General features: G+C 47.6%; 1 protein-coding gene and 1 long non-coding RNA gene across 2 annotated transcripts; both read right to left on the bottom strand.

Moving 5' to 3' along the window:
- Positions 1 to 47,997: 47,997 nt before the first annotated feature.
- LOC146802298 (phosphoenolpyruvate carboxykinase [GTP], mitochondrial-like) lies at positions 47,998 to 171,540 on the bottom strand. Its single transcript, XM_085621865.1, has 10 exons — positions 171,204 to 171,540; positions 97,504 to 97,758; positions 70,790 to 70,974; positions 67,504 to 67,707; positions 66,691 to 66,878; positions 66,303 to 66,465; positions 65,923 to 66,141; positions 56,920 to 57,057; positions 54,839 to 54,934; positions 47,998 to 48,778 (listed from the first exon to the last, which is right to left on the bottom strand). The coding sequence occupies exons 1-10, from the start codon at positions 171,227 to 171,229 to the stop codon at positions 48,324 to 48,326; spliced, it is 1,929 nt and encodes a 642-aa protein (XP_085477991.1). The 5' UTR covers positions 171,230 to 171,540; the 3' UTR covers positions 47,998 to 48,323.
- Positions 171,541 to 180,718: 9,178 nt separating this feature from the next.
- Positions 180,719 to 181,665, bottom strand: LOC146802297 (uncharacterized). Its single transcript, XR_014967376.1, has 2 exons — positions 181,167 to 181,665; positions 180,719 to 180,948 (listed from the first exon to the last, which is right to left on the bottom strand). It is a non-coding gene; the product is annotated as an uncharacterized LOC146802297 (long non-coding RNA).
- Between the last annotated feature and the right edge of the window lie 106,693 nt (positions 181,666 to 288,358).

Genomic DNA, 288,358 nt, shown 5'->3' with positions numbered 1-288,358 from the left:
GACAGACAGACAGGGGGCGAGGAGAGGGGTGAGGCCAAGGGTCAGACCGTCAGAGACAGACAGACAGGGGGGCGAGGAGAGGGGTGAGGCCAGGCCAAGGATCAGAGACAGACAGACAGGGGGGCGAGGAGGAGAGGGGTGAGGCCAAGGATCAGAGACAGGCAGACGGGGGGGGGGGTGGCGAGGAGAGGGGTGAGGCCCTGCGGCGGCTCTGGTGAGGGTCCAATAAAGGGGGGAGCGAGGAGAGAGGTGAGGCTCTGGTGAGGGTCAGAGACGGGGGTCGGCGAGGAGAGAGGTGAGGCTGTGGTGAGGGTCAGAGACAGGGGGGCGAGGGGAGAGGTGAGGCTCTGGTGAGGGTCAGAGACAGGGGGGTGAGGAGAGAGGTGAGGCTCTGGTGAGGATCAGAGACGGGGGCGAGGGGAGAGGTGGGGCTCTGGTGAGTGTAAGAGACAGGGGGTGTGAGGGGAGAGGTGAGGCTCTGGTGAGGGTCAGAGACAGGGGGGCGAGGTGAGGCTCTGGTGAAGGTCAGAGACAGGGGGGCGAGGGGAGAGGTGAGGCTCTGTTGAGGGTCAGAGACAGGGGGCGAGGGGAGAGGTGGGGCTCTGGTGAGTGTAAGAGACAGGGGGAGGAGGAGAGAGGAGGCCGCACAGATACCTAGTGACCAGAGGCAGGGGGGTCGGTGTGCACCCCTCAGTGTTTCAGAGGCAGGGGGGTCAGTGTGCACCCAGTACAGTGTTTCAGAGGCAGGGGGGTCGGTGTGCACCCCTCAGTGTTTCAGAGGCAGGGGGGTCGGTGTGCACCCAGTGCAGTGTTTCAGAGGCAGGGGGGTCGGTGTGCACCCCTCAGTATTTCAGAGGCAGGGGGGGTCGGTGTGCACCCAGTGCAGTGTTTCAGAGGCAGGGGGGTCGGTGTGCACCCCTCAGTGTTTCAGAGGCAGGGGGGTCGGTGTGCACCCCTCAGTGTTTCAGAGGCAGGGGGGTCGGTGTGCACCCCTCAGTGTTTCAGAGGCAGGGGGGTCGGTGTGCCCCCACTGCAGTGTTTCAGAGGCAGGGGGGTCGGTGTGCACCCAGTGCAGTGTTTCAGAGGCAGGGGGGTCGGTGTGCACCCAGTGCAGTGTTTCAGAGGCAGGGGGGTGATCCGCTCCACTCAACACGTATGCACAGACGTCACCCAAAGATTACACTAACACATTCGTTATGGGTGAAGAACTGCTGCAGGTTTATTTCATACAACATATGTATGACGATAGAGTGGGTTATCTTACGGGCGATCCAGGGCAAGCAGCCCCTCGCTGCTCCGCCCGCCTTGCGAGCCAGCACGCACGGTGGGTCGATGCCCGGCAGTGCGGCACATTCTTTTCAGATCCTCCTTTGGATCACGTGATCTGTGTAATACTCCCGCCCCTTTTAACAGGGGCGGAGCGTGTTATGGCACACCCCCGGTTGGTCAGGCCCCCCAACCGCCCGAAGGACTAACGGGGCGCCGTCGCGGTCTTCCCAGAACCTCCTTCGGCTCCCGGACCTTGGCTCGGGCACCCTTACTGTGCCGGACAGGGGTACCCTTACTGTACCGCCTGTCGCAGAGGTACCCTTACTGTACCCTTCTGCCTCCAGATCGCCCTGTAACTCCGCCACAGCTCTGGGGAGGCTCCCGTCGCTGCCAGAGCCCCCCCTTCCTCCTTTCGCTGTTATAGGTGCCCTGCCCCTGCGAGCTAGCTTTAGTGGGCTAACTTGGATCCTGTTCAGCAATAATTTGCAACTTTACTCAGAAACCCAGGGCAGACCAACAAAGGAGATTTCTACAAAAAGCGAATTGACGCAAGGATGTCTTTTGGCCCCACTGCTGTTTAGCTTATTCGTGGATGATGTTCCTAACTTTCTTTGCGATGCAACTGCAGATCTTCCTAACGTAATTGTGTGAAGATCTAAAACCCACATATAGCGCCAGAACTGAACCATAGCCCTTTTTCTCTTTTTTCCTTCAATCCATCTGTACCCTTCATCCCTTGAACATAAATGTATAAACAATGGAAGAATATGTTCTCTGCAGGTAAAGGTGGATGCATTATTGGAAAGCAGCGTTTCTTTCCTAGCACGAAAAAGGTTTCCTTTTTAACTTTGTCTAAAAAGGTGCTGGATTGATGGTGTTTATGGTCCCCGAATTACTGCTGCTTCGAAGTTTGCATGATTTCTAGGCAGGGCAAAATATTTAAAGCTGACTGCTTGTATAGACGCCTTTTTCATGACTCCGGATAAAGCCAATATGACTGGCTGACTAAAAGTTACGAATTTGCTTCTGAAGGATACATATCTTTCAGCTCGAGGACCAAAATTTGTGAACGTTTCAAACTCCCTAGGCTACAAGGAAAGACTGAGTGAAGAAGAGTAACACCTAAATCTGTTTTTCAGGCTGGGAAATATGGCAACGGCATTGATGAAATTGGCGTTTATGGACATGAAATCCTAATGTGATTTTTCAATTGGGCCAAATTAGGGTCCTTTCTGGCTTAGAAGTGTGTTTCCAACAGCTACAGCACAATCAAGCAAGGTGAAGGTACGTGTGAGTTAACTGCCTTCCCTACGTTTATAAACACAAGCTGACATCACGGGTATCTACTGATGGGATGGGCACTTAAAAGCTGTGAACATCAGACAGTAGGGGGGCAACAGCCTCTGTCTTACTCACACCCAGCACACGGAAAATTAAGCTCACTGTCCCTGGCTGCCACATGTCACTGTCACAGAATGGTTAATGCCACAACCTTAGCTAGTGACAGCATTATTGGCAAATGATTCGTTGAGATAATCTCACCTTCCTACAGCATGCTAATACAAATCAATGAAAATCGATAAAACAGCTAACTCTGCCGTATTTACCTTTCCGGCCATTAACTCCCTACTTTTGCTTCCTTTCACATTGTATTATTGTCCTATTGTGTACTTCAAATGACAAATATCTCGGCAAAATCTCCTTGTTTTTGCCTTTCTACTGCCAATAATGACCTAGCATTCTAGGGGTCTATCCTAACTAACCAGATAATACAGGTTTTATTGAATATTCTTTCAACACCTCCTTCCCTAATGCAAAACCTAATGCTAACCACAACGATTATGAACCTATGTGCAAATGCCTTTTTTTTTTTCTTTCAATACAGGCACTAAATTATTTATCGTTTGTTTAATGTTTGTTATATAATGTTGTTAGTTAATGTTATTGACTGATACAAATTGAAATGCAATTTCTTAGAATTGATTTCGCAAAACGAGGTAACCTTATCTCACCTTTAACCATAACTATTAGTCCAAGATATCGTTAACTTGTTGACTTCTGTTTAATTAATTTTAAAATTAATTTCTTTTTTATAATTGTTTATTTCAACAGTATGGCTTGCTGTCACCTTGTGAAACATCCTGTGTGGTTCCACAAGCTCTGTTTTCGAATCTCTCAGTAGTGCACAAACACATTATGTTCTGCTCCTAAAAGATTATGAAATCCAATCCCACATTTGATATGTTATGTTATACTAAATTTGTGGGGCACACGTATCAGATTGGTTTCCTGGCGCTACTCTGAAACCGGTTAGGGTGGTATGTTACTAATCTACCTGTCTAACTAGGCATGTTTAAGGAGTTTGCGGGAAGCCATGGGGTCTGTGCAGGACCTAATCTCTGGAGGTAGGGGGTTCCAATATCTGGGACCTAGTGCGATAAACCTTGTTCCCCCAAAGTGTTTCCATTTACAGGATCCCTGGGGAACACCACATGTAGTTTTAATCTTGGGGGTCGTGACGTGGCCAAGGTGAACCTTTCACGTCGCCACATTCATATCGTAGGATGGATAAAAGAGAGCAGTATTGATTCCAAAACAAAATTACTTTCGAGATTCTTTACCATAACCACTTGATGTGCCATTGGCTTGACTATTTGGCAATGTCCTTTTCGAAGGAGTACAGCTCTCAGATATCATCCACCCAACACAGGGCATCTATGAGCGACACCAAATAATTACAGCTCCTTGTGCTTACTAAAATGGACCCGCTCCTTAGTTTCCAACACACAATGCCCATTAATGTCATCTGGCCCTGGTGCCTATCAAACAACTGTGACAGCCTCTGTCACCTTCATACAATAAATAAACAAACTTCAAAAGGTCGCAGAAGAGGCAAGCCAGGCTAAGTCTCGGTGGACCATGTCACTCTGGGCTTTCCCTTGCCTCCCTGTGGAACAGGGAGAATAACCTTAAAGATGTTAAGTATGACACACAAACCCAGGCCTTCCGCATGTCTCAAAAACAGCTCAGGCTGCTGACTGTCCTGTCTAGACTAAGCTGCCACTATGACTGTGAGCTGCAGAAAACATTACACCAGCTGTTTCCGAATAGCAAGGCTAAAGATGAAAGGCAGCAGCATCTCTTGACTTAAGCGTGGAACTCACACTAATAAATACCTTCAAGATGTTATGTATGACACACAGACCCAGGCCTTCAGCTTGTCTCAAAACAGCTCCGGCTGCTGAGTTTTCTGTATAGACTAAGCTGCCACTATGACTGTGATTGAAAGAAAGCATTACACCAGCTGTTTCCGAATAGCAAGGCAAAGATGACAGACAGCAGCATCTCTTGACTCAAGCGTGGAACTCACAATAATAACATTGGTAGAGGAATTTCCGTGTTACACCTTTCTACAAGCTGACCATTGCATTATGGTTGAGACTGGGTTTTAGGCTGAACCTTTGACATATTTGTACTCCTGCTACCAAGATAACATATATATATATATATATATATATATATATATATATATATATATATATATATATATATATATATATATATATATATATATATATATATATATATATATATATATATATACCCTCCCTTATCCTGTTGCACCACTTGGGACACCTAACTTCGTCACTTCGTACCTACAGGCATGGAACTACTGCCAAAGAGATTCCCCCCTAGTACCGGATAACCTTAATAAATGCTGGATTTTGGGACAAAGATACCAGAGAACCTATGTAAAGGGCCTTCCAGTGCGTGTGAACCCATGTCATTGCGATTAGTAACTGTTGCTCTGTTTGAGCTAAAACGTGCGACTTTATTCATTTAATCATTTAATCAGCACAGCCCCTCAAAATTTAATTTAACTGACAACACAAAGATGAAGCCCTACATGTGTACATATGAAAAGCTGATGTATTGCCAGTGGCGCAGGAGTCTCATGTAGGTATTAGACTGGTTGCTGAGTTCTGCATAAAGGGGGTTGCCCATAAAAGTCTCTAAAATTATCAACATCATGACTTGAAGTTGTATAAAACCACTAGCCCTCAAACGACACTGCATCAGGACATAAGAAATGTGGGTTTTTATTCCTATTAAGTGCGTGCCTATGCACGATGATGCCGGGCCGATCCCGAAGGCAATTGGCACTGGTGCACCAAAATGCAAGCTTGCCTGTATCACAAGAAAACCTTCCCCAACTTGGACATACACACAACCGCCTCCAGTGTCCTGCAATCAGCTATTCCGAATCTGGCTAACAAAAACTACCATTGGCCAAAAGCTAAAACTACTAAAAGCTAGACCCATTGTGCTTCCCAATGCTTGTCATGCCTAAATTGCAACAGCAATGCGAGAGCCCCACCACATTGTCTGAATATTCCTGGCCGCCCCCAAGGAAGAATTGCACAGGAGATGCACATTGGAAATGCTCTGGGACGAAGGAATGCTGTCTGCCTGCAGCCCTAGCTAGCCATATGTTTCTCAAAACGCTTACCATAAACCGTAATGAGTACAGACTCATCATAGATCAACCTGGCCCCCAAACCTTTCCCAGGGAACTGGAGAGAAATGAACTCATTTGCGCAGGGCAAGAAATACCAAAAGTTAATACTGACCAAGTTTCCATAACCACACTCTCAGATGCATCGAATTAGTTGTGTAGCACCACTCCTACCAGTGTAGGGTGTCCGAGAACTTTACATCTCACACAAAAAACCGCCGAGCCAATCAATCATATGCATGTGAATCAGTGTATAGGAAATGTCACCTGAGCCAAAGGACTCAAGGTGTAGGAGACTCATGTCCCTACTGGCAGGCAGTATAGTTTAAGGCTGCTTGGTGTAGAGAAGCACAAGCTCAGTCGATTTCTAGCCAAATTAACCCTCTTTGCAACATTAATCAATGTTCTAGTAATGTATGTTTCGCAGTGTGTATGCCGCTCTAGGATGAGCGTTCGTAGCTCACTGTTGACTATTAGGGCTTTAAGATATACATTGCAAGTAACAAAAGGATGCCTCTTTTGAACACAGTCACCCGCTGACCCATTTACATCATACGCACTCTGGAATCTACTTGGCACACGTTCTTTGCAGCGGGCATCTTAACCCTCTGCACTAACTACACCGAAGTCAAAACCTCCACTATACAAATTCCTGATCTCTCTCCAGGAAGATAACGAATCACCCGAGTTATCTTGACATTTATGTGAGGCCTGGAATTGCCGCGGAAAGAAACGCAGCATCCAGTGCTTCAAAGCATAATAAACTTCCAATCTCCCATCAAAACCACTTTTGATTACTGTGTCGACGCTGCCCACTCCCGAACCAATCGCAGGCCGAACAAAAGAGACCGGCAAGTGACGGGGGGACCAGGGCCCACAACATTTTCGCCCACGGGTACATCACACACCACAAACACAGGCACTATGCGGATGTTCCCACCTCCACCATGTGGCAAAAGCAACTGTGCAGCGGTGTGGAACCACAATGCAGATCAAAACCGGAACGCCCACATTTAGCCACTTCTAACAATCACTGCAGAGCTGTGCGGTGAAGTGTTGACAGCTGAACCAGGACAGGCACACGTGTAGATGGGGACAGAGAGAAACCGGGGCCACGCACCCAGTGCGATGAGCAAAGCCCTGGTGGCTCCCAGCAGCGGGCCGCGCACAAAACGTTGCAACGTCGTTACACCGGAGACACGCAGACTGGGCCCCCCTGTGGCGAGACAACCCACCAGCAGTCCCACAATTCACACGACCCACCGCTCTCTTCCTGCACCAAGATTCTTCAGAGCACCTCAGCAACGGAACCAACAATCTCCCTGCACTTCGATCAAAGGGGGCACAGCCAATGAAAAACCCGTCGAACTGCACCAGCCAATCCCCTGTCAATATTTCATCCAGCCAACTGCAGCAAAGCGCACATCTCTCAGACGCTGAGAAAATGCCTCTGCATGCCTGACTGACGGAGCGCTTGGGTGTAAGACCCGTGCGCAGTGTCTCCAATTGTTCTCCGAGAAGCATTGAACAAAATACATTAGAGGGCCACAGAAAGAGCATGGCACCTTCGGAAGAGTCCAGGAACTTCCGGTTGTATCCCACGTGAAACCAAGGGGAAAAGTCCACCCCCCTGGGCCCCCCCGCCTCGCCGAGGGTCCCGAGGCCATCACACCACTCAGCCCCGCTCCTCGCGCCCCACCCGTCCGAACCCCGCGCCAACCGAACAAGGCGTGGCACAGCAAACACCAGTGTCCTTCCCTCCGGGGTGGGGGGGCAAAACCTACACCACTGTTCCGTGTCAAATCTCTTCAGCGGTAAAGGAAAGTGAACTCGGAATTCCTGCAGCCAGGCCCCTCCTTACTCGTGCCCCCACAGACTCCCACGCCATCACCCGATCCCCCCTTCACCGTCCTCTCTCCGCCGCAGTGGAAAACACAGGAGGGCTGGCCCTGTGCGGATCAGGCCCCCCAACTGCCGAGGGGCGTTCAGCGACAAAGCAGTCAAACATGGCGGACAACGCCGGGAGGAAAAACAGTTCAACGAGCCAAAGACTCGCCGAATGAAAGCGCGCCGCCGCCCCACAGTCGGCGGGGCCGCTGCAGGAGCAGGGCCAGGGACCGCGGCCCCGTGTGCTGGCTCCATGCGCCCCCGAACACACAGCGCGAATCCCCCCGGGCACACAAGCAGCCACAAGGCTACTCGCCGCACCTCCAGAAACCCTGAGGGAGGCGCCAGACACCGCTGCCCAGGGAGCGCACGCAACCACAGGCACCTAGCGCGGGGAAAGGCCGGACAAAGTGCACACGCCTCCCCGCGCCAACCACCGGCAGCGACCACACGCTCCCCCGACCCCAGACACCTCACCTCAGGATCCCGTTCCGCACCGCGCCCCGCCGCACCAAATCCGCCGACCACAGTCCAACGCGACGCCGCCACGACGGAGACGACCACGAAGATCTCGTGCGGCCAGGAGTGTAACACCGGAAGCAGAGGGCGATCTACGGGGGCGGGAGGCTTACATAGGGCCTGGCCCCGCCCAGCCCAGCGGCCCGCCTCCCCCGGCAATGCCCATAGGGGCCTCCCCTCCCCAAGGCGCGGCCTCGAGAGAGGTGGAACAGGGGGGGGGGGGAGGCTCCGACGGGTGGCCACTAGAGAGCTGCCCTGCTGATGTCCCCCTGCGTGGGACGCGGGCAGCGGCATTCTGTCTGGCACAAGGTTGACACCGTGTCCTGGTATCTCACGTGTGGGCACAGACGGGCAGAAAAGTATTGTTAGCTTTGCCAGTGTTTGTTTATTATTTCAGATGTTTGTTGTAGGAGGTTGAAATGTGAAGTGCTGTTCTCTGCTGTGATTGGTGGTGACCTCTGACCTCTGCTTCTCTCTCCTGCAGCTGCGGTGACCCTGGATCCGGACACCGCTCATCGGAGGCTCATCCTGTCCGAGGACGGAAGGAGCGTGAGGCTGGGAGACAGAGACCAGGGTCGGCCCGACACGCCCCAGAGATTCGATCCTGGCCTCATTGTCCTGGGGAGAGAGAGGCTGAACTCCGGGAGGCATTACTGGGAGGTGGAGGTCGGTGGGGGACAAGACGGAGTGGGACCTGGGGGTGTGTGACGAGGCTGTGAGCAGGAAGGGGGAGATCACAGCATCACCCGAGGATGGATACTGGACAGTGGATCTCAGAGATGGTGAATACAAAGCTGCCACCTCCCCTCACCCTCCTGACCCCCGTGTGCCCCCCAGGGCTGTGGGTCTCTTCATGGACTATGAGGCGGGCGGGCTCTCCGTGTACAATGTGACTGACCGGTCTCTGCTCTTCACCTTCTCCAGGGCCCCCTTCCCCCCCACCCTGCGGCCCTTCTTCTGTCCAGGTTGCAAGAAGGGAGGGACGAATGCGGGGGCGCTGCGGGTCCTGCCGGGGACAGGGCCGGAGTGAGAGGGGGGAGACCCCAGCAGATGAGGGGAGAAGAGACCCCCCCAGCAGATGAGGGGAGATCACTGGGGGAGGGGGTACAGTCCTCTCTTGAGGGGGTCGGGGTCTACTTCATGCCAGGTCTCAAGGATGGAGGGAGGAATGCGGGGGCGCTGCGGGTCCGGCCTGGGACAGGGCAGGAGTGAGAGGGGGGAGACCCCAGCAGATGAGGGGAGAAGAGACCCCCCCAGCAGATGAGGGGAGATCACTGGGGGAGAGGGTACAGTCCTCTCTTGAGGGGGTCGTGGTCTTTTCTCCGGGGGAGGGGGGGCTGGATCCTGAATAGCTTTATTCTGGGCGCTGCGTTGTGGGGTCACTGTCCTACTATAGGGCTGCATCCTGTATGTCCCCTGTATTTTCTGGTGTGGGGGGGCGGGGGAAGGGGTGTTGCAGTCGTGTGTGTCAGAGCCGGTAACCAGGGGCGTAACTCAGACCCTCACAGCCCCTGAGGTGCGGAGGACCCCCAAGCTCCAGGGGTCCCCTCAGCACAGTGCTCGGATGTCGAGCTCCTGATTAATTCATGGGGGCGTCATTAAGAGGCATAGAATCATCCACTTCGTTGTTTCTAAAGGGGGAACATTTAGGTCTTTTTCTTAAGTCAACTCGCTGGATTGAAAATACTTCTGCAAAACAATTAAACAATAATGTAGATTTTCCTAATAAGTTATGACGGAAAGTCTCAATTTTATTAAAGACTCGGAGGCGAGTATTATGCTTTCTTTTCTTACGTTTATTCAAATAGCAGCAAGACAAGTGAAACACTACACTCCCCAGAAGGCTGCAGGAGAAAACTACTGGCCAATGGGGAGAACGATAAAACACAATAATCCAATCAGGTCAGGCTAACCATATAAGGACCTATCTGACCGCAAGCAGTCCTCTTTTCTTGTGCGAGTTAGGAAGAAGTCGACAACAAAGGAACCAAAAACAATAAGATGCAAACAGTCAAAATTCAGGTAAACAGTTCTTGACCCAGGAACACCATGGTCGAAACCTCCTAAGGAAGCCATGTTGGAGGACAGATGGACGTCAAAGGCAAGAACTCCGATGAGGCAGGACAAATCTCACGAGGAAGCCGGTGGTAGTGCTGGAGTTCCTAAAGGGGGGGGGAAAAAACAGAACGAATTAGAGCTGTTGTGGAGGGATAATACTCGCCTCCGAGTCTTTAATAAAATTGAGACTTTCCGTCATAACTTATTAGGAAAATCTACATTTTATGGCAAGACCGATGGCTCCTATTATGCTGGATCAAAGCATATTAACAACCAAAGAAGAAGCAGTAATCACAGGCTTGCAATAAAAAGTCTTAAACACATTATCATTAGACCAATCTGCTGACTTAAGGATATCCTCCAGACGCGAGCCCGTCGAAAAGGCTTTAGAGGCCATGGCACCCCTGGTAGAGTGAGCACCAAAAAGAGAGGCGTCGATGCCCGCAAGAGACATGATCCAACGGACCCAACGGGCCAAGGTAGCAGAAGAAACAGGGAGATGGGGTTTGCGGAAAGAAATGAGCAATTGCGAATGGGAAGAAGTCCTAAAGTCAGCAGATTTTTGTTCGTAGGCTTTTAAGCAACGACCTACACATAACTTCGGCTGAGCTGGAAAATAAGGATAAAACACTGATTGTAAATTTGTTTTTGTACGTCTCTGCACTTGAAACAACACCCCAGTAGGAGAAAACTGTCTTGAGGAAAGATCTAAAGCCCTAACATCAGAAACACGTTTAATGGATATTAAACACAACAACATAGTAAGATTTGCAGACAAAATTTTCAGGGAGAGAGCAGTATTGTCAGGCCAATCCATAAACAGTTTGAAAACCAAATTAACATCCCATAAAGAAGAATACTTAGCCAACGGAGGTTTGGAAAAGCGAACTCCTCGTATCAAACGGCAAACCAGCGGATGAGATCCGACCGGTTTATTGTCGATGGGGCAGTGATTAAGCGAAATAGCTGATCTGTACAGGTTCACTGTGCGATAAGACTTACCAGCGCTGGCCTCAGAGGCCAGAAAATTAATCACAAAATTCACAGAGGCTGAAAAGGGATCGATAGACCGTGCCAAACACCAGCTTGACCAAAGAGACCAAGCGGATATGTATGCCCTGGAAGTACCGGGAGCCCAGGCCCGGCTGATAAAGATCGAAGCCTCTTGAGAAAGGAGTTGGTCAGAAGAGAGAGACCGGACAGCTTCCAGGCCGATAGAGTCAGAGACCGATCCAGAATGAGGTTGTGAGGGAAACCTCGAGGGTCCAGGAGAAGGTCCCTCGAATGAGGGAGGAGGACAGGAAAATCTACTGCTAGTTCCAGGAGCGAAGGGAACCATATCTGGGATTGCCAAAAGGGCACCACCATGACCAGAGACGTCTGTTGATGACAAATCTGGGCGAGGACCCTGTTGATCATAAGAAAGGGAGGAAAAGCGTAATTGAGATGGAGGGACCAATCCTGAAGGAACGCATCGGTCGCTAATGCTAGCGGATCCGGGCGCCAACTGTAGAAACGAGGCAACTGAGAGTTGAGGCGAGACGCAAATAGGTCGATGAAGAAAGGGCCCCACTTGAGAGAGAGAGAATGAAATACGGAGGGAAGTAATCTCCAATCGCTGGAATCCCGGAGATACCGAGAGTGCCAGTCCGCGATGGAATTGAGATCGCCGGGGAGATATTCGGCTTGAAGGGAGAGATTGTGAAGGAGACAAAAGTGCCAAAGACTCTTGGCGAGTTCCGCGAGGGGTTTGGATCTTGTGCCATCGAGACGGTTGATGAAACGGACCGCAGAAACATTGTCCATCCTGAGAAGAATGGAACAACTTACCTTGTTCTTTGCGAGACTGCGGATTGCAAAGGAGCCTGCCAGCATCTCTAAACAGTTGATGTGCAATGAGGACTCCTCTAGAGACCAGGCACCTCCAGTCGAGATTGGTCCACAACGGGCGCCCCAACCCGCCAGACTGGCATCTGATTCTAACACAAGATCTGGGGCCGTGGCGAAGATAGTTCTTCCGTTCCACGCATCTAAATGGTCTATCCGGTGAACCATGGGATCCTCTTGTCCAGACTGGAAGAGGTGGGAGTGACGGGTACTGCTCTTAAGTGGTTTCACTCCTATCTTTCTAACAGACAGCAGGCAATTGCTCTTCCTCCCTTCCGCTCCAACTTTTGTAACATACCACAAGGTGTCCCACAGGGATCGGCAATAAGTCCCATCCTTTTTAATGATTGATTGATTGATTGATTTGTCAACTTATAGAGCGCGCGAATGCCCGTGGGCATCTTGGCGCTATGACAGATCCTCATCTCATAGGAACGGTTTCTACAGTTATGCAGAGAATAGCCAGGTTTTTCCTTCCTTCCTGAAGGATTTCAGAGATGGGCAAGTTTTTATGGCAAGAGGCAGCTGATTCCAGGTTCGTGCTGCATGTACAAGGAAGCTTCTTCCACCCCAGTTAGCTCGCCTGAATCTGGGGACACTAATTAGTTTTAATTGGCCGGATCTGAGATGTCTCATTGGTTCATATATTTTTAAATGAGATCTTAGAAATTGTGATCCTATTCCCTGAAGTGCCTTGTAGGTCAGGCAGAGTGATTTAAATTTCACCCTTTTTTCAATTGGCAGCCAATGCAGGATTTTTAGTTTGTGACTGATTGGTTCAAACTTAGGTATGCCTAAAACCAATCTGGCTGCTGCGTTTTGTAGGCGTTGTAGTTTAGCTATGATTTTTTTCGTAGCTCCGGCATATAAACCATTTCCGTAATCCAGTCTTGACAGAGCTAAGGCTGTCACTACTGTCTTACGCGAATCCTGTGGTAGATAAGGCAGTATCTTTTTTATCATTTTTAAAATATACCAGAGTGTTGATGACAGCTTGCTGGCTTGGGCTTCAAAAGATAGATTGGTGTCAAGGGTGACGCCCAGATTCTTCACTTTTTCTGATGAACTTGGGCATCTACCCAAGTCATTAGGCCACCAAGCGGGCGACCAGATGTTTGTGTCACCCCCTAGTATCATCACCTCTCTTTTGTCTCCATTAAGCTTCAGACAATTTCTTTCCATCCATTGTCTCACCTGTATCATACATAATTGAAATTTTTCTGCTGTGTCCTCCACATCCTTGCTGATGGACCCCACAATTTGGGTGTCGTCAGCATAGGATATTGGAGTAAAACCACAGCTTCTTATGATTTCTGCAAGGGGGGCCACGTACAAGTTAAAAAGGGTGGGACTCAGCGAGGACCCTTGTGGGACCCCGCATTGTGAATTAAAGGATTTAGATTTTGCTTCTCCTACTTCTACCGAAAAAGTTCTGTTTACTAGATAGGATGCTATGAGGGTGCATGCTAAGTCGTGTATTTTGCATTTTTCAAACGAGTTAGGAGAATCTCGTGACTGACCGTGTCGAAGGCCGCCGATAGGTCGAGTAATATCAAGGCAGCCTTCGTTCCGTTATCCAGCAGTTTCCTAAGCTCTTCCACAGCTGTGATTAAGGCGGTTTCTGTTCCATGTCCTTCACGGAAACCAAACTGAGAGTGGTCTAACCAGTTTCCATCCATCAAATAAGGGGATAGCTGTTTGTTTAAAAGTTTCTCTAAAATCTTTGCAGAAAAAGGTATTCTAGCTATAGGCCCCTGTAATTACTTGGTTCTTCACAGTCCAGATTTTTTTTTTTTTAAAGTGGTCTGATTGATATCTTTTTCCAGTCATCTGGAAAGGTATTAGTTCCAAGTATTTGAGCGAATAATTTTTCTAATACCAGGCTCAATTGTTCTGCACAGATTTGCATTATTTTGGGTGGACAAGGGTCCAATGGGCTACCTGAGTTAGTGGTGAGTAATTCCTTCTGGATTTGATCTACTGTTGGAGTACTAAATTGGAACAATGTAGAATGAGCTGATTGTTCCCCTGATTTATAAGTTGTGAGGTATCCTGATCAGCCTGATCTGCCATGTCTATGTTATGGCTTTTGAAAGATTCGTAAACTGAAGATACTTTGTTTACAAAGGAATCACCTAGTGTATTACAGAAATCTGATGACATTTCTTCTAACGTACTGTTTTCAATTTTTGAAAGTTTTTTAACAGTAGAGAAGAGGGTTTTACTGGAGTTTTTTGACTCGTTAATTTTTTGGACAAAGTATTTGCTTTTCTCTGTTTTTATTAATTTTCTATAGCTGGTTAGGGCTGCTTTATAATAATTTTTTTGCCGGGCGTCATAGTTGGATCTCCACTTTTTTTCTGCTCTTCTACACGACTGTTTTTGTTCCTTCAGAACTTCAGAGAACCATGGTTGTGAGGGGGTCTTTCTTTTAAACGTGACTTTCTTTTGTGGGACAGTAAGACGGACTGCGCCCTCCAACCACTCGTTGAATTGTTTACAGGCTTTGTTGCTGTCTGCATCGAGAGTTGGATAGGATGAGCAGAGGGTGTCGATAAAGGCTTGGGGTTGAACCTTAGACCAGTCCGGGTATGTTGTTTTTTTTATGACTTCTATGGGTCTTCCTGTCTCTTGTGCGACTTCTAATGAAAAGGAGACCATCTTGTGATCTGACCATGGGATCATAAGCGTATCAATGTTATTTAGGTTCTGACATGATGTAAAGATCCCGTCTAAGGTATGGCCTGCACAGTGTGTATTTAAATGTACTTTTTGTTCTATATCAAAGTTTGCCATTTCATCTTTAAATGAGATTACCTTGGGGTCGGAACTTTTCTCCAAGTGTATATTGAAGTCTCCTAAAATTGTATAGTCAAGGCTCGAGACGCTTGATTCTAAAAATGGGCTTAATAGCTCAATTAAAGGCGTCTTGGCATTAGGTGGTCTATATATTAGTAGGCCTTTAAACGTATAATTGTTCGTAATCTTAATTTGAAAGGTCAATGTTTCACAATCCGGGTTGCTTCCTTTATCGGAACTTTTAATTTTGAATTCTTCTTTAGCTATGATTGCTAATCCTCCCCCGTGCTTCATTTTTCTGTCGGCTCTAAAGATGGAAAAGCCCTCGGGAATTGCAAGGGTCAGATCAGCGTCAGACGCTTCATCTGCCCACGTCTCGGTGACAAATAGAAGATCGATATTTTGGCTTTCAATTAACTCAGCTGTGTGGACATTGTGTTTGACCATAGACCTGACATTAATTAGACCTGCTTTAATAGAGGAGTTTCTATAGCTTGGTATCTTAGGTTGGTTTAGGGGCATATTAAAAGCTCTAATCCGTGAAAAAGCAAAAACATGTGAGCAAGATGGACAATTTTTACCTTCCTTATGTAGATTGATCGGAGTACATGTGACGCAAGGTCTTAGTGATAGGAGTTCCTGGCTGGTGTAGGTCCGATTTCTTCTATCAGTATGATTCTGGACAGGGGGTATGGCCCTGGGCCCGGCGCGGACGGGCGCAGACGGGCTTGCCTTAGGCGCGCCTTGGGCGCGCAGACGGCGCGCCCGCTGCGCTCGTCCGCTGCGCGTCCTGGTTATACACATAGGTTATAGGAAAGGGGGAGCGTGGGGAGGGGCGTGGCCTCAGGTAGTGGGCGTGGCCTGAGGACTCACTGGAAATGGCGGCAACAAGTTTTGTATCCCGCGGCAGCGCTAAAATCCGCTGCGCGGGGATGTCTACTTCGTGATTTCAAAGAGTAAATGCCCTGGGAGAGGGATCGGGTAAGTAAAATCCCAGTATCACATTAAATTGTTAAAAAGTTAAAACGAGCTTCTCCCGGCTTCCGCCTCAGGAGATGAGTGTCTTCTGACTGGCACTTGTAATCAGTGCGTCTTTAAATATCTCGGCGGGGGGCGTGGCCTCGGGTAGTGGGCGTGGCCTGAGGACTCACTGGAAATGGCGGCAACAAGTCTTGTATCCCGCGGCAGCACTAAAATCCGCTGCGCGTGGATGTCTACTTCGTGATTTCAAAGAGTAAATGCCCTGGGAGAGGGATTGGGTAAGTAAAATCACAGTATCACATTAAATTGTTAAAAAGTTAAAACAAGCTTCTCCCGGCTTCCGCCTCAGGAGATGAGTGTCTTCTGACTGGCACTTGTAATCAGTGCGTCTTTAAATATCTCGGCGGGGAGGCGTGGCCTCAGGTAGTGGGCATGGCCTGAGGACTCACTGGAAATGGCGGCAACAAGTTTTGTATCCCGCGGCAGCGCTAAAATCCGCTGTGCGGGGATGTCTACTTCGTGATTTCAAAGAGTAAATGCCCTGGGAGAGGGATCGGGTAAGTAAAATCACAGTATCACATTAAATTGTTAAAAAGTTAAAACGAGCTTCTCCCGGCTTCCGCCTCAGGAGAGGAGTGTCTTCAATATATATATGAGTCCCCTACCTACAATTATAAGATCTCATAACGTTAATGTAGTCAACTACGCAGATGATACTCAGTTCATCCTGTCCTCAGAAGGCGAGGATTCGGTCCCTGTAACACATTTTCATGCCTGCTTGCAGGATATAGCAGTCTGGCTTAGGGAGAACTCCCTTCAATTTAACTGCGAGAAGACTGAGATCCTATATTGTGCAACAGGAAGAATCCCTCCTCCGCTCCCATCTAACTTTTGGCCAACTACAGCTGGCGCATCACTAACTCCTAGTCTTGCTGTGCGCAACCTGGGTGTTATGTTTGATAATAAACTGACGCTGGAGAAGCATGTCAATAAGATAGCTGGGAGCTGTTTCAGCCTGATAAGAGCTCTCCGAAAAATGTTCCCAATGTTCTCATCAGAGGCAAGGATATTGATAGTCCGAAGCACTATCCTCGGTAGACTAGACTATTGTAACGCTCTGCTGCTGAACTCTCCACAGTACCTGATTGAGTGATTGCAGAGAATACAGACTATGGCTGCAAAGATAACCTTGGGACGACCACGCCGTTCCTCTACTTCGCAGGCCCTATCGGATTTACATTGGTTGCCAGTCCTCCAGAGAATCCAATTTAAGGCCCTCTGCCTTTTGTTTAAAGCTCTGCATGGACAAGGGCCAAAATCTCTGCAGGAAAAATTCAGTTGGTATGCCCCACCTCGGCTGCTCCGTTCCTCCTCATCTAATTTAGTGAGGGTGCAGAGAGTTAGGAAAGTTAAGTCAGGAGGTCGAGCATTCTGTATAGCAGCTCCCCGACTCTGGAATACACTCCCACTGGATATTAGACAGACAGACAATCTGACGGAGTTCAGAAAAAGAATCAAAACCTGGCTATATCCTCAGGCCTTCCACCATGTCTCCCGCTAATTCCGTTTGGCAGGAGCTCTTTCATCTAGCACACACTCTAACATAGCTCCAGGTTACCCATAGGGTGTCAGCAGCGCTTTATAAGCAATGATAATAATAATAATAATAATCCACCATTGCAGCTCGGAACGCGAGTCTTGGTCCAGCAGGATAAGATCTGAGTAAGCGAGTCCCTGACGCAGAAGTCTTATTTTTAAGCGTTGAAGGGCCCGATAATGGAGAGGGCCTGGAAAGATGGCTTGAATGGAGGCGGAGAGAAGCCCCACTATCCGTGCGAGGGAGCGAAGGGAAATTCGGGAAAGAGAAAGAACTTGAGAAATTTCTGAACGAATAGATGCGATCTTTTGGGAAGGAAGGAAGAGAGACGCGGAGGGAGAATCTACGCGAAACCCCAGAAACTCTACACTTTGAGAGGGGAGCAACATGGACTCCAGATTGATCAGGAAGCCCAGATCGAGAAGAAGGGAATGGGCCACCTGAAGGTCTTGTAAAAGACCTGGCTTGCTCGCATTCATAAGAAGAATATCGTCTAGGTAGATGATCAGACGAATTCCCAAGGCACGAAGATAAGCTACTACAGGCTTTATGATTTTGGTGAAACACCAAGGAGCTGAAGAAAGACCGAAGGGGAGCGAACAAAACCGATAAGTTACGCCCAGCCATTGAAACTGGAGGAACTTGGAATGAGAGGGATGGATAGGAACTGTAAGATAAGCATCCTGAAGATCTAAGCGGACCATCCAATAGTTGGTTCGCAGAGTGTCTCTTAAATGGATAATGGTCTCCATTTTGAAATGTCTGTAAACGACAAACTGATTGAATACCCTGAGGTTGATTACAGGTCGCATCTTTTTGTTCTTTTTGCGAACAAGAAACAAAGTGCTCAGAATGCCCGAGGGATCGAAAGGGAGCTTTTGGATAGCTTTCTTTGCCAACAGGGAAAGAATTTCTTGAGAGATCAAGAGAGAAACGTCGGCGGAAAAAACCAGAGGTGGAGGCAAAGTATCCTGGAAAGGAGGAGCGTAAAACTCTATGAGAAAGCCTTGGACAAAACTGAGAACCCAAGGGTCGGAAGTTACAGTTTGCCATTTGCTTAGAAAGAGAGCTAAACGCCCTCCTACCGGAGAGCCAGAAGACAGGCTTACCTTGCTGGGGATAGTTGGAGTTGTTGTTGCCCCTGTGGCCCCTCTGTCCACGGCCCCGGAAGCCACGGCCACGTTGGGGATAGAATTGTGGCTTGTACTCTTGATAGCCGGTATTGGAAGCTCCTCTGGAACCTTGATTGGAGGAAAAACGGCCGGAAGAGCGGCCCCTGCCTCTGCCGGCCCTGCCAAAAACCTGAGGGGCGAAGACTTTTTTAATGGAAAGTTGTGCCTTATCCAGAGAAGTGAAAGTTGAAACAAATCTAGAAAGATCCTTGACCAACGAGTCACCAAAGAGAAGACCGTTCGCCTTTGCTCCAGGGTCCTGAGTCGCCAAATTGGCTAATTTAGGGTCTAACTTGATAAGGAGACCTTTGCGTCTTTCATGGGTGATGGCGTTGCCCAATAAACAAAAGGTACGTTGGGTAGAAAGTGAAATATCTTCAGGGTTTAGGACTAAATTCCCTGAACGCGCCGTCTCCGCCAGATCAAGAATGCGGGCAAGGGGACCCACCATATCCAGAAGTTTATCCTGGCAAGAGGACCATGCTCTGTCAACCCCTTTGCGAGGGTCCTTGCCGAACTTTGAGAAGAAGGTGAGAAGCGGTTGGTCAATAGAAGGGGTAACAGTGATGTGAGAGGCCAAGGAAGGTTTAGGACATTCAGATTTTAACTTAGCCCTGACTGACTTATCCAGAGGTTGTCTGAGTTTGGAAGAGATGTATTCCCCCACATGGGGAATTGGAAACCATTCAGAGGAATTCGGGTGCCGAATCAATGCAGGGTCGAACATAGGCACCCCCTCCAAGTCGAGGATAGGGTCGGATTCAAAAGGGGACATTTTTTGCTTCTTGGGCGAAGAATCGCTGCCCCCAAGTAAATCAAAGAGATTATCATCGTCCGTGTCACCCAAATCATCATCCGTATCATAAACTGTATCAATGACCAGCTTCTTAGGAACCTCCACGTTTTTAATTTTGGCTTTGCTTTTGCCAGATGTCAAAGTAGACCCCTCCTTTGACTGAGGCCTGGGAGGAATAAAATCCTCATTCTTGCGCGAGGAACCCTCGCTAACCACATGTGACACTTTTTTGGTTAAGACAGTGGCAGGAACCAGTTTACGTTTTCTGCTTTCCCCCGCAGACTGGGCCAAAGCTTTGGTCATAATACTAATTAAAGAGTTTTCCATATTTCTAGAAACTCTCTGCATGGAGTTTTCCACAGCAGTTTCCACTGAAGAATTTATAAACTGGCTCAAATCAGTTTTAAAATTATCGCTTTCCTCATTGTCAAGCTCAGGAGAGCTGGAAATATCCATTTTCACTGCTGGCGAGGAACTGGGAAGCAAGGGGTTAACAGTGACAGGAAACAAAAAGGGGCGTGAACAAACTAGCCTGCCGGTGGAAAAAAACGAGTGTGTTGAGGTTGCAGATAGTCGTGCTGAGGAGACCTTGTAACCGGCGACGGTTGAGAGGCGGAAGGCAGCGCTGAAGCCCGGCAAAGCGAGGCGTCAGCTGAGGAGAAGGCGAGCGAAGGGGAAGCGCCGGTAAAGTAAACAAAGGCGCGCGCGAGGGCAGACGCGCTAAACCCTCAGAGCCGAGGGGGGAGAATACTGAATGCGCAACCACTCGGAAAGCGCTAACAGACACAGCATGCTAAACAGATCGCAACGCTAGCGGCAGTTATTTAATAAAACTTCATAAATTTAAATAGAAAAACACTTCCTTAACCCAAGGAGAATAAAATAAGCGACTTATCTGACTGCAAGCAGCAAGAAAAGAGGACTGCTTGCGGTCAGATAGGTCCTTATATGGTTAGCCTGACCTGATTGGATTACCAGTAGTTTTCTCCTGCAGCCTTCTGGGGAGTGTAGTGTTTCACTTGTCTTGCTGCTATTTGAATAAACGCAAGAAAAGAAAGCATAATAGGAGCCTTCGGTCTTGCCATAAAATAATAATTGACCTGCGGTTAAAACACGAAGGTCCCTCACATTGCATCCATCATCCGGGGGTGAGAGGATTTAGGCATAGATGCCGGGCGCATTGAAGCAAGCAAGGTCACTCTGCATCTTACAGAACGCTATTTATTTCCTTCTCATTTTCAATCCCGAGCGCAATATATTTGCCAACCCGAATCTTTTACTGCAAACGGGTATTCACACCTGAGACATGTTTTACAAAATGTATTTTAAAAGTATGCGTGTAATTTATTCTCATACACGACGCAGCAGATTTACCACTAATCCTTGATTCACATCAAGTTTTATGACGAGGAGTGCCCATGTGCGCACCTCTCAGCTGAGTCCCACCAATTGGATAAATGTATTTCTAAAAAATACACCTCTAAAACAGCTATTTCCGATCGCCTTACACTCCCCCAGGCTCTGGTCTGTTTTTTGTGTCCAATGTTAGTGCTTAGAAGCAGGCACTCGATGTCGTGCATTATCCATGCTGCTCAGTCTTTCCACCAGGGCGGTTGAATGCTTCTTTCCCACCCAGCATGCTCCTTGCCACCTCTGCTTCCTAAGTGCCCCTCTATTTATGGTGCTTTGCAACAGTTTTAAAATCTTCTTAAAGTTTCTCATTGCTCAAATTGGTTAAATTAATATGTTTCAATTGTCCTAATTGCTTGACTTTTTCACATGGAAAAGTGTCACTCGTAGTTGCTGAAATGTCACTCTTAATTCCGCTGAAATTATGAAAATGTCACACATAGAAATCTGAAACCTTGGCAGCTATGATGCGCTATATAGATGTGGATGGTAATTACAAAAGCAATTACCATTAGAAAAATGGAAAATGGCATGACGTCAGAGCGGTCATGTGCTCGTAACAGTTACACGGCGCATGCTTCTGTGCTCGTGTATTCTGTTTAGAGCTGTAATTGAGAGGCGATTTCAGGATTTGCAGCTGGGCCCCATTAAAAAGAATTACCGTGGACTGTTCTGATGAGACACCGACACCTGGCAACATGACTACTAGTGACGGGTGAGGGCTTTTAGTCCTCCTTGGGTGTCAGAGTGTCTGCTTCACTTTCCCTCCCTAAACCCCTTCCTCTCTTCCTTTCCCCCACTGCCCTTGGCCTGTCGCTCCTTGGCAACATGACTACTAGTGACGGGTGAGGGCTTTTAGTCCTCCTTGGGTGTCGGAGTGTCTGCTTCACTTTCCCTCCCTAAACCCCTTCCTCTCTTCCTTTACCCCACTGCCCTTGGCCTGTTGCTCCTTGGCAACATGACTACTAGTGACGGGTGAGTGCTTTTAGTCCTCCTTGGGTGTCGGAGTGTCTGCTTCACTTTCCCTCCCTAAACCCCTTCCTCTCTTCCTTTCCCCCACTGCCCTTGGCCTGTCGCTCCTTGGCAACAGGACTACTAGTGACGGGTGAGTGCTTTTAGTCCTCCTTGGGTGTCGGGAGTGTCTGCTTCACTTTCCCTCCCTAAACCCCTTCCTCTCTTCCTTTACCCCACTGCCCTTGGCCTGTCGCTCCTTGGCAACGTGACTACTAGTGACGGGTGAGTGCTTTTAGTCCTCCTTGGGTGTCGGAGTGTCTGCTTCACTTTCCCTCCCTAAACCCCTTCCTCTCTTCCTTTCCCCCACTGCCCTTGGCCTGTCGCTCTCTACTTTAACCTCTATTCCCTCTCGAGTAGCAGCAGTGGGAACAATTCATTCAACTGGTTTGAATTAAGTGCTTTAACTGAAGTGTCATTGAGCACGTCTCCTGTGCTGTAACCCCAAAGCCTGGCAGACAGTGTGCCTTCTGCCTGAAAGAAATGTAAATGGGGCCTACTAGTTAATATGCAAATGTAAAGGATGCTTGGGAGTTAGTAGGTGTACTGGCTTTCATTGATCACAGGTTTGTGATGGCAAAGAAATTCTTGTTGAGTGGTAGTGCAAAGAGTTAACAAGTGAGTTGTGCAGTGAGTGTTTTTAATTGGCATTGTGTTCAAGGGATAGTAATGTAAAAAAAAAAAATTACGTACAGTCTCAGTATTATTAAAATATATATTTTGGAAACACCATTTTATCCTAACCTTTTAAGCATTTTGTAGCAGTATATCTTCTACTGTGTGTACTGCAAGTTTAAAAAAGTGAATTACATAATCTCAGTGCTTTCTGTGACAGACTGACCTCGTGGCACTAGAAATACACAAGTAACTATTCTCCACTGCACTAAGATGTAATTCTGTGGCTCTCTGGTTACACACAGACCTCGGCAGTGTATTAACTAATAGACTTTCATAATGTACTACAGTACATTTGCCACTATCATTTAAAAAAAAAAAAAAAAAACTAAGTTGCAAGTTATTTTATGTGTAGCTACCTGACGGTAAAGCTTTCATAATATTTTGGCTTTTTTAGCCACACCTTTTGTACAACTGATATTCTGACCTCACATATTTAAAAGTGCATGCATAATATGATAATGAAGAAAATTGAGTTTTGGTAAAATAAAATATTTGCCTAAGATCACACCATTTAAGTGGGGTAGCCGTGATTTATCAATATTTTCTGGTTTCGCTTAGTACAAATCGGCCACCAAATTTTGTCATTCATTATGTTAAGGCTTTGTTTTCAATCTCTTTTTGCAGTTTTTATATGCCACAAACTCGACCCAAAGTAATAGAGCGCTTTATGAGCACCAGTTTCATTACACAAGGTCACATTTATTTATTATAGACACAACGCCCACCCACTCTGCCGGCCACACGCTCGACCCAGTCTTCTCCTCAAGCCCGCACGTCTCCATCAACCACACCACCGAACTCCTCTGGACCGACCACTGCTACATCTACTTCACCTTCCAGAAACCCACCACACACCACCGCACCCAACAGATCCCCCGCCGCTGCTGGAGCAAAATCACCGAAGACTAACTACATGCAAACCTCACTCTCAGCCCAGCCACCGAACCCTCCAACACCGACGACACTGCCCACAGCCTCAGATGCTGGATCGAAGACTGCGCCAACACCCTCGCCCCGCTGAAGAAACCACCCCGCAGAGACACCAGCAAGAGGGCTAGTTGGTTCACCCCAGAACTCCTAGCTTCCAACCAAGCCTGCCGGAAACTAGAGAAGAAATGGCACAGCGAACAAACTCCGGACAACCGCGCAGCACACAAGGACGCCATCCGCAACTACCTCATCAGGGCCGCCAAGAGAACCTCGTTTAAAGACCGCCACGACAACAGCGCACACAATAGCAAGGAGCTCTTCAACATCGTGAAGGAAATCTCCAACCCCAGCTCAAACACCAACGACATCCCAGCGTCACAAGCCCTGGCGACTCCCTCGCCACCTTCTTCCACCGCAAGATAGCAGACATCCACGACAGCTTCAACACCGTGACAGACTCAACAGACAGCAACACAACAGACCCACCGCACACCATCGACCACGACCCCCTGCTAGCCTGGGCCAGCGTGAGCATCGATGACACCATCAAGACCATGAGCACAATCCACTCCGGCTCTCCGTCAGATCCCTTCCCGCACCATGTCTTCAACAAAGCAAGCAGCTCCATCGCACCCCACCTGCGCAACGTCATCAACCTCTCCCTCAAGACCACGACCTTCCCAGAGAGCTGGAAACACGCCGAGATCAACGCCCTATTGAAAAAACCCAAGGCTGACCCAAGAGACCTCAAGGACCTGCGACCCATCTCTCTGCTCCCCTTCCCGGCCAAGGTCATCGAGAAAATCGTCAACAGACAGCTAACCCGATACCTCGAAGAAAACAGAATCCTGGACCCTTCCCAGTCAGGGTTCCGCAGCAACCACAGCACCGAGACCACCCTCATCACGGCCACCGACGATATCAGGACCCTGCTGGACAACAGCGAGACCACAGCACTCATCCTCCTAGACCTCTCCGCCGCCTTCGACACCGTCTGCCACTGCACACTACGCGCACGCCTCCACGCCGCAGAGATCCGAGACTAGGCTCTGGAATGGGCCATCCCCTTCCTCTCCGGCAGAACCCAGAGCGTCCGCCTCCCCCCATTCCGGTCCAAAGCCTCCGAGATCATCTGCGGCGTTCCCCAGGGATCCTCCCTCAGCCCGACACTGTTCAACATTTACATGGCCCCGCTCGCACACGTCGCCTGACAGCACGACCTCAACATAATCTCCTACACCAACGACACTCAACTGATCCTCTCCCTCACCAAGGACCCCATCACCACCAAAGCCAACCTCCACGAAGGAATGAAGGCCGTTGCCTACTGGATGAAGATCAGCCGTCTGAAGCTGAACTCGGACAAGATGGAGGTCCTCATCCTCGGCTTCAACCCTTCAGCCTGGGACGAGTCCTGGTGGCCGATGGCACTGGGAACAGCCGCGACACCCACCGACCACGCACGCAACCTGGGAATCGCCCTCGGCTCAACGCTCTCAATGACCAAGCAGGTCAACGCCGTCTCCTCCTCCTGCTTCAACACCCTGCACATGCTCCGCAAGATCTACAGATGGATCCCGACAGATACATGAAAAATATTCACCCAGGCCCTCGTCAGCAGCAGACTCGACTAAGGAAACACCCTCTACGCGGGAGCCCCGACCAAGCTCATCAAACGACTACAACGCATCCAAAACGCCTCGGCACGACTGATCCTCAACGTACCACCCCACGGCCACATCACCCCCCACCTGAAGGACCTGCACTGGCTCCCCGTCAGCAAAAGGATATCCTTCAAGCTCCTCATCCACGCACACAAGGCACTCCGCAAGACCGGCCCAGCCTACCTCAACAGACGGCTCTCCTACATCCCCAACCGCCAGCTACGCTCTGCCAACCTCTCACTCGCCACCATCCCGCGCATCCGAAGAACAACCACCGGCGGGAGATCCTTCTCCCACCTCGCCGCCAAGACATGGAACACCCTCCCACTGAGCCTACGACAGACCCAACACCTGCTGACCTTCAGGAGGATGCTCAAGACCTGGAACACCCTCCCACTGAGCCTACGACAGACCCAAGACCTGCTGACCTTCAGGAGGATGCTCAAGGCCTGGCTGTTCGATCAGTAGCGCCCTCCCCTCCCAGCGCCTTGAGACCCTCGCGGGTATGTAGTACGCTTTACAAATGACTGATTGATTGATTGATTGATGTGAAATTAACTGATATACCCAGAAATGCAGACAATTCAAGTAAGAATTACACCTGGTTCTCCAGTTCCTAAATAGGCACCTCTGGCCTTAACATCACATCCTGGGTGCAGAAAGGGTGGCAGGGTGAAGCCAGTATTAGAACTCTGGGCCTTATTCAGAAAGGGCCTCCGCACTGAAAGGGGCTTTGGAGCTCGAATATGGAACTGTAAGGCACATCGAAGGATCACAATTAAAAGTCTCATAGTTTTGTGGAGATTGTAAATTTTAAAAAAATCTGTGAAGGCCCAGAGTTTATTAAATACATGTTGCTGCTACACTCGGGTCGTTCCTAAACTCTCACCCAGGCACATATGCTCAGTGTATACGCCTATGCATTTCAGAAAGAAATTGCCTTGACTTCAGACATGAAAATGCAGGAGTCACAACCTCCTGTCCCATTTCCCATTGCCTTTCACCCTCAATCTCTGCCATGGCAAACCTCCTCCTCCCATCTGCCAAACCACTCGCTGTGCTAAAAATCGCTCCTGGACTGAAGTGATTTGGGAAGCAGTGCTCCGTAAAACATTTCACACCAAAGCTGAAAATCCCTGCAATGGCACAGTTTTTCTAGTGCTGATACTTGTGCTTATGTTTGAGGTGGTGTCATGTAACACTTAATGAATTCCTTCCAGGGGCATGCTTGTGTAACGCTACAGACACATTGGCTCCATTTTGAATTAGGTGTCACCAGAACTCCAGGTGTCCCTTGCTTTTCTTGTAGGGTAACTTAGTGGGTTAAAGTATCAGTAGAACACTGCATTAAATCTCCAGGCTATGGTCTGAATACCTTCAGGACTGACTTAGACCTTCATCCTCCCAAGAGTGATAACATGAGTGTACCGTGTGTGTAAAGGTGACAGATGTTGCAGTCCAATGGCATTTGGCGTAAAGAGCTACATGTCACACAACGATCTATGAGAGTGACTCCTCCTCATGGTGCTCCATGTGCAGCAAATGTGAGGTTTGCATCCAAAGCTTCATGCTGTCTGCTTTCTTTACAGCTGTGAAACCAACCACTACATGTGCAAAGCCAGGACCAGGACACTAGACAAGACCTGTGTACATGGCAGGCAACAGCACTGCACTGTTTCATATAGCTTAGTTAAATAAATGGATGAGGCGAAGCTGACGCAAACCTCTACTGTGCCGTCTCATCCAAACATGACCAAAACTGGAAACGCACATTTTAAAGGCAAGGCACACTGTGGGAATTTTTATTATGCTTCCTTTGTTAAGAATAAATTAACAACCATGTGAGTTCTTGACCATTGTTCATGCTTCTCCATGCCAACCACCCTACACGCTTTTATCTTTTAATTCTAGCTACTTTCTTCTCCAGCCACCCTCAACTTTTGACTACATGCATGCCTTTTGTTTAATCTAAAAACCAGTCTTCCTTGAATATTCTCAAAACGTTTTGTCTTTGATCCTGCATCCACACATCTGTTTTTTTGCCCACTCTGAATCCCAGTCCTCCTTCCCATCCAGCATCCAATGTATTTGTTAAATCTCCCCTCCATTCTCTATTCAACTATTTTCCTTCCATGTTTTTGTCTTCATATCTCTCATGACCTCCTCGACTCGCCACTAGCACCCTTGAACTGTCAACCCTCATTGCTTTTTGTCCTCCACCTTTTTTAAACTCCATTTTTTCATATGTTTCATATTTGCATTTATAGGGAAATACAGAACTTGTTGATTGGATTTACCAATAATGAAATTGCTGTCAGGAAATCCCAGTGCGCATACGTGAATTTGTGTAATTTCTGTTGCTCTCAACATTGTTTTTTCTCTAAGTATATTAACAGAAATAAGGCTCTTACGCTGCAGTCGCAGGTATGATTATCTCCCCCCAACCAAGCCTATCATCTATCAGTTTACCATTAACATCTAACACATGGTTAACTATTCTTGCAGACCCAGTGACTTATGGCCTTTAACACTGGCTGCTTCACCCTAACTGGTTGTTTATAAGTAAACTATTTTATAGGTAACTGACTGTGGTGGGTTCGGGTCGACAGAGACGTTACACAAGGCGGGTATGTACTTTAGGGGTATGTTTATTGCCAGGTGGTTCACAGTCTTTATCGTACAAGGAACAGGAGGAGGTCTGATGTGGTCAGGAAAGTAGCCGTACTGCAGGGTTTCCCTTCTTTAGTGGCTTCCGACTCGCCGTTCCGGTCTGGTCTCTCTTCACCGGCGTTCCGAAAATGAAAAGGAAAGCAAGTATTAGGCGTGCTGCCCAACAAGAGGATATGAAGGGGCCAGGAGTGAGGGGACACCGTGAAGAGGAGTACTATTACGTGTCTAAGTGTTCAGGGAAAGGGTTGGTAAGACGGGAGTGTTGACGGGTCTCTGACTTTATCCGTGCTTGTCTACAGGACCTTTCCCTTCCCCACCCAGCCTGCGACTTTCCCCCGTACCTGCTCCAGCCACGCTCCTCCCCTGGGAACGTGGCAGGGCGCCTCGCCGGAACGTTGGCCTCCTGGCTTGTCGGTTTCAGCTCCCGCAGCCTCGTCGGTGTCTGTTCTCGTTTCCTCCGTCCGCTCCTCTCGCCGCTCCTTCCGCCACTCCCGTACGCTCTCCTCCGCTTTCCCGCAATCCACTTCTCTCACCACAGCTCTTCTCCTCCACTCCAACTCGTCCTCCAACTCCGGGGAAACGCCGTCCGCCAACTTCCTGATCTTGCTTCCCTTTGAAGTCCCGCTACAGGAAACGTCATTCAGGGGAGGAGTCTCGTACCACGGGATTCTCGTCTTAAAGGCACCCTGTACCTCTTCTGTCATCCAGTCTCGCGGAGAGTAGGAAGCCCATTCCTTCGTCTATCTGGTTCCTCGCCAGCCTGTGTGAGAACACAAAGGGGTATAGTGGGGTCTTTTGTCCAATAGGGCCAAACAGGTGAGTCCATCTCAGTCATGTCCCCTACCCCGTTACACTGACTTAGTCACAACCTTACATGCACCCATCACGCTCCATGCCAAAATAGATAGGTAAAAGACATTGTAATTTATAACGCCAATAGCTCTAACTCTCGTAAATGCGAGACCTATTGTATTGCAAATGCTTGTTGATTTTAACTGCAGCTTTCACAAATCCACATGTGAAGCAAGCTAAGCGGAAGTTATGGAATCCAGTTGTAACATTAGGTCAATTGAAAATGTTAGATACACATTTTTCTACCTGTAAAGTTACTATAAAATTTCAAGCCAGCTTGGTGCTTTATGAGGGGATTTTAGATTTTTCTGGTATGAATCAACTGGGCATTGGGCACAACTGACGAGACAAGATCAGAGAGAGTGCCTGCTTTAGCACTGATGGCACCTGGGGAAATATTGTTTGTTGGCACAAAAAACCCTTCTCCACAGATTCCCCCCACTACCACACTGACACTCCAACATTGCCCCTTATCTCTCCATAGCCCTTCTCTCATGCAATTCTGTTTTATACTGCCGTGTGTAGTGTGTACACTGTAGTTGTAGTGTAGGCTAAGGCGACTGCGAAGGCGTTATATATTTCAAAGTGAAGTAAAGGTGAAGACCGATGGTATGTTAACCTATGTATATCCTGCTGTCACAATCATCACAATACCCAGACTCTGAAAGCCCCCAACAATGGTTTCAATGCTCAGACGTTCAAGTCGTTGCATCAGTTTTGTACACTTTTATATTTCTTGTCTGGATGTGTGACTCCTGCTGTGGTCTTTTGAATGGTGAACTAAATGAGTCCACAATATGCATATCTTCTCTTATTTCACCCCTCCCTCCATGGCATGGTATTTGCCAGGTAGAATATCATATCACCATCATCACCAGGCAGGCAATACGTTAATCCTAAAAGTTCTTCCTGAATGCTGCTAGTTTGTGACCTGTTTAGTTGGTTGGTTGTTAAATAAATAAAATCTGTGAGGTACTCAGCATTGTATCTCGAAGTCTGTTATAAGGCGCTGTGGTTATACTGAATAAGCAGCTACCTATGTTATTATATGAGATCTCTTTATTAATGTAATAACTGTACTTTCACAAATGCTTTATTAACCTTCTTGCTTTCTCATATTTGCTTGAAATGCACCATTTGCCCACTCTTTTTCCAAACTTTTCTCGGGGTGAGAACCTCCATGGACCCTCCTTAGGTTGTTCGGGCTCGCTCCCTTCGCTCGCTGCGATGCATTGCAAAACAAATTTTACGCTCACCACTTTCAAATGTCACCAACCGCCACTACAGGAGAGGGCCCCTCCACGTACCTTGCAGGGGGGCCCCCTCAAGTTTCGTTACGCCACTGGTCTGTGACCCGGGAACAGCTGCCCATTGTTTTCTCGTACTCTGACTCCATGTTACTTGCATGGGGGGGGGGGGCTCTGTTACTGTCCTGTGTCTTCCAGGCCCTCTCCTAACCTGCCCTGTGGTATATCTGGCCAGTGAGATTGTGCCTCACTTTATAATGTAGTGCCTCATGTGCCTTCTATGCGCTAAAGATAGAGCCCTATAAACGAGGTGCTGCTCTGGGTAACTTCGGCGCTTCTACGGTAACTGGAAGAAACGCTAGTAAAGCGCCTCTGCGGTGGGGGATTCACTGAAAGAAATATTTCAAATATCGTACAAATGAGCTCCGCCCTGTAAGACATTAAACCTAAGTGAGCGGACGGATCCCGTGCAGTACGAAAAGCAGAATTATTCAGACCCCACACACTGACTCCAGCTAAGAGCCGAGGGAAGCAGGGGCGAACCGGACAACTAATCACAAATGACGTCATTATACACCTCAGAACCCCCGTTGATATAATTGAACATCAAGTATAACTCTTTTTTCACTCCACTGGAGCGTACTTTAAACAGCCACAGCCTTCCTTGGGGAGGTCTCCCCAAAACAAACAAACATTGGCAAAGCCAAAAGCTCTTTCTTGCATTCTCCGTTATAACTCAGACTTGTTGGCTTTGCCAAATTTTTCTTGCGGGTTTACATGTTGCCCATGCAGCGTTGTGAGCCTGTTCCCGATTTGTAGTACAATGACAGAGGCAGCATTCTGTTTAGGAGATTTTTTGCATTTAGGGCCACGTGTCTGGTTTTTCATTTTGTGAGACTCTAATTGCGATTTTTTTGCTACTCGTAATTAAGGTCTCGCAAAATGCGATTTACAAATGTGTCTCGGGCACATTTAACGATTCCCAATGGGGTTGCAAATGACCTACCTCATCAATATTCATGAGACAGATCACAATTTGTAACCCATTGGGAATGGCCTGTAATCTCATGTCTGGTGGCCTGCTGGGATCAGCAGACCACCATATCTGTGATTGCTTTTTAAATGAAGCAATTTTTTTAAATTGAAATGCAGCCCCTTTTCCTTAAAGAAAAACAGGATTTATTTCAGAAATGAAAATGTAAAGCTACCTTCTCATTTTTTTAAGAAAAGGCAGTGGTCCGTGGGGCCAATGCCTGCTCTAAAATAAATATCTGTGCCCACTTTCACAAACAAGAAGAGGTCCCTTGGGGACCCCTTTCCATTTGTGAATGGGTTACCACCTCCTTCACTCAGTCGGTAAAATATGAATGTTTTGCGACCTCATTCCAGTGGCAAAACATTTATGCATACCCCTGCGACTCGCTATTAGGATGGGATGCCTTTGGCATGCCCCTTACTAATACCAACTCGCAAATTCTATTTTGCGAGTCGGTAACCTACTACCGACTCACAAAATTGGGTTGGTGCATGCTGACAGCCGTTTTAGCAGTCGCAAACGGCCCGATTCTCATTTTGTGACCGATAAAAACGTTCGGACATTTGGCCCCCTGTTCCAGGACTACGATGCCCGTTTGGTGCTATGAGAATGGTCTGCACAGCCACAAGTGGCTCTTAATTTACAGCACATGATTGACATGTGAAGGTCGAAACACTTGACAGTTGATGTCCCGCATCGAAAAAACAAGCATTGTCAAAGCCATTATGATTCACCTTTGTGGCATATTGACTGTGTCAATGCTCTTTGACAGAGCTGTGCAGCTTCAGCGAGACAGTGTTCAGCATGGACAAATGGAAAAAAATTAAGAAAAAGGTTTAATAAAGGAGCCATAGTGCCTGTCTCATGCTGTAAGAGAAACAAAAAACAGGATGATGCGAAGGAATAGATCAAACAAAAGTCATTTCCAAAATATGAAGGACACCATAAATTATTCCTTCACAACAAAATTATTTATATGCAGAAATCAATCATCTGTCAATCTTATCATTGTTTGGACACAGTAATGTTTGGAAAAACTTTTTATACCAATATACCGAATACAATTTCACACATTCATTTTACATATAATTGAATGAACATCCGTCTATTATTCAAAACAAAAGAGAAAAAAATACAGACATATACAACTATGGACTAAACGTCCATTCCTTATGCCCCTACACAACTAATGGATGTTATCTCTATTATCATGAGCATTCCATTATTTCAAAGTCGCCCCATTAGATAGTACTGTGGGGGTAAAAATGATTACACCCCTGACACAACTTATGAGTACTATGTATCTCTCGAATGAACCACTAATTTGAATTTGTCCGGGGCTCTTGATGTTTAACAAAAGTCGACGCGTTTCAGCCCAACTTGCTTGGGGGCCTCATCAGGACTAGGGAATATTAGGAAATAACTCCTGGAGCAACATCTAAAAATAAAAAACGCTTTTTTACAATATGCATAGCTACCTATATATATATATGTACAATGTATACAACAATTCTATAAGTAAAATCACACAGATATGTAGAACCTCTCTGGAAATGGCAGTACCAAAGAATCAACACCAAGTCCCATTTTTAAAGCAAGAAATGGTATATAAAAAAATGGTTTATACAAAAAAGAAAGAAAGAACCAACCACCGAGCAAGCACTAACCCCCGTGTGGTGCAAGTCTCCTGACTATCCAGGGAGGTGGTGATGTAGAAAACTAACGATCACCCCAAATCAATAGTGTTTGGTATATAGGCACGTGTGAAAACCTATTATTAGGTGCTGTATAATTACCAATTGTGCCGCAGTCACATCTGTATCAATCCAATGCAGTCGAACATAGAAAGCAGCCGATTATAAAGCGAGAAATCTAGGTGAACACCGGGAAACTCAATCAGTATGCAAAGCATGAAAACCATGACACTACGTTCAAAGAACGGGAACCTACTCTTACCTATTGGGTAACAGTGTATCGGGTCAAGTAAATGCGCGCTGGACCACTGTCTCCTGTCGCTGTACACTCATCCGTTATTTCTTTACAGATCTAATGCGGAAGGGACACAGCGTCACAAATAGTAAGAAAGGGATAACTAATGGGAAAATGCCCTGATTAAGTAGACCGATAAAATATACACTGGCTTAACGCACCTTGTAAACTGAGAAATCTCCTCGTGGATGCTCCGACTCTCCTAACGGTTCCAAACAGGAATCACGTCATCGGAGACCGCGGAGACTCAAATACCCAAAACTGAGAACGGACTCCTAACACGCCAATCAGCGGTGTCTCATGTCTAACAATAGACATAGACGAGCGGAAATGAATCGGAAAAGAAAAATACCAACCCAGAAGGGAAAAGGTAGAAATAAATAGAAAGAATAATAATTAAAAAATAAAGATAACACCTAATGTGAACTGGACTGCCACTCCTTACAGTATAGCTCATAGCCGGACACCGGCTGCACAACGAACATCAATGATGCCATAATATTTTCCCCATTGAATTTCATAATGTAATAACATGCATTATAGCTCATATTATCTACAATCCAAAATTCTTACACGCAGATAAATGAGGCAGAACCACAATCGAGCATTTACACCTGCTGGTGGCAAGAGACAAGAATATAGACAAATGTTGCTTAGTAGGGACTATCCTGACCCAAAATCTTAGGGATCCTGAATCAGTGACCACATTTCGTCCCTATCATTAAGACCTAGTGTTATTGTATGGTACTTCTCTATCAGTCTTGCCTCTGCTCTATTGAGTTTCATTTGAAGAGTATCTCTATTAGAGTCCTGTAGAACCAACAAAACAGACCAATGTAAATCATTTTCTGTATGGTTATGCGAGAGAAAATGTTGGACTAGAGGGGCCCCCTGTGTCTTGCATTTAATCCTGGACTTGTGTTGCAAGATCCGTTTCTTCGCCGGTTGGGTCGTTTGTCCAATGTAAAACTTGTCACAAGGGCACTTAACACAATATATGATGTTTTTAGTGTTACAATTCGAAAACACTTTCTGTTCATGTTTAGAACCATTAATGATTATGTGTTTCGAATCGCTAGTCATTTTGCATGCCACACAGTTTTGGCATCTAAAGTGTCCCACAACTGGTGGGAGACTTAAGAGTCCCCTGAGGTCTTTTCTTTGAGGTTCATTGGTTCTTGAAGCCCGCACTAGGTGTTGTCTGATGTTTCTGCCTTTCTTAAATGCGAACAATGGCTTCTGGATATCCAAATTGTCAATTAATTTCCATTCGGCTGATCGGGGCAGATTGCTGCATGGTGATCTGGAGTCGTTCGGACACACTGGGTGGCGCAGATGAGACCTCCCGGGGGGCAGTTGAGATGGCTGCCACGACGGGTGCAACCGGGGGCGCCGTCCGGATGGCACAAATGATGGCGGCTCTGGTGTGAACTCCGGTGGCATTTACGCTGTGCGCCCCCTTGGTAGTCATACCCCCATGGAACCCTGCCCACCCGAGGCGATGGCGATGCGCATTTCAAAAGGAGTGCGGAGTTCGGGGACCCCTTCCCATGTTTTGGCAGCACAGCGTGGGGGTTTGGTTCGCGTCGCGATTAGACCCCGGCATAAGTACATTCTGAGACCCGGCTCGAAGCAACTAATTCCCGAGATAACCATCTATTGACCCTTGGTGATCCTTCTCTGCCTCTCCAATTGTTTTACGAATCGCCATCTGCAACACGCAAACACGTCCTGTTGTAAATTAATTTAACTTAGGAATGCCCATGCCACCTGGCCTAATGGGTCAGGTAGAGAACACGACCCTAGGGAAGGAATTTCTATTACCTATTATCCTGTATCTTGTACAAAGAATGTTTGCTAGTGGATGATTTGTTCGTTTTATTTATTGCACATTGAGGGGGTTGTTGCTTTAGGGGATTCCAGCGCTATAAAAGACTGTGAGCCACGGATTGAAGTGGCAGTCTCCTGAGAACCTACCACTGATGTACTTCTAGGACAACTCTACCTAGCTGCAGCTAATAAATTGAAGTTCCTATACCAGACAGAGTGTTCCGTGTCTCTGTAATTTGGAAGGCGAACTCAGAAGATTTCAGGCGTACCCTGCGCCGCCAGGCTTAATTCAGTCTGGTTCTTCAAATGGTGCCCTCTGTGAGGCGGCTTCAGAGGTCGTGGGTCCAGCCCGAGGATCGTGAGGAGCCCCGCAAGGAAATTCTGGAGGACGCGCACCACGTGATCGACCCCTGCATGTCGTAAGTGGACCAAAGGTTTTTACAGTGTGGCTTCTCCCTTCCAACGGCTGCGAAGACCTGCTGCCCTGACTGCCGCCACGCTTTGGCTCCCTTGGTGATTGGTATTGCGAGACATTAGACGGACCTCTGTTGGCGTAAGAAAACATCTGGTTAAGTTAAGTATAGTGGCCACTCCTTTGTCTTTGTTTTGTCTTTGTTCGACTTTTGCAAAAGCCGAAACCGAGGGGTGAGTGCAGTTTTTGTACTATAAAGTGATTAATTAACCCCTTGAAGTTTGTAAAGAAACTAGTGTGGTAGCGATGCCTGGTTTCAGTAAGTTTGGAAGATGGTTTTGTTGTAGCTGCGATAGGGATTCCCGACTGGAGGACTCTTGTCCAATTCCTCCGGCCGGGACTCCCACTTATGAAGTATATTCTAAACATGGTATTGGCCCCATAGCCTTTAATGAGGCGTGGGTTCGCTATACTAGGAAAGATGGTGTTTTACGGTGGCCGCAGAATGGCAGTTTTGAGCTCAATATCTTAGATAATTTGGAGGACACTTTGTTTAAACGAAAAGCCCGGCCGGCTACGTTTGACTCTTTTCGCTTATGGCGTAAGGAGGCCAAACAGAAAGAAATAAAACAAGCTAAAAGATATAGGAGGGATATGTCTATTTTACAAGCTGCCCAACAGTTTAAAAATAATGAGACCGATCATGCGATTGAGAGATCAGATAGGCAACATCGTATGGCGGTAGATAAATGTTATCCAGTGTTGCCAACTTCTCCTACAGAGAAAAATGTGGACCCTGAGAAGGATCCTTTAATGTCCCATCTGCTGAGATTACCTCCGCCCTATGCGCAGGGGGCTAATATACCTTTTGCACTACCGCCTGCCCCGGGAGCGAATGCACCTTTATTATTAGCACCTGCCCCACCTGTTCCACCTGTTGTTCCACCTCCGCAATCGGTTCCTGCACCCCCATCACAGCCTCTTCCGGTATTACCGAGCTCTCCCCTACCTTCATCTCCCTTTGTACCTATTACTCCCTCTTCTGCCCCGCCTAATATTCTGTCTCCTGTCCTAATGACAAATTCTCCCTCCGCTCGGAGGCGAATGGTTGATATCGTTTCTGGCCTTTTGTCCCCTCTCTTTGGGACACTTCAAATGACCCCTGTTCCTCCTCGTAGACAAACTCGTAGTCAGCTCCCAGGTCCAGATGAACGGGAAGTGCTAGATCTCCTTGCCCGAAGGTGGATATAGTGTGCAAGACATTATGGTCACCTTTCAACAGTGGGAGGCACCAACGCAGAGATATGTTTTTGATACTATGTGTAACATTTTAGGTCAAGAGTGGGAGGATATGGGATTGGGACCAGCCCCTCAGGGCCTGCTAGATGTTCAGGCCGAGTTTGATAAAGGGCTGATTGTGGGCGCAGAGGTTGAGGATGCGGTAAGGACGCTTGTCACATTTAGAATGATGTTTGCTTGCCGGTCTTTGCCAAAACGCGATTCCTTTGTTAGACGAAAATTAAAACACTATCCTATGAGAGAGGTTCCCCCAGTGTGGAGAGAGGAGGTTGCAGCTCAGGGTGGTAATCCTCTTATACCTGCTCACTTTCAACGTGTGTGGGTACACGTTCCTTGGAAACGATCTGAGGTGTTGGCCCTTAAACAGTCCTTACCGGACCCCCGTAAAAATCCTGCTGGGTACTACAAAGAGTTGTCCCAAACTGTCGATGCATGTATTATGAATTTGGCTGATATAGACATGCTAATGGGTAATGTGGTCCCACAACCATTATGGGCTAGGATTCGAAAGGAGGACCATCCCGGGGAATTGGGGGGTGATTGGGGTGCCATACTTGCCGCGGACAGACTCCAAGTGGGTGGTGCCAAACCTGAGGCTTTAATTACAGAACTCCCAGCTAGGATCATTGCCTTACTGAAAACTATGATGCCCCCTCTGCGAGTTAATTGGGATAAGTTAGCAGCTTGTAAGCAGAAAGCGGATGAAAACGTCTCTGATTTCTTCACTCGTTTTGAGGAGACGTTCATCGATCATAGTGGTCAGGATATGAGCACGGAATGTGGCCAACGACTATTTGTAGACAAATTTGTGTCAAATTTGGTTCCGGAAATATCTAATAAATTGAAGAATTCCGAAAGTGCGTGGGCGGTCTCCTCTTCGGCCCAGATATTGGCTACTGCTCAGTATTATGAAAATAGAGATAAAGAGGAAAGAGAGAAACTTGATAAAAAGACTAAAGAGCTGAAAACAAAAGTTCTTTTGCAACAAGCTTATCCTCCTCGCCCTGCCCAACGTGAATATCAGCCGCCTCCACAATTTCAGAGACAGTTACAGAGGTCTGGACCTTTTGTTCCCCGACCCCCACTGGGCCAGAATCAATGCGCCTACTGTAAAGAAGAAGGCCATTTAAAGTATAATTGCCCGGTTTTGTTACAGCGCACGAGCGGCATTCCCGGGTCACGAGGCCGGGGTGGTTATCAGTCAGCACCCAGGGGTAGAGGACGGGGTACGCCGCCTAATAACCAACGTTCCATGCCCCCTGGAAACTCCACAAATTATTTTGATCAGCAAAATGTTCAGTCTACCAACTATTACAATGATGATTATTATACCGAGGATGAGAGCAAGAATTCCCAATCTAGCTAGGACAGCCATGGACAAAGTAAGGGAGTAGTATCAGTTACAGTGGACCAAAGCGGGCCTTATGTTGATGTGGTAGCACTAGGTGTTACAGAGCCATTCCTATTAGACACTGGTGCGACGAAGAGCTCTATGATTCACTCTAAACTCCCTGGGGCACCTTTGTCTGGCTGTACGAATGTTTCGGTAGGTTTTTCTGGCGCCCCAGTTCAAAACCCAGTTTCACGCCCTTTGACCATTTCAATAGGTTCTTACAAATTGGAGGCCACGCTCCTTTTAACAACTGGTTGTGGTGAAAATTTGTTGGGCTTGGATTTATTGAAGAGATTGTATGCGACATTACACTGTTCACCTTCTGGTGTACGTCTTACCTTAGGTAAGAAATTGACCTCACCGATGTACTTGTCTAAAAACCAGCTTCCCCCTGAATTACAATCTCTTCCCGCCACCATCTGGGCCACCGGCCCCAATGATGTGGGCCTCCTGCAAATCCCGCCCTACATTGTAACCCTCAAGCCTAATATTAAATTTCCTCGCATTCCACAGTATAAAATTTCCAGTGACGGCGAAAAAGCTCTTTTGACTATAGTTCATGATTTGGTACAAAATGGTGTGGTTGAAAAGACTAGGGGAAATGTATGCAATAGCCCTGTTCTGCCTGTTTTTAAACGAACCGACCCTTCTCAGCCACCTGTCTATCGTTTTGTGATTGATCTCAGAGAGGTCAACAAGATCGTAGTACCTCAATTCCCTGTTGTCCCGGATATTAATGCCCTGTTGACAATGATACCCGCCTCAGCTTCCTGGTTTTCTGTCATTGACCTCAAAAATGCTTTCTTCAGCATTCCCATTGCTGAGGAAAGTAGGGATATTTTTGGCTTCTCCTTAGCAGGCCGAAGCTTCCGGTTCAAGCGGGCTCCTCAAGGTTATTGCGAGAGCCCCTCCATTTATAGTCAAGCATTAAAATCACAGCTCGATACTTTGTCTTTACCACCAGGGGCCACTCTCATTCAATATGTGGATGACCTGTTGGTTGCAGCAGATTCTGAGGACACTTGTAAAAAGGCTACCATTTCACTGTTACGCCACTTATCTGACCACCACCACAAGGTTTCACCATCAAAATTGCAATATTGCTGCCAAGAGGTTACCTACCTAGGTCATCTCTTGTCAAAGGAGGGACGGCGATTGACCCCAGAACGTATCCAAGCAATTGCCCAAATGCCTATTCCATGTACGCAAAAAGGTGCGTGCCTTTTTAGGTATTACCTCTTATTGTAGACAATGGATCCCCAATTTTTCCCTCCTGGCAAAACCCTTGTTGGCACTTACTCTTAAAGATACACCGTACCCTCTCCCATGGACTGCGGAATGTCAGAAAAGTTTCACTGATTTACGTACTGCCTTATGCTCTGCTCCTGTGTTAGGAACTCCTGATCACAGTAAGCCTTTCACACTTATGTTCATGAGAAAGAAGGTTGCGCATTATCAGTTTTAACGCAACGATTTGGGGACAAGCAACGTTCCTGTGCCTATTTTTCGGCCACGTTAGATCCAGTGGCCAAGGCATTACCTAGCTGTTTGAGGGCTACAGCAGCAGCGGCAGTTTCCATTCGCCAGTCTGCTGGATTGGTATTAGATAATACCCTCATTGTCATGGTGCCGCATGCAGTAGACACCCTCCTAAATAGAACAAAGACTCAACACCTCACGAGTGCACGCCTTTCGGGGTACGAATTGACGCTCTTGGCTAGCCACATACACATTAAGCGATGTAATGCCCTGAACGCGGCAACATTGCTGCCAATTCCAGTAGAAAATGGTACTCAGGAGCAGCATGATTGCTTCCTCCGCACGGAGGAAGAGACAAGAGGCAGAGTTGATTTAAAGGATACTCCACTCCCGGATCCGGATGAGATCCTATGGGTGGACGGTTCTTGTTTTAAGCTTCCCAATGGTGAAACAAACTCAGCCTATGCAGTCACTACCTTGTACACTGTTGTGGAAACAGCGCGTATTATGCATAATTCAGCCCAGGCAGCTGAATTGATAGCACTAACTAGAGCTTACGTGTTGGCTGAAGGAAAAAGGGTGAATGTGTATACTGATAGTCAGTATGCGTTTGGGGTGGCCCATAGTTTTGGCCGCCTGTGGAAGGAAAGAGGGTTTCTCACATCCCATGGCACTAAGATACAGCATGGCCAATTGGTAAGGAATATGCTACTTACCAGTATGCATCTGTTCTTGGCATGTAGAGCTGCAGAACCACACACTGTAGGATAAGATCGCCATCTGGTGTTGGGCTCGGATGTTTGCAGGTTGTTGTTGTCTTCGGAAGAAGCCTTTGGTCACGAGATAGGTGACTCCTCCTCTGGACAACAGTGCGCATGGGCATCCACTCCATCCTCAGATTGTTTTTCGCCATGATGGGAAAAGGTGGAGTATATAAGAAATAAAGAGAAAGGATGTCCATGTGTAGTGTCTAATTAAGACAATGCTGGAGCAGATACAGGTCCCGGGGAGGCGGGTGGGCGTGTGTGGTTCTGCAGCTCTACATGCCAAGAACAGATGCATACTGGTAAGTAGCATATTCCGTTCGAGGCATATGAGCTGCAGACCACACACTGTAGGATAGACTATACAGCAGTGCCTCCCCTAGCGGTGGTCACCTGTATCCGCTGCAGCAGTTTGGAATAGAGTTTTTAGGACAGCTTGGCCTACTGAAGCTTGTTGTTTTGCTTGCACATCAACACAGTAGTGCTTAGTGAAGATGTGTGTAGTAGACCATGTAGCTGCCTTACAAATATCTTCTAAGGGGATGTTCCCTAGGAATGCCATAGAAGCCCCTATTTTACGCGTGGAGTGCGCCCTAGGGGGAACTGTAAGAGTGCGTTTAGCTTTTTGGTAACATATTTGGATACATTTAACTATCCACCTGGCTATACCGGATTTGGAAATAGGGTTGCCTTTATGCGGTGGAGCGAAAGTAACAAGCAGTTGCTTGGTTTTTCGAAAAGGTTTGGTTCTGTCAATGTAATAGAGTAGGGCTCTTTTGACATCTAAGGTGTGAAGTGCCCTTTCAGCTACTGAGTCTGGATTAGGGAAGAAGACTAGCAGTTCTACTGACTGGTTGAGATGAAAAGGGGAGATGACTTTAGGAAGGAATTTTGGGTTTGTCCTAAGAACCACTTTGTTACGGTGTAGTTGTAGGAAGGGTTCTTCAAGAGTTAAGGCTTGTATTTCACTTACCCTACGTAGGGATGTGATTGCGACAAGGAAAGCCACTTTCCATGTTAGAAACTGCAGTTCGCATTTGTGCATTGGTTCAAATGGAGGACCCATGAGCCTTGTTAGAACAATATTAAGGTTCCATACAGGGGAAGGTGGTAACCTTGGAGGAATAATTCTTTTGAGGCCTTCCATAAATGCTTTAATGGCTGGTACCCTAAAAAGGGACAGGTGTTGTCTAATTTGCAAGTAGGCTGCTAATGCCGCCAGGTGTAGACGTATTGAGGAATACGCTAAGTTGCATCTTTGCAAGTGTAATAAATAGCAAATGATGTTTTGAATGGAAGCATCTAGTGGACGTATGTCATGGTTAGCGCAGTAAATGGCAAATCTTTTCCATTTTGCCGCATAACACGCCCTAGTATAGGTCTTCTGGCTTCTGTAAGGACATTCATACAGTCTGGAGGTAGTTTGAGGTATCCGAACTCTAAGACCTAGTTCAGTGTTTGAGGATCTGGGTGTCTGATTTCTCCATGGTTCTGGGTCAATAGAGCCGGGAAGAGGCGTAATTTTTGATGTGGAACTAGAGATAGTTCGAGAAGTGTGGTGAACCAGGGCTGGCGTGCCCAAGTGGGAGCTACTAGGATGAGTGTCAGCGACTGCTGTTTCAGTTTGCGTATCACAAATGGAATGAGTGGGAGAGGCGGAAAAGCGTACGCAAATCTGCCTGACCAGTTCATCCATAGTGCATTGCCCTTTGACTGTGGGTGCGGAAACCTGGCAGCGAAGGTTGGGCGTTTTGCGTTTTCTTGTGTGGCGAACAGGTCTATGTCTGGTTGTCCCCACTTTTGGAAGAATGGGAGTAGGAATTTTGGGTGTAATTCCCATTCGTGTATCTGTTGTGTGTGGCGACTGAGAAGGTCGGCCACCTGGTTCTGAACCCCTGGGAGGTGTTCTGCAAGCAGGTAGATGTTTTGGGGAATTACCCATCTCCAAATTTGCTGTGCAAGTTGGGACAGTTGGAGAGAATGTGTCCCCCCCTGCTTTTTTATGTAATACACTGTGGTCATGTTGTCCGTGCGGATGAGGACAGTTTTGTTTTTTAGATGCATTTGGAAGGATTTGAGCGCTAGGAACACCGCTAGGAGTTCTAGGTGATTGATGTGGAGTTGTTTTTGTTGAGTGGTCCACCTGCCCTGAGTGGTGTGATGAAGGAGGTGGGCTCCCCATCCTGTGAGAGATGCGTCGGTGGTCAGTACAATCTGTGGAAGAGGCTCTAAGAACGGCCGCCCTTTGGACAGGTTGATGGTGTTCCACCATTTCAGTGAGCGAAGTGAGCGGCTGTCCACCAACACCAGATCGGTAAGTTGTCCGTGAGCCTGGTTCCACTGTTGTGCTAGACATTCCTGTAAGGGACGCATTTGAAGGCGTGCGTGGGGCACTATGGAGATGCATGAGGCCATCATGCCTAACAGTTGCATAAACACTCTTGCTGGAAGAGAGTGTTGGGTTTGAAATTTTTGAATGAGATTTTGTATGTTGGCTATCCTGACTGTGTTGGGATAAGCTAGGCTTTGGATGTATCGATGGTGGCTCCCAGGTATTGATGTACGTGGGAGGGTCGTAGTTGAGACTTGGGGTAGTTGATGGTAAATCCCAAGTCGTGTAGGGTTTGAATAGTGAGGTGAGTGTGGAGAACGCACTTTTGGAGAGTACTGGCTTTGATGAGCCAGTCGTCCAGATAGGGGAAGACATGGATTTGCTGTCTCCTGAGATATGCTGCGACTACTGCCAAGCATTTGGTGAACACCCTGGGTGCAGTAGCTACTCCGAATGGGAGAACTGTAAACTGATAGTGCTGCCCGTCTACCACAAATCTTAGATACTTTCTGTGCGCAGGATGCATAGGGATGTGAAAATATGCGTCCTTGAGGTCTAAGGTGGCCAGGAAGTCGCCTTGTTGAAGTAATGGAAGGACTTGTTGGAGAGTGATCATATGAAAGTGATCTGATTGGATATACTGATTTAAGAGTCTTAGGTCCAGTATGGGTCGTAAGGTTTTGTCCTTTTTGGGAATGAGGAAGTATAGAGAATATACTCCTGTGCCCTGATGTTGAAGTGGAACTGGTTCTATTGCGTGTTTTTGAAGCAAAGACTGAATTTCTTGTTTGAGGAGCGTGAGGTGCTGAGGCGACATGGGACGGTGTTTGGGTGGTATGTTTGGGGGGGTGTTTATTAGTTCAAGGCAGTAGCCAGACTGGATAATTTGTGTTACCCACCTGTCTGTTGTGATGGATTGCCAGACAGGTAGGAATTGTTGGAGTCTAACCCCCGACTGGAGTGGAATGGTCTGGGGGAAGTGGGGGCAAGTCACTGTTTAGTGGCTGTAGAGGTGCGGGTGTTGTTATTGCCCCGCCCTCGGCCTTTAGTATTGTTTCCCCTGTAACCTCCTCTAAAATATCCTCTGTTAGGGGATGATTGTCCTGAGTTTTTGAAGGTGGAAGAGGTGTCAGTTTCCACATTTTTGGAGGCTCCTCTATAAAAGGAGCGGCGAAAGGAGCCTCTGGGTTGAGTAGACTGTAAAGCTCCCATAGATTTGGCAGTCTCATTATCCTTTTTCATCTTCTCTAAGGCAGTGTCTACTGCGGGGCCAAATAGTTGCTCCTGATTAAAAGGTTGAGCAAGAATGGTTGTTTGTACTTCTGGCTTAAAGCCGGAAATACGGAGCCATGCATGTCGTCTGAGTAATACGCCTGTATTGACTGCCCTAGAGGCGGTGTCTGCCGCGTCTAATGCACACTTGATGGAAGCATTTGAGATCAATTTGCCCTCTTGGATGAGGTCAGTGGCTTGGGTTTTGTATGGATCAGGTAGGTGTTGCAAAAGGTCCTCTAATTGATCATAATGAGCCCTGTCATATCGAGCTAATAGGGCTTGCGTGTTGGCAATACGCCAGTGGTTAGCCGCCTGTGCGGCAACCCTTTTACCTGAAGCCTCTAAGAGTTTCGACTCTTTGTCTGGGGGCGGTGTGTCTCCAGTTGTTTGGGAGTTAGCCCGCTTTCTGGCATTTGACACGACCAAAGAGTCTAGGGGGAGCTGCGCCTTGATATAGGCGGGGTCCTGTGGGGCTGGTCTGTATTTTTTCTCTATTCGGGGGTTAAGAACCCTGGCCCTAACAGGGTCTTTAAAAACCTCTGTAGCATGCTTTATGACACCCTTAATCATGGGCAGTATATGAACAGTTTTCTGCGACTGTTCAAAAGTATCAAGGAGAAAGTCCTCCTCGGGTGTGTCTGTGTGCATGGGGATGCCATGGAACAGTGCCGCCCTGTTTATCAACTGACCAAACTCTAAATGGTCATCTGGAGGGGAGGGTTTGGAAGGGTATGTAGTGGGATCAGGTATGTCAGGCATAGGTTAAGCCCAGTCATCTATGGGTGTTGGGTCTGGGAGAGTGAACGGATCAGTAGGATCTCCAAATAATTCCGGGTCTCCCCCTCCCCCGAAATCATCATCATCCTGTGGGGGTGGTGTATGAGAAGGAGATGGTAGAGGAGAAGGAGATGGGGGTGGGGGGATGGAATAGAAGATAAGACAGGAGAGGAAGGACGTATGGGTGAAGTGGCACAGTCCTTCTTATTTGGAGGAGGTGGAGTAGGTGATGTGTCCAGCTTCCTCTTCTTGTAGGGCACAGCCATAACATGTCCAGTTTTAGGATTGATGTAAATCCTTTTTTGTGCAGGATCTGGGTGGAAAAGTTCCTCAGAGTCCGAAGGTGACAGTGGCGCCGATGTTTTCGGGTCCGATTTTGATTTTGAGGTATAAGTGTCTTTCTGGACTTTTTTCGGCACCGAGGTTGGTTTTGGTGCCGAAGAAGTTTTCGGTGTCGGTGAAGTTTTTGGTGCCGATGAACCTTTCGGTGTCGACGGAGTTTTCGGTGCCGAGGAGCCTTTAGGCGCCGGTGGAGACTTCGGTGCCGAAGGCCTTTTTTGTGTCGGAGCCGATGGAGATTTCGGCCTCGGAGCCTGTTTCGGTGCCGAAGGTATTGCAGGCACTACAATGTGAGGTTTGCTCGAGCCCGAGCCACCTACAGGCGTTTTTCTTCGGAGCCGGACCCGAGGGCGGGGCTTCTGAAGAGGATTTTCGGTCGCGACTGGGCCCAGCTGGGAGAGTCTTGACCACTGGCTGTTTTGGTGGGGTTGGGGTAGGGGGGCTGGTACTCACATGCTGCCCCGGAGTGAGGAGGTCATCGGAGTCATCCTCCTCGGACACGATGTGGTAGTCTTCGGAATCGTCGTCAGGGACATCCTGGGCAAAGATGTCTTCTGGTTCTGGGACCGGTTTAGCCATGATATGGCGTCGAGCTCTTCGGATCCCGGATGGTTTTCTTCGACCGGAAGGCGGCGCAGGCTGCACAGCTGGCTTCATTGTGATCAGGGGAGAGGCAGAGGTTACAGACCTCGTGGTGATCACTGTGGGGAAATTTGGCTCCACATTGGGGGCATTTCTTAAAAGGTGTCCTTTCCATGGGCCGCGTCCGGAGCCGATCCGATTGGATTCCGAAGTCAGAATATGCTGATCGCCAAACCAGATCTACGGATTTGTATTTCCTGCCCTCTAATAAAACCTCTCGAAAAGGACAAACTTTTCTAGTGGTACCTGGACAAGCACCATTCTGTATTAGGAAAGGAGGGTTAGAATATAAAGGTACAAGCAAATGCCAACCTATTGTGACCTTGAATGGGACAGATTGGCCTTGCATGGTTCCCTCACGTAATACATACTTCGTGTGTGGAAATAAGGCTTACACTGCTCTACCTGGTAATTGGAGAGGCACTTGTTATATCGCTTGGTTGTTGCCCCCTACATATATAGCAGATGCCAAGCATCATTTACAGAAAAGAAGGGTGGCGTCAGACCAGGATACGTCAGGACAAGAAGTCGGGGATGTCTTGAAAGGACTTCTTCCATTCTGGGGTCCAATAGCCAACAGTAGAGACATAAGACAACTAATCCGAGTTGTAGAAGCCATTGTCAATGAAACAGCTGGAGCTTTGTGTAATCTCACTGCAGAACTCGTAGCTGACCGCCTTGTCACGCTTCAGAACAGGATGGTATTAGATATTATTCTTGCTGACCATGGGGGCGTATGCAAATTGATCGGATCTAGCTGTTGTATTTATATTCCAGACAACGCCCCTACAGTATACCAAGCCATCTCTAGACTACATAAGATCGCTGAGTCAGTTCACCAGGATGAAGGGAATTGGTCTCTGATGGGATGGTTTTGGGGACTTCTGTCTACATGGGGATGGAAGATTCTTACCTTTGTCGGAGCAACTTTGGCTATTCTCTTCTCATGTTGCCTTTGCCTACAATGTGGTCCCGCTATATGCGGGCTCTGCGCCACCCTGTGTGTTCCAAATCCGGTATCTCAGAAAGCAGACAACACGAAGATAATGCTGCAACAACAGCTTGTAGATTTCATGGCTATTGAAGTCGATTCTGATTAACAACAGCCTCAGTGTTTTTGCCTGAGTAATGGCAAAAGGAGGGTCTGAGGAAATTTGATTACGGCTCCATCTTGCGTATTGACACCATTGCGATGTTGCCCTCACTCAGGCACCGACAACCTTCGTAGCGTTTCTTTCATACTCTGTACTGTAACATGTTAAACGACCTTTTCCTGTCTCTCTGAGCAAAGTACATTCTGAGACCCGGCTCGAAGCAACTAATTCCCGTGATAACCATCTATTGACCCTTGGTGATCTTTCTCTGCCTCTCCAATTGTTTTACAAATCACCACCTGCAACACGCAAACACTAATTTAACTTAGGAATGCTCATGCCACCTGGCCTATAGGGTCAGGTAGAGAACACGGCCCTAGGGAAGGAATTTCTAATACCTATTATCCTGTATCTTGTACAAAGAATGTTTGCTAGTGGATGATTTGTTCGTTTTTATTGCACATTGAGGAGGTTGTTGCTTTAGGGGATTCAAGCGCTATAAAAGACTGTGAGCCACGGATTGAAGTGGCAGTCTCCTGAGAACCTACCACTGATGTACTTCTAGGACAACTGTACCTAGCTGCAGCTAATAAATTGAAGTTCCTATGGCAACAGAGTGTTCCGTGTCGCTGTACATTTAGAAGGCGAACTCAGAAAATTTCAGGCGTACCCTGCGCCGACAGGCATAATTCAGCCTGTTTCTTCACAGTAAGAAGTGAAGTGTGAATGTTGGTGTTATGGGCCCCACCAGTGATTGAATGAGTGAATGTGTTAACGTGATGTCTGGTCTGTGATAAAGGGATGATATTAGGTACGGGTTTTGCCTTGATTCCCGTTACGCAGGTTTCTGCGCTGCAACAATCCGACCAGAGACACAAGGACTTGTCAGGCCAGAATCCCCAAAACCTAACTGCAGGGATGCAGTACAATTTAGGACAGCAAGTGTAACAAGCCTATACCTTCCCTGCCCAGTTCCCGTAGGGGAAACCAGGGTCAGCCTAGATCTAGCCCCCGGGTGATCAGTCGCTGTACAGAAGTCTTGGATCGTATCTGGGAATCAGAACCTATTGCCTTTCTTTGTTTTTGTCTATAAATTAATTTCAGCTGGCTTATTAAACCTCCCTGTAAATAGGAAATATTGTATTTACAAAAGTAGCTGTTCTGACTGGACCTGGAGTTTATTACTTGTCAATGTGGCTGCTCCCAAACAGTCAAACTCCTAAATATAGTAATGTGGTTATTCAACTGGAGTGCAACATAACCTTAGTCTCTTGGATACCTTGCTAAATGAATGAGCCACACTGATTTTCCTTAGTGACCAGTTATTGCAATAGGACAGAAGAACAAACCTCCAACATTTTTCGCAAACAGACTTGAGTCTAGTAATCCAAACTCGCAGCATAGTTCTTTATTTTTCTTAAACGAGTACAGAAAACACACTTCCCTCAATTTATTTCTGTACAAAGATAGTTAAAAGGCAAAAAACACCGGAAAGATCCAACCCAATCCCTATTTCCCTCCCCTTCCTCCCCACAGAAAGCTGTCTATGGTTCATGATGAAGTGTGTCTTCCCTGAAAAATAATCTGATTTTTGTCCTTAAAAAATCATGTAAACAATGGAATGTTTCACAGTTTCACCCGTTGTAGGAGTCTAACCATTACTCCCTCACTAACAGAGCAGCCAGGCAGTAAAGACTTGCACCTTCTTCCTTCAGACACTCACATCTTCTTCACCCGTTCCTCCAGTGCGTCCAGCTCACTAACTACCTCACCAGGCAAGTATTGGTTCACCTGTTCAGTCAGGTAGTGCCTGACCTCTCCTACCTCCTGCTCCCAGAATCCCTTGGGTAGGGAGAAGAGCTCATTGGTATCAATTGGGGGCAGCCCTTGCAAGTCCAGTGCTCCTTCTGCAGGCACATAACCAATGGGTGTAACCCGGGCACCAGGTTCGCCATCCACACGACGGAAGATCCAGTCCAGGACTCGCGAGTTCTCCCCAAAGCCGGGCCACAGGAAGTTGTTTTCGGAGTCCTTTCTGAACCAGTTGACGTGGAAGATCTTGGGAAGGTGGACAGATGGACGGTTCTGCATGCTCAGCCAGTGTGATAAGTAGTGGCCAAAGTTGTATCCAAAGAATGGGCGCATGGCGAAGGGGTCATGCATGATGACTTTCCCTGGGAGACAAGAAAGAAGGGAAGACGGTAAACAGTTGTATATTTTGGGTAACGTTGCCAAGTCCTTATAGACACCATGTTGGGTCAGACTCACATAGTTCTTAGAGACCGTTTGAGTTGTGGCTCTCACAGACCCCAACTAGGAAAAAGCTCTCAAAGACACTACATCCGGTGTGTCTCTCCTAATGATAACATGGTGGGTTTGCTACCATATATCTCAAAAACACCATTATGAGTGGGCCACTCCGAGACTCCTTAGGGGGCGCTGTTACAAAGTTCTTAGACTTCATTGTTTAATAAACTGTTTTACTAGCTATTAATGTACCAATCAACAGGAGAAGAAAATGTCAGGGGGCATGGAACAGTGACATCCCCCCATTTGCGAGTACCAAGCACATTAGTCCTATCTGTACGTAAAAGTGGATTGAAGTAGGTTATTAAGTAAAGAAGTCCAAAGCAATTGTAGCATTAAGTTGATTTATTGAGGGAAGTTATATTTAATAGCACCCCACCAGAAGCATGTTGGCATCAGCTCAGGCCTAGCCATTCTGAGCTCCTCCGTCTGATTGGTGGCATCTACTGCACACCAGGGTTCTACATCACCTCACAGACACCATAGACACAGAGAGCAGACATTAGATACACAGCATATAAAACTGGATATAACAAAGTGCAACATAGCAAGAACAATTACTACATTTATAAACACAATGGGGTGCATTAGTTGGAGGCATCTCAATATTGTTCGTTTCCCACCATTTGCTGTGCTTCTGTGGGTGGCTCTGAGCCTCATTTATTGTTTTTTCTAGCTTTCTGCACCTGTCTATCCCTGCTTAAGCAGGCTTAGAGCTTCCGCCTCCCTCCTGTGCCGATCAGTCTCCCTTTTAGCGTCTTTCAAGTCTAGGTCCCTAAAAGTAAGGCAACATCTGTTTAAATCCATTTAATCTAGACCGTTTAGTAGCACAAGGGGGGCTGGGGCTTGAGGACTGCTCGGTGCCCTAATATGCTGTCAGTAACTCCAGCACTGCATCCCAGAAGCCCCTAATGAAAGTCACCATTCGCTGATATTTCATACATGTTGGGCGGGGGGAGATGGGGTGGGAGGGGCGAGGGCGTTTGTTGCGAGAGAGTATCTACCAATATTCCAGAGTCTTATTCTTGTGAAGTATACATGGCGTGAATATTTAAATTGGATAAGCTTGTAGGCTGATGATATGGCTATTGGGCTAGGGGCCATCAGTGCAGTAAGCCGCTCCACTACATCCAAGGGACCAACGCAAGCCTCCTATGCCTCTATTAGTACTGAGAAGGTGCCTGGCGTATGCATCACCACTGCTTTAAACATTCACATTATCTTTTTATCTGTGAGTTTAGACATGGTGAGTTTCACCACTAATGGGTGGATTGGGGGAGCTCCTCAAGAATGGTTTGGTAGAGTGTTAGTGCATGGCGGAGCTGTAAGCAGCAGAAGAACTGGGGCTATAAAAGTCCAAACTCCTTCCTCACGGTTGTGAATGAATTTGTAGACTTACAATTGACCACAATCCCTATTATAAAGATGTCAAGTACACCCCAGCCCTGGAAACCCTCAACAGCTGCAACACTATGTTGGGAGTATCCCTGCACAGGGATGGGTTTCTCTTGTTAGCTTATTTGTCCACCCCAGGGCATGCAAGGTGTCTCTCCTTCTTACCAGTACTATCTTAGTGGCTGGTAGATCATCACTGCTGACACCTACCCCACCCAGCCCCCACAGATGTCATGTATAGGTGTTATTCCATTCATCACCCAAAGCTCGCTCAGAGTATTCCACGGTAACAAACATACAGTCAGTAATGACTGCTAAGTAAAACGCTTGGTAGTATGCCATAAAATCTGCCATGCCTGGATCCTTGTCAAAGACCGATTTACAATACCAGGTCAGTTCCAATCTGGCAGCTTGACTATTCCATAGGAAGGATTGAGCCATGGTTAAGCCATCAATGTGATCCCCCTCTCAAAAGAGAAGAGATCGGGCCGGTTCGCCCAAGAATCAGGACAAGCCAGAAAGGGCCCAGTAGTTTATACCCTACTGGCCCCATTGGGGGCAGAACTCCCCCACCCCGAAGTCTGGTGGTAAATGGAGGCGGGAGTTACCCGCAGTAAGCCCTGGCATCCTTATGAGCCTCCAACCCAGGAGACTACCCAGAAGTCTTTGTGTCCCCCTTTCCGGGGGACGACTGGAGAATTTGCCCCGAATCTTTCCCGGGAGGTGGCAGAAAGCACACTGATGCCAGGGATATTTCTTAAAGAAATAATGGGATGGGGGCTGTCTTGACATCATATACCCCTAACATTATTTGATCCCCCATGAGGACCAGAGCATTCCCATGGCAAGCAAAAGGAAATCTGCATTCTTTTAGGCGTAGTTTTGGCATATGGTTTTCACAATTGAGCTAAATCCCAATTTCCCGTCACTTGCCATGCTGAATGGCAGCACTATTCGGACTCTGGGTCAGCCAACAACCAGGAAACCGTTCTGAATTTAGACATTTCTGAAAACTAAACACCCAATGGAGTCCAGGTTGGCGCGACTTGCATGGCTCCCACTAAGTTTTCTTACTCAGAATGCCATGGAAACCCCAAACTTTGGGTAAAATCACCTATTTCCCTGACATATTTTTGAGAGAAACTTCCGGAATGTGTAGTGTTCCACAAGTTCCTATCACCATGCGTTTCCACACTTCTCCTGATAAAAATGGTACCCTCACTTCTCTAAGCAATCATAACAGGAGCGGATCAAACCAGAGACCATGCACTTTGCATGGTCTCTAATTTGATCCATTCCTGTCACAGGTGCTAAATGTATCTGGTTGGCGGTTAAGCTCAGTGCTAGTCTCAGCCACAATGCAGCTATGGTATGCAAGGAAGACCTGGCCTGGATTCAGTCATATGAGGGCAAAAATGTGCTCCCATTTCAGATTATTAAAGTCTTGTCAAAGTCTATCTGAAGGACTGCTAGTACCAGGCCATGGTTATAGTGCTGTTAGTCGTGATATACATTGACTTTTGTGACATCACATATATTATAGCTTCAACATAAATGAAATTGTCGCAGCAGTTGACTGGACACTCAGGTTTACGCACTGTGGTTATGTCCACCTCAATGGAGTCTTGCGGTATCTCACCCAATTCCCTTGCAGCTGTGTGCGTGGTCAATAGATATGGTCCAGTATGCTGGAGTGTAACTTTACTAATTCTACGGAGAATCCATTAGTTCACAGGGCTTTCTATGAGGACATTTGCCCAATAGCGCCAGTCACCTTTTTCCTCGGTAATGGGGTAGTCAATAGGGTCGCTCGTCATGTCAGTGAGGCTCTTCAGTTAAAGATCTGCTACGGAGGCCTCAGGGTAACACTATTTGAGAGCGCCCTCCCTGCTAGAACTCAGTGCTCCGGTTGCTGCTGGGTCTGTAACTCTCTGCCCTTCCGTATTTCAGGTGTATACGAAATGGTGTATATTTTCCTTTTTAGTCCCCAGTCCGTAGAATAAGTTTACAGTTTTATCATCTTGGTCGTAAAACTGGCTTTGGGCAATAACCACAGACTTTGGCCTCTTCTGTGAGAAGCTGTCGATACTGCAATTTGCCATTCTTAATCTCAAGCAGGAGCATCTCAGTGGCGTTGCTTTCTGTATAGTCCCTCCACGTTAAGGAGTACCAACTCTGCAGCACAGATTTCCTCCTGCTTGCCATGTTTTATTTTCAAGATGTAGTCTACAGCCCTGCCTCTCACTACAGATTAAAATGCTTTCCATAATATTGCTGGGGAATCAATGGAACCTTTGTTAAGTCAATGGAATTTCTCGGTTTCTTTTTGTAGGGCCATCCTAAGACTAGTGTTGCTAAGACTAGTGTTTTTTTAACCCCAAGCATTAAGTCGTTACATGTTGGTTTGCTAAACCTTGCCTCCCCTCCCTCTAGTCTTTAGCCAATTGGGGTGTACTTTGAAAGCCCTGTGGCTAAAATGTCTACCTCGGTTACCATTCTCACATTCAATAAAAAAAATAAAAAAAATAGAACTTAGAAATGGATCTGTGCACTCTTGAAAAAAAGGTGTATTATTGGTTGTAGGCATGGCAGTGCTGCCATGCATAATGTAAGCTACATGCCGTCACAAAGCAGCTGCAACAAAGTCCTCCATTGGAGTCTAGTGTGCCATGACTGTTATTAATGGGTTATATCACTCAATTGAAGTTTACCCCACTGTGATCTCTGGAGGAGGCTTTTGGATCAATGATCAGGCTCTACCTCAAAACAAGAAAACCAACCGTCTGAGATAGTACGCCACTGGCTCTAGGAAGGCTTCGGGATGATTGCCCTTCATACCCTCTGCGAAGCCCACGCATTTTAGACTGATGTGGCGGGCTCGTCCCGCTGCATCCTCTACTTCATCTATTTAGAAGATACAGACTTGTTGGCTTGCACCTCCTTAACCACTTCAAGTTTGGATATTCAGTCCTGAGCTTCATTGACTCGATTCACTGTATTCTTCGATCCTGGTGGGGGAGCACCACACCCATGCCCACTTCCCTAATATTGATCTATGGAGATGAGCATGAGAACTGGATCATCACTGAATGAATTCTGCAGAGACTGATGAGTCAAGGTGGCTTGCACCTGCATTGTTGTGACACAGCCAAACCCGGGGTCCATCGGTGCTATGCCATCTAACTTCGCAAATGTATCCATTTTACCTTGCTTCAGGATGAGGCTGGGTTTATCGTTATTCAAACACTCAGAAAGGGGGTGGGAGAGGAATGCAATTGATCCACCATACATCCTGACAGATACAATAACTAAACAACGCAGTGTAAATTCCCTTGGGGTGTAGTGCAGAAAATTGTGTTCTACCTAAATTCATGGAGGTCTTACTTTTAGATAACAAGGACCCTCACCCACTAAGAATGAGTGCTTCATCCTCTGGTCCTGCTCCTCGTTGAGCAAGTCCCAACAGGCTTGAAAGATGGAGCGCTTAGTGGATGGGTTGCCTAGGCGATATGTAGAAAGGGCTTGTAAGAGGTGACTGAGGATCACCTGGAGATAAACAGTAGTTTATTTATAACTTTTTTGCTACCTTCGCCAAGGTTAAAAAGTTGAGTCTGACATGATGAAATAAAGTAGTCCTATGTTCTCCGTACTGGTCAATGAGTTTCTGCCTAGTGTTGCCTCTATAGGTCGGTAGCATTTGTTAGCTCAAAGGGAGTAATATGTAAGCCCCAATCAAAATCTTGTCCTTAATCTAGATATGTGTAAAGTTTTGAAAAATAGAGAGAAAAAAGTGTACAAATGACAAACTACAGTGAGAAAGACAATAGAGAGCGTTTATACTAAACTGTTTGTTGATTTGCCTCTATAGACCCTAGTGGTCTGTAGTTAATGCATGATGAGGAGCAAGGGCCTGGTGAAATCCTAACAGTCGTTACAGGTTACACAGGCAAGTAACCCCTGAATTGCAGGCTCATGACCTCAGAAGGGTTTATCTTTAGCCATGGCATCTCAAGGGTTTGGCCTTTCACCATTCAATCCCACCACTTTGTAGAGCGACTGCATCTCTAAAACTGATTGTATGCCTACCATGCTGAAAATGCCCAACAGCCTCTTGTACGTCCCTCATCTAGAGACCTAGCTCATGTCCAGTAATGGATGTAACTACTATACAGCCCTTACACATGTCAGGTTACGTAGAGGTCAAACACACACACACCCCATCTTAGGTTAACGCTGCTGATCTGCTTTTTTTTATTTTTTACACAATACTAGGCAGACCCTACTACTCACAGTGAAGCCATGATGGGCAAGGATCCTGCATCTCAGACCTCACTGGGTAAGGTCTCTGCCAAGCTACTTTCAGACCACAATGAGTGGGCTGGCATACCTCTAACCTTGAAAGGCACTTAACACTTGGCATCCACTTCTCAAAGGCCCCATGTTGGGTGACTCTCCCCATGCTTCTGCCAAACAAGTTGATGGAGGCATTCCCACAGCTGTCCAATGCAGATTGGGTTTGGCACAGGTCTTACCTTTATGTTCAGCTGCTGCCGTGGACTCTGATCGCATAGCGGCACCGACAAACACCCCGTGCCGCCAGCTGAACGACTCGTACACCAAAGGCACTCCTAGAAGTGAAAGATGGCAGAGGTCACAACACCGTAAAGAAACTGATGGGGTTTTAAGGGGTAAGGCGGGAGGCCTGAGAGTTAGTCGGTGACCTTTAAGTGGTACCTCACAGCAAACCTCGAAGCTACTGCTCCACAATAAAAATGTCACTATCAGATATGCTGCGTTTAATAACTGGGCTAAATTGAGTTTGAAGCATGTGCATAACAAGAGGACGTCATCACAGACTGAAACTGATCATGGGACCTGCTGAATGTTTCCCAGATACCCAAATAGTGCCCCAGGGGTTTTCACTACTTAAGGCATTTCCAAAAGCAAGATTCAACAGGTCCTGAGGCTCCAGGGTGGACTTCCCTGAGATTCACAGGGATCATTTTAAGCAGCAAGGTAAGGGGACCCACAACATGACTTGGAATACAAATAATGGAAAGATTACTTCTGCAGTTTAGATGATGAGGTCATAACCTGATTCATGTGCGATGTGACATGGGAGACAGAGACAATGGAGGGAGGGCCATGTTAAATAAGTTGTGCGCCTCAAGATAACCAGATCACCACAAATCCCATTTATAAAACCATAATTGGAAGATCGTGGGAAAAGATATGGGGGTGGGGCTTGCATGTGGGAAGTAAAGATCCACCCCACATGGGTATTCACTGAGGGGAAAAGCTACTGAAGTAAACAGCCAAGTATTGAGAGTGAGAGCCAAGTGATGAGAGAGGCTATGAGCAGTAAATACCTGCCCCCATGGAGCTATGTATGGGTGAATGGCTGTGGATATTAAATAACCAGCCCTGCGGGGTAATAATTGTGGTGACTGTCTACAGGTAATAAATTCCCACTCCTCAGTAGTGGCTCCTGGTGGGAGTGCTGCGGCGGGACGGGGGAGGGGCAGGGTAGGGGGTAGTAAACCACGGAATACGGCCAAATGGAGGTAAGTACATAAATAGATAAAACTAATTACATTACGCACATTTGGCGTTGCGGCGTGCGCAATGTGATTTGTTTTATTTATTTATTAATGTACTTACCTCCGTTCGGCCGTATTCTGTGGTTTTCTACCCCCTCCGCCCCGCCTCACCGCTCCGCAGCACTCCCACCAGGAGCCGCTACTGCCACTCCTGGGTGGTAATAATGGAGCTGAAATGCTGTGGGCTGTGCATTCTAATCCCGAAGGATGTATAATGGTGATATAAATGATGGGAAAAGCAATAGGCAGAATATACCCTCTAAGATTTTAATAGACATTTAAAAAACGCCATGACCCCGCATTTTATTGAATAATAGTATGCACTGAAAAGAAACACTGGAGGTGAAAACTATCTTCTATAGACACCCCCTGAGGAAGATCGTAATGGAGGTGAAGACCTAGGAGCAGTAAATCTCAAGGCCTGGGGTATAAATGGAGGTGAAAGTTTCCAGGGGAGAGGAGTTGGCCTAACGGCTAGGGCGGTCGACCTCGAATCTGGGGAACTGGGTTCGAGTCTCGGCAATGACGCTGAACATCCTGTGATTCTGGGCGAATCACTTAATCTCCCTTTGCCTAACAAAAATGTAATGCAATTGGTGCTCATGTAGAGTGCTTCGATACCCGATTCGGGTCAAGTTCGCGCTATATAAAACTCTGTAAAATAAAAATTTTAAAAACAGGCAGTGAAGCCTCAGGCCCAGAGTACAAACGAGGAAAAAGGAAAAAAAAAAAGGCTAAGATCAATAAAATTCCAAGCCTGGTGTTAGCAATGGTGGCTATATATTTCTCAACAACTTTCATGTATTTCGGGTTATCAACAATGGTGAATGCCTATGGGCATCAAATACCCACCATGCGTATATTAAACAAGATGGGGAAAACCCTATGAAATTTACTATTTCACTGATAAATATCACCCTACCTCCTCCACAAGCAGTGCTCCATCACCTTTCATCAGCAGCTGATGGCATCACTAGCCCCCCTCTCTCATGTATACCACTAACTGGACTTACCTTTGGGTCTCCGGCCCCCAAAGAGGATTGCTTCAATGGGCACTCCTTCTTGCGACTCCCAGGCTTCATCCATGATGGGGCATTGCCCTGCGGGAGCACAGAAACGGGAGTTTGGGTGGGCACATGGCTCCTTGTCACCTGGAAAACAGAAGGGAACAGATTGAGGGTTAATATAAATAAACAAAAATGTATTAAAAAAAGGGGGGGGGAGAAGAAGACATCAAGCATCCCTGAGACTATGTGACGATAACACTCCGCCCCCTCCACCTTGCAAGTAGAATGGTCTCCATGACCAACAAGCATTGGCATAGCCAATAGGTCTCGCATTTGGGACCTTATAAGTGTTTAGCCATGCAACAGTTGGTGTTGTTGCACCAAGGATATTGTGCTGCATAACTAAATACTTACAAAGGTCCCAAAAACGAGACCTATTGGCTATGCCAATGCGTGTTAATTTTTGGGATGTTGTGCGGTCCACGGTGTCTGCTAAAGTTTCATGTCGCCCAGGAGTGTGAAAGGTGGCTCGGTGACAGGGAGAGCGGATGAGGGCGTGTAACAAATGATCCTTTAGAGTGCAGATTGGATCTGACAGTCCAAGGAACTCCCCCTGAAAGGAGCTCTTTTTTTTTTTTTAACAGAGTTTTATATAGCGCAAACTTGACCCGAATCCAATCAGGTATCAGAGCGCTTTACATAGCACCAGTTACGTTACATGAGGACACACATTCATTTTTAGGTCTCAGGAGCCAAAGGCTCGAAGAGACATTTTATATGTGGGATTTTCAAAGTGCTACCCACAGTTTTTTCGCTGGCCTAAACCTTGTTAGGTCTCAGGAGCCAAAGGCTCGAAGAGACATTTTATATGTGGGATTTTCAAAGTGCTACCCACAGTTTTTTCGCTGGCCTAAACCTTGAGTGCACGAGATCACATGCACGTGCACAGCTGCTCCTCTGCTAATTGCATTCCCCCCTCCCTTCTCACCCAGTCCTTTGATGCTCTGCTCGATTACTTTCACTTTCGCCGCTTTGACCCTTGTTTCTTTTTTTTATCACGTCTTTCCTCATCCTAGCTTGGTGTCATGACTTTGCAATCTCAATTTTTTTCGAAAACTTGCTGCCTGCTCTGAATAAACGCTGACTCTGGGGGCAATCCGCCTTTAATTGTAGGCACTCCCCTGCCGCTCGCTGCAGGCCCTGTCGGTACAGATGTTCCCCCTGGCTGGCTGGATTAGGTAAAGACCACAATTAGGGGCTGTCTTGTCAGGGGTCTGCACGCACCATTAGCTCCCAGTGGCGGCCGGCGTGCCTGCTCGCAAGCAGAGATGAGTTACACATCTGCCTCTCCGCTGCTACCAATCCCCCGCAAACACAACGGGGTGCTTGTTTGTTGTTCCTATTCGGAATTAAGGAACACTTGTTTCTTTTATGCCTCTGACAGTCATTTCACGGCTGCAGCGCGGCCAGCCCCTTCCGTGACAAGGATGGAGGCAGGAGATATATGGGCTGTGGAGGTGGTAGGAGTGGGCAGCGCGGCCCCTCGCCTGTTGCTCATCCGCAGCCTGTCAGTGTCTGTCACCTCTGCACACACACAAAAGTGCTGTCGGTGTCTTGGCAACCGACCCGAAGTGACACGTCCCGTTTGGGGTCCCTCGGAGACAGACGCTTGTAATACAAAACACATCAGCACGGAGGGCCACGGTCTTAAAACACACGTACATGTTACATAGTGTGAATGAACCCTTATAATAAAGGTGCTCATTATGGCTTAATAATTTCTGTTCAAATATTTTAACTGAGATTAGTTTTTATTAATACTTCAAACTAGCAGAAATGTGGAAAGAAACAAGCGAGACCCTGCCGCAAGGTAAACATAACACACTTGTATTAAAATGCACAGATTTTACATTCAGGCACTATGGCCCACATGTGTGAAGGGGTTTAGCATTCGTAAGGTCTCCGATTCAGTAAATGAAGGGGCGTGTGAAAGCTACAACCTTTTTTCTAATGCACTAAACCCATTTAGCGATTCCGAATGGTTTAGAATTGGACACCAAATCGCAAATTGCAAGGCACGTGTTTAGGGAGTCCTTATATATCGCAATCAGGACCCTAGGAACCAATGCTTTGTAACCGTAATTCCATTCCACAACCATGACTAAATTACTGACTCCCAATTTGGGGGGATAGCTCCCCTTTGGAACCCACATTCCTTTTGCGAATTGGAGTGCCAGCTTCAGGTGGAGTGGGCAGTGGTCCATGGGGCAACCGGAAAATCTCAGTGAAGTTTTTCAAAAATGTAAAGTTTATTTTGTTTTTAAAGAAGCTCCGTTTCCTTTAGGGAAATTGCTGCTTTTAAACAAATGGAAGTTTTCAGTTTTGAAATGCAAAGACAATCATAGTGGCCTGGTGGTCTGCTGTTTCTTGCAAGCAGGGAATGCTTTAGCACTGGTGGCGCCATGTGCGTCAATATTTTTGGGTGGCCCCTTTCTAATGAGCTCCTTTGTCACAAGTTCCCTCGCTACCACCCTCCAACAATGCCCCTCCTCTCTCCATACTCCTCCATAAGATTCATTTTATTCGCTTTATTACACTACTCAGACCCGTGTAGGATGTCAGATCACTCTACATCACACACATCATACACAGATAGTGAATGATAAGTGTGCAAATCAGCGTATGGGAAATGTTACATAAGACAATGAGGATTACAAGGTGTAGGAATCACATGCCGTCCATAACAATAGGCAGTATATTTTAAAAGTGTTTGGTCTGGGGAAGCACAAGCTCAGGATTTAAAACATACCACAGTGTGTGCAGTGCACCACAACGCTGCCAACACAAAGCCCGGTGACCACTGCTCCCTAAAGCTTTGCACTTCGCAGAAAGGATGCCCTCTTCCGCCCGACCCTTCCTGCTGACCACTTTCCGCCCACTGAAGCCCCAGCTGCACTGAGGGATAGTGAGTGATCTATAATTCATAGCGCCTCCCTGCAGCCTCCGGGTGCATGCATGTGAGTGCAGATGTCGGGTTTGCTCTCACGAGGACTTCCGAGGGTGTTCACTCTGCTGCTGAATTGCTCTCCTAGGCACAAGCTAGCGCCCCGAGGCCCTCGGTACGAGTGAAGAGCTACATTCGGGCAAGGCACAAGCCCTAAAACAAGCATTTGCAATGCAATAGGTCTCGCATTTACGCGAGTTTGAGCTATTGACATTGCAAATGACAATCCCTTTTATTTTTGTTTTCATTTTTAAAAACATAACTAAAAGGCATTGTCATTTACAATGCCAATAGCTTAAACGTGTGTAAATGCGAGACCTATTGCATTGCAAATGCTTGTTTTGTTAGGCACAGGGAGATTAAGTGATTTGCCCAGAATCACAGGATGTTCAGCGTCGTTACCGAGGCTCGAACCCAGTTCCCCCAGGTCCACACAGACTAACATGCATTTACACAAATTTGCTTATTTAGGTCTTTCTCGGAAAAGGAGCATGACGGACCTGCACACATAAACTGGCTGTTTTGCCATGGGTACTGCGCAAGCGCTGTGCCGGTGAAACCTGACAACACAGATGGCTTGTGCAATAGGATCCTGTAATTTCCCTTTCTTAGAAGGGTTACTCGCAATCGGTGATTATCTGGCAAATGAGGTTCAGCGTTCACTGAAGCACTAAACCTCGAACCGGACTGGTTTGATATGTTTTAGAGAAAACCCGGTAATTCTGGCTCCTTTGAAATGTTATTTCCAGGAAGTACGAAGCCCCTGCCAAGAGACCCTTATATGTATTGTGCGTTGAAAAAAGTATAAATCAGTCAAATCATAACCAAACTCTCTCTTTAGCCATGCATCATTTCCTGGATAGATGTCATTCTCACGTTTTCATTTTGTTTGCATCACGGCCATTTTGCATATTTTGTCTCCTGCTACTTGTCTAACATTTTATGCATTTAATTTTTGTTAATGCTTGAATACTGTTTGCATTGTCCCCCCGGAGCTTTTGGTGTCAACAACAACAAGTGTGGCACACCTGGGCATACACGTCATCAATTCAGTCATTGATTAAAAATTAAACATTAAAGTTCAGGTACTCTGACTCCCAGGATACCTGGTTGCAACGTAGAAGTGCAGATACGCTATCATTAAAAGTTTGCTAGTTAAAAATACGGAACTGTGCCTTTCAAATTAAAAAGTGCAGCTACCTAATAACTGTCCATTTAAAGCATGGATTTTCTTGTTAAGGGGCGGACCTCCCTAGTTTAATGAGTCAAAGCCCATTTCGCTCTTGTTTTATTGAAGAAATGCAAATGTCTGTCTGCCTGCTAAATCGCTAAAACATTCACCCGGTCCGAAACTGAGAGGTCTGAATTGAATCATTCTAATATAAGGCGGATCTCATAATAAAGTTCCTGGCTTGGGAGCCGTGTGCTTACAGTACTCTACGTGCGCATGGTCTGCGGCACGATGACTTGTGAAATGCCTTTGGTTTCTAGGTCATTTCTTTAATTAGAGACCAGTTCAAAGGATGCTCGACCTCTATGGTTTGTGGCTAGGTGCGAGGTGTGTGAGCCTGAAGGCCACCCTCCAAGAAAGGCTGGCAGCAAGATGAGCAACAGGGCGAGAGGCTTGCAGAACTGAGCCTCACTGTACTGACTGTACAGTATTCTGAGAACCGCTGCTATGAGATCCCCGCCCCTGCACACCTACTGGCTGTACATCCATGAAAATGAATGCGTCCGTCTGTAATGCAACTGGTGCTCATGTAAAACGCTCCGATACCTTCAGTTCACGCTGGCGCTTAGTAAAATGACTTTAAAAAAAAAAGAAAGAACAGCAGGAGTGGGAGGAGATAGGAAGCACAAGCAGAGGGAAGGGTAAAGCAGCACGAAGGAGCCAGAGGGCATGGAGAGTGTAAGCCCAAAAAAACAAGCAGGAAGTGGGATAAGGGAGGGGGTGGCAAATGGTGAGCACTTTAGCGGCCGCTTTGATGTTCTCAGTGGCCGCGCGGCTCACTGAGAACATCAAAGTGGCCGCGAAAGTCAATCGGCAGGCTGACAAATGGTGCGCGCGCCCGGCACACATGCACTGTATTTGGAGGCCTGAAAAGCACTCGTTTGCACTTCCAAATCCCCCCGTTTACTAAAGCTCTCACCAGAGCAGCGCTAAAGCGCTGGCTCAGGCGAGACCTAAAAATGGAACACGTGTCCCTTCTTACCCTGCATTATCCACTTAGAAATTGTAGGTGGCTATCTAGTTTCTGGTGTCATAACTATCACAGGGTTTACTCCCTCTCTCGATGTGCCTCGAACCCAGTTCTCCATGCCTCCCAACTCTACCACTGACCCTCACAGTTCAGCTCCCCGAGCATCACAAATCTCAGCACCCAAGTATACATCTGGCCCAGGCGTCCAGGTGGACAAAGGCCCCAGTGAGAACCATTTCATCTCTTCAGAAAATTGCATCAAGTCTCAGATATCCTACTTGCCAGCCGTCAGTGGGCTTCTCCCCCCCATCCTGAGTATAGCAAAGTCACTCCAGCCCAGCCAGAAGTACGTATGCCACTGGAAGTCACAGCACTTCAGTGAAGCCCAAGAAAATGTTGTTTTCTGTATCATAACCGCTGCAGGGATAATTGGTGTTTGGGATTTAACTTTAAACTTGGTCTGAGCATTTCAGCATAGATTACCTCCATGCTGTAAATATGTTTTTGATACAGTTTACTACATCAACGTTTACAAATTAACAGCCACAGTACTTTTGATATAGGTGGAGACACATCATTCAGTAAAGGCTATTAGGGAAACATGAAACTAAAAATGATATGTCTTAGAAGCAGGTGGGGCAAATATATCTTTTACTCGTACTAGCCATGTCTGTCCCTGTGCAAGCTGTGCAGAGATAGCTCTCTTGCAAGAGTGACAGTGATGGCACTTTGGAAATAAAAAAAGTCTATCCTTGGAACATACCAAATGTGGCTGTGCCGAATTAGCAGGTTATAGCACCCACTGTGATCAAAATACCGGATGTCCACAGGAAAGGAGTGAACACAGCGAAAAGATTGCATTCCTTCCAGTACTCATCTTAATTTCTAATTTCTAATTTAAAACATTTCTAAAGCGCAGCGTACACCATGCGGTTTCTTGGCGCTAGTAGGCAGGATCGGCGACTGAGGGAAAAGACAGGAGTGATAAGAATGAAGAGCTAAGCGGGGAAAGCCTGATTGAAGAGGAAGGTTTTTAAATCTTTGCGAAAAGAGAGGTACTGGGTAGCAGAACGGAGATGGTCAGGAAGGGAGTTCCAGAATGTTGGAGCCAAGGTGGAGAAGTTGGCCCCACCCCACTTTTTACGTGTAAAGCGGGGGATCTGAAGAAGGGACTTAGAGGAAGACCGGAGGTCTCTTGTGGGAACATAGGGTTTTATTAAAGAAGAGATAAAGGCGGGGGCAGTGCCTTGGCGGGCCTGGAAGACCATGCAGCCCGTCTTAAAAAGGGAGCGTTCTTTTACGGGAAGCCAGTGAAGCTCCCTGAGAAGGGGGGTGGAATGGTGATGGCGTGGGAGGCCGTAAACCAGCCGGGCCGCCTGGTTCTGGATCGACTGAAGTCTTCGCAGGCTGTAAGCTGGAATGCCATGATAGAGGGCGTTGGCATAATCCAGCTTTGATATCACCAGGGCGGCCATGATGATCTTGAGTGCCTGAGGGGAAAAGAAGCGAGAAACAGAGCGGATGGTGCGGAGAGTGAGGAAACAAGAGGAGACCACGGAGCTGATTTGTGGATGAAGGGTGAGCTGATTATTCATTTTGACACCCAGTGTTTTGACCGTGGTTGAGGGGGAAGGTGCGGGCCCTAGAGAGGGGGGCCAAAAAAGAGAGTTCCAGGGGCTGGATGAACCACCGGTGAGAACCAACTCGGTTTTATCCGGGTTCAGCTTAAGGTGGTTGTGGTTCATCCAGTCCCTGATGAATGTCATGGTAGACTGGAAATTAGAGACAGAAAGGGGAGAGGGGGACAGATCAAAGATGAGCTGGAGATCATCCGCGTAGTTGTACACGGTGACTTCCAGCTGCTGAAGCGCGAAGATAAGAGGGAAGATATAGAGATTAAAAAGCAGGGGGGAAAGAGAGGATCCCTGGGGAACGCCGCAAGTGACAGGGAGGGGAGTGGCAGAGAAGACGCCTAGCCGCACTGCCTGGGTGCGGTCCCTCAGAAAGGAGGAGAGCCAAACCAGGGCTGATCCCCCGATTCCAGCCGCCCTGACACGGGACAGTAAGATGGTATGGTCCACCGTGTCAAAGGCGGCGGACAAGTCAAGGAGGACCAGTGCCTGGTGTTTGTTATCATCCATACCCTTTCTGAGGTTGTCTAGGACTGAGACCACAACCGATTCAGTCGAATGTCTGGGACGGAAACCGGCCTGGCGAGATGCCAGCCCCCCATTGGTCTCAATATGGGCGCTGAGTACCACGGTGACGTGGCGTTCCATCACCTTGCCCAAGAAGGGCAGCAAGGAGATGGGGCGATAGTTGGCCGAGATGGAAGGGTCCGCGCCAAGTTTCTTCAAAATGGGTACTATAGTAGCTGCCTTTAGCGCGGGGGGCACTACACCCTGTGCTAGGGAGCTGTTGAGAAAGGCGATGGGGGGTTCAGAACAGCAGGAGTAAATTTGCTGCAGAATACGTGCCGGGCAGACATCCGCCGGAGACCCCGACTTCACTTTGGGAAGGATCTCCAGAAATGATTCCTGAGAAAGGGGGGGAATGGAGGTGAGAGGGCATTGAACGGTGGGAGGGGAAGGCTCAACGAATGCAGGTGAAGGTGGTGGAATGTTGGCCTTGATGGTAACAATCTTATCCAGGAAGTAGGCGTTAAGTTGATCACAAAGAGGCTGGGAGGGGGGGATTTGGGGTAAGGTTCGATCTGAGAATGCCAGGTCATTCACTATGCCAAATATTTCCCTGGGTTTATTTTCAGCGGACGTTATTTTTGCAGAGAAATGGGTGGTTTTTGCGGCGAGAATTGCTATTTTATATTTGGCCAGTGATGTGAGGAAGTGAGTTTTTGATAAAAGACAGTAATTTTTCCTCCATTGCCTCTCCGCCCGTCGGACGCTCAGTTTAAGCTCTTTCAGGTGGTCGTTAAACCATCTGTTGGAATCCTTAGGTCGACGGATGGAAATGCGACGTAAGGGAGCCACTGAATCACAGCCACCAGCCAGTCAGGTGTTTATGGCCTTGGCTTGAGAGGTAGATGATAAGCCGGAGAGGGTGGGAGTGGAGTTACGAAGCAGGGAGGTCAGGGAGGGAAAATCCAGCTTGTTCCAGTTCCGTGCCCAGGTGTTTTTGGCATGCGGAGTTTTTGATACCGGGTTGCGGAGAATGGAGAGGGAAATGAGGGCATGGTCAGACCAGGGGCAGGGAGTGACTGCTGCCGAAGCCACTGGGAGGTTGAGGGACCAGACCTGGTTGAGTATATGCCCATGGGAGTGAGTAGGGATAGTTATATGCGAAGCAAAGTTGAGAGACAGGATAATAATGGAATAATGGAAGGCTGGAAAACTAAGTTAGCCTGGTCAGAATTTTAACTTGTGACAAGCAGCTCACAGGGAATGTCAACATCAAGTACTAAACATGGTGTCATGTTGTCTCATTGTAACACTATGCAATGTGGAATGGCCAATGGGTCTTCACTGCATCTGTCATACCGCATAAAACTGACAGGCTTGATGTACTCGAAGTGCTTTCTGTGTGTGTGCCATAAGAGCACACCTGACAGACCATTTCTATTTTCTTGATGGATCTCACAATTCCCTTTTGCCTCGGATACAAAAGGTGATGGGGACATGCTTGACAGACCACCAGGTCTGTGCTCTATAGCCCTGCTAAGCAGGTCAGGATTTGGGTATGCCTGTATGAATTGTAACAAAGACTAAAAGGGCCACAAGTCAGGGGGCATAGACATGATATGATTACTAAACGGAATCCTCCATTGCTCCCCTCAAAGGCACTCACCCAGCTTCCATGGTTTGCCAAGCCAGGACATGACCGTAGCCCCTGAAGGCAGAGGCTCATCGATGCCTTCCCAGTAGACGCCACCTTCACTGGTCTCTGCCACATTGGTGAAGATAGTGTTCTTCTGCATGGTCCTCATGGCATTGGGATTAGTCTTCATGGAGGTACCTGGCGCTACGCCAAAGAAGCCATTTTCAGGGTTGATGGCTCGGAGGCGCCCTGCAGAGGAGACAGAAACAAAGGGTTAGGGGGAGATGAAAGGGGGAGCATCAGGGAAGGAAATGCAGATGTGTCGAACGAGGGAGTCGAGAGAGAGAAATGAGAGGAGGTTTCACACATGAAGCTAGCAGAAGAGAGCAGCTTGTAAGAAGGATTGTCACCTTCAGCGTCAAACTTCATCCACGCAATGTCATCACCAACACACTCCACTTTCCAGCCAGGCAGGGAGGGGCTCATCATGGCCAGGTTGGTTTTCCCGCAGGCACTGGGGAAAGCTGCTGCAATGTACTTCTTCCGTCCCTGAGGATTCGTGATTCCTAAAATCTGGAAGAAGTTGGTGAGAAAGACATTTATGAAAATATGAAGCCAATCCATCTCTCTATGCCCAGCTCTGCCAGTCATTCTTCACATCGTTCTTACTCTGCAGTTTTACTCTGCTCACTAGCGTGTGATTAACCAATCATCGCTTAGCCTTGAGCATCCTATGGCCATCTCCCATGCCTCCCTTCTCTGGCCCTTTTACCCCTCTCACATGTTTGCTGTACTTACCAACATGTGCTCAGCCAGCCATCCCTCATCTTTGGCAATGCGGGATGCAATGCGCAGTGCGAAGCATTTTTTGCCGAGCAGAGAGTTGCCGCCGTAACCGCTGCCAAAGGATAAGATCTCCCTCCGATCTGGCACGTGGGCAATCAGGGTGCTCTCAGGATTACAAGGCCAGCCATTGGTAAGCGGTGCTTTGTAGGAGGCAAGGGGACCCATATACATGAATTTCAAAAGTACAGTCTGACCAGGCTGAAAGAACGAAGCTTATGCCCAAATGTCATGCCCTCAAACCCCCATACTAGCGCTTGTTCACACTAAAGAAATTCCTCCCCAGCGATGCTGGTCAGTGGTGGAACTCTTCAAACTTGTTCCCTTGAACCCCCACTCTGGAGACACTCCAATACCAGTCGCAAGCAAATGTCTCCACCCAGCTATGGGATACAACTTATTCCACCCTCCAGCCATTCCCAACCAACCATTCAGTACAACACTCCCATCAGCCACTCCACACCCTGTAATACTAAACAAGACACTCAAATACCATCCAAGTGACACAATACTCCACAGCCCCCACAGTCGTGTAACACTTCACACAGCCAGTTACTTGATAATCCACTCCTCTCCCCAAAACTACACAACAAGCCACACTGCTTCTTCTGTCCATAATCAGGAAAAAACCTAACTCAACATATCAAGGAAAACGCTACGTTGGATAGATGGGAGATACGCTACCACTTCTTAGTGAACCTCTGGCTCTCCGGACTGGAGCTCCATCTCAGATGGCTATGAAGCTACTTAGTGGGTGCATTTAGTTACCTCGCAATGGCAGGGGTTGTCCCACGGAGTGTAGGCACTTCACAAACTCCTCATCCCCAAGAGTGTCCAGCACACGGGACCCCATCCGTGTCATTATTTTCATACTAGCAACGACGTATGGCGAGTCTGTGACCTGGACTCCGATCTTAGAGAGGGGAGATCCAATAGGACCCATGCTGTACGGAATCACATACATGGTGCGACCTATGGGGCAGACATGATACAATGCAAGGAGCATTACCATACATGGGGATAAAGTTATAATAAGGTAGATTGGAGACAGCGTTTCACTGGTGTGAGAAAAAGAAAGATTAAAAAGTAGGGTGTTATTAAAAATAGAAAGAAAACATAAGGGAGTCAGAGGTAAACTCGAGAGAAAATAATCTCCCTGTGATCGACGGTCACAGATGTTCTTATTACAACGAATTTGTTCTAATTTCATAATTCGCTTGGAAAAAGCAAATTATATCATATGTAGTATGCAGCATTTAATGATAGGTTACTAGAGGCATCACTTTTAATCCACAAGCACCACTGGCACATAGCTTTTCCTGTCCTCCCTCAATAACAAAGTGAGATGATGGGCAGTATGTGGAGTGGTAAAAGGCTTTTGCCATTTTTCAGCTCAACGTGGATGGCACCAACTATGCTTAAAGACTTTCCTGCAAAAATGGCAAAAGACCGTCAATTTTCAAGCTCGGCGTAGATGGCACTATGCTAATCTTATGCTTACAAACTCTGCTGGAAAAAAAGGCATTTGAGGTGAGTAGTTTGAGAGTGTTCCATATGAAGGAGCTGCACTCCACCTAAAACCTGGAACTACTCAGGGTTCTTATTTTTTGTGTGCATAATCTATGGGGCACTCCAAGCCTGTAAAATGGTTGGGTATGGATAAGATCAGAAAATGCGCCTTTTTTATAAATAAATACACAAAGGGAGTGGGTTAGAGAAGCATTAAAACAAGGGAGATATATGTCGGTCAGAGAACATGTGTCAGGTAAACATGAAGAAGGAGCTACATTTTGACAGCCGTCCACAACAACAAACACCTGTAGCTGTCATTCTGCTTCAGCTTTTTATGTTAGAAAATGGGTAGACCTCGTATATTGTTCTCCATTAGTGAGTGTTCAAAACTATACAATGGCGGTGCCCATAAAGTTTGCATACTTTTCTTTATTTAAACGGTCTGAATTTAAGGAGTGAAATGGCATATCATACGCATTACTGAGATACTACAGCAAGGGACTCTGGAATTCCACTGTCATCATGATACTCCTTGGTGACTTGTAGTGCCTGGATTACATGTAGTTCGGGTACTTCAGTGGTGTGTTCATATATTATAGAGGTTAGTGCCTGTAGTTATGATTAGGTAAGGGTTTCCGGTTAAAGGCATTTTTTGCTTTCTTAATGAATCTGACATCAGTCAACAAATCTGGGCTTAAATGTATTCCACTTTGGTTCTTTATGACAAGCTGGGTGCAGATCTGTTTATTGAGGGCCAAAACAAAAACTGATATTTCTAATTTTAACTCCCCTAGGTACAGGACACACGGATAAACAGAATTACACCAAACTTGCCATGCAAATGGAACTTTACTCACGGGAGTAAGTGCATTTGTTTAGTGTGGTGTAACAGTAGTTTGAGAAATTAGAATTTAAAAAGTGTTCCAGTCTAGACTTGAAGAGGTAAGATTTTAGAGATATCAATCATTAATTTACGAACCCTCCACGCATTCAGAAATCCATGGGCGGGGGCGGGGGGGGGGGGGGGGGAAGAGAGAGAGAGAGAGAGAGAGAGAGAGAAAAGAAGAAGTAAAAGAAGAAGAATAAAAAGAAGAATTATTATTATTATTATTATTATTATTATTATTATTATTATTATTGTGTTGTGGCTGCTATTACCCAACACGGAGCACCAAACAAAGAAAAAAAAATACATACGGGAACAGGGTGAAGCTACCCTAAAGCACGTGAGGGCCCCCAAAGGAACCCCATCAAAAAAATGGATATATATATATATATTTTTTAAACATGGTGGGACTCAGAAATCATGTGCTGGATTTGTGAATTCTAGAGCCTCCCAGAGTCCAAAGGTTTGCAAAATCCTCAAATGAAAAAAAGAAAAATGAATGATGCAGCTGGAGGTGGCCACACACGAGGTTTGGAAATAGGCCCTGCGGTCAACAATGATGCACATGCTGAAGGCCGCGGTTGGCAGCCTGCAGTAGGTTGGCGAAGGAACTAGCAAACAGCCAGACCATGATCCCAACCCATGTCTGTGGCCAGTGCACATTAGGGGTTGGCTACTCCCACCCCCCCAGAGGTACTGTCGAAGGCCCCATGGGAAGCAGGAATTGGCTTCCCATAGTGGGTTTGGTTGAGGGTTTGGCCTTAGCCCTATTTGCCAGCCCTCACTGAGCAGGGCGTCTGCAGCAGGGATTGGCTGTAAATAGAAGATTGGGTGCAAGGAGCAGTTTCATACGATTTTAAAAAACTGAAATTCACTGAAAAACCAAAGGTTAAAAAAGTCAAGCTATGGTTACCAGTGCATAATTTTGTAAGTTAGTTCACCTAACCATAACTGGCCATTTTCAGTAATTTGTGTTTAGGTTTTGGAATCATAACTGCACTTTAAATGTGATTTTTTCAATGAATTTCAGAGGTGTTTTTTAAAACACATTTTAAGGTCTTATTACCAAGGCTAACTATAACTTGAATTTAACCTTTGGCTGTTTTCCACTCAATATATATATATATTATCCTCTAAACAAATTGGTGTTAGAAGGAAGTTAAGGTTGACTAATATTTCAAAAAGTGGCTATACCATAAAACAAATGTGGTCTGAAACTCACAGGTTGAGATGGTACTTCCACCTTGCGATCCAACTGACCCTGTGCTAAGTCAACAGCACGAGTGAAAAATGATTTTGCCCTCCCCCCCACCCCTCTTTGAAACTTCTGAATTTTTTGACTAATCTGCATGAACGTTGTCACGCACTTAGATGTATTCTAAATTATTGTCATTGCCAACTTTGGTACAGATTAGTCAAAAGGGGAAAGTTATTAAGGATTCAAACATCCATTTTCCAATGGCATGAGATAGAAAGAAAGTCATTAAAACAAGGGGTAAGAGAAAGAGTGTTAGAATAAGGGATGGAGAGGGCATTCTAATAGGGGAAGGATTGAAAGAGCACTTTTAGAATGAGGGAAGGGAAACTTGCAACCAAAAATAGACAGCTGTCAGAAAGCAGGGGGAAAAAAGTAGGTTCCTCTCACATCCAACTTACCCTTCATGCACCCTGGGAACCGTGCACCAGCTGCCCGCTCAAAGTCCTCAGGAGACATCCAGTTGCCCAGCTGACCCTTGGCACCACCAACAGGAATGGGCACAGTGTCCCGCTGATTTTCGGTCACAATCACAGTCTTTGATTCCACTCGTGCCACATCCTTAGGATCCGTCCTGGTCAGCCAGCTACAAGAAGAGCAACAATGCCGGCATGATTAATATAAAAGATACTCCCCAAATAATGACTTTAACCCCAATAGAAATGAAGAACAATGGACGTGGTGTGTCGGCTACCAGAAGAGCAGTTTACTTATGTGTTACAAGGGTAGGTGTCCAGATAGGCTCTGAATGGCCACCTTAAAGAGGACTAGTCAATCCTGATTGGCTGGCCACAACCTGAGCAATAAGCTATGGCAGCCATTACAGGACTCTGGAACATGGTACCTGCATCCTGAAAACAAATGAAAAAACATATAAGAGGCAGGCAGGGTGAGTTCAACCTGACACCAATAGGCATGTGGGGGAGGGAATCTCCAAAGAGGCCCCTTCCCTATGACTGGCTAGCCACAACATGGACAAGATGTTGTGGCAGTCATTATGGATGATGTGGGCATGTTCCCTTTTGAAATACATTGTAGTAAATACCAGGTTTTGAGAGTCATAAAAAGGAGCACATATAAAGGGCGATAACAGCTTTTAGTTCGAATATAAATCTGTTGAGTGTACCATACTCATTTTAAGATTTGTGATGTGTTTTACAGTGATTTTATCATGAGAAAAACGCTGACCTTCTGCTGAGATTTGATGAACCTTGTTTTAAAAAAAAGTGTTTTCTCTTATGATTTTCTCATAGAGATTATGGAAGGTGCTCCAGGAGGCAACACATTTTCTATATTCACACTATCTTCCTTAGCCATCTGAGTACAAAGTTTGATGTTCGGAGTAAAACATATACTTTCAGCAGCAGCCTGTCAGTTGTTTTATCCTGCGTTCTGCGAATCTTTCCAAGGGGTTCTATTGAACAACTAGAGCAGTAACATTTTCATGTATGACAAAACCATAGCACACTTTAAGCCATCTTCAAGGAATTCAAGCTGGAAAACCTAAAGAATTTCCTTTAAAAATTAACAAAATTATGGGGTGTTCTTTTTGTCATAGAGATTATGGCTACAGTGCTAGAAAGCTAAAATGAGGATAGGACAGATTTTCGAGGAGTTCTCAAAGGTTCCTTATCTATTTCAGTAAAATATTCGGACGCGCAGACTGGAGCATGCTATTTCAACACCAGTCTGTCAGTAAACTCTGTTGTGGTCAACTGCAGCTTTACCACAAAGTTTAAATGAGCAACAAGAGTGCTAACATTCTGTATTTAGGATAAAGGTGTGGCACACCTGAGCTCCATCTTGATGGAATCAAAACTAGAGAATACAGCAGTAAATTTTTTTAAAAAGTTTCTTTTTGTTATAGTAATTATGGTCAGTGCTCTAGACAGCTAAAATTAGATCACAATTTCTGTGTGGTCTTAAATATCTTCCTCGTCCATTTTAGTAAAACATTCTGACATGCAGAGTGAAACATGCACTTCCAACACCAGCAGCAGTGTGTCAGTTAACTCCAGTGGCGGCTGGTGAAGTTTGAGAGTGGTGAGGCTGGACTGCACACGGGAGGGGAAGGGATGAGGGGGAGGCAGCTTTGGGGTTCACTTTAGGGGGGTCAGCATTTTCTGGGAGGCTGGGCGCCATTTCCCATGCAAATCTTTTCAATTAATTGCATTTCTCACTGTTTCATCTGCATAGCCAGCAAAGTATGTGGCTAACCGATCAATTATGGGGCACCATATTTCTTAAATTTGCATTGCGGAGTTCATTTTGTGCGATTTAAAACTGTAAGCCACACAGAAAAATAAAGGTTAAAATGCATTAAGTGATTAAGAACACCGAAAACACTTGGCTGCTTCTCTTAAATCGCATTTATAGAAACTGTGTGGTGTGTGATGTAAATCATGTGCAACTTATGTCCTGCAACAAATTCATTTATTGAGAGATGCGGTGGCGGGGCTGCAGACTGGCGCAGACTTCATAAACAGTGTGCCCCTATGTGGAGGAGCCTACATCATAAATTTAATTTCTCTGTCATACTGATACAGCGATTGGCAATGAAATCTTAGACCACTGCACTGGATTAATATTAGGCGAGTCGTACTTGCAGGGACGAATTGATCATTATTAGACTTAAAGTTAGAATCAAATTTAACAGAGTCCGAGCATCAAAAATAAAATGAGGGTCATCTGGGAGCTGCAGTGTCTGCTGGTATCCCTGGGCTCTGCATAATCTTGGTGTCTGGACGGAGTCTATTTGTGGTGGAAGGCGAGGATAGACAGCGCATCCTCAGAGCAGAAGCCATATGAATTTTCTGTAGCACAGGAGATGATGCTGGTAGTTTTCCTCATAGCCAAAAACGGACACTCATGAGTCCAGCGGGCACGGTAGACAACAGAGTCGTCGTATTGTGTGTCATTAAGCATATGGCTCGCGTGAACACCTTTACCGCATACAATGCCCTGCCGCATTGCCCAACAACTGCTCTTGAATAGGAGCTGATTTGCAGCCAGTGTCATCTCGGTGCGAGGCAGAGGCCCCCCTGACCTCCTACCTCCACTGCCTCGTCTTTTACGAGAGGGCAGAGGGTTTGCACCTCGCAGTCCATGAGCTAATTTCATTACAGCTGAAAACAAATACTGTGAGAGTTCGTCTAGCAAGTAATTCGCTCAATAAAGACTCTAGAGTAACACATTCAGAGCAACATGATTTGTACTATTGCTGTACTGAATTACAGTGAATTTAGCGTACCAGTGCTTGGACCAATACGTTCCCAGTTGTGTAGTATAAAGCGCTCCACATAGAATGAGTTAAGATCCTTTGCCCCTATTCCAACTTTGCTTTACATAATCCTTCATGACTATTCCTCTTCACTCGTTTTCAGAGGTGCAGGGAGGTGAATTGATTTGGGGTGTTTTCTGACAGGTGTTGGCGTGCTCTGCTCAATGTGAAAACAGGGTTGTTTCTTGAAAGGCCATTGCCTCTGAAAGGGCGCAGTGTTTTTCCGTGACCTAGAGAGGTGGTGTGCTAGCTCAGTAGGTTAATGCTCTTACGGCAGGCCTGTGAGATTCTTCAAATGCAGCATGGCTGACTCAACCTTTCATCCACCCAGTGTCAACAAAAAGAGTACGATTAATTATTGTAACCTTAACACCTTTTTTCCAAAGATTTGAGGCCCTGTTTAGATAGACCTGGATGAGAGATTGGGTATTTTTATTGTTCGTAGCACAAAACGGAAAACTGGATTAATTCAAGTTGACATTAACCCAAAAAGAGCAACTTGCGTGCTGTTCAAATTAAGAAAATACTCGCTAAGCTTTTTTTTTTTTTTTTAGCTTACCCCTCTTTGTGCCATGGCCCACGAGCAAAGTTGGGGGTGCACTAGGGAACCATCGGGGCCTTCAATTGTCGGGGAAGCTCAAGCTTCTAGGCGAGGCTGACACGAACCTGCAGTGCGCACCACCTTTTCTGCTCCTCAGCTCCTGGCTACCAGTGCAGGCCCAGTAACATAGAGACACTGAAGCTGGAGCTCAAAACATGGTGTCTGCATCCAGGGCCGGACTGGGAACTGAAATCAGCCCTGGCAAAATTTGGCAGACCAGCCCCCCGTCAAATTTGGCAGACCAGCCCCCGTCCAGCGCGTATCGAGCGAGCGCAGCGAGCGAGCCCAACCGCTACTAGGGGGGTTCTCCCCCCAAGAAAATTTTGGAAAACAACCGACCAAAATGGTGAATTTTACAGCACATTTTTCATTACATATTCAATTGTATCAACTTTCAAACCACAGTAAATAGTAGATGATGACCTTCAAGAGCACCAGGTTACCCACCCAGTCATATGTACCCATAGACATTCTTTCAGAGAGCACCAAAAATAGGCACGAGTAGTAAATCAGAGAGAAATAAAAGTGAGACCAGCCCCCACATGGTGTGTAGCGAGCAAGCGCAGTGAGCAACCACTATTAGGGGGAGTTTGGGGGGGGGTTGAACTTGTCCCCCCCACACAAGAAATTTGGGAGACAGAAAGGCCAAAAAAAAAAAGTACTTTTCAACACATTTTTCATTACATATTGGATTGTATTAACTTTTAAAGCCTAGTAAATGATTACCTTAAGGAGCACCAAGATACACAGTCATAAAACACAGACATTCCTACAGAGAACACTAAAAAATGAAATGTCGAGCACAAAACATGAATTTAAATATAACCAATTTATTCTTCATATAAAATAGCATAAAGACATTTAAAAACGCACTTAACTTCAAACAATTGTGCCAGAAACTATGGAAATAGCACACATAAGCACCCAGGCCAGAAAGCATGTAAACGTCACACATAACCACCCAGGCTGCCAGAAGGCATGGAAATGTCTCAAATGGCACCCTGGCCAGAAAGCATGAAAAATTAACCCAAAAGCCCTGTCCTTGACATGACACATGTGGCAGTTGAGACCCGGAGGTATCATAGCGCTTTACATGAGGAATATCACTCGAGTGGGTGGCACAATAAGTGTTGCAAGCCCACTAGCAGCATTTCATGTACAGTCCCTCCCTGGGTATGTGCAGAACCACATTTCTAGGGACTTACAAGTAAATTAAATTTGCCAATTCAGTGTCAGCCAATTTTACCATGTTTGAAAGGAAAGAGTGCAAGCACTTTAGTACTGGTTAGTGGATGGTGGTAAAGTGCACTGAGCCCTAAGAGCCAACAAAAATGGCCTTTTTTGATGTAATAAAGCAGATCGAACCAGATTTTAATTTGGAGGAATCTGAGGCCAACAAGGACTTAGCTAACCATGTCTCAGCAGTCAGTATGAACAATATGTATCTAAAAACATTTTATATGTGCTAATGGCGCTGGGACTTTCTGTAGCTTCTCATTTTCCGCCCAGCAGTTTCAACGTCTACAATGTGCGCATCTGTAATTCACATGCAAACAGTGAACGGTCATTGGGGTGTGGGCAACATGCCGGAAGATATCGACTGGCTTCACAAGCTGTACCACACCCTGATCATGGAGAAGATCTCAGCTACAGTAAACCACCAGCCACAACAGTTTGAGAAACAGTGGGGCCCCTGCTTGAATTTTCTCACAAATGCATTTTGAGAACTCTTGCCTGAAATATCTACGAGTGCTGCACCTCACAGGCCTGGGTTACTGTGCAATGGACCTGCTCCTAAAGGGCAAAATGGATCCTTTATCAAGCTTATGAGTGAACAGAGGGAAGAAGTGGTAAAACCTTGCGTAGGCCTCTGATAATCATATGGAAGTTCGAGGCCACTTTATTAACATGTGACTCCAGACTCAGCTTCTCATTGAAGCTGACCCCCAAGTTACGCACTGTCTTCACAGGGACCAGAGGTGTGTCCAGGGGAAGAGACCAAAAATTAGAAGGCAGAGCCTGCGGCACTTTGCCCACTGCACAGTGCAGAATCTCAGTTTTAGCACTATTAAATTGCAAAGCATTATTTTTAAGCCAAGACACCATTTCTGTCATACATTTGTGAAAAATAGTGAAGGAGTCCGCATGATACCCCTCCAGGGAAACAATCAGTTGCGTGTCATCAGCCTAGTTGACCGCCCTTATCTCTCCTTAGTCTTACAAGGTACAGTAAAACACACTCTCTTTCTAAATGTTATCACTCTAAAAAAGTGCTATTCTTCCATGTAATGTCCCTTTGATGGGAAGAGGAGGTTTCTAAGGTGGGAGTATCTAGCAAGTGACTCTACTCGGGCACCCTCTGTGCGAGCCTTCAGGGAGAAACCCTCTTCATTACTACCTCCACCTGACCCCTGACTGTGCAGCGCACTCCCTTACAGACTTGATGATCCACTTTTCTACCACCCCTCTACATTACACCTTATCTCACAGCTGACCTTGGGACCCAGCCCCATATCAGCCACCATTCAGTTCCACTTTCATTATTCCCAGTAAAAAACAAAAGTAAAATCACCTTCAAATTTGAAACATTGAATATAGCAGTAAATGTAATCAGCATGCATGTTAAAGTATGCTCTACAGTTGTCCTAATCACATGACTGTTAATTAAATAAACAAAAACAGAAAGGCCCTGACAGGGCCGGCTTTAGTGCTGGTACAAAAGTCTTTTTGACCTCTTTCTCTGTAGATAACTTACCAACCACCCTCCAACAGTGCTCTTCATCTCTCCGTAGCCACTCCCCCTCATGGCCTCCTCCTCAGACTCCCTAACTACCCCCCTCCACCAGTGCCCCTCATCTCTCCGTAGCTCCCACACCCCATGACCTCCTCCTCAGATTCCCTCACTGCCAACCTTCACCAGCACCCCTCATCACTCCGTAGTTTCCCCCCACCCCATGACCCCCTCATCGGATTCCCTCACTGCCATCCTCCACTAGTGCCCCTCATTTCTCTGTAGCCCCCCCACCCCATGACCTCCTCCTCAGATTCCCTCACTGCCATCCTCCACTAGTGCCCCTCATTTCTCTGTAGCCCCCCACCCCATGACCTACTCAGATTCCCTCACCGCTCCCTCCACCAGCGCCCCTCATCTCTCTGTAGTTTCCCCTCCATCCCGTGACCACCTCCTCGGATTCCAATCAATCAATCAATCAATCATGGAATTTATATCGCGCACTACTCACCCGGAAGGGTCTCAAGGCGCCTGGGGGAGGGGGTCTGCTACTGCTCGAACAGCCAGGTCTTGAGCTGTTTCCTGAAGGTGAGGTGCTCCTGGGTCAGCCGCAGGTGGACGGGCAGGGAGTTCCATGTCTTAGCCGCCAGGTAGGAGAAGGATCTTCCTCCGGCGGTGGCTCTCTGGATGCGAGGGACGACGGCGAGGGCGAGGTTCGCGGATCGTAGCTGGCGGGTGGGCGTGTAGAAGGTCAGGCGGTCGTTGAGGTACCTTGGGCCCAGGTCGTGGAGGGATTTGTGTGCGTGGGTGGAGTCTGAACGTGATCCTCTTGTTGACAGGGAGCCAGTGCAGGTCTCTCAGGTGGCTCGAGATGTGGCTGCGTCGGGGGACGTCCAGGATGAGTCGGGCGGAGGCGTTCTGGATGCGCTGAAGTCTTTTCTGAAGCTTGGCTGTTGTACCGGCATAGAGGGTGTTTCCGTAGTCTAGTCTGCTGGTGACGAGGGCCTGGGTGACCGTCTTCCTGGTCTCGGTCGGGATCCAACGGAAGATCTTGCGGAGCATGCGGAGGTTGTGGAAGCAAGATGAGGAGACGGCGTTGACTTGTCTGGTCATCGATAGGGAGGAGTCCAGGATGACGCCCAAGTTGCGTGCGTGGTCTGTTGGGTTGGGTGCGGGGCCGGGGGCCACCAGGAGTCGTCCCATGCGGAGGGCGACGGTCCCAGGATGAGGACTTCTGTCTTGTCCGTGTTCAATTTCAGGCGGCTGGTGTTCATCCATTCGGCGACGTCTTTCATCCCTTCGTGTAGGCTGGCTTTGGTGGTGTCGGGGTCTCTGGTGAGGGAGAGAATCAACTGGGTGTCATCGGCGTAGGAAATGATGTTGAGGTTGTGTTGGCGTGCGATGGCAGCAAGGGGTTTCATGTAGATGTTGAAGAGAGTGGGGCTGAGCGACGATCCTTGCGGGACGCCGCAGATGACTTCGGTGGCCTCAGAGCGGAACGGAGGGAGGTGTACTCTCTGTGTTCTGCCGGAGAGGTATGAGATGATCCATTCCAGAGCCTTCCCTTGGATGCCGGTGTCGTTGAGGCGTTGGACTAGGGTGCGGTGGCAGACAGTGTCAAATGCTGCGGAGAGGTCTAGGAGGATGAGTGCCGTTGTTTCACCGTTGTCGAGCAGGGCTCGGATGTCGTCGGTGGCTGCGATGAGGGCGGTCTCGGTGCTGTAGTTGGCTCTGAACCCGGACTGCGATGGGTCGAGGGATCCGTTCGTCTCGAGGAAGGCGGCCAGTTGCTTGTTGACGACCTGCTCGATGACTTTGGCAGGGAAGGGAAGGAGCGAGATGGGGCGGAAGTCCTTGAGGTCGGTCGGGTCTGCTGTTGGTTTCTTCAGCAGAGCGCTGAGCTCGGCGTGCTTCCAGCTCTCCGGGAAGGTGGCTGTGTCGAAGGAGGTGTTGATGATGTCTCGGAGGTGGGGTGCGATGGTAGCGGCGGCCTTGTTGAAGACATGGTGGGGGCACGGGTCGGTCGGAGATCCGGAGTGGATGGTGTTCATCTTGCGTGTCGTGTCTTCGGGGGTCACCTCGGTCCATGTCTGGAGGATGGCGGTGGGGTGCGTAGGTTCGACCGATGGGTGCGGGGGTGGGACGCCGAAGCTGTTGTGGATGTCGGCGATCTTGCGGTGGAAGTACGAGGCGAGGGAGTTGCAGAGGTCCTGCGAGGGGGTGATGTCGTTGTTGCCGGTGCTGGGGTTGGAGAACTCCTTGACGATGTTGAAGAGCTCCTTGCTGTCATGGGCGTTTTTGTCCAGTCGTTCCTTCAGAGCTTTCCTCTTTGTGGTGCGGATGAGCTGGTGATGTCTGCGGGTGGCGAGTTTGAGGGCGGTCATGTTGTCGGCGGTCTTTTCGAGGATCCAGGCCTTCTCGAGGGTGCGGCAGGCCTTCTTGGAGTCCTTGAGTTCGTTGGTGAACCAGGGGGCTTCTTGCTTCTGGGCCTGGTGAGAGGGTTCTTCAGTGGGGCGAGGTCTTCGGCACAGGAGGTCAGCCACTGCGTGAGGTCGAGGGCTGCTGTGTTAGGGTCCGTTGTCCTGACAGGTGGGTTCTGGCTGAGGGAGGTGGCGAGCTGGTCGACGGTGATCTTGCTCCAGTTTCTGTGGGGAACCTGCTTCGGGTGGTGGTGGACCGTGTTCTTTTTGAAGCTGAAGTGGACGCAGCTGTGGTCAGTCCAGTGAAGTCCGATGGAGTGGCTGAAGGTGACATGCTTGCTGGATGAGAAGAGGGGGTCGAGCGTGTGGCCGGCGTAGTGGGTGGGCGTGTTGACCAGTTGCTTGAGTCCGAGGTTGGCGAGGTTGTCCAGCAAGGTGGTGGTGTTGCGGTCGTTGTTGTTCTCCAGGTGGAAGTTGAGGTCCCCTCACTGCTCCCTTCACTAGCGCCCCTCATCTCTCTGTAGTTCCCCCCCCCCTACCCCGTGACCTCCTCCTCGGATTCCCTCACTGCCACCCCCACCAGTGCCCCTCATCTCTCTGTAGTTCCCTTCCAGCCTGTGACCCACCTCCTCCTCAGATTCCCTCACTGCCAACATCCACTATTGCCCCTCATCGCTCTGTAGTTCCCCCTGCCCCATGACATCCTCGTTGGCTTCCCTCACTGCCACCCTCCATTAGTACCCCTCATCTCTCCTGTAGTTCCCCCACCTCATGACCTCCACCTCGGTTTCCCTCACTGCCACTCTCCACTAGTGCCCCTCAGCTCTCTGTAGTTCCCCCCACCCCGTGACCTCCTCCTCTGACTCCCTCACTGCCACCCTCCCTCACTGTCTGCCACCCACACCCTTCATCTCTCCGTAGCTCCCCCCACCCCATGACCTCTTTCTGGTATTCCCTCACTGCCACCCTCCACTAGTGCCCCTTATCTCTCCGTTGCCCCTCTCTCATACCCATTCCATTCGTTGTATAACACTACTCATATCAGTGTAAGGTGTCACAGTACTTTACATAACAGCAGCACACATTATACAGAGACAATAAATCAAAATCAGTTTACGCGAAATGTTACATAAACTAATGAGGATTACAAGGTGTAGAAATCACTTCATCCATTCTGGTGGGCAGTATATTTTACGGGGGTTTGGTCGGGACTCGGAGAAGCACAAAGTCAGGATTTAAAGAGTACTCCAGTGGTCAGGGTTAGCTTTACTGATAAAAATGTATAACTGCCCAAACAAACTCTTATTAGTAACATTAGAATAATGAAAGAATGGAGAAGTTCTAACTACATCACAACACAAAAAAGCGAAGTTTGTATGCAGTTTTTTTATGACAGTTCATTGGTCACTGTCTTATGTTAACTTCTGAACTGCAAGTAACACAAGGATATCTGTGACAGAGGTAGTAACCCACTGAGCTACTCCCATAAAATTCAGTTTATCTGCATTTACGAACTACCAACCGACAAATGGTTGCTCTGCAGCAGGATCGTAAATCACAAGTTAACAGTTTTTATTGTTGTTATACATCGGTGGCAGATTCACTGCGACTGCGAGGGCTAAGGAGGCTCATGTTTGGTGGGCCTGGCCCACCCTCTAGAACCGGGCCTGGTAGGTAGTGGTGCAGCCTGCTAGCATAGCCAGAGTCTTGCTCGCAGCCACAGGCAGGCCTGGCAGCCTGAGCCAGCCAGTGGCTGGCTCAGGCGGCCAGGCCTGCCTGTGCCTGAGGCTGCGAGCAAGACTTCGGCTATGCTAGCAGGCTGCACCACTACCTACCAGGCAATGGCATCGCCGCTGTGTTGTCCGCCCCCTGGCCCCTGCTCACGAACAGCAAGGAGGCCTGCCTGCAGTGCTCAGTGATCTAAATGCCTTGCCTGGCTGGCTCTAATCTAAGTAAATCCACAATCCAGACTCAGGCCAGGGGCCCCCAGGGTGCTAGTGCGCTGCGCTGACCGGCCGGGCATCAATAAAAAATAAGGGATAGGCCAAGGAAGGCCCTGGGCCGGGCGGGAAAGCAAGGCCTATACGCTATACCCTTTGTTTAATCCCGGCCCGGCCCACAGTAGTGCCAAACAAATACCATTCAATTTGCCAACCAATGCCATGCATGCCATGTAGACACTGTCACAGTGTCACTGACTCACCTCGGCGGGTGGCGGGCGACGAGTCGACGGCGGACAGTCGGTGTACTAGTGAGGGAGGGACAGGTGTCACAGTAGCAGACAGAGGCTAGAATTAATTTAGAAATAAATTATGGGGTGCCCGTGCCTCTTTCCCTCAGTAGTCTCTGTCTTGTTCTTAGTGGCTGGCTGTTGTGTGTTGGTCTCAGGATTCTGGAATGCTCCTTGGTCGGGCCGGCGTCACGCGCACTTTTTATTGTGTAACGCCAATGCGCATGTCACCAGGCCGCCCCACCCTAAGGTGGGGGTGGGTTGAACTGACACCGCGGTCTGCGCACACGCGTGGGCTGGCGCAGGAGGAGATTTCTGCGACTGCGCGCTGTGACGACCCACCCACCCACCCCCTAATACTAATGCATTGCAGGTCAGGTGATATAAATAATAAAATTATTGCAGCAGGCGAAGGCGAGTGATGATGTCAGTGAACTCTGACTGGTGATGAATAAAATTGTGCTTTTTGCAGACTGTCCCGCACCCACGCGGAGTGAGGAGAGACGTGACGTGACACACAGAGAGTCGATCAGAGTAGTGATTTCCATCTTAGTAACGCCGTCGGCGGCGTCGCGTCGTCTGACCAAAAAATCGGCCCCAGCATTGAAACCGGCCCCCTGCCAAAAAAACGCCCCCCACCCCTGGCAGCCTACCGGGGGATTGCCCGGTGCCCGGCATTGCCAGTCCGGGCCTGTCTGCATCAGGCCCGATTCTAGAGGGTGGGCACCCAAACATGAGCCTGGCCCACCAAACATGAGCCTTGGCCTTCACAGTGAATCTGCCACCCATGTACAACAATAAAAAATGTTTAGATAAATGGTGATTTATGATCCTGCTGGAGAGCAATCATTTGTCTGTTGGTAGTTTTTAAATGCAGATAAACTGAATTTTATGTGGATAGCTCAGTGGGTTAGTGCCTTTGTCACAGAGATCCCTGTGTTACTCGCAGTTCAGAAGTTGCAATCCTAACATAGGAAAGTGACCTATGAACTGTCATCAAAGAGCTGCATACAAACTTTGGCTTTTTTGTGTTGTGATAGTTAGAACGTCCACCGTCTTTCATTATTCTAATGCTGCTAAAAAGAGTTTGGGCAGTTATACATTTTTATCAGTAAGGTCAACCCCCAACCACTGTAGTACTCTTTAAATCCTGAGTTTGTTCTTCTCCAGACCAAATCCTCGTAAAATATATTGCCCACCAGCATGGATGACGTGATTCCTACACTTGTAATCCTCATTGCCTTATGTGACATTCCCAGTAGAATTACTTATTTTCCCTGTAGAACGTGTGCGTGATGTAAAGTACTGTGACACCCTACACTGATATGAGTAGCGCTACACAACAAATGAAATGCATATGAGAAAGGGGCAACGGTGAGATGAGGGGCACTGGTGGAGGGTGGTAGTGAGGGAATCCGAGGAGGAGTTCATGTGGTGGGGGAGGAGCTATGGAGAGATGAGGGGCACTAGTGGAGGATGGCAGTGAGGGACTCCGAGGAGGAGGTCATGGGGAGGGTGGGGGAGGGGCTATGGAGAGATGAGAGGCACCGGTAGAGGGTGGTAGTGAGGGAGTCTGAGGAGGAGGTCATGAGGGGGAGGAGCTACAGAGAGATGAGGGGCACTGTTGGAGGGTCGCAGTGAGGGAATCCGAGGAGGAGGTCAATAGGGGGGGCCATGGAGGGATGAGGGGTACTGTTGGAAGGTGGTAGTAAAGGTATCTACCGAGAAAGAGGTTATTGGTGCAGCGCCAATTTTTTTTTCCGCATCAGCACTAAAGCCGGCCCTGTCATGGCCTTTCTGTTTTTGGTTAATTAATTAACAGTCGGGTCATTAGAGCTATTGTGAAACATACTTTAAAGTACATGTTAATTACATTTACTGCTATATTCAAAGTTTCAAGTTTGAAGGTGATTTTACTAGTGTTTTTTCCCAGGAAGAATGAAATTGGAACCGGATGGTGGCTGATATGGGGCTGGAGCCCAAGGACAGCTGTGAGATAAGGTGCACTGGAGAGGAGTAGTGGATAATCAAGCCTGCAAGGGAGTGCGCTGCAGAGTCTGGGGTCAGGTGGAGGTAGTAATGAAGAGGGTTTCTCCCTGAAGGATCGCACAGAGGGGGCCCGAGAAGTGTCACTTGCCTGATACTTCCACCTCAGAAACCTCCTCTTCCCATCAAAGGGACATTAAATGGGAAAAAAACTGTTTTTGAGAGTGATAACATTGAGAAAGATTTGGAAAAGAGTACGTTTTACTAGGCCTTGTAAGACTAAGAAGAGATAAAGGAGGGCTTGTAAGCAGGCCTGGCTAGACATATAAGAGACAAATCAGGCCCGCAGTGGCAAACCCGAATACACCCTTGTCCCACCCAAATAAAAATTCCTGGAGCCGGGCCTGGTCTGCCTAATCCTGCTGTTCACAGCCGCACGGGAAGCATACAACTCGAGTCTGCGCGGTGAGTGATGACAAAATGCGCAGACTCGATTTTTGAGCAACCCGCCTCCCTGCAGCCTCTACCCCACCCTTTCCCAACTCATCACAGGGTGAGACCCACCCCCAATGACGAGTTGGAAAAGGGTGGGGTGACCATCCTCTCCACTCCTTGACGGACGTGTAGCCCCAGTGTTACAGGGCTTTAGTCTAAAACGTCCGGGGCTATGTTTACCCCCATGTTATCAGGGGGTGGAGACTGGTCCTTTAGGCACTTTCTTTGCCGAGCTGATGACCTCACAAGCCTCAGGGCTGTGAGCTCCTCAGCCCGGCAAAAACTATAGACTCTGGGCCCACCCACAGACAGCAGATTAAGGGAATGCATCGGTGTAACATGACAGTGACAACACAGTGCCAGAATCTAATCACAGCAACAAAAGTCTCATCCGAATCGGACTCAAGAAATTTGCGTTTGTACAATTTTTTCGTTAAACACCCCCCAAAAAAACGGATATAAAGTTAGTCATTGTAAATTTGTTATATTTATTTCTTTTTTGAACATTCCTTGCTTGCTGTGTTTGATATTGTGTTCCTCTTGCCTGCTGTGTTCGATTCTGTGTCCTGCTATTTTTGTACATTCTATTTTGTAACATTTCTCTCATGTTACGTAACTGGTTCTATTGTACAGCGCTCTGACACCTTCGGGTAAAGTCCGCGCTTTATAAAAATGCATAAATAAATAAAGTGTGTATTTTAACTTTGACAATGGCCGACCCTGGGGGATTAAAGTAAAGGGGCGGAGCCCCGACGCCCTGGTTTAGAAACCGCCACTGGGTAACTCCCAAGTAATCAACTGCAGCATCACTACAGTGGTCTAATGAACAACTAGAGTGCTAGCAATTTGCATTCAAGGCAAAAGAGAGGTACGCCTGAACACCATTCTGTTGAAATATGAGCTGCTGGATTTACAGCCTTTCATAAAGAGCAGTCTGAAGTAAATCAGCATTGAACTGTTAATGCAGGCATGGAACCTGAGAGTTAAAAATGTGAGAAGAGGTCTGCGTCATAGTAATTTAATCCACGATGTATTTTTAAAGGGCTAAATGTCGGTAAAAAGAGATATCTGCATAAATAGAGCATCCAATATCCGTGTGTCTACTCAGCCTACTGATCTTCTCAGTTGCTTAACAGGTCCCTAATTTATATTAACTTTATGTGACTATGGTCTTATCCCTGCTGTCATCAGTGATGTAATTTGACAAATCATCAGCGACGTAATATGTAAGGTCATAAGCAGGGCGCAATTTATAGTTAGCTCAGTAAACGGTAACTGGTGAATTTCCAGGATATTAAGTGGGCCTTCTCACGGTGCCCGTGAGAATAAAAAGGAGCCTTTTCATGGTATCTGGGAGAAAGGGAACTTTTCACAGTGCCCAGGTATGAAGAGTACGCATTCCCACAGTATCCTGAAGGACGCGGACCTTCTCATAGGGCCCATGGAGAGATGAGTGATCTTCATAGTGCCTAAAAGAGAATAAGATCATCTCAAAAGTGCCATGGAGCCCTGGAGTGGCACATACAATGCTAAGGAAGATGAGGGATGCCTTTTAAAGTGCCTGTAATTCTTTCTCACAGTAACTGGGAGAAGTCTTTCTCACAGTGCTTAGCAGTAGGATATATTCACACAGGGGAGAGAAAGGGGCCTCATCACAGTGACCCGGGCAGGAGGCCTTTTCACTGTGCCCAGAACAGCAGGGGAATTGGTGCACAGGAGTAGATGCCATGTTTTTTCTAGCCGGATTACCTTTTTACTAGTGCACATTACAAAATGGATGTTTTGTGAATAGTGGACAACCTGAGATATAGCCTTCTTTGTGGGCATTGTATACCATAGCTAGCAGATTTGTGCGTTTTTGTACGTTTGAGCCAGAACCAAAAGTCAATTTTTACACAGGGGCTTTGGTCAATCCTCTTCATCCACTGGTCTGTTCAATTAGTATTTGCATTTTGGTTCTATCCACCACAACATGGAGCATAGGGTGGTTATCAGCTCACTTCTGTTATTGGCTTTCTTCACTGCAGTCGATGTCATTTTTACTTATGATCATCCACCCAAAAAGCATTCCACTTCAGCGCAAGGGATGGTGACATGTGGTTTATATTTCTACTTTTATTTCATTCTTTTTTCATTCATTTCTGTGATAGGTAATTTTTAATTTATTTGTTTTTCACCAACATATGAACATCACCTTTAGACGACAGCAATTTCTAGGTCGGCCTACCAGAACATACAGCTGTCTGGCTACAAAAGACAGATTGTATGCTTCCCAAGAACAGAGAGGCTTGAAACAGACCCACTGTTTAAAATTGTTTGGCTTTACTGTCACTCTTATTTGTCTACTTCGTATTCGATGGCTTGCCTAGTCCATTTTGTGTCTGTCCAACCCCTGGAGCATTGCCAATTTACTTGTGTCTTTCCACTCTTCACTTTTAGGGAACAGTTTTTTCTTTGGCCTAGAGCTCTTCATGAGAGTGCATGCGTTTTCCAGTTGTTCTCCTGACCCTTGGCATATCTGGAACTGTTAAGGTTGAAAAACAGAGACGTCCCTGTCTATTGCACTGTGCAACCCTTCTGAAGGACGCCTTGTATCGAGCGGCTCCCATCGTTCTTGCTTAGTCAGTGACCTTCGTTTGCTCCAGCAAGTCATCTACTGCTCCACCAAACAGGTAGTCTCCTGTATGTGGTCTATTGACCAATTAGGCCTATACCTTTAGTTTGAAGGTTGGAATCATGAGTACTGTGTGTTTTGTCACTACTGTTCCAATACACAATTATCTATTGGCAATGTCTGCTATGTCTAAGGATGATTTCGCGAATGTATTTGATCGGGTCTTTCCCTCTTGAGTGGCACATTTTAACCTATTTTTATAGTTTTCTGGTGGATACAGCATGAGGTCTCACTCTCCATTGTTGATGAAAGCATCTGCTGAGCTGATTAGTGGAGCTGACTGTTCTCTGTTTAGTTGTGCTGCCCTGTCTGTGTTCTCCTAACTACATACAGCCTTCTGCTGTGTTTGTCTGGTGGTGGGTTGTGAAGGTGAGCACATTGGCTCTCTTATGGGCTGTTGTCTCCATTAAGAAATCCACAGATATATTGGTTCGAATGTATCCACAGTTCTTGAGGTAATTCCATATATCCCTTCCCCTCTCAAAGTTACCGCCTTTAATGAGGCTGGTTCACTGATAGCTTCCTTAACATCGTGAATTATGCTTTGAAGGAATTGGTTGGTTTCATCTCCGTTTTGGGTGTAGCGATTCTTGTAGGAAACCTAACGGTCTGTTCTTCCGCTAGCTGTACTCCTTACGGGCCGGTTTTCTCTTCCTAAGAGTAGGGTACAGGCAACGCTCATCTGGGGGTGATGGCTGGGTGCTGGAAGTAAGGATGCAAGGCGCGCTGCAACAACTCCAGTAAAACCAAACTGGAACTCAGTCATATGGAGATTGGTGTTTACGTTTCTTTCTCTGACTGCAACTTTGTAGGATTTTGTAAAGTGATCTATGAACTATGTGATAGACTTACCTGGAATACAGTGAATGAGAAAGGAAAGGCTGGGTGCCTTTTTCTATCTAACACACAACACAATTTAAATACCGGTCAATGAACTGTACAATATTTCAGAATATATCACCAGTTACAAGAGCACAAATGAAGCACGCTTTTTTGTAATTCTGAAGTGTGATGGAAACAAAGGGTTTTCATATGATCAAAACAAATCAAGACATGTTACTTAGTGATGCACAAATGATTGTTGGACCCGGCCTCGTGGCGTGGTCCTAAACCCCGTGGATTGTGCCCGTTCCCCGCACCAGCCTACCCGGGCCGCCCCTTCGGGCCGCCAGGGACCTCTCCCCTCTTCGAGGTTCCCCCCCTTGGATTGTACCCGTTTCACTACACCGGCCTACGCGGCCCACTTGCCAGGCCGCACAGGGACCCCTCACCCCTTCGGGGTCCCCCCCCCCTTCTGGATCATGCGTGCTCCACACACCAGCCACGCGGCCCGGCTCCCGCCGGCCTCGGCCCCAGCGAAGCCCCGACATCGGGGCACCAAGATCTGGCCAGGGGGCATCACCGGACCCCTTCACCACTCCCGGAAGAGGGGAGTTTCGATGGGACCCCCACCGTCCCCCAACACCGAGGTGCGATCACCCTCCGGCCTCCCGGGGCCTGGCGCCTCTCCCGCTGGGCGTCTGGCCTCTCCCAGCCCGGCCTCTCCGCCCCCCCCCAGGCGCAAGGGTCCGGACATCAAAGGGCTCCAGACCTATATCTGGGGCAACCCCGCAATGGGACAGCAGTTGTATCCCGGAGTCGAGAGCCCTGCTGATTGAATCGCGGCCGACCCAACGGAGAAGAACTCTTGCTTGAGACTCTACCACGAGCCCTGCTGACTGCGTCGCGGCTCCACCTTATTGAGATCACGAAACCTCACGGAACATCGGGGCCCTGCTGACGCTGTCGCGGCCCAACCTCGCTGAAACCTCCCTCGGAGCCCTGCTGACGTCGTCGCGGCTCGAGCTGAACCAAGACACCGTAAGAGCCCTGCTGACCTGGTTGCGGCTCGAACTCCACGGACTGAACACCAGAGCCCTGCTGACGCCGTCGCGGCTCGACCCCTCCGAGATCCGGAGGCCCTCCAGCGTGGGGATAAGAACTGGGCCCCAGGTACCCTCGTACCAAGCTGCTGCTAAAGACTGTCCCGCTACCCCGTCCCTACCAAAGACTTTGAGACTCTTGTGGATCCCTCGATCCCCCATTGTAAATATTGATAACGTAACTTCATAAGTGCTGATAAAGAACTGCTCGTCTTGCTGAATCTCCTCGAGTCCTGTGTGGTGGTGTTACTGTGCTAGTACGTTATAGGAGAAGGACCTCTCCCGGAGGCTTCTCAGCAGCGCTCGGCTACTTCGTGCAGAGTGGGGGCCCCTCTGGGTGGTCTCTCCGACTCCCCCGAGGCCCGCCTTCCAACATTTGGTGGCCAGCGACGGGATCCGAGCCGAACGCAGTTCGTACAAGCAAATAACCCACTCGCTATCCATCCAGACGAACAGAGACCATGAGCAACCAGGAAACCACCGCGACCATGGAGTTCCAGCCAGAACGGTTGGAAGAGTATACTCACAAAGAGTTAAAACAGTTCTGCAAAGACAAGGGCATTGCAACCACCGGCCTAGGTACCAAGGAAGAGATGCAGAAAGCCCTGAGAACCTGGATAGAGTCCGAGGCGGGCCCCTCCCAGAACGAAGGGCCCCTGCCCCTAAATGCAGCCACACCACCCGCACCGACCCCGGCGAACGGAGGGAGAAACAGCCTGGAAACCGGCCTCTCCGCGGAGGAAATACGAGAGCGGGAGAAGGTCCGGACCCACGAACTAGAGCTTGCACGACTTCGGCTGGACGGCGAATTCCGACTGGCCGAAAAGAAAATGGCCATAGAACAGCTACGGCTGCAGGAAGAGATAGAGGAGAAAAAGCGGCATCGAGAATTGGAAGAAAAAAGGTTGACCCTTGAACACGAGCGGGGCCTCAAAGAACTCGAACTCAAGGCCCAGAAGGGGGAGACCGGCAACCCCAGTAATAGAGACGCTCCACCCCCCACCGAAGCCAAGGTGCATATTCCCAAAGATGTCGTCAAAGAATACTATAAAAACGACGACATCCAGCAGTGGTTCAAGGCGTACGAGGTGGCCATGACCTCCCATCGGGTGCCCCGGAAGGATTGGGGTGCTGGCCTGTGGGGTCGGTTCCTTAGCGAGGGCCGAGACACCCTGCTCCAGCTACTAGAAGATGTGGTGACCTCCTACGACCATATGAAGGAGGCCCTGCTCACCCGCTACGGACTAACCGCGGAAATGTACCGCCAGCGTTTCAGAGACTGCAAAAAAATCCCCGGTACCACGTGGGTAGAATATGTGGACTTCTTCAGCAGGGCCCTAGAAGGATGGATCAAGGGTAGCAAGGTCACCACCTACGGGCAGCTGGTCGACCTCATTATTTGGGAACACCTCTCCAACAACTGCTTTGTGGAGCTAAGACAACACCTCCTCGACAGCAAGCTGACCGAACCGCGGAAGCTCGCCGCCGAGGCCGATCGATGGGTCAACACCCGAGTCCCCCGGAACTCGATGGGGGAGTACCAGAGAAACACCACCGGACCTCCCCGCCAGCGCGGCGGAGGAGGAGGGTCGAACCGGAATCGGGACATCCCCGCCGGGCCACCCCGAAGTCCGCCTCGAGGGCCGCCTCAGCAACACCTCTCCCCGAGCCTGGCCCGAAGAGGGATGGCACCAGCCCGGACCGGACCCCGGCCCTCGATAACCTGCTACGGCTGCCAACAAACCGGACACTATGCCAGCGACCCGGCCTGCCCCATGAACCGAAGTGGGGCCGGCGGGCCCCCGCCCGAGAGCTGGCGGCTGCCGCCCTGGGGGAGGGGGAGGAAGAGGAAGAACCCCTCGACAGAGGAACCACTCAGTGGGAGCCGGCGGCCATGTCCCTGGTCTGCCTGGGCAGCCGAGAAATGGTGCCCCGAACACCCATCCCGAGCAACACGCAGAAGTACCAACAGTGGGTCACTATCAATGGACGACGGGCCGAGGCCCTCCGTGACACCGGAGCCAGTGTCACCGCTGTCCGCTGCCACCTGGTGACCCCCGAACAGATCCTGCCCAATGTGCTATGCCCCGTCCGGACGGCCGACAACAGCGAAAGCATGTGCCAGATGGCCCAGGTCCCCTTCGAATGGGGAGGGGTGACGGGCATACTAAAGGTGACTGTCCGCGACGACGCCCCGGTGGACTGCCTCCTAGGGAACGACCTAGAGAGTTCTCCCTGGGCTCAGGTGGAGCGGCGAGAGCACCTCCGAATGTTGGGACTACCCGAATGGGCCTGCGCCACTACCCGGTCCATGGCCGCACAGGCCCCACGCTCGCCCATGGCATCCGACCCCACCAGGCCCGAGGGGCCCGCGCCACCACCCGCCTCCAGCGAGGGAGAAGCGGACACTGATACCGGACCCACCGAACCCTCCCCAGACGAAATCGCCTCTCTCGACGCGCTCCCAGCGCTTGCCCAATGGCGCCACGACGGGGGTCCCACCCGAGAACAGTTCCAGCAGGAACAGAAGACCTGCCCCTCCCTCGAAGGGGTCCGACAGCAGGCGTCCTCGCAGGCCAACGGTGACCAGACCGGAACGCACTGGGTCTATGGGGCCGAGGGCCTACTGTACAGCGAACAGAAGATTGCGGAACTGGGGGCCAGTCGAGTGCTGGTGGTCCCCCTCCGATTCCGGGAGTTCCTCCTTAACCTGGCGCATGATGTGCCCCTCGCCGGGCACCTGGGGCAGGACAAAACCTACAGCCGCCTGGTGACCCACTTCTACTGGCCCCGGATGCGGAGAGACGTGGACAACCACTGCCGGTCCTGCCAGACCTGCCAATCCAGCGGGAAGGCGGGGGGACGGGTCAAAGCCCCCCTCCAGCCCTTCCCAACAGTCAACACCCCGTTCGAACGGGTCGGGATAGACATTGTAGGGCCCCTGGACCCCCGGACCGCCCTGGGTCACCGCTTCATCCTGGTCCTCGTGGACCACGCAACCAGGTACCCTGAGGCTATCCCGCTTCGAACTGTGACGGCCCCCGTGGTGGGCCGGGCCCTAATGGGGATCTTCTCGAAAGTGGGATTCCCCCGAGAAGTGGTGAGCGACCGGGGTACGAACTTCATCTCTAAATACATGCGGTCCCTGTGGCAGCAGTGCGGGGTCACGTACAAATTCACCACCCCATACCACCCTCAGGGGAACGGACTGGTCGAGCGGTTCAACAGAACCTTAAAGGGAATGATCCAGGGCCTGGAAGAGCCCCTAAGGCGGAGATGGGATGTCCTGCTGCCGTGCCTCCTGTTTGCCTATCGGGAGGTCCCGCAGAAGTCCCTGGGGTTCAGCCCTTTCGAACTGTTGTATGGGCCTCCGGTCCGCGGACCCCTCAGCCTGGTCAAGGAGGGCTGGGAGACGAAGCCCCAAGATGCCCCTCCCGACGTCTACCGATACCTCCTGACCCTACGAAACCAGACCCGCAGGTTCCGAGCCCTGGCCGAAGCCAACCTCGAGGCCAGCCAGGAGGACATGAAGCGATGGTATGATCGGAACGCCTCTACCATTGAGTTTGAGCCAAGCCAGCAAGTCTGGGTCATGGCACCGGTTGACCCCTGCGCCCTCCAGGACAAATGGACCGGGCCCTTCAAGGTGGTGGAGAAGAAGAGCCCCGTCACCTACCTAATCGACCTAGAGTCCCCCCCGGAACCCCCTCCGGGTCCTACATGCTAACCGGCTCAAACCCCACTTTGCCCGGACCGAACTGAGCCTGCTACTGGCAACCGACGATGGGGGCGAAGACGACTCCGAGCCCCTACCCGACCTCCTGCGGATCAGCGACCACGACGGGTCCATCGAAGGCGTTCAACTCGCCTCTTCCCTGACCCCGGAACAGCGCCACGACTGTCAGCAGCTGTTGCAGCCCTTTGCGGCCCTCTTCTCCCTCACTCCGGGGGTGACCCCATGGTGCGTCCACGACGTCGACACTGGGGACAGTCCCCCCCGTGCGACACCGAGCCTACAGAGTACCCGACCGGGTGCGGGCCTGCATCCAGGGCGAGGTGGCAAAGACGCTGGCCCTCGGGGTCATCGAGCCCTCCGACAGCCCGTGGGCCAGTCCCGTCGTCCTGGTACCGAAGGCCGCCGCCCCAGGCAATCCCCCAGAGCTACGATTTTGTGTGGACTACCGGGGTCTGAATGCTGTTACCAAGACCGATGCCCATCCCCTTCCCCGGGCCGACGAGCTCATCGACCGTTTAGGGGCAGCCTGCTACCTAAGTACTTTTGACCTCACCGCCGGGTACTGGCAGATCCAGCTCACCCCCGGCGCCCGAGAGAGATCCGCTTTCTCCACCCCTGATGGGCACTACCACTTTCGGGTGATGCCCTTCGGCATGAAGAACGCCCCGGCCACCTTCCAGAGACTGGTGAACAAGGTTCTGGCCGGGCTAGAGGCCTTCAGCGCGGCTTATTTGGATGACATTGCCGTGTACAGCAACCACTGGACTGAGCACCTGGGGCACCTCAAGGCAGTCCTGGCCGCCCTCCAAAGGGCCGGGCTCACGATCAAGGCCAGCAAGTGCCAGATAGGTCAAGAATCGGTGACCTATCTGGGCCATCAGGTGGGGAGCGGTCAGGTGGCTCCCCTCCAACCAAAAGTTGATGCCATCCAGGCCTGGGAACCCCCCACCACCCAGACAGCTGTCCGGGCCTTCCTGGGCCTCACCGGGTACTACCGGCGATTCATCAAAGACTATGGGAGCATTGTTGGCCCCCTCACAGAGCTCACGTCCAAGAAGCAGCTCAAGAAGGTGCACTGGACACCCCGCTGCCAGTCGGCCTTCGAGACTCTCAAGACGGCGATGTGCACTGCCCCCGTGCTACAGGCCCCTGACTACAGCAAGGAGTTCGTTGTGCAGACAGACGCCTCCGAATATGGAATTGGGGCCGTCCTGTCCCAGGCAGACGCGGAGGGACTCGACAGACCCGTGCCCTTCATCAGCCGGCGGCTGTTGCCCCAGGAACAGCGGTGGAGCACCATCGAGCGAGAGGCCTTCGCTGTCGTGTGGGCCCTCAAGAAGCTCCGGCCCTATCTCTTCGGCACCCACTTCCGGGTTCAAACCGACCACCGGCCCTTGCGGTGGTTAATGCAAATGAGAGGCGAGAACCCCAAGCTGCTGCGGTGGTCCATCTCGCTGCAAGGGATGGACTTTTCCGTCGAACACCGGCCCGGCAATGACCACGCTAACGCCGACGGCCTATCCCGCTTCTTCCGCCTCGACGAGGAGAATCCCCAAGGAGATGGGTGACTCTCCCTGCCTTCGGCTGTGGGGACGCCTGTTGGACCCGGCCTCGTGGCGTGGTCCTAAACCCCGTGGATTGTGCCCGTTCCCCGCACCAGCCTACCCGGGCCGCCCCTTCGGGCCGCCAGGGACCTCTCCCCTCTTCGAGGTCCCCCCCTTGGATTGTACCCGTTTCACTACACCGGCCTACGCGGCCCCCTTGCCAGGCCGCACAGGGACCCCTCACCCCTTCGGGGTCCCCCCCCTTTTGGATCATGCGTGCTCCACACACCAGCCACGCGGCCCGGCTCCCGCCGGCCTCGGCCCCAGCGAAGCCCCGACATCGGGGCACCAAGATCTGGCCAGGGGGCATCACCGGACCCCTTCACCACTCCCGGAAGAGGGGAGTTTCGATGGGACCCCCACCGTCCCCCAACACCGAGGTGCGATCACCCTCCGGCCTCCCGGGGCCTGGCGCCTCTCCCGCTGGGCGTCTGGCCTCTCCCAGCCCGGCCTCTCCGCCCCCCCCCAGGCGCAAGGGTCCGGACATCAAAGGACTCCAGACCTATATCTGGGGCAACCCCGCAATGGGACAGCAGTTGTATCCCGGAGTCGAGAGCCCTGCTGATTGAATCGCGGCCGACCCAACGGAGAAGAACTCTTGCTTGAGACTCTACCACGAGCCCTGCTGACTGCGTCGCGGCTCCACCTTATTGAGATCACGAAACCTCACGGAACATCGGGGCCCTGCTGACGCTGTCGCGGCCCAACCTCGCTGAAACCTCCCTCGGAGCCCTGCTGACGTCGTCGCGGCTCGAGCTGAACCAAGACACCGTAAGAGCCCTGCTGACCTGGTCGCGGCTCGAACTCCACGGACTGAACACCAGAGCCCTGCTGACGCCGTCGCGGCTCGACCCCTCCGAGATCCGGAGGCCCTCCAGCGTGGGGATAAGAACTGGGCCCCAGGTACCCTCGTACCAAGCTGCTGCTAAAGACTGTCCCGCTACCCCGTCCCTACCAAAGACTTTGAGACTCTTGTGGATCCCTCGATCCCCCATTGTAAATATTGATAACGTAACTTCATAAGTGCTGATAAAGAACTGCTCGTCTTGCTGAATCTCCTCGAGTCCTGTGTGGTGGTGTTACTGTGCTAGTACGTTATAGGAGAAGGACCTCTCCCGGAGGCTTCTCAGCAGCGCTCGGCTACTTCGTGCAGAGTGGGGGCCCCTCTGGGTGGTCTCTCCGACTCCCCCGAGGCCCGCCTTCCAACAATGATAAATACTCGCTGAAAACCGACACGTTATCTATCATGTGTGCTGTAAATTGATGCTTGTATAGCGCACTACTCACCCACAAGGGTCTCAAGGCGCTTGTATGAATACCGCTGTGGAACCCATCCTGGCTTTCCCTGTGAGGCGTCCACTCCTGGGCGCCCCCAAGGTGGAGACCAGGCATCCTTAGCGTTGTGGGGGCCGTTGTGGAGATTAAGCAAGCTATTGCTCAGAGTTGCAGAGTGGGACTCCATGATTGGAATAGGCACCGAGGCGAGAATTATCAGGTCCGTGGAATTTTTTAGCCCAAGACCTGCCGAGGCGGGGAATTGAACCCTGGTCCCGGGCTAGACCTCTGCATCAGGGTCTGCCGCTCTAATCATAAAACTCTGTATAGTTTTATCAGTATATCTGTGCAAAGTTAGTGGCCATTTCAATGGAATATATGCTGCCTCCAAATGGCATTATCCTACCTCCCATGCTTTAATAATGGATTTGCGACAGTGTGCTCCAAAATGCACCCAAGGCTGCAAATCACATCCTTACCTGCTGCTGAATGGGCATGGCTCATTTGCTACACTTGATCTTTCTGTGACGCATTAAAATCCCTTCAGTGATATTACATTGATGACAGCACCCCCACTCTGAAAATTGTTCCATCAACACTGGGGGGGCGGCCTTCATGGGTAGGAATCTACTTCCCCCTGTGGTGAATATGCTATTACATCCAGCCATTCATTTTTCATCCCAGCGTGTGTCCTCATTTAAGGGGACATTTTTCTTCCTCACCAATTGAATGCTCACCATCCTAGAGCTCCCATAGAGGTTTTGGGGTTGCTTTTAGGAGTTCTTCCACTGTCTCTGTGCGGCGTGGGGGATTTTTGAAGCACATAATCTGTGATCAATCACCTTCTCCAGTAGCAGCGCTGCCATTTCGACTTCAGGCATTCATTTTTCTTCTCAAAGCCGCCTCGATGTTGACGATTGATCCACTCTTCTTCTGGTATATCTTTCTCCCTTGGGATGTCCTTGTCCTTTCTTTCAGTCTCTTGAAGCCAAGTGATAAGGTTTATCTTCACTGAGGTCTCGTTTTCGGCCCAGTCGGCTCCTTGGTCTTTGAGGTTGTTCGACTGCCAAATATTTCAGCATCTAAGGCTGTTTCCTTTCTTCAAATACAACTCTTGTGGCTTTCACTTTAAGGAATTGTAGGTGCACATTTTGTTCCTGATGTCGAAATTACTTTTTCCGAGATTTTCTCATACTACTGATGCAGACTCTTGCAGACACTTTCTGCTCCCCCATGGATCCTCCTGCATCTGCTTCTTCTGGGACATGCAAATCTTCTTAAACTAATAGTCCTACAGCCTTTAAAGATGGTATCTCCTGCATCTTCAAGGTTTTAGAATTACATTTCTCACCAGTCTTATGGCCTTCAGGTTTCTGATCTTTTGGAAGACGTGCTAGTTTATGTTGTCACTTCAGGCAAAAACGAAAGGGAGCATTTTCTTAAAGGCTTTGAAGAACCTTTTTCCTTTGTTTTTCAGTGATTGTTTTCAGCATCTGTGTACTTTTTCTCAACGTCTCTGTGCTTTGCCGCCAATTCTTAATTTGAATAACCGATTTAAACCTAGCCACTTTTCTTTCCCCTGATTTTTGGTGGCCGTCTACCTAGAATTCTCAGCGATGTGTCAAAACCCAACAGTGATAAAAATTCTAAAAGAAGGCTACTGTGTCGCCTGTTCAACACTCAAAAACAAATAAAATAAATAAATAGCGAATGTTTCGGGATGCCAGGTTTAGATGGTGAAATGATGCACCGCATGGGACTCTAGAATAAGTTCCACATCAAAATAAAATGATCTTCAAGTACCCTGGAAGAGAAAGAAGAGTTTTTTTTTTTTTTTTAACAGTGTCCAGGATGAAAAAAAGTACATTCTCACAGTGCCTGTGCAGTTGATGGTGTTGCAGTGGAGGGTCTCACAGTGAGCATTTCCTGAATCTTTCAGTGTCTCAATTCTTATGTCAGCCAAGTAGCTAACCTTAAAGCACTTCCCTTCTAGTACCTCCTTGCAATTATTAAAATGCCTTGGAAGTAGTCCTTGGACTACCAAATGCAATTCAATCCCATAAAGACATAAAATAAATAATAACTGCTCAGTGTGCACTATATAAGTGCCAGGTAACAAAAACGCCCACCCACGCCCTGCCACCCCGCTGCCTGCTCTTACCAGTTCTCATATTTGCTCAGTCTCTTGATCATGCCATCCTTCTGCAGCAGTGCAAGCACACTGCGCTCCTCTTCTGGCGTGCCATCACATATGTGGATGCTGTCTGGTTGGCATAGCTTGGCACTGCTCACCACAAACTCCCTCACCCTGCCAGATAGCAGGTCCAGATTCCCATTCAGGACCCGCAGAGCATGCACTGAGCGACCTGGACTCTTCTGTGCAGCTGCACATTGTTTCAGCGAATGGGAACAGATCCTGCAAGGGGGAGAACACGAGATTATAAGAAAAGAGAACACGCGTCAGACAGTGCAAAGACTAGGTCGTGGTTTCTTTTTAGAATGGCAAAACATTCTATTCTGCCTTTTCACTATTTCAGTTCAACTCAGGGCAGCCCGCTCTAAAGTTTTGTCAAAAAGCAATAACAGACCATTTCCCCTAATTTCTGTACATATAGACAAAGCTTACAACAGTAAAATACGAATAACCCCTTCACCCCCCCCCCCCCCCCACCTCCCCCTCCCTCTCTTTTCCTCTTGGGGTTTTCTTGATAAGCCAGGGGAAAAACCAAGGTGTGCATATCATCCACACAAATGAGTGAAGAAGCATGGCCAATGTCTTTCTTACCCAACTGACTACCCCATTAACGTATAATATATCAGATAAAGCACCCTCTGACGTACAGTATAAGGATATTGCAAGTCACCAACAGTTCCATCACCATCTAGAGGAACGAGACCAAAAGAACAAAAATTCTTTATGGGGGTCATAAAAACTCCAAGGTGACTTGTAATAGCCTTATAATGTACAGCAGATTATATTCTATTCTTTAAAATACATGGTTACGCCATACTTGCGTTTTCATGTTCATTGAAGACTAGAAGAATAAAAGCAGAATCTTTAGATTGCAATTAAATGCAACAAAAGCAGTTCATATTTTTATTTATTTATATCAGTTTAAGGCAACTCAAGTTAAAAAGTGGTGTGGCTCAAGTGACATAAAACATCCAGAGATTGTAGCTTTCCTATAATAACCTATAGTGTGAAAAAATAAACATATTGCTATAAATATCTCATTTCTGCTGATCACTTTTTCTATTCACAAAAACCTAGCAGAGGAAGTATACACGAGTTCCTGGTTTCCTTGTTTAAACTGCAGCTGTAATCATACTCTATGACCCGCCCTTCACCCTTGTTACTGGCTCTGGCATCTGAAAGAGCTATTATGTTTACACCCATGAAGAACAAAAGTATACTCTGTAGTGCAAAATACATACAATAAAAAGTAGTTACAAGTGTGTTGCAAAAAGAAAGGTAGAATCAGTTTAAGATTAAGAAAATCTGCTGTGGCTCAGAACGTATAGCAATATATACTATGCTGTTCCTGTAGTTACCTAGGTGGAAAAAATAAACATGTTGCCACAAAAATCTAATTTTTGCTGATCACTCTTTATTTTAGAAAAAGAAAATCAGAGGAACGAAAAGCCATTTCTCCTTTTAGTTACTTAAATGAAGCTGTTAACTGCTTTTCACCTTGGCTGCTGGCAGGATACATTATGATTAGGTCTCCCGGTTTTATGGTATTTATTTTTTCAACATTTCCGTCTGTATTTATCCACATTTATTTTTTGCTAATTTGTTCTATATTCATCCATTTTTATTTTGTGTTCACTGTATAAATGAAGCAGCAATAAGTATTTTTCCACATTTATTTAAATTGTAAATGTATACTCGCATTTCAATGTCCTAATGGTTTCATCGGTATACAGTGCAATAGCGTTGTCTGAAAACACTTGCATTGTAGAATAGCATAAATAACTGTAGAACTGCCCTTAGTTAAGCTTAATTAAGAAATCTATTGTCTTTTTTTTTTTTAATCTCCCCTACTTCTCAATCGGTACACTACTGACCTGGCACTCATGATTGACAGTAGAAAAAAAAAAAATCACCCAAGCAGGCCTATTTTCCATATTTTTCTGTATTTAAAAATGAATACACACAGGAATATACATAGTTTTCTGTCTGTATTTATCTGTAAAAATCAGTAAAAACGGAAAACAGGGAGCCCTAATTATGATGTCAGAACTCCACTGAAAAAGTTATTACAGTTGATCAGGTCCATCATTTATTTATTACAGGCCTCTAGACACATCACAACTCGACTGCAATAAGGAAATTAGAGACTGGCTTTTATAAAGTAATTGCAGGCTTCTATGTATTAAAAAGGCATAAAAGGGCTGCTGTACACTCTAATGATGTATTCATAAATGTGATGTGCACGTGTCACAGCGGTTAAGGATAAGGTCCCTCAAGTGTTTGTACAAATATTAGTACGAAAGTACGAGGCATAGGAGCACGCAGGCACCTGTGCAGTCAAGGAATTAATAAAATTTTAAATCAGACTCTAATATGAATCTATCTTTTATTGATGTAAAAATATTCTCCACGGCGCCACTAAATACAAATTACTAACTAGACGCATGTTTTCAAAATGACCGCAAAAGACAAACTGAATAATCGTTTCAACACCATGGTATAAACTTGGAACTTTCCAAACACGTGGCCTGGCCCATTCCTTCTGCCTTTAAAGATGTGCTTGCTCTTACTACAAACAAATACAGGGAAATATCTGACCATGCTTGAATCATAACTAGCAAGAGAATACCTCATAATGGAAAGTAATATTCTACATAGGGACCAGATAGACTTCCTACCCAAGTAGCGAACAACAGACAAAAACGTTGTCTTACAAACTCTGATGGACGAATATGTAAAGAACAAGGACAGTGCACACATATTTGCTTGCTTTTAGGTACTTTTGAAAAGCTGTTTACCTCACCGGGCAACCAAGACGAAACAGGAGACTGGAATGGGGGAAAAAAGCATACGACAGACTAAATCTATGGTATGCCTTAAACCAGTGCTTTAAATGGGCCGGTACTGTCCGGTACGGAGTACCAGCACTTTTTTTTATTTTGAGAGAGAGTGTACCGGCACTTCTCAAAAGAAATGCAATACTTTTAATTGGAAAGTACCGGCACTTCTCAGAAACACGCAGGTACTCTTGTATAGAGTACCTGCATTTCTATTTTTCCATTTCAAGCACTGCCTTAAACAACTATTAACGCAAGCTAAACAACAAGAAAAAAACACACATTGCCTATAGGTCTGACATTGGCTTGCATCCTTTTGGCTTCTAGAATGCTGGATTTGTCATGGTTTTTGTAACAAGCTTTGGCAGGCCAATAGGTCTCGCCTATGTGAAAGCTAATGGGTTTGCTGTAGCCATGTTGTAGTGCAGCGTGACTGCGCAGCATGGCTAAAAGTAAAGCGCTATGCTCAGCCAGCACTTTTTTCTAACTTTACTTTTTGCCATGATGCTGTACAACATGGCTATAAGACACAGGCAAAGCCACTAACGTTTGCATAGGCAAGACCTAACGGCCTTACCAATACTTGTTATTGTCTCCATTTACCCCTATTAAGGTTGTTGGGGTTTTTTCTGCCATTAACAAGTGGGACTGCTTTGCCACGCTTATCTCAGTTTGTCCTCCAAGCATGCAAATCGTGCATTTTATTTACATTTTGTATCACATCTGATCTTTACTGGTGGTTTGTTTTAGTAGAGGAGTTAGCGGATGGTTTTTCTGCACTGTCAGACTCTTCACGAGACAAGTTTCTCCTAGTTCCCAAAAAGTCTTAAGAATTTCTTCTCATAGTCTGAGACTTTTATAGCCTCAAATGGGGCATGTTTTCCTATTTTCCTCTGCGGCTATGCCCATACCTTAATTATGTTGACAACACATGAGTACATAATTTTTGTGGTTTTGCTTACTTGAAACGTTTTCTGTCATCTTTGAAGAACCTCTACAAATCCTATTGAAATGCCCTTTGATGAAAGATATTTAAACATCGCTGCATCTTCATTCCACATGCCACAACATAAACCACTTCTTTTTCTGATCTGCAACCGAAGGATGGTGGCATTTTGAGTGGAGTGCATGAGAGCAGAGAGTATGGCCCAGATGTACTAAATGTCAGGAAGCACAACTCACTGTTAAAATCTATTGTGCTGCGTTTTGAGAATAGGATACAAATTGTACAGTCCCTTATTTACAAACAGTGAAGCACTGATGACGTCGTTGACCATGCTTGCACAATTAATGCCATGTTAGTGTGACGCTAAGAGTCATGGCAGGGATCAAATGCAATACAGTGGGGTCTTGCAGGACATTTGTACTTGAGGTACACCAATCTCTACAAATGTCTACGTGATGAGAAATGTCCACAGATAAGCCTCCTAAAATGCTTTTGTTGCATCTTGTGATACCCTGCCTGCCCATGGTTTGCCCACTGGTTTCATGTATGGCTAGGATTTAATGCAAAGGCAAGTTCGGGCTACTTTAGAAGAGTTGGCTCTGTGTGAAATCATAGGGCTATTCACAACATTCCCACCCTAGTATACCACATTCGCTACGCAACTCAAAGCCACTGGCTGCTGCACCCGGTCTATGTTTCAACAACTTTTATTTCACACAGGAAAGTGGATTGTTGCTGCAGTCTGATCTGTCTTGCATCAAGTAGCGATGCATTGCCTGGCACAGGTGCCCTTGACAACGCATATGCCTATTACATTTTTAGAAGAATTTAATACAAATGTGTGTGCATGTGTTTGTAGGAGGGAAGAATAAAAGTGGCAGCACTTTTGTGTGTCTTGTCTGTGCAAGTGGCCACACGTGAGTGTTTATATGTGTGGACTATTTCATGTCAAATAGGATGGAACTGCCAAACTGAACCAGACAAACCTATCGGCACGATGATCGACAGCTCCCTCAAACATTTTAAATATGTTTAAAGTACATTATAGTATGTGGAACACAAGGTTTAATGCAGAAACATTTCCTTTAGTCCAATGTGTGGTTGTTGGCAATCAAAGTGGACTTGTAGTATAGAATACTAAAGAGTGCACGCTTTATTATAACTACATTTTCATTGAGTACATCAGGCTCATTTCATTTGTTGCTTAGTGTACTCAGGATTGCACAGTTTCTGTGTAACAGACCATATCAAAGAATGCCAATAATAACGAATAGCTAGTCTAGGACCATATCAACTCCCGCTTTGTGTGAACATGGCTGTGTTGCTTCTGTTTGCAGCAGTGACTGTGTAATAGTTTTAATTCTTTATTTTTTTAACTCTGGAAGCTTATTCGTCACTCCAGCACAGGCCAGCATGCAGTGCTCCTTATACCTGCGAAATGCTGTAATGTTTAGATTACTTCTAGAATACCAATAACCGGTGCTTGGAGGCGCAAACAGCGACTGGACGTGTTACCGTGGGCAGTACTGTCTGCTACCTGGTTTAGAAATGAATATGCTACTTACCAGTATGCATCTGTTCTTGGCATGTAGGGCTGCTGACATTCATATCTGTGCATAGATCGCCGCCTAGTGTTGGGTCCGGATGTTTGCACGTTGTTGTCCTGGAAGAGTCTTCGAAGTATCCTTGGATAGGTGACTCCTCCCCTGGCCTACAGTGCGCATGGGCATCCCCTCCATCCTCAGATTGTTTTTCGCCATTGTGGCAGTGATGGAGTAGATACAGAAAGTGATGACCATGCTTTACAGTAATTCTGAGAGCTGCAGCTGCGACAGGCGCCGGGGAGGAGGGAGGGCGATATGAATGTCAGCAGCCCTACATGCCAAGAACAGATGCATACTGGTAAGTAGCATATTCAGTTCGAGGCATGTGGGCTGCTGAATTCATATCTGTGCATAGAATGTATAGCAGTGCCCTCTATTAGCGGCGGCTACCCGTGCCAGCTGCAGCGGTCTGAAAAAGAGTTTTGAGAACAGCCTGTCCTACAGCTGCCTGCTGTTTTGACTGCACATCTACGCAATAGTGTTTAGTAAATGTGTGTGTAGTGGACCATGTGGCTGCTCTGCATATATCATGCAGGGGATTATTTCCTAGAAAAGCCATGGAAGCCCCTAACTTACGTGTTGAGTGGGCTCGTGGTGGAATAGTTAATGTGCGTTTTGCCTTTTGATAACAGATTTGAATACACTTAACTATCCATCTGGCTATCCCTGCTTTGGAGATGGCGTTACCTTTGTGGTGTGGGGCAAAGGCAACGAACAGTTGTTTTGTCTTCCTGAAGGGTTTAGTCCTGTCGATGTAGTACATGAGGGCCCTCCGTACATCTAGTGTATGGAGTGCCCTTTCTGCGACAGTTTGTGGGTTTTGGAAGAAAACGGGCAGTTCGATCGTCTGATTCATGTGGAACTGCGATATTACTTTGGGCATGAATTTGGGGTTGGTACGTAGTACGACCCTGTTGGCGTGAACCTGTATAAATGGCTCTTGAACGGTTAGTGCCTGGAGTTCACTAACTCTTCTTAAGGAAGTGATTGCTACCAGGAAAGCTACTTTCCAGGTGAGGAATTGAATCTCGCATGAGTGTAGAGGTTCAAAGGGTGGACCCATTAGGCGTGTGAGGACCAGGTTGAGGTTCCACATTGGAGCCGGTGGGTGGCTTGGAGGAATGACTCGTTTGAGTCCTTCCAAGAATGCTTTGATGGCAGGCACTCTGAAGAGAGAGGTGCTGCCTGGTTTGCAGATAGGCTGATATTGCGGTCAAATGGACACGTATAGAGGTGTACGCCAGATTGCATCGGTATAGGTGTAATAGGTAGCAAATGATGTTTTGGATGGATGCGTCCAGCGGGTTAATGTCATTATTACTGCAATAAATGACGAACCTTTTCCATTTGGCTGCATAGCAAGCTCTTGTAGTGGGTCTCCTGGCCTCCTTGATGATGTCCATACAGTCAGGTGGCAGGTTGAGATAGCCAAACTCTAGGACTTCAGGAGCCAGATTGCCAGGTTCAGCTGTTGCGGATCTGGGTGCTGAATCTCTCCATGGTTCTGCGTCAAATGAGCGGGTTTGATCCGCAGCCTTTGATGCGGCACCACGGAAAGTTCGAGGAGGGTGGTGTACCATGGCTGGCGTGCCCACGTAGGAGCAACTAGGACGAGTGTCAGGGAGTGTTGTCTGAGTTTGCGAGCCACCAGCGGTATCAACGGCGCTGGGGGAAAAGCGTACGCAAATCTGCCGGACCAGTTCATCCATATCGCATTTCCCTGCGACTGCGGATGTGGGAACCTGGCGGCAAAGCTTTGGCATTTTGCGTTTTCGCTTGTGGCGAACAGGTCTATCTCTGGATGACCCCACTGCTGGAAGTACGGCTGGAGTACTGATGGGTGTAACTCCCACTCGTGCATCTGGTGGCTGTGTCTGCTGAGCAGATCCGCCATCTGGTTGTCCTTGCCGGGGAGGTGTTCCGCCATGAGGAACATGTTCCTCTGAATGGCCCACTTCCACATGCTCTGAGCCAGATGAGACAACTGTGGAGAGTGTGTTCCTCCCTGTTTCTGTATGTAGTACATTGAGGTGATGTTGTCCGTCCGGATCAACACGACCTTGTTGCACAGATGTACTTTGAATGCCTTCATGGCCAGGAAGATTGCCATCAGTTCCAGAAGGTTGATGTGCATCTTCTTCTGTTGTTTTGTCCATAGTCCCTGCACGGTGTAGTGGAGTACATGAGCTCCCCATCCCTGGAGAGACGCGTCCGCTGTCAGTACTATTTGTGGAAAAGGCTCTTGGAACGGTCGGCCCTTGCAAAGGTTTTGTGGATTCCACCAATGCAGAGAGTTGTATGCCCGACCGCTCACCAACACTAGGTCTTTCAACTGTCCTTGAGCCTGATTCCACTGACGTGCTAGGCACTCCTGAAGCGGGCGCATATGTAATCTCGCGTGTGGGACTATGAAGATGCAGGAGGCCATCATGCCTATCAACTGCATGAACACTCGCGCTGGAAGCGAGTGTTTGGGTTTGAACTTGGAGATCAGCAGTTGCATGCTGTTGATCCTCACTAAATTTGGCTGAGCTGTGGCCGCCAGAGTGTTTATAGTCGCACCTAGGTACTGTCGTACGTGTGTGGGCTGGAGATGGGACTTTGGGTAATTTAGTGAGAATCCCAGACTGTGAAGAAGGTGAATGGTGCGGGACATGTGGCTGGCACATTGCTGGGCTGACTTCGGTTGAACGAGACAGTCGTCCAGGTAGGGGTAGACGTGTATGTGCTGCCTCCGTAGATGTGCTGCCACTGTAGCTAGGCACTTTGTGAAAACCCTGGGCGCTGTTGTCACGCCGAAGGGAAGGACTTTGAACTGGTAGTGCTGCCCCTGAACAGTGAACCTGAGGTATTTTTTGTGTAAGGGGTGAATGGGGATGTGGAAATACGCATCCTTGAGGTCCAGCGTGGCTAGGAAGTCTCCCTGCTTGAGAAGCGGAAGGACTTGCTGGAGAGTGAGCATGTGAAAGTGCTCTGAAAGAATGTACCGGTTCAGGGGTCTCAGGTCTAATATAGGTCTGAGTGACCCGTCCTTTTTTGGTATTAAGAAGTAGAGGGAGTACACTCCCGTACCCTGCTCGTGGACGGGTACGACCTCTATAGCGCCTTTTAGAAGCATACTTTGCACCTCCTGCTGTAAGAGCGTTAAGTGCTCTGAGGACATAGGACGGTTTCTTGGTGGTATTGTGGGTGGAGTGGAGGTTAACTCTAGACAGTAACCGTATTTGACAATATCTTTGACCCACCTGTCCGTGGTGATGGAGTTCCACGTGGACAGGAACCTTTGTAGCCTTCCCCCGACAGGTGTTATGTGGTCGGGAGGAAGGGAGAGGGCGTCACTGCTTGTTTTTGGGGGAGGACCTGGTGTTGCCGTAGCCGCGTCCTCTGCCCTTTGTACTGGAGCCACGATATCCACCTCGGGTGTTTTTATCGTAGGTGGTCTGTGTATTGCCTTTGTTATACGTTTGTTGTGACCCCTGTCCTCTACCTGCTCCCTTGTTTCCGGGGCGACAAAAGGAGCCGCTCCGAAAGGACTGAGTTTGGAGAGCGCCCATGGACTTTGCAGTGTCCGTGTCCTTTTTTATCTTCTCAAGGGTGGTATCAACCTCCGGCCCGAATAAATAGTCGGGGTTGACAGGCTGGTTGAGTATATTATTTTGTACCTGAGGCTTGAATCCAGAGATTCGTAACCAGGCATGTCGTCGCAGCATGACGCTTGTGTTTATGGCCCTGGCAGCTGTGTCAGCGGCATCTAGTGCACACTTGATGGAAGCATTCGTGAGTAGCTGTCCCTCTCTGATGAGAATTTCTGCGCCTTCTTTGAACTGGTCAGGGAGATGTTGGAGTAGTTGCTCCAATGTGTCATAGTGCGCTCTATCATAGCGAGCAAGGAGCGCTTGAGTGTTGGCTATGCGCCATATGTTGGCAGCTTGGGCGGCAACTCGCTTGCCAGAGGTCTCTAACACCTTGGACTCTTTGTCCGGGGGAGGAGCGTCACCTGTCGTTTGCGAGTGTGCCCTCTTGCGAGCATTCGCTACGACAATGGAGTCTAGTGGTAATTGGCCTCTGATGTAAGTAGGATCCCCAGGTGCTGATCAGTATTTCTTATCAATCCTGGGGTTTATCACTCGTGCCCTGGTGGGTTCCTTGAAAATGTCCTTGGCTGGTTTGAGGACACCTTTCAACATGGGCAGAGTCTTTACATGCTTTTCTGAGGATGCGAAAGTGTCCATAAGAAAGTCATCTTCGATGGTGTCAGAGTGAAGCTGCACCCCATGGTTATTCGCAGCACGTTCAATAAGAGCGTTGAAGGCTGCAGTATCCTCTGTGGGAGATGTTTGTGCCCCATAGAGTTGTGTGTCCTGTGCATCGAGAGGTGCACCTGGGTCTACAGGGTCGCCCCAAGTGTGATCAGGGTCCTGCTGGTTATCAGGGTCTATGTCTCCATGGTAGGGGACTTGGTCCTTCATGTAGTCCTCCAACGCATCCGTGTCGGAGTGTGTGGGAGAGAATAATTGTGGATCTTGGTAGGATGAGTGGAAAGGTTCATAAAGGACAGGTTCTGATTCTACAGGCAGCTTCCTTTTTAGTGGGATCCTGAAAGGGTCCAACGGTGGTTCCGAAGTTATCCTCCGCTCGTGGAGAATCATCCTGCCAGTGTTGGCGTCGATGACATGTGCCGGAGACGTCTCGGCAGGTGTAATCGTGGTCTGGGTGACCCGTGTCCTGAGTTGGAATATTTTCGGGATTGTGGAAGGAGGCAAGCCAAAGGTAATGTTGGCTGGCACCGAAGAGGCCTCCGGAGCGTCGATTGGTCCGGAACCCGACGGGTCATGGAGGGCAGTCTTGGTTTTGCTGCTTTGTGCCGCAACGGGTCGCGCTTGGAGCGCCTTTGAGGCTTTTGCACCGACCAGGTTCGTAGAGGCGGCCGTGGACTTTTTCGGCGCCGGTGGTTCATCGAGTCGAGGTGCGGAAATGACCGTCGACGTCTTCGATGCGTGAGGCTTTGGTGTTGTCGAGGGAGCGATGCGAGACGCAGCAGGCAGTGCGGTCCTCGGTGTTGGTGGCGTCGGCGCCGGGAGCCGAGCAGGTTTGTTGGCGCCGAAGGCCTTTTTCCGTATGTCAACCCCGACGTCGCCCGCTTCAAGTTCGGCACCGAAGTCTCTCTTGGTGCGCTCGGTGTCGACTCGTTTCACTGGCGTCGAAGGCGTGGAAGGCCTCGATCCGACCAGCGCCACTTTCGGTTTCGTTTGAGCCGGTGCAGCTTTCGGTTTCGTAGAAGGGAAACCAGCCGGTTTAGGCGGTAATGGCTGCCGCTGAATGTTCGAGGCCGGGCCCGAAGAACCGCGGGATGGGTCTCGGGTAAGGCCCGAAGGCGATCCCTCGACCGGAGCCATAGACTGTGGTACTGGGCTTTCTTCGGTCTGAACAGGCAGGCCTTGTTCATCATTGGAGCTACTCTCTTCGGCCCCTAAGGCCTCCTCGTCGTCTCCTACCTCGGTGTCGTCTTCACCTCTGTGGAAGAGTGATTCGTCGACTTCGTCCGATCCGGAGTCGTGTTCGGAAACGGGACTGGAGGGTAGGACTTCCAATTCTTCGACATCTTCGGCCTCGTTGAAGATGTCTGCTGGTGCCGGTGCCGGTGCCGCGTGCTGCGCTTCGAGTCTCGCCGCTCGTCGAATCCGTAGAGTCTTTTTGGAACGGAACCGGGCACAGGCCATGCATGTCGATTCGTTGTGGTCCGGCGAAAGGCATTTGTTGCACACCGGATGGACGTCGATGTGGGGGTACTTCGCATGGCATACCGGACACCTCTTGAATGGCGTCCTCGATTCCATCGTCGAAGTAGTCGATGGACAGGTAAATGCGAAACAAAAATCGGTCCTGAAAGTTAGTAAACTAACAGGGTGTCATCGAAAACCGATCGATAAACAGTACCGACGCGAACCAAAGGCCTTTTGGCCTTGACAAAGTTTTTTCCTAACTTGAGCTAAGATAGCACATCCGAACCCAATGGCGGAAAAAAACAATCTGAGGATGGAGGGGATGCCCATGCGCACTGTAGTCCAGGGGAGGAGTCACCTATCCAAGGATACTTCGAAGACTCTTCCAGGACAACAACGTGCAAACATCCGGACCCAACACTAGGCGGCGATCTATGCACAGATATGAATTCAGCAGCCCACATGCCTCGAACACATGCTTATGGTGCATCGTGACTGTGCAGAGCCAACCAATACACAGTGCCCCCATCTGTGTGTGTGAAGGTGTTCCATAAGAGCTCTCTTGCCGTGATTTATACTACAAAGGTTAATCCCAAGAGAAAATGGCCACAAACCAAAAGCCAGCCCAGAATTCGCACAACAAGGCAGTGTGCTCTTTCACAAAACAGCCGACCAACTAAAAAGTATCTCCATCTGAGTGCGAGCAGTGGAAGAACATTACTCTGTACTTGGTCCACACTCCACCAAAGGGACGAACACACGAAGAGGAAGTGCAGTCTGCATGCGCTAACCAACAAGATGTGGACAAGAACAAAGTAAACCCCACTCCTTTTTTAACATCTTCTTTGTCATTGTGTAAAATCAAAAAGTGCTCCCACGTAGTCCGTAGGCCGCATCATGCCCCGATCTGCAGCAGAATGGGATTGACCCGATGATGAAGCATGCTACCAAGGGGTAAACCTGGTGGGTGAGGGTTTTTACAAGAAAACCTTTTTTTTCATATGTTTTTTTCAGTGGAGAGTTATTTCGCATGACATAGCTGGGTTTCTATTTTTTGAATAATACTGAATAGGACATGAAACAAAATTGTACGCATTCATTTGTAACACAGCTTTTAGGCCTTCGTTTATCTTAATTATTAATCATTAATGTAGCTCTAGAACACATTTAAAAGTGCTTTCTAATTGTACATGATGTATGAAGTATACACCGATTAGGACTAAAAATACTGGCTTTAAGTGATTTTGCTTATTTATGTACTGTGTGTTACATTACAACACTAGTGGTGCCTAAATCAGCAGCATAATGTAAACTCATTGCAACCCCTTCCCCTGTAAAACTCACTTAAGGGTCCCTAACCAAGGCTGCCTCTTGTGCTTGAATGTCTCTCACTTGCAGTCTGCAACGGCCTATGAGGGGCCCCTGAAAGTTGACATCAAGGCGCTGGGGGTTGAGGACTCTATGCATTCCGACAATTTGCGTTTCTTGTAAGGTTCCTTTTTCTTTTAACTGACGAGTAACGCTTATTTAGTATCAGCATACATGCGAACCCTCCTGGTTCAGGCAAGAGACTACCGATTTCAAGGCTTCTCTCCCGTCTCCCAATTCCTACATGCAAGAACCTGATTCCTCGACAGGCGCCTGCCGACCAGGACTGGTCTAGTGTGATTCAGCATATGAACTGCCATTAACCTGCTCCTGCAGGCCAGTGCACAATGTTTTTGTCACGCTTTCTCTGCTTGCTATAGAGCTTTCTATGTGCTGCTGACAGGTAAGAACAAAATATATATGTGCATTTCTGATATCCCACCTAAGTTGCAGCAGCACACTTACAAGTCCCACGCATGACCATAGCCCTGACTGAGGCCTCGCCCTTAATAGAAGTCAATAGGAGAAATACATTCTCTCTGTTCTATTTTTTAAATCTCCAACTTTCCTCTTCTAAAATATTCTATTTTATTGTAGAGAAGGAGAACGCCAGTAATTCCAGGAAACACTGATAATGTCCAGAATCTTCTTTTATTTGTAGATTACAGGAAGTAGTAGTATGCAGGACGGAGCCCACGGCATAAGCAGTTGCGGGAGCAAGAACCAAACAGCAACTGACCAGGCATGGAATCAAAAATGACATAACAGTATTCTAAACATAACATTTTAGTAAATTAAAGATACAGTAGTAAACACCACATACCCTCCCCCCATATAATACAAAACTTTAATATAATACATAATCATGAAATTTGACAGGCATTTTACAAACTCGTTGATTACGTGCAGATGTCATAGCTAGTGAATTATAAGAACGAGTACTAGGTGAAACAACATTAGAGCAACTTGGGGAAGAAAATGCAGTAGAATCAGAGTTAACAGATGCATTATGAAAGTTTATGATGTCAAAACCAGGTCCAAAAGTAAAATCAGTATCATCTTCATTAGACCTGTTGCCATAAACGTTGTTAAATATGCTAACTTGATTGTCAGTAAGTTTCACAATATTGTTCTTATTCCACCAACCTTTGTTTTCTAAAAGGACAGAAGGTTTGGTGACCCTGATAACCCGAACTGGTAGTGTGAACTTAGATTGGCCCTTGCAAACCTTGTAGGTTTTTTTGATGAGAACCCAATCATTAGTTTTGAGATCAGGGCCGAGAGATGCAGAAAACCCATCATAGGATTGCTTTTGCAGTGATTGCTTTGCAGCAACTCTAGCTTTAATTACTTTTGGAATGGTAGCCAATGGCAACCAGACAGTACCTTTTGTCTGAGGGTAACAAATTAAAAGGTCCTGAAAAGTCCAAGGCAATTTTTTTTCAAGGGGAATCAGGGAATGGAACTGGAAGTAAAGGCTTCTTGTTGGTTTTTCAATGTTTGTCGGAAACAACACAATTAGGGCAATTATCTATGAAAAGGGCCATTTATCTGTCTAAACCTGGCCACCAGTAGATGTCTTCTAATCTTTTATAGGTAGCGGAAATACCTAAATGGCCTTCATAGCCAATCTTGATGATCTTCTCTCTGAGGGTAGTGGGAGGTAGAAACAAACATTCCTCACGCAAACTCCATTTTCAAATGACAATAATTCACTGATTTGTGCAAAGCACTTTACACCTTTGCTCAAATTTTTATTAGCAGGCTATTTACTCTTAATGAACACCACCACTTTTTTGAGAGTCTCATCAAGTGCCATGGCAGAAGCCCATTCATCCTGTGAGATGTTGCCATTGCACATGGAAACAGCATCTATAAGACCAACCACACAATCTTTGTGGACATCATTTTCACCTTCACTGCAATCAGGGAGAGGAATACGAGAAAGGCAATCAGCCCGGATGTTTTTACCCCCTTTGAATATATTTTATAATAAGATTATATTCTTGTAATTTGGAAAGTAACCTAACCAGCCTGGCAGAGGATTTTCCCAGACCATTGCCAGATAAGGAAACCAAAGGTTTGTAAACAGTGAAAATCTCATACTGAGTTCCCCAAATGTATGTTTAGAATTTCTGAACTGCCAAAAAGCAATGGTGTTTTCTTTGCCATCATACCATTGTCCAAAAACTGCCCCAAGACCTTTCTGACTGGCATCCACAGACACAAAAGGACTGGCGTTAGAAACGAATGGGTGTATGGCAGGTGCATTGATAACTAAAAGTTTTATTTTTTCAAATGTCTCACATAGAGTGTCATTCCATTCAAATTCAGTACCTTTCTTGAGGAGACACCTTAGTGGTTGCACTAATTGTGCGTAATCAGGTATGAACCTGGCATAGTATTCGCACAGGCCAGGATACAAAGGTAAGGCGTCTGTCAGAAGCAGGAGGTGCATTACGTATAGCTTCTACATTACAAAATGTTGGTTTGATGCCTTCACTTGATATAGTGTGACCCAGATATTCAACTGTATTAACAAGTAATTTACATTTATTAGCTTTTACAGTCATGCCTCTGTCTTGTAAAATAGTTAGTACTTTGTTAAGAATTTGTAGGTGTTTCTCCTTGGTTACTGTGTGAATTAATAAATCATCTTGGAATGCTTGCACTTGCGAAAAACCACCAAACAAACTGTCCATGAGTTTTTGAAAAACACTCGCGGCTGAAGCGAGGCCAAAAGTTAACCTAAGATACTTAAAAGCCCCAAAATGGGTTACAAAGGCAGTAAGTGCTTGACAGTTAGGAGAAAGTTGAATTTGGAGGTAGGAGGAGTGTAAGTCAATAGTGGAGAAAAACTTTTACTTCCCAATATTTGCTAACCTTTCGTGTATGAGAGGCAGGGGGTGGCAATCGACAAGAATGTTTCGATTGAGAGATCTTATATCCACACATAGTCTCAGGTCCCCAGTCTTTTTTTTCCGTAAAACAACCGGAGAAATCCATTTTGATGAATCTATAGGAGAAATGATACCTTCAGTTTGGAGGTCATTAAGCAGAGACTTTAAATCCTCTCTGATACTAAGAGGTACATGTCTGACCTTATGCACTATGGGAACAGCATTTTTTTTTAACATAATAGTGTGTTCGTAGCCTTTGATAGTGCTAACAGAATTTTTAAATACATTTGGAAAAGATTTTTAAAAATCTTCAACAATTGAGTCTGGTTGACTGACAGATAAAATATTTGAGGGAAAATCACCTAAGATAATTGGAGGATCTTCTCCAGTACGATACCTAGAAGGGCAAGGTCCTTCCATCCAATGATGTCTCTTCCTTTGATGGCTACTAACATTTTTGTCCTAACAGATCTGCCCAGACACTCCAGACTGTCCCAAAAATAACCCAGCAGATCAATGTCTTGTTCCCCGAAAACTTTGGGGTTGATATCAGAGATAAGATGTGGCATGTCATTAGGCCAAAATTTGTAAAATGTACAATCTGCTAGAATAGTAACAGGAGCTCCTGAATCAGCCATGGCTAGAATAATTCTACCATCAATGGAAATGTCAACTAATGGCCCTTTAATAGGTTTGTCCGAAGATTCAGGGACTTCGACAGTAACTAAAATATTAGCAAATTGAGAAGTACAATCTTGGACATCAGGAGTGTCCAAAGAAATGCTTGAAACTTTAACCCTACTTGATGGTGTAGTATTCATACCACTCCTACATACACCCTGAAAGTGTCCAAATTTCTGACATTTAGTAAATGTTTTCCCTAAGGCTGAACAACTGCGATTGTTTGCTATGTGGTTTCTAGAACCACACCGAAAACAAACCAATTGGCCTCTTGAAGGTTGATTTTTGTAAGGCCTTTTGTTGAAAGTCTGTTTAGCATTCATAGCACACACAGTATTGTCACCAGAAACCAGACTTATATTAGAAGAAATTGCGGACTGAGTAGGAAGAAGTGTAGTTTGGTTAGAATGACCAGATAAAACCTTAGATGTAACAATTGATCTTTCAATGCTTTTAGCAATATCAATTGTTTCAGCCAAGGTGGGATTACGTGAGGTAAGAAGGCGCTCTTGGATCTTCTTGGAATAACAATAGAAGACAAACTGGTCCCTTATGCGAATGTCAACATTGGGGCCAAACTCACACTTCTCAGCCAGAACCCTCAAAGTTGCTACGTAATCTTCCACAGACTCCTCTGAAGATTGCTTGCACATGGTGAAAGTAAATCTCTCTAATAGAACACTTGTTGAGTCGGAATACTGTTTGGCCATGCGTAATTTAGCTTCGATGAAAACATTCCATACAGTATCTTCAGATGTAGGAGAAGGATAGCATGATAGATTGTCAAAGACCCTGCGACCAGCTGTGCCCAGATGATTTATTAGCAAAGCTAATTTCCTCGAAGGAGAGTAACCATCAGCATCAATGGCCGTAAGGTAATTTTCGAAATCTCTTAGCCATTCGCTCCACTTTAAATCAGACTTGCCTGGTTTTGACAAAAAAGGTGCGGGCTGAATAACTCCCTGGCTGGACGCCATACTGAATGAACAAAGGATGTAATAAAATTGAAAAAATTGCACTGAAAAAACTACAAATGCACAAATTAGAAATAAAAAAATATATAAATAAAATAACGTGTGAGCCACCGAGAAGAGAAGTATAATATATGCAATATGGACTTATTAGTTGATAAAACAGGCACAGAAAGGTGTGCGACTCACAGTGTGTCACACCACAAAAGATCCAAATGGAAAGGTGAAGGCAGGAAAAAAAATTAATTGTTAGACTGTGGTGTGCGAATCACCGGTGGCGGTATCGCACTTGGTAGAAGCAGACACTTGTTGGAAATAGCATATGGTGTGCAAATCACCGTTCGTATCGTCACACAAATGAGAGGCAAACAATCGCTGTAAGTACAACGCAGTAATCCAGTTTCTGACTCACCTAAAATGGCCGCCGCTGTGAGTGTGTCATCAAGGAGTCTCCCAGGATGCACCGCGGCAACTTCCTTTCGGCGACGTCAGAGGAAGCAACAGGGAGAACGAAATGGAGGACGAAATTCCAGAGGAATTAAAAATTTGCGAACATTCGTGACAAGAATTTTCAATTCTATTAAGGACAACGGAGGCGAGGATTATGCTTCTCATTCTTTGCTTTATTACCAACAGCAGCCAATAAAAAAACATCTTTTTTATTCCAAAACTACAAATCCCATGAATGCAATGCATCAGAATACCATAGAGACTATCAGTACATAAGGCCCAGCTGAGGCAGACCGATAACTGTTAAGTCCAGAACTTGAACAAATCACTCCTTCTTGAACTGAGATCTTGAACCATTGTCCATGTGAACTAACATCCGAAAACCAATAGGCGAACTTCGGCTCCGAGGAACGAAACTCTGAAGATCAAAACAGGCGAGCGAGCCTCACATCGCGAAGGGGAAAGCCATTCCCAACGATATCCTGAACAGAAACAAGTTTCACTTGCCACTGGAATCTAAAACAAAGATAAAAATTCCGTAATAACGGTAATCTCCCAGACAATGTTCCAATCACAATGGTATAAGAACTACAACAACAGGGTGGGAACAAGAGAGCAATAAGGCAGTCAGTATAATGCAACCTGAAATCATCATAACTTGATTTACATCTATATTCAAATAACATATAAACTCTGGGTGGGATAATCCTCGCCTCCGTTGTCCTTAATAGAATTGAAAATTCTTGTCACGAATGTTCGCAAATTTTTAATTCTATGTCAGGACCGGAGGCTCCGATTATGCTTGTTTAAAGCCGAGCCACAACCACTGATGCAATATCCATTATAGGTTTGTAATAAAATGACTTAAAGGTGGACTCATTCGACCAATCCACAGTATTCATGATGTCAGCTAAGGTTACACCTAAGGAAAAGGATTTAGACGCCATTGCGCCACGCACAGAATGCGCACCAAACTGAGACACATCAATGCCTGCTTCATTCATGAGCCAACGCACCCATCTCGCCAAAGTAGCTGAGGACACTGGGCGAAAGGGTTTCTGCAAAGTAATCAGCAGTTGACCCTGCAAGTCAGAACGGAAACTGGATGTACTCACCTCGTACGCTTTGACACATTGCACCACACATAAGTTGGGATTATCCGGAAAGGCCGGATAAGACACTGAAGTGGAATTGCTTTTGGTCCGTCTGGAAATAGAGAAAGTCACCCCTTCCGGGGAAAACCGACGGCCCGCGAGATCCAAAGCTCGAATATCAGAAACTCTCTTGCAAGAGACCAAACATAATAACATCGCCAGTTTGGCGGAAAGCTGTTTCCGTGACAGGTGCTCGTTAGGTGGCCAAGAATCCAAAAAGCGAAGTACCACCGTAACGTCCCACAAAAAAAGAGTACTTTGGACACGGGGGCCTGACTATCCGGATACCCCTAAGTAGTTTGCACACCAGAGGGTGTTCTCCCACTGGCTTGCCCTCCAACGGAGCATGCCCAGCGGAAATAGCGGATCTAAAATTGTTGACTGTCCTATAAGCAAAACCAGAGGACGCCAAAGAAGCCAGGAAATTCATGACCATGGTGACATTAGTTGCAGTGGGATCGACGTCCCGTTGAACACACCAGCTACACCACTTGTTCCATGCTGATGAATACCGCCTATGGGTACTATCTGACCACGCCTGCTTGACGAAGGCGGAAGCGTCTGTCGAAAGTCCCGGGACCTGCCATCTGTCCCTGAAACTTGCCACGCTACCAGTGATAGCTGCCCCGAGACCACTAACGGATGAGGGGCCCTGAGAGGATCCAGCAACAGGTTCCATCTCTGAGGGAGGAGAATCGGTGCCACACAAGACATTTCCAGAACTATCGGAAACCAAGCTTGGGCTCTCCACAAAGGTGTAACCAACACCATCTCTGTGCGCTGGCGTCTGGCCTGAGCCAGGACCCTGGAAATCATGACAAACGGTGGGAAGGCATAACAAAGGACTGGTGGCCAGGTCTGAAGAAACGCATCCGAGGCCAGCGCCTCCGGATCCGGGCGCCAGCTGTAGAAATCCGGAAGTTGCTTGTTCAGCCGTGACGCAAACAGGTCCAACTGACACGGACCCCATAGGAGATTCAACATCCGGAATACTCGAGGGTGTAACCTCCAATCGCTGTAATCCCGTAAGTACCGGGAGTGCCAATCGGCCACCTCGTTCTTCCGGCCCGGGAGGTATTCCGCCACTATTGACAGATTGTACTGAAGGCAATAATGCCAAAAGTCTTTGGCACTCTCCGCCAGGATGCGGGATCGTGTACCCCCAAGTTTGTTCACGTAACGGACTGCTGATATGTTGTCCATTCTTAGTAGAATGCAGCAGTTCATCTTCTGCGGGGAGAGACTGCGAATTGCGAACGATCCCACTAACAACTCCAGGCAATTGATGTGAAGGGAGAGTTCCTCCGGAGACCACCGACCCCCCGTCGAGATCGGACTGCAGCGGGCTCCCCAGCCCCAACGACTGGCGTCCGATTCGATCACTACCTCCGGATTGGACCCAAAAATGGCTCTGCCATTCCACGATTCCATGTGGTCGAGCCACCACAACATTTCCCACCTCGCTTCCTCTGAAAGAGGGATCTGATCGGCATAGCTGAGGCCTTTGCGGAGATGTTGAATATTTAATCGTTGGAGAGCACGGTAGTGAAGGGGGCCCGGAAATATGGCCTGAATCGAGGAGGCCAACAAGCCTACTACCCGGGCTATGGATCTCAAGGACACAGTCCGCTTGTTCACAATCGACCTCATTTCTTTCTTTATCGTTCTGATCTTGGGTGCGGGTAGGAGAAGCTGGCAGGTGCGAGAATCCACCTGAAAGCCCAGAAACTCTATAGACTGCGTGGGCACCAGAACGGACTTCTGAGAATTCACAATGAAGCCCAGATCCTGAAGAAGGTGAATGGACCACTCTAGATGTGTTGTCACTAGATGCGGACACTGTGCCATGATAATGACGTCGTCCAGATAGACTATCAGCCTCACCCCGCGCGAGCGAAGTGATTCCATTACCGGACGAAGTAGTTTCGTGAAGCACCATGGTGCTGACGAAAGTCCGAAGGGAAGAACCGCGTACTCGTAACAGACGCCTTGCCACAGAAATTGAAGAAAGTGCCGATGAGGAGCGTATATGGGCACGGCCAGGTAAGTGTCCTTCAGGTCCAGCCGAACCATCCAATCGTCTTCCTGCAGCAGATCGCGCAGCAAATGGACGCCCTCCATTTTGAAATGGCGGTAAATGATCCAGCCATTGAATTCCTTGAGGTTCAGAACCAACCTGTACCCGCCCCCTTTCTTCTCGACCAGGAACACGTTGCTTAGAAAACCGCGAGGGTGCGGTTGAGACTCGACAACCGCCCCCTTCTGTAAAAGGGAATGTATTTCGCCCGTGATAAAACTCTGATCGAGTTGGGAAAAATGGATGGGAGGGGGCGTGGGGGGGGGGGGGGAACGCTGGACGGGGGTGTTGAACATTTCCAATTTGTAACCCTGTACCGTTTCCAGGATCCAGGGATCCTGCGAGAGCGTTTGCCAAGCATGCAGGAAACATTGAATGCGACCCCCCAACTGTACCTCCGAACAAAGGATAAGTCTCACCTGCTGATCCGGAATCCTGGTGGTTTCCCTGGTTACCACCGAACCTGCCTCTGCGGAACCGGTTCCGCGCTCGTCTGGAGGGGTAGAAGTTGGAGTTCCCGGAGAAGTTATCCTGGTAACCTCCTCTGTTGTGTTGTTGACTGCGCTGGGCGCCTTGGGGATGACCAAGGCCGGACGACCGCCCTCGATTTCGTCCGGCCCTGGCGAAAACCGGTCGTAAGGCTCGTCGTAGCGACTCCTGCGCTTTATCCAGGCCGCTGAAAGTAGCCACGAATTTGGTGAGCTCTTTCAAAAAGGGTTGTCCGAAAAGGAGACCCTGGGCTACCGGACCTGCCTCCGAAGAAGACAATTCCGCCAATTTCGGGTCGAGCTTGAGGAGGATCGATCTCCGCCGGACTCCTTCGCTTGGAGACCAGGCGCGGTCAATGCCCTTTTTCGGGTCCTTAGAGTATTTCCTAAGGTAGGTCATCATGGTCGGGTCCACCTCAGGAGTTTCCGCCACACGGGCTGCCAGGTCAGGCCTGGGGCACTCAGACTTAAGGCGGGCCCTTACGTCCTTTTCAAAAGGGTGACGGAGGTTTGACTGGAGGTAATCCGCCACTTCCTGCAAGGGGGTCCATGCCGTAGAATTGGGGTGGATGATATCGGACGGGTCGAAAGTCAGGTGTCTAGGCGGTGGCGTGGGCTCCGTATGATGCTCCTTTCTAGTCTTTTTAGCAGGCTGCGCGCTTTCCTCTAGATCGGACTCCCCGTCCGCCGAGGAATCCCCCTTGTCTTCATGAGAAGACTCAACCTGGTCAGTGCACGCCAAATAAGAGTGATCATTCGCAAGGGCCCTGGAAAGCCGAGCGAAGTCCTCAGAGTGGGGGTTAGAAGCCTTCTTACTAGTTGGCTTGGGGTGGGTACTTGTAGCCGGAAGCCATCCTTGCTGTCGTGCATAATCATTCAAATGCCGTTTCAGGGGCGCAATCGCCCTTACCAGCGCTGAGCTGACAGAATGCTGAACCCCAGCATCTAAGGCTTCAACGAGCTCTTGCTCAAAGGAACCCGCAGGTTCTGACTCATAATACTCCTCCTCATAAGAGTATTCAGCAATGGTGCTAGTAACACGTATACCTTTATAGCACAACAATGGTGCGAAGGGAGGAGTAAATCAGGGGGAGAGGAACAACCCCAAGGAGGCCAGGCACAAAAATGCCACAATACTTGATTAAAACAGTGGAGGGAGAGCCTGCTACCTCTCTCAGTAGAGCCTATGCATATATTGTACAGCCCGAGATTTAATTTCTCCTTGGGCGTCAGTCTGGGCACAAATACGGGCTTTGAATTTGAAAAAACCGAGCATTTCCCGCTCTGACAACAACTCCGATCAGACCGAGATCGGAAAATGGCCGCCGCGCATGCGCGGAGACGGCCGCCCGTGAAAAGAGAAAGAGGACGCACGCGAGTAGAGACGTGCCGTCCTCAGGCCCCCAGTTACTCCCGCTCCACTCAGAACGAGGCCGCGGGCGCAGAGCGCCCGGCCGGGGAGGCCGAAGCGCTCCCAGCTGATCAGCACAGACGCGAGCGCTCCACTGCACGAGCAGCGTGACGGTAAGGAGGGGACAACGAAGGTTAACGTCGCGTCAATAAATAAGTAGCCAAACGCTTTAGCAGAGCGAAACTTACAGCAATACAATTATAACAGCGCACGTTCTACATATGAAAGCTAATTATCATATACAGTGCGCATCCAACCCATACACCACAATCATAAGAAAAGCAGTAAGGGAGAGGCACTTAACTGGCTGCGGAGCAGCAAAGAAAGAGGAGGTGTCTGCCTCAGCTGGGCCTTATGTACTGATAGTCTGTATGGTATTCTGATGCATAGCATTCATGGGATTTGTAGTTTTGGAATAAAAAATATGTTTTTTTATTGGCTGCTGTTGGTAATAAAGCAAAGAATGAGAAGCATAATCGGAGCCTCCGGTCCTGACATAGAATTTGGAACGATGAGGTGGGAGCGGTAAGAATGAGCCAGGCAAGCGACTTTTGAAATAGGAGTGCGCGGCCCAATATAAGAAAGCTTGCGTGAATGATAAAATTGACAAAGTTTCGACCCACCTCAAAATTATGTCCCGAGAGGTCGTCAGGGTGCCAGGCACTCAGAGAAGGTAGTCCGGTGGGCTCCAAATTAGATGCAGGACAGCACAGAATAGGTGGAAGAAATTACCCCACTCCTGGTACCAATATGTAGAGGAGGGGAACGCCAAAATTCCAGGAAACGCGGATAATGTCCAGAATCTTCTTTTATTTGTAGATTACAGGAAGTAGTAGTATGCAAGACGGAGCCCACGGCATACGCAGTTGCGGGAGCAAGAACCAAACAGCAACTGACCAGGCATGGAATCAAAAATGACATAACAGTATTCTAAACATAAGATTATAGTAACTCTTCTAGTAACTCAAAGGAACAGTAGTAAATACCACATCTATAACCTACAGAGGTGTTTGTACCCAGGGGCGTAGGAGACACTAAAATTCTGGGGGGGACAGGGGCAACCTTGTGCACTTTCCAGTGACCCTATACAAATCACCGCCCGTTAAACAAATACAATCGCATACTTTCGAAGTGAAATATTGAGAAAAGCAGGCATGTAGTCACAGTTTGCATGTATGCTTTATTGTTATTTACATTCATATAGTAATGAGACCAAATGTTTAAAAAAAAACATATATATGAATCTTGCATCTTAATGCACAAAGCAAACAAAGGCCGCTGACTTAGGGTGGGGGCGTCGTGTTTGCAAGTGCATTAGGGTTTGAAAAGTACCTGCTGCTGCATTCCTGGTCTCCAGCAATTTTCAGGCAACAATAAAAATGTGAAGATAACTTTGGTGATTAATGTTCTTTTTTGAGAGAGATCGAAGGCTTGTCTAGTGAAAGTTTTAATTCAATAGGTCAGTGAGTTACTGCTTTTGTCTGAGATATTCTTTTGGTATTTGAAGTTTATAAGTTAAAATCCTAACATTGAACAGTGAGCTATTAACCGTCATCAAAGAGCTGCATAAAAACTTCAATGTATAGATTAGAACGTTATGATTTTTCCCCAGTCTTTCCCTATCCTAATGTTGGAAAATGGGTTCATTAGGATAGAAATCAATTCTGATTATTGAAGAGAACCCCCCAACCATGGTGTTAAGTTTTACATTCTGAGTTTGTGTTTCTCTAGTGTTGCAAAGCCGCCCTGGGCACTCCCCAACTTTTTGCTGACTGGTACTGGTGGTACCTGACTGACTGACCCTGGCCTCTGCCTAAACAGCCAGTGCTATTCTGGCACTTAAAAATACAGTGAAAACACCTACATACACTAGGGTTCACTATGGGTTAGGGTACCCCTATGATTGGCATTACCTCTCCTATAAGGCCCTTGTACATAATAGGGCAGGGGGATTAGAACTACTTTTAAGTCCCTAGAATATAATAAGGCATGGCAGTTTAGAGGCCAGCAGCCCTTTCTGCGCTTGCATGTGTGCACTGCTGAAGCCTGAGGTCAGTTTAAAAGTAGCCCTGTGTTATAGGGCTGCTTTTAAAATGCAAATTGTGCCCAAACTCGACTTTTGGGTTTGGGGAACTTACAAATTGATCAACTACAATGTTGGGGCAAAATTAAGTGGAAAAATGTTTTCCACTTAACTATGGCTGTATCATATTTGCCACATAATACATCATCTGCTGCATAATCTAACGATTTCCTCCAAAACAATTTTGTAGCTCAAACGGATCCCAAATTACTAAAAGAAATGTGACTTGTGTTGCTGTGAAGTTTAGGGCCCTTTGCAAAGGTTAGTAAAGAAAATAATTCCTAAGAAAACAATTGGTCCCAGACACTCCTAATGACACTCAAATTAATACCTGTAGGAGAGTGTAGTATGCAATCAATTCATACAACCAAAAATGTATAATGTAAAGGCACATTCAACAGGGAAATCTCATAGATAAGAGGCCAACCAAAGTCAATTAAATTGCAAACATCAATTTATTTCCCGCTGAATCATATTCATAAAATGCAAACTTAGGGCTGACTACGATGGCAGGCGGACTTCAGTACCACCGCCATCGAATCGGGGAATGGGACCGCTGGCCTTCAAGGTGGAGGCCCCACGATAGGCATTACAATGCGACTACCACTACGGTGTTCGCAGTGCCTATCTTTTACATTGCAGCAGGTGCTGCTGGCTGCATCATCCGTCGCAAAGTTAAAAAAAAAAGGAACATGTTAAATATATCGGTGCCTGCCACATGGTGCAGTGATATGTTGTGGGGCATCATAGATGCCCCCCAGGACCCATGTCTGAGGGCCAGGGGTAAAGGGGCCTGCTACGGGCCCCCAATGTCCCTTTCGCCAGCATTTCCATGGCAGGTGAACCGCCATTGATAAGCTGGTGGGTAAGGGACATCGTAATCCCTGCTGCGGTGCATGGTAGGCACCACCAGCATTGTAGGAACCACGAGCCCCTCCACCACACCGGCAGGCTCAAGAAGCCCGTCGGGTGCGTGGTGGTTGGTCTTTCCGACCGCCAGGTAACCACCCGCCATTGTAATATGGCGGGCTGTGATGCAGTCACCAATGGCGGTGGGACCGCCACCGACGGGGTGACGTGGCGGTCCCACTGCCATTATAATCACCCCCTAAGTTTGGTGTGAATGCAAATCCTACATTGCCAACCCCTGGCAAGTTGCACTGCTAGTGCTGGAAAAAGGCCAATGGAGGTACCAATGGGTGAGGTGGACTGGCCTCAAGGGTCTTGTGACCTCAGTGACAGATTCACTGTCGATCTAGGATGTGCTTCTTCATATGCCTGCCCGTAAGACTGGAAGTGAACTGCAGTATGGATTGTGGTGGACAGGTCCACCTGCGGGTGCTAAGACACCTGGGCTTCTAAGGTCTATCGGGCCTTCTAAGGTGTAGCATCGGAATAAGCTCTGTCAGGAGTGTGGTCTGGTGAACTGGTCATGAAGGTCTGAACATGGTTCTCCAGTTCCAAATTCAGCAGCTCTGGCCAGAGTGCCACATTCTCTCCCACACTGAACACCATACTGCCCCACTGAGAGACACTCGCACTGCCTTCAGCACAACTCAATTGTGCTGCGACTAAATTCAAATTATGCACTAGACAACAGTAAAATGCTGCCTGAAAAAAAATGAATTACACCCTGGAAAAAGCAAACACTCATAGGGAATGCAAGAATAAGCAAAGCATGTGAACTGTAATCAGAAAAAAACATGGTTACCTTAACGGTTTTAAACTCATTATTCAGAAATCAGTAAGTGATTTTGCCTGAAAAGTTCAAGACATGGCTACAGGACCAGGAAGGGACCCCTTTCAATGTCCATTGCTTATATCCTTTCAAAATGTATGCAGTTTGGTTTAAAAAAGACCACATCCCCAAACACAGAGCCGCATTTTATAAGCTAAAATAATTAAAAAGTTGAAAACGATCATATTAAACGTTTCCACTCGACCCATCAACCAGGTATTGCAGTCCCTTTAGGAATGGCGCACTTACCCACCCTGGGAAAACAATGTTGTTCAAAGAAAGAAGATAAAAAGAAAGTAGCGCTTTCACTGGCAAACTCTGTAAAGTGGCGCTAATGTGTGTGGGTGTAAATAACAGTCTGGCCTGTCTGCTGTCCACTCTGTATTGCTTTATTTAGGTATTTAACTATTTTTTCTCTCCATTCCGAGGTTTTTCTTTTCAATAGAAAACGGTCAGAAAATGAGGACATTTACAGCCAAAGTGTTCAGACTTTTTTGGATCAATTTCACAGGGGAACAAATAAAGAAAAGGAGAGGCAAGAGAGAGTACCTTAAGAGCTGCCTCTTGAAATCAGCACGTAAGCAGGAGCGAGATAGAGACAGAAAGAGATGGAGGAATAAAGAGAGGAGGGCAGCCGCCAGAGGCAGATCAGGAGTAGTGGACACGGTCCTTGCCATGAAGGAAAAGAGACAGCGTTAATTTTTTCTCCGTTCTCTGCCCTTCCCAGAATGGCTGAGCCTTCCTGCAGCATAACAAAAGGCAGAGGGCGGGTGGCCTCTGACTCCAGGCAGGTCAAGTCAGTGGCGTAACGAAACTTGAGGGGGCCCCCCTGCAAAGCACATGGAGGGGGCCCCCCTCCCCGGCAGCGCGGCCCACCATCTACCACTTTGCCCTACCACCCAGAAATCTAGCATATTTTGATTTGAAACTTCCAACATTTAAATGAAATGCCTCTATATTGTCTTACTCTAAGTTCTGATGAGAAAGTGGGAAACACTCTTAACATACAAGCTATGCCATTTGTAACAATACTGTCAAAAGGAGATTATTTAACAGAGGCAGCAATCAGAACAATGCCAAGGAGTGATCCTATCGTCTCAGGAACTGCCTATGGCTTAAGAACAAAGAACTATGAAGGGTCTGAAATAGAATTGACAATACCTTGAAACTTTGAAAGACCAACCCAAACCTGCAATTCCATAAAAACTCGACTGACAATATACATGAGAAGTACACAAGCTATAACTCAGTATCCTGCGCAAGTCAAAAGAAATAGACTGGTGAATTATCTGCATGCCACACACTAGCGACTGTCAAGGGTTATGCATGATAATAACGTGAACTGAGGAAGCAATTTCAATCATAATGTCTATTAGTAAGGACTGCAAAACAGGCAGGCAAACAAGGCTGAGGAAGAAAACTGTTTGGATGCTTCAGAACATTGATGCAGATGTTTGTCTGTTTTAATTTATTATTTCTGTAGTGTAAACAATGCTAAATACAATATTTAAGGTACACATATTACTAACAAGTGCAAGCAACACCATAAATAACACTGCATGTAGAATAAAAACAAACCATATCAGCAAGTACCTAATGACAATCTATACAAACTGTAGTTGGTAAAGCAAAAGAAAAAATGCAAATACTTTCAAAGTGCAAAATAAAGCAATCACCAGTCCAGCAATATACAAAAATCAAGCATGTTTTGTAAAACAATCCAACTTTCTTCTTGCATCAAGGTGAAAATACTTTCAAGGTGCATGATAAAAACAAGTCCAGCAGCTTCCTTCACAAGGATTGACCTGAAACACCAGACTGGGCCTTACTTCATAGTTGTGCTGTGACCATCTAAGTAAGGGGTTAAACATTCCAGCATGCAAAGTGTTGTTGGATAAAAGCTACGAATGGACACGACATGGTGCCAATGACACTTGGCAGCTATGTTTTATACAAACACAAGGGGATGTTTAATTTCCTCAACACAAGCTGCAGAAGTCTGGCGTCAAATAGCAAACACGTTGTGCGGAGAACCCAGAAACGTGCGGTGTTTAGCCCCCGTGTATGGACCTGAGGTGTTATTCTCTAGGACACCCAGTGGTAAAAACCCACAGTTGTCTCTAATGCATGTTGGTGCCAGGCAGTGGTCGAAGTGGGGGAAAAAAAGTGGGGTATTGTGGGAGGAGAATCAGAGGGCAGGAAGAACCAATGGATTGGGTCAGTGGGCGGAGTGAGAGGTGTGGCAGAAAGAGCAAAATATCCCAATTTTTAAGTATTCATTTCCCATTTCACTAACCGGTTACAGCTTATTACATTATTTAATTTAACTAATAGATACACATGTTTATTTAAGGTTAAATATGTGTTATTGACATTAAAATACATTCACAAAGTGGGATACGTTTCCAATCACAGAATGTCCCAAATATCCTTAAAAGTGGAATCGCAAGCCATTTTTCTCCCAGCCATGGAGTTTCTGTCATCAGCACTTCTCCCTTTTTCCACAAGAGCAGTTCAAACATGAATGGCAAAATATCCAAGTTTGCAAATGTTTTCCACATAACTATGGCTTTGCCATATTTGCCACATAATACATCATCTGCTGCATAATCTGATGATTTTAACTACTAAATTGTTTATAGCTCAAACACATCAAAAGTTACTAAACAAATGTCACTTGTGCTGCTGTGAAGTGGAGGGCCCTTTGCAAAGGTTGACTGGTCACCTTTCTCATTGCTGCACTTGTATGTTCCACTAGTACTAATAAGGAAAAATCTTTGCAGAGACTGTTAGCATGTGTAAAACTTTCAAAATAATAAAGTATCAGAACATTTACAGCACCACTAAAACCAGTGTAGGGTGTCAGAGCACTTTACATCACACATATTACACAGAGACAATCATTCATACGTGTGTAAATCACTGTGTAGGAAATGTTACATAAGACAAAGGACTACAAGGTGTAGGAGTCACTTGACAACCATACTAGTAGGCAGCATAGTTTAATAGTGATTGGTCTGCAGAAACACAAACTCAGAATTCAAAACGTAATACCATGGTTGGGCGTTCTCTTTAATAATCAGAATTGATTTCTACCCAAATGAACCCTTTTTTGCAACATTAGGATAATCGAAGACTAGGAAAAAAAACATAACGCTCTAATTTATACCTTGGAGTTTGCATGCAGCTCTTACACGACAGTTAATAGCTCACTGGTCTATGTTAGGATTTTAACTTATTAACTGCAAGTAACAATAGGGTATCTCTGACAAAAGCAGTAACCCACTGACCTATTCACATTATGTGCACTTTGTGATCTGCATGGCACATGTTCTTAGCAGCATGCACATTACACCTCTGCCATTCCTTTTCATGAGTCAAACCTTCCACTAGACAAAACACCATCTCTCTCTACTAAGAACATTAATCGATGGAGTTATCAAGACATTTTTATTGTTGCCCAAAAATGTTGGAGGCCAGGAAGGAGGCAGCAAGTTCTTTTAAAACCAAACCATATTATGCTTACAAACACGGTGCCCCCACCTGAAGTTAGTGCCCGGTGCGGTCGCACTGCCCTAGAGCCACATTGCTCAAGGGTCCTGTGACCTCAGTGACAGGGTTACTGCCACTCTATGGTGTGCTGCTTCATATGTCTGTCCCCAAGACTGGAGGTGAACTTCATGGATAGTGGTGGACAGGCCTTCAAGGTTAATCCACACTTGCCACCGCTAGGGTTCACCTGCTGGTGCTAAGACACCAGGGCTTTTAAGATCTTGCGGCGCCTTCTAAGGTGTAGCACAGGAATGTGCTCCCTCAGGAGAGTGGTCTGGGAGCCTGGTCATTAAGGCTGAACCTGGTTCACCAGTTCCACTTCAGCAGCTCTGACCATAGCGCCACATCCTCTCCCCACTGAACACCATACTGCCCCACTTAGAGAAACTTGCACTGCACTGACCCGCTATAAACACCTGGATGTGACTCAATTCTAATTACGCACTAGACAAGAGCAATATGCTGCCTAAAAAATATTAACAACATCCTAAAAAAAGCAAACACTCATAGGGAATGCATGATTAAGTAAAGTATGTGAAATGTAAGCAGGAACAACATGGTTACCTTTTTCCTTTTACACTCATTATTCTGAAATTAGTGAGTGCTTTTGCATGAAAAGGTAAGGCCATGACTACAGGGCCCGGAAGGGACCCGTTTCAGTGCCCATTGCTTATATCCTTTCAAAACATAGGCAGTATGGTTTAAAAAGACCACATTCGTAAACACACAGTCGCTGTACACATTTTGTTTTCCAATTCACCCATCAAGCAGGTATTTCAGTACCTCCAGGCAAGGTGCACTTTCCCACACAGGGAAAACAATGTTGTTCAAAGAGAGAGGAGAAAACAAAAGTATCACTTCACTGGCAAACACTGTAAAGTGGCGCTAATGTGTTTAGGTGTAAATAAATCAATCTGGCCACCTTGCAACCACCCTGTCTTGTTTTAATTAGTTATTTTTCACATTTGGAATGCTTTATTTCTCTCCACCCTGAGGCTGCACTTGTGTCAGAAAAAGACAAGGTTTCCAGCAAAAATGTTTTTCTTTTTTGGATCCATTTCACTGGGGAGCAAATAAACGAAAGGATGAAAGAGAGGGTAATACCCGCTTCTTGAAGTCTCGGTTTTCACCAACTGAGGAGCGAGACAGAATGAGGGGGAACACTCGGGGTTTAGAGGCCGTCACCGTGGCGTGCGAGCACAGTTTAATTTATGGGGACTTGGGGAGGCCGTGTGCGCAGGAGCACCACTTTATTTGCAAGACTGAAGAGGCTTGATTGCAGGCGCAGCTGTCTCCTGCTGCTGAGAGTGAGGGGGCCCCTGGAGCGTGGGGGCCCCCCTGCACCGCGGGAGCTGCGGGGGCCTGTGTTACGCCCCTGGGTCAAGCGCAGGGCCATTAGGTAGCGCTTTCGCGTGCTAATGGCCCTGCGATAACAGAAGGGAGAGGGGAAATTCCTTTGTCCCCTCGTCCCCCCCACCCTTGTCCCCCGTGTCCCCCCCACTCCAAAATCTGGGGGGATATATCCCCCGCGTCCCCCACACTTCCTACGCCCATGTCTGTACCCTCTGTAGGTTAATCAGGAGAGGGAGGGGCTCCGATTGTCTGATTCCTGCTCCTCCTAGCCCCTAGGCGCTGTTAACCCAGCTCTCATTTATAGTAACCTGAAGAGCCGGATGGACTTGAGAGGGAGGGTGCCGGAGAATGGACGTGGAGGGTGAAAGTGCCGGGTCACAAGCAAGAAGTGCAAGAGGTATCGATGGCAAGCTCTAGTAAACAAGAATCAAATATTAGAGGACGTTTGAGACGAACAACAAAGGGCGATACTAGCCCTTGCCAGATGTTCCGTTGACATTTGTACTTTACACAGGTTCCCGGTACTTTACATTTAATTGGGCGGTACGAGAATTTCTCATCAAGGGTATTTCTATATGGGCAGTGTCAGTGCGTCTCATAAACTAAACATTATTACAGTAGTCACACACCCACGCACGTTGATGCACCCATTGCGTGAACCCCACCTGTTACCCAGACATCGCTCGACTTCGTGCAATACATTTGTTACATGAACTTTCACCCAGATGTGGAACCAGGCAAGGCAGCACGTACGCAGGCAGCTGAAACGTGGAGGTCCGAAGCGCCTCCTCGAGGAATTTAATCCGAGGAGTTCCCTCCCGTAGCCCGCCCCTTCCCACCCCTCCCCTGGAGGCAGAGTCCTCCCCGCCCCCTGTCACCTCCTTGGCGCCGCCTCCCGACCATGAATTATTGAGTGCAATTTATGTCCGCCAGCAGCAACACTTTTCAGTGCAGTTATGAGGTGGACACCCGAACGTAGCCCCGAAAGCTCGGCCGTTACTGCCACCCTCTTGTTCTACCCTGTGCTGTGACGTAGCAAGGCTGTCACAAACTCGAATGCAAGGAAAAAGTCCTCTGTATTCTGTTCGAGGATTAAACGAGCATTAACAAAGATAACAGGCCGCGCCTTTGCAATGCAGATCAATGTATTTTTACCGATGCAGTTTCACATCCTCAAAAAATTAAAAGGCTGCTGCAGGTATGCGTCATGACGGGATATATATATATATATATATATATATATTTTTTTTTTTAAACTTTTTTAATTTACCGTTCCCAGATGGTAGGCACCAGTCTTGGAGGGGTAAATTAAAAAATATACATACATATGCAAACGCCCATCAGTGCAAAAGGAGCAGCACAGCGGTAATTCATTGGGAAAGCAGCACAGGAAGACGAGAGCAAGAACACACGTAATCATACGGAGTGCTGGTAAAAGTTGTTCCCTGAATATGGGCATTCCAAAAATATAACTCAATTTGTCAGTCCATGTTCAAGGGTGCAACAGGGCAAAAGGGCAACTGGGCCCCGACTGTGGTGACGGAGGTAGTTTGCCGTGGATGTCTTGGGTCTGGCCTACTAAGGCTCTGGAAACTGGAATATGCACAACACTTTCTTCACTTGACTCACAGTGTAGTATAAACCTCTCAGGGACCCAAGAGGAGTAACAGGTTTCTCCAGGACTCCAGGAGGAAATGTGTGGGGCATGAGCTCAGAACTCAAAAATCAACCTGATAACTTGAAGTAGCAATAACTAAAGTATCACACAGCAGAACCAAATACTACCCAGTCCAACCTAGTACACAAGCAGAGACCCTGGTTGCAATGCTTCCTTGTGGTGTTACACCAACTGTGGTGCCTGATATTAATCCCAACCTGGGTGACCCCTTGATGGCTGATCTCCACAAGTAGTTAGGACAGAAGCATGAATCAGGTTCAGGATTCAGTCTCAAATACCCCAACAAGTCAAATGTGCACACAGGTCATGTTTTCGAAAGACTTATCACTGGTGGTGTAGTGGTTGATGCAATAGTTCTTTATGCTCACCTCAATGTCGTAGCCTTTCCCCTAGGTGAGGACCCGTGGTTAGCAAAGACAATCGCAGGGGCAGTCGAGTAAGCCAGGTGCATCCACTCCTCTGTATGCCTGACTGTCCAGCTTATCTCCATGGTGCAGTGGCCCTGATGCTTGAGTGCAGGTTTGGGCCCGGCGGTTGTCGCTTCCGGATGGCATTGGATGGTGTTAGCCCAAACTGGGCCAGTCAGTCGGCTGACGCATCTCCAGGCCTCGACAGGGCAATTCTAATCAGAACAGCAGATGCAGCCCGACCAGGCCAGTACAGGCAGTTCCAGTCTCGATCGGCCTATTGTCACACAGCAGGTGCAGACACAACTGCGCCGATATGGGTACAATATGTGAAGCAGATCCTACCAGAAATCAGTTATGAGACACCAGGAGGACCCTCCACAGACCGGGTCACTCCTAGCTAACTATGAGGTAGTCAGCTTCCTCTGGATGTTGCTCAGTCCTGGGGACACAATGGGATTCTCCTCTTGGACACTGTTCTGCAAGACCAGGCAAACTCCTTCCGTTTCTTAGCAGGCAGGAAGGCTTCTAGACACTTAGGCAGACCCTCAGCTTCTCCAGCAAAGTGAAGACTTCAGGTTATGTCACCTCACCTCGGGGAAATTGGCTGTTTAGCATATATCAGCCATGGTACACAGCAGTCCTTCAGGTACTCTGCGGAGCACTCCCTTTCCTGGTCTTGAAAGACTTGGAACTGGCACCACATAGGGTGGTTTGTGCCCCACTTTTATACAAATTTTCTAGATAGAGGATGTTACCGACCGTCTCAATGTCAGAGTTGGTCTGTGGTGGTTCTCTTTTCAAGTGTCTTTCTCAGGCTAATCTCCAAATGCAGTATTTATGCTGAGTGATGCGTCTCACAGCAGGTAGCAATGGTGCTTTCTCTTACTTGGAGCACCCACAACACAGTTACAATGAAGTGTGAGGTTTCTGCACCTGGCTGCCATCGGCTCATTGAAGCAGTAGTCAGGGATAGAAAAAGGGACAGGCCTGAATTAGAAACATCCTCACCTTGCACAACAGAAACTGCAGTCCCATCCTTACCAACAACCAAATTGCAATGCCCAGAAAGAACTAATCAGCAGTCCCTTACCAACAAAAGTCCTCGTGGAATTTCTAAAGGTATTCCTGTCTCATTCCTCCTCAACGGATCTCACCCTCCAGCTATAGGAATGCAAGTAATACATTTCCACTGTCTGGAGAAGCTTGCCTCATTGTCCATCCTATGCCATACCAAGTCACGGTTATCCAAAATAGATTCCACTGATCTCAGTACTCAGGCTTACTCACACACGGACCCCTGCTACTATACTTGTGCTACTCACTCACTGTATGTAGGCTGCCCCTGCATCATTCTGGGCACTGCAATAACAGTGTAACTTTAAACGAGAGGGCCCTATAAGCTTCACTCTCAGTGACAGAGATAAAAAGGTCTGGTCACATTTTTTATCTCCAAAACCGAGTTTACTGCCACCACCACTTGGTGCGCTTTACCTAGGACAGAGACAGTAGTACACGGTTCACTGTGAGGGCACCTTTGGTGCGCCCCCACTGGACACAGGACAGGTTCAGGACCGCACATTGTCGGTGACAGGACAAGGCCACCGTGTCCATGCTTAGGTTAGAGTGACACTAGGACCAAAATAGAAGTCAGGTTAACCGATATACCTGCAGTCAGGCACTCAGACAAGGAAACACACCCCAACACAAGCCACCCAATTAAGAGGATGGTAAAGAAGCTATGGTTTCAAAAAAACACCAAGCATATGAAGAAGGAAAGCCACTGAATGAGAAGCAAGAAAAATGATACCGACAAGAAAGCCAACCAATGGTAGGCAACAGGCTGACCCAAAGCAGACTATGTGTTGTTATTGTCAGGTCTTTGACAACAGCTAAAGCTTCTGGAGGAGAGACCTAAAAAGAGCCATTGTTGGGGTGAGGTGGTCCTGCCAAGCCTGTGTGCCCTGGCACCACTGTACATGCTACATTAATAAAAATTGTACCCCTCTTATTAAGCCATTTTCACTGCACAGTGAAGTGCTGCATAACCGTTTTTAGGAGCAACACCTATGTGCATGATAAATCCGTGCTGTGAAATACTCTCCAACTGCAAAAGCATGGCACGTTGAATATGCCATGTGAACATCAGTCTTCTTGGGTCATCACTGCAGAGCTTCCATCCCCAATCAGCATTAGACAGTTTCAGAGATCGGCAATGGGGTCCTTGGTGTTACCACCCTGGCCCAGTTCTGCGTGTCTGCTCCCTGTGAGTGTGAGGAGCACGAGGCAGATCTGTGTGGGTTGGTGAGTGGGTCTGTGCCAGAATATGCTGGAGGACTAAGATATCCACAGTGTTAAAATGCACACAGCCAGACCGGCTTTTTACAGGGGGCTTCGGTTTGGGGTCTGAAAGACCCAACTATGCCCTTTTGACCCTGTGCTGTTCACGGCCTTCTGCAGTGCGGGGATGGTTTGAATATTTTTGCCAAGACTAATTTGTCTTTACAGTCAAACCTCTGAGTATGTGCACGTGTATGGTCAGAAGGCCCACTCCTAAGTGTGTTGTGTCAAAGTTGTCCTAAAATATTGAGTGTGTGCATGCTTGCATTGCCCATCAAAGGTTGTGGGACTGAGACAGGGTTCCCCAGTAGTATCTTTTTGTAAGTCAGTCCTGAGGGTGTGTGGTGGAAAGGAGACCAGCTGTGTCACCAACGAGAGTATAATATGGCATTGCGGAGTTGAGACTAGCTGTCATGGCAGTGGCTGCGTGGTTCTATGTGCGATGGGGGAGGCAAGATGGTTTTGTGGGGCGGACACAGACTGTTTTTTATTTGAATTACTTCGAGGCCCTGATACCTTATAATAAATACCAACAGCTCCTATTGTACTGTGTCTCCTCGGAGCTGCCTTGTATTTGGTTTGTGTCGTCTAAGAATGAAACAGACTATGAAGTCACGATTAAACAATGCTTTTGTGGCCGAACCCAAACAGTGTGCACTCAACTTTATAAAAAATGTATTTATGTCAACCACTATGCTGGAGACAATAATTACTTTTCTGTAGAGGAAGCAGCAGCCCATCATGAATCAGCAAAAGTGGCGAATCTGGACTGAAATCAAACTATGAGTTTAGAATGTGTGGAATAGAGATGATTGGGACACACAGAGAGAGCATCATCTGTGCCAAAGATCGACGCCCTAGCCCGCTCCGGCGACCCGTGGGCGCATCTTTACGCACGCCAAATTGCTGCCTCCCGCGGTCCCTTGTCTCTCGACTGGTGGGCCCTAGCGGAGGTCAATCTTCACTTCCAAGAGTTCCCCTGGTTGCTCCAGGCCTGCTCTTCCGTCTCCTCGCTGGAGACCTCGCTCAGACCTCGTGGGTCTGCACCAGTAGCTGTGTTGTGATTCTTGCGTGGGTTGCGGTTGCCAAGGCTTTGTGGATCCAATCCGGACACTAACATCGTAGCGACCCTCATCCTTTGAGGGACAGTTGCCCTCCAGAAGCTGGCCTTCCTTGAAGCCTCCCGGAGCCCGTGGCTGCTGATCCAAGATACTCATCTTCCACCTGGAAGCACCCGACATTGAAGGGCTCTTTCTCCTGAGCTCCCTGGTCACTGTGCCGTGACCCAGACTCTGTCCCCTCTGCTTTCAGGTCCTTCTCTTCAAGATCTACATCTTCAATCTTCACGACATCAACAATGCTTTTGGCTAGCAGTAGTTCTACATGTTTTCCCATTGAAAACCAGCCCGCGACCCGACATCGAAAACGACCTATGCACCCGGCTTCCCTGGGGCAGGTAACAGTGGTACCTCGGTACTCTCGTGGGTGTGGGCACTTCAAAAGCTTAACTCTAAGCTCCTGAACTTGAACTCCTGATAGAAGTGTTTTTAATCTTGTAAAGTTCAACCACGACAATCTCCATAGGGTTTAATAGAGATCCCGACAGCAGCTTCTGCACGCGTCTCCCGTGGACCCCCTTCCTCACTACCTTGGGTGGTTTCTTAAGGGGCCAGCGACCCTCAATGCTCTAGGCATTATCTGTAGAATTGTCGTGGTTCTTATACCACTTTTTTAATATATGGTTTGGTCCCCCCCTGGGGCCCAATGATTCCAGTGCTATTTATTGTAACTATCAATGCTTGTTTGAATTGTAACTTTACCTCCAGCCTCATAAAGAGACTAGTGGGATTCTGCTTAGAATAAATACATATATTTTATATATATATATATACACCTGTGTGGACTACTCTTTCATTTGGTTATTCAAGAGGTTATCTATGGTAAAACAATAAGCTTAACACTCCTTCAAGACTTAGCCTGAAGGCTGCTCTCCACAGCTACCACTAGGATAGCTTTCTTTAGAGGTTGTCTTTAACCTATCATCAATAAGAGTCGAATTGGACTGGTGCAAGGTGTCCCCTATAACTAGAGGACAGCATATGCCAGGCCAACTTCTCACAGCCCCCAGATGGCTGCCTGGAACCAGGGCACAACAAGTTGAACTTCGAAGCAACCTAGGGAGTCCTCCTAGAGTTGCAAGGGGCACAGACCATAGCTATACCTCCCTAAAAAGACAAGGACAGGTTCTCTTGCCTGTTGTATCCTCCCAAGTGACCATCAGCACAGCCTAGGACCATCAACCAAGACAGTGAAAGGGGAGGTGCTAAGAAAGACTCATTGTCGAGTAGAGAACTGCAGCAGAGAAGGAGATGATCCTGGGAGCGCTTCAACAGAGTGGGAAGATATACTTCCCCCGTGAGAGGATGCTTAAGTGCTCAGACTACAGCAGGGCCTCCGTGAGATGGCGCCATCAACTACAGAGAATTAAGAAAGGCTTGATTGCCACAGGCGCGGAGTAATCGCTATGGCATCCTGCGAGACTGCAGGTGGTTTCTGAGGGCAAGTGACATTTTTTCCACATATGAAAGCAGTGGGGTCTGCCTGTTAATATTGCTGGGTGCAGTGGGATGGCAGGGGTTCCTAGTTGTCCGACAGCATCTCTCCGTACATTTAATATGCCATCGCCGTCTTCTAAGGCTGCAGTTGGAGTTACAGGTTTCTGCAGATTAGGTTTTTACTGGATTACACACGAGTCTGTTTGGTTGCTGCCACTTCCTTCTCTTCCCATACAACCCGGACTGGGATGGGAGGGCGCCATATGCTGCCCGTGAGGGGGCATATGGTGATGGAAAAAAGTATATATTTGGTCCGACCTGGAATAAAGTGTGCTGATGTAATCACTCTGTGATTAAATGAGGACGTTTAGTCTGTCTTCAAAGTTCTATTTGTAGCCTTACTTTCATTTATGTTTAAAAACGATTTAAATATAAACAACCAACACATTGATCATCTTATTGAGGCGAGTAATATAGTGGAGGGTGCAGAGACAATTCTTTTTTAAGGAACACAACCCTTCTAATTAGAAGTATGCAATTGGCGTCCTTTAATAGCCCAATGAGATGTTATATTGAGAAATTCAGCCCCAAAGAAGTTCCAAAATTGTATTTAAAAAATCGGATTTATTTACTGTCCCAAGAAATTCAGTGGCGATGTCAAAGCACTCTCTGGTTACTTGACACATAATTGTGTCATTCCATGAGAGGTAAGTTTATTGTGTACAATACCAGAAAGACAAGAGACAAATGAGACAGTCATGGAAAAAAGCATACTTTTTTCAAAGATAAGTGCGTGTGGTTTCCCATACATTGTATTTTGTTTAGCATTTATACAGCACATTACTACTACTACTACTACTACATTAAGTGACAGTCCTACCCTCCCTGTGCGCTTGAGCAAGCTGTAGACAGCGGGCTCGGTTATTATTCTGTTCACATGGCCCACCACGGTGCTGTCAGCAGATCTGTAAACATGCACCGCCCTGTGCTGTAACAGCAAGTGTTGTCGCTCTGATATAAGACCTGTTTTATTAGGTTTGTCTCCTATAAAAAAAAAACCCACAAAAGGTTGTTGTCAAATAGTAACACGTTTTAAAAAACCGTTGCTGACGAGGGGAATTACGTTTTGTGTAACTGGTTAGTTTCATTGCACCCTTGATCTATGGGGTGAACTGCCCTTCTAACTTGTGGTTCTGCCTTAAGCCCGGCCCTGTTACTTGTAAGTTTGTCCTTGGCACAACTGACTAAGTTGCACGCTACCAGGTTTCACCTAAGCAAAGGATGATCATGTTTTCCAAGAATCGATGCCATAAAAAGGCGTGTACCACTTCAGGGACCGGTTGTTCCGGATATCGCTCGAAGAATGCAACAGAACTGCATTGGCTACATATGATTGACAGTAACAATACATAAGTGCTGGTGTGTCCTAATGAGCATTGGTGTACCCAGAACTTAAGGCATGAAGCCCAGGGCCTCGCCCACAGCCTTCGTGACCAGTTAAAAACTCAGCAGTCGCACCGAAACGCTCATTTGAGGCCCAAAATAAGGCCATCGTTATAGCATGGCACTTCTCAGTCAGCATCTTAAGGCTTGCGTTTCCAGAAACCAACCCTCTATAGTTTACACTCTAGCCTTAGAAGAGGGAGTGCTACAGGCGTACAAACCTGGGGCTGCGGTGGCACGTCGCGCAATAACCACTCCACGCAAGTTGTTGGCGTAAAAGGCCATTTATTAGGACAGGGTTGAACAACCATAACCAAACATTAAACAAACCCCCCAACGACATATCTCTCATCTTTCCATTCTCTCCCATACTCCAAATACTCAGTCCCGGATCACACAGCAACCTCCTCACTTATCCCATTCGCTTCCTCACTTCTCTTCCAACCTCCTCCATCATCTCCATCCATCGTAATCCGGTATGACGCACCCCCACCTTGCACCAGTATCCCCCTCCCCGGAAGGGTGAGTATGCCCGTCATGGACTCCCCCCTCCCCCGCAAATCTGCCAACCAGGGAACCCCCGGAGGGCGGTTACCTGTCCCACCCCATTCCAGGGCACCTTTCGTCCTCACTCTCTCCGGCACCAAATGGACTCATTCCATAACGCGCTGATGACATCCCTCAACTCCATTATATAATACGCATTGCCCATGTGCGAAAGGTGCACTCCGTCGTCCCTAAAAAGCAGGGGCTCTTCGAGCCGCAGCCCCGTGTGCGCAATCACATAAGACCCGCATTGCCCTATTCAACTTCCTCCTTGCTCGTTCCACAGCTGCGGGCTTCAATGCCCCCCTCCAGATCCGCCGTGGGATGAACTCAGTCCAAACAATGCAGGCAGATTGCGTCTCATAGCCTCCAAGTCCCTTTGCATCAAGTGAAGCAACGACACCCCTGATTGTTTCACCAGATCATTTTCCCCCAGATGGATAACGAGCATGTCCGGGCATCCCCTCTGTGAAACTTTCTTTGTCAGCCAGGGCAGCAGTTCACCCCAGCGCATCCCACTCTTGCCCCACCAATGTACCTCATGATGACTGCTTCGCAGGCCAAGGCTACGACCGTACACCTGCCTGTCCGAATATTTGGAGGCCCAATGCACAAAGGAATGTCCAACGATCCAGGTAACCGTCTTGGCTCCCGGACCCCTCACGCAACCTACGGAGAGAAAAGAAATTAGAACACGAAACAGAGCCCCACCGCTCCAGCTGCCCTCGCGCCCCTTCGCGCTCAACAGCCCTACTTTCGCACATACCGCTCGCAACAACGCGACCTCCACCTACCAATCCGCCTGATCTTCTCCCAGGACCACCCCAGCCGAGCTGCCGCAGTCGCTGCGCCAATCCGAAAGGAGTGCGTCCCATACAAAGCCGGGTCCCTGCCTGGGCGCTTTACTGCCATACGTAACACTGCCAGCAGCTGAAACGCTGTGACCCTCTTTCCCGAGGCGTGACAAAAAATCTCCCCCTCTCTCCTACCCGCCTGCCTGCAAAACGCTCTCCATTCTTGCACCGGAGAAGACCCGCCCCACCCGACTCGCACAACCACACCCATTTCCCCCTCCCTGCCTGATCTGTTTTTGTCCGCCCCAACCAGATACCCAGCCGTGCCTCATCCACTCGCACGTCCTCAAATCGCCTGCCAGGCGCACCTCTCGCCCCCAACAACTCAGAAACCCTGAACGCCCCAAAAAACATCCATGTCATGCACAAACGAAACACAGCCAGCTCGGCCGTATCATAACAACAGAGCCTCAATTCTGCAAATATCTCTACCAACAAATCAAACGTGATAGCCTCCCGCAAAGCTGCCCCCCCAACTCCCCCCCTCACCCTACCCCAACCTTTCAACATCCTACTCAACAACTCACTCCTCGCTGGATCAAAACCCAAATACACCATGCCATAGAAGGAAATACCCGCTAACTTTCCCGCAATCGTAACATTCGACAAACCCCTGTCCATACAGTCCAACACAAACCTCATCACCCATTCCTCACAGCCGTCCTGCGCCATGCGCCAAGTCTCCTTTGACCACCCCAAAAACGCTCCAAACTCAGCCCAAGCCAATCGATACGCTCGCCTTGTGGAATCAGCAATAGACTTCTCAACCAGCTCCACTACTCTCACTCCCCTCAGCTCCAGATACCCTCCGGCACCTCGGTCTTGCAAGCCTCTGCTCCTGGCGCCAACCTCCTGAAGCGCTGCCACTGCGAATGAGACAATGCATCCGCAATGTCATTGCTAGCGCCCGGCACATGTTTCGCGCGAAACAGCACATTGAAACGCAGACACAGCAGCATAAAACTTCGCAGTAAGTGCAGCACCCGCAGATCCCTTGCCTTCTGATTGTTCACCAGGTCCACCACCGTCCTGTTGTCCATGTGGAACAATACCGATCTGTTCTGAAACTCCAACCCCCACATCTGCAGCGCGACCAGCAACGGAAAGAACTCCAAAAATGCAATACTCCTGCCCTGTGTCAACCAATATGCCGGCCACTGCTCCGCACACCACCTCCTGTCCCAGAAAATGCCAAAACCTTGTGCTCCAGCCGCATCCGAAAAAATCTGCACTTGCCACACCATATTGTTGTCCACAAAATCCAAAGACACCCCGTTGAACTCGCTCAGAAAAACGTTCCAGATCCGCAAATCCGCCCGAACGCCCATGGAAATCCGCACTCTGTGGCGGGGAAGCACCACCCCGGACATGGCCATGCCCAACCATCTACAAAAAGTCCTGCCAGCCCGCACCACGCGACAAGCGAAGTTAAACAAACCCAACAGCCGTTGCACCGATCTCAAGTCAATCTTCCGCTGTGCCACCACCTGTAGCAAGAATTCCTGCATCTCCCCCGCCTTCTGCTGGGGCAAACGCGCCGCCCATGCCACGGAGTCCAATTCGATACCCAAAAATGACAGACAACAGCTAGGCCCAGCCGTCTTTTCCGGCGCCAATGGAACCCCAAAGTCACCGGCCAGTCGCTGAAATTGCCGCAAAGCCTCCCCACACTCTCCCGACCGCGCCCAACAAACAAGAAGTAATCCAAATAGTGGGACACCAGCCGGTGTCCCGATCTGTCTGTGAAGGCCCACTGCAAGAAAGAACTGAATGTTTCGAACAACGCACAGGATACAGCACAGCCCATCGGCAAAACCTTATCCACAAAAATCGCCCCCCCCAAACTGCATACCCAGCAATGGAAAATCCGCCGGATGAATGGGAAGGAGGCGAAACGCAGATTTAATGTCACACTTAGCCAACTCCGCCCCCCTGCCACAGGCCCTCACCAGATCAATCGCATCATCCACCGACGCGTACAGTACCCTGGAATCCTCCACCGCGATAAAATCATTCACAGACGACCCCTCTGGCCACGACAGGTGGTGAATCAGATGAAACTCCCCTTGCTCCTTTTTAGGTACTACCCCCAATGGAGATATGATGAGCTCAGGCATTGGCCACGTGTCAAACGGGCCGGCAATTCTACCCTCCAGATTTTCCTTTCGCAACTTGGCCTCCACCACCCCCGGCAATTCCTTTGCCGACCGCAAGTTCTCTGCCCATCTCCGCTCCCGAGGACCCTGATAACCCACTCGAAAACCCTCTGCAAACCCCCAGTAAAGCTTCCGCGCAGCATCCCTGTCAGGGTATCGGGAGAGCCATGGACCCATGGCCTCCACCTTAACCGGCGTAGGAGCCCTTTGGCCCAGCCTGTCCCCTTCCTTTGGCAATCCGCCACTGCTCAGAGGGAGTGGCCAGTGTGAAACATTGTGTGACCGGGTGACGTCCCCCACACTTAGAACACTCGTGTTTGAATTTACACGGATGGCGGGTGCAGAAACCCTTGTTAAAGTTCCAACATGCCCCTGTGGTAGCTCCCCCACTCTTACTTGACTGTCCTGATGCCGCCGAAGTGGAGGCCTGTCCTCCCGTGCTCCTGACACCACTTTACCCCCCCGCCCCGGTTTGGGCAGGACGAGACTGAAAAAACCGATACGTCACCGGAAGCCCACTAGCCGTGTGCGTAGAAGCGGACGACTGCGTGGAAGACATCCATTGTACCCACAACTCCTGGTCCACCTCCCCCCAGGGTTTATCGGGATTAACACTGATTCGGGCCCTAAACTCCTCGTCGTAGCTGAGCCAAGCGAACCCCCCAAAGTGCATCTGCGCTCTGCGTATAATATCCATATACTTCAATAACGCGATAGCCCTGTCCTGGTGCTTTTCACAATATATGCTCACATAGATCAAAAAGGCTGACGTCCAATTCTCCATATTCACCGGCACCCGAGGCCTCCTTGTCAATTCCCACTCCTCTTCCTTCGAACCCTCCTTGGCCTGTATCTCCCTGTGCAACAATTTGAACACATCTACATATTCGTGCTTCCAAATCCTCGTCCTCGTCGATAAGTGTGACCCCAAGGGCATCGCCAGGCCCAGGTATGGCAACTTCTTCTTGTGTTTCTCTCCCACCTCGTCCTTCCCCTCTGTCTCCCCCACCTTGTCCGTCTGCACACCAGCCCCCATGAACCGGCTCCCTTTCCCCGCCACGTCTACCCCCTTCAACGGCGCTCCCACCTCCCTCACCGACCCTTCACCTACACCTACTGACCTACAGGCCTTCTTCCGTCCCCCCCTGTCTCCCACCTCCCACGCCTCCCACCAAGCACCCTCACCTGCAAGATTCACTGGCGCCTCCCGCTCCCGTCCACCGGACACTTCGGCTTTCCTCCTCTCCGTCTGTGTCCCACTGCTGCTGGACTGTGGCACCTGCAAGACACCAATCTTTCCGGTTGCCGCTTTCCCCTATGCACCTCACGCACGTCACCTTCCTCCAACTCCTCACTGTCAGACTCATAATCCAGCTCCTCCTCAAACTCATCCTCAAACTGCACCTTCTGGACCTCACACACCACACGTTTCGCACCTTTCCCTTTCATACCCGGCACAAATTCACACTCCGGCGCCGACGATGCCCGCTCCCGCGACGGAGGGCAGGCCGCCGCGGACCCCCCTGCTGCTTCGCCCCGGCATTTGGAGGCCGTCTTGCGGCCCGCCGGCCCACCCTGGCCTCTACCAGCAACCATCGCTGTCTTGATCCCCTCCCCCCCGGACCGGCACAGCCCGAGGGGGCCCCAGCGCCACCAGGTCTCTGAGACTTCAAGTCAGTCCCTACCTCATCTACCCACACCCACTGTCCTCGAACCCTAGCTTGTCCCCCACTCTTCCTGCGCGCCGACGCAAGATCTCCCGGCCGCGCCGGTTGGCACCCCCCCCGATGGCACCCCCCCTGCCGCCGTCCCCTCCCTGGCCGCACACATCTCCCGCCACCTGCGCTCCGTCTCTTCAATTATCTTACGCTGCTCCCGAATGCGCTCTTCAATGTTCAGCCCCTCCCACCTGTCCTCCCCCTTGAATTCACCCCTGCCGCTTTGCCCCACACCCCAGGAGGGGCCCGGGGCCTCCTGCCCTTCCACTAGCGACCCCGCCGCCTTAACTGGGCCTTTGCCCTGGCCACCCGCCCCCCACCCCTCCCCTTGCCCCACCCCTCACCTTGCCCCCTCTGGAGAGGTTCATGGGCTGCTCCCCCCACTCGCCCTCCTTCCCCCCCACCGACTCGCTCCCAGACAGATGCAGCGTAAACTCCTCCCCAGCCTGTTCCTCACTCTCCCCCCGGTCACTATCCTCACTGTATTCCACTTCCCCTTCCCGTGCCGGCCGTGCTCCCACCTTGCTCGCCCCCAGGGGCCCCCACCGCTTTTATCCCCCTCAACAACACTCCCCCCCCACCCCCACCCCCTCCTCCACCTCACTGCCTGAATGGGGCCCCAGCGCGGGGAGGCTCAGACGCCGATCCCCGCACTTCAAGGACGTGCTCGTTTTTCTGCCCCTCCCCCGCGCCGCTAACGGAGTTTTTGCCGGTGGCGGCTCCTCGAGGCAAGCTGCCACCGCAGACGCGGCGTGCGGGTCATGCCGACCCACGCCTGCTCCAAAACCCCCGGCCGAAGGAGATCCGATCTACCCGCTCGTCCGAGTAGCTGCAGCGCCATGCGCACTGCCGCCTCGTCAGGCTTCGCCCCCATTTCTACCTCCATGCTCAATTCAACCGCCGCCGCACCACCAGGCTGCTCCAGCCGACAGACTGGGCCGCCCGACACTCGCCGTCCGAACAAAGCCAAACAGAGCTACCTAAACACCCTGGGGCGCTGGGGACAGGAAGAGGAAGGACTTCATCCCCCAGCCCCCTTTATTCTATCCTAGACCCCACCCCTAACTTCCCTGTCCCGGTCACGCGCGAACACCCCGGGGGAAGACTAGTCTGCCGACCTTACTTCCCCCGGGGGCCGCATCTTCAGCTGTGGAGCAGCAGACACACACCTGTACCACGCACGCATTGGCCCGTGCTGGCGTGCCTATGTCATCACACAAAGTCCAAATGCTCTGTGTGCCACACAGAGGCGCAACTAGAGCCAAATTTCCGGGGTGGGGTGCTAAGAAAAAATTTCGGGGGGGTGGGGGAGGGCTGAATCTTTAAGCAATAGGCAGAATGGAGCTGCAGGGGCTCTTAGAAGGGGTGAAACAACAGCAAGGCCTCATTAACATGCAAATGGTATTTTAAAGACCTGTGAACTGCTCCGGTGCGGCTGTGTATGTGCCCCGGAACCTGTCTCATCCCGGGCTGCCACACACGATGGGGGGCGGTGCTGAAGCCCTTTGAGTCCAATGGGTGTTGCGCGCCTGGTGCCACACAAAGCACGTATGGGGCTCTGGCCGATTCCAGACAATCCACTTCTAACATAACGTTCTGGTCAGGGACCTTCGCTCTGTCAATAAACTCCCGTTCAGAACGTGACGAACTTCCGGGTCCCGGCCGACTGCCACTAGACGGTGGCATTCCATTGCAGGTAGAATGTGCGAAGTATGGGTGAGGGGTAGTGCTGGTTATTGTGGCTCTTCCAGAAAGCGCCATGATAAAATATTGGCGTACGAGCGCTTAGATACATATATAATTATTACGTCTTTGTAGTATGTTGCTTGAAGACGAGTCAAACTATTCTAGATTGTAGAATGTATTGTATTCTTAGATTCTTTCTTAAGACAGTTCTGCTACGGAGACTGTCAGCGCTGGAGGTGCTTTTCCTGTATGCGGGGGGCTGAAATAAAGAACTCAGCAATTTCATCTTTATTTGGGTTGAGTCTCATTTAAGGATACTACATCAATTTGGCGACAAGGATGCTCAGCCCCCTGCCAAATATTGAACCGGATAAATAATCAAATTATCCATCATTATTTCACCAAGAGCACTATTTCGCGAAGGGGAACAACAACGGACAACTCAACATTTAAGTGAGTTTAGTTGCGATTTCTTTCAATCCCCAGCGTATTACATCAAGAATCTACTTATTTCTGCCAACGCAAGCGCTGTTGATATTTAATCTAGTGACGGTTACTTCCCTGGCGCGAGCGCGGTTTACCTCGTGCAGATGACAGCAGCTTCCATTCCTCGGCGCGGTGTTGATTTGAAAGAGGCGTCTACTTTGTGCTTCTTGGCAGCGCAACGCGGTGACATCAGCTCGCGTAAGCTTCGAGGTCACGCAACGTGACCCTGGCGGCCATCTTGATTATTCAGTATTCATTAGAAATACAGTTCGAGTGAAGCACTTCGATTGTAACAGCGGTTACAAGGAATTCTCAACATTTTAAGGAGTTACAAACTGAAAATCGACCGTTTTCACTCTATTCTACAGTAAGATTTGTTTTACATATTTCTATTATTTTAAATACTTCAACAGCATTTCTAAGTAAGTGAATATGGATGGTGAATCCAGTACAACATCCACAGCAAGCAATAATACACAAAATACAAATGTCAGCATTACTCTAAGTAACCCAAAATAATTTCTGACCAATCCTGGAGAACCTATTATTAAATGGCAAGAATATTTCATTAATTATTTTGCTACTCTTGAGGATAATGGTAGTGTTATGTCTCCTGAAAGAAAAAAAAGAATTTTAATGCATTGTTTAGGACCTGAGTTTATAACCAAATGCAGAAAAATGAAAGAAGTGGTGATGTTGATGTCTTCAAATGTGCCATAGCTGACCTAGATGACCATTATTCACCTATTGTTTGTGCAGCAGTATCCAGACGCACGTTTTATAAACGTAAACAAGAGACTAACGAATCGATTGAGGATTATGTCTCTGCTTTAAAAAGTCTTGCCATAAAGTGCAAATTTGGTTCTTTGCATGACGACATGATAAGAGACCAAATAGTTATGTGCACCAAAAATAAGAGTATCCAGGACAAACTTTGGATTGAAGGTGATGCTAGTCTTAAAGATATTATTACGTTAGTTAAAAAAGCAGAATTATCAGAAAGATGTGCTAAAGCAGTTTCTCCTTCAAGTGAAACAGTCACTGTCAATAAAATTACTGACACCAGGAAAGACAAAGGTCTTACTTACAAGCAACCTAGATCTTATCAAAACAATAATTGGAAACCACATCAAATCTCTAACTCTAAAAAAGAAGAAAATCTTTATCAGTCTGGCTTTGTATGTTACAGATGTGGGAGTACTTCTCATACAGCAAGATTTGAAAAATTCCCTGCCAAATCTAAGAAATGTTCAGTATGTGGAATTATTGCAAATTTTTCCAAAGTTTGTAGGAGGAAACGTTATAAAAAAATCACATGTAACTTGTATTACGAACAGCAATTCTGATTTATCAGATAACAATGAAGATGAAGACTCTTTAGAGAACTCGAAGGTTTCCAGTGGTGTAACTAAGCATGTTGTGGTCAATATTACAAGCAATGATAGTAATAAGCCCTTATGTATCATTTCTTTTGGTGGCATAATTTTACAGGTTGCAGCGGACTCTGGATCTCCGTTCACCATCATCGCTAAATCAGTGTGGGATAATAAATTTGTTCACACTATTGGCCTACAGTTACAACCAACTGATGTGAACCCAGAAAGCTTCACTGGACAAAAAATTGATATGCTTGGCTTTAGATCTTTAATATTCGAGTTCAAGGGTAGAAGGGCATTGTGTAAATTGTATGTAGCCCAAGATGGGCCTTCAGTTTTAGGTTGGAAAGACCAACGTTCTCTTGATATTATTTTGAATCCCAATAGTCCTGAGCAAGTGTTAGTCATGTGTGAAGCAGAGAACACAAAGAAATGGATTTTGGAAGAATTTCCAAAAGTTGGCGCTAGGTGGCGCACTTGCGGAATGGCTGCCCTTGGGTGAAGCTCCCGCAGTCCGGTGGAATAATCCGTCCATTAATCCTCCTTCCTGATCAGGCATGAGCTGCAAATGCATGGCACTGATGGGGAACTGATCGGTCTACAAATCTGGTGAGTTCTGCGGCTGGCGGTGGGGTGAGGAGCAGATACGAGGAGGTAACATCCCCGACCGGAGGTAGACGTCTGCCTAACTGGAGACCGTGCTAGGCAGGACACAGCTACGAGAGATCGGTGCGCCCACGAGGTGTGCAGGCCACGACGGTCTGGGACTCGCGGCTGCGAAGGCACAAGAAGGCCATAGAGGGGCGGACAGGTCGCTGTGGCGCCAGAGTGACAACGCCTGCAGCGGCAGGAAAGAGCGACACGTCCAGGGAACTCGTGGGGGCGGACTGCGGAAAGCGCGTAGCGCACCAGAGGACTGGGAAGATCGCACGCTGCGACCCTCGGTGGCGACCGGAGCGGAGGCGTCCGAGAGGTAGCGGCGGCAGAGCCCTGGTCCTGACAACGGAGAGCTGCCCAAAACAAAGTAAGCTCCTAGAATTGACTGATAGCGGCGCTGCTGGGGATGCGGCGCTGAGGTGTATACGACTATTGTAGCGCCAGGGAGCTGCGACACAGGTGCTATTAAAACGTTGTGGGCACAGCGAGGAGCGGCGACTGGGAGCGCGACCTTTGACTGTGAGGGTGTGAAAAAAAAAAAAAAAGAAAACAAACCGGGCAGACGCATGAGGACATCGCCCACATAATACCCTGGAGGCGCCACACGGGGCTAAGTCCTGAGGCCTAGAGGAACAGAGGCGCTAGGCAGGTCGGGGGTGGACGGGCCGTGCGAGCTGGCTTTGTGGAGCTGCTATTGAAGCTGCGAAGGTCGAGAAGAGACAACAGAGCAATTAAAAACGGACACATTGCGACATACCTGAAGAGGCCTTGTCTCCATTCTGTTGCATGGTGCTGGGAGAGCGCCCTTCGAACGGACGGTGAGTGAGGCCTACGAGGCGCTCTATTGCGCGACACCCTACAACGTGGCGCGGAGTATGGCGATATCCTGGCCGGGGGCTTTACGTGAAGGGTGACCGCTGCCAAGGCCGTGTGGCACTGCGCTTGCGACGGGGAGGACGGAGCACTACACGACCAGACCACAATACGAAAAACCCCTGGGGACAATCTATAGAGGGAAGGCACCCCAGACACAGCGAGTGCTGCAGCGCCCCGAACACTGGCCGATAGGGACATCTACGTGTCGCTCGGCGGAAAGATTTGAGCCACTGCCTGAGCTCTCCTGGGTACTAGTAGTGGCAACCCGTGACCCGCAGAGATGGGTAAGACGGATCCTCGCCAGCCTCGGCTCCAGTTCGAGTCGAAAAAAAATCCCAAGGCGAGCTCGGAAGGTGACATCTAACCCATGGCAACGAAAACCCCCGACTTGGCGATGGAACCTGACGTAGACATGAAAACTATCCTTATGGAAGTACGACAGGGAATAGCTTTGATCGTGGGCAAAATGGATGACATGACCACACGAATGGACACTATTGTGCGTAAAATAGATGGGCATGAAAACCGGCTCAAGGAGGCGGAGACGCGCATATCAGACTCGGAGGACGCTGCTGCATGCATGCAACACACAATGACTCAAATGGACAAACTCTTGAAAGTCATTGCAGCTAAGAGCGAGGAGCCGCCGCAACAATCTCCGCCTTTTAGGAATACCTGAAACTACGAATACAGGTAGGATGGAGCTGTACGTAGAGAAACTACTCATGGCGACAGTGGGGGCAGAATCCTCTCAATTCGTGGTGGAGAGCGCGCACCGATCGCTGGACCCAAGACCACCGGTGGGGGGACCTCCGCGGCCCGTTATCGCACGTCTCCTCAACTATAGAGACCGGGATGTGGCCCTCAGGGTGGCACGGGAGAAGAAGCAGCTTCAGTATGACGGAGTCACTTTCACTATATACCCGGACTTTACTGCTACGGTGCAGGAGAACAGGAGAAAATTCCTCCCCGTGAAACAAAAGCTTCGGCAAGCACAAATAGACTATGCTCTGCTCTACCCGGCCCGGCTCCACATCACCCACCAGGGCAAACAATCATTCTTCACTACACCACAGCAAGCTGAGGACTTCTTGAAGCAATTGAGGCGCCGAAATAAAGGGGGAACGCCTTACTGCGGGGTCCTAATCGACTACCACCTCAGACATTGACGGATTGATAGGGGTGTTATCTGTCGTGGGATGGCAACCAACGCGGAAGCGAATAGTGCACCTCACATTGGCGACGGACCTGCACCACTTGTTGAAATATCATCATACAGTATACTAGTCCTGGTAATGAAGACTTTCCATGGACCACACCGGACACCCATGCCTTCCTGACGGGGTACGGCGCGTTCCGGCGAGTCCCCGGGGAGGCAGGTGATACCTGTGAGCCACCTGGTGACAACCCCATCTGGGAGATCCCTCAGAGTGTTTTTCCATTTTGAAGAATCTCTTCGGCAATTAGCTGAAGTGTCTTTGTTTTTGTTGGGGGTTAAGTTGCGAAGGGAAAGGGGGGGGGAGGCAACAGTGGTACTGGCATGGTTGGGATGCTTCAGTGGGAGGAGGGTTGGGGGATGGATAGGGAGAATGGTTTAGAATTGGTTCAGATGTTTTCAGACAGACGAATGTGCAACTGTACAGAAGTAGACAGTGACACACCCATTGGGATACGGAAGGTTCTTGTAACTATTAATGGAGCGAGCGGAAGGCAGGGTGCCTGCAATTCTATAGGGATACTGTCCTGGAATGTAAGGGGAATGGGGGACCCTAGAAAGAAGAGACAAATACTCTCCTATTTAGATCGACATAAAATCAGTATTGCACTATTGCAGGAGACACACTGTGCTCCACACACTAGTAATACATTCGCGGGAAGATGGGCGACTTGCATGCTCTTCTCCTCCTACTTCTCCTATGCCAGAGGTGTTGCCATTTTAGTAAAGCGCCATGCGCCCTTCGTGCCGCAGGGAGAACTAATGGATCCACAGGGAAGATACGAGATAGTGTGGGGGAGACTGGGAGCTGATACATTCACGTTAGTGAGCTGCTATGGGCCAAATGTGGACACACCAGACTTCTTCACTGTCCTCTGGGGCAAAATACTGGCGCTAGGCACCACACACGTCATCTGGGGCGGAGACTTTAATGTAGCCTTCAACCCTGTCATGGACAGATCAAGGGCGCTGCCACACCATTACAATCACACACAGGCCATTATGCGAGAGATCATGGAAGAAGGCAGACTAATAGACACTTGGCGCCACATGCACCCACAATCCATGGAGGGCACGCACTTTGTGTCAAGCATGGCCTCGGACAGATTACTGTCTAACATCCAGGGGACTGGGGCCATGCATTGGAGGAGTCCGCCATCTGCCGCGCACATACTCGGATCACTCACCAGTACACCTTGTGCTTGACCTGCTGGGTGGGAGGGGAGCGCAGCGGGCATGGAGGCTGCAGCCCGCAGCACTGCTGGATGCGGTGTTCCATGCTGAGCTGGAGGAGGAAATTGGGCTTTTCTTCCAGAGAAATAGGGGTTCCGTGACTTCGGTGGAGATTATATGGGAAGCATTTAAGGTCACGATCAGGGGTGTGTGCATTTCAAAGAGCTGTGGGGTGCTCCGAGATATGCGTGGGAGGCTCCAGAGGCTAGAAACCGAGCTGAGGGCGCTGGAGGTGCGGATGACTCAGGACGCCAGGGGACGGGCACATGCAGAATTTAGGGACAAGCTAACGGAATATACAGATGCGGCTGAGAGAGAATCTAGGTTCTTGGGGAAATACTGGACGGCTCGGAGGTATGGGGAGGCAGAACGCCCGGGAAGGGCGCTAGCTGAAGCCATACAGAAACCTAGGTTCTCCAATTATATTCTTGAAATAGCAGACGTAGGGGGGGAGCTATGCAGAGACACGGGGACGGTGCAGGATATATTCGTTGACCATTATGCCAAATAGTATGCGACACAGTGCAGAGACCCCTTGGAATTCGAGACGTTCCTGGGAGACGTTGCATTGGGATGGTCGGAGTACCATCATAGAGAGTTCCTCTGCGCCCCATTTGAGTTAGACGGGATCCGCGAGACTATAATGCAGCAGAAATCTGGGAGGGCGCCGGGCCTCGACGGACTCCCTGCTGAATTTTATAAAACGTATGTAGATACTATGGCCCCTATATTGAAAGAACTCTTTGAGGAGGCTCTTGAGGGTGGAACATTACCCCCTTCCATGCGTGAAGCCCTGATTACGTCAATATTAAAGCCTGGCAAGGAACCACAATTTTGCGCTTCCTACAGACCGCTATCGCTCCTTAACTGTGACACCAAGATATTGGCAAAGCTCATAGCGAATCGAGTCCTCCTCCTCATAGGCAAACTGGTCCTGCCGGATCAGGCGGGATTCATTCCAGGGAGGGCAACCTCTCAATCTTCGTACGCTGTGCTCGATCCTACGGAATGTATCGCCGGAGCTCCCATTGGCTGCGGTGTTCTGGATGCTACTAAAGCGTTTGACTCCGTCGAATGGGATTATCTATTTGGCATTATGCTCCGCATGGGGTTCCCCCGGGATTTGTGTCCTGGGTCCAGCTGCTATATCGAAAGCCCACGGCTAGGGTACTCGTTAACGGCCGCGTTTCGCATGCATTTCCCGTTACAAGAGGGACTAGACAAGGGTGCCCACTGTCCCCCCTCTTGTTCGCCCTTGCGATCGAACTCCTGGCGTGCAGACTGCGACAGCACCATAATGATAGAGCGCTCCGATGCCCCCTGCGACAAATATTGATATCAATGTACGCAGATGATCTGACTCTTTATGTTCGAGACCCCCAGACTAACCTCAACACCCTGCTGCGAGAATTTATAATCTTCGGGAAACTGTCTGGCATTCATATTAACTGGAAAAAATCGCATGTATTTCCCTTGACGGCGGCAGCGGTCAAATTCCCACTGGACTACCCGCTTGAATGGTGTGACACAGACCTGAGATATCTGGGGATCCAGATCTCAGGAGATAGGGAGGAAATGATACGACACGACTAAACTATGGCACTGCCATGAGTCGGCTCACCGACAACGTCACTCGCTGGATTGCCTGGCCCCTGTCAATGGCAGGACGAGCCTCATTGATTAAGATGGTGATATTGCCGCAGTTTTTATACCTATTTCTTAATCTCCCTTACTACCCGGGGAGTTTCTTCCTTAAAACGCTGCGTTCCGAGCTTATACGACTGTTTTGGGGGGGCAGAAGGCCGCGGGTCCAGTGGAAGGTGCTTACCAGGCCTGCACTGAATGGAGGGTTTGACATCCCGGACTTCGAGCTATATCATGCCTGCGCCCAAGCCCATTACGCCTATTACTGGGTGCATCCGCCGGCATGCATGCCACAGGTGGCGGCGGAACACTGGCTGGCAGACCCGATTCCCCTGGATGGAATGATACTTGCGCCTCCTCGCCCTCGGAATAATGCACCAACTACAATCACAAGCACTATTGATGCCTGGCAGTATGTTATGAGGACCCTGGGGGTTTCGACCCTTTATTCCCCAACTTTGCCTCGGACGTATCACCCCGGCCGACGCTGTTGCAGGAGACAGGTTTCAGACAATTATGCACTCGAGTGGGCAGACGAACCTGGGGAGACCTGTTTAGTAGTGGTAAATTTTGTACGTCCGCTCAGTTCTTTGGGGACGTACAACACACTCCCCTGGAAATGTTTCTGTACGTAAGATTGCGGCAGGGCATGCTGGCCATTCTCCCGAGCTTTCCGCGGGAGCCAGAGATACTGAAGCCACTACACCAGATGCTACAGAGTGTAAATCCTGGATACCTGGTGTCCAGCATGTATCGCACGATACGAGCGGAATGCGAGATCCCTCATGACAAGGCGCGGACGCACTGGGCGACTGACCTGAAAAGGCTCGAGTTGGTGGGTCCCCCCTGACAGACCTGATAGCAGCGATAGTAGAATCACCCCACTGTGACTGGGAATTGATGCGGAATCCGGGGAGCTGATGGTGCCTCCTCGAACGGCAGTAACGGTGGGTGGTAAGCTATGGGAATGAACTGATTCCGGCAATATGCCATATAATATATATTTAGGGCCACTGAAATGACACATCTGAAGAAAAATGTGAAAATAGAGACTACGCAAAGATATGTATTGTGTTTGGGGGAGGACTAAATGGTGTGCAGACTGTATCCCGCAGAATGTCCCGGTTCATGTGACTGCAAAATCCAGGGAAAACTACTAATAACTGTGGACATGCCCCAGTGCCTTCCTGCTTTTCTGTATATCTGTGTCTTCTGGTCGTGCATTTTGTATATGCTGATTTGTTTGTGTATTGTATGTATTATGGTTGCATCACCATTTAATAATAATAATTAAAAAAAAAAAAAAAAAAATTTGATAGCTATCCAAGGTAAACCAGCTTGCAATCACCCCTGTAAATGTACGTTTATAACCTAACACTGGATTCAGTAATTGGTATTCGGTTTATTCCTCCAGCATCTGGTCGCCCTTCTTATGTATTTGATTTAGTAGGTCAACAGACCCTAAGATCAAGTTGGACTTTTTACATTTTTATTTTGCTCTATACAGTTTAATTTAATCAATTGTACTTATTTTTATGGGAACAACTAATAAAGTTGGTTTACAAAGGTCAAAAAAAAATAATCCAAAAGTTTTTAGTGGCAGCATTGGGAATCTTGAGGGTTTTACACATAAAATTTTAGTCAGACCCAATGCAATTTCCAAAATTCATAAAGTACGTCACATTCTACTAATTGTTCGAGATGAGGTAAAAGCAGAACTTAAAAAATTATCCTGATTGGATTTCCCCGACAGGGGCGTAACACAGGCCCCCGCAGCCCCCGCGGTGCGGGGGGGCCCCCAAGCTCCAGGGGGCCCCCTCACCGCCCAGTGACATATGCCACCTGACATCAGAACACAACACTCTGCCTAGGAAACAGGACATATTTTACGGGCAAACATTTGTGTTTTAAAAAAAAAAGAAATTAAATGCATCACGAAATGGCATATTTCCTCTCGTCTCTCAAATACATAAACCAGACTTTTGACATTAGTGTCAACCCAAACGAGAGCGCTATTAATAGCGCACTCAGCTTCAGCCATAAGTACAGTCCTGGCAATATGATATTACTTGCGGCGGCCTCACGTTACGTGCCGTCACGTGACTCTCTATTTTCCAACAGGAAGAGTCACTAGTAGAAATGCGGCAATTAAACGCGGGCATTAATGTTTCTTGGGCGCACTACTTCCAGCCTGTGTGCCGCCCGTAGTTTGCTGCCCCATCATCATGCGGGACCACAGAGCACTCAGCAGAAGAGTTCAGACAGTCATCTGTGCAGAGGGAAGATCTCTAGAAATCTCGAGTGCCTCCACAATGACGTGATGAAAGAAGAGAACCCGTCCCATCCGCAACTCAGGTCTGACAATTCATGTTGCGTTCTGACATTATGATGTCGATTTACAACATTAGTAATAATTCAATTTTAGGAGGCTGCCTGAGCCTGCAAGTTAAGTAGAACTGCGCGCTGGACCCTGCAGGACCCTGTCATGGGGCCTCTGTAGTTCGTTCCCTTTGCATATGTACATTAATCCCCTGGGGGTGGCACCCTCCCTGTTGCCAGCAGCAGTTTTTACGGCTTGCAGTGCTCACTTTCCTTACTACTTCGGGGACACAGAAAGGCCTGTCTCCTTAAATACTGGTTACAGTCCAGCAATTAAAAATCTGGGAGTTCGTTGTTCACTTCACAGCACATCTAGTGTAGAAGCTCTGTAGGTTTTAGGCCTCGCTCCGTGAGCGTAGGGATGTTTCATTTTAATCCAACAATGCAGACGAGGAGTTCAGGCCTGAATGAACTATGGCTACCAAAGTACTGGTGAGGAAACATTACAAACAAAAAAAAAATACTACGAAAAATGCAGACGTTTTTATTGTGGGAATTGCAGCAAATGTAATGTAAATAGCAATGCACTTGAAAAGTGGAGCGATTAACAATGAGAAACTAACAAATGCAATGCATTTTTTGTGTATTATAGAAATTACTAAATTTACTCAATGCCTTTAACTTCAAATACAGAAAGGCATTTCATTTTCACTTGAGTGCTAAGGAAATTAAGATCTTTTTGAGTCAAAGGTTAGTGGTTATGGCAGTGGTGTTTTTTGTTTATTTGTGCCTCTGCAGTTTGTTGCTGGGGTGTATGAACTAAGCCTGGGCTACGCTCGCGTAGTTTGCGAAGTTCGCGCTACTTCGCACTACGCGAACTGCACGTAGCACAGTGCGAACACGCATAGCATAGTGTTGCGTAGTGCTGCGGTCATTTTTTGCTTGCTCGCGGTCCTCAACGTCAAGTTGGCGACCGCGAGCAAGCAAAATGACATCCCGGCGAGACTTTTTCCTTGTTCGCGATCAGCAACATCAAGTTGGCGATCGCGAGCATGGAAAATAAACCTCCCGGCGAGATTCCCAACGCGAGGAGGTCATGTTTCTCATTGCGAGTGGTCGCGTATGCTCGCGATGAGAAACTACCAGTTCGCGCTGAGAAAGCTGCCGCTCGAGTAAAAATCTACTCGAGCAGCAGAAAACTACAGCTCGCACTGTGCAAGATGCCATTTTCAATGATTGCACAGTGCCGGTTGCTTGTCCGCACTGTGCAATCGTTGAAAACGGCATCTGGCACAGTGCGAACAAGGTACTACGCAGTTCGCGAAGTGCTACGCGTAGCTCGCGTAGTGCGAAGTGCACTTTGCGTAGCTTCGCGAAGTGCTACTTCGCGAACTACGCCCAGGGTTGGTATGAACCAACCAATGTACTAGCCCACCACAGATTATAGTGAGCAATGCCATCACTGCTGCACAAGTAGACTAAAGGAGTGAGAAAGAAAAGATGTAGGAGGAATCTAAAGGAGAGGGTAGAGGACAGAACTAGGTAAGAAAGCATGAGAGAAAGATAGTGAGGATGGAGGAGTGAGAGAGAGAAAGTGTGCAACAAAAGTAAGAAGTGAAAGTAAGAAGGTGAACAAATAAAAAGAGGAAATCGAGTGGAAAAGAAACATATAGAAGAAACAGGAAAGTGGATGGAGGGGAGACAGATGAACAGAGAATACAGGGAAGAGAATAAAAGTTAAGGAGAAAAAGCGGGCATAGAGAACAGCGTGAGAAAGGAGAAGAATGGATGGAAGCGCTAGGAAGGCGCATGCAGAGAAGAGAAAGGAAGAGGAGGAAAAGCAAACAGTGAGAGAAGTTTGAGAAAGGAAGAGTGGATGAAAGAGCAAGGGAAGAGAGCGCAAGTGAGAGAATGGGATGTGGTAAATTGGACAGAAAGAGTGGGGAGAACTAGACCAGCTTCAGTGCATCCAGCTGGTTCCGGTTAGCAAGTGTGCTGATCTCTTAAGGTGGCATTTATTTCCATTACCTCAAGTTGCACTCTGTAAAGCACTGCTCCTTTACCCTGTTACCTAAGTTTGAACCATCACCTTGCAATGCTAGGACAGAACTAATGGGCAGATTAGCACATATTTAGGGGCATATGTATCAAAATCTCTATTTGCGATTCTCAAATAGCGATTTTTTTGAGAATCGCTATTTGGGAATCACAAACGAGATGGAAGTAAAAATTCGCAAATTGTTAGCGATTCCTTGGCATTCCTTAATTGCGATTAGCAAATTGCGAATCGCAATTAAGGAATACCTTCCCATTCATTCCTATGGGCCAGGAGGCCCATAGGAATGAATGGGAAGACATCCTCAATTAGCGATTCGCAATTAGAGAATCGCAAATTGAGAATAATTTCATAAGGACACCCTGATGCACCCCTGAAATGAGCATGTGTGCGCAAGTGGCGCACATACATGCCCTAAGGGCATGTATGCGCGCCACATGACACTTTGAAAAATGCCAAAAAGTGCATCTTTCAAAGAAAGAAATCGCAAATTACCACCAACTTGAAGTTGGTGGTAATTTGCGCTTTCTTAAGGAGTAATCGCACAACTTGGATGCTTGCTACATCTCATTTAAGGAATCGCAATTTGCAATTCCTTAAATGCAATCGTAAAATAGAGAATCGCAAATTTGTGATTCTCCAATTTGCGATGCCCTTTTGGGATGATACATCCCAAAAGGCATTTTCCCGTTTGCAAACGGGCCGATTCTGAGAATCGTCCTTTTTGCGAACTGGAAAAGGGCTTGATACATATGCCCCTTAGTGATTGTGCTGGTCTGTAATAGAAGAGCACTGTTTTGCCTGCTGTACATTGCACCCCTCTCATTTTGTCACCATACTGCATAAATTATTTCAACATTTTCAAAAGGGCAGGGGACACAAACTCAAGCGGTCTCTAAACAACACCATTCATTTTTTTCTTTAGAACAAATTATTTTAAAAATTCAGATTTATCTTATTGAAAGAAGGATTTAAGATATTGCCCTTAAATGAGAAAATTAAAGATGCTGATCTCTATTATGGGCGCTTCTAGACCATTACATTGCACACAAAAAAGTCATTTCTATAGTTTATCCCTTTTTTTTATTTTTTTTTATTAGAACATATCCAGAAAAACACAGGTAAAGATTCATACAAATTCAGAAAACAAAAAAAAAAAAGAAAAAGAAACCAAGAGCAACAAGAGTCCAATTTGCAAATTACAGAAACAGATCCTAAACCAAAAGGGAAAAAAACAAAGAACAAAAAAAAAAAATCATTTTTTTTTTAAATTAGGAGGATCAAAAGAGCAACAAAGATTTCATTGCAAGATCTTCAAAATAATATTCCCTACCTTTGTTCCCCGCCCTTTTCCCCCCCTCTACTCCATCCTTACTTCTCTGCTCCATTCTGCCAAGTGTGCCCAGATCTTCCTCCCCCGGGCTCTAGCCTGTCTACCTCGGCATGAATATAGAGATAGCTCTTGTTTATATATTCCTAGGATTCTAGCAAGCCATATATGGAAGCTTGTTGGCTCGGCATCTTTCCATCTTGCGGCTAGTAGTATCCTAAAAACCGCTGCCCCCAGGAACAAACCGTATTCTTGTTCGGTACTAAGAGCCAACGAACTATCATAGCCGAGAACCAGCAGGGTTGGAGTTATTTCCAGCCTACAACCAAACCGCTTCCCAAAAGCACTGCAGCCCTTCTTTCAATGGGGCCAGCTTCTCACAATCAAACAACATATGTAGCAGGGTAGCAGGTCCTAAACCACATCTAGGACACTTATCATCTGCCCTTTTTCCCCATAGAAACAATTTAGCAGGGGAAAAATAAAGGTTAAATAGCGTTTTATATAATTGTGCTTTTAGGCTCGAGGATACCAAAATGTTTGAGGATAAGGAAAGGCACATATAGATATCCACATCTGGATTTCCCAGAGAAGTATTTTATAAAAATCTCTAATTCTACAGGTGTCCCTTGCTGCTACTTCCAAGAGCGGTAACTTATCTAAAATGATTTTGGGGTGCCATAAAGTAAGAATGTTCTTAATCTGAATAAATTTGAAATATTGGTTGTCTAAGATTCCAAACATCTGTTGTAACCTAGAAAATTGGAAGTCTTGTCCTCCCCCACAAAAATCCCCTATTTGATCTTACCCCATCTTTTTCCCATTTTTTTCCCATATCATCATTAGCCAAATGGGGCAGTAATTGCGAGCGCCAAAGGGGGGTGTATCTAGAGATTCTCGGAATTGCCATAAATTTAGAAACCTGCTTCCAAACTTTCCATGAGCTAGAGATTACTTTAAACCTCACCTTTTTATAGTAGCTAGGTTCCAATTGCCTCAATAGCAGCCCAGGGGCTTCCTTCCCCCTGGAGAGCTCATAAATTGTCGGTATTCTTAATCCCTGCGCTAGCTCCTTGGTGTTATTTACAGATAATAGGGGGGTCATCTGGTGTAGAAAGGCCGCCCAGTAGTATAAGGTAATATTAGGAACTGCAAGTCCACCCCTGTCTTGGGGTAATGCTACATATTTCAAAGCTCTTCTGACCTTCCCATATTGCCATAAAAAGCTGGAAAAAGTAGATTCCAGCGCCCTTAATAGATTATCCTCTACGACCAAGGGAATTGCCCGAAACAGATATAATATTTTTGGCAGAAGGTGTCCCTTCCTGTACATAAACAAACCTTTTTTAAACATGCCCTTTTGTAACTTATGTGTGTGCTGCATGAAGCAGCACACATGTAAGTTACAAACTGGCATTTTAGGTTTATGTGCAGGAAGGGACACCTTCCTGCACATTAACAAACCTCCCTGCTTGCAGACACCCTTGCACTCTGGTGCAAGGGTGCCTGCGTTGGCGCCAAGTTGTGAAACTTAGCGCCATCGCAGAGGGAAACGCAAGGCTGCACAATATCCTTGTGAATATGATGCAGCCTTGTGTTTCCGAAGTGACGGAGAGAGGCGTTAAGCCAAGAAGGCTAATGCCTCTGTCCGCCACTTCCTTGTGAATATCCCCACCTGGTTATTACATTTTGCTATTGGTCTTGTGACCCCGAAACTTTCGGAAATTTGTAATAAGTCTCTGACCTCTGCTGAACTCCTGCCAAGATGGAAACATGCTTTTATTAAAAAATCTGTGGATATGACTATCCTCTCTACTTTCAGACCTATTTCTTTATTAACATTCCAAACTGAGCTATTTGAAAAGTTTGTTAACTCTGAGTTAGAGTGACCAACAGTCCGTAAATTTAACGGACCGTCCCTCATTTTGGTGTCATGTCCGTTGTCCGTAATCATTCCTTTTACGGACGCCTTTTGTCCGTAATTTTGAAGATCAATTACAGCGAGATGTGCTATTCCCCTGAGAAGCACCAGGAGATTAAAAGTTCTCAGGGACTGAGACTGATTATCCCCTTTTGAATGACAATTCTCCGTCTGCCTTTAGCATATCGTGTGAGTGAGTGCCTTAGAGGCCAGTGACTCACTTGGAGCCAGTAGATCATAGTTGGTGATTACAGAGGAGCTTTCCCCAAACAGAGTACTGTGGGGAACTTGCGGCCTTGTGTAATTTGCCAATGTTGTTCACTGAGCCTGAAGGGGAAGGAGCTGTGACGGGACAGGAGAGGTGACGGGCAGGGCTGGAGAGGTGACGGGGCCAGGAGCGTAACACAGGCCCCCGCGGTGCGGGGTCCAGCGAGCTGCAGGGGACCCCATCAGCGCAGTACTCAGGCCTGAGACCTCAGGATTAAATCCGGAGCGGGGCCCCTCCGCGTACCTTGCAGGGGGGCCCCCTCAACTTTCGTTACGCCACTGTTTGACCAATGCCACAGCCAGAATTGCTAGATTATCCATGAGACTACAGGACTTCATGTATGAAGTTCAATATATGCCTGGTGTCAAAAACTTTACTGCAGATTTTCTAAGTCGTATGTCTTTACCATTGGTTGAGCTCGACATGAATTCTTGGAATGATTTTTCAGTAGCTCACATATCATCAAATAGGACTCAAAGTAGTTTTAGAAAAGAAGAATGGCTAGAAGCAGAGAACTCTGATCAAATATTACTTGTCCTCAAACAATTAATTATGAAGGGATGGAATGGAATTGATAAAAAAATTTGTCAACGATGAATTGAGAGGTTTTTGGGAAGTTCGGAATGAACTAAGTCTTTCTGATACACTGGTTTTATGTGGTGATAAAATTGTACCACCAAAAAACTAAAGGAATAAAATAGTTGATCTATGTCATGAAGGACATTCAGGAATTACACGCACCAAACTACGTCTGAAAGAATTATATTGGTGGCCTAGGATTGATTTAGATGTAGAAAGATGTGTGAGATCATGTGTGAAGTGTGAGATTTCTGATAAAACGCTTAAAACATCCAATCCACCTTTAGCTTCTCCTGGTTGCCTTAATTTTCCCTGGGAAGTTGTTGCCATTGACTGTATGGGACCAATTTGTTGGCAAGATAGTTCACAGAAATACATTTTGGTACTCATTGATACTTTTTCAAGATGGTTAGAAATGTGTGTTGTAGATATCATCAATACTAAAACGGTAATAACATTTTTAGATGATATTTTATTAAGGGAAGGTTTCCCCAAGTTCATTCTATCTGACAATGGAGTACAATTTAAATCCCTTGAAATGAAAAACTATTTAAATGCTTCTGGGATTCAACAGAGATTCACGGCATTGTATCACCCAAGCGGTAATGGCATTGTTGAGAGAGCCAACCGTAGTATTAAAGGAGTTATCCAACTTGCTAACAAAAGTAACCTATCTTGGGAAGAAGAATTAAAAAAACTCCTTTGGGCATATAGAAGTACTATCCATGGTACTACTAGTAAAAGTCCTTTTTCTTTAATGAGAGGCAGAATTCCACATTCAAAAATCAATCCTGGTTGGTTAAATAAAAGTGGAATAGTTTCTTGCGACATACCTATTGTGAGAGAGAATATTAAAGAATCTCAGATGAAAAACAAAACCTATTATGATTTGAAACATGGCACCAAACAGGTTAACTTACATAGAGGTCAATGGGTTAGAGTTAAAAATGCTAAGAGTTTCAAAAACCGAAAGCAAGTTTAGTGAAACTAAACTAGAAGTCAAGGTTATGAACAACACTGCTTTACTTCAAAATGGTGAAGTTTGGCATTGTAGTCGTCTTGCACCAGTTTCATATAATTCTGAAACAGAAGAATGTAATAAATGCAAGAATTTTTGGTTGTTAGATACATGTGATTTCTCACAACATATTGAAAATTCTAATTCAAATGATGAAAGTGTAACTTCTGATTGTTCTACTATTCCAAGAATATCTTCTGATGTTAATCTTGAGGATTCACATGATTGTATTGTCTCTCCAAAAAGTGTTTCCTTACCTGAGGTTTCATCAGATGTCAATTCTCCCCTGGGTGACACAAGCCACATGATGTTCAGAATTCTGTTACACCATAGTTATCTTGTAATGAAAACATCGTAAAAACATCTAGTGGTAGAATTGTTAAAAAACCATAATCTTTAGAAATCTTTGATTGTAGTTGATTTTATTTAGATATTTTTTGTTGTTGTTGTGGTTGTTTTGTTTCCTTTAAGAAGGGGGATTGTGTAGTATGTTGCTTGAAGACGAGTCACACTATTCTAGATTGTAGAATGTATTGTATTCTTAGATTCTTTCTTAAGACAGTTCTGCTACGGAGACTGTCAGCGCTGGAGGTGCTTTTCCTGTATGCGGGGGGCTGAAATAAAGAACTCAGCAATTTCATCTTTATTTGGGTTGAGTCTCATTTAAGGATACTACAGTCTTGTCGCTTCAGTACCTTGCAACACGCGGCGTTACCATCCCCCCAAATAAAGTCTAAGGATTTCGTTATAATACACTCTAAAATAGGCCATTTTTGCATGGTTCCTGTGACTCACAGTGACCTGCAGGTTTCGTACAGATCTTCGCTGCAGGCAGTGACTGTTATACCTGCTTTCAATTAAATAATAATTTAAGGGCTATTAGCCCTAAGTAAACAAAATTGCATTTGTACCCGTATTTTATATAGCGCTTACTACCCCCGAGGAGGCTATTAAGAAAACTTCAACTCGTGAATATGTTTCTCCAGGTCAGTGCACACTTATCTGAATGATTGGCGAGTGTATGAGCGTGCACGCGCTGTTATTTATGGAAACTACAAAATACAAAAGAGAAACCTCAGAGGCGAATGAAGCCAATGGGAGGTGTCCCACTGCCTTCTTAACCCCTGCGATCCTCCAAATGAGAGTTAAAAGATGCTCCTGGAAGTGCTCCTGCTGTCAGAGATTCACCATTGCCACTGTAAGCATTTTAAGGTCTGCAGCCGAGGTTTATAACGAAGGCTTCAAGTTTGCTGATTTTATATATTTATTTATTTTTTACAGATTTTTAAAGTCATACAGACAGAAAACCATCTAGTTATCTGGCTGTATTTATTTAAATGTTGTATAAACTGGAAAGTGCATCTTTCTTTGTGTGATTCTTAATGTTGCCAACAATGACTCATCTGTGCATAACGACAGGCGGAGGGTACAAAGGGGTCTGTGTCTTGAACCTTTAAACAGCTGCAGATATGCGTACACTTGTGCTACAATCCGAATGATTCATTGCACTGCATATGAGTGCTGCATTAAACAGGGCTTCTGAAAGCGCTAACATCCTTTCAAGTAAGAATGCCAGTCAGTCAGTCAGAAAGCTTTATTTCGATAAAAATTATCATAAAAGCATATACATACAAACATAAAAAAGAAACAATTCATCAAGAGAGCAATATTTATAACAAATCACAATAATTGTAAAAGATGCTCTGAGACTAATAGCTTAATGGCTGATTTGAGTAAGCTAGATATAAAAAATGTTTTAAATTGTTTAAAATGTGGTTAAAAAAAACAGAGAAAATACATTGTACAAGATCATCTAATGGAACTGATGAGTTTACTTCTAATAGTCCAAGACCACCCCCAAAATTTGGCCACAGCACAGACTAGCACCAAGCTTGTGTCCGATCGTAAAATGCGTAGAGCGACACGATAGTTTGAGATGCCCAGGAGACGGCAAGCAGGGCCTAACCATCTTCTTCTTGGGTTTCTGTACGCTGGGCATTCGAACATAATGTGCGCTGTGCTTTCAACTTTCTCTACGCAAAACAGACAAGTATCGGGGGTCTGGTAGGGAGGCTTCCATTTACTGGTAAACTCACGAGTTGGAAGAATCTCGAGTCTGAATTGGAGATACAATGATCTGTCCCTTGGTTTTTGTACAAACTCAAAATATGGCTCCAAGTTGACAGACTGTTTATGAGTATAAAAAACTTCAGTTATCCTGCCTACATTGGGATTACTGAGATCCTGATTGTCAATCCAAGCCCAGTATGCTCTTTTAAGATCCACCTTGCTCACGGGAGCTCCATGGTCCCAGACATCGTTTAGTCCGAGCTGATTAAGCGATTTTTTAATATTGCGGAGCCAGCTTATTTTGTGGGAGCCTGAAGTGTTCATGATTTCTCTCAGGCCCTCAGTGTATTTGGCTAGCTCAGGGGTGCGCCATAGGCGGGCCCAAATTAGCAAAGGACGTAGCCTTGCAATGTCTGATCGAGCGCCTGCCCAAGTCACTAAGAAGTGGTTTCAGAGGGGTACCCCTTGGAGACCAAATCTCTCAGAAATTTGTTCTCGGACAAGGTGATTTCTTCAAAATTGTCATAACCCCATAATTCGGCTCCATATAGGGCCGAGCCAACTGCTTTAGCCTGGTAGATCACTAGTGCGGGAGTAATTGGCTTGCTCGTCGAAGAGCGATGTTCTTTTGCGATTACTCCCGTGGCTCTTTTGAAGTTAAGCAGCATCTTATTAATATGGGGTCTCCAGATTAAGGTGTCGGAGATTCTGATTCCTAGATAGTCAAATAATTTGACATGTTCTAGGAGGATTCCATCGGACATGATGGATACGCTGGGTGATTTATGAGATTTGAAGGAAAGAAGCTTAGTCTTTGATGTATTGATAGCCAAACCTCTCAGTGAACAAAACAAATGGAATCTGTCTAGGAGCTTCTGTAACCCTGCTGGTGTCTTAGAGACCAGCAGGGTATCGTCCGCAAAGAGGAGAGTGGGGACTTTTTCACCCGCCAGGGTCGGAGCGTCAGCTGGAACGTCTAGCAAGAATTTCACCACTCCGTTCACGAACAGTGAAAAGAGGGTGGGCGCCAATACACAACCCTGGCGGACTCCTCTGTTAACTGGAATCTTTTCAGTTCTCTGGGCCTGAGTTCCCCACCTCACCCTTGCGAAGTTGCCCTCGTGAAGCCGGACCAGAAGATCGAGGACAGGAGACGGAACACCCATTTCCTGGAGAACAGACCAAAGACGATCACGAGGGACCAGGTCGAAGGCGGACTTCAGATCTATGAAGGCTAGATGGAGACTGCCCCTACCAATCGAGACGACCTTCCAGTGTAACAATAGCAGCCTAAAGACCTGGTCAATCGTGCTCGTGTTCGGTCTGAACCCAGCCTGGTAGTGTGACAAGACGCTGTTCTCAGTAGCCCAAGATAGAATACGCTCCAACAGAACCCTGCCAACCACCTTCTGACTAACGTCAATTGGACTTATTGGGCGGTAGTTGGCAGGGTCCTCCCTGGAGCCCTTCTTAAATATTGGTATTACCTCCGCTCCTTTCCATGACTCGGGGATGGGTAGCCCCTGGAGAAGAGCATTAAGTAAGATGGTAAAATACGCAGCCCAAGATTTGGGATCGGAGCGGAACAAGTCGCCAGGCAAACCATCAGGGCCTGGCGCTTTGGCTGGGACCAATCTGTTGATGGCAGTCATGACTTCTGTCTCTGTAAAAAGATCAAAATTGGCCAAAATGGGGTCTGTTGGAGTGGTAGTGGAGGGAGGAACACTAGGACTTCGGGTATCCTCGCCTGCGTAAAGATTTGAAAAATGAGCAAACCATTCTTCGTTTGTAATATGGTTAGGGATTGCATTGGGATCAGGGCCTCTCGCATATCTGCAAAGGTTCCAAAAAGTGGTTCCATCCCTGGCTAGACTAGCAGTTTTCAAAGCCAGCCAGTGAGATTCCTCCCAGGTACACTTTGCTTTGGTTACGGCCTTCCTATAAACAGACCTGGCATATTTGACTAAGGAACAATCCTTGGTTTTGATGGCAGTTGCAAGCTTTTTCCTGCTAGATCTGCATTCAGAGTTGAACCAGGAACCAGGCGATTTATGTTTATTGGAATTGTTGGAAGAAAAGGATATAAAGAATGACCCAATCGACTCGATTGTAGCTGCATGTATAGACACAGCCCTTATACTCTCATCGGATTCCTCGCATGCTTGCCTAAGTTCTGCAGTTTTTACTAGCAGTATTTCTTTTATAGATGTAAGTTTTTGTTCATCAAATGCAATTTTGGGCCATTTAAGATATCTTTTCCAATTCGATGGAATGATATCTTTAGTGAACAATGTAAGACGAGGGTCAGAGGTTGGATGGTCGGGGGGCCACGGGTTCTTTAGTGTTAGACACAGGGGGTTGTGGTCGCTATCTGTGGTGGGGACTATGACCAGGTCCACTGTGTAACGCCAGAGTCTACGATCGATTAAAATATAATCGATTCGGGATGGGCTGGAAATTCTATTAAAGGTAAGTGCTGCATGAAGGTCGGAAGGAAGTCGACCATTGGCAGCTCTCAGCCCAAATTCCAAAACCAAGGCATTCAGTTGGATTATCACCGGTGTCCATCTCTTCACTGGAGGAACAGTCAGAGAGGGTATCACCCACCTGGCGTCTTCCTCTTCAACCTCAAGAATGTCATCAGATGCGAGGGGTTCGTAAGTACAGTTCAGGTCTCCAGCGACCAGAATGAGTGAACTGTGTGGACAGGAGGAAAGCTCCTCTTCCAGAGTGGTAACAATAGGTGATTTAATTCCTCCTTGGGTGCCTCTGACATATATGTTAAAGAGCTCAATGGTTGGTCCCCCTTTCAGCCCACTCAAGGTTATATGCAACACATCCGGGGAGGGGCTATGAACATGACAAACTCTACAAGAAAGGGCAATATTTATCCATATTATGAGACCTCCAGAAGGACGTCCACGGCCAGTGGATACTGCAGGAACACAGTGGCAGGTATAACCAGATTTATACAAAGGTGTTAGGCTCCAAGTCTCTTGGAATATGCAAATATCGAAAGTGGCAATAAAGTTATTCCAATCTGGCAATATAAGTTTGGCTTTCAGGCCAGCGATGTTCCATGAAATGATTTTGAAATTCGTTTTTAGAGCTAGAGATTTAGAAGTATCAGGGTCCAGAGTATGTAGAGTTGAGACTGCAGGTTGTGTCCCACCTTCCCCCCTAACCCCACTATGAATTACAGAAGAGGGTATTTGAGAAGGCAATCTGCAGTTAATAATCAGAACATTTGGGGATGTATTTATCACCGGAGTTAGTCAATCAATTTGACCCAAGGTGGATGCACCCTCAAGTCCATGGTTTGACGGCCCACTCCTCCTCCCCGCAGTGACATAGCTTGATGTAGGGAAGCGTCTAAATTGGATGGAAGACAAGTCCGGGGAGGAGGATCTATACTCAAGTGCTATTAGGCCGTCAGCTAAGAGATGGTTAGCTAGGGTCAACTCAATTGTATCCGTAGAGATGTTGTTGGATCTAAATCTACGGGCCCTTAGTAGGTCATCTCTTATGAGGGATCGACAGCCTCTGACATGGCGGATCCAATGGATAACCTTATTTTTTAGGGATTCTTCGCTCTCATACCCAGCAGTCATAGGAACACCCACCATGTAAACAGTAGGCTGTGTGGTAGCCCTAGGTCTTTGCCCTCTGGAAGGTGGAGAAAACAAGGCATGGGCTGGGGTTTTTTGGAAGGGATAAGGCTGACTAGTCGTGGCATGGGAATTCAAAATTGGACGGGACTTCATATTGGTATTAGGAGGATTAATCTCGGCTCTGGTAGAAGGTAAAGGGTTTAATCTAACTTGCGAAAGTGGTGGTAATGGTTGAGGCAGTGTGAGTGTGCTAGAGTCAGTGTTTAATGAAAGAGGTATTGGTAGATTTGAATGACATGCAGTAGCAGATAAAATGGTTGGTGGTTCCGATAATTGCATGGGAGGTTTTTTGGCTGTCAACAGTAATTCCATTACTAGTGCTTTTAAGTCGCTAATTTCTAGCTTCAGGGCCTTGATGGTTTCCATAATTAGTCCTGTGTCTGGGGGAGCTCCTCCTAGTAGATCTTCGTACAGCCTATCCCCTTCTGGTGCAGCCCCGGGTCCAGTACCCTGAATTATGCATGGGTTTGGTGATACAGGTGCATTGGGACTAACAATACTATCAATAGTCTCAACATAGTCAATATCAGCTAGTGGCTCAAAGCGATTTGTACAAACAATGACAATGGGGTCAAGAGGGACCAAATTAACAGCAGGAGCACAAGGGCTTGCTTCTTCAGTAGTTAGCGTGGAATTGGCACTGTTGCTCTGCCAAGCGTCCCGTGCTGTTATTAGGTTTGGAGCAGTTTTTTTACAAAACATTTGAGGAATGGTGATGGAGCCTGGGCGATTTGTTAGAGGGAGCGGGAGTGGGGGCGTGCAGTTATGTCTGAATCCAGAATGGCAGTTATGTCTGAATCCAGAATGGAGGTGCAATCGTCGACTAAGGAATTAATGCGATCTAACGTGGTAGCAGGCATAGGTTTTTTACTAAGCTTTCTGCCCTTGTTCCTTTTAGCCATGCTGCCAGTTAGACTAGCAGCACCCCCATTTACATCCAACATTTTCCTTTTGCCCATCGTGGCCCTCACTCAGCCACACGGTGGATGGCTAGCTGCTGTACAGGTTCCGAATACAAATATAGCAGAGGACCCCGCAGTAGCAACACAGTACCTTGTGATGGAGTCAGCGTAGATGTCAGAAGGGGCCGCGTCTGCCGCGGGTCGCAGGCGTAAGAGGGGTTGCCCAGCCCTGCCTCCTCCTGCCCCGGACGGCCACAGACGGCCCGCCCTTTGCCCGGCGCCCGCCCGCGCGCGTCCCGCGTTGCGCGGTAAGTTTAAATGAAGCCCCGGTGTCAGGGGGTGTGTCCTCTGCTGGCTGTGAGACCCGCTGTCTCCTGGGTCCGGTGGTTTCTCTGGGCCGTAGTTCGCTGGCCCCCACTGCTGCCGCTGCGTCTCCCGCGAAGCGGGAGGCGCGAGAAGTTTAAATGAAGCCCCGGTGTCAGGGGGAGTTTCCTCTGCTGGCTGTGAGACCCGCTGTCTCCTGGGTCCGGTGGTTTCTCTGGGCCGTAGTTCGCTGGCCCCCACTGCTGCCGCTGCGTCTCGCCCTTTATTGATTGAATAAGTGCAGAAATGCACTAGTTGTAGATATGTTTTCTTACCCCAAATAAATATGGATAAACAAACAAAATGATCAAAATAAACATGGAAAAATACAGACAGAAATGTATTGACAATATAAATACCATAAAACTGTAAGCCCTATTTATAACAGAGCAACATTTGCTCAGGGGACATCATCAGCCTTCGAAATCAAGTAAGGTGCACGCATGCAGAGTGTTTGTTCTGTCACAGCGAGTATTGGCCAAAGGAGTAGGGTGTCTAATGTCACAGTGTGCTTTATCCCTGTCCGCCAGGACACGCATCTATTACTTGATGGGTATTCTCATCTTTCATTATTGGCATCACTCCTCAGGCATTTTTTTCTTATCATGTGATCTCATGATCACACCTCCTGTGCCCTATGTCTCTTCTTAGGCCCTTCCATCTTCTGAAACCACCAGTAGAACCCACACATTGTTGAACCTATGCACCAACAACTAGCCCCACTGCACCAGAGGGGCCCCTCACACATTATAATTCCCAAATACAGGACCGACACCACCCACAAAGTGGTATCACACCTGATACACCACCTGTATCCCAACACCTTCTGACGCCAAGGGTCCTTATAGATGTAAGCCACTTCTATAGGCCCTAGCATCTATAGATGTGACTGAAATAAGCGGACCAGAACACATTATAATATCACCCAGAGAGCCCAGTGCTGCCTGTTATCAAACCCGTGGACTATCAGACCTTCTGAGATCACCACCACGGGCTCGCACTCCATCTCACATCTCCACATGGACCTTCTCATTTCCTCCTTTACCCCTAGAGGCCACAAACCACAGAAACACCAACGTGAACCATCACATCCTCTGATATCACAATGAGGGGCCTCTCACACCTCAAATCGACCCCAGTATTCCACACATCTAGCATCATCGTTTGCACCTTCTTTTTCACCCGTACCCCATGGACTCTCATGCCACCTCCATCACACCCAAGGACCTGACACTGACAACATCGCAGGCACTCTTGCAGCCCTCATACTACTGATATTACCACCAGGACCCTGTGCTCCCTCAGACATCTCCACCATGACCCTCAACTTTTTTTAATTCAACCTTAGGAATCTTTTCACCCTGGGTACTACCATAAGGGCCACACACCATCTGGTATCACCACCGGAGCGCTCACATCTGACATGACAGCAACAACCCACACACCTTCTGACTTATCCAATTGGATCCATGCATATTCTGGTACACCTCAAGGAATCCTTACACTTTTGATACAAATACATGGACTAGTAGATATCATATCTAGGGGTCTGACACCAAACACAAGTACTTCCACACATCTAAGGAGCCCCCACATGTGCCCCACAGACATTCTTACACCTTCAAAACCCATCTTGCTAACTCACCTACTGATACTGCAGACAACGAGCCTCACTCTCTCGAATAAACTACTGGAGACACGTAAATGGGCCCACCCCAGAGACTCTAGTACCATTTGGTTATACTTTCCTATACAGCCTAAACACCAATAGAGACCTCCATACCTTTCCAAACCACCCTTAAGAATCCTTACACCTTATTCCACCTTCCACTCACACGAACTTCGTACTCACCTTCACCATCAAAAGGGTTCCTCGTATGATGGTATGTACTGTCGTACTGCCCTGAGGGACCTTTCTACCTCCATATCCCATCCATACACCTATAGGAGCGCTCACACCATTAAACAGTATGTCATATCTCCCTCACCCATCCATAGAAGCCTTAGAACTTTCGATGCAATCCAGTTATACCCCCACACCTTTCAGAACCACCCATAGGAACCTGCATGTCTTTCTATTATGCCCAGAGTCAGACCCTTACACCTTCTAAATCTGAGTACAGGGGAACTAATACTTTCCTATACAACCAATAACTTTCCTCAAATTAACATAGGTTGTTCATAAACTACCTGCAGCAACAGAACTAACCCTTATTCCTGCCTATACCACCAAGGATGACCCCTGTACCTTTCTATACTGCTGATTGTGGCTGCCTTAAACTAGACTTATGAAACCCAATACTTTCAAATACAACACAGGTACCATCATCGTATACCACCTATAGAAACTGCATACCATTGTATACCACCGATAGGGGCCCTCAACGCATACTACACAACCTCATATCTCCCAGCATGACCCGTGACAGTCCTTAGCTGCTTTACACCGCCCATGTCAGGTGTGCGATAGGACTCCATCTCACCACAGTCACAAGGCTCCACATCCGGGCATTTATGTTACAATCAAGTGTATTCTGGTAGTTGCAGTCTTGGTTCACGTCTCTGAAACCAACTGGATCGAATTAGCAGAATATAAAAGCTTGCACAGGTAAAGCAGCGAGGGGTATTTGCATCGTTAGTGGCATGGACGCTGCTGGTCGAACTTTTGCACATCTTGCCAGTTTACTGTATTCAGTGTCCGTGAACTAACCTCCGGGTGCCTCGTATCTTATACTGCTCACATGAACGATGAACCCTAATACCTCCCCACACCACGCACAGGACCCTTCTTGGCTTCTGATGACACAGAGCTCTCATGTGACCCTATTAGAATTACAAGTCCCAAAATGCAAAGGAAAAATACTGTTCTGGGAGGAAAAAAAACTCGAAGCTGCGTCAGGGAGACTTGAGAGCTCCGCGAGACTCTCCCGTACAAGGGTAAAGGAAATGATGGCGCTACTCACCCCAAAATCCGTCCGTAGGAGGGCATGTTGCGAGCCCCCGATCACCGTCCCTTTGCGCCCTCTGCAGACCGGTTAGCACCCTGCAGCCGGAGAGCGGGGTGAGGGGGAGACAGGAGGCAGCAAACTGCAGAGAAGTTGGAGACTTGGGAAAGAACGACAGCTGAGGGGAGCAGGACTCACGGGACAGGAGACTCAAGAAGGACAGTCAGGGGACCCGGAGAGGGGACAGGACTATTTGTGAAGCCCAGGTGACTTGGGACCTTTGGAACCAGTCGAGAGGGAAGCAGAGTCCAGTATTTACCGGTAGGGGCCGGACTATGAACCAGAGGGCGTGGACGGAGGAGGAGGAAGAGGAGGGGTAATAAGAGGATGTAAGGAGGAGAAGGCGGGCATGCGGTCTGCAGACACTTGATGGGAGAATCCTCCGAACAATGGCCGGAGAGGGCATGATATACTCACAAAACACACACGCAAAACACAAGGTTCCAACGCAGAGTATTACAAGGCCATGTTTGCAGTATTTGCGATTTGTATGTGTTTGCTCTATTTATTTTGACTGCGTATCGTTTTCCTTCCCAGTATATTAGAGACGATTAATATTTTGGAGGGTCGCACAAAAAACGTGCACTTAAGCAAGACAGTGCAGTTACAGTGAGAGTCTGACCAATCAATCCTGGGTCCGTTGGCATCTGGAGCAAAGCGAAAGACACACAATTGATGGACGGAATGCAGAACAAATCAAAATATTCACCCCAGTCAAGAGATCTGGGTTAAATCCATCATTCAGCTCACCATGCCACCCCAGTTTAGACCTGGCTATATGCAAATCAGTCTTGACCCTGTGCCTAATGGGAACAGTCCAGCCCAAACTGCCAAGCCATGTCCTCCCTGGACCGGAAACAAGCATCCTGGGACCGGTTTCAGGGTTTCACCCCTCTTCAGCCAGGATAGCTTGACTCCAGTGGCACAGTGAGCCCAGGACTCACGTCTGAGCATACCTGGCGCACTTAGGGCGAGAAAGCAAAAGATACACAATTGATGGACGGAATGCAGAACAAATCAAAACATTCTCCCCAGTCAAGAGATCTGGGTTAAATCCATCATTCTTTTGCTCACCATGCCACCCTAGTTTAGACCTGGTTATATGCAAATCAGTCTTGACCTTGTGCCACATGGGAACAGACCAGTCCGAACTGCCAAGCCAGGTCCTCCCTGGACCGGAAACAAGCATCCTAGGACCGGTTTCGGGGTTTCACCCCTCTTCAGCCAGGATAGCTTGATTCCAGTGGCACAGTGAGCCCAGGACTCACGTCTGAGCATACCTGGCGCACTTAGGACGAGAAAGCAAAAGACACACAATTGATGGACGGAATGTGAATGTATGACATTGTTCTGCATTCTGTCCATCAATAGTTCTTTTTGCATCTGGAGCAAAGCAAGCGCCGCCAGTGAATACGATACTGAATAAAGTGCCACCAATAACGTTTCCAGTATTATGGGGCACACCCCTCCTTAGAGGAAATAGGGCCCTAGTATTATTAGGCGTCGCCTGGCGTTGCAGCGCTACTCGCTGGGCGAGAGATTTTGTAGGAGAGTAGACTTGAGAAGGGTACTTGAAGCCCCGCCCCTCATTTTCATTGGCTGGCGTCACCGTTTATTCTAAACGGTGGCCTGCCATTGGAAATGAGGATTTTTTGGTGACGCCCTTTCGCTTTTTCATCTGGCCAATCCAGACTGGCTCGTCTGCTTTGCGGCTGTCGCAAAGCACTTTGTTATCTTTACGGGGCCATGCGTTTCTAATTAGCGTGGAGGCGCACACTGCCCGACCTCTCAAAGGAAATAAATCTTGCTTTTGTCAAGATTTTTTTCCTTTGAGAGGTCGGGGGGCAGTGTGCGCCTCCACGCTAATTAGAAACACATGGCCCCATAAAGATAAGAGATCGATGCTTGTTTTGTAAACAACCCATGTCTTCAACTCCCAGAATGCATGGGATTGTCAAATGAAAGCCCAGCAGCAGAAAAATGTTATCCTGATGGCATGGATGTAGCTGGCTAACCTGATGGCCTCGTTATCCTCACACATGCTGGGCACAGTTTGAAACCCTTGTTTTTTCCTCGGTGTCCGGAAGTGCTTAGAAGCTCTTGCCGATGTGCTTATGTTGCTTGGTTTTGTGCTTCAGCGGGGATTGGTTACCAGACATCCAACATCCGCTATCATTCCTCCACCCCCCAACAGTTCTCCTCTCTTCACCCCACCACTCTGTCCCTTTCTCCGCATCTTCTCATCCTCTCCGCCCATCATCTTTAGAAAGACATTATTCCCTTTCCATCAGCTCTGCCTTTCATCCTTACGCAGTTTGCCTTTCCTCTCACCCACTTTACATTCTTACCTGTGTTTGGTGGCCCGTGAGATGGTGATTTATTGTCTTTTTTTTTTAAAGCTGCTGTAATAAGGCACGTGCGTGACACGCCAGAGGTCCCTGTGATTAGAGTGCTTGTGATTGGAGTGTTTGGTGTTGATTTATTCTCGTCTCCTTCTTAAATAATTATACAATGTACCGTAAAGTGAAAGTCTTGCTATTAAAAAAAGCCCACTAGTAAAGCAGCCGCCTCAGTGAATGTTTTATAATGTAAACATTTTTATTGCGAGCGTATAGCAGCCAAGTTCAGACACCTGCATTTGATTTCATTTTATTTTGTGCCATGGGCTTGCATTTGAAAAAGAGAAGCAACGAAAGCCCCGCCATGTGATTTTAAGGGTGCACAGCTGAGTGAGAGCTGTTGGGGCACACGAGCTGTGTGTGCACCCGCCTCTCTCTTTTACACTGGAAAGAACGCACGTTGTATGATGCTGGCAGGACAAGCGCTCTCTGCCTCTGCTTCTTGGCGCTACATTTGCAGTTTTATAGAGTGTGAACTTGACCCGAAGGTATCGGAGCCCTTTATATGAGCACTAGTTAAGTTACAGGACACATTCATTTTTGCTAGGCAGGGGGAGAATACGTGATTTGCCCAGAATCACAGGATGTTAAGCCGACGCCGAGAGTCCAATGAACCCGGATCCTCCGCTCCGAAGTCGTCAGCTCTGGTTGTTAGGTCACATCCTCTCCATGTGCCTGTGCAGGCTCGTTCACTGTACTGTGCATCTGAACTCAGCTGCCAAAAGGCGCTCTCTTACACCAGGATGTAAAAAACCACTGCAGTTCAGGATAAGGGCTTTTAACAAGTGATGAGGGCAAGAACTGGGGCTGTGGGCAATAGAGCACCACCCTCCTTGCCAAACATGCACCCTGGCACTGGTGACAGTACCTGGTGCATTGACTCCAGTGTCAGGGGTGGAAGGCAGAGCTCAGGGGCTGCAGAGCGCCTCCTGCTGGAACAAGTTACAAACGAATGCAGGCTAGGACTTTAATCACATTTCACAGTATCAAAGTGGCTTATTTACATGTTATTGTGTGTTGTCGCCCTACATGCCACGTGTGTGTCCTGCGCATGCGCACCGCTGCTCTCTCCTGCAGCCACACACATGTATGATGCACACATACAAGACCCACATTTTCCTGTGCTCTAAACAGTACCGAACAGATTTGTGTTGGTTTTTGATATAATGCCATAAATGTCATGGTAGGTTTTTAAAGCACTGGTATCCCGGAGTTTCTTGGCACTATAGAGAGCAGCAACATAGTCAACATTTTTAAACTGCAGTGGACTTTAGTCCATAACAAATGACTTTTATTAATGGAAACCCCGTTGCTAAACATTAGAAGGAGCAGTTTTCAGCTCTTGCGGAAGGTTGTGGGAGAAGTTCCTTGTACAGCGCTTTGCTTCCCCCCCTGCATGTCCGGACCTCACCCTCTCTTCAGGAATTCAGAAGGGGACTCAAGACCTGTCTGTTCAACTGATGCCACCCGTGCAGCTTGGTTCTCAGTGCCTGGGTGTCCTCGTGGGTGATTAGCTGCGCTTATAAATCCTGTTTGATTGATCCATTGCTGCCTTTTGACTAGGTTGGCGCTCTAGAAATCTCATATATACCTACGTACTGAGCTCCAGGGGAAGCTGGTTCCATTCTTTGGCAGCTGCCATTAAAAAGTCCTGTTACAAAGTTTAAATCTTTTTTAAAGTGTTATTCCCGCTATTTTAGAGATGTACAAGATAAGAATAATAATCTTTTTTGCTCATAAAGAATTTCATGATATATTGTAATACTATGGGACTGGAAATCTGTATATATTATTTTAATACATTGTGGATCTCGGATGAGGCCTATATAAATCAATACATTTCATTTCATTCCTGTCTCCATGCTGGATGCGCCCTGTCGCCACCCTCTGATGCACGTAGTCGGTGTTGCGACACCGCGTGGACTCCCCATCACTTTGTGTCGCAGAGAGAGCATGCTGGGTGCCAACACCAACCACAACTGAAAACTGATTTTGTTGATGTTACTTCCAGTGCTTTCCTCACAATAAAAAGTCAATTTCTATATTGTCTTGAGAGGTCAGAGGTCACCTGATGCCACTTTGATGTTGTCATTGGATCAGGTGCTATATTAACCACCTAACGAATGCCCAATGAGCCGGCCGACCAATGGTCCTACTTTTGGCAGGTTTGCCCCACAGTCGTGTCTCCTGTCCTGCTGCCCAGACAGAGGCACCACAGAATGCCAGTTGCCACCCCTGGCCCCATCATAGGACAAGCAGGGGGGGGCAGGCAGGGCACCTGGCAGGGTGCCCAGCTCTTGCAGCTATGCATGAACCGTAAAAGGGGTGCCTGTCGGTGGATGGGGGGCAGATTGCAGCACGGGGGGTTGAAGCATGGGGGTCCTGCACCAGATTCAGGAGCAGAGGTGCCATTACAACCACCCGCTGTTTACAGGTTTGAACGAGTGACCACGCGCCAAGAAACCTTGGGTGATCATGCGCTCTAATAAAGAGGTCTAACATCCGATACCAGGCTGGGCGCTGTGCTGGGACATGGGGCGGTTTTTAATCACCCTCTAAATTATATTTTCCTATATGTAGAGGATGGCGCGAGGAGAGTGGGCCCTTTCTTTGCGTCCTGTGGCAGTCGATGATCAGTGGGCAGCATCTGTGATGGAGCTCATCTGGTGTCTCCCGCCATAAGACTATTTCATTCCGTTTGGATTACAGAATTGTTGCTGTAAACTTGTCTCCTCGCAAACAGTCAAGACTTACTCCTGGAGGTGGTAAAGAGGCTGGAGCTCAAATCCAGCTTGAATAGTAATCCGACTCCATTGGTTTAATCTTAGTGAGTTATATTGTTTAAGATGACCTGGATTAAAGGAGGGATTATGGAATGAAACCCCCAAAAGGTACTCTGCGTCTGTCCTGCCGCTCCCTTGCAAACGCTGTCCGATGTCTCTACATGCGCAGTGTTCCCTGCGCAGTGATAATGGACAGTTGACCACAGTAAATAGACATCTTATAATACAGACGTCATCTGTTCTCGAATACTGTTATTAGAAACATTCATAGCATTAAATGCTAGTAAATGTTTTACTTCACCTCCTCGCCTTCATACAGCTCAGGAAATATCACAAGTGTAAAGCTGTCAACAAAGCCAAAGTACCGAAAAAGGAATACCCTGATGTATTATGGATTTGTAAATGCTTGTTATCTTCTTTGATCTGGTTGTGTTGCTGCATCATAGGGGCTAATCCCATCTTCCATGCTCTTACATTTGTAAAGGCTTGTTACCTCCCCTAAACTGGCTGGGAATGCTGGATGTGTGGCTGCGCTGCTGGTTCTTAGCAGGTGCTACCAGCTTCGCTTCTCTTAGCTTTGACGGAGTTGAGTATCTCGGTGAGATCTGTAAGAGGCAGGGCTTTGAAGGGCGACCATGATGGGATTCTACGAGTAGGTGTGGCCATAAGAGGCGAATCGGGCGTTCGTTGATGTACTGTCAGATCATCCTGTATTTTTCAACTGAAGAAGAGGTTGATTGCACTGCATCTTTCTGTGGAGTGAGGAAGAGGAGGGTCCGGCAGGGGGTGGAGGCCGTGCTCGATTGTCATGAAGAGTGTTCTGCATCTATTGGGCGCGTCATTGATGGTGTTGGACACTACTTTGCTTTGGCTGATGTGACGAACTGTCTGCGTGTTGCGTGGTGGGACTTCAGTTTCATGACGTCATCAGGAGTTCTGTTTATCTGCCATTTTCTTTCCCGCCTGCGGATGGAGTGTTTATTTTCGGTGATGTGTTTAGAGTATCGGGGTGCTGAAAGTTTTGGCTTCCACCTGCTTGTTTTCAGTGGAGCCAAAAAAAGCATTGACGACACCTAAGAAGGTGGTTGAATTGGACGTGGAGCTGGCAGGGTGGGAGTTGAGTTCATGAATTAAGTTGCCGATGGAAAAGTCTTTGAAGCATCTGCAGGTTTAGTTTTTCTCTTCTGGGTTGACTTTTTGTTGTTGTTAGATGCTGAGAAGGGAGATAGAGATGGTGAGGTGTTCGGTCTGGAGCATGTGTGGTTTGCGTTAGATTGCTGGTGCTGTTGAGAAGACGCGGTCATAGTTGTGGCATTTGAAGCGTATTGGTTGAACAATGGGTTGTATCATGTTGACTGTGTCAATGAGGTAGGTGAGGGTGTCTCTTGTGTTTTTTGAGCTTTGGTTTTCTGGGAAGGTGAAGTTACCCAAGAGGGTGGTGCGGGTGTGTCTGAAAGATGAGGTGGTGAGACCACCCGAGAATTCATCAATTATGTTCTTGTATGCCCAAGAAGCCTTTGGCGTCGAGTATTACTTACATAAGGTGCAGGACCAGGCTGATTTACGGATGACAGTGAAGACTTCTCCCTTCTTTTGTGCACAGTCCACACGATGGCTGCTGTAGCCTATGTGGAGATGGTTCCTAGGATGTGGGTGTGAGCCATGTTTTTGTGATGAGGAGGGTATCAAGCTTGTCATAGGTGATGAGGTCTGCGACGTCTGGTGCATGGAGTATGCTGAGTGATCGTTAATGAGCATGAGTTAGCATGTGTGCTCTGTAGTTAAAGAGGTGTGCGCGGTAGTTAGTGGGGGGTGTACAAGGTTGTGTCTATGTGTAGTGCCAATGCTATGCAAGTGTCTGGCTTGTCTTCATCTCGATGTGGGTGTTTGGGTTTATAGTATGCAGGGCTGGGTGATGCAGGGTGTTTCTGGCACAAACAGTCAGTGCTTTTGCCTGAGTCCGTGCTTTCCTGGGGTGCCCTGGGGAGTTGACTGAAGTAAGGAGAAGGCAGGATGTGATGTCACTTCCTGTGCGGATGGATGATGGGAAGTGAAGTGATCTCCTCTTGTTGGCTTCTCCTTTTCAAGTTGGTTTTGGTGGGATGCCAGTGATGTTGCTTGCTGAGGAGACTAATGATGGGTCATTTATTATGTGGTGCCTCTGTGCAAGATAAATCTCTCTTTACAGTTTATAATCGGTACTGTCAATTGTAAGCAATTGGAGAGCCAATTGCTCCTATAAGCTTCTTAGTTGAGGCATTTGGGCATCAAATACTGTTTTTAGGTCGAGCCTGGGCAGCGCATGCGCTGCTCTGCGAGGCATGCTGTATTCAGGTATGGACTTGAAGCTCCGCCCACTCTGTGCCCATATTTTTCATTGGCTTGTGTTATTGTCCACTGTAAACTGTGTGTTTTTAATTGGTCTAAGCTTTGTAGTCCCTCCCTTAGTACCGCTTTGTCTTATTTTGTACCCTCCCCTGAGGACACCACCTGTTAAGTGTGTTGTTACTCGGTAGGCTTTAATTACAGCCTCCTACTATTTTCTCAAATAGCCTTGTCCTGCCTTCTGTTGCAGGCTGGACACGCTCTCTCATAACGCTTTAAAATAAATCTTTACAGCACGGGCACAGAACGCATTTGTGAGAGCTTAAGCTATTGGCATTGTACATGGCAATGCCTTTAATTTATCTGTTTTAAAAACAACACAAAAATAAAGGGCATTGTCATTTATAATGCCAGTAGCTCAAACTCTCCTAAATGCGAGACCTATTGCATTGCAAATGCTTGTTTTTTTATAGCACTAACTCTACGGCATTAAAGCTTTTCTGGTAAAATAGCAGCGCATTTTTATCATTTGTTCTACAATTTACTGACATGTCCATGGGCGAGTGGCACGACAGACAATTTCACGTATATGCACCCATGAGGTACTGGGAAGAACTGGTTTAAAACTAGTATGGGCAGCCGTCCAGGCGCCGCTGACCCGTGGTCTAATTAATGCCCCCTCCTGCAGGGCGGGAAAGGAAAGGGGCCGGGACGAGCCAGAGATGCGATTTGTTCGCCCATGGCAAGCCCCTAGCCCGCCCATCCACAGGCTTTCTCTGGCCGCGCCTCTCCCCTTTCTGTCCCTGATAGGATGTCAGAAATCAAACGACTTGCACTGGGTATGGACTGGTAGCATGGAGAGAAGCAGGCCCACGGTCTAGCTTTTTAGAGCAGGATGCAGATATTTTAATATGAGGTGGAATGTGGTCCCTCTCAATAACGTGTGGCAGCAGAAAGAGTTTTATGGGGATTTTTTAGACTTCATTAGATTTTAAAACAAAACAAAATGAGGTGGGGTGGACTACCCAAGGTATGCAGTAGACAAGTGGCATCACAGCGTGTTGCATCACAGGAAGTGAAGTCTCAGGTGGCGGCCTCACAAAGTCACAGAAAGTGACCACAAGAAGTGGCATCGGATCTTAAGTCCTCACACATGTTTAGCAGCTCTATCATGAGAACATTTGAGCGCATTATGAGATTTCACAAATGAAAGTGGAGGAGTACTTAAGCCTATGACTTGAGTTCCCTGTTTGAAGGAATAAACAGCTCAAATGTGGATGAAGTTTGGTGTCTGTCTGACTAACTAAGGCAGACAAGCCTCTAAGTTCTACAAGCCAGACATACAAATCATTGGAACAAGAACTAAACACAGTTCATGCATTGAATAAAAAATGCTAGAAGCTGCAATTGTGACTATTAAAACTATAACATTTATTAACCTACCATACATACCACTATTATCTACACTGACAATTTTAGCACTTTAACCATTATATAAATTAAAAATGCACGTTTCCCACTCAAATTGTTATTCTGAGCATGGCAAATGGGATTCCCTAAGAAAGATACAGTTTTAACTGGAGATTCTGCACATACATTATAGAGCAGTATTGACACAAGATGTTTAACCACCAGATATGAGTAATTAGTGAGACCTTTTGCATAAAAGAATCCCTCACATGTGGGTAATAAAATAACTTTAAAAAATACCATGAAGCCGGTAACTTTTGTTGTGATGGGCAGGGCTTTAATTGGGCCGGGTTTCACCGGTGCTGAGCACTGGCAGTTTTTTAAAGGGGGCTTCGAAACAGGTCTCTATCGGGCTCTGTTGTGTGCCCTGGCACAGGCGGTCCGTTGTTTTCCGCACTTCGATGTGCATTTGCTCACACTGCTCACTTCTCACTAGTGGTTAAGTTAAAGCATAATGTTATGTGTAGGGAAGGGCAATGAGTAGAGGAGACAGAAGGAAGTTTTAATGCAGGTTTTATTTTTCTATAGACTTTTTTGTATAGTACTCCAGTCTGTATTGGTGGGGATAATGTTTCTTATCCTCCTCCGTGTTAGGAACAGGGTTTGTAGTCTCCGGTCTGCAGAAAGCGGATTGTTAAAATGTTTCTTATCGCCGTTTCCTTGTAAGGCCAGCGACATTTCCCCCTAGCACATCCTCTCTCCCGTGGGTCAGGTCTTCTTGGTGCACTTGGTGTTAGGGAGAAAGAGAGAGACAAAAAATATGGCGTCCTTGAGGTTCTGGGAATAGTAATGAGTGAAGGGGAAAAGGAGTGAGGGATCACCGGTGCAGTGTCACACAATCTAGGCGGGTGATAGTGCAGGGAATCCGGGGTTGAGGCGGGATGACGGGAAGGACATTAAGCAGCAGGCTTCCTCCCCACCCACCCGGTAACGCGCTCCCGTACCTGTTGAGGCCACAGGCCACCCTCCTCCTGGAGCGTGGCTCCGCGCAGCACCGTCTCGGAGGCCTCCTGGCTCTCTCGACGATACCGCCTTCACATTGGAAGTACACAGCAAGGCTCGGTCTCTCCCTCTCATACTTCTCGGCTCCTCGACTCTCCAACACACTCCAGTGCTTCTGGATTCCTCTTGGTCCTTAGGCGAGCCTCCCTCTAATGGCCAGCTCCCGTCGACTTCATCCTGACGTCTCTCGTCTCCGGGCTCTCGCTTCCACTTAAAGGGACCATGTTCGGTATGCACCGTATCCTCCTCCTGCAGGTTGTTTCCAGAATGGCTGCGTTCTTCTGGCTGGGGAGACAGAAAGGGACTCATTTGGTGAGATTCCTCCCACCCTGCCCCCTGTTCTCTCGGTGGATCCCGTGCGGAGATGACACCGCGACACACCCTCTCCCTAGGCTTCTCCTGTTTGGGGAGAGGCAGTATTCTTGATAAGAAGTCTGGATTACTGTTGGCAGAACCCCGTCGATTTCTTACATCAAACACATATGGTTGAAGAGACGGAAACCAACGCAAAATGCGGGGGTTATGACCTTTGTTTCTGCTCATCCATTAGAGCGGGGCATGGTACGTATAAAGTGTGAAGGGGCTGCCATCCAGGTATTATTTAAGTTTGTCGATCGCCCATTTTACTGCCAAACACTCTTTTTCTATAGTGGGATATTTTTCTTCCCGGGGAAACAGCCTTCTACTGATAAAAGTAGTGGATGTTCTATACCAGAAGGCGAGATTTGTGATAAGACTGCTCCTATCCCAGTCTCGGATGCATCTGTATGTAAAATGAAGGGTTTATTGAAGTCAGGGGTGGCTAGTACCGGGCTGGTAGTGATGGCGTCTTTTAATTGAATAAAGACTTTCAGCATTTCTTCAGAGGGTTGTGTTGAGGTCTGGGACTTCAAGTTTTTTCGGAGTACATCTTTGAGTGGGGCCGCTATCTCTGAGTATTGGGGTATGAACCGCCAGTAATATCCTAGTAGCCCCAGGAAGGCCCTGACTCCCCTCTTTGTTGTGGGAAATGGGGTGTCTCTAATTGCTTTTCCTTTTTCCTTTTGTGGTGCTATTACCCCCTCGCCTAGGACATAACCGAGATAGTTAACAGAACGAAACCCCACCCGGGGCTTTTTGGAGTTGATGTGGAGTCCGGCATCTCGGAGGGACTGCAGAACCAATTGGAGGTGTCTCAAATGCTCTTCCCATGTCGAACTGAATACTACAATTTCATCCAGATACGCAGATGAAAAGACCTGGTGTTCCCGGAGCACCGTGTTCATCAGACGCTGGAAAGTCGCAGGTGCCCCATGAAGACCGAAACGAAGAACATTGAATTCGTACAGTCCGTCCGGTGCTACAAAAGAGGTCTTCTCTTTGTCACTCTCTTGGAGGGGGACTTGCCAGTAACCTTTAGCTAGATCAAATGTGGTGATATATCGTGAGGTTCCTATCTTCTCTACCAATTCATTGATTCTAGGAATAGGGTACAAATCGAATTTTGAGATAGAATTGAGGTTTCTGAAATCCATACAAAAACAGGTGGAACCATCCGGTTTCGGAACTAACACGATTGCGGAGGACCACTCAATCTTAGAGGGGCGTATGACACCCATTTCCAACATGTTCCCGACCTCTTGTCATACCGCTGGCCTCCTTGCAGATGGGCTACAATAGGGTCGTTGCTTAACCTTTTGCCCTGGGAGTGTGGTTATGGTGTGGCCTAGGAGAGAGGTTCTTCCTGGACTGTCTGAGAAGAGGGTAGAGAAGGAGCGCAACAACTTGTCTAGTCTTTGTCTCTCTGTGGAAACCAGTTCACTGTTTATGATTAATTGGTCTAAGGTACATGAGGTATCTCTGTTGGGCAGAGACACAGCGATATTGGCTGATCTGGGAGGAGGGCCCAACCATTTCTTTAGTAGATTAATATGATATGTCTGCACCTGTGACGGTCGTACTTGTACTCTATAGCTGGTCTTACCCACAGTAGCTACCACTTTATACGGCCCCATCCACTCAGCCTTGAATTTACTTGAGGTGGAAGGCAACAGTGCCAGGACCCAATCACCCTCAGACAATCTCCTTCATTTCTTTCCCTTATCTTAGTGGTATTTTTGTTTTTGTTGTTTCTGTTCTAGGTGGGAGTAGGCGAGGTCTCTGAGCTTCCCTATTCTGGTTTTCAGGGTGGATGTATATTCCAGAAAGCCCCTTGCCTCGTCTGTTTCCTCTTTCTCCCATGCCTCCTTCGTCATCTCCAGGAGAGACCTGGGTTGTCTCCCGTAGAGCATTTCAAATTATGAGCACCCCAAGCTATTCTGCACTTGACCCCGGATCACATACAATGCTAAGGGTAGTAATCTATCCCATTCAGGCCCTTCGCTGCTCAACATTTTCTTCAGTATTTGTTTCAGCGTTTCATTATATCGCTCCACCAGACCGTTGGTCTGGGGATGGTAAACCGATGTTCTAATATGTTTTATATTAAGGGTTTTACAGACTTCCTTCATGAGGTGTGAAACAAACGGAGTACCTTGGTCCATCAGTACCTCACGTGGGAACCCGACCCTGGTGAAAAATGCAACTAATTTCTCCGCAATATTAGTGGTGGTAGGGGCTCTCAGGGGAAAAGCCTCAGGGTATCTCGTTGTGTAGTCCACGATGACTAATGCATACAGATGGCCTATTTGAGTTTTGGGAAGCGGGCTGATAAAATCAATGCCTACTCGCTCGAATGGGGTCCCCCAAATGGGTATAGGTTGAAGGGGTACAGGGGGAGGGCGATAGGGGTTTGCGTTTTTGGCAAGTCTCACACTCTTGACAATAACGTTTTATATCTGCATAGACCCCAGGCCAATAGAAGTACCTTAGCACATTCTGGGTCACCTTTTCCACCCCTATATGTCCTGCAGTGAGGTGGGTGTGTGAAAAGAACAGGATTTGTTCTCTAAAGTCACAGGGGACAAGCAGTTGGGGTTCTTTCTCTTTATCTGCTTTACGGTAAAGTAAATCGTTCAGCACCAGGAATTGGGGATAGGTTCTAGATGTCCCCCCGTCAGTTCTCTGGTCGACTTGCCATGCCTGCTGAAGGGTAGGATCGTTAACTAGAGTAAATTTGAATTTCCTGTCCAGGAGCCAGGGTTCAGAGGTTATAAGGGCTGGATGCCTACCTTTATCTGTTCTGTCATTTGTTCGTTGTACTGTCGAGAGAAACATACCAAGAAAGTCCGGGTTGTCAGTACCTATTATAAGTTCCTCTGGTAAGTCTGGTAAAACCCCCACCCTGACTTGATGCGGAGTACCCCCTTTTGGAGTGATGGTGACTACAGCTATAGGGTAGGGTTTTACGTCCCCATGGACACATCGTATATGCACTAGGTTATCAGCCTTCACTTGAGCGTGGTTTATTAAGTCTTTCTGGACAATGGATTGTCTACAGCCCGAATCCAGTAACGCTTTCCCGACCTTCCCATCCACCTCTACTCTTACGTAGAAGGCTGTCCCCATTTCAGCAGTAAAGAGGACCGATCGTGGTATGTATCCGACCTCCATGGGCTCTTCTTGTGGTCTTTTCCGTGGACACACCCGAGCTATATGCCCCCACTCGCCGCGCTCAAAGCTCTGGGGACCCTTGTGTGGCGGGGCTTCAGGCTTTGGAAGATGAGGTCTTGTGAGTTCGGGCGGAATCTTATAGTTGTTTCTCTCTGTCTTGCCTGCTGAAGGACGATGAGACTTTTCTGGTTCACAAAGCAGTACCCGGGGTTGCGCACGAGAGAAGGTGGTCGCTATTTCTACTGCCTTTGTGGTAGTCAGGTGTGAATGTTGTCCAAGCCACCTTTGCGTATTGTAAGGGAGTGTTTTTAAAAACTGCTCTATATAAATGCGGTCCATGATCTCTTCTTTGTTGCTTTCGTGGAGCTTTAGCCATTTGTCTGCTGCTGCTTTCAGTCTAAAGAAGAGAGTCTTTGGCTTTTCGCCCGGGTAGCCCTTCTCCTTCTGGAAGTGGACCCGGAATGCCTCCGCATCTAAGCCCAGATGGTTGAGAATTACAGCCTTTATTTCATCGTAGGACGTCTTTCCATCACTGTTGGCGACTTGATAGGTCGCCTGGGCCTCTCCGGTCAATAAAGGTGCTAAAAAGAAAGGCCATTTCTCCACAGGCCATGCACAGGCCCTGGCTGCCCTTTCAAAATTGATCTAGAACGTGTCCAGGTCTTCCCCCGGCACGTATTTCTGTAGGGCTACCCCCGATGGACTGGTGGGGGTTGGATGTCTCACCTCCCGTGTTCGCAGCGAGGTTTGCTCGGCTGCTAGTTTCTGCAGCTCCTCCAGTTGTGCAGTCATGTTATCTCTGAAGACGTCCAAGTCGGCCTGTGTCGACTTCATCTGCCGTTCCACGGCCCATCCCAAATTCTCCTGTCCTGCTATTAAATGTTGGATCAGATTCTCCATTATGCCCATGTCAATGGAGGGGTTGCCCGCATTCTCCACCAAGTGTAGGGAAGGGCAATGAGCGGAGGAGACAGAAGGACGTTTTAATGCAGGTTTTATTTTCTTATAGACTTTTTTTGTATAGTACTCTAGTCTGTATTGGTGGGGATAATGCTTCTTATCCTCTTCTGTGTTCGGAACCGGGTTTGTGGTCGCCGGCCTGCGAAGAGCAGATTGGGAAAATGCTTCTTATCGATGTTTCCTTGTAACGCCAGTGACAGTGCCTCCTAGCACATCCTCTCTCCCGTGGGTCAGGTCTTCTTGGTGGACTCTGGGTTAGGGAGAAAGAGAGACAAAAAAGATGGCGTCCGTGAGGTTCTGGGAATAGTAATGAGTGAATGGGAAAAGGAGTGAGTGATCACCGGTGCAGTGTCACACAATCTAGGCGGGTGATAGTGCAGGGAGTCCGGGGTTGAGGCGGGATGTCGGTGTAGGAGAGTAGGGTCTGCTTTCTATGTTCACCCCCACTTTTTGCTTTTGCTTTACTGGTTTTCGACTTAGATGTGGCTGTGGGCCTGCTAATCAGACCCACAGCCCAGCTGTTCTCTCTCTAAAATCATACTATGTACGTTAGGTGCATAACCCAATTGGTAAGGATCACCTTATTGGACCCTGTATAGTGTACCCTAGGTACCCAGGGCATAGGTGTACCCTAGGCCTACCAGGGGCTGCAGCATGTATTATGCCACCCCTGGTCTGGCCTTCCATTATGACACAACTGGCTGATCACTCCGCTGGGGCAAGGTCGTGTAATCACCCCTTGCTTAGGTGTAGTAGTCCTATACCTACCTTATATATAGACACATGTGTACCTATCAGCCACTCCTATGGCAGGCCTTAACAATCCTGAAGGCAGAGTGCTTGGTAACATGTGAGATGGTGCTCTAGCATGAGCTAAGCCTGTCTGCAGCTTTCGGAACCATGTCCTTATAGCTGTTCTATGATATGGCCTACCATATACTCTTAAAGTACCTTATAATCTTAAACGGTTATGGTAACTATGGTTTGGCTTTATCGAAACATGTCGTGTAAGGTGTCTAACACTTTGGAATAATACCCCCATGCCATTTCTGGCCATGAGGATATTATTCCTCCCTTCTAGAGGGAGAAGACATGTGGAAACCTACTTACCCGGTTAAAGTTAACCAGAGCCCCAGCATCACAAAATGGATGCTGCTGCCACAGACACCAGTCTGACCTCCTGCTGCTGGGAGTCCTTCCAGCGAGGGAGGCTTGGACAATAGGTTTCCTGCCTTGGGAGGTGCGAGCACCACCCCAGACAGGACTTAGTGTATTGGGGCAGGGAGGGATGAAAGAAAGTAGACACTGCCTGGGGCACACAAGGTGTCCCATGCATAGTCCAGTTCAAACCGGCGCTGGGGCACCCCAGCCCCAGCTCTGGCGTGAAACTGGACAAAGGAAAGGGGGTGTAACCACTCCCCTTCCTGGTCCCACCCATAGGAGGGACCTTGCAGGTAGCCCAGCCCACTAGCCCAGTATATCAGTAGGTAGCTGAGCCCTGCAGAATTAGATTATCCTGAATCTGCAACTTGAACAGAAACTCTGGACCTTCGACATTCGACCTCAGGAAGAAGACTGAAGAATCTCCCTTGTGGCCAAGGAGTGACCACCCTGGGCAACCAGGCACCATCCAGCAACCGCTGCTTGCTTTGCGACTGATCCTACGAGGGATGACTGCAGAGACTGACCAGCCCCGAGACTTCCAGACACCTCTGAACCAGATCCACATCTACAGCAAAGCTGAGACCCGTGGAGGCGACGAGGGACGTGGGACCGGCGACTTGGGAAAAGTGGCTAGTAACTGACTAGCGCGACTTCTGAGGCTTCATCGAGGCTGTGCTGGGGGAATTGAGAAGCCCCCATCCCGAGCACCATCTGCAAAGAAGATCAGCTCCCCACACTTCACGTGTTCTGCGTGGGGCCCTTCTGCATCTGAGTTGCTCGACGTGTTGTCCGGTTGCTGGCCCTTTGGCTAGTGACCCTTGTGACGACGAACCTTTGATTTCACCTTGCTGGTCCGGCTCCTCCAGACTGGCACTCGCTCCTCTGTGAAAGAGAAGCACCCCAGACCTTCCTGGTCTGCACCAGAAGCAAGTCCTCCATTCTGCGTGGGTTCCGCTAGCCAAGGCTTGTTGAGTCCTAACTCGACATCGACGCCGCCGACAGCAAGAGCCTTCGTGGGACAGCTCGCCTCCTGGTCCTGGTCGTCCTCGGCATCTCCTGGTACCCGTGGCTGCTGCGACAAGCTTCACCTCTTCACCTGCAATCTCCCGACATCGCCTGGTTCCTTCCTGGTTCCACGTGGTCACTGGCTAGTGACCCAGACTCTGTCCCTTCTGCTTGCAGGTATCCTTCCTTCTTGATCCCAGCCTTGGAATCCACCGGACACTCTTCACTGACTGCCTGTCAGCATCTTTTCTGCAGGCATCCATAGGAGTCAACGACGAAACCCGACACAAGTTCACACCTATGCACTCGCAGCCCGTGGGCTAGGTAACTTGAGTACTCCGGTGCTCACAAGGGTAGTGACTACCCTAGGGTCTAGTTTCCAAGTCTCGAACTCCTAGCTATTCCAGAAGTGTCCTAAAACTCTTAATTACTAATTACTAACTATTTCTATCGATTATACGCATTACGCGTGAGTGTTTCCACTCAGCACCTGAATCCCGTGGGCCTCCCACTTCCTAACCCTTGGTAGTATAGTGTAGCCCCAGCGATTCCCTAGGCCTAGGCCTATCCTATGTTTGTGACAGTGGTTCTTATACCACTTAGTATATGGTTTGCGTGGCCCCTAGGGCCTAACTGTATTACTTACCTGTGTGACTTAATGTATGCTTTAATAAGACTGTGTTGTACTTACCTCGAATCTCATAAAGAGTGCTGAGGGTATTGTGACTAGAATAAATACATTCTATTTTTATATATCTGTTGTGGTGTCCTTTCATTTGATATTCAAGGGATTGTATATGGTATCACAGCAGGCTTCACAAGCCATTCAGAGTTTAGCCTAAGACTGCTCTTGTCCATGCTACCACTAGGATAGCTGGTCTGTAAGGTTGACTTACAACCAATCACCATAAGGGTTGTTTGGACTGATACAAGGTGTACACTAGAACTAGTGACATCATACATCAGGCCAACTTCTCACATTGGTGAGCAGCGGTTGGGATCTGAGCTTGCTGTTGTAATACCATTGCAATCTTGAGATATCAAATTGGAAGATCACAAAGATATTTGTCAGATACATATAACATAGATTATAAATACTTAAGTTCTACTGAACTTAGTAGTTGTAGGTTGAAGGGCCTAGCACACCCTGACTACAACTACTAGATAGGTTTTAGTTGGTACAACTAGTGTAGGTAGGTGCACACACCACACCCTCACTAGATCATGTTTCTGAGAGCAGATCAAGATGATTTTCTCAGGAGGGGTAGATCCTAAAAAGATACCCTCCAGATATGATACCCTAACTTTTCAGGAGATGAGACAACTGTGTACCTCCAGAAAGTTAAAACAGGGTTCAAACCCTACCCTCATCCAACTAGTGGAGATCTTAGAAAAGTATGATACTCAGAGAGCCTCCCAGGATGGTACCCCAGGTACCAATGAGGGTCTACCCTCTACAGATGAGTCAGAGGAGATTTCAGAAGATGAGGTAGACAACCAGGTCAGAGTTGGGAGACTTAGCCAGGCTAACTTAAGCCTACATGGGAGTCAGAATGGGGTCCCCCCATTCAGACCCCCTGGTGGACTTAACCAGAGGGATGGGAGAGATAGATCCCCTTCAAGGGAATCTGACCACTCCCATGTTTCTAAAAGCTCCCATGCCTCTTCTCGCAGGAGAATGACTTCTCCAAAGAGAAAAGAGCATCAGGCCAGAATGAGGGAAGTCAATCTGAGGATTGAAAGGGAAGAACTTGCCCTTGCCAAGGAGAGACTTGCTCTGGCCAGAGAGCAAAAGTTAAGTGGGTTAGAACCCACTGGTGGCAGCACTATCCCTAAAGATAGAGACAGGTCCTATGACAATAGAAACCTGAGCAAGATTGTCCCTCCCTACAAGTGTGGGGATGACATCCACAAGTGGATAACTGCTTTGGAGAGGGCTTGCAAAGTACAGCAGGTACCCCAAAGTCAGTGGGCAGCTATCTTGTGGCTCTCCTTCTCTGAGAAAGGTAGAGACAAGCTCCTCACAGTTAGTGATGAGGATGCTGAAAATTACACTGTCCTGAAGAGTGCTCTAATTGATGGGTTTGGCCTAACCACTGAACAATACAGGTTGTTGTTCAGGGATACCCAGAAGACACAGACTCAGGACTGGACTGACTTTGTAGATTGTGCCAGTAAGGCTTTGGAAGGCTGGTTATTGGGTAGTAAGGTTAAGGACTATACAGGATTGTATAATTTGATCATGAGAGAGCAAATCCTTAACAACTGTCAAAACCAGCTACTGCATCAACACATGATTGACTCTGATCTGACTTCTCCCCAAGAATTGGGAAAGAAGGCAGATAGGTGGGTCAGGACTAGAGTTAAGCAGAAAAACCAGAACCAGGGCGGTGATCAGAAAAAGGCAGACCAAAAGGGTAATGATCAGAAACAAAAAGACCAGAAGTCTTCACCAGGCCCCCAAAAGGCTCAGGGGGAGGGTGGTCCCAAAAAGGATAAGAAGAAAGATGGCCAAAAGAAACCATGGTGCAACTATTGTAAGTCAAACTCACATTGGTTTAGTGAGTGCACCAAAAAGGATAAGCCCCTAGCCACCATTGCCCCTAAGGCAACTGTACCCCCTAGTCCAGCTGTAAGTGGTGGTTCCCAGCAAAAGGGTGTAGTAGGGTTGACCCTGGGAACTGAGGAGGATTCTGGCCTAGTCAGAATGCCAGCTCAGGCTGTTCTGATCTGTGATGGGGACATAGCTTTGTCCTCTACTATGGGTCCCAGTAACCTGGGCAAGTACAGACAGACTCCTTTTATTAACCAAAGAATGGCTCAGGCCTACAGGGACACTGGGGCTAGTGTCACAATGGTGACACCTGCCTTTGTGGACCCTGGACAGATCATGCTAGGTGAGAATTACCTAGTGACCAACGCTAGCAATGCCACTACTTCCCATAGTGTGGCAATTGTTAATTTCTCCTGGGGAGGGGTAACTGGCCTCAAGAAAGTTGTTGTGAGTTCAGACCTTCCTGTAGAGTGTTTGTTGGGAAATGACCTTGAAACTTCAGTTTGGTCTGAAGTGGAGTATAGGACCCATGCAGAAATGCTGGGGATAGATGCACATGTCCTTGCTGTGACCAGGTCACAGGCCAAAAAGTGTAACACTGAACAGGTGCTGGATCCTGGGACAATGGACCAGACACAACCCAAGAGAAAGAGCAGTAGGGGTAAGGCTGTGCCTTCCCCCCTGCCTCAGCTAGAGAGTCAGCCCTCACAGGAGGATGATTCTGAGAGCCCTGAAGGAACTGTCCTAGAAGAACTGGAACCTGATCAGGTTGAGTTTCTTGGGACAGGGGGACCTTCAAGGGCAGATCTGAGGCAGGCCCAGTTAGACTGCCCTTCTCTTAAACCCCTCAGACAGCAGGCTGCTGCTGAGGCTGCAGGGAATGCTCAAGGTACCCATAGAGTGTATTGGGATGAAGGGCTGCTGTACTCAGAGGCTAGATACCCCAAGCCTGGTGCTTCCAGGAGGTTGGTCATACCATTGAGTTTCAGAGGCTTCCTTCTTACCTTGGCCCATGATATTCCCCTTGCAGGACACTTAGGCCAGAACAAGACTTGGGACAGACTTGTCCCTCACTTTCACTGGCCTCACATGTCAGAAGATGCCAAGGAGTTTTGTCGCTCCTGTGTCACCTGCCAAGCCAGTGGCAAATCAGGTGGCACCACAAAGGCCCCCCTCATACCACTACCTGTGGTGGGGGTCCCCTTTGAGAGAGTGGGGATAGACATTGTTGGACCAATGGACCCCCATCTGGGCACAGATTTATACTGGTGATAGTGGACCATGCCACCAGGTATCCAGAAGCTATACCCCTAAGGACCACAACAGCTCCTGTTGTGGCAAGAGCCCTACTTGGAGTATTCTCCAGAGTAGGATTTCCAAAGGAGGTTATTTCTGACAGAGGTGCCAACTTCATGTCAGGATATTTGACTGCAATGTGGAAGGAGTGTGGTGTAAACTACAAATTCACTACCCCCTATCACCCACAGTGCAATGGGCTTGTGGAGAGATTCAACAAGACCCTAAAGGGAATGATAAAAGGTTTACCAGACAAGCGTAGGCGAAGATGGGACATCCTTTTACCCAGCCTTCTGTTTGCTTACAGAGAGGTCCCACAAAAGGGGGTTGGCTACAGCCCTTTTGAGCTTTTGTTTGGGCATCCTGTAAGGGGACCCCTGTGTTTAGTAAGGGAAGGATGGGAGAGACCTCTCAGACAACCCAAACTGGACATAGTGGATTATGTACTTGGCCTCCGCTCCAGGATGGCAGAGTATATGAAGAAGGCTTCTAAAAACCTTGAGACAAGCCAAGAACTCCAAAAAGCTTGGCATGACCAAAAGGCTGTGCTGACTGCGTACCAGCCAGGACAGAAAGTGTGGGTGTTGGAGCCAGTGGCCCCAGCAGCACTCCAAGACAAATGGTCTGGACCCCACACTATTGTTGAGAAAAAGGGAGAAGTCACCTACTTGGTGGACCTTGGGACTCCCAGAAGCCCCCACAGGGTGCTTCATGTCAACAGATTGAAGGCATATGTTGACAGGGCAGACATGGGCTTACTCATGGCTACAGATGAGGGGCAGGAGGAAGAGAGTGACCCTCTCCCAGACCTGTTGACTCAGAACCCTGATGATGGCTCAGTTGATGGTGTAGTCTTTTCTGACAGCCTCACTGATCATCAGCAACAGGACTGTAGACAAGTTCTGCAATCCTACAGACATATGTTCTCTCTGACCCCAAGTCAGACAAACTGGTGCACCCATGAGGTGGACACTGGTGACAGTCTGCCTGTGAAGAGTAGAATCTACAGGCAACCTGACCATGTCAGGGACTGCATAAAAGTTGAGGTACAAAAGATGTTGGAGCTGGGAGTCATTGAACCTTCAGAGAGCCCTTGGGCTAGTCCTGTAGTCCTTGTGCCAAAGCCTCACACCCAAGATGGTAAAAGAGTGCTGAGGGTTGTGACTAGAATAAATACACTTTATTTTATATATATCTATTGTGGTGTCCTTTCATTTGATATTCAAGGGATTGTATATGGTATCACAGCTGGCTTCACATGCCATTCAGAGTTTAGCCTAAGATTGCTCTTGTCCATGCTACCACTAGGATAGCTGGTCTATAAGGTTCACTTTACAACCAATCACCATAAGGGTTGTTTGGACTGATATAAGGTGTACACTAGAACTAGTGACATCATACATCAGGCCAACTTCTCACACAGTCTTCTGAGGATCTGCCTTAATTGTGTGATCCTGGGCAACTTGCACTGTATCACTGAGCTTAAGATCGTAATCCATCAAAGTGAAGAGTTGTTAGAAGCTGTCTAAAATCAGTGCCTAACATTGTGTGAAAATGGGACAGCGTGTAATCTTATTTCAAGCATAACTCACACATTTCACAATCCCTAATTTGTCACGAATTCAGTACCTTGCAAGTGGAATGTGTCAATTTGTGAGTATTCGAGATCCTACATGTTTGAGTTAAATAGTGGATAGTATGTAATGTAATGTAAGGTAGAACTTTTATAGCGCGGCTGCCACCCAACGGGTATCCTGGCGCTGGGATTACCAGATAAAGACACTGTGTGTAGCGAAATTGAAGCGCAGCTAGGAGTTAGTCTCTAGGGAAGAGTCGAGTTTTCAACTCCTTCCTGAAGCGTGCCAAAGTATTCATTTGTCTCAGCTCAATTGGTAGAGAGTTCCAGAGACGAGATGCGGCAAAACTAAAGGATCTGCCACCCATTCTGGCTCTGTTAACACGAGCACTACATACCAAATTGGCTGAGGAGCGTAAGCTTTTGACTGGAGAATACCATTGAAATTTCTTCTGTAGAGGTTTATGTCCATTTTTATGCATCGCCCTATAGACTATACACAGCGACTTAAACTGTACTCTCTGCACCACAGGCAGCCAATGACGATCTTTTAAGGCAAGCAAAGCTGATGCACTACGTTGTCTAATTAGCGCGAGCTTGGCTGCTATATTCTGTATTCGAGTATGAGGTTTGAGAACCATGCTCTTGAGTGACCCCTCTTTGACACACCCTGAAAACGCCCAGTATTAAATGTTCACACATGTTGGTTCCATAACAGTAGTTATTCCACAGCCTAAAGGCCCCACTCAATGTGACATCACTTTTAGGCACAACATGAACATGACATGAACGTGCTCATTTCCTATGTATTTAACGAGATGCAGTTTGTATTTATCCACTATGCAGAGAGTTGAGGTGATGATGAGGAAGATCACATGCCCAGAAGATTGCCCAAGATCATGAAGACAGGTTGTCTTTTCTTCTGAACCCTCTCAGATGTATGCATGACCTTGTTATGTTAGTATGTTATGTTAGTAAGATTTATAGAGCGCGACGGTTACCCTAAGGTGTCCAGGCGCTATGAGTTGCCTAACCGGAGGAGGAAAGCCAAGTCTTCAAACCCTTCCTAAACAAGAGAAGACTGGAAGCATTCTTCAAGAAGAAAGGCAGATCATTCCAAGCCAAGGATGCACCGGCCGTAAAGCTCCTGCCACCCCAGCTGGCCTTTTTAACAAAAGGCGTCAACTTTTTCGCGCTAGAGGACCGAAGGGTCCTAGTAGGAACATACCATCTAAATTTGTCCTGCAGATATTGTGGACCAAACCCATTAAGGGCCTTAAAAACTGTACAAAGGGCCTTGAAGCATACTCTCTGCTTCACAGGAAGCCAGTGTAGCCTAATTACTTCTTTTTTTACCGAAACAAATTTCGGAATACCTGATAACAGCCTCGCAGCAGCATTTTGAGCCATCTGCAGCCTGTTGACCAGATGTTTACGGGCATTCAAAAGAATGCCATTGCAATAATCCAATCTTGACATAACAAGCACCGTGACCACCGTCCTGAAATTCCCCTCGGAAAGGTAAGGTTTAATTTTCCTTAGAATTCGTAACCACATAAAACCGGCGGAGACCACGGTGCTTATATGATCGCAAAAAGTCAATTTACAGTTACGGCCAAGTTTTTTCTTTCAACGAGGGTGGGGGGCAGCTGCCCAATTCTGCCGGCCAACAGTCGGGGGTCCAGACGTTGGGGTTATTTCCAAAAACAAAAATCTCGGTTTTGGACGAGTTTAGTTTTAAACAGTTTGAGACCATCCATCCAGCTATCTCTTTCATGCAATCATGAAAGCGCACTCCCATTTCTTTTTCCTTGCCATCCTTAAATGATAACACTATTTGAGTGTCATCCGCGTATGAGGTTAGCTGAAAGCCATGAGATTTTATAAGACCTGCCAGCGGAATCATATAAATGTTAAAAAGGGTGGGGCTCAGTGAGGATCCCTGAGGGACCCCACAAGGAAGACAGAAGGAGTCAGATTTATGGTTATCCAAATTAACAGTCTGGGATCTGTCAGAGAGAAAGAATGTAGCAGGTTCCAAGCCAACCCTTGTACTCCCACCTCCGACAAACGGTCCATCAAAACCACATGGTGGACCGTGTCGAAGGCTGCGGACAGATCCAACAAGATCATCACAGCCTTCCCAACACCGTCCAAAGCCTTCCTAACTTCATCTAAGGACGTAATTAGAGCCAGTTCGGTATTGTGTTCGGCTCTAAAACCGAATTGCGTTTAGTCCAGTATTTGATTAGTTTGAAGATAGGTGCTAAGCTGGCTGTTCATAGCCTTCTCAATGATTTTCGCTGACATTGGAAGCCGCGAGATCGGCCTGTAACTGCCGGGATCCGTAGGGTCCAAAGTGGGCTTTTTCAATAAAGGGAGAATCAAAGCAGTTTTCCAAACCTTCGGAAAGTGCCCCGAGATCAAGATGTCATTGATCAAAGGATGTAAAACAGCCCCTATCCTCTCCGAGACAGTTTTCACAATTGGGACCGGGCAAAGATCTGTGGGGGAGCCTGAACTGATAGAATTCAAAAGTTTAAGAGTTTCTGCGCTTTCTAAAGGGAGAAACTGATCGAAGGTCGGCCCAGTATAGAGATCTGACTGACTCTTACTGTAGGAGGGGGTTCCGGTTCCATCCTGACCTGAGGAGAAGGAGGAGTAGATACCCTCCACCTTCTGTTGAAACCAGGTTACCAATTTATTACACAAACCTGGGCTACTGATAATCTTCGGCGTATTGGGTACAACCATGGCATGTACAGTACACGATGATAAAAGACACGTTTACCATGAAATACAGGCAAAGGAGCTGGAATTTACACTTCAATATAAGCGAGTAGTATTTCATGCAGAAATAGAAACGTTTCTTTAACTCCACATGTTACAAAAGACTTTGCATGTCCCGCAGTAAAATACATACTTGGGGGCATATTATCAAGGGCCTATCGCCGCTTTAGCGGCACTTTTTTGCCACTAAAGTGGCGATATTGCTCTCCCCATATTAGCAAGCTGTCGCTAACAGGCGTTAGCGACATCTTTCCGGCTGATAGAAGCTGGATTTTCTATCGCCGTGCATGCAAGCGATATTTATCGCTAATGACATGCAAGGTAGGCGTTCCTTCTCTAAATTTCACAAAAACTCCCGCTAACCGCACTTCGCCCGATTAGCAAGGATGGATAGGACCCGCGAAGGGATAAAAAAAAAAAAAGTCGCACTAAGACCCGTTAGCTGCAGGAACTTAAGACCAGAAAATAGCTGGTCTGAAAAATGGGGATAAGTCTTGGGCCCACATCTATGCATGTTTTTGGTGCTGGACAGCGCTGCAAGCAATGTTGCAGCGCTGCCCTGCGACAAAAATACAGTGAAGGAATGCACACAATCAATAAGATAGTCCGCATTCCTGTGCCACAGTCATGAAAACTGTTGCTGTGCTGCGACAAGACAGCGTTGCAACACTTCTCACTATGCCCTTCTTGCGACAGCATGGATGCGCTGTAATCACTGGACAGCGCTCCATGACACAAGTAATGACAGATACGTCAGGAATCCTGACGTATTCCCAGCGCTAAAGTCACGCATTGCTGCAGTCGTGTCACAACCTTGACACAACTATGCATGGGGCCAGCCTAACCCTGTGGCACTGCCTCATCCTCACGCCTGCCATCAGGCAGGCAGAAGGTACTGACGCAGTGCTGTCCATGAGTGGTGCCCGAATGTTAGTGCTGTTGGAGATCCATCGGTGGTGGTTGCGTGCTGCGTTGTCTTCGTTTGGAAGCATTGGTGGAGTGTTGGTGCGATGGGAGTTGACTAGATGTTCTGCGGTGGCCCTGATCCAGCTGCAAGGGGGTGTAATGATGGCGACGGCGGCGGATGGTGGGCATGGTGAAGACCAATGATGGTCAGTCCAGGAGAGTTCGGTGTTGTGGTCGAAGTCAAAGTTCCCGCTGGCGGAGGCGACGTGCTTGACCGTATGTCCTGTTATGTGGTCTGTTGAGGTGAGTTGCAGCTTGCGTCTGATGTTGGGGACCTTCCCCAGAAGGCTGTGGTGTTCTGCTCACTGGGGTTGTCCAGGTAGAACTTGAGATAACCGAGTAGGATGTCGTCGGTGGATGGGAGACAATGGGCTGCCAAGAGGTCAACAATGGTATGACAATGGGGGGGCCAAGGGCCGGGGGGTCTGCACGTGAGGGTACCGCAGTGGATGTGCTTGGGCTTGGTCTGGATCTGGGAGTTGAGGTGGTCCATGGTCGCCGTTGGGTCATTAGAGTGCGTGGTCAGTCGGAGTGTGCCTCTGTAGGTGATGGCAATGCCTTGTCCTCGAAGGTGAGGTTGCTCCTTGCAGGTGATACTGCATCCATCAGTGATGGCGACGTCCGGTCCGGAGCAGAGGTTGGTACTGGCAGGCGAGGTGGCGTCCAGGGTTGATGGCGAGGAGGGTGCTGGTGTTGTAGTGGTGGAGTGTCCAAGAGGAAGGCTCCTTGGTGCAGATGGGCTAGCCTATGGTTTGCCTTTGGCATGGGAGACATCCAGTACAACGCAGGCAGTACATCATTAACTACCCAACTCCGACAACGCATGTGCCTTTACATTCCATTTGACTACAACCCATTGTGAGGTGAGTAATGTGGTAATTTAAACTTATTCAGGTGTGTATGGGTTTTGGATGTAAAAAATGAAAAATGGTCCATTTCCTGGGGTAAAATATGAACAATGGGTGTTTTTTGGGCTAAAATATGAAAAATGGGGTGTTTATTGGGGTAAAATGTGAGAAATGGGGTGTTTTATGGGTTAAAATATGAAAAATGGAGTGTTTATTGGGGGTAAATTTTGCCATATTTGGGTGTTTTTTTGGGGGGTCAAATTTCGAAATCTTAGGTGTGTTTTGTGCCAAAATAAAGAAATTTGGGGGGTGCATTTATCTCAAATGTGATCTTTTGGGGGTTCAGAAAGGAATTCCAGGGTTCACGGTTGGGTTTGTTGTGCAACGGTTATTTTTCGGTTGCACTCACTGTAGTGGGAACAGTGATCTTTATGTCTCTGCTATGCAACACCTACTCTACTGTTGCAATGTGCCTAGTATGAGTATGTGTTGGAATGGCATGCGATGTTATGGCATGCATTGCAACTACGTATGTGCCTTTGGCACACGAGTGGTACGCCCACTGTGCATGGGCATACAGCGGCCACCATTGAGAAGTGCGGGGGGTGTCTGGACAGCTGTGAGGTGGTAAACCCCGTAAAGAACACTGGATGATGCGGGGATGTGTGTGTGAGCGTGTGTTAAAAATGTATTGAGGAAAGTCTTACCTCTAAGCCATGTCCCGTGTCTTCATAGCACCTGCTCTCCTGCGTCTGCTTCCAGGAAAAGAAAGTAGGCAGCCAGGCTCCCTCCCCTGAGTCAATCACAACGCTGCGATGCGGAGGTGAGATTGTTAATTGGCAGCGGGACAAGTCATGCAGCCAGGGGCCGGAGGGGTGGGCATGTTCTCCATGCAGGCTACAAAGCAGCCTGCATTGCGAACAGAGAAGTGCGCATGTCTGCATTGGATGGCCTAAGTGGGCCGACCAAACAGTCATTGCGCACTTGAGTGTGCATGTCAATCCGCACATTCCCTGCTCCGTGTTTGGAGCAGTCCTACCCACCCGCCCACCCCCTGAGGATACAAAGCATGATCACATCAGTTAATTATCCCTTGTTTTTTCCTTTTTTAACTGTTTTTTTTGGCTTCTCTGAGCCCACACTTCCCGCTTCCCGACGCTGCTGCCCCTGTGGCCCGCACCCCTGTCCTCGCACATTCCCGCCTCCCAGCTGATCGTTCCTCCACCCTCCCCTAGCGCCAGGAAGCCTGGATCACGGGCCACCCACTGCTACAGCACAGCCACCCTCCACGCACTCAACCCCAGGAAAATCAGAGACTGACAACAGACCTCGGCAAACAGGAGCCACGGCCAGTTCTCCTGCCTCCATTGACTCCTGAGTTTAACCACCACCCCGGACTCCAACACAGCCGACGCTAGCACCGGCGACACCCGTGCACAAACACGACGTGGAAATCTGGAACCTACTTGACTCTCTTTTGCCTGACATCGCCTTCTTCACGGACACCTGGACCAATGCCTCCTCTGCCTCCAACATCAATACTGCCATCCCGGACGGATACAAGATCCAGAGGAAGGACCGCCCCAACCACCCAGGAGGGTTCCTCGCCATTGCCTACAAGAGCACCCCCACCTCACCAACTCCAGCGAAACCTTCCCCTCTGCCGTAAACCTGCACTTCCAGATCCAGACCAGCCACACTCCGAGGAATCCTCATGTACAGACACCCCGAGCCCCAGACACACCAGCCAACGCACCATCTCCACCTGGACGCCAGTCACAGCCGAAGACACAGCCTCAACCATGAAAAGCCCCCACCAACCCATGCCCTCCCACATCTACCACAGGGCCGCGGCCGCCATCACACACGAACTGCAACACACCATCAACACCACCATCAAAACAGGCACCTACCCAGGCGACTGAAAGCATGCAGAAGTATGGCCCCTTCTCAAAAAGACCACAGCTGACCCCACCGACCTCAAGAACTACCGGCCCATCTTGCGCCTCTCTTTCGCGGCCAAAGATGCAGAGTAAACAGTCAACGGAGAACTGACACGATTCATTGATGACCACGCCGTCCTTGACCCGTCCCAATCCGGATTGCGAACCAACCACAGCAACGAGGTTGTCCTACTCACCACCACAGACGACATCCGCATACTCCTGGACCAAGGCCACTCCGCAGCCCTCATCATATTCCCCCTTTCACCGTCTCTCACTACACACTAGTTGCCAGACTACATAACACCGGCATACAAGGAACCGCCCTCGACTGGATCCGATCATTCCTCCCCAGAAGAAGCCAAAGAATCAGACTGCCAACCTTCCTCTCCGATCCCAGGTAAATCACCTGCTGAGTCCCAGAGGGTTCACCTCTGAGCCCCACCCTCTTCAACATGTACATGGTGCACCCTCAACGCCATCGTCCGACAACACGGCCTCAACATCGTATCCTACGCTTATGACACCCAGCTTATCGTCTCCTTCACCAAAGACCCCACCACCACCAGACTCAACTTCCAGAAAGGAATGCAAGACTTCGCAGTCTGGATGACCAACAGCTGCCTGAAGCTCAATGCCGAGAAGACAGAAATCCTTGGAACCACACCTTCAGCATGGGACAACACCTGTTGGCCTTCGTCCTCGGGAGCCCACCTACCCCCTCAGACCACGCCAGAAACCTTGGCATCGTACTCGACCCATCCCTCACCATGAACAGACAGGTCTATGCCATCACCTCCAGCTGCTTCAACACCCTTAGCATCCTCCGCAAGAACTTCAAATGGACACCCCCAGAGTTAAGGAAGACAGTCATTCATCATCAGCAGGCTGAACTATGGTAAAGCACTCAACGCCGCCATTAACAAGTCCCTACTCCGCAAATTACCGACATTACAGTACACGGCCGTCAGACTCGTCCTCGGCATCCCCCAGCACTAACGCATCAGCCAACACCTACGTAGACTCCACTGTCTCCCCGTGGTGTAAAGAGTCCCCTTCAAAATGATCACTCACGCCTACAAATGCCTACACAACAACGTAACCAAATACATCAACTGCAGAATCAACTTCCACGTACACAAATGAGACATCCGATCTTCCAACTTCGCACTGTCCGAAACCCAGAGCATCCACAGAGCCAGAGCAGGCGGAAGATCCTTCTCCCACATTGCATCCAATACATGGAATGAGCTACCGGCAGACATTATAGGTGCGCCCTCCCTGAACACCGACAGGAAGACCCTCAAGACCTGGCTCTTTGGCTAACAGATCTGTGGCCCCCCACCCCTCCGTGCCTTGAGACCCTCATGGGTGAGTGGCACGCTTACAATTACCCTGAGTGATTGATTGAGTTATCGTCATGTGATGATTATTACTCTTCTGCATTGCTTGAGGTGGTGAGGCAACGCTTTACCAACATAGCGGTAGAGCCGCCACTGGGGGTGCATCATCTACGTGTGATAGGCACGAGCCACTCCACCCCTGGCCCTCCTGCACTACGCATCCCACCATCTCCTTACCTGGACATTGACCATGTGGCGCAATCCACTGCACTCTCTCCAAATCTGTGACTCAGCCAGCAGGAGCCTGAGCCAGGTGTGCTTTCACTGGGCTGGGTACAGCAGTCACGGCGTAGTCCGCTGGTGGACCACCTGATGCAGTTGATGCAGCAGGGCTCCCTTAGGCATGTAGATGCAGCGCTCAGACCACACAAGTTCGGCGTAGCACAGGGGCCTCACCCTCCAGAGCATCCAGCCAGCCCAACATCATCCATCCTGTGATGCAGGGAGACGGCACCCACCGTTGGTAATCCCCTCTGTGCACCCCGGTGTAGTGGTGGATCATAGTATGCGAAGCAGACCTCACCTCTACCATTGACTGCACCAAGGTGCGCAAGGCGGGCTTCTCACACAGGTCAGCAACGTGTCTCCATGCAACCTGCCAGACTTCACCAACAGGTACGAACAATAGTCACACATCAATGTCTCCCGCCATGGCTCATCGACTCCACAGCTACGCCACAGACGCAGGTCCAGTGAGGGATCCAGGAACCAGGCGCAGGTCCAGCAAGGGATCCAGGAACCAGGCGCAGGTCCAGCAAGGGATCCAGGAACCAGGCGCAGGTCCAGCAAGGGATCCAGGAACCAGACGCAGGTCCAGCGAGGGATCCAATACCCATACACAGGTATAGCGAGGGATCCAGGAACCAGACGCCGGTCCAGTGAGGGATCCAGGAACCAGACGCCGGTCCAGCGAGGGATCCAGGAACCAGGCGCAGGTCCAGCGAGGGATCCAGGAACCAAGCGCAGGTCCAGCAAGGGATCCAGGAACCAGGCGCAGGTCCAGCAAGGGATCCAGGAACCAGATGCTGGTCCAGCGAGGGATCCAGGAACCAGGCGCAGGTCCAGCAAGGGATCCAATACCCATACACAGGTATAGCGAGGGATCCAGGAACCAGACGCCGGTCCAGTGAGGGATCCAGGAACCAGACGCAGGTCCTGGGTGGGAACCAGAATGTCATCCTGGTCAACCGGGATGTTGGGTGACTTGAGTGGGTTGTTGTGTGCTACACTATGCCCTGGCTGCTCAAATCTGCATTTTTCTTTTTTTGTGTGCATCTTTTCTATTGGAGGTGGATAGATAGGCTAAGTCCAAACTTGTGGGTTAGTGTGCATTTTTCTATCGCTAAGGGCCTATCGCTGGATTCCACCCGCTATCGCCGGTTTCATTAACGCCATTGCGCTAATGTTAGCGGCGGTTTTCGCCACTGATCCCTGAAGCTATCGCCTGTTAGCAAAACGTTGCTAATACGTCACTAACAGGGCGATAACTTGCAGGGATCGCCGCTAATCTAGGTTAGCGATAGTTATCGCCATTTCTTTGAGTTGCACGAAAGTTCATGTTAAAGGGCACCATGTAGAGTGAGAGAAAGCTGGGAGGTAAAGAGAGAAGGGGTGAAAGAGACGGAGGGATACAGTGGAGGAAGAAACAAGGAGGACACAATGAAGGAGGGGCAGAAAGGAACATAACAGGGCAGTGAGCAGGAGAACGAAAAGCAAAAATGTGGGAGAGCAAGAGAGTGTAGTGGTACTGAAGGCGAGATAGTGAGAAGGAGTTGAGAGACCATACACAACCACAGCAACAGGGTGGCAGAAGGTTGAGAGAGAAGAGGGGAGAAATGAGGGCGAGAAAGATGGGAGAGAAAAAGACAGTGAGAGCGCGAGAGAAAGTGGCAGAAAAAGAGAAATATGTCATATTAAGAAGATTTGTAGGGTGTGCATATCACCCATAGGGTATCCTGGTACCTAACGGAGGGGAGCGCCCCTGACCAGGAATGTATTGTAAGATCCAGGTTTTCATTTTCTCGCAAAATTTTAGGATAGATTTGCTTTGGGATGCAGAAAAGAAAATGGGCAAGCTCAGGCTCTGGCTCTAAGAATGCAGGCATTTGGGCAAGTAGGGGGCCAACAGAGCAGAGGTTTCTGGTCAGGGTGTGGCATTTGATACAAGTGTTAAGATATTTGGGGCCTTGCTTGTGTAATGCTCTGTATTTGTAAGTGAGGAACGAGAAGATGGCAAGTTTGTGTATGAGGAACCAGTGGCGTCACTAATGTGTTTAGCTATGTGTGTGGAGAGCGCAGATTCAGAGTGAGTCTGGCTGCTGCGATCTGTATATCCTACAGTCTGTGGGTGAGTTGCAAGGGCATTCCAACGTAAAGGGTGTCATCATAATCCAGTCATCTGGTGATCAGTGCTTGAGTGGTGGTTCTCCGGGTGCTAAGTGTGAGACATCTGGAGACGTTCATGAGGAGTTTGAGGCGGTGGAAGCAAATGGAGGTAACTATGCTGACTTGCTTATACATCGAGATATGATCCTCAATCATGATACCTGGGTTTCTTGAAGAGTTTGGGGGGGTGTTGGTCTTAATTTGGAGGGCCACCAGGCTGTGGAGTCTTTCCTAAAGAGGACCACTTCCGCCTTGTTGGAGTTGAGCTTCAGACAGTTAGTCCACAACCAGTTGATACCTCAATCATGCAGCTGGTGACCTTCATCTGGTATTGAAGGTGTTGTCGGGGAGGAAGAGGGTGAGCTCGGTGTCATTGGTGTAGGAAATGCTGTTGAGTGTGGAGAATTAGATGATTCTGGTGATTGGGGCCTTGTAGACACTGAAGAGCACTGGACTGAGCAAGGAGCCTTGAGGGACACCATGGATCAGGTTGAAGGCAGAGGACGAGAATAGGGTCAGGCTTACAGATTGGTTGTGATCTGTCCGTAAAAAGCTGATCCAGTGGATGGCGGGTTCTCGTATACTGGTGTTGTGGAGGCGTTGGATGAGGATGGGATGGGAGATAGTGCCAAAAGTGGCTGAGAGGTTGAATATGATGAGTGGCGTTGTGTCCTCCTTGTCTTTGATGAGACAAATGTCATCCGTGGAGGCAATGAGGGTGGTCTTGTTGCTGTGGTTCTGTCTGAAATCTGATTGCGAAGGGCCCCGAAGGTGGTTGGAATTGATGTGGTGATTCAGTAGCTTGTTGACTTCTTTAAAGACTCTTTGCCATGTAGGGCATAAGGTAGATGGCTCTGTACATTACCAGAGCCTTCGGTCCGCTGAAGTCTTGTTTAGGAGGAGTAAGATGATATGTTTAGGAGGCGTTTTCTATGCATCCAGGAAGGTGACTGTCGTGAAAGAGTCATTGAGTATTGGCATGTGGATGGGGCAGATGGGGTTGAGTCCTATGAGGATGATGAAATGGAGACATGAATGCAAGGGGGCTCCCAAGAGGTAGTATGCATGGTGGTGGCTGTTTCCTGGGTGTTGATAGTAGGCCAGCACATCTTGTGAGTAAAGCGGTGTACTATATGGTGGCGTTGTGCAATCTCACCTAGTAATACACTCACTAATCCATCTTGGGTCCCATCAGGCTCTTATGCAAACAATAGGCAGCTGTGGTTTCGGGTAATCAGGCTTTAACTGAGGAAGGAACAAGTGCAAAGAATTTAAAGGCACCAATATAGTTAAATAAGAAAGAAATGCAACACCAGTTTATTAAAAAAACTCTTATTTTTATGAATCGGGCAACATTAAAATGAACAAAATCCACGCAAATAATAAATCACTGGTTTTCATTCAATTTGCAAATAAGCATTGGTAATTTCCGCAGTTCGTGGTTACTTTGAAAACTTTTGTAAAGTTGAGTATGGCTACTGAGGCCCAATCTGGGTGACCAACTCCAGCAGGGGGCGATTCACAGGGGCCAAAAAGACTTGGCCGGACAGTTACCTTGCAGTCAAAGCAGTCTGCAGTCCTGTTCCAGGTTCTATGACTTCAATGGAGTGGTCTTTATGCAAGGGATACAGGATGCTGTAGATGATAAGGGTGCTGCGGATGCCTATCCGGTGACAGGTGTTTTCCTGGGCTTACTCTTCGGTTCACGGTCAATGTGCGGTGACTTTGGCTACACGGTTCAACTTGTAAGGCTATAATAAAATGGTACTACATGTACACAGGACCTGTAAGTTAAATGTAGGGCTCCTGGTTTTATGACGTTTTTAAATAGTTTTTTTGTTTTTTTAGATTTCCGTCTGTATTCATCCATATTTATTTTGTGTTTTAAGCATAAATGGAGCTGTAAAATGGTGTATGTCCACATGTATTTAACGCTATTGTATTCTATTCAAATAACTTTATTTCGGCCTCCAGGGCTATAGAAGTGCAAGTGCAAATACAACAGTGTATAATAAAAAATAATAAATAAAAACACTGTACAGTACAGTCTGACGTAAGCCAATCAAATGTTACAAAAAAAATGCCAAGAGTGCCACGATAGGTTCAGTTATCAGCTTGCATAAACAAGATAAAATACTAAAAAAATAACAACAAAGTTGTTGCACTACAATTTAATATGAACAAGATAAAATCAGAGAATCACAGTGAGTTAAGGCGGGGGTGCTATTTTTCCGCAAAGTATCCACATGGCTCCTAGGAACTTGGCTACAGGTATGGCAAGCTATAAGCTGCAATCAGACCTCAAAATTCAGTGGCTATACTGATGTAAATGCATATGGCTATTTAACTCTTAGACATGCACTCGCATATCCAGGCCTGTCATGGTTTAGCAAATTAAGCAGCCACATGTACGAAAACATTACACTCACAAGTATATATTATCATTATACTACAAATACTACAAATATATGCTAACATATATGCTAAAATATATGCTAATCTCATCCTGTTTTTTAACTCTCCACGCTGTCTATCTGCTCAGCTGTTGCCTGGAACTTATGAAGTCAGAATGGAGAGTCTCTCAGCAGAAGTACCATTTTCAGTATTTTTTCACTTTTAAAAATTAATGCAGATAGGAAAAGCATTGGTTTCTGCCTGTATTTATCTGTAAAAATCAGTAAAAACGGAAAACCAGAAGCCTTAGTTATGCTACTAGTGGGCCTGCAGCACTCATTGTGTCGCCCACTTAAGTAGCCCTTTAAATATGACTCCGGCCTGCCATTGCAGCCTGGGTGTGCAGTTTTAGACTGCTATTTCGACCTGGCAAAAGAAATCTTTTGCCAGGCCTAAATCTTCCCTTTTAATACAGATGTCATCCCTGGGGTAGACCCTGAACAGCCCATATGGCAGGGTGCAGTGTATTTAAAAAGTTGGACATGTACTTGTAAGTGTTACATGTGCTGTAGTGAAAGGGGTGCAGGTGAGGAGTCCTATCAGAGGTGTCTTTCTGACAGGTCATGTGAAAGGGGTCTTGGCGAGGAGTCCTTGGATGAAATGTGTCTAGTCGATGAGACATGTGAAAGGTGTGCTGCTGAGGAGTCATGTGAAAGGTGTGTAGGTGCGGAATCATATGATGGGTGCCTTGATGATAGGTCATGTGAAAAGTGTCTTTGTGATAGGTCATGTGATTCCTGGTGGTTCTAAACCCTCGGTGGGTAAGTCGTCCTAGAGCGCCATCATGTGCTTCTTTCAGGTAAAGCTGCGTGGCTCACTTCTGCAGCCAAAGGAAGTGAGGGCTGATAGAATGGAGCACTGCAGTCTGTGTGACTGGAGCACTGCAGTCTGTGTGACCGGAGCACTTTGTGAAGTGGGGTAGGGCACAGATTATCAGGGATGCGCTAATTTGGGGGAGACTCATAGTGCTGAGGAAGGGCAGGTACGTGGGGACCACCTATTGTCTGCATATTTTTGTCTCATATCTATTTACTTCAGTGCCAATGCCCCTCTGCAGGGTCCACCTCAGGGGGTTCACAGTGTCCCATTTTCTCAAGGGATTGTAAACATCAGTGTAAGGTCCAACCCACTGCATATTTTCTCTCTCTCTCTCTCTCTCTCTCTCTCTCTCTCTCTCTCTCTCTCTCTTCTCGCCCCCACCCCCGTCTCTCTCTGTCTTCTTCCCCCCACCCCCCTCTCTCTCTGTCTTCTCCCCCCCTCTCTCTCTCTGTCTTCTCCCCCTCCACCCCCCCTCTCTCTCTCTGTCTTCTCCCCACCCCTCTCTCTCTCTCTCTCTTCTTCCCACCCCTCTCTCTCTCTCTCTCTCTCTCTCTCTCTCTCCTTCCCTCCCCCTCTCTCTTCTCCCCCACCCCCTCGCGCTCTCTCTCTCTTCTCCCCCACCCCCTCGTGCTCTCTCTCGCTCTCTCTCTCTCTCTCTCTTCTCCCCCTCGTTCTCTCTCTCTCTCTCTCTCTCTCTCGGTCTTCTCCCCCCACCCCCTCGCTCTCTCTCTCTCTCTCGGTCTTCTCCCCCCACCCCCTCGCTCTCTCGGTCTTCTCCCCCCTCCACCCCCTCTTTCTCTCTCTCGGTCTTCTCCCCCCCACCCCTCTTTCTCTCTCTCTCGGTCTTCTCCCCCCCACACCCCCTCTTTCTCTCTCTTCTCCCCCCCACACCCCCTCTTTCTCGCGATCTTCTCCCCTCCACACCCCCTCTTTCTCGCGGTCTTCTCACCCCACACCCCCTCTTTCTCTCTCTCTTGGTTTTCTCCCTCCACACTCCCTCTTTCTCTCTCTCTCTCTTCTCTCCCCCACTCCCTCTTTCTCTCTCTCTCTCTCTCTTCTCCCCCCACTCCCTCTTTCTCTCTCTCTCTCTCTTCTCCCCCCACTCCCTCTTTCTCTCTCTCTCTTCTCCCCCCCACTCCCTCTTTCTCTCTCTCTTCTCCCCCCCACACCCTCTCTTTCTCTCTCTCGGTCTTCTCCCCCCACACCCCCTCTTTCTCTCTCTCTTCTCCCCCCCACACCCCCTCTTTCTCTCTCTCCCTCTTCTCCCCCCCACACCACCTCTTTCTCTCTCTCTCTCTCTTCTCCCCCCACTCCCTCTTTCTCTCTCTCTCTTCTTCCCCCACTCCCTCTTTCTCTCTCTCTCTCTTCTCCCCCCACTCCCTCTTTCTCTCTCTCTCTTCTCCCCCCACCCCCTCTTTCTCTCTTCTCCCCCCACCCCACCCCCTCTTTCTCTCTCTCTCTCTCGGTCTTCTCCCCCCCACACCCTCTCTTTCTCTCTCTCTCGGTCTTCTCCCCCTCACACCCCCTCTTTCTCTCTCTCTCTCGGTCTTCTCCCCCCCACACCCCCTCTCTCACCCTGTATCTCTCTCTGTCTTCTCCCCCACACTCCCTCTTTCTCTCTCTCTCCCTCTCTCTCTCTTTCTCTCTCTCTTTCTCTCTCTCTTTCTCTCTCTCTTTCTCTCTCTCTTTCTCTTCTCTCTCTCTCTCTCTCTCTCTCTTCTCTCCCCCCCACCCCCTCTCTCACCCTGTATCTCTCTTTCTCTCAACAGGCAGGGCAATGGCAAGGGTCACTTTCCGGAGCTTCGGACTAATCGACCTCGACAACCAGCTGAATGGCCGGGCGCTGCTGCAGGAGGTACGTGCAGTGCTTTACACCACAGCTGCAGCGAGCAGGGTGGGTGAAGGCTTACTCAACAGACCTCTATCTAGGCCCCCAGCAGATGGACTGGAAGACTGTGTGAAGACACAGACTCCTGCCTTACTCTTCTTACCAGTCCTCAGCATGGGTGGCGTGAGGGGGGATGTGCTCTGCACACATTACTTTTTCACCAGCCACCACTCTCTCAAGCTGCTTTGCTTATATTGGTAAAGTGCATGTTTTAAACCCCTCTTTCCTTTTCCCTTCCTTGTACTTAAAGCATCTTAAATGGACTCTTGAATGCCCCCCCCAGCAGATGGTACGATACACCTCTGCCTGTGTGGTTTATTTCTGAAAACAGACCTGTTACCATGGAGATCGCCCCCTCTTTCAAGCACTCAAGTCACACAAGTCCCCACGTCCAGGGTTCCAGTCTTTCAGGGACTCCCAGAAGTAGTTTGACAGGTATAAAGGATACAATGAACTAAGAACGTAGCACTTTAAATATATTCAGTATTCTAGAACGTGACCTTTGCACTTCTAAATGAATTTCTTTTTAACTAAAAGTGTAACCTCTTAGTGGGAGTTGCAGACATTGAGTGCTCATCAGGACACTGGTTGCTTTCTGTTCTTAGCACTACTTTTGCCACCTCTGAGGGCAGTGGTCACATTGGTAATGCCATGGTTCACAAGGGGCAAGCAATGAGTCGCATTAGAGACCCCTGTCGAGCCCAAAATGATGTCCAATGTATGCCCTCTCTTAGAGAGAATTCATGTGGTTTATTTTCGTGCTTGTTTTAGGTATTCACATAATCCTTCTTGGCTTTAGATGCAGTAAGTTTGTTTTCTCCCTCTGCAGGTCTGCAACATTCTGGAGAACAGGTTTCCATCGTCTGGTGTTCAGTTGTACATGCAACAATCTCGGGCCAGCCTGGACTGTAAGACCGTGGTGGGGTCCACGTAACTCATGGGATCTGATGTACCACCAGCCTCTTAGAGAGTCCTTGAAGACATCCCAATGACCGCTGAACACAGCCATGTACAGCTTGAAGATGAAACCGTTAGCCATCAGCACTTCTATCATACAAGCAGGCCAGATAACAACTCCACCAATGCTCCACCCGATGCCACGAAGCTGCCATATCCTTTCTAATTGTTCGGATCACCGTGAACAAAATTTCTTCTTGAAGAAGGAATTTGGTCCTACGATGTGCGAAGTTCAATCCATTCCCTCAATGTGGGTCATGTTAAACTCTCTGCGTGAAAGTGGAGATGACTATTGTTATGAGACAGAAGAACATGCAGTCAAGGGTTGGCCTCCATGCTGGTAGGGTTCATGCAGATTTAGAGGAACTTGGACAAAATGATATGTTTGAAAGAGCTATGGGAATAATATGAAAGCTGCAGAGGAGAACACTTTCTAAGAGTATTTTAGCATATTTAACAAAAATGTAAATAGGCTTTAATGGAAATGCAATTTTGTAATAGGTCCATGTGGATCCATTCAAGATTTTCAGGATACCTACAGAAATAAATGTACGTGGAGTGAATCTAAATGAAGGACATTAGTGACGTCAGTGGATCGCTTGAAATATGCTTGGATCCTGACCTCCTGAACCTAAATAGGGCCCACTGAGGTGGAGGGGCGGGGTGTTCCAGGTCTTCAGATCCTTCCTGAACTAAGGTGGAGGGGCGGGTGTGGCAGGTCTTCAGATCCTTCCTGAACTGAGGTGGAGGGGCGTGGTGTGCCAGGTCTTGAGATCTTTCCTGAACTGAGGTGCAGGGGCGGGGTGTTCAGGTCTTCAGGTCTTCAGATCCTTCCTGAACTGAGGTGGAGGAGCGGGTGTTCCATGTCTTCAGATCCTTCCTGAACTGAGGTGGAGGGGCGGAGTGTTCCAGGTCTTCAGATCCTTCCTGAACTGAGGTGGAGGGGCAGGGTGTTCCAGGTCTTCGGATCCTTCCTGAACTGAGCTGGAGGGGCGGGGTGTTCCAGGTCTTGGCAGCGAGGTAGGAGAAAGATCTTCCTCCAGTCCTGGTCTTGTGAATCCGTGGGACAGTGTTATGCAGTGAAAAAGTGTTTATGTGCGTGTGCATTTTATGACTGATACACTTCTGGTTCCAATTCTCTTTATGATTTGTTAAATCATGCAGTATGTATCTACTTGCAGTACCTATCTCCCATACCCACACCTTGTTAAACTGTGTAATATGGGTGGACTAGGGCTGCATCAGGTAGAAGGTGGGGGTCTAGTGGAGAAACTGCCACCTTTTACAAGGTGTAGACCTGGGTTTTTTGTCTCTTGACTGAAAACGGTGATTATATGCAAATTACTGAACCTCCACTACTGAGGCACCCTTTCTGGAAGTGTTTTGCCAATTGTAGCTGAATGTAGGCATGCATTGGGAGTCTATCCGCTGTCCTCGGGTACTGCAAACCAAGATAATGAGCTGCCGAGCTGCCTACAAAGAGAGGGGATTCCCCCTTGCACAGCCCTTTCATTGTAATAGATTCTCCTCCATTTTACATTCTTTTGTTCATTTGTCTTTTTATATTGTTTTAATTTGTGTCATTACAATAGATTTTGGTTTGCAAATAACAGAGTCACACAATATGCACATTAATCACTGATCTTTAATGTGTCTTAACCTCTTCCATGCTCGCGACGGCCAGGAGCCGTCACGCGTCACGGTGGGCGTGACGCGCACTACGGCTCCCGGCCGTCTGAATCCCCGCCCACTAATGAAAACGCCCGCACAGCACCGGAATTCGGTACGCATGGAAGGGGTTATACTATCACATAATGAGGAATTCATTAATAAAAAAAAATTTATTAAAAGAGATCACTTGGACAAGTTTCCAAAGTAATGGATGTCAATGCGAATAAAAAAGATGACGAACGAACAAAAGGACGTAACATGAAATTGCATTTATTGCAATTAAAATGACTTAAAGCGCCTGTTCTTAAATGTGTGAATATATGAAATGTAGTATATTTGTCACTTTGAGAAATGCAATGTAATTGTGCAGCTGGAACGTACAAGGTCTGTGCTCTGTCACCCAGGTAATGCAACATTACAGAGGTACTACAGTTACAACAGCTAAACTGCTCTAAATTTAGACAGATGATGTGCACCAGGACTAACATTGTAAGTATACTAGCCATAAAATTAACAATCCATGCAGCTGTGTCACAGAAAGGTAACAAGGAAACAGCATGTGACTGTTGGACTTGGCCATTTTTGCGAGGTCATCCCTGAACCTTTTGCCCTCCTCCTATATTTTTTCTGACCTGGTGTTGGCTGTTTTGACTCGCTGCACTTTACCACTGCTGATCAGTGCTAAAGTGCATATGCTTTCCCTATGGTAAATTGATTTATGGATTAATGACTCCATGAGTGGATTATTTGATTTACCTGTCAGACCCTAGTACAGTGCACTGCGGGTGCCCAGGGCTTGTAAATCAAATGCTGCTGGTGGGCTTGCAGCACTGGTTGTGCCACCCACAGAAGGAGCTTGTAAAATGTGTCTCAGGTGTGCCATTGCAGAGCCTGTGTGCAGTCTGGTACTTCCATGTTGACTGGGCAAGTGCACCCACTTGCCAGTCCCTGAACCTTCCCTTTTCTGCATATTAGTCACCCCTATGGTAGGCCCAATGGCAGGGTGCATTGTAGGTAAAAGGTAGGACACACCCTGATGTGTGTGGCATGTCCTAATAGTGAATTACAGCCATTTTCGTTTTTCACTATTTCAAAGCTACCTGTTCCCCATAGGCCAGAATGGGCAGTTTGATTATTACATCTTATAATCCTAACTGACACATGGAACTAGGTAGAAATTCGAGTTTAGTATGCCTGAACTCAGAATGATAAAATACATCTTTTTGGAAGTTGGTTTTAACATTCTGTGTTTGAAAATACCACTTTTAGAAAGTGGGTATTTTCTTGTCTAACTATCCAAAGCCTGCTTCTGCTAGGTTGTGTATTCCTTGTCTGGAGTTTGAGTGACAGGGGCTGGGGAATTCCAGGAGACGGGGTGAGTTGGCCACAGGGCTGAATAGAGAGATCTGCATGCAGATGGGTGGGAGGAGTTGCACCTGGGACCTGAATCGGGCTGTGCCTTCCCTCCACAATGCTAGCTCCACCTCCTGTGGTGCGTCTGATGTCCCTGCCCTGCACTGTGAAAGAAAAGGAGTCATGTAAACAAAATGCTCCAGGACTGACCAGAACTGGTTTGGACTAGGCAAAGGCTTCTCTGCCTTCAGAAAACCTGTGTATAAAAAGGGGGACCCAGACCCCAGAACTTTAGATCACTTTTGGGAAACAAGAAGAAACCTTTGCTGAGGAGAGGAACCAGAGAGACTGAGGAGTTACTATCACTAAGCGTGAGGGATTGGCCTGCAGTGATCACCTGACTGCTAAAGAGAGGAGAAAGGACTTTGTACTACTTTCATTCAACTTGTGAAGTATCTCCAAGGGCTTGAGATAGAGCTTGCCTCCTGCCGAAGTCTCAGGGACAACAGACTTCACCCACCAGCTCCCCAAGAGTTCTTTGGAAGTGCCTGCAGTTGTGTTTGGCTTTCTGAGGGACTGCGTGTCGCAAGGAGCTGGAAGCGTGGCGCACGAAGAAGAAGCGTGTTGCCGAACTGCCGCTGTCGCTTGACAACGCGAAAGCGCCTCTCATCATCGGAGAAGAGGATCGACTTCACCCCAGACAGGTCACATCATCGGAGAAGCGTGTCGCTGTCGTGCATCGCTGGGAAAGTGTGTTGCTGCTGCAGTTGCTGCATCGTTGCCGAAGCGCCTCGCATCGCCGGAGAAAAGGATCGACGTCGCCCCAGACGCTTCCGCATCATAGGAGAAGCGTGTCGCTGCTGCAGCCGCTGTCGTCGCATCACTGGGAAAGCGCGTCACCGCTGCAGTTGTCGCATCATTGCCGAAGCGCCTCGCATCGCCTGAGAAGAGGATTGACGTTGCATCAGATGCCACTGCATCACCGAGAAGCGTGTTGCAGGGCCTGTCGCGGCTCAGAAGAATCGTTGAGTCGCCGCACGGCCTTCGGGCATGCACGCATCGTGTCGCATCAAGAAGATGATGCCATTTTTGTTTCATTGCACCGGATCTTCATCGCATCACGGCGTTGTGGGCCGCATCGCCACGGAAGCGCAGTAAGAAACCGACGCGTCACCTCCCCACGCAGAGAAGAACTGATGCAACCCCTACGCATCAGTAGGCCCCTGATGCATTACCGTTCTTGTGTGTAAGGAACCGACGCATCACCTTCCCTGCAACACTTTCGTTGTATAGCGTTACACATCCAAAGGTACATTGAACTCAAAGTGTTGCATTTAACATCTTAAGAGAACTAAGCTATTTCTACCATTTTTAAAGTACAGTATTGTGGACTTTTGTTGTTAGTGATCTTGTGTTAAGTCTATATAAAAATACTTTCTTTTATACTACAACTTGTGTGGTGTCCAACTGTTGTGTTGTCACTGGGTTACTGTGTGTGTTCACAAATGCTTTACACACTGCCTCTGAGAAAAGCCTGTCTGCTCGTGCCAAGCTACCAAGGGGGTGAGCAGGGGATATTTAAGGAGTGTACCCCCTTACCCTGACCAGGATCGAGGTCCCTTATTTGGTCAAAGGTACCTACCTCTGCCAGCGAGAGACCCCCAGTTTTAACAGTGACATGAAGGAGTTCACAGCTCATTGACACAGTTTACGTTCCCTGCCAGGGAGGACATGCTCTACATCGGACTGGCTGACCTGTTTGTAGGTGACACTATGGTCTCAGGGGCTTATTTACAAGTCCATTGCGCCACTCGTGTGTAACCTTTTGGGACGCACAAGCGGCACAGTGTGCCTTCCCATATTTACAAAGCCGTGTAAGGTCTAGCCTAGACAGCGCTTGCGCTGTTAGGCGATCTGTTGTCTGTACTTTGTGAGGCCTGACTCCTCCCACGCTTTGGATTAGCTTTCGTGACTGTCATTTCAAAATGGTAGCTAGAAAATGGCTAATGGTGAGTGCATGCCCCACCTTTTCTTGAAAGTTTACTCCCATGGAGTATTGTGGTGGGAGCGAGCAGCAACCCGCACGCTGCATCTATGTGCAGTGCTGACCTGGGAGTGCAGCCGATGAGTGCTTGTTATTGTTGTCAGTACAAAAGGAAATGGTCACAGTGTAAGTCACATCAGTGTGGTACAAAAATTATAATAAAGTTATTCAAACATCACCATGATATTAGCAAATCAATGCAATTTTATTCTATTGATTATTACATGATTATTTATAGGCAGCATGATTGTCTGTACATTTAGAAACAGAGTGCTCAAGAGGAAGTTTGTGCTATATGCAATTTATACATCAGATATAGCTACAACCTATCCAGCATAAAGATGGCAAATTAATCCAAACAAAACATAGCAAATTGTGTGCTCAGAGAATTGATCTCTGTTGTCAGTGCTAGAAATGTGGTGAGAAAGACTGTCAATGTTTTGACCCCTATATGTCATGTAGGTAATTAGATCCTTATCCTTTGGTCTTCATCAGGACAAAAGATTAGGACTAGGGGGAGGAAGAGCACTGATGGCTAGCAGCAAGAATAATCTGGCTGCAGATAAAGGATTGGAGGGCCTTTAGGCTCTCATAAGCATGACGTTGGAACAAAAATGAAATTGTGGTGGGCTGTGAGGCCTCATGTTCCGGGGATGGGTAGAATTAGAATGTCATCCATCCGAAAGGGGTGGTCAGTAACCTCCTTGGAGCCTTTACGATAATCAAGCGTACTTGAATTTCTTCGTGCAAGTAGCTCAACTGTGTCTGTTCCCGACGTCCGACTCAGGGTAATAACTGTTATTGCTGTTGGCAGCTCTTTCCATAGCCTCCCCTCGGATTCCCCCATTCCTCCTTTCTTTCTTTGCCTCTCTGACTCGGTCCTCTTTCTCTTTCCATGACGGGCAATGCGAAGCAGCCGACGCTAGACCTATTATAGGTAGTGTGTTTTTGTTTCACGCTCGTTTAGCTATCTGATTTTTTTTTTTAGTTACACGCACAAAGAGAAGCTGCTAAAGTGCCCGTAATTCAAAAAACTATTTTGATGCAAGCAGGCGGCTGTACTGTTATCTGAGGTTGTGAGAGGTCCCTACATCAATTACTCTATCGTATGAAGCTGTACTGTAGATGCCAAAAGTATGGCAAAACCGCTCCCTTCAGTGGGCGAGTGTGTGCGAAAACCTAACTCAAGAATAATGGTGTTGTAATATTATGCATAAAATCGAACACCCAAAAATCTAAGACATAATGGCAGCGTTAAGTGCCACTTTACCCTGAAGATAAGTCCTGTCGGACTTGGCCCTTTTTGCAGGGTCATCCCTGAACTTTTTGCCTTCCTCCTGGTTTTCTTTCTGACCTGGTGTTGGTAGGTTTAGGACTCTGGGCACTTTAGCACTGCTGTCCAGTGTAAAGTGTGTGTGCTCTCTGTGGTAAACATGGTAAGATTGGCCTACACCTGTTTGGCGTATTTAATTTACCTATTAGTCCTAGTCCCTTGTAAAGTGGTATCTCAGATACCCAAGGCCAGTAAATTAAATGATACTGGTGGGCTTCCAGCGCCGATTGCGCCACCCACCAAAGTAGCCTTTCACACCTGTCTCAGGCCTCTGCCATTGAAGGGCCTGGGCGCGCAGTGTACTGCCACTGTGACGTGGCACATAAAGTGAGTGCCACGTCTGTGACCCCCCTTTTACTGCATGTCAGCCACCTCTAAGGAAGGCCCTAGCTAGCCCTATGGCAGGGTGCATTGTAGGTAAAAGGTAGTGATTCAGCTGAAGCCCAGGGATGAACACTTCACAAAACAAATATATTTCAATGGGGCCCATACACATTTATCCAAATGTTCACACACACTCCCTGGACAATCCGCTGGGGGTTCAAGTTTTGTAATTCACTTAAGTTCAGATTAGTTAATTTCCTGTAACCACAGACAACTAAGAATTAAATGCTTAACGAATCTTTCACAAATCAACACACTTTCCTCTGGTTGATGGACCATTAGTTGAGTTAGTTGATGGTGATATTAACATGCTATCTAACTAATTTTGTAGGTCTCCGTGAAATAACCACAGACTCTGGGTAAGATTCTAAAGTTTTCTCTAAGATTTTCAGTCATAAATTAAAAGCTCATTAATACAGATTCACAGTGCAAACTCCATCATTCTTCATATGGGAGAGAAAAAAATCATTTAGCAAATGCACTCATTGACACAAATTCACTCAACAAATCAAATGCAAAGACAGTGAATAGATGAAAAGACAAAAGATAAAAATCAAAAATACATTTGCAAAGAATATGCAAACTTTGAAATAGAATACTATTTACCTATTAGAAAACCAACCCTCTGGCCAAAGGACTGGTGGGGTTCCCCTGAGTTAGAATCAGGAGACAAAGACTATTCTTCTCTACAAACCCGACGCACCAGTGCGCATCCCTCTTACACTTTCTCCCTCCTCAATGTTCTTCTGCAGTCTTCAAATCTAATCAGGCTGTCATTCGGATCTGAATCTTCCCAGATTGCTCTTTTTTTCCCCCTCTTGACCCAGCAGCAACAGCGCTGTGTCTCGGTACTCTTTTCTCTGCTCTCGAATCGCTCTCTCTACCCAGCAGCCGTCTTTTGAAAATCTCTTGCTTTGCGCACACTACATGTCTCTCCAAGTTCCCCAGTTATAGTCTTTATTTTACCATGTCCCACCCTCAATAGTTGCAAATATTAGTAAAATACGAAATGTGATTGGACAAGGATAGGGGATTCTTCATCACACTATGCTGACATTCATTTTTAGGTCTCGCCTAGCGTTGCAGCACGAATGCGCTTCCATCGCTTTGCGAGGCATGCAGTATACACTATAGTGTGGAAGTTTTGTGGATGCTCCGCCCACTCTCCAGCCCATCTTCATCGGCTTAGGTTCTAAATGCTGCCCTCTGATTGGTTTTAAGCTTGTTAGTCCCTCCCCGTAACAGCCATGTCAGACATATGTGTGTCCTTCCACGGCCACTGGCCCCTTCACAGCACAGACTACTTTCTTCTTGTTAGGTCTCACGTAGCGTAGCAGCGCGAATGCGCTGCCATTGCTTTGTGAGGCATGCAGTATACACTATAGTGTGGAAGCTTTGTGGAAGCTCCGCTCACTCTCCAACCCATCTTCTTCATTGGCTTAGGTTCTAAATGCTGCCTTCCGATTGGTTTTAAGCTTGTTAGTCCCTCCCCATAACAGCCATGTCAGTCATTTTTGTCCTTCCAAGGCTACAGGCCCCTTCACAGCACAGACTACTTTCTTCCTGTGCCCCCCCCTCCCGCAGTCCGATGCCTTCTCGCCGCCGCCCCCCCTCGTGCCTAGTCGCCCACACGCATTAGTATTTGAAATGCGATAGGTCTCGCGTAAATGCGAGTCCTATTGCATTGCCAATGCTTGTTGGTATTACTCTAATCTGTTTCACGCAAGAGCTTTAGGGTCACAACATTATATAACCTACCCTGTAGATGAGACAATATCCGCGGTTCAGCAATTATACAAAAGAAAATGTATGCTCTCCGGCTTTCCCTTATTCGCCGCACCAATGTCAGTTCCAACAGAGCCCACAAGAGGGCAGCAGAGCTCCAAACAAAATGACTTTGCAGCAATTTATTTTCAAGACAATCAAACTGTCCATCTCAGAACCATCATTTCCATGTACGCTGCAGATTATGAAAAATTTCTATTTCCATACATGTGGGCTAAGTAAAATCCAGCCATCCAACACACTTGAGAACTGATTTCAGACATCACGATATTGCTTCAAGAGGAAACGTTTATCCATTCGTTAAAAAGAGTGGCTTAAGTGTTTTTTACACTGGAAGATAAAACATCTGGGATTTAATAAAAACAAATCCGACATTTAAGTACTCCAACATTCCTTGCTGAGTACAAACGTGTACTCTACCTCTCCTGGCCTGACCAGTCTCCTGTATGTGACAATCTCTTGGGGCTCCCAGACATTTCCCAGGTCACAGCGCGGGCAAGAAGATGTACTCTGCAGGAGGAAGAGAGGCTCTGCTGCAGGGTGAACCGTGCGCAGCCTTTTCTAAAACCCACGGCATAGCAGATATGCAGTATGTTTTAAAAATGACTTAAAAGGTTTCTCTTTGCTACAGAGTACATGCAGTTCTCTTAGTTTATTGACTCGTTCAAGTAAGTGAATTGTGTAGCTATGGTACGCCAGACCCCTGGACTGCTCACTTCACTGGTGTTACATTTTGAAATAATACAGCCTGCTGTGACCGCTGTGTGTATCTCTCAGCTTCTCCTGAGGCTTGCCCAGCACCATGCTGTCATGACACTGCTAACTGCGCCAGCCGGAAGTCCGCGAGTCAGCTGACTCTAATTAATGTACGCTATAGGCCCGAGGCAACTGGGCTCTGTGTTAGGGCCTCTCATACCCTGTTGGCTGGTTCTGCAGTATAAACGCAAGTCCTTGCTCCTTTTAGTGTTAATTCTTAGCTGAGCCATGTGACCTGCTTTCTAGCTGTCCCCTTTTTTTTTGTCTTTTCCTAGTGGTGACATCTGAGGCTAATTTAGTAGTTACTTCACAAGTCTTACTTTCCTGCTTACAGCATTCGCTTATGAATAAGGTGGCCCTTGCAGTGACAGCTTTACCGACTTAGTTCACCCCACTCCAAGTGAAAAACCTTTTCCCATCACATTAATTTTTTGCATGGCCTCGTCTTGGACAACAAACACCACCTGGTAAAAGTGATTTGTTTTATTCTCCTTGTTTAACCATGCTCCTTTTCTTTTCTTTTTGTCTAATTGGCTTTGCTTCTGCCTTTTTTTATTCTTATTAGTCAATACATTATGCAAACCAAAATTCACAAGTTTATTATATGATCAACATTGTACAAGAGAAGCAATAAAATAGCAATAGAATAAAACACGTACTTCCTATTACTTTTATGAAATATTTAAGTAAACAAGACTCGGTGTCAAGAACAGAAGTATGGGCATGGCCTTCAATGCTATGTCATGTGAAGTGATGCTCGCCCTCTTTCATATCTGCCAAGGTTTCAGATTGCTCTCTATGATATTTTGATAATTTCGTTGTAATTATGACTCAGCCACCTTATGAATTTGCAGTAGTTTTAAGATCTTAGAGTTTCTCATTGCTCAAATGGGTCAGATTTCTGATATTTATGTTTCCCTCATCTTTTATTGGTTGATTTTGCTGGCGAGAAAAGTGTCACTCATAGTGGTTCTAAGGGCACTCATAATTACACAGAACTTAGGAAAATGTCACACATAGCAATTTAAAACCTTGGCAGCTATGCTCTCGGGTAATTTCCGCGTTTCCTACCTCGTGCTTCAGCTGCTCGGCGTTTCTCCCACCGGGACACCGGAGCAATAAACCCCGAGCCCTGCAGCACACAAGGAACTTCCATTACAGTCCCTTTGAGGAGCAAGTTGGTCAGAGCACGAGCCTGAAGCACTTTCACACGTGGGGTGCGGGAGCCTGCGAGTGGAATGTGAATAGGAAAGCACCGCACCACAGTGGAATTAGTGCTGTGAGCATCGTTGAAGGAAAAGTATTTTTCAGATGCGTCAGTGCTTAATAGGTCAACTAATGAGTACCGGTGCCCAAAGCTCTGCTCGGAAGCCTATTCAATAAATGTCGGCAAGCTGAATACCAGGGCTCTCTAGAATTGAAACCACCCGGGCCTCTTTAATCCAGCACCTGACACCCTCGGCTCGTTTATTCCTCTTGCTGGTTCCTGCTGTCTCCCTTTGTGACGGTACTTAAGTCTTTCTCATCCTCCTTCTTTCCCATTTGTGTGATTAGGTTGAGCATTCGAGACCGCTTGTATATACTTTATTATATACTTATTATATACTTATATGTGTATGTACTATGTGGGCTCTGGAGATCAGCCCTAGGACTAGTCTGCTTCCGCTTAACGACTTTTTTTCTGTTCAACTGCCTCTATTTGACCAGCAGAAGTTAGTAAAATACCAGAATCACTTTAGCATGATCATGATTCCAGTCCATAGATATCGTCTTCCACGAGCACCCGTAGACAACATTTATTTTTTCAAATCTTGTATTTTCAGTGATATGAACACCAAAACAGAGCTTTGGACTATACCATTTCCCGCTGAAATGCAATATTTCTCACCATGTGTTCCCATACCTGGTGTGTCACGCAGTTTGGTGCTTACTTTCCCTCCATTTTAAAGAACAGTATATGTTCAGCGCCCAGGCTAATGTGCTGCATAGCTAAATACATATAGATTCCCAAAGGCGAAACCGATTGCATTGCAAATGCTTGTTATTAAAGTACTATTGTCTTCCCCTTTTAGCTCATTGATGATTTTCTCTTCCCATACATATATTGTTGCCATTGTAATAATTTCATTCAATACAGGCTACATGGATGAGCGATACACATCTTCTCTCTCCCACGTCTTCTTCCTTGGTGTCTGGCAGCTATTCAGCTTTTCGGTCATCTCGAGTATTCATTGAGCATGCGCGACTCGTTTCACCTGTCGCCATTTTCTCCTTCTGTTATTGACTTAACAAGCCCAAATGCACACTTTTAATAAAAGAATCATAAATGTTATTTTCTTAAACTTATAATTCTCACTGTTCACCACCCACTTCCACTCTATCTCATGTTAGGATTATTTCTCTGAGCAAAAGCATTAACAGCAGTAGCTTTAAGTTCAAGCAAGCATATGCCGGGCATGTGGTGCCTCACGACCACATGTTAGTCCTTCTTGCGCATGCGTGAGTTTTTCCCTCTCAAAGCGGGTTAGTCATGTTATCTTTACGTAATTCTGGTTTGCACATGCGCAAAGCGTTTATCCGATTTAAAGCGGGTTTTAGTCGCGTTGCAATTTTATTCCACATTAATTAAGCATGCGTAAAGCTTTCTCCCCATGTGTCGGTGTCTGATGCGTATTAGTCTCGTCTCATCTACAGTTTTAGCAGTTAATAAAAGTTATTGAAGGATTCGTTTTCTTGAATCCTTGCTCCATCACTAGGACATGTACCTTAACTGGGTGACCTGTCCTGGTAGTGACAAACAGTCATTTTGTTTTCTCACTGCTGTGAGGCTGCCCTCTCATATGAATGCATTGGGGATTCCCTGATGAGTGTTTCAGTGGTAATTCCTGTTATGAGAGGAGCAGCGTGGTCAAGTTGTGTATGCTTGGAATAGTATAAATAAATGCTGCATAATGGTATCCGCAGATTTTGTATCACTATGTTAGAAATTCCACTTTCAGAAGTTGGCATTTCTGTGTGCTATGTGTCTTTGTGCCTGCCTGATGTGTATTGCAAGTCTGGCTCTGGAGTGACAGGGGCTGGTGAGGTGTGTGGCTCCAGAGGGGCTGGGTAAGTCAGCGCAAGGCTGAATAGGCAGATCTGCATTTGAAGTAGTGAAAAGAGTAGTCCTTGACCCTGAATAGGTCTGTGCCTGCCTTGTACAATGCTAGCTCCACTGGGATAAGCCTGACTGCTCGTGCCAAGCTACCAAGGGGGCGAGCAGGGGTTATCTTCAGCGTGTAACTCCCTTGCCCTGACTAGAGTGGTGGTTTCTGCTTGGCTTAGGCGCATGCCCTAGCCACTAGAAATCCCATTTCTAACAAGGCCTATTTACTGCCAGCCTGGGTTTAAGAGCGAGGCAGTCTATGGCCCAACAATCAGGGCTCTGTTTAGTCAACTTCCAGGGAGCGCCTCGCGCTGGGCCTCCATTGGCTGTCTGTATTCTAAGCTGCGCATACGAGGAACACAATGGACCTAGTGTGGGCTCAGGGTTCACTCCAGGGAAGTGCAGGAAATACCCCTCTGTTTCCCTTACATCAGGCTTCCCTTTCATCTCCCTATTATTCCTGCCCCCTGTGCTCGATCTCCTCCTTGTCCCATCAGGAACAGAGAGGCCGGCAAGCTTTCAATCCAGGGGTTCCCAGCACTTGGTGCATTTCCCAGCAGGTCAGCTCGAAGATTAACCCTATCAGATCTGAAACATTGAATGCCGAGCCTTGGGCCTGCTCTAGCCCAGTACCAGAAAGGGAGATGTCTTCCTTGTGATGAGCAGTCAGTCCTGCACCCTTCCCATCTCTGGCCCCGCATTTACTGTCCCCTGCCGGTGATAAATTACGTTCAGACATACAGCATGCCTCTGGGAACTGAAACGCTTTAAGGAGTTCTGTATGTAGTTGGGGAAAAGGGTGTAATTACAGCAAGTGTGTTTTAAGTTAGCTTCTGATAGCGAGGGGGTCGGTATCAGTGCCGATGCTCACAGGTAGCATATATGTATGGGGGAATTGGTTAGGTCAGCAAGAGTGCAAGAGAGTAGTGCTGAATCCTCTCGGACAGGTTTTAGTTAGATGAGCAAAGGGCGGTTTTGCATCCTCTAGGACAGGTATTAGTTAGATCAGCACAGTAAGGGCCAGAGGACAGTGCTGCATCCTCTAAGCCAGGTTTTGGCTGGTTGAGCACAAGACGTGCCAGAGGAGTGGTGCTTCCCCCATCCTCCCACCTCACCCTAATGACAGGTTTTGACTAGGCGAGCACAGGGAGGGCCATGGGATTGTGTTGCATCCCTAGGACAGGGTCGTGTTAGTTGAGCGGAGGGAAGGCAGAGGATACTGCTGCATCCCTAGGACAGGTTTGCATTACTTGTGCACAGGGAGGGCAGAGGTTACTGCTGCATCCCAAGGACAGGTTTGCGTTAGTTGCACACAGATAGGGCCAGACGACTGTTGCATTCCTAGGACAGGTTTGCATAACTTGAGCACAGATAGGGCTAGAGGACTGTTGCATCCCTTGGACAGGTTTGCGTTTGTTACGCACAGATAGGGCCAGGTGACTGTTGCATCCTTAGGACAGGTTTGCGTTAGTTGAGCACAGATAGGGCCAGAGGACTGTTGCATCCCTAGGACAGGTTTGCATAAGCTGAGCACAGATGGGACCAGATGACAGTGTTGCATACCTAGGACAGGTTTGCGTTAGTTGAGCACCGATAGGGCCAGAGGACAGTGTTGCATCCCTCGGACAGGTTTGCGTTAGTTGAGCACAGATGGGGCCAGAGGTTAGTGTTGCATCCCTCGGACAGGTTTGCGTTAGTTGAGCACAGATAGGGCCAGAGGATAGCGTTGCATACCTAGGACAGGTTTGCGTTAGTTGAGCACTGATAAGCCAGATGACTATGTTGCATCCCCAGGACAGGTTTGCGTTAGTTAAGCACAGATAGGGCCAGATGACAGTGTTGCATCCCTTGGACAGGTTTGCGTTAGTTGAGCACAGATAGGGCCAGAGGATAGCGTTGCATACCTAGGACAGGTTTGCGTTAGTTGAGCACAGGAAGGGCAGATGAGTGTCGCATCCCTAGGACAGGTTTGCGTTAGTTGAGCACAGGAAGGGCAGATGACAGTGTTGCATCCCTAGGACAGGTTTGCGTTAGTTGAGCACAGGGAGGGCAGATGACAGTGTTGCATCCCTAGGACAGGTTTGCGTTAGTTGAGCACAGATAAGCCAGATGACAGTGCTGCATCCCTAGGACAGGTTTGCGTTAGTTGAGCACAGGGAGGGCAGATGACGGTGTTGCATCCCCAGGACAGGTTTGTGTTAGTTGAGCACAGATGGGGCCAGAGGTTAGTGTTGCATCCCTCAGACAGGTTTGCATTAGTTGAGCACAGATAGGGCCAGATGTCAGTGCTGCATTCCTAGGACAGGTTGCTGTTGGACGAGGTGGGTCTAGATAGTAATGCGGTGTTTTGAGGCTGAGATATCCAGGACCTTTCGCCACATGCGTATCCGTGTGCATGAAGCCGTCCTACAGCTGATGTGAACGGGGTATTGGGTGCGTCTGGGGCTCTGGTTCCGTGATTTAACGCTTGGTGAAAAATAGCTCCTTGTTTCAAATCGGATCTAACTGTGGGCCCCTTATCTCTCATGAGGCCTGCTTTGCCATGACGCTCTGGCATCATCAGTCCCACAACTCTCCAACGACATAAATTGTAGATTCAGAAGTAACAGCGGTTATTGAAAATGATGCTCCTAAATTCAACAAGGTTCTCTAAATTAACTTATCTGCATTCCAAGACACATAACAATGATGGGACACATGTCTCTATTTACTAACAAAAGTCTTGCAAAAGCAAAACTGTAGTTATGGTTGAATTGCAAGTACACAGTAAAAGCATTCCATTCGTCACTACTGTGTTTCACCCTGTTTAATGAATCGGATTAAAATGGGAAAAATATCCATGAAGATAATTTCAATCCTGTAAAGTTTTGTGAAGATTGGTCAATACAGAAAAGTACACTTTTAGGAGCTCCAATGTTTGTGTTTCATTTCAAATTGCTATGTGGGAATTTTACTGAATGATAAGTTGGGAAATGCTGTGAAAAGGTGTACCAAATTTGGCATGTGGACTAAAGGGACAGCTTTTTGTCTGATTTCTATAATGTCTTGTAAATCTGTCCAGAAGTTGCTGCAGTGGTCACAGCAGAATGCTGATATTTAAGTTTTGCCAGCACAGTGCTTGCCAAGTCTCTTATAAGTAAAAAAAAAATAAGAATTTGCAATGGAATAGGTGTTTGCGAGAGTTTTAACTATTGGCATTGTAAATGACAGTGGGCCAGATTTATGACCGTTTGTGCATGCGCAAACAGGTTTGCAAACCCCTTCGCGCATGCAAAATCAGCATGGGCCATGTACAAGACCTATTTAGCGATTTGCAATTTATTTGCGACTCGCTAAATAGGTTTTGCGACTCGCTATTAGGGAGGGGCGTCCCCTTCCTAATAGCGAGAGGAAGCCCATGTATGTATGTTTTGCGACCTCAATTGCAGTCGCAAAACACTCGCAAAGGGAAGGGGACCCCAGGGCACCACTTCCCCTTTGAAAATGCAGGGGGGAATATTTTTTAAGTGCAGGCAGTGGTCCCAGGGGACCACTACCCGCCCTTAAAACATTAAATGAAAACGGGCTGCATTAAAAAAAAATGCTTTATTTAAAAGCAGTCCCACACATTGTGGTCTGCTGAGCCCAGCAGGACACCATACATGGGGGGGCCTGCCATTCCCAATGGAGACGCAAATTGCGAGAGGCTCATTAATATTCATGAGACTCTCAATTTGCGACCCCATTGGGAATCGCAAACAGTGGGAAACACACTGTCATACATCCAAAATAGCGCCTCACAAAGTGCGAGTTGCAAAAAACTCGCAATTTGTGATGCTCTATTTTGCGCGTCCTACATCTGGTGCATTGTGTTTTATTTATGTGTTTTGAAAACTGCAAGTGGTATGAAAACACGCACTTTGTACTTACAGTTGTTGCTTACAAGAAGCAAGGCTGGTAGTATAAGAGGCGCAGTTACTGCCATCCTTGCTTCTCGTAGGTGTCCCTTCCTGCAGAAAAACAATTTACCCCTACAACGCAGACTCCCTTGCATCATGACGCAAGGGGCCTGTGTTGGCGTATGACAGCCAATTGTGCGCCAGCGCAGGGGAAAAGGACAGGAATGTGCCGTATCTTGTAGATACAGCGCATTCCTAGCCTTTTCTTTTGATACAGTGCAGCAGGAAGGCTTGCTATGCTGCAGTGCATCAATATATTGTAAATGAGGATCTCACTGTCTGCCCTACCATATTTGTCTCAATTTCCAGTCCCCAGAGATCTATGTCCCTCAGAAGAGTTAGGTGCATGAGAGACAGGCCCAAGGATTGGCATCTGCAAGGCATGAGAACCTATGGTGGCCATCAGCAGAGGGTCAAAGACCCAAGTGACGTGTGAGACACCATTGCTGTACGTAATTCTGACTCCACAGAGCTCTCAGCACCCCTGTGAGCAAGTTGGCACCTGAAAGACAATCGCCAATTCCCCCACCCCCTCAGTATGGTTGTGTTGGCACAAGCAGGGATACTGGGAGCCGCGGCATATCTGAGGACATTGGGAGAGAGGCGGGCGTACATGGCGTAGGCAGATGATGTGTGCCAGGGTTTGGTGAAAGCTCCACCACTGCAGCTTGCAAGAAACCATTGCGAGGAGGGGCCAAGTGGAGAGGCCCATTTCACTGTTCATCTAAGATTGCAGCTGCAGCGTCACACTGTAGTGTATTGATATTTGTATTGCGCTTTCTTACTATTGGTGAGGACTAACGTGCATTTTGGGTGTTCACCTAAGTAGCTACTCTGCACCTTTTATTTACATAGCGCTTTATACTACCGACAAGGTCATTAAGCACTTCAATATGAGCCGTATCCCTGGGTGCCCTTCTGAGGGCATGGTAGAAATGGAATAGGTTTTACCTTGGACTATATGCAGCATGATGGGTGAGATGTGTGATGTGTGATGTGTGAGGATGAGGCACAAGCATGACGGGGTGTTGTGAGTGTAAGCATACATGTATGTATGCATGTATGTATGTCTTGTTAGAACGCGATACCTTTACAATGCAAGTCATTAGATCGACTTGCACTAGATGGTGCTCCAACATTAGGAATAGTATAATTTACTATTCCAACTCCTCCCTACGCAACAGTACGGAAGGTGCTGGAATAGTAAATCATACTATTCGTTAGGTTGGAGCGCCATCTAGAGCAAGTCGATCTAATGACTTGTGATGAAATGGCATCGCGTTGTAATGCTAACGCGATGTAACAACCGCTTTGTAAAGGTGGTTTCCCCTTGGGAGCTGGCTGTAGAGACTGTCATTTTAGCGCACCAGAACGGTTCACTGTAGTCTATGCTAGATGGACTCCGCCCAGTAGGGACAACATAGGTGAAACCATTGGAGGCCTGGGTGAAAAGCCTGGAGTGTGCTTGACGGATCCCACCTGGGAAGTGACTGGGCGCTACTTTCCGGTGGCACTGTTCAGACAAATATGAGTGTTATATAATGTTTGACCAGGAGCCACAGAGTCCCCGCACTGCAGGAGGCACGGGTAATCTGCAGGGAGTATTGTATAGAGTGCACTCCAGCCAGGAGGCAGGAGAGGAGCAGCCTCACTGTCAGAAGTGGTGGAGTGGGTGAAAAACGATGGACTGGAATGCAGCTCCTGCCATTGCCAGTAGCTGACCTTTGCAAAGAAACCTCTCAGCAACTTTGTGTTTTTCTCACTGTTAAGCAAGCAGTGAATAATGTATGGAGTCCAGCCAGCAGCAACAGAGGCACACCTCACAGAAGGCACTGTTGAATTCTATTGCCATTTTTGTAGAGCCTTTTCACCTCTTGGAAGGCTTTAGTCTGGGTGCATGACTCCGTCGCATGGTCGCAAAGGTGCTGCATGTTGAGCACCCGCCTTGTCCCCAGGTGTGAGGAGTGTAGGAGTGCAGCACTAGTGCTGTAGGAGTTCTGTCTCAGAGCAGTTCTGTGAGAGGGGTGCACTGCAAGGAGCTTGGGAGATAGAGCTGCAGATGGCATTTACAGACAGCTCATGTTTTGATGGGTTCCATTCAGTGAGTGTTATGAGGCTCCAGGTCTGGGTGCACGCCTTGTCCTCAGGTGTGAGGAGTGTATGAGTGCAGCAGTAGTGCTGTAGGAGTTCTGTCACAGAGCAGTGCTGTGAGAGGAGTACACTGCAAGGAGCTTGGGAGATAGAGCTGCAGATGGCATTTACAGACGGGTCCTGTTTTGATGGGTTCCATTCAGTGAGTGTTATGAGGCTCCAGGTCTGGGTGGATGCCTTGTCCTCAGGTGTGAGGAGTGTATGAGTGCAGCAGTAGTGCTGTAGGAGTTCTGTCTCAGAGCAGTGCTGTGAGAGGAGTGCACTGCAAGGAGCTTGGGAGATCGAGCTGCAGATGGCATTTACAGACGGGTCCTGTTTTGATGGGTTCCATTCAGTGAGTGTTATGAGGCTCCAGGTCTGGGTGCATGCCTTGTCCTCAGGTGTGAGGAGTGTAGGAGTGCAGCAGTAGTGCTGTAGGAGTTCTGTCTCAGAGCAGTGCTGTGAGAGGAGTGCACTGCAAGGAGCTTGGGAGATCGAGCTGCAGATGGCATTTACAGACGGGTCCTGTTTTGATGGGTTCCATTCAGTGAGTGTTATGAGGCTCCAGGTCTGGGTGCATGCCTTGTCCTCAGGTGTGAGGAGTGTAGGAGTGCAGCAGTAGTGCTGTAAGAGTTCTGTCACAGAGCAGTGCTGTGAGAGGAGTGCACTGCAAGGAGCTTGGGAGATAGAACTGCAGATGGCATTTACAGACAGGTCCTGTTTTGATGGGTTCCATTCAGTGAGTGTTATGTTACAGAAAGAGCCAGACCTCCATCACCCCATGAGGCTCCCTGTCTTTGCTGGTGATTCTTACTTCATTCAGGAGAGGTGTACAGAGCTGGCATGCCTCTGCTGAGAAACATTGCCCACACAGACAAGATTTGTTATAGGGGTCGACCAAGATTTGAGGTACTCTGGATCCGAAGTCCCTCCTTTGGAAGTAGACACTGAGCTTTCATTGTAGTAATGTTCTGGGGATCGCCCAGTGGATGGCGCGGAGAGCTTGGAATTAGATTCTTCTGCCATGGAGAGCCAAGCGAGGCCCCGAGGGCAGGGGTGGGGTGGTCATGCCTTCAGAAGGTTGGCACCTGTCCGGGTGGATCATTTCTGGCTTTGTTAAAACCTATTGGCATAGTCAAGCCAAGTTGGCTCTCTAGTTCAAGAGGGAAGGTCCCTGTGACGCAGTCCCAAGTGAGAGAAGACCCGCCAGCGGATGCCCATGGTGGAGAATGCATGTTTCATCCCTTGACTGACCTGAGGCTGCAGAGATAGGTTAAAGTCTGCGATCACACCTGGGGTCTTTACTTCTGCAGAGGGGTTCAGGAGTCGGCTGATTTCCTAAAGCCGGACTGCAGTGGGGGACGTTTCTTTTTTCTGGGCTCAAAGAGTGAGGGGTCTCTGTTTTTGAGGAGTTGTGCTTCAAGTTCTTCTGAAGAATATAGTCCTCTATTACCTCAAGGATGGGCTGAGTTCTCATGTGTATAGGTATCAGGGTTTTTCCAGAGCAGGGCTTAATATGAGCCAGTGGTTTCCGGTGCTCGGCACCAGCACTTCATTGTCAACACCAGCACTTAAGACAGTCTGCCACATGGTGGCGCTGCTTGTCTAATTTAGGGATGAGCACAAGTGCAGTAGTTTATTAAATCAGTATATATTAAAAATGACTAATACCTGCCGCCTCATCCATTCTTATAGCTTCGGGGGCCTGTAATAGTCAGAACTGTCACACTTGCAAGAGTGGGATGGTAGGAGTTGTGTTGTTACTGTGACTGGCAGAGCTGACAGCAGCCCTGGGCAGTGCCAGTGGGCGTGGCCTCCTGACCAGGGCCCTGGCTGCCTGGAACGTATTTTATTTCTTACAAATGAAGCCCTGTCCAGAGCCAGGAGGGTGTGCTTGTCACTGTTGTTTTAGTAAGCAAGACTGAAAATGTTGGTGACTTCTGGGAGTCGGGATAGGTAGATATTGAGAAGTAATGAGGCGGTGGTTGAACCTTGGGGACCCCTGGGCAGTGCCAAACGATGATGCACACAAGACAGGAAGAGGGATGGTTTGGACTATTTCTGCCAGACAGGTCTGCACCCAATGAAGAAAGGTGCCTGAGATTCCAGGTTGGCTCAAGCACTGAAGCAACAGTGAATGGTCAGTGCCCCAAGCAGGGCTGACCGGTTGAACAGGAACAAGGCTGCCATGCCAGTCTTAGAAAAGGGCATTTCCCATATTCTGCAATGGGGTTTCCCGAATGGATCATGGTCGTTGCGTCGGTTCTTTTAGTGCCTCCCTCAGAATTCAAAGCACTACCCCCCCTGCTGTGGTGAGCTCTCCAGTGTTTCTGCCAGCACTGACCTGTCCCTGGGCTGGGGCTGATCCAACACGAGGATGGCACTCCAAGGAGGAAGTGGATGAGTGGGCAGTGGTGACCCTCATGCTCAACACAAGGAATGAAAACCCTGCTCTGGGGAAGCGCTACAAATCCAACCTGCAGCGCGTTCCAAGAAGTGACCGATGCTTCAAACCATGCCATGTATTATAGGTCGTTATTTCTGTTTTTTTATGTTCCATTTTTGTATTTACAAAAGCTCTCCACGACAGGTGAAGATGCCTCAAACCTAAACATGAATTTACTGGCTGATGACATAAGCTCTACATAGGCGGAGACCCTGCAGGTGAACAGTGCCAGCCTCTTGGTGACCAAACCAGCGGCAGCACATTGGTGACAAGGACACTGTTCATGTTAATGACGCATGAAGGTGTCATGCGGCTCGTGCCAGCCATGTCCAGTAATTGTTCAATGTCTCCTGCTGGTTCTTTTGGAATTGTTGAGCGTTTATCTCAATGAAAAGCGATTTCTCTGCTCATGCGCACTAAATACCCGTCCTTCCTTCTCCCCTCCAAGAGTGAAAGTGCCTCAAAGCCAGAGGCGCAACTAGAGCCAAATTTCGGGGGGGGCTAAGAAAAAATTTCGGGGGAGGCTGAATCTTTTAAGCCATAGGCAGAGTGGAGCTGCAGGGGCTCTTAGAAGGGGTGAAACAACAGCGAGGCCTCATTAACATGCAAATGGTCTTTTAAAGACCTGTGAAGTGCTCGGGTGCGACTGTGTGTGCGCCGGGAAGCTGTCTCCTCCCGGGCTGCCACACACGACGGGGGGGGGGGGGGGCTGAAGCCCTGTGAGTCCAATGGGTGTTGCGCGCCTGCTCAAAGCTTTAGCCGGACAGCTGTTTTCAGCTTCAGCCTCCTCGCTTTTCATGACATGTGACATGTTTGTACATGAGCCGCTTTACGGAGACACGATAGGGCGGTATGCACATGCATCATAGAGGCTACTCAGCGTGAGACCCTCCGAGTGCGCGCGCTTTGCAGAGAGGTGCAACAGCTCTGAGTAAACTGGTCGTAGCAAGGACCTCCCCTGTCCTGCCTGGCCCAGGGCAGAGCCCCTCGCTGTGTGTGCTGCATCCTTTGCTGACCCACTAACTGTGAATACTTTTAGGTGACCGCCTCGACTTCACACTTACCACAATCACGTCTACTCCCCGGTGCCAGATCCTGGTGTGTCTCCTGCCCCAAGAGAGACTGTTCTGCCTCTGCCTTGCCCCACGCAAGGCTTGCCTGCCCGGGTGGGGTTGTAGGGGCACATGTTCATATTCTAGATTTATCCCATGTTTGTCATTGCACCTTGACTCCCCGTTGTGTGTAGATCAAAGGCAGGAATGGTGTGGGCTTCATGTGACATACTCAATACTTACTCCTGCCTACTCTCCTTTTAGATTAAATGCACATTATAACACATCTGCCTCAACTCTGGCTCCCTCCTCTGCTCACCCAAGTTCCACAGCGGGTCATTGCTTTGGTCTGGATTGTCCCTGGCATGCAAGTGTGACAGGGCTATTCTGTTGCCAAGGTGCACCTCTAAGCTGCCTCTCGGCTGCTGCAAGGGTAGTTAGACCTTGGGCTTAAGCCAGTTCTTGTGGGTGAGGGGGACATAAGCCGGCTGCATGGCTGCTGGACTGTAGGTCTTTGTTAGTTCTTATGCTGCATGGCTGTTGGACTGTAGACCTTTGTTAGTTCTTATGCTGCATGGCTGCTGGACTGTAGGCCTTTGTTAGTTCTTATGCTGCATTGCTGCTGGACTGTAGGCCTTTGTTAGTTCTTATGCTGCATGGCTGTTGGACTGTAGGTTTTTGTTAGTTCTTATGCTGCATGGCTGCTGGACTGTAGGCCTTTGTTAGTTCTTATGCTGCATGGCTGCTGGACTGTAGGCCTTTGTTAGTTCTCATGCTGCATGGCTGCTGGACTGTAGGCCTTTGTTAGTTCTTATGCTGCATGGCTGTTGGACTGTAGGCCTTCGTTAGTTCTTATGCTGCATGGCTGCTGGACTGTAGGCCTTTGTTAGTTCTTATGCTGCATTGCTGCTGGACTGTAGGCCTTTGGTAGGTCTTATGCTGCATGGCTGCTGGACTGTAGGCCTTTGTTAGTTCTTATGCTGCATGGCTGTTGGACTGTAGGCCTTTGTTAGTTCCTATGCTGCATGGCTGCTGGACTGTAGGCCTTTGTTAGTTCTTATGCTGCATGGCTGCTGGACTGTAGGCCTTTGTTAGTTCTCATGCTGCATGGCTGCTGGACTGTAGGCCTTTGTTAGTTCTTATGCTGCATGGCTGCTGGACTGTAGGCCTTTGTTAGTTCTCATGCTGCATGTCTGCTGGACTGTAGGCCTTTGTTAGGTCTTATGCTGCATGGCTGCTGGACTGTAGGTCTTTTTTAGTTCTCATGCTGCATGGCTGCTGAACTGTAGGCCTTTGTTAGTTCTTATGCTGCATGGCTGCTGGACTGTAGGCCTTTGTTAGTTCTTATGCTGCATGGCTGCTGGACTGTAGGCCTTTGTTAGGTCTTATGCTGCATGGCTGCTGGACTGTAGGCCTTTGTTAGGTCTTATGGTGCATGGCTGCTGGACTGTAGGCCTTTGTTAGTTCTTATGGTGCTGTGGGAGGGAAGGAGCCATAGGCTGGTGGCTGAGACTTCACGGATCGGTTTCAGATGTGGCTGCGAGTAAATGGGCCAGGAGGGCAGCTCCACAGTAGGTTCACTCTCAGCCCACACTTGTGTTTGTGCTGTTGGCCGAGGGTTGTGCTGAACATAGACGGACGTGGGGTAGTTTGACATAGTGCTTAAGCTGACCTGGTGAGCACCACCATTGGATATTAACTCATATCATCAACCACACCAGAGTCTGAAAACAAACCCTATTGCAGATTAAGAAAGCAGGGTCTAACTTACAGTGTGCACATAAATATAAACCATTCCATCCTTCCTCCCTGTTCCGCTCCGTTGTAAACCAGCCTGTGGTGTACCCCACATTCAGCTCGTACCCACCTCGCAAATTCCCATACCCCTTGCTGTCCTGTGGGCGGTCATTGGGCCATCCATCTCAGTGCTATACACTTCTCTGCCACAGTGAGGCGTTCCAATGCCTTCTCCACATATTTAGTGTGTTTATTGCGGGTGATGAGTCCCAGTAAACATATCTGTATCACTGGCTGTAGTTACAATTCAGGAAGTATTCCTAAATTCTTCACCCCACAAAGCACTCCCACCCGGGCATGTCCACCGCATGTAAATATGTAGGTTTCCTCTGGTATTCTGCATTTGGGGCACTTTTCTGATCTGGAGGAATGTAGTCTGTGCAGCCACTGTGGTGTGATGTGATTCCTATGTGCGCATTTATAATGCATACATCTTGCATTACGTGTAACTCTCCTGCAGTTACTCAATATAGATGTCCAGGCCCCTTCCCTTAACTCCATGCCCATTTACCCTCCCACTGTGTCTTCAGTGTAGTTATACGTGTAGTTGTGCGTGGTATCAAAAATGAGTACATTCGAGTCATTAACCTATAAACAAACACTCCTTAACCTATATAAAATAAAACTGCCGCAAAGCAGATGTTGATCTACTCTACCCACTAATATCAAGGCAAGAAAAAAACAAGTACAGAAAATCAATGAAAGTAGACTGGCCCCACTACTGTCCATCATCCTACACCTCTCGCAAGCACCACAGAGCATCACATGGTGGCAGCCACCAATCTCAGCAATTCTCTTCAATCAAATATCATCGGACTCACTAGTTCGACCAATCACTGAAGCAAGGGAGAAACTAGAGAACAATGAGACAACACAAGAGAACCACAAGGACGCCACCAAATACAGGGTGGGTAAACTGGCCCCTCAAAATAAGACATCAACTAATATATATAAACCTTAGTTCAATGAAGAATGAAACATCAAAAGAAAATACCTTAGGAACCTAGAAAGAATATAGTGTGCCATCAAATCACACAATGATGGTGCTAAAAGTAGCAGTGAAAAAGTACAAGTCAGACATAATGAGCATAAAAGAGCTATTCTTCTGGGCAAAGACGCAGAATTTTATATACAAGCCATAATAACTTTCCCCATGAGTCCAAAACAATAGCTCTGGCATACATTTCCATTAAAGGAGCAGCCGCCAGGGATTGGGTGGTGGGGTTGGGCTGGGCTAGGACCTGCCCCTAGTCAGTAAGGAATAGGACTGAGGGCCACATGTACAAACCTTTCCGCTGTTTGCAAACAAGCCGATTCACAGAATCGGCTCGTTTGTGAACGCAAAAAGGCTTTTTGGCATGTACAAAGCACAAATAGCAATTCGGTATCTTGTTACCGAATCGCAATTTGAGTTTTGCAATTCGGCATTAGGAAAGGGCATGTTAAGAGCGGCCGTTCTTAAGAGCGACTTGCAGTGCCATGTACGAATGTTTTCCCGCCTACTTCAAGTAGCTGGTAATCCAGTCGCAAACAGGAAGGGGGCTCCCTTCCCTTTGTGAATGGTTGCGAAAACGTTTTGAAAGAGCAGGCAGTGGCCACAAGGACCACTGCCTTGTCTTAAAAAATGAAACTGAAATGTTTCATTTTTCTTTTTGAAACTCTTTTTGTTTTCCTTCAAGGAAAATGGACAGCATTAAAAAAACGTCGCTTTATTTAAAAGCAAACACAGACATGGTGGTCTGCTGTCCCCAGCACGCCCCTATCCCTGTGTTTTTTGCGATTCCCAATGGGTTGCAAATTGCAACCTACCTCATGAATAATAATGAGGTAGGTCAATTTGTGACCGACTGGGAATCGGAAATGAAACTCCATAGAGTTTTGTAAATCTGAAATTGCGATTTCCTAAAGGAATCACAATTAGTAAGTCGCAGTTCTACCATACGTACATGTGGCCCTAGAAGTCTGCTAGAGGTCTCCTGAGGGCCATGAAAAGGAACTTCTGAAGGGTATGGTGTTGCCTTAAAGAAGATCGAGGGATTTCTAGGGGTTGGCTGAGGGTCTCAGAATACCTGCTGAGAGTGTCTCAAGGAAGTTTAGGGTATTTTAGGGACGTCTTGTGGGATCTAATGATCAGCGGGGTGTTGTTTGAAGGTTGGTGTGGGGTTGACAGAGGTTCCTAATGACCAACTCAGGGTGCCTGAATGCTGGCTGAGCCATAAGCAGGGCCACTGGAATTATGTGATTGTGCGGCTTGGCGATTTTCGCATAATCATAGATTTGCCGCATTTGCCACATAATCCATCATCTGTCACATAATCTGAAGATTTTTAACAAAAAAATTGTTTCTGGCTCAAGTGATTCAAAAGTTACTAGAAGTGCAGCAAAACATGTTGCAGCGCAGTGTAAGGCCCTTTGCAAAGCTGGACTGGTGACGTTTCTGTTGCTTATTGCTATATTTGCGTATTAAACCATTACAAATGTAGTGCAACCAATGCCCAGTGCTGCCAAGTTTAAAAATGTTGAAATTCTGAACTAATGCAACTACAAAATGTGGCGCATTATGCGCATGATTTGCCTTTTCTTGCCACATTATTGACTTAATCCTGACGCATAATTTGGCACTCTCCTGCCACATAATTCCAGTTGCTCTGGCCAAGAGGTGTCTGAGAGTATACTGGTGATCACTGATGGATGGTTTGGGAGCTTTAGAGTGATTGGGATTTTCTTAAACCCCATCAAAGATTTTGTCAGTCTGGTAAGGGGCTCTGGAGGCCTGCTAGTGGTGCCTGATTAAAACAAGCATGTGCAATGCAATCGGTCTTGCCTTTGGGACCTTATAAGTATTTAGCCATGCAGCACATTATACTGGGTACTGCAACATCTACTGTTCTTTAACATGGAATTGTTTCCAAAGTTGGAGGCTGCCTAAAGCAACATATTTAAGGGGGGAATGAAAAATAAAAAAGGTATTGTTTTCTTTCACCTGTTCTAAATGTCAAGAGTCACTCGTGATGGAATGTATCAGATAGGGCAAGCTGAGAGTGTGTGTGAGAGACTTTAGCGAGAGGGTGTGTCTGTGAGGGTGAAACTGTGTGTGAGAGAAGGGAGGGGTGTCTGAAAGCATGTGCAAGAGAAATGTGTGTGTGAGTATAAATTGGGTGCGTGCGTTTGAGAGAAAATGTGTGCATGAGAATGTGTTTGATAAACAACTTAAGAATCATTATATTTCAGTCCCTTTAAAAGCCCAGTTTGCTCTAAGAGAGACTTGAACTTTTCTGAAATGTGTCAGCCCGTTTCTCGGTTATTCCACACCCAAGGTTAGCAGCCCCACTATAAATCTAGGAGACCCCAAATAAATCTTCCACTATAATGTTGGCAAGTGATTGGCAGAGATCCATTGCCGCGGCACAGGAGGGGGCAAGGACTCCATTTTAAAGAAATTGAATCCTTTGAAGATTAAGGTCAAGAAATCAGTCGAATGCACCAGCCTGCAATTCAGAATCTGATGCCGAAGTCCAGATTTCATTAAGTAAAGGGGCCGCTTTAAGACAAATGGACCCACCGGAGAGCGCAGGTGAATACAGCGCACAGATGAGTACAGGACACTAAGGGTACAGGGCAGGCCGAACAACACCCCTACGGGATGTGCACATTCATAACAGTACCGTGACACCCCCGCTCCAGTCTGCCTCCATCGCCCTGCAGCCACTGCGTTTAACAACTGCTAACCCATATGGAGTGGAGACATAGAGACAACATCCATAAACATGCACCCTAACAACAATATGTTATCTGCAAGTTTAGAGTTTATTTTTAACACCTTTCGGCGTCAGCCTTTCAGTACATCACAATATTAAAAAAGACATCCTTTCCACAGTTCAATAAACAGAAGCACACTACAGGCCACAATATAATGTAAGTACAAAATGCCAACATTCTCTACAAGATACTAAGCCTGGGCACTAAGGTATAAGGTGGTAAAAGTTTTAGAGGAGATGATATGTGAATAAAGGGTAATAGACTGCTAGGCTAAGAGCCCTCTTGGCCCTCAAACTTTCTCCAAAGGATTAGTGCATTACTGTTGCATGGAGTCAGGGTATTGACCTATTTGGATCTCAGAAAGAATTTTGCATGAAAAAGTGGTATGGATCCCACAAACAATCCATAAAAAACAGGCTCAGATCACCACTTGTCTGAAGTTTAAATCAGGCTAATCCCATGGAGTAGGAAGGTCACTCCCAGTGAGGTGTAAGCACCTCTCTGCAGCTTTGCAATCCCATCACTCAGTAGTGGTAGTGCCGCCCTCATTGCCAGCTACAGACCCTTTGCACTGCTCCAGTTCAAGACAGAGACCCTCTTCAAACTGCGAGAAGCTCAAATGCCATAATCACACCTATGAGAAACTCCACTTAATTTATAGAGTGCCTGAATATGCGATCCAACAGCCCCCATGCCGCCCCCCCCCCCCAAAAAAAACTGGAAGAGCACGACTGGCGCAAGATTAAAGGGAGCGTCAGCGAACGCTGAGCTTCACTAGAGATCCCATTGATGGCTCAGGACTCAAGATCAATTCCCATCAAAAGCTGATGTGGGCACCTGCAGTCTTTGTTTCAAAAAGAGACACCAACTGCTGCCCCAGATGCACTGCTGAGAACAAGCCCGAGCTACTGTGGCGATTACAGCAGGGCGAGAGCACATTTCCAAAGGCGAATTGTGCTAGGAGCTGTGATAATATCCCCCTAAGTGTTCCAATTGTAAAGTTGAGGCGCAGTAAACCACACAGAAGCAATATGAAATTGCAAATAAAAGCAGGAACTAGTTCCCACCCCCCTTATGCATAACCCCCATGCACTGCCCAGTAGGTACGGCACATTTTACTTGAAATATTACGATATAACATACGATGATATAAAAGATCTAATGTCTATTCTCTGAATCACATTATCTCTGCTTGTCCCAGCGAGGCCATCTATTTAGCTCGATGGGGGAGAGGGTGGGGGGCACAGCACAAACAAATGAACACACAAATATACCCACCGTTCATCACATTCAGCTGCATACCTCATACACGTTTGTTCATAATAAAAAACAATTGGGCATAGCCGAGACTTGAGATGAAGCAACCGTGTTAAGCATTTGAATTAATGTATGAAACCTAACATTAGGCTTAATTTCCCCCAAAATACATAATGCAATTTAAATTATTTCCTAAAGATAAATGGTGCGGTTAATACGTTCTAAAAATAACTTTATCACAGGAAAATAAACAGACCCACATTATCTCCCTGTTGTCTCTGGAAAAGAAATCGGGTCATTAAGCCGTATATTCACAAGGATCTATCGCCAAGTTAACGGCACATTATCGCAGCCAAAGTTGCGATAAACTTATCGCCCCAATCACAAGTTGGTGTTAACAGCCCACAGCACCAGTTTACCCGCGATGGCAGCCGTAAAAAACATCGCCACAGATGACCCCGCAACTATCGCTAATGAGATGCAGAGTATGCGTTCCCGTGCCAAAAGCTGCAACAACACCACTCCACGACATTCACAGCGACCAGCCAGAACTGCGATAAGTACACAAAACAGGCGATAGGCGCATTAGCAGCAGGAAAATAACACCTGCTCTTACCTGATGCAAAGTCGGACCACAGCCTGCACCACAAAAGGGAGCCCAGCCCAGACCCACACCTGAATAACAACAGATGCACCCGGGCAACTGAACATGCAGCCCGGAGGGCCAAAAGGGCAAAATCACCCGCCGCCATCACCCCCAGGAGAACCCTCCCCAGCACCCCCCGAACAAAGACATGACACATCAGCTACACCTAAACATGTACAAAATAATCCGCTTGATGTCGCACAACTGGAGACATGCATGTGTCATCACAAAAATTAGCATCACACATTCACTTTCGAAGCAAGAAAAGAAAATTTATTAAAATGAACACTGAAATGAAATGAAGGCACATGGCGGCTCCCCTCGGGACAATCCGTAGGTCACAGCCTGCAAGACAAAAATCATGATGAGAAGGTGTGTCCTGCGCACATCAAAGGACGGAGAGAAAGCGAAGGAGAGAGGGGGAGAGAGAGAGAGAAGAAGAAAGGGGGAGAGAGAGAGGAAGAGAGGGAGAGAGAGAGATAAGAAGAGAGGGAGAGAGAGAGAGATAAGAAGAGAGGGGAGAGAGAGAGAGAAGAAGAAGAGAGGGAGAGAGAGAGGGGGGAGAGAGTGAAGAGAGGGGGAGCGAGAGAAAGAAGAAGAGAGGGGGAGAGAGAGAGAAGAGAGGGGGAGAGAGAGGGAAGAAGAGAGGGGGAGAGAGAGAAAGAGCGAGAGAAGAAGAGAGGGGAAGAGAGAGAAGAACAGAGGGGGAGAGAGAGAGAGAGAAGAACAGAGGGGGAGTGAGAGAGAGAAGAAGAGAGAGAGAGAGAGAAGAAGAGAGGGGGAGAGAGAGAGAGAAGAAGAGAGGGGGAGAGAGAGAGAAGAAGAGAGGGGAGAGAGAGAGAGAAGAAGAGAGGAGAGAGAGAAGAAGAGAGGGGAGAGAGAGAGAGAGTGCCGCCCCTGTGCACCCAGGCCACACTGCTCACCTGCTGCCACCGGTGTGTCTCCAACCACTTGCCGGTATGTATAGCAGTACACCAGGTCACACATCTGAGACAGAGCCGTCATCTGAAACAGAGTCCAGATATAGGATTGGCACAGTACACACACTTGCACAAGACAACATCGCCTACCCGCCCATGCACACCTAGGCAGAGACTGAGGAAATATGGATTTTCGTGATCAGTTATGTCCCCTATCTTAGACCCCAACGGCTCCATGTATATGTTACAAGTACATGTATGTTCCCTCTAGTTCCAGTTATGAAGACGCAAATACATGTGCGTCCACCGTCAACATGTCCTCTTTCAGATCCGCCATGAATGGGCCGGATATTCTATTTCTAAGTATGAAAGGCCACCGGCTTTATATGATTCATTTATCCCATTTTGCAGTCCAGGCAAGTAGGCACTGAATTCTGCCATCAACCTTTTCCTGCCTTCTGCCTTCTGCCTCTGAAAGCTCCAGTCCGAGCTTGCATCTGTACCCATGAACTTTGTCCTACTCCCTGCGCGGCTTACGGTGCCTGACTCGGCCTGTCTGCCTGCCAAAAACTGTATTTCACCTTCAAGATTATCTGCTCCGCTCCTCATCCAATGCATTCCTGTCTAGTAGTTTAAGTAAACATCCTTCCAGCTACCGAGCTAAGGGCCCGGCTTCACTGTCTTTATGCAAGTAATTCATAGCCCTGTTACTATGGAAGATTTCTGCCCTCGCATCTAGTGTAGACACTTAGACGCTTGTACACGCACTCACAGTCAGTATAGAATAGATTTTGTCCGAGAGACCTTCCTTTTTGGATAACATAGTTCTTTAAACATAGGATGTTAGATATGATTTGGGATTAGGTTGACTTGACCCTCCAGACTTTTTGTCTCCACATGTAGAGCTAAATGTCAAGTCCCTTTCACCCCCTAGTTGCACGTCAATCACACGTCATGCGGCTGCGCGCGCATCTCTGCTAAGTATTTCTGCTGACATTGCAAGATTCCTTCATGGATCCACCCATTTATGATAAAATGTATAATGACGTTTCCAGTTACGCCTATTTTAGTTACGCATGCATGTCTTTATCTGTTTTATCAACTGTTACGCCTCCTGCATCCGTTTCATTGAATGCCTTTTCTATAAAAACGATTCTCTGTCAATAATGTATTGCCCTTCCTTCCTGAACTTTCGTGGTGATGGAATAGAATGCCTACAATCCGGATTGTATTCCTTTGTATAGGAATAAAGCCCTTTAAAACCTTTAATACCACGGATTCTGCCTCTCATTTTACTGAGTTATCTTTAATAATTTTCCGCATCAAAAATAGTACAGGTAATTAATTTATTTACCACATAATGGCGCCCGAACAGGGACACTTTCTCATCTCACGCGCCGGAGGTGCGTTGCAGGCCCGGTCTCCTGCCACAGCTGGACGGACAACAACGCGTACCAGCAGGATTTCCTGTATCTCCCTCCTGCCAAGCGGGGGCGACTGAGGCTGCGATCAACACCCAGACGAGGCGGTGAGAAGTGCGAAGTATCCCGACCAGAGTCTAGCTGAGAGAGCAAGATCCGAGGTATACAGAGGCCCACCAGGTTCCGAAGTTCCATGTCGAGACGAGTCCAGTTCAGTTCCGGTCCAGTTCAGTTCCAGTCCAGTTCAGTTCCAGTTCAGTTCAGTTCAGTTCCGAGGCCTTCCGTTCCGAGCTACCCGGTGAGTACCATTATCGGGGAGGCGTTCTGACGTGCACATAGGTTGTGCCGGTCAAGACGGGTTTGGGTACACAAATCCGGTCTGCACTGTTTCAGCAGTGTATCTGTACTGTTTAGCAGTATATCTAGTATGTCTAGTATGTAATTCAGAATCACCTAGTTAGTACCGAGTATTATGCTAAGTGACTAGTTCCCTAATGGCCATTCTCCATTCTCCATTCTTAAATGTTAAATGTTAAATGTTAAATGTTTTAAATACGTTTTTACATATTGTGGTATGAATGACTGTTCATTATTGTGTTATTTGTATTAAATGTGTTCAAAATTAAGTATCTGACCAGTTATCAACATGCCGCTCTTTTCGAAATTAAGACAGATCAGAACTAGAAAGGGGGTACTCGAAGAAGCTGTTCCCATTCCTCCTAGGGACACTCCAGGGTATTTCATGTATCATAAACATGGCCTAGACGCCGTATTATTTCTTGATTTATGGGTAGACTATACCAAGGAACTACCAGAAAGTCAGAGGTGGCCCGCAGCTGGGACCTGGGATGCGGATTGCATCCTGAAAGTAGAAGAAGAGTTACGGAAAAAGAAAGCTAGACAATCACAGAAGGATGCCATTGAATTATGGCGTAAAGAATCATATAGACGTACAGAAAAAGCGCTCAGACAAGAAGAGAAAAACAAGGAGAATTCAAATAAAGTCCAAGAAAATCTATTAATTAAAGAAGGTACCCGAGTAAAATCAGAACAAGTAGACAGACAAAGAAACGCCCTTATGGATGGAATGTATCCACTTCTGGCCGAAGGGTTACCTAAGGCTACCCCAGAAATACCCAAGGATTTGCCACTCCCATTGTTTCCGATAAAAGCACCTCCCAAAGGACATCCCAGAACCGCAGAAGATGTTTTCCTTTCCTCTTATTTAGATGACGCAGCTCCCGAGTATGCTAATACCGCACCACATAGACCGCTTGCCGATGGTGTTCAACGCCAAGATCCTCTGTCTGTACCTCCACAACAGCAAACTCTGACACACGTTCCGACAGGCACATCTGTTTCTACCGCTTTTCCCGCATCTACAGTTTCTGTCCTACATTCACCAAATCCTTTCACGTCCAGCACCCCAGACGGTGCTACAGGAGGTACGACAGACATTTTTTCCACGCCACCCAGAGGAAATAAACTTTCCCTCAGAGAATTAGCACATCAACGTACGCCCAAACTAGCAACTCCCGACATGCTTAAAGAACTTCTAGTGGATTGTAGATATGATCCTGTGCCCGGTAGACGAGACGAAATGCTGCTATCATCATTACGTATCCGACGAGCTACAATATATTTAGCGATGTTACCAGGAATGACGACACATTTAGAAAACATATATCACTTTGTCCAATCAGGGCGAGGTCCTGAAAGCATTAGCAGAGCCATGGAGTACCAGAAAGCGGAGGTGCAGGGGCAACTGTTACGTTTTCTCATAAATTGTGTGATCAGAAACCAAGACCGGCCTGGGGTAAATGCGGAAGAAATGCAAATACTTACCACTTGGGGTCGAAATATATCAGAGGGGAAACATGATAGATTGTTAAGTATAGTAGCTATGTACCGAAAGATCCGCAAAGAAATTGAACGAATACACGAAGAAAGATTGGAGATAGACGAGTCTGGACAGAACAGAAGGGAAGAGGAAGAATCAGGAACGCCAACAGGTCATGTGGACACGATGGCTTATGTAGGTAGAGGAAGATTTTCTAATAATACTAGATGCTCAAAGGATTCAATACGTCCGGTACGTCCAGAAAATAGCAGAAATTACCAAACCCCTATAATAAATATAAGATCTCCCGAACACTTATTCCAAGCCGCTGATCACTTACTTCGAGAACGAAGGGGACATCATATACTTGATTCGTTGGACGAACAGGAATTAGCTAGATCAGCAGTCTTATGGGCTGACAGTCCCGGAAAATATAGTGATGATGCACTAGCACACACGTTTTTGAACCTTACCCCAGCCGAACAGCGTTTAGCTGGTATATACATGATTCAACATCTCCTTATATTATATAAAGGTCAACACTCCGATCCTGGTCCTCTACCCGATATATTGACTGAGTTACTCGCGAATAAATGGAGAAATTCAGGTATTGATTTAATTAGAGAAATACTAGAATACCGAAACCAGTACATTCTTTTTGTATGCCCAGAACATGTCTTACTGCCCATCAAGGAAATGACGACGTGTCATATGGATAGACAGAATCCCTTACGCGAAGTGCACCCGATAAAAGGTGATGACAACCAGTTCAAACGTGTGTTTGTATACACACCCATATCTAAAATAGAATTATTAGAAATGAAGAAAGTGGTACCCAGTCATGACAAAGACCCAGCGGGTTTCCACCGTGAAATTAAAGACATGCTGCTCATGGGAGAGTATACCTATCCCGACATTATGAAAATATTAAAGGTATTAATGCCTGCGGGCATTTACGAAAAACTCAAAGAAAAAGATTGGGAGGTGGGGGACCAAAAGATAGATTGGACAGCATTAGAAACCGAAGAAACAGCCCGAGGTCCAGGTTCAGGGCTTGGGAACAAGACTAAAATGCTACCAGGTTTACTAGTACAGGTACTGCCACGTTTATTAACTACGAAAAAGGAAGACTGGGGTGCGATTTCAGCCTGTAAACAAAAGCAAGATGAAGACACTAGTGATTTCTATGCCCGATTTGAAAAATGTTTCGGTATAAATAGTGGTATAAAAACAAGTAGCGAATCATATCCACATCTGTTTGTGACAAAATTAGTTGAAAATTCCCTACCTCAAGTTAAGAATAGAGTATTAAAATTCGAGAGTACCTGGCAAGGTAACACTCCATCACAAATGTTACAAATGTTACAGTATCATCATAATAGAATTAGAGAGGAACACGAACATGAACAAAGACGAATGAAAGACACGAAAATGAAAATGCTAGTTGCCCAGTCAGTTCCAGTTGACGGTCATAAAAAGAGTATGACACTGTCCAGTGATTCAGCAGGTCCTGTGAAAGGGACATGCAACTATTGTAAACAGCCTGGTCATTATATACACGATTGTTCAGTCTTAAAACATAATATCGCCATAGGTATAACAAAGGAAAGACCACGGCCACCTAGACAGGATCAGAATTCACAACAGTCCATGTCAGCTCCACAACAGTCCATGCCAGCTCCACCATCGCAGCCTACTGCTGCCACACAAGCAACGACACGACAAATGTACCAGTATGCACAATATGACTATCCTGATTATCAACGATACGCATGAAACAGCCTAGAGAGGGAAGTTGGTTTACCCCTTATCGAGGTTCCTGTAGATCAAGAGGGACCTTATGTACATAGTGAAATATTAGGGAAAGACAGAAAGTTTTTACTTGATACAGGGGCAAGCAGAACAACAATACGACGTAGTGAAGTTCCAGGGGCACCCCTCTCAGGCTCACAGAATATTTCCCTTGGCTTTTCAGGAAAACCTATCATTAATGAAGTGTCACAACCTCTTCCACTTACGATTGGTCCCTTGACACGAACTACAGATTTATTGCTTACTAAATCATGTCCAGAAAACTTGTTAGGTATAAAAACATTGAAAGCTCTAGGAGCTATAATATGTTGTTCTCCGGAAGGAGTAAGATTGTTTTTACGTGATTTCAAAGGGCACTATGTGTCTCGAGACATGGATCACCGACTGCAGAATTTACCGACATACTTATGGGCACAAGGCCCCACTGATGTTGGTTGCATGAACATTACACCATATCGAGTCACACTAAAGACAGGAGTGGTACTACCACGAATGCGACAATACAAGTTACCTCCAGATGCTGTAGAGGCTTTACTGCAAATCATTGACGAGCTTATTGCCCAAGGAGTGGTTGTGGAAACTGACTCCAATGTATGTAATTCTCCGATAATTCCGATTCTTAAACGAACTGATCCAAAAACCCCGCAAGTATATCGATTAGTTATTGATCTGCGCGAATTAAATAAATGCATTGTACCACAATACCCTGTGGTCCCAGACATTTCTTCGTTATTGACAGCCATTGATTCCGAAGCAACGTTCTTTACTGTAATTGATCTCAAGAATGCCTTTTTCAGCGTCCCAATAGATCCGGAAAGCCAATACTTGTTCGGATTCAGTTTGAATGGACGAAGTTTTAAATTCACACGCGCACCTCAAGGATTCACAGAAAGCCCCAGCATCTATAGCCAAGCACTGAAACGAGAACTTGACAGTATTAACATGCCAGATAACACTGCTTTGCTTCAATATGTCGATGATCTGCTGATCACCGCTCGAAGTGAACCTGAATGTGAAAAAGCATCACTGACGGTTTTACAATTTTTAGCCAACAAGGGGCACAAGGTGTCGCTTCTAAGCTGCAATTTTGTGTCCAGCAAGTTGTTTATCTTGGGCACTCGCTGTCCAAGGAGGGAAGACAGCTTACACCTGATCGCATCCAGTTAATTGCTAACATGTCAATACCCAAGACACAAAAGGAGGTGCGGGCTTTTATAGGCCTCACTTCATACTGTAGGCAGTGGATCCCTCAATATGCATTTCTAGCAAAACCACTCATTCAGTTGACAACACAGGAGGCAGCCACATCGACTGTCCTCCCTTGGACTCAGGAACATACACAAGCTTTTGAAAGCTTAAAGAAAGCTTTATGTCAAGCACCTGTTTTAGCGACACCATGTTACAGTAAGTCTTTTACACTCTTTGTTACAGAACGCGAAGGTACTGCCTTGTCAGTACTCACTCAGGAACAAGCAGGATCACACAAGCCATGTGCCTATTTCTCTAGTACATTAGATCCCGTAGCTCAGGCTCTTCCTGCATGCCTGAAATCGGTGGCAGCAACAGCTTTAGCTATCAGACAAAGCGATGCCATAGTGTTAGGGCATCCATTGACCGTACAGGTACCACATGCAGTAGAGGTTCTTTTAAACCGAACGCAAACACAACACTTGACTATAGCGAGACTTACCGGTTATGAACTGACATTGTTTCAGCCACACATAGAAATCAGACGTTGCAATACGTTAAACCCTGCCACACTGTTACCAGTGGGCGGAACTGATCCACTAGCACATGATTGTATTGAAGTCATTACTATCACGACGAAACCCAGACAAGACTTGACAGATGTCCCATTGTTAGATCCAGACCTGACATTGTATGTAGATGGTTCATGTATGAGAACAAGTACAGGAGAGTTAGTGGCCGCGTATGCAGTCACAACAGACACTGAAGTCATCGAAACAAATTGCATAAATACTTTGTCGGCTCAAGCAGCAGAGCTCATCGCTCTGACACAAGCCTGTATTCAAGCCAAAAATAAGAAAGTCAACATATATACAGATTCACGTTATGCATTCGGAGTCGTCCATGACTTCGGCGTACTATGGCGAGAGAGAGGTTATTTAACTTCTCACGGTGCCCACATCCAGCACGGACCCCTCATTCAAACCTTATTAGATGCGATTCATTTACCTACTGCAATAGCGATTATGAAATGCAAAGCCCATACAAAAGTCACCGATATCATTTCTCAGGGTAATGACCTAGCTGACAGAACAGCTAAACAGACGGCTCAGAATCAGACTCTCACAACTGACATGACAAAGACAATAGTTCAGACACTAACACATTGCATGACAGTTAAGAATCCCGCTCTTGACGTAATTGACATACAGACACACGCTACACCAGACGAGATAAAGAAATGGACTGAATTAGGAGGGATCCAAACGGACCAGGGATGGATGACGAAGGAGAAATCTGTATGGTTTCTTCCCGACTCTATGGTTCAAGTCATCATTAACACAATACATAGTCCAGCGCACCTAGGAGAAAAAGCTATGCTAGACAGTATTCAACACATTTGGTTTAACAAACATTTACGAGCTGCAGCTAAACAAAAAGTTCGCACCTGTATGATCTGTTATCAGTTTAACCCAGGTAAAAGCATTCCCGTAGAACAGGGTGGATTTCAGCCTCCTGATCACCCTTTTGAAGTCCTCCAGATGGATTATATCCAGATGGAACGATGTCGAGGATTCAAATATGTTCTCGTAGTTGTCTGCGCTCTTTCTCGTTGGACAGAAGCCTACCCGGTTTCAGATTACACTGCCCCGACTACTGCCAAACAGTTAGTTCGAGAATTTTTCCCACGGTATGGTTTACCACGTGTTGTTTACTCAGATAACGGCCAGCCGTTCTCATCCGAACTAATGAAACACGTTTCACTTTTATTAGGTTATAAATGGAAGTTCCACTGTGTCCGACATCCCGAGGCAGCAGGTCTCGTGGAACGTCACAATCAAACTCTGAAAATTAGATTGTCAAAAATATGTAGAGAAAAAGGTGTCGATTGGATAGTAGCCTTACCAGTTGCACTCTTTTACATGAGAATGGTAGCACACTCTCGAACAGGGCTATCCCCGTATGAGGTGATCTTCGGTAGACCACCAAATATGTGGGGGACGCCTATACCTCGTAAAATAACTGATGTTGACTGTAATATGCTGACAGATTACCTGGCTTCCTTGATGTCTGCACTACAATCTTGTCGTTCACAGGTAGCTGCAGCCTTTCCCGACAATACCGAGGTAAAACCCCATGACGTGGTTCCCGGGGACCGGGTTTTGATCAGGAATTTCGACCGAAAGACCCAACTGGATCCTAGGTGGAAGTCGCCTAAATTGGTTCTATTGACTACAAGGACTGCCGTGAAGATTGAAGGCCGCAAAGGCTGGTTGCACTCAAGTCATATCAAGAAATTTCATGGACTACCTTCAGATGTGAACATTACGCCCTGTATTTCTTCACAGACAGACTCAAAACTCCCCCTGGTTGAGAAAACTGAACAAGAAACTTATAAACTAAAACTTAGGTCTAACCAGTCAGACAATTTGATTGTTTAAGTCCTCTCCAAGGTGAATCGGTTGAATTTGTCTCTGACATGTATCCCTTAGACCTGCATAGAGAAAGAACTCGAAAAATGATGAAACGACATGTGTACTGTAAATCACTGCGTAGTCATTGTACAGTGACGTTATTAATTTTGTTTTTCTTAAGTCTTATAATAATAGCTGCAAGTATATTGTTGCACATACGTTACCCTATTTCTAAACATGTTTACAATGTTTCTGCTGAACATTCTTTTAGTGAATTACCCCCGCATGAGTTGTCCTATAGATTTGCGCTGCGCAATAACACTTTCATTAGTATGTTACATCATTCCCATCAGACTAGCAATGCTACCAATTGTTGGATATGTGGCCGACTCCCTCCCTATCAGAACTATAAGGGAATTCTGCCCTTCTTTCCATATCCGTTCACACACAATGGCTCCTGTGGAGCATGGTTTAGTTTAATTAATTCCTTAGATTCGAACTCAGTAGTTTATCAAGAAAATTGGGTATGGGGAAACCTGAACCTAGTTTTGCTCAAAGCCTGCTACCCTAACAAGGAGGGACTCCCCAAAAGAACAGGAACTGATCTAGAAAATGAAGTATATGGATTAGGTAATTTTACACTTAACCTCATGATCCTGAACATTGAATCTGAAGCTACACCAATCTTACCCGCCATGTCAGTATTCCCAGTAAAAGGGGAATTATGTATAAGAAAGAATGGTTCCATACACATGGGCCATAGTAAATGCACCACTGTAATAAAATTCAGTGATCAAGGCAAGTCTACATTTAGAGCTTCCCATCATTCCTACTTCATATGTGGCCAGACCGCATATATACGCCTACCTCTAGATTGGGATGGTACTTGTTACATAGCATTCCTCCTGCCACCTGTTTTCCTAGCTCCTCCAGATTATCATAGAAATACTTATTTAGTACACAATAGACAGCAGAGAGATCTCCCAATTGTCGATTACACTGAAACAGCATGGGAAAAATACACAGATTTCAATAAAGGTCTCTTTCCCTATATAGGTACAGTCACTAATAGTAAGCTGATACGTAGATTAACCAGAACCCTTGAAGCAGTAGTGAATGAAACTATTTCCGCCTTAGGCAATTTAACCGAAGAGCAGTCTGCTATGCGGATTGTTGTGCTTCAAAATCGTCTTGTCCTTGACGTCATCCTGGCCGATAGGGGCGGAGCTTGTAGGGTCATCGGATCAAGTTGCTGCATTTTCATACCAGAAAATTCACCGTCAGTATATAAAGCCATAACCCGCCTTCATAAGATTGTAAGCCAGATACACCAGAATCCAGGCACCTGGACTTGGTCCGGTTGGCTCTGGAGCGTGTTGTCAGCCTGGGGATGGAGAATCCTATCCTTCCTAGGTATTGGCTTTCTCATACTATTCAGTTGCTGCTTATGCCTGCAATGTGGACCAGCTATTTGTGGTCTGTGCGCCACATCGTGTATCCCACATCAAGGTTTTCGCTCAAAATGCCGGAAGAAGAAAGAAGAACAAATGATGCTATATGAACAGATCGATGGATTAATGAAGATTGATATCTCCTAAAGGGTCAGTAGGGGACAAGGAGGGAATGAGGAAATATGGATTTTCGTGATCAGTTATGTCCCCTATCTTAGACCCCAACGGCTCCATGTATATGTTACAAGTACATGTATGTTCCCTCTAGTTCCAGTTATGAAGACGCAAATACATGTGCGTCCACCGTCAACATGTCCTCTTTCAGATCCGCCATGAATGGGCCGGATATTCTATTTCTAAGTATGAAAGGCCACCGGCTTTATATGATTCATTTATCCCATTTTGCAGTCCAGGCAAGTAGGCACTGAATTCTGCCATCAACCTTTTCCTGCCTTCTGCCTTCTGCCTCTGAAAGCTCCAGTCCGAGCTTGCATCTGTACCCATGAACTTTGTCCTACTCCCTGCGCGGCTTACGGTGCCTGACTCGGCCTGTCTGCCTGCCAAAAACTGTATTTCACCTTCAAGATTATCTGCTCCGCTCCTCATCCAATGCATTCCTGTCTAGTAGTTTAAGTAAACATCCTTCCAGCTACCGAGCTAAGGGCCCGGCTTCACTGTCTTTATGCAAGTAATTCATAGCCCTGTTACTATGGAAGATTTCTGCCCTCGCATCTAGTGTAGACACTTAGACGCTTGTACACGCACTCACAGTCAGTATAGAATAGATTTTGTCCGAGAGACCTTCCTTTTTGGATAACATAGTTCTTTAAACATAGGATGTTAGATATGATTTGGGATTAGGTTGACTTGACCCTCCAGACTTTTTGTCTCCACATGTAGAGCTAAATGTCAAGTCCCTTTCACCCCCTAGTTGCACGTCAATCACACGTCATGCGGCTGCGCGCGCATCTCTGCTAAGTATTTCTGCTGACATTGCAAGATTCCTTCATGGATCCACCCATTTATGATAAAATGTATAATGACGTTTCCAGTTACGCCTATTTTAGTTACGCATGCATGTCTTTATCTGTTTTATCAACTGTTACGACTCCTGCATCCGTTTCATTGAATGCCTTTTCTATAAAAACGATTCTCTGTCAATAATGTATTGCCCTTCCTTCCTGAACTTTCGTGGTGATGGAATAGAATGCCTACAATCCGGATTGTATTCCTTTGTATAGGAATAAAGCCCTTTAAAACCTTTAATACCACGGATTCTGCCTCTCATTTTACTGAGTTATCTTTAATAATTTTCCGCATCAAAAATAGTACAGGTAATTAATTTATTTACCACAAGACACCCCATCCCCTCCCGCCGTCCATTGGAGCATGCCTGCCCATGCACACCCAGGCCTCATTGCTCACCTTCCGCCACGTGCGTGTAGACAGGAGGTCCCACCACGTGCCGCTGCAAGCCACAAGCCTGGGGGCCGCTGACATGGCACCCTCCACACCATGTAGCCCCGCTCGCAGGCCACCAGGTCTCATGCATGGTGCTGATTACTCTAGGACATAGGCATCATCTCAGGCTGCACACCCGCTCAGCCCAATGGATGCCACTAACTCTGGGATCCCGGAAGCGACGCCACGTGGCGGTAGGCCCGCGCTGCCCTCTGGCTCTGGCCTACACTGCGGTCCAGCAGGGCACACAAAACCTGAGCTGTCTGGACCGTCGGGACGGGGCATCATCGCAGGCTGCACACCCGCTCAGCAGCTTAAGGTGCCACTAACTCAGTGCACCCAAAGTCACCGTCCCGTGGCGGAGTGCCTGTGCCGGTCGCAATGCTCCAGGTGCCACTAACCCTGTGCAACCCCACTCAGCACCACGTGTTGGTAGGCCCGTGACGGCCGCAAGGCCTCGGGTGCCACTAACCCTGTGCGCAACAACTCTTGGGCCCTTTATGATTGAGAACTGTGAAGCATCCGTCATCCAGTCACCACTGGCAGAGGGGAATGTGACGTCATTGGCCCCTTATGTTGGCGGAGTCACATGACCTGTGACGCCTGTGCCGGATGGGTGTGGTGTGCGTGCAAACCTGCTCTCAGGGAGTGGCTGTGACATGCTGACACTAGACCAGCGACCTGCACACCACCAGCGAGTACGCCTGCGATGGGTAACAATGAGGCCCCCCCGCCTTGGAGCCGTACGCCGGACCAGCGCAGGGCTTGCAACAATGACTCGTGGGCTCTGGGTGTGATTCAGACCATGCACAGACATGCAAGTGATTGATGTGTGTGTCCCTGTTGTAGTGTTCACGGGACCTGGTACACAATATGCAATGTAGCACCCTCTGACTGGCATCCCACAGGGAGCGGGCTTTCTGTGACTATCATGCAACACTTCCTCCTCCCGCAGCCCCCACCTTTCTTTACTCTCTCCCTGCTCTGAGGGAAGTAGGGAGAGAGGGTGAGAGAAAGAGGGAAGCTCTCGGCTCCAGCCAAAGTGCTAAATTTAACAAGCATTTGCAATGCAATAGGACTCACATTTACGCGAGACCTATTGCATTGCAAACGGTAGTGAACACGGACAACGGGAGGGGGGTTGCAGGAGTCACACACACCTGGAGTGAGGAGGGGAGAAGGCACAGACAACTGGAGTGCGGGCGGGGGAGGGAGAGAAGGTGAGGACAATGGGAGTGCGGGCAGGGGAGGGGGGAAGAAGGCACGGACAAGTGCAGGCAGTTCTACGTGCGGCAAGGGAGGACACAGCTGTTCTTCAGCAAAGTAGGTCCGCTGCAATGTATCGGCACAGCGGAATCCAAAACTACGCTAGGAGGAAGCACCCTCCGAAGATTGAACAATGGTGACTACCTTAATTATTTTTTGTTTGTAATAGCAAAGTCTTTGGGTCAAGCGTGGTTTGCATTATACTGACTACTGCATACCGCAGACAGTTGGTTGTAAGGAGAATCCGACCCAACGCGGGTGACTGTTCCTGTTTAAAGATGATTGCGCATGAGCAACTAACAGGGGTATCTTGCATAGTAATTGTTTCGAACTCTAGCCCAGCGCTATAGTGACTCAAGCGTGCTAGTCGGTCTGTTGACCCACTTATATTTTGAACTGGTGTGTTGCTGCCCGCGAGCCTGCCTTCTGGGTTTCCCCTTTCACGTCGCGGGTCGGAGGTGGACTCATTCTGATGCTATTTGCGCTGTGGGCTCGGGTGAGAGGTCGCTCACCTAATATTTGATTGAATTGAAGTTGTTTACGTCTAATGCCTTGCAGTTGTGGTGCATACTGTCATGAAAGTTTCCAGTTTTTTTTTGTGTGCCACGCATAGAGGCTATTGTCTGTGGTAGTGAGTGATACATGTGAGCGGGATGTGAGTGACTGTTAGACTTTGTATTAGTGCATGTGCTTGTGCAGTAACCATAGTGAAGTTTTTAGTTTGGTCACACAGTAGTCAGTAGAACTCCGACACATTCATTTTTCATTGTGTCTCACTACTTTCTTCACAATGCCATACTGATTCTGATGTATTTTGTTTGAAGTTTTTATGTATTCATTGGTTATGATGCCTAATATATGAGTATCATTTCAATGGGTGTTATTTTGGCATGTGTATTATGCTTTATGTCGCACAGTGAATTTTCCTGTACGTGGTTGTGCTGTGTTTGTCTTAGTGATTCTACAGTGTGGATGTGGTTGCAATGTTGGATAAGTGCATATGTTTTTTTTAAAAGTATAAGTGCGTATTACATTTCTGGGTGCACAGTGATATTTATTTGTGTTAGGTGCTTTGTCCAGCGTGATGAGTGCTGTAGTGGGAACATTTGCGTTCCTTTGTCCAGCGTGATGTGCAGTAGTGGGAACAGGAGGATTCCCTGTCCTGCAAGTGCGTATGCTGTAGTGGGAACACATGCATTCCTTTGTCCAACGAGATGTGTGCTGTAGTGGGAACACATGCATTCCTTTGTCCAACGAGATGTGTGCTGTAGTGGGAACATGTACGCTCCTTTGTCCAGCGAGCTGTGTGCTGTAGTGGGAACACATGCATTCCTTTGTCCAACGAGATGTGTGCTGTAGTGGGAACACGTGCGTTCCTCTGTCCAGCAAGATGTGTGCTGTAGTGGGAACACATGCATTCCTTTGTCCAACGAGATGTGTGCTGTAGTGGGAACATGTACGTTCCTTTGTCCAGCGAGCTGTGTGCTGTAGTGGGAACACATGCATTCCTTTGTCCAACGAGATGTGTGCTGCAGTGGGAACACGTGTGTTCCTTTGTCCAGCAAGATGTGTGCTGTAGTGGGAACACATGCATTCCTTTGTCCAACGAGATGTGTGCTGTAGTGGGAACACGTGCGTTTCTTTGTCCAGCAAGATGTGTGCTGTAGTGGGAACATGTACGTTCCTTTGTCCAGCGAGCTGTGTGCTGTAGTTGGGACATTGGCGTTCCTTTGCCCGGTGAGATGTATGCTGTAGTGGTTCTGCAGTGCGTACAGTGGTAGGGTGTGGAGGTTGCATCCTGCCTGGAACTTGTGTGTTCCTTTGCATAGCGAGATGTGGTGTGCTGTAGTGTTTCTGCAGTGCATACAGTGGTGGGGTGTGGAGGTTGCATCCTGCCTGGAACATGTGCGTTCCTTTGCATAGCAAGTTATAGTGTGTAATTGTTATATGTGATCTATGTTCTTGTGTTTATCTATATATATATATATATATTATCTACTGGCGGTCGCCAGTAGATAGTTATAGTTACAACCTAGTTTCCATAGGAAATCTCAAAATTCTATTTTGAATAACTTTGGCGCCGGTTGACGAATCCTCGCTAAATTTTCAAAACTAATGGGCGCTCCGTTCAGCTCCTACCCTGAAAGTCTCGGGGTGATTCGTCAAGCAGGGGCCGAGAAAAAAGGGGGGTCCCAAAACGCGTTTTCCCCATGCATTTTTCCATAGGACATTTAGACACAGCTACAGCCCGAACGGCTGAACAGAATTACTTGAAATTTGGCAGAGAGGTAGCCATAAGGTCAAGGAAGTGCCTTTTGCAGGTCTGGTGTAAATCTGTTCAGTATTTCCTGAGAAAATAGCATTTAAAAGCATATATATATGTGGGCGGAGCCTAACCACACATCTCATCCTGAGATCTGATTGGCTGTCAGCACTTCATCCAAGAAGTGTTGGCATCCATCTTGGGACCAATATACATGATAGCACCTCATTAAAAAGCATTGCAGTTAATAGAAGGTTTTAAGACTTTAGTTACATTATAAATCATTTGTTGATGGTACCATACTCATTTTAGGAATTGTGGTATGTTCTAAGGTGATTTCACCATGTGAAAAAGCCTTCTGCTGGGATATCATGATTGAGAGAAAAATATTTTCTCATGCTTTTACCACAGAGGTTTGGAAGGTGATCTATAAGCTAAACTGAGAGCTTATTTTCTGTAAATTCACATTATCTTTCTCAGTCATGTGAGAATGAAGTCTGACATTCTCAGTAAAACATGTACATCCAACAAGGGCAGAGACTGTCAGTTGATTCCTTTGTGTTCTACTGCAGCTTCCCAGAGTGTTCCAAAGAACTACTAGAGCGCTAGCAGTCCTACTTATGATAAACGTATGGCACACCTGAAGCCATCTTGCTTGGATTAAAGTGGTAACTCTTAAAACATTTAATTTAAAAAGGAACAAAATGAGGGGGTTCATTTTTCCATATAAAGTATGATTAGTGCTGCAGAAAGAAAAATTAGGGCACATTTTGAGTGACTTCTCAAATCCTCTTCTATTTCATTAAAAAATTCTGACATGCAGACTGAAACATGCACTTTCAATACCAGCAGCAGTTTTCCCTGGTGAGCAGTAGCTTTACTACAGTGATCTAATGAGCAAAAAGAGTGCTAACATTCTGAATTTATGGCAAATGTGTGACACATCTGAATGCCTTCTTGATGGAAACAAAGTAAAAAACTGAAAGTATTTCCTACTGAGGAGACTGCAGTAAATGAGGAAATTAGGAAACTTCATAACAAATAAGTCTCCCAAGATGGCCACCAGAGACAAAAGAGCCCAAATGTAGCCCAAATATCACCCAGATGTAGCCCAAGTATAGCCCAATGACAGAATGTCCCAGAATGTTCTTAAAAACAACTAGAGCGCTTACTGTCTTCATTATGACAAAAGTATGGCACACCTGAAGCCATCTTGGTTGGAATAAACTGGTAACACTTAAAACATTTAATTTAAAAAGGAACACAATAGGGGAGGATCATTTTGCCACAGACATTATGATTAATGCTGAAGAAAGACAATGAGGGCACATTTTGAGTGACTTCTCAAATCCTCTTCTATTTCATTAAAAAATTCTGACATGCAGACTGAAACATGCACTTTTAATACCAGGAGCAGACTTCCATGGTGAACAGTAATTTTACTACAGTGATCTAATGAGCAACTAGAGTGCTAACATTCAGAATTTATGGCAAATGTGTGACATATCTGAATACCTTCATGATGGAATCAAAGTAAAAAACTGAAAGCATTTCCTACTGAGGAGACTGCAGTACATGAGGAAATTAGGAAACTTCATAACAAATAAATCTCCCAAGATGGCCACCGGAGACAAAAGAGCCCAAATGTAGCCCAAAATAACCCAGATGTAGCCCAAATATAGCCCAATGACAGAAGTGTGCAAAACACTTATTATTTTGTGTTTTTGCAGTGTTATATAGTGCAGACTTGTCAGGTATTGGAGTGCTTTACATGAGCATTGGTTACATCACACAAGAACAAATTCATTTTGGTTGTAGACATGGGGAGACTAAGTGATTTGACCAGAATCACAGGATGTCGAGCTGAAGCAGAAACTTCAACCTGGTTCCCCAGTTGCAAAGTCTGCAGTTCTGGAAGTAACACCACATCCTCTCCCCTAAGTGCAACATTTAATCAAGTGGTCAACTGGATAAAAAAACATAAAGATAACAAATAATTTAAAAGTGCTTTGTCGCTATTTGAAAACTCAGAAAATATGTCCTTATTTTAGTCTTTTAGAGCACTAACCATAATTTTGATGCCAATAAGACCCTCTCATATATGTAATTTCTAAAGGAAATGCTCTAGGTATTACAGTTTTGATTAAATCAAGATGATGTCAGGAGTTCCACACTTTTGTAATAAATATAGAATGTTAGCAATCTAGTTGTTCATTAGGATAGAGGCAGAGGCCAGGGGCACGGACTCTGAAAATTGAAGGCAGGTAGGAGGGTGCAAAGGCAACAATTTAACCACACTGAGTAGGCAGGAAGGGCCGTGGAAGTACAACAGACTATGGAGGGCAGTGGAAAGGGGGGCAGGGGCAACAAACCAACAATACAGGACTTGCAAGAGAGGCTGTGGCAATGTAATAGACCATTGTGGGCAGAAGGAAGAGGCAATGGTAGTACAACCATACATGCCAACAGACCCGATTCAGCCAGGAAACGTCCAATGTTTTTAAGCTCAAATGGGCTTTATTTGATCTGTCTCCTGTCTACAATATCCTCTTTTTCAATGTAACTCAAAGGGGAAAATCAATACCCCAGTTTTTTTTCAAAATCTCCCTCTTACCAAGTTCAAAATGTTCGCAAGTATGGTACATTGGATCATGGAAGGAAATGGGATAGGGACATGGACTTGGATAACAGAGGACAGGAGGGACATGGAGAGGTGCACCAAACTGACCCTGCAGGGCAGGCATCAGGGTTTGCAGCAGCACAATACACCACACAGGGCATGCAGGACGGGAGTGCAGCACAGCAATCCATAGAAAGCAAGAGGGAGGGGACAGGACCATGCACATGGACAACAGAGAACAGAGGGGCAAGAGGCAATGGTAGCTAGCTGACCATAATGGACAGACAGGAGAGAAAGCTGCAGCATAACAGACCATAAAGGGCAGGAGGGACGGATCAGGGGCATTACAATGGAACAGACAAGCCAGGAGGGAGGGAGTAGGGGTCTGCACATGTAAACAGAGGGCTGGGGGCAAGGGGGCAGGGCAGGAGCAGCAAGATAGCCATGGAGGTCAGGCAGGATGGGCACTAGAAGCAAGACACACCATGAAGAGCAACAGTGAGACTGTGATGGCATACACACAGACCATGGAGGGAAGGTGGGAGGGGGTCAGGGGCAGCTAACTGACCACACAGGGAAGGTGGGAGGGGCCATGGCAGCACAGAAGACCATGCATGGCAAGTGGGAGGGTTAGTGGCAGCACAATGGCTATGATGGGCAAGAAGGAGGGTGCAGGGGCATGCACAAAGGATGATGGAGGATTGAAGGGAGGGTCAGGACCTGTGCACAGGCAAGAAAGTTCAGGGGAAGGGGCCTCACAACAGACCACACGGGGCAGGCAGGAGGAGCAGTTGCAGCACAACAGACCAGAGAGGGCAGAAGGGTGTGGCAGTACAATGGACCATGTAGGATAGGAGGAAGAGGATAGGGGCATGGCATGTGGACAGGCAGGGTGGAGGTGGCAGGGACAGGTTACAGTCATCTGACAATGCTAGGCAGGTGGGAGGGGAGTGGCAGCTCAACAGAACACTCAGAGTAGATAGGAGTGGCAGGTCCATGGGACATGGTGGGCAAAAAGGATGGAGCAGGGGCATGCACAAAGACATCGGAGGGCAGGGGGAAGGAGAATAGGGGCAGCAAGCTAAGCACAGAGTTTAAGCAGGAGGTCAATGATGGGGCATAGAATTGGGCAATGGAGGGCAGGAGGAGTGGACTGGTACATCATACTAAATTGAGGGCAGTGGCAGCACATCAGACCATGCATGGCAGGAGGGAGGAGGCTAGTCCATGGATTCACACAACAGAGGATAGGGAGGAGGGGGATGGGGCAGCAAGCTAACTGTTCAGAGAAGGCGGGTATTAGGAACTTTATTGTTTTTAAAACATTGTGTCTGTGCGAACTACTTAAAATATGAACAAGTATGCAGCATAATCTCACTTTTATTCAGGAAGAAGAGGACGTTTGTGACTGTGACTCCGGGCTCACTTGGCAGAAACACCCCCTGACCCTCCACCCCCTATCGCAAAATGTAATGCCCGTGAAAAGGGTAGGTGAACACAGTGTTATATAGAACATAGTCCTGAGAGCACGATTGAAAATGAAAACTAGATATAGTGTATGGTATAAACTATGCACCAAAAAGTGTGATATAAGATGAACCGGGCGTGAAATATAATATGCAATACATTGTGCGGAATGACAGATTCATTGGAGAGCGCGAGATAGCACAGGCACTAGCGCGTGCTATGCGATATGCGCCTTGGAGTGTAATATGCACAGGGCAGTGTTGTGTAACCTAACTAATCTCTAAAGTTGTAATATAAAATATGTGCTGGGGAGTGTAACGTTGCATATGCACTGTGACAAAGATATGGATCCCAGATTGTAATATGTATGGCATAGCACTGTGCGTTATAACATAGGCATCGAGGAAGGCACGTTAGATGGGGCAATATAACCCGTGCGAAGACAAGTGTGGCATGACATATTCACGGGGTGGTGTTACAGTGCACATGGGCTAGAGAGTGTCATAGCATATGCACTAGCTAGTGGAATACAACACAGAGGTGTATGGTACTCAGCAGGCAATGGTGGGTGTAACACAGCATTGGGCTCTGTCAGGAGCGCGCTGTGACTCTCGAATGATGTTCGTCCCCTTTCCAGAGAGTAAAATAAAAAGTATTACACATCCGGCAGTGGATGTGTGTTTTATTAACCGTGAGGGGGGTTTCTTGCATAGTTTGTCGAATTTTTGTCGAATCCCCTTTGAATGGCTTGGTGTGCATGTGTATTAAATGTGCCCGTCAATAGCTACCCATGTTTGTATAAATAAACGACAAGGGTGTCTACCGGGATTAGGCACGGTAGGGCATCAGACATGTCAGAGCTTCACTAGTGGTGTAAATACATTCCACGTGGATTCATTGCATGCATAGTCGCCTTTTAATGAATATCACGCAAATCGTCATGGTGATAGGTACGTACGGTTTGTCCAGCATGTCCTAGGTGTGTCTATAAATATATATTTTTTTAAAATAATAAAAAACAGTGGCTGGCCCTGGGGATTGGGGTCAAAAAAATAAAATTAGGAGACAGGCCCTGGGGGATGGGGTCATCAGGGCCAATAAATTAGAATAAGAAGGGGAACCACACAGCCCCCCTTCTTAAAAAATTAAAATAAATAAAAGACTGGCATTGTGCCGGAGGCCATGCCCCCTCCGTGCAGCACTCTGCAAACGCGCCCCAACAGGCATCTCCAGTATGCGCCAGGGAGCTGCGCTGCAGACAGTTGTTCTGAGGCCAAGCCCCTTTTTGCACCTCTCTGCAACGCAGCTCTGTGGCGCTTACTGGAGGTACCTAGTGGTCTAGTTTGACCCTAGGGACCCTTAGGATTCAAGGGGACTTAATCTCTCAACTTAGAACAGCCACAGGGCGCGTTTACACAGTGGTGAAGGGAGGGGACGGGGCCTGAGGTGACGTGTGCAAACACGCACTATGGCACGTTTTAAATTGGGGATATAATTTCCCTTCAATACTGAGAGCCCCTGGGGGCTAACTAGCCCACCAAGTGCTTCCAGTAAGCGCCACTGAGCTGCATTGCAGAGAGGTGGTCCAGGCCGTGCCACTTTTTACACCGCTCTGCAACGCAGCTCTGTGGCACTTACTGGAGGTACCTAGTGGGCTAGTTGGACCCTAGGGACCCTCAGGATTCAATTGAACTTAATCTCCCAACTAAAAACGGACACAGGGCATGTTTACACAGGGGTGAAGGGAGGGGACGGGGCCTGAGTTAACGTGTGCAAAAACGCCCTGTGGCCTGTTTTAAGAGGTAGTTTTAATCCCCATGCCCTATTATATACTAGGGGCTTACAGAGGAGGTCATGCTAATCACAGGGGGACCCCAACGCATAATGTTCCCTAGTGTATGTAGGTGTTTTCACTGTATTCTAAGTGTCTTTTAACATAGCACTGGCTCTAGGACTGGTTAGTCAGACTCAGTTACTACCAGTATCCGTCTGAAAAAGTTGAGGGTACAGGATGATTTTGCAACAAGGCTTCTTTCTGCTCTTCTTTTTGTTCTTTCTGCACGTTATCCTTCTTCCTGCACTTATCTTCGTATTTGAGGACTTCTGTTGCTTCTTTCTGCACTTCTTTTGTTTCTTTCTGTGCATTTTTTCTTCTTTCTTCACTTGTCCTATCTCTGTAGGCATAGTTAGAAATTAGCATTTAAAAACCTTTGAAATTCACAGAAAAAACCATAGGTTTCAGGCACGTTATAGTTAGGAATTAGCATTTAAAAAACCTCAGAAATTCACTGAAAAAACCATAGGTTTCAGGGGTGTTATAGTTAGCTGGACTTTTCACTTGTACAAAACCATTGAAATTCCCCCGTTATAGTTAGTTCAGCTAACTATAACTCGCGCGCCCGCAATGCACTGCTGATGACGTCACATATTACATCACTCATGACATGGTCAGTGACATCACTCATGACATCACTGATGACATCTCAAATGACATCACTGATGACATCACTGATGACATCATCCTTGTGATAGAGTGGCAGACCTCCTCTCACCCTAATATAAACTTTGATACACACATTCAAAAATAGAGACTAAAATTTTCAAAACAATGGACATACCAATACCAGTTACAACAACCTCTTCAGTAATTCTAAGATCCACATACACATCCACTCATTCACCAACAGTCCTATACAGTCACTCATACATGTACTCACTCATCATATGTACTCATACACCTATACATCCTGTTACACAATGCCACTCATCCATAGAGTTACTCACACACATAGTCACTCATGCTAATAAAGAATCAAACATACATTTACTTGCATATACAGTTATACACACACCACCACACTTACTTCTACGGAAACGTACACATACTTAGTCTTTTAAACAATCACTTATAGAAACACATACTTATTCATACAGGAACTCTTTCAATCTCTCACTCTCACATATACTTACATATATACACCAATAGTCACATATACTAGTTTAAAACATATGTAGTTACTCATAAAGACACTATTGAGACAGTCATTCACTCACTAACACACCCATACACACACTCATCCACCCATACAGTCCTGCACACATGCTGTGTTCAACACATACAAACAGTGAGTCACTCATTCATGCACCTATGCACTACGTAATACCCCCCACCGAACCATGCAGACACTCAGACTGATACTCAAAAAACCAACTAATAACCTATATAGACACCCATGTAGCTACTCACCAACCCATGCTGCCACTTATACACAAAGTGAGAGACTGATACAGATATTTACATATTTAAAAATTACTCACTAAGCCATGTATTCACTATGATACACTTAATCAGTCAGTTACACAATCAATTTTTCAAAAACAAATCATCCATTTAGACACTTATATACCCATTTATTCTTCCATCGACCTTGAGATATACATATATAAAACATATTTAATTTTCAGAAAAACACACATTCACTGGATGATGTCATCAGTGATGTCATTTGAGATGTCATCAGTGATGTCATGAGTGATGTCACTGACCATGTCATGAGTGATGTAATATGTGACGTCATCAGCAGTGCATTGCAGGCGCGCGAGTTATAGTTAGCTGAACTAGCTATAACGGGGGAATTTCAATGGTTTTGTACAAGTGAAAAGTCCAGCTAACTATAACACCCCTGAAACCTATGGTTTTTTCAGTGAATATATATATATATATATATCTGTTTTTCTCTTTCGGGAGCAGAAGATATATAGTATGTGATTTTGGTTTAAATGTAATCTTATGCCATCCTTTTTATTTTTCAATTCAAGGAATGTAATGATTCATGCATTGTGACGTAATCTTATGTTTTATTCTTTACAATTCCAGGAATGCAATGATTCATGCAATGTGACCTGATATTATTTTTTATATCTAGGGGATGGCATTTTTATGTGATGTAATGTGATCTTTCCACATGATCCTGGTTTGGTTGCTTACGTTTACAGCAAGTGTGAATATGTATTTTCTTTCACTTTACTTCCTATCATTTTTATTGTTTCCTAAAGGAAGGAGATGTGTTATATCCTATGTCTCCTAGTTACTTGCTGCTGCGTCCGTGTGAGTGTGATGTTATGTTAAGTTATGTTATGTTAAATCAATTTATAACGCGCACACTCGATACTCGGCAGAGTGTCCCGGCTCGAACTGAGAAAAGGAACCGCAGACCAAAGCACTATTCAAAGAGAAGGGTTTTAAACCTTTTTTTAAAGATCACAGAACACTTAACTCAAATGTTTATGCCACACCACTTTCAAATTTCACCAGCCGCCACTGGATATCATCGAAATATAATCAGATGTGGAGTAGTGAATGCACCCATGGCTGCTCATTTTGTGGAACAGAACCACACAACGGAGGACTCCCTATGGAAGATCATTGATTCAGCTTCATCCCAGAGAGATTCTCCAAAAAATGGAAAGCAAATGGAATGAGCGCTGCAATTCCATAAACCAAGGACTCAACAGTGCCGAAGAGTGGCGTACCTACTAGGCCTGGAGGGCCTCCGCTCCAAGCCTTGTTTTGGGCATTCATCAGTGACAATAGGAAGAATGCCACAGCTTCTTCCAGCTGGCACTGACGGAGTGGTGCAGGCAGCCTTTCAAATTCCAGTTGGAGTTTCCTTCTGACCACGCTGCATGGTGAACGCGCATATCCTGAGGCTTGCCTATTGTCGGAGAGGCTTCCTTCGTGGATCTTGGTTCAGTCCTTTCCATTAGAAGCATTGTCTTACCTAGTTGGCATGCTCTCTGTGGGGGTAAGTACAGCAACACTTTTTGTTACACTCATTTCGAGTTTTGACATTTTTTATGTAAATTCCTTTGTGGCTCTCTGAATTAATTACTCATACATATGGCTCCTACCCAAGATTCTGCCAGTGGTGCCCCATGTGAGTACCCTTTCTCGCTCTTTTGGCACTTGGTTGGTGTGCACACTGGTTTCAAATTCTATCGGGTACGGTGTAAATAATTAATAATTTTGACACACTGTCTTAATGGTATAGAACTGAGTGATCATTCTGTGTTTCTTAATCCTTAGGTGTCCTCTCATTCTGTTGGTCCTGATGAGACTCTATATTGTAAAGGGGTCGAAACGTTATCGACACATACAAACAAACAAAATACTGGATTCCCTTGATTGATACATGGGCTCTGCTTCATTTGAATTTTCTATGTGGTCGTTTGTCGCCTTTAAGGAAACATTTGAATTTATTTTGTTTGTAGGTTGTATAAGTGTAATGTCAATTATTACAACTTTTTGTTCCATTGTTCACATGGGACACCATGCACATCACATACTTGTATTTGAGAAAATACAATGATTTTCAACACAAACAGTTCATGAATAATTTTTCCATAGTGCATTCTTGTTCAGTTTAATTGTATTCTGCCATTGAGCTTGTTTTACATTTATCATCTGCACCTATCCCTAATATGAACCATTGTTCGCTTGATATTGTTTAATGCCCTGGTTCTTATTGAGTAGGGCTGCCCTTGTTTTGTGTTATAAGTTCCCTAAAGCGCAAGTCATAAACTAAGAAGAATGTAGCATATGTCCCGTCCACCGTTCTGTGCAGTTCAGTGACTGTAATTCACTTGTCATACAGTAAACTGAACTACTAAGTTCCGACGGAGCATGAAAATGGCAAGCAGGGCAAATGTTTTACCCATACGTGTTGCGTTGGATGCAGAGTTCTCTGTAATGTAATGATTTTTTGTAAAGCGCACTGTCATCCAGGAGGGTATCCTGTCGCCAAAGCAAGAGCATTCAGGGCTGATACATGGATTAACCTAGTCGAAGAGCCAAGATATTGTGTCCTGTACGGTTTTTCAATAACATTGACTATGATACAATTTACTAATCGAGTTTAAAAGTAGAAGTGTTGGTGAATGAGCCCCACAGGACGTTTGTTTGACTTATTACACTCACACTGGTTCTCGTGGCAAATCAGAATGGTTCTTGAGTGATATACCAATGTTACCTAATAAGCACTTCAAAAACTAGTCAAGACTATGTTTTTGCCACACACGTCACTACGTGACAACAGTGCTTATGTTCCGTCTACCATTATGTGCAGTGTGGGGACTATAATGCACCTGTCAATCAACGAACAGAACAGAACAGAACCCCTACCAGGTTTAGATGGAGAAAAAAGGTCTCACCAGGCCATAAGGAAATGTATCACTTTCAAAAGTAGCGGAAAATACATTCTACAGCTGCATTCAACTGACGTAGTGGCCCATGGAAGGTAGGTGTCCACACACAGCCATTGAGAGGTTCCCTTCCAGCAGCTCCACCTCAGTCAATTTCCCAATACTTCATTTTTGTATGGTACAACATAATGTAAGTAGGGAAACACAGGACTGGCTGTGATGGGCACTGGGGACAGTAAGAGTGACTCTCCTGCCTCTTTCCTTGCTTAGAGCATACTTTACAATGTCGACATGGTCGAGTCTTTTTAGCTGTTTTAGGAATGTGGTCGGCAAAGTGCCAGTACTGCAGGCTTGCAATGCCTTCCAGAGCATATGAAGTGGAGGCTGCTTCTTTCCATCACGGTCAACTGAAAGTCAAGGAACGACATGAGTCTTCCTGTGGTGGTTGACGATAAACAGCATGTGTATGCTGTCATCTGGATCAGTTGGGAAACAGCTTCTTATACCAAGTGCAAGTTTTATGACTCTCATTGTATGGCTGAAGAGCCTGGTCATTCTTATCCACTTCACCCATGTACTTGTTTTAATCAAGTATACAGGTGGGCTTGTGAACTTCGACCATCTGACCCCAAACGGGGGAATTACTCTCATCATAAATTGTAGCAAGCACGTACACATCACGCCAATCAGAGAAGTTGACTGTGAGCAGTTTGTTGGAATGTAATGCAGTGCTCTGGGATTTTTGGAGCGACTTACAAATAAGCTCCTGTGGGAATCCTTTGTGGGGACAATAAACTGTACCACATGCCACACTGCCAGCTTTGTAACGATCACTGAACAGCTCTACTGCTGTATAGGAGTTGTCCACATAAAGGTTATAACTAGGGCTCCTGGTTTAATGGTATTTATTTTTTTAACATTTCCATCATTATTTATCCATATTTATTTTTGGCCATTTTATTGGTATTTATCCATATGTATTTTGTGTTTTGAGAATAATTTGTGTCATAAAATGGTATATTTGTACATTTATTTAACTCTTAGACGTGCACTCATACGTGGGTGCCTGTCTGTGTTTTCGCAAATTAAGCAGCCACATATCACAAAACACTACATCCACAGGTACATATTAGTGTTATATTACAAACATACTTTAACACATGCCTGTATTTAAGGAAACCTCATTCTGTTTTCTAACTCCCCATACCGTCTATCTGCTTAGCTTTTGCCTAGACTTCACGAAAGCCAGCATGGAGAGTCTCCCACAAAAATAATCATTTTCAGTAATTTCCACTTTTAAAAATAAACACGCACAGGAAACACATTTTTTTCCATCTGTATTTATCTGCAAAAATCAGTAAAAATCGAAAACTGGGAGCCTTAGTTATAATATTTGTGAAGGAGAGGCTGGACAAGCTCCCGTACAATCTTTCCCATGACTCCTAGTGTGGGAACGCAACCCACAGGGTTTAGAGTGGAGTCCTTCCCTGTATACGCTCTCAAGCTGTACACAGAGCCATTAGCGCTCTCACGCAGCACGTAAAACTCGAGGCCATGATGAGCTCCTTTGCGCAATGTACTCTCTGAACAACAGCCGCCCAATGTACAGGATCAAAGACACATTCACTTGGTAGCCCCTGCAAATGTGTGCGCAGGCATGCTTCTTGTGCATGCACACAGTGCTCTCTCCACGGTCACTGGAATTATGCAGCAGAAGAGCATCCAATTTTGTAACAGGTTTGACTACATTAACGGGCAAGAAAAGGCAAATTATGCAGTGTAATGCGGCACTTTTAAAAATAGTATTAATTCATTCTTTTGTGATTTAAAACCATGATAATACAGCCTAGGCAAACATTTGACCTTATTTTATCACTGGCATAGCAACCAGAAAAAGAAATAACCAACTAAAAGATGACCCGTCAACTTTGTGTAGTACTTTCCACTGTATACCAATAAATTATTGCCAGTGCAGTGTGGCTTTTTTTTTAAATAAATGGGTGTTTTCCCGGGGTGGGCGGGGGGGGGGGGTGCAACGGGGCACACTCGTCCCACCAGTGGAAAACACAATTTACCAATTTATTTTAAAAAAGGGCCCCAAAGAGGTCAGCCCATGCCTTCAGGGTCGACCCTCTACTACATCTCTTCATATTTTTGTGAAATTAGTATTTTCTCAAGGGGGGCCAAAATTGGCCCCCAGGGAATGCTCACATTCCTGGAAAAAATGCAGGCCCTACCGGGATCACTCCAGTTGACATTTGGAATGAACCCTGCCAATTTCACTTTTATTTTTTATATCTCTTTGCTGCTTAAGATTAAAAATTAAAATGATTTTTCCTGTGATCACACCCCAAGGGGAAAAAGCACTTGGATCGACCCGCGTGCCAAATTTGCATAATAAACAACTGGACTTGTATTTTATTTTTATATTCTTTTTTGCTTCCCCCCTGGGGGCACAATTGCACGACACATGGTAAAAACTGCTTCCTTTTTTATGTGTACCCTCCCAAGGGTGGTTGGACAGTTCACCATGAGGGCCAACCCCCCCAATCAATTTCCCTGGTGGTCTGGTGGGTTTCTTGGCTGTGCATTGCGACGCGACCACAATCCACAGCCAGGAAACTGTTTTAGGAAGGACTCATTGGAAAGGGGAGCATTTCCCCTTTCCAGTGAGGCCGCTCTTAAATGAGGGGAGGTATTTTTAGGGTTTAATCCTCACCGGAGCTGGAGAGAAAACTCACCTTGCTGCTTTTGCCGCTCTGGTAGGGAACCTGATGGGTGGGAGATGATGCAGAATAGATTCCACATCTCCTCCGCCCTTTAAAAAAGAAAAGGAATCCTCTGGAGCAGGCACCATGAGAATCTTTCCAGCCCCTCATGTCAGCCAATGGCTGACAGACATACTGGTAGACCCAGAAAGTTGTGAACATACACAATGCTCTTCTTGAAATAGATTATTTCAGAGAGTAAGTGGCCAGATGTCTCCTTTTTGTGGTCTGGCTTAACAGTGCATCTTTTCCCGACAATTATGAGAGAATCAGCAGGAGAGGCTGTTTGGCTCCACCCACATGTTGGTAGTCAGGAGCAAGTTTTGAGTGGGCCAAAGAGTGCTTGTATATTGCCCTCCTATTAGTTACTAAAGGTCACTTCCTCACCTCACAATATATGGGAAAGGCTGCCACATATTCTTTAGTGACACATTCATGGTGGCTGAGGGGCCACGTTCTCCACCATTTTTCCCAGCAAGAAGAGTCTCTGTCAGGCTGAACAAAGGTCAGCCTGACGGACACTCTTTATGTTCAGCTCAGGCAGCCAGGAGCTAGACACATGCTAACTGCGCATGCTCCTGGCTGCCTAAGCTGAAATTTGCCAGGTGAAGTTCTTCACAGCCCTGTGCTTGTGACCTCCTCAGCCTGGCAAAAGCGCCTTGAGTTCCCCCCATCATGATGAGGGGGAGCATCACCGATTGCCTTGTACCCGAGTGCTTCAATTTTAAGCCGTGAAGTGCCATGGGCCGAGTGTCAATCAGTGACATCTCGTCACAGAGTGGGGTGGGATCAGTGGTCTCACTGACCCCATCCAACTTTGTGATGAATGAGGGACTGCTGCCTTCCCTCAGGCCAGCCAATGAGGGAAGGCAACAGCCCCAACCCTCCTAGGACCTCCGAGGATTTCCTCTTGGGAGCTGCAGGGCAGGTAAGTTTAATGTTTGGTGTGTGCGTGCATGTATAAATGTATTCATTTGTTGTGAGTGAGTAGTGTGAATGGGTGTGTGTCTGTGTGCATGTCATGAGTGGGAGTGAGTGTGTATGTGTGCCCCCGCCTCTCTCTCTGGTAAAGTTACTTGCAGCTCCTGTTTATAATGCAATGATAATACCGAGCCCATTGACCTCCTCTTAACTCTAGACGTAGAGGCATTATACACAAACATCCCACAAGATGCAACAATCGAAGTAGTGGAACAACTCTTACACGAAACAGACTTACCTACCAACACCCCTGCGAGCTTCATCACGGAACTGATCATGCTGGCCCTGAAGAACAACTTCTTTATGTATAAGACCACCATTTACCATCAGATACAAGGGACCAGCATGGGGAGCACATTCGCGCCGAGCTTAGCAGGGCTGTACATGGCGCATTTGGAGGCTATTAACATCTTCACTGAGAATAACCCCTACAGAGAGAACATGATCACGTGGAAACGATACATCGATGACGTGCTCATCCTATGGAAGGGTGGTACGGAGACCTGCCAAGAATTCTACACATGGATTAACAACTTGAACCCTCACCTACGTTTTACCAAAACGGAGAGTGTAAAGGAGATCCCTTTCCTGGATCTTCTAATCACCCTTGAGAGGGGTAAACTCAACACTACCATCTACAAAAAAATGACTGATTGCAACAGCCTTCTTGATTTTCACAGCCATCACCCCAAAGCACTGAGGGAAAATCTGCCCTTTGGACAGTTCCTGCGGATCCGCAGGAATTGCAGTGACACCCAGGAATATGACATTCAAGCTAACTCCCTCACATCAAACCTGAAAGAGAGACACTACCCTAACAGGGTCATACAACGTGCATACAAACGAGCCAGGAACAACAACCGCCAGGCACTCCTAGAAGGAAAGACCAAGGAAGCCGACAATACCATCACCTGTGTCACAACCTTCACGCCTCTATCAAACCAAATTAAGAACATCGTGAACCATAACTGGAGAATTCTGAATACAGGTAATCTCATGCTGGAGCGCCCCAGATTTGCGTTCAAGAGGACCACCAACCTACGGGACCAACTGATCAACACGAGACCACGCGTGAAGACCATACGGCAGGAATCCACCCTATGGTCCCTCCCTGCTGTTAAAGGCCACTACCCATGCGGCAATTGTAGTGCATGTCCCTTCACCAAACATACTACACACTTGGAGCTGGACAAAATCAGGTGGGACCAACGGAGCCACACGAATTGCAACACAAAAAACTGTGTGTACCTCATCACCTGCCCCTGTACACTGCGCTACGTGGGGATGACCACGAGACAGGTGAAACTAAGGATAAGCGAACATAGAAGCACGATCCGACGGGGGAGAACAGCAACCAGACTTACGAATCATTACATGGAAAAAGGACATACATGTGACGACATCAAGTGGACAATATTGGAAAACAATCAACATTGGAACAATAACACCCTTCTACGCAGAGAACAACGCTGGGTACATCGCCTCCGGACCAATGAGGTGGGCCTGAACGACGATATACCATGGACTGAACTATAACCTAACATAAGGGTTTGGCAGCGAAATCAGTAGTATACACCCATGACTACCTGACTACGAGGTCCCACGGCACAACATCCATGTCCATGGTCCCCCTATCCTCGCGAGACCTCTCCTCTTTAAGCATCTTTATGAGATTAGAGGGTTATGAGTAGGCTTCCCGGGGTCACTTGCCACATAATGAAACCCCCCTCTGACCCCCGTTCCCCCCACCTCCCTCGATCCCCCCCCCTAGACTCACGTAATCAATCATGACTCTCTCTCGAGTTCACCATTGACTGCACGTCGATGGCACCATGAGGCGCTTACAATTATACGAGTCACTCACACCATTACCGCTCGTTTATTACACCAGATGGGTCTTTTCGAAGCGTTTTTTGATAGTTTACGAGCACTATTCAGCTGATTATACATAACATTCAGTGCTTCACAGACACATAACCATGGCAACAACAAAACGTGAGCCGGCACCACGTTCTCTAGATACACGCATGCGCCTAGCTCAGCTGTCTACCCTCTGCGCATGCGCGGCTAACAGACACCAGCGAGAACACAGCTGCCCCTCGTTCGAAGACCGGACACAGAGCCCGCCCTAATTAAGTTAACACGGGCAGTACTTAAGAAACGCGGAGGAGTCTTCGTCTCCATTCCAGGTAGGAGGACGACTGGGGTAGGTGGTACAGAGGCCACGCCGGAGCGAAACTGTGAGTAAAAACGCTCTTATGAGTACTTAGGAAACTGGCTATTTATTTAAATACAGTGTACAAGACAGCTCAGACCAGTTTGGAATCTATAGGAGTTGGTTTGACTAGCAGTTGCCTGTCATTTATTCCTTTGTTCACAGTACTAGAAGGTGTGTACGCTCGTCCCCTAACCTATGGAGCATTATTCTCCGTGCCTTTAGGTGAGTGCTTGGAACATATCAAAGTAAGAATCGTAATGAAAGACCTATAGAGTATATGCCACTTCAGTCTGTGGACGTTTGGTTCAACCTCTACCACGGTTAGTGCCTGCATATATGGGTGACTCCGGTCGGCGACGGGCTGTCTCTTTCCCAGGCCCCCCCCTTTTTTTCCTGGCCTAGGCACCTGTTAGCTTACCGTTGAGACCCCATTACGCCACCACCCGTGGGTGGAGGTGATATCCCTGTTGTATATATTTTGTATATACTTTGATGATGCACTCGTTTTTGAATATCCCAAAAAGGTGAACAATCTTTAATAGGTAGGATGTTCTCCTTTCTCTTTGTTTCCACTTTCTCCTAGGCTGTCTATCCTGGTGCGACCTGACTCTCACACAGAGAGCAGTGCTACTTCGGAGTGTTCGCCCGGATAGTAAACTGAGGGTAGTATCCCTTAGGGCACATTCACTTTCACTTTTCTTTTTTGGTCCTGAAGAAGCGCCAGGGATCCTTTTTTTGGACCATTGGGGCGCGAAACATGTCGACCGCTTGACCACACACAAGTTACCCATTGATACATTAATTTCAATAAGGTAACACCCGACCTACGGGTCTTTTATTATGTCAAGGGTGCTATTCACATTAAACTTTATCCCAGTAACCCTTAGACATTTTTAGGATACCACTTCACTAACACACTCCACCACCACACAGCTCTTTTGTTATTAGGACCCAAACCACACACCCGCATGCACCAAACGGCGTTTTCTCAAAAAGATCTCCGCTAAAGTGACCCTTCGGGGGACCCGTAGGGCATTGCAGCGCCGGCCCGACGAGGAGCAAACGCCCAATGATGAAGCATGACATCCCTCGGGGTGTGTGAGGGCAACATGAGAAACTAAGGAATGCCCTCCCCTATCCTTAGGCAGTTGGGCCTAATATTAGCCTAGACTTTTTCGCTTCATATCTCCCTTTGTCTCTCTAGGAACAGTGTCTCCATTTGAATACTATTGCTGTGAGAGAGACAGCTGAAACCTACTCATGCCCTATAATATTGCATAGTGTGTAAAATTGTTTTAAGTCTGTCTGAACACTCCTTCGAATGTTGTTCCTTTGTGTTAGCATAGTTCCCTTTGCCCAGCAGATGGCAGTGTTCATCTAATTTTGTGCTTTACAATGACCAGCTGAGAAAGAATTACATCATGCGCAATAAACAAAAGGAGATTTTCATAAGTCATTGTAGGAGAGTAGGGTCTGCTATCCTATGGTCACCCCAAATTTTTGCTTTTTGCTTCACTGGTTTTTGACATATTGAGGCTGTGGGCCTGCTAATCAGACCCCCAGCCTGCTGTTCTCTCTACTAAATTGACACTATGCACTTTAGGTGCATAACCAATTGGAATTGGATCACCCTGTGAGCCCCTGTACCAGTGTACACTAGGTACCCAGGGCATTGGTGTATCTAAGGCCTACCAGGGGCTGAAGCATGTATTGTGCCACCCCTGGCCTGGCCTAACAATTTGACACAACTGGCTGATCACTCAGCTGGGGTAAGTTGGTGTATCCACCTCTTACTTAGGTGTAGTATACCTATACCTAACCTTAAATGGGACACATATTAACCTATAAGTCACTCCTATGGCAGGCCTTAACAATCCTGAGGGCAGAGTGCTTGGTTTCATGTGAGATGGTGCTCTGGCATGAGCTGAGCCTGTCTGCAGTGGTCGGAACAACTTCCTTCTACCGTTTCCAGATATCGCCATACCATATACTCTTAAGTGCATTATGAACCTCGCGGTTAAATGCTATCTTTGGTTTGGCTTTATCAAAACATGTCGAGTAAGGTGTCATACGAATTGGAATACTAACCCCTCGCCAATTCTGGCGACGGGGTTAGCATTCCACCCTTCTAGAGGGACACGACATGTACAGATCCTGAAACCCGGGTAAAATCAGACATAGCCTCAGCTCCACAAAATGGACGCTGCCACCACCGACACAAGTCTGCCCTCCTGCTGCTGGGAGTCCTTCCAGCTTGGGAGACGTGGACAAAGGGTTTCCTGCCAGGGGAGGTGCGAGCACCACCCCAGACAGGATTTTGTGTATTGGTCAGGTAGGGCTTGAATGGAATCAGACATACCTGAGGCTCACAAGGAGCCTCGGTGCATATGCCAGTTCAAACCGGTCCTGGGGCACACCAGCCCCGGACCTGGGGTGAGCTGGACAAAGGATTGGGGGTGTAACCACCCCCCTTCCTGGTCCCACCCTTAGGGAGGGACCTAGCAGGTAGTCCGGCCCCTAGAATCCGCTTAAAGGTAGGAGCTGTGTCCTAAGACTTCAGACATCCTGGAATCAACTTGAAACTAAGAAGAAGATGGGAACTTCGACGATCTGCTGTACAGAAGACTGAAGGAAATCTCCCCTATGGTCAGGGAGTGACCATCTTGCTAACGCAAGCACCAACCAGCGAATCGACGTCTGCTTTGCCGCCGCCTCCCGCCGGAGCTCGAGCCCAGAGACCGACAAGAACTAGACCTCCAGACCTCTCACAGCCCGATCCACAGTCCCTGCAAAGAAGGAACCCATGGAGGCACCGAGACACGTGGAGCCAGCCATCTTGGAAGACACTCGACAAGCTGCAAGCGCGACAACAGAGGCTCCCTCCAAGTTGTGCTTTGGGTCCTGAGAAGCCCAATATCTGAGCAGCATCTGCACCAAAGGTGAGCCCTCCAGCATCTCCACGATCTGCGTGGGGCCCCTCTGCACTTTGCGACTCGACGCGCCTAACCGGACCCTGGCCCGTTGGCTAATGGCCATCTTGGCGACCATCTTGAAAAACTACGATGCTGGTCTGGTTGCTCCAGACTGGCCCCTGCTCCCCTCCAAAGGAGCAGCCCCTCTGACCGTGCTGGTCAGAGCTAACAGCTTTCTTCATTTAATGCGACTCCTGCTTTTGCCAAGGCTTGTTTGCTTCTTCTGAGTTGCCGACATCGCCGACAGCGAGAGCCTGCGTGGGACAGCTCGTGAACTGACTCCTGGACGTCGTCGACCTTTAGGGACCACGTGGCTGCAGAGACAAGCTACACCTCTTTACCTGTTTGCACCCACCCGACATCGCCTGGTACCTACCTGGTGCCACGCTGGTCACTGGCTAGTGACTGTGAACACTGTCCCCTCTGCTTACAGGTCTTCTACACTTCCGATCCACCCTTGGATCCACCGCATCTCTTATGGACCGACCGCCTGCAGCATCTTTGTCGTCAGGCTCCATTGAACAGATAGACGAAACCCGACGCACTTCGAGACCTATGCACCCGCTTCCTGTGGGTGAGGTAAAGCTGGCACTCCGGTGCCCAAGTGTACAGTAACATCTCTAGTGTCGAGGTTTGAAGTCTTGATTTCGTAGTCCTACCAGAAGACCCTTCTAGCAGTAACTTTTGAACTTTTACGCACCCATTGAAAACCTATGGGAGCCCGCGTGTAACTTTCCTCACTGCACACGCGACCCGTGGACCTCCTGGTCACTAACTAAAGTTAGCTCCTTGTAGGCCCAGCGATTCTAGAGGCCCTAGGCCTTCTCCCTTTTCTGTTCGTGGTACTTATACCACTATTTTAGTATATGGTTTGAGCGGCCACCAGGGCCTATCCATATAAAGTGCAACTTCTGTATATTGTGATACTTTCTTGTTTAACGATTTGTGCTCCTGTGCTCATAAAGAGTCTAGGGGATACTTTGAGTAATAAATACATATATATTTTGAATATATATCTGTGTGGTGTCCTTTCATTGGTATAAAAGGGGTTTACATATGGTAAAACAGCTTGCTTTACATGCCTAAACGAGTTTAGCCTCAAAGACTGCTTAGCCTACGCTACCACTAGGGCAGCTGGTCCGAAAAGGTTGACTTACAACCACACCATAAGGGTTGCTTGGCATGGTACAAGGTGGTCACTTTAAGTAGTGAACATCATATACCAGGCCAACTTCTCACATTGGTGAGCAGCGGTTGGGATTTGAGCTTGCTGTTGTTTTACCTCTGTAATCTCTTTGTTACCAATTCAAAGATCATACAGGTACCTTTAGGTACATATAAAACAAGTTAGTTATATACTTAAGTTCTACTGAACTTAGTTGTTGTAGAGAAAAGGGAGTAGCACACCCTGACTACAACTACTAGATAGGTTTAGTAGGAAAACCCAAGTGTAGGTAGTTGCAACACATCCACCCACACTTAAGAGCAATGGCTGGGGCAGAGGGGTCCAACGTACCCATCTCTGTCGAGAGTGACCCCCAGAGGGCACCATCCATCTTTGATACCCTAAACCAGAATGAGCTCAGGCAGTTGGCTAATTCCAGGGGCCTTAAACAGCCCAGGAACCCTACCTCTGCTGAACTCAGAGAACTCTTGCAAACTGATGAAGATCAGAGAGCTCTCAAGAAAGCCTCCCAGTTAGGCCCCTTAGGGACTGGAACAGGAGGCCCTCCTTCTGAAGATGCTACTGAAGCACCCCTTCCTAACAGTCGCCCCTTAGCTGAGAATCAGACTACAGATGATGAAGATCAGCATAGGGACAAGGATGACAAAGGGGATGAGTCTGATAGTAGTAGTAATTCTGATGGGAGAAATAGCCCAGTGCCAAGTGTTATACTTAGCACAGCTAACTTAAGACTATTAGGGAATGACAATGGGTTCCCCCCATTGAATTTCCCCAGTGGACTTAACCAGGGGTTTGGGAGACAGAGGAATCGCTCAGGTGACTCTAATGCCTCTCATGCCTCTAGAGGCTCTCAGGGTCACTCCAGAAGAAGGATGACCAGCCCTCAGAGGAGGGAGCATGAGGCCAGAATGCAGGAAGCTCAGCTGAGGATCAGGAAACAGGAGCTAGAAGTAGCCCTGATGGAAGAGAAACTGAACAAGGCTAGGCAACCTAGAGAGAGTGGGTCTATACCCACTGGTGGCAGCATTGTCCCTAGGGACAAAGATAGGGTCTTTGATAATAGGAACCTGTCCAAGGTTGTGCCCCCCTACAAAAGTGGGGATGATATCCACAAGTGGATGACTGCTCTTGAGAGAGCCTGCAAAGTGCAGCAGGTTCCTGAGGACCAGTGGGCAGCAATCTTATGGCTCTCCTTTGAAGGAAGAGGCAGAGATAGACTCCTCACTGTTAGAGAGGAGGATGTCAGAAACTACAGAGCCCTGAAGAGTGTCCTGGTTGATGGGTTAGGCTTAACCACTGAACAGTACAGGTTAATGTTCAGAGATACCCAGAAGACACAGACTCAGGACTGGTCTGAATACAATGAATGTGCCACTAAGGCTTTGGAGGGTTGGTTGCTGGGAAGTAAGGTTTCAGATTATACAGGATTGTACAATTTGATGATGAGAGAACAAATTTTAAATAATTGTCAAAACCAGCAACTGCATCAACACTTGGTTGACTCAGATCTGACCTCTCCCCAAGAATTGGGAAAGAAGGCAGACAAATCTGTCAGAACCAGGGTTAAGCAAAAGAACCAGAACCAGGGCCAAGGGGGTGATCAGAAGAAAACAGACCAAAAGGGTGGTGATCAGAAATCCAAAGACCAGAAGTCTTCAACAGGGCCCCAAACTAGTACTAATGAGGGTGGGTCCCAACAATCTAAAGGAAAGAAGAAAGAAGGTCCAAAGAAACCATGGTGCAAATCTTGCAAGAATACAACTCACTGGACTAGTGATTGTAAGAAGGGTGGAGCCCCCAACACTGTTGCCCCTAAGGCACCTGCTCCCAGTAGTACTGTTAGCAGTGTTGGTCCCCAGGCAAAGGGTGTAGTGGGAATCACTATGGGAACTGAAGGAGATTCTGACCTAGACAGAACCCTTACACAGGCAGTCTTGATCTGTGATGGGGACATGGATTTGTCCCTGACTGTGAGCCCCAGTAATCTGGGCAAGTACACACAGACTCCATTGATAAATACAAAAGTGGCTCAAGCCTACAGGGACACATGTGCCAGTGTCACTATGGTGACACCAGGCTTTGTGGATCCTGGACAGTACATACCAGGTGAGAATTACCTGGTGACCAATGCCAGCAATACCACTACTTCTCATAGTGTGGCTATTGTTAACTTCTCATGGGAGGGGTAACTGGCCTCAAAAGGGTTGTGGTTAGTGCAGACCTCCCAGTAGAATGTTTGTTGGGCAATGACCTAGAGAGTTCTCTATGGTCAGAAGTGGAGTACAGGACACATGCAGAGATGTTAGGTATATCACCACATGTCCTTGCTGTGACCAGGTCACAGGCCAAAAAGTGCCTTACTGAACCTCAGGTCTTGGATCCTGGAACAATGGACCAAGCACCCTCCAAGAAGAAGAACAGGAGGGTAAAGGCTGTGCCTTCCCCCCTGCCTCCAAGTGAGGATCAGTCTTCCCAGGAGGATGATCTTGAGAACCCTGAAGGAACTGTCCCTGAAGAGCTTGAACCTGATCAGGTTGAGTTTCTGGGGACAGGGGGACCTTCCAGGGCTGACTTGGGGCAGGCTCAGTCATCCTGTCCATCTCTTGAAACCCTCAGACAGCTGACTGGCTGCTGAGGCTGCTGGGAATGCTCAAGGTACCCATAAAGTGTATTGGGATGATGGGCTCCTTTATTCAGAGGCTAGAGACCCAAAACCTGGTGCAACCAGGAGGTTGGTTATACCTCTGCAATTTAGGGGCTTCCTTCTTACCATGGCCCATGATATTCCTCTAGCAGGACACTTAGGCCAGAACAAGACTTGGGACAGGCTTGTCCCTCACTTTCACTGGCCTCACATGAATGAAGATACCAAGGAGTTTTGTCGCTCCTGTGTGACCTGCCAAGCCAGTGGCAAATCAGGTGGCACAACAAAGGCCCCCCTAATACCACTACCTGTGGTGGGGGTTCCCTTTGAAAGAGTGGGGATAGATATAGTGGGTCCCATGGATCCCCCCACTGCATCTGGGCACAGATTTATACTGGTGGTAGTGGATCATGCCACCAGGTACCCAGAGGCAATTCCCCTTAGGGCCACAACAGCTCCTGTTGTGGCCAGGACCCTACTGGGAGTATTCTCCAGAGTGGGGTTTCCTAAGGAGGTGGTTTCTGACAGAGGTACCAACTTCATGTCAGGATACTTGACAGCTATGTGGAAGGAATGTGGTGTCAACTACAAGTTCACCACTCCTTATCACCCACAATGCAATGGGTTTGTTGAGAGATTCAACAAGACCCTAAAGGGTATGATCAAAGGATTACCTGAAAAGCTCAGGCGAAGATGGGACATCCTTCTACCCTGCCTTCTGTTTGCTTACAGAGAGGTCCCACAAAAAGGAGTTGGCTACAGCCCCTTTGAATTGTTGTTTGGGCACCCTGTAAGAGGACCCCTATGTCTGGTGAGGGAAGGATGGGAGTTACCTCTCAAAAAGCCTAAGCAAGACATAGTGGACTATGTACTTGGTCTCCGCTCCAGGATGGCTGAGTACATGGAGAAGGCATCCAAAAACCTTGAGGCAAGCCAGGCCTTACAGAAAGCTTGGCATGACCAAAAGGCTGTCTTGGTTGCGTTTCAGCCAGGACAGAAGGTATGGGTGTTGGAGCCAGTGGCCCCAGCAGCACTCCAAGACAAATGGTCTGGACCCCATACAATCCTGGAAAAGAAGGGAGAGGTCACCTACTTGGTGGACCTAGGCACTCCCAGGAGTCCCCACAGGGTACTCCATGTTAACAGGTTAAAAGCATATGTTGACAGGGCAGACATGGGCTTGCTCATGGCTACAGATGAGGGACAGGAGGAAGAGAGTGACCCTCTCCCAGACCTGTTGTCTCAGAACCCTGAAGATGGTTCAGTTGAAGGAGTGACCCTTGGAGGCAACCTCACTGAGCATCAGCAGATTGAATGTACACAAGTTCTACAATCATTTCAGCATATGTTCTCACTGATACCTAGTCAAACTGATTGGTGTACCCATGTGGTGGACACTGGTGACAGTCTTCCTGTGAAGAACAAACTTTACAGGCAACCTGACCATGTCAGGGACTGTATAAAGGCTGAGGTACACAAAATGCTGGAACTGGGTGTCATTGAGCCCTCAGAGAGCCCCTGGGCTAGCCCAGTGGTTCTGGTCCCCAAACCTCACACCAAAGATATCAAGAGAGAGATGAGGTTCTGTGTGGATTACAGAGGACTCAATGCTGTCACTAGGACAGATGCACATCCTATTCCAAGGGCAGATGAGCTCATAGATAAACTGGCTTCTGCTAAGTTTTGAGCACATTTGATTTGACAGCTGGCTATTGGCAAATCAGGTTAGCTGAGGAGTCTAAGGCCAAAACAGCATTTTTCAACCCCAGGAGGACACTACCAATTTTTGGTGATGCCCTTTGGTCTGAAGAATGCACCTGCCACCTTCCAAAGGTTGGTGAATCAAGTCCTTACTGGGTTGGATGACTTTTGTGCAGCATATCTTGATGACATTGCTGTCTTTAGCTCCACCTGGGAGGATCACCTGATCCACCTGAAGAAGGTACTTGAGGCTCTGCAAAAGGCAGGCCTCACTATCAAGGCTACTAAGTGCCAGATAGGGCAGAGTAAGGTTGTGTACTTGGGCCACTTTGTAGGTGGAGGCCAAGTTCAACCACTGGAGAGTAAGATACAATCCATCAAGGACTGGTCTCCTCCAACCACCCAGACTCAAGTCCGAGCTTTCTTGGGCTTGACTGGGTACTACAGGAAGTTTGTTAAGAACTATGGGTCCATTGTGACTCCTCTTAATGATCTGACATCCAAAAAGATGCCCAAAAAGGTTCAGTGGACAGTAAGCTGTCAAAAGGCATTTGATGACCTGAAGAAGGCCATGTGCTCTGCACCTATCCTGAAAAGTCCTGACTACTCCAAAGAGTTTATTGTCCAAACAGATGCTTCTGAGTTGAGTGTGGGAGCTGTGCTGTCACAACTTAATGTAGATGGTCAAGACCAACCCATTGCTTTTATTAGCAGAAGGTTGACCCCCAGAAAGAAGAATTGGTCAGCTATTGAGAGGGAGGCCTTTGCTGTGGTGTGGGCCCTGAAGAAGCTGAGGCCATACTTGTTTGGCACTCACTTCAAGATTCAGACTGACCATAAGCCCCTCTTGTGGCTAAATCAGATGAAGGGTGAAAACCCCAAACTGCTTAGGTGGTCCATTTCCCTACAGGGGATGGACTTTACAGTGGAGCACCGGCCAGGTACAGACCATGGGAATGCAGATGGTCTCTCCAGGTACTTCCACTTAGGACATGAAGACGAGACTGGTCAAGGCTAGTTTAATGTCCCTGCGTTTGGGGGGGGGGTTGTGTAGGAGAGTAGGGTCTGCCATCCTATGGTCACCCCAAATTTTTGCTTTTTGCTTCACTGGTTTTTGACATATTGAGGCTGTGGGCCTGCTAATCAGACCCCCAGCCTGCTGTTCTCTCTACTAAATTGACACTATGCACTTTAGGTGCATAACCAATTGGAATTGGATCACCCTGTGAGCCCCTGTACCAGTGTACACTAGGTACCCAGGGCATTGGTGTATCTAAGGCCTACCAGGGGCTGAAGCATGTATTGTGCTACCCCTGGCCTGGCCTAACAATTTGACACAACTGGCTGATCACTCAGCTGGGGTAAGTTGGTGTATCCACCTCTTACTTAGGTGTAGTATACCTATACCTAACCTTAAATGGGACACATGTTAACCTATAAGTCACTCCTATGGCAGGCCTTAACAATCCTCAGGGCAGAGTGCTTGGTTTCATGTGAGATGGTGCTCTGGCATGAGCTGAGCCTGTCTGCAGTGGTCGAAACAACTTCCTTCTACCGTTTCCAGATATCGCCATACCATATACTCTTAAGTGCATTATGAACCTCGCGGTTAAATGCTATCTTTGGTTTGGCTTTATCAAAACATGTCGAGTAAGGTGTCATACGAATTGGAATACTAACCCCTCGCCAATTCTGGCGACGGGGTTAGCATTCCACCCTTCTAGAGGGACACGACATGTACAGATCCTGAAACCCGGGTAAAATCAGACATAGCCTCAGCTCCACAAAATGGACGCTGCCACCACCGACACAAGTCTGCCCTCCTGCTGCTGGGAGTCCTTCCAGCTTGGGAGACGTGGACAAAGGGTTTCCTGCCAGGGGAGGTGCGAGCACCACCCCAGACAGGATTTTGTGTATTGGTCAGGTAGGGCTTGAATGGAATCAGACATGCCTGAAAGCTCACAAGGAGCCTCGGTGCATATGCCAGTTCAAACCGGTCCTGGGGCACACCAGCCCCGGACCTGGGGCGAGCTGGACAAAGGATTGGGGGTGTAACCACCCCCCTTGCAGGTCCCACCCTTAGGGAGGGACCTAGCAGGTAGTCCGGCCCCTAGAATCCGCTTAAAGGTAGGAGCTGTGTCCTAAGACTTCAGACATCCTGGAATCAACTTGAAACTAAGAAGAAGACGGGAACTTCGACGTTCTGCTGCACAGAAGACTGAAGGAAATCTCCCCTATGGTCAGGGAGTGACCATCTTGCTAACACAAGCACCAACCAGCGAATCGACGTCTGCTTTGCCACCGCCTCCCGCCGGAGCCCGAGCCCAGAGACTGACAAGAACTGGACCTCCAGACCTCTCACAGCCCGATCCACAGTCCCTGCAAAGAAGGAACCCGTGGAGGCACCGAGACACGTGGAGCCAGCCATCTTGGAAGACACTCGACAAGCTGCAAGCGCGACAACAGAGGCTCCCTCCAAGTTGTGCTTTGGGTCCTGAGAAGCCCAATATCTGAGCAGCATCTGCACCAAAGGTGAGCCCTCCAGCATCTCCACGATCTGCGTGGGGCCCCTCTGCACTTTGCGACTCGACGCGCCTAACCGGACCCTGGCCCGTTGGCTAGTGGCCATCTTGGCGACCATCTTGAAAAACTACGACACTGGTCTTGTTGCTCCAGACTGGCCCCTGCTCCCCTCCAAAGGAGCAGCCCCTCTGACTGTGCTGGTCAGAGCTAACAGCTTTCTTCATTTCCTGCGACTCCTGCTTTTGCCAAGGCTTGTTTGCTTCTTCTGAGTCGCCGACACTGCCGACAGCGAGAGCCTGCGTGGGACAGCTCGTGAACCGACTCCTGGACGTCGTTGACCTTCAGGGACCACGTGGCTGCAGAGACAAGCTACACCTCTTTACCTGTTTGCACCCGACATCGCCTGGTACCTACCTGGTGCCACGCTGGTCACTGGCTAGTGACTGTGAACACTGTCCCCTCTGCTTACAGGTCTTCTACACTTCCGATCCACCCTTGGATCCACCGCATCTCTTCTGGACCGACCGCCTGCAGCATCTTTGTCGTCAGGCTCCATTGAACGGATAGACGAAACCCGACGCACTTCGAGACCTATGCACCCGCTTCCTGTGGGTAGGGTAAAGCTGGCACTCCGGTGCCCAAGTGTAGAGTAACATCTCTAGTGTCTAGGTTTGAAGTCTTGATTTCGTAGTCCAACCAGATGACCCTTCTAGCAGTAACTTTTGAACTTTTACGCACCCATTGAAAACCTATGGGAGCCCGCGTGTAACTTTCCTCACTGCACACGCGACCCGTGGACCTCCTGGTCACTAACTAAAGTTAGCTCCTTGTAGGCCCAGCAATTCTAGAGGCCCTAGGCCTTCTCCCTTTCCTGTTCGTGGTACTTATACCACTATTTTAGTATATGGTTTGAGCGGCCACCAGGGCCTATCCATATAAAGTGCAACTTCTGTATATTGTGATACTTTCTTGTTTAACGATTTGTGCTCCTGTGCTCATAAAGAGTCTAGGGGATACTTTGAGTAATAAATACATATATATTTTGAATATATATCTGTGTGGTGTCCTTTCATTGGTATAAAAGGGGGTTACATATGGTAAAACAGCTTGCTTTACATGCCTAAACGAGTTTAGCCTCAAAGACTGCTTAGCCTACGCTACCACTAGGGCAGCTGGTCCGAAAAGGTTGACTTACAACCACACCATAAGGGTTGCTTGGCATGGTACAAGGTGGTCACTTTAAGTAGTGAACATCATATACCAGGCCAACTTCTCACAGTCATCCTGATAAAAACAGCTCTCGAGGATTACAACACGTGTTACCCTACATACTTCAGAGCAAGGTGCTTACAGCATGCCACTTAACCCTTTCTGTGTCAATGACGTAACGGTGGCTGTGTGCAGAGGATGCAACCATTACATTCTCTGCGCATGTCCAGGAAATTCCTCTACTGTATACAGCAGTGGAATTTCATTTGTTTCAGCCTTGGGAGCAGGGGAAGTGCTTCCCTTGCCATCTGTATTGGGAGACCGAGGGGAACGCAGGATGGAAGAAAGTTTGTGGCTCCCTGCAGATTCCAGTACCTTCCATCACAGAAATGTGAGGAAATGTGTTTTTTATAGTCAAAGTTGGAGGCATACTGGGTAATAAAATGTGGTGAGAGCCGCACAAGTCAGCCCACCCTGGCTAGCCCTAGGTTGGCTAGGTTTCCCTCGGTGCTGGCTGAGCTAGGGTCCAAAATCTATGGGAACAAAAATGGTAGAACAAGTGTTATTATCTTTTTTCTGGGCCCAGGTCCAGGAAGCCTTCACCTGAGTGGCTGGGTCCGGGTGCTCGGACTGGGCCTAAGGCCCCTGGACTCCGTCCTCCTGCCTGCCACACTGCCAAGGACCCGGGACAGGGTTCCATCAGGCCTCTGGAGGCCTACCCCACTTTGTCAGGGCACTCCTCGCAGCCCCGTGCCTGAGGTCCAGCTGGGGCTCCCAGCATCTGGGCCGCAGTGTCCCCCGAGCCTGGCTATTTGGTCACAGGCCATGCTTTCCACTAGAGAGGGGACCAGATGGCTGGCCTTTCCTGGAAGTCCTAATCAGGGCTCATTTGCTTCCTTGAACCCAACCAGAGTCCCAGGCAGCCGGGTGTGTGCGTGCCTTTGGTCCCCTCTGTCACTCATTGAGCACAGATTACAAGAAAGGAGGGTAGCCTTCCTCTGGATTACTAGGGACAGGGTATCCAGATCCAACTTGTGCCTGGTGGTTTTCCGCCAGCCACCAGATGGCCCTGGACGGTGTGCCATGGGGTGGAGGCCCCCCAATCTGATCACCAACCTCAGGCCTGCTGCGTGGCAGAGTGCCACGGATGGGATCCCGCAGACCCGGGATGGCCTCTCCTGTGCGACCGAGTCCAGGAACTCTGACTGGGCCCGCCAGGCCCTGGGGTGGGTGCTCCCACCCTGGGCTCTGTCCTACGGCCTGCTCCACTGCCAAATAAATGGGACGGGGGTCCATCGGAACCGGGGCGGCTTCCCCTACTTGGCTTTGTTCTGAAGCTCTGACAGGGGTCCTGGAGGGCCCAGGGATGCCCCCCCCCCATCCTAGGCCCCATCTTCCGGGCCACTGCATGGCCAAGCCCCTGGGATGGACTCCCGCTGGCCCAGGGAGGCCTCGCCAGCGTGGCTAGGCTCAGTACCTCTGACCGGGCCGCAGGGCCCCACCAGGCACTAGGCACCCCGCCCTGTGCTCCATTCTCTAGCCTGCCACCCTGCCAAGGGCCCTGGACATGGGTCCATCAGGCCTGAGAAGGCCTCCCCTGCTCGGCTGGGTCCAGGAGCTCTGACTGGGCGCCAGTGGGACCCAGGGAAGGCTCTCACACCCTGGGCACTACCCCCCATCATGCTGCACTGTCAAGGGCCTTAGACCAGGGTCCATCGGGCCCGGGTAAACCTCTCCCGCTTTGCCTGCATGTTAGGGTGCCCATGGGTCCCAGATTGGAGCTGTCGGGGGCCCCCTCGCAGCCCAATGCCTGTGGCCCAAGTGAGGCTCCGAATCTATGGGCCGCAGACTCCCTGTCCCCTCCAGGAACAAGCAGAAGCTCTTTTGTTGAGGCACAGCGTGGCCAGATGGCCATTGTTCGAGCCACTTGGCCATCTGGTTGCACGTAATGCTTTCCAATGGTGCTTCCAGATGGCCGGGCTACCCTTGAAGTCCTGATTGGGGCTCATTTGCATCCCCGATCCTAGCCAGGGCTCCAGGAGGCTGGGTCCGTTCGTGCCTTTGGACCCCTCTGTCACTCGGTGCGCATAGATTACAAGAAATGGGGGTACTTTTCCTCCTGATTACTAGGGAGAGGATACCTTGGACCTCCTTGAGGTTCAATGATTCTGAGCTGGGCAAAGCGAGGGCCTGGGCCTGCCCGGTAGGGCCCCCAAGGGCCTAGGTCTTCTCCTGCCTCCCAGCCCTGCCCGATGGGCCTTTCATCCGGGCTTGCCTTCACCGAGAGCAGGCAGTGACATGAAGTCCCGATGAGGGCTCAGTTGCTTCCATAAGCCAGGCAGGGCTCTTGGAGTTTGAGTGCATTTGTGCTGGTGGTTCCCTCTGTCCCTCAGTGAGCAGGGAATACAAGTAAGGGTCGCAGCCTTCCTCTGGATTATTAGGGACAGGGTACCCCAGACCCTCTTGTGGTCCAGCGGTTCTCAGCTGGGTGCTACCTGGGCCTGGCCGCTGGAGCCCACAGGGGCCCGGGTCGACGCCTGCCTCCCAGACCTGCCCGATGAGCCTTTCCACCGAAGCTGAAGCTGCCATCCCAGCTGCCCTGGAAGTTCCAATAAGGGATAATTGGATTCCTTATGCCCAGACAGGGCCCTAGGAGGTTGTTTGTGTTTGTGCCGGTGTTCCCCTCTGTCTCTCCGTGCATATGTGTTATGAGAAAGGCAGGTAGCCTTCCTCCAGATTACTAGGCACAAGGTACACCGGACCCCCTTGGGGTCTGGCGGTTCTCAGCCAGTGACCAGCTGGACCAGGACCTGCCCACCTTCATCCTGGGCTCTGTCCTCGGGCCACCTGCATGTCAGAACACCCGGGACAGGGTTCTGCGGGCCCGGGGAGGCTTCCCGTGCTTTCCTGGGTCCAGGAGCTCCAAGCAGGGCCCTGGCGGGCCCCGGGGTGCTTAAACCCCATCCTGGGCTCCGTTCTCCTGCCCACCACGTAGCAAAGCGCCTGGAACGGGGCCCTGGCGGCCCAGGGAGGCCTTCCCTGCGTATCCGGATCCAGGGCACTGGGGTGGGCGCTTCCACCTTGGGCTCCATTCACCGGCCTACGCCATGGCCAAGGATCCTGGTCGGGGGTCTCCTAGGCCCAGGGAGGCTCCCCTGCTTCACCTACCTGTAATGGTGCCTACGGGGCCCAGGTCAGAGGCCCATCAGGGCCCCCCTTGCATCCCCGTGTCTGAGCCCAGGGGCCACAGAGCCCCCATCTCCCCGAGGACAAGTGTAAGCCCTGTTCTTTAAGGCACAGCGCGACCAAATGGCCGTTCATTGAGCCTCCCTTGTTGCCACTAGTAACACCACAATATATTGCCTAAATATTGTCATAACACTTTAACAGACTTTCTGTAACTTATATTGTACAACTACTCAGCAAGCTACAACTTACAACAAAAAGCTTAATATTATTCACATAGGCAAAACCTAACAAATTTACCAATGCTTGTTGTAATAGCAGATGAACACCAGTGCTGTCTGTGTGTATGTTTATTTTTGTGGTTTCTCCATTGCTCTGTGATTGCACAGTAACATTCCTTTAACTGTGTGTGCTTATACTGAGCGCCGCTCAGCACATATGCTGACAGCACACAGGCACATTTTCCGAGGGGGGTGTAAAGAGAGTTGACTGGCTGCAGAGTCGGCCACTGCCAGAATAGTGCAGCTGGTGGTGAATAAAATGAAATGAGGCAACAAAGGGTCTGTTTTGTGCTCATAGGTCGGTCACTGGCTGATCACATCAGAGCAGTGACTGGCCTAGTCTGAACACAAACACCTCCACCAACTCATCTGCATCACTGACAGCTTAGCTCAGACAATTTGGTGCCAAGTTGTTTGTTGGCGGAGGAAGTGGGTTGTTGTTGTGAGACAAAAAGGGGTGAGATGAAAAAGTGAGGGCAAAGAAGAGGACTGGTGAAGTGTTAGAAAGAGCAGCTGTGGCATTTGAGTGATTAAAGTACTTTACATTGAATCACTACAGCCAAGAGACAGGGATGCTGCTGATTGTATTACCCTAATGCAGACAGTTTCATGCACGCTGCTGAATATTGGTGCCCTGTGCCTAGGACCAGCTCGCCCGTGCCAAAAGCCCACCCTGACTGGCTGCTTTCCCTTTGGTGTGGTTTGACAGCGCAGCTGTCAGCAGACAATTATGTGCGAACCAGCAGCAGAGGGTCTTGGCTCCGCCCACATGGTGGGAGGCAGGAGTACGTTCTGATTGGGCAGATGTACCATTTTGCCAAAAGAGTGCTCGTATTGCACTGCTGTTGGTCTCCGAGGGTCACTTCCTCACTAAACTGTCTCAGATTGTAATAATACTGCTGTTTGAGACAGGTGCAGTCACACTGGCACTCACATCATGGTGGCACCATCACGTAAAAGATCTTGCCTTAATCCTCACTCTCCTCTGGATGAAAGACACTCTCTTAGTTGATCTGCAGTTTTGTCCAACTGTTGGGTAAACCTCTTTTTCTGAGTTAGGGCAGGGAGGGTATTTCTAGTTTCTCGAGAACCAAGGCATTAACTCT

Source organism: Triturus cristatus, chromosome 8 (genome assembly GCF_964204655.1).
Source record: "Triturus cristatus chromosome 8, aTriCri1.1, whole genome shotgun sequence".
In the NCBI taxonomy this organism is placed as follows: Eukaryota; Metazoa; Chordata; class Amphibia; order Caudata; family Salamandridae; genus Triturus; species Triturus cristatus.
This window is presented reverse-complemented; position numbering and strand designations above follow the sequence as displayed.

Excerpts from the sequence above, each read along its gene's own strand:
- LOC146802298 (XM_085621865.1), bottom strand. The coding sequence starts at position 171,229 with ATGCCCTCCTACGGACGGATTTTGGG. Across the intron at positions 97,759-171,203 it reads TCCTACGGACGGATTTTGGG|GATCTGTTCCCATTCGCTGA; the intron begins GTGAGTAGCGCC and ends TCCCCCTTGCAG. Across the intron at positions 66,142-66,302 it reads GATGAAGTTTGACGCTGAAG|GGCGCCTCCGAGCCATCAAC; the intron begins GTGACAATCCTT and ends TCTCCTCTGCAG.